At 38.6% G+C, this 288,358-nt stretch overlaps 1 protein-coding gene and 1 non-coding gene across 4 annotated transcripts; one reads left to right on the plus strand and one right to left on the minus strand.

The window, feature by feature from the left end:
* Positions 1-5,514: 5,514 nt before the first annotated feature.
* LOC134732271 (U6 spliceosomal RNA) lies at positions 5,515-5,618 on the plus strand. Its single transcript, XR_010115259.1, has one exon. It is a non-coding gene; the product is annotated as a U6 spliceosomal RNA (small nuclear RNA).
* A 22,932-nt stretch (positions 5,619-28,550) lies between these two features.
* TNKS (tankyrase) lies at positions 28,551-236,597 on the minus strand. Of its 3 annotated transcripts, none has more exons than XM_055288558.2 (28): positions 235,832-236,597; positions 222,362-222,586; positions 192,852-192,947; positions 130,300-130,336; positions 129,494-129,569; positions 105,584-105,678; positions 104,090-104,156; positions 103,345-103,531; positions 101,664-101,785; positions 100,113-100,204; positions 99,943-100,021; positions 89,380-89,551; positions 83,171-83,250; positions 78,894-79,039; positions 76,452-76,617; positions 74,808-75,027; positions 74,405-74,514; positions 65,301-65,489; positions 61,657-61,894; positions 60,882-60,964; positions 51,902-52,022; positions 50,329-50,426; positions 48,736-48,810; positions 47,739-47,844; positions 47,111-47,297; positions 43,285-43,441; positions 38,379-38,433; positions 34,135-34,271 (listed from the first exon to the last, which is right to left on the minus strand). In XM_055288558.2, the coding sequence occupies exons 1-27, from the start codon at positions 236,502-236,504 to the stop codon at positions 38,413-38,415; spliced, it is 3,918 nt and encodes a 1,305-aa protein (XP_055144533.1). In that variant the 5' UTR covers positions 236,505-236,597; the 3' UTR covers positions 34,135-34,271; positions 38,379-38,412. The 3 variants fall into 3 exon arrangements, with proteins under 3 accessions (XP_055144519.1, XP_055144533.1, XP_055144527.1); XM_055288552.2 differs by lacking the exon at positions 34,135-34,271 and adding an exon at positions 38,129-38,273; XM_055288544.2 differs by lacking the exon at positions 38,379-38,433 and having other exon boundaries at positions 28,551-34,271; positions 235,832-236,595.
* Positions 236,598-288,358: the final 51,761 nt, after the last annotated feature.

The raw sequence follows: 288,358 nt of genomic DNA on the forward strand, positions 1-288,358 counted from the left end.
GCACCACTGCCCTCCAGCCTGGGCAACAGAGCAAGACCCTGCTACAAAAAGAGAAAAAAAAAAAAGCTTGGACTCTGGACCCAGGCTGCCTGGTTTGAGTCTCAGCTCTGTCACTTACTAGCTGTATATAAGCTGGGCAAGTCACTTAAGCTCTCTGTGCCTCAGCTTCCTCATCTGTACACCAGGAATAATGATAGTGTCCATTACAGGGTTGTTGTGAGAATTATGTGAACCATATACATGTAAAGCACTTTATATCATACTTAGCACTTTGTGAAAACTGTATTTTTGCTATTGTTTCCAAAAAAAAACCCTGCATTGTTTGCTATTATTGTGATTAGATGAATGACAGTCATCAAATTCTTAGCAAAAGTGAAGTCAGAGAAAGCTTTAAATCAGCCAAACATTTTTTACATATCTCTAGTTTTCTCTGCACAAACCAAGACTCCTCTACTCATCCTATGAACAGTCAGCCTGGGCTTTTTTTTTTCCTTTCTTTTTTTGAGACAAGGTCTTGCTCTGTTGCCCAGGCTAGAGTAGAGTGGAACAATCACGACTCTCTGCAGCCTCAGCCCACCCCCTCAGCCCCAGGTCTCAAGCCGTCTTCCTACCTCAGCTGCCCCAGTAGCTGGGGCTATAGGCAAGCACCACCAGATGTAGTGCTTTTTTTTTTTTTTTTTTTTCCGTAGAGACGTTCTCACTAGGTTGCCCAGGCTGGTCTTGAACTCCTGGGCTCAGGCGATCTAGCTGCCTCAGCCTCCCCAGGTGCTAGGATTACGGGCATGAGCCACAGCTCCCGGCCCAGTATAGGCTTTGATGTGGCTTTAGTGAAGATCATTCACCTAAACCACTGAGACAGCACATACCTTGAGTGCCTACTGTGTGCCAGATCCTGGCTAGCTATGAGATTCACAGATGAAGCCGTGCTCCCTCCACCCTGCTGGCTCTCCCAATTCTGCAGGAGAGGCAGGCCAGTCACAAACAAGGAGAACAGTGAGCTAAGGGGACCCAGGCCCTGTGAGGGCAAGAGGAGGTACACCCCATATTGCCCAAAACAACAGGGGGTGTCCCTAGAGCAGATAACTGATCCAAGACCCGTGAGGCAGGACCTGCAGCGGGAAGCAAACTCCAGAGGCTTGCAGGACTTCTGGTCTTGGGCTCCAGCATGCAGGGGCTGGCAAATGTGTTCTGAAAAGGAGCAGCTCGTCAGTATTTTAGGCTTTGCAGACCCCGCAGTCCCAAATGAATGAGCGTCAGCTAGGGGTGAATGATACTTTATTTACGAAAGCATGCGGAGGGCGGAACTGCGCCTGTGGGTCGGAGCCGATCCCTGTTGCGGGGTTGGTCGACCCCTCCACAGATCAGTGGGTCCAGTCCAGGGGACGGCAGGAAGGCCGTGGTGCCTGGAGGCAGGAGGCCCCGCTGTACCCCAGGGGTTTCCAATGTCAGCCCACACTGAGAACCACTGGCAAAATCTAAGGAAGTAGAGACAGGAATGTGGGAAGGAAACAAATTTAGACAGTACCATACTGATGATGGCGCCGCTTAACAATTTATTATTGTTATTATTTTGCGACAGGGTCTCACTGTGTCACCCGAGCTGAAGTGCAGCGGCACAGTCTCGTCTCACTGCAACCTCCGTTTCCCGGGTTCAGGTGATTCTCCTGCCTCCGCCTTGGGAGTAGCTGGGATTTCAGGCGCCCACCACCACACCAAGCTAATTCTTGTATTTTCAGTAAAGAAGTGGTTGCACCATGTTGGGCAGGCTGGTCTTGAGCTCCTGGCCTCAAGTGATCTACCTGCCTCGGCGTCCCAAAGTGCTGGGACAACAGGCGTAAGCCACTGTGCCTGGCCCACTTAACAATTTTTTGAGTTTACGATGGGTTAGCAGGCAGTGTAACCCCATTGTAAGCCGGGAACATCTATATTGGGAATTTTCGCGAAGTACACAGCCCTGTAAAACTGCTGGGATATGAATAAGTAGATTTGAGGAAAGAATTAACCACATCATGCCCCCTTAATTGGGGGGATTAAGTGTTCTGTCCCGCCTCGCTCTCAAAGCACCTGAATCAGTGCCTGCCATATGCTCATCCCCTGTTCTCCTTGTTCATAACTTGCCTCTGTCTTTCTCTCTCTCTCTTTCTCTTTCCAAAATTGTGGTAAAATATAATTATAAAATTGACCATTTTAGCCACTTTTTTTTTTTTTTTTTTTTTTGGGATGGAGTCTCACTCTGTCGCCCAGGCTGGAGTGCAGTGGCGCAATCTCGGCTCACTGCAACCTCTACCTCCCGGATTCAAGCAATTCTCCTGCCTCAGCCTCTCCAGTAGCTGGGATTACAGGTGCCCGCCACCACGCGCAGCTAATTTTTGTAATTTTGGTAGAGATGTGGTTTCAACATGTGGGCCAGGCTGGTCTCAAACTCTCAACCTCAGGTGATCCCCTGCATCAGGGACTTTTTCTTTTTTTAGACTGGGTCCCACTCTATCACCCAGGCTGGAGTGCAGTGGCACAATCTCGGCTCACTGCAACATCCCCCTCCCAGGCTCAAGTGATCCTTCCACCTCCGCCCCCTAAGTACCTGGGGCTACAGCTGCACACCATGATACCTGGCTGATTTTTGTATATATATATATATATATTTTTTTTTTTTTTGTAGTGACAAGGTTTTGCTGTGCTGCCCAGGCTGGTCTTGAACTCCTGACCTTTGGTGATGTGCCCACCTCAGCCTCCCAGAGTGCTGGGATTACAGGCGTGAGCCACCACACCGAACATTTTAGCCACTTTCAAGTGTACAGTTCAGTGGCATTTAAGCATGTTCACATTGTGGTGCAACCATCACCACCATCCATCTCCACAACTATTTCATTTTCTGAAACTGAATCTCTGCACCCATTAAACACTAACTCCCTCATCTTCCTCCAGCCCCTGCAACCCCCATTCTACTTTCTGTCTCTATGAATTTGATTCTCTAGGGACCTCAGATAAGCAGAATCGTACACAATTTGTCCTTTTGTGTTTGTCTTATTTCACTGAACCTAATGTCTTCAAGATGCATCCATGTTGTAGCATGGGCCAGAATTTCCTTCCTTTTTCAGGCTGATTACTATTCCACTGTGTGGCTGGACCACATTTTGCCCATTCATCCATCTGTTGATGGATGCTTGGGTTGCTTCCGTCTTTTGGCTATTGTGAATCATGCTGCTGTGAACATGGGTGTGCAAATCTCTCTTCAAGATTCTGCGGTCAATTCCTTTGATTATATACCCAGAAGTGGAATTGCTAGATTTCTATACCTTTTTCTTTTTCTTTCCTTTTTTTTTTCTTTTTGAGACAGGATATCACTCTGTCACCCAGGCTGGAATGCAGTGGGACAGACAGGATTCACTGCAGCTCCCACCTCCTGGCTCAAGCGATCCTCCAGCTTCAGCCTCCCGAGTAACTGGGACCACAGGCGCACACCACCATGCCTGGCTAATATTTTTTTTTAATTTTTGTAGGGACGGGGTCTCACCATGTTGCCCAAGCCAGTTTTGAACTCCCGGAGTTAGGAGACCCTCCCATGTTAGCCTCCCAAAGTTGCTGGGATTACAGGCACCAAGCCTGGCTTATGTTTAATTTTTGAGAAACCAGCCAGGTACAGTGGCTCACGCCTGTAATCCCAGGACTTTGGGAGACTGAGGCAGCCAGATCACTTAAGGCCAGGAGTTTGAGACCAGCCTGGCCAACATGCTGAAATCCCATCTCTGCTAAAAATACAAAAATTAGCCAGGCATGGTGGCCGGTATCTATGGTTTCAGCTACTTGGGAGACTGAGGCAGGAGGATTGCTTGAACCCGGTAGGTGGAGGTTGCAGTGAGGTGAGGTGGCACGACTGTGCTACAGCCTGAGCAACAGAGTGAGACTCTGTGTAAAAACAAAAATTGTTTTGAGGAAACTTGCCTGTCTGTCTTGCAGGACTGTGGCTTTATCTATGAATCCCTCCACAGCTGGTCATTGTCAGGGCTCTCTCTGGCCTGTTTGGCACGTGGATTGGTGAGACCCTGTATGAAATTGAAAGGCAACAAGAGGGTCATTCAGTGAACTCCTTCTAGCACACTTTCACTTGGTGGCAGAGGACAGCTGCAATTTGTATGGAGAACAACCCCTCAAAACTGTAGCCAGTACAGCTAAAGAAACTCCAGGGAAGGGGTTGGTGCGGGGAGGTGAGAAGTTAATGAGGAAATACATCTCAGGAGCAGAGGCGCCGGCAGGCCTGGAGCTTGTGTAGGGCAGGTGCTGGTGCGGCCTAGGTGAGGAGAAGTTATGCCTGTCCATACATGACCCACCTGCCCATTAGCAGACCTTTCTTTAAGAAAAGAAGAGTGTCTGATCAGGCACAGTGGCTCACGCCTGTAATCACAGCACTTTGGGCAGCCAAGATGGGTGGATCACCTGAGGTCAGGAGTATGAGATCAGCCTGACCAACATGGTGAAACCCAGTCTCTACTAAATACAAAAGATTAGCTAGGCATGGTGGCAGGCACCTGTAATCCCAGCCACTTGGGAGGCTGAGGTAGAAGAATCGCTTGAACCCAGGAAGCAGAGGTTGCAGTGAGTTGAGATGGCGCCGTTGCACTCCAGCCTGGGCAGCAAGAGCAAAACTCCATCTCAAAAAAAAAAAAAAAAAGGTTTTTTTATTTTTATGAAATCGGTTTCTGGGCTATATTATTTTTTAAAAAATTAAATAGGATGAGTGTCATGCCCACCAATAAACACAATCAAATGGCTATAGGAGAATAACTGGAATCTGTAGTAAAAATGAGGGACAGGGCCAGGCCCAGAGGGGCTTATGCCTGTAATCCTAGCACTTTGGGAGGCCAAGGCAGGAGGATTGCTTGAGGCCAGGAGTTCGAAATCAGCCTGGTCAACATAATGAGATGCCAACTATACAAAAGAAAAATTAAGAAATTAAGTGGATGTGGTAGCATGTGCCTGTAGTCCCAGCTACTGGAGAGGATGAAGCAGGAGAATCACGTGAGCCCAGGGGAAACCTGGACAAGATGGTGAGGTCGCATCTCTAAAAAGAAAAAAAAAAAATGAGGGATGACAAAACTCTTGTTTCAAATACATTTTGTGGTGAAATTGGGTTCCTGAACGTGTGTGTTGAGCATCTCTGGGCCTGAAATGTGTGGATTCAAAGACCTTTATGAGCCCATCAGTCAAGAGGAGGAAGAAAATGAGTACCAAGTAAGTTAGGGAAGATGGCCTTCCTGGAACTGGGGTAAGCCTGACACTGCAGAAATGTGTATGAGTTAAAATTAATGTTTGGTAGTAAATGCTAGATTCTGATGGCAAAAAAAAGTTAACTTTGGAATACAAAAGCATTTCAAAAGATTCAGAAGCCCACCCCGAAATATGCTGACAAAAATTAAAATATATGCATATTTAGCAAGGTATGAAATAGTTAAAGGAATAAATCAATAAAATATACGCATATAGTAAAAAAACTTACAAAAGAGTATAAAATAGCACTTGCTTCAGCAGCATGTGTACTAAAATTGGGATGATACAGACAAGATTAGTATGGCCTCTGTAAAAATATGTATTTTTTTCTTTTATAAATTTTTTTAAATTATACTTTAAGTTCTGGAGTACATGTGCAGATGTGCAGTTTTGTTACGTAAGTATACACGTGTCATGGTGGTTTGCTGCACCCATCAACCCGTCACCTACATTAGGTATTTCTCCTAATGCTATCCCTCCCCTAGCCCCCAACCCTGAGACAGGCCCTGGGGTGTGATGTTCTCCTCCCTGTGTCCATGTGTTCTCATTGTTCAACTCCCATTTATGAGTAAGAACATGAGGTGTTTGGTTTTCTGTTCTTGTGATAGTTTGCTGAGAATGATGGTTTCCAGCTTCATCCATGTGCCTACTAAAGACATGAACTCATCCTTTTTTATGACTGCATAGTATTCCACGGTGTATATGTGCCACATTTCTTTATCCAGTCTATCATTGATGGGCATTTGGATTGGTTCCAAGTCTTTGCTATTGTGAATAGTGCCTCAATAAATGTAGTGTTCATGTATCTTTATAGTAGAATGATTTATAATCCTTTCAATATATACCCAGCTGTAGGATTGATGGGTCAAATGGTATTTTTGGTTCTAGATCCTTGAGGAATCGCCACACGGTCTCCCACAATGGTTGAACTAATTTACACTGCCACCAGCAGCGTAAAAGCATTCTTATTTCTCCACATCCTCTCCAGCATCTGTTGTTTCCTGACTTTTTAATGATTGCCGTTCTAACTGGCATGAGATGGTATTTCATTGTGGGTTTGATTTGCATTTCTCTAATGACCAGTGGTGATGAACATTTTTTCATATGTCTGTTGGGTATATAAATGTCTTCTTTTTAGAAGCATCTGTTCATAAACTTTGCCCACTTTTTGATGGGTTTGTTTTATTCTTGTAAATTTAAGTTTTTTGTAGATTCTGGATATTAGCCCTTTGTCAGATGGATAGATTGCAAAGATTTTCTCGCGTTCTGTAGGCTGCCTGTTCACTCTGATGGTAGTTTCTTTTGCGTGCAGAAGCTCTTTTGTTTAATTAGATCCCATTTGTCAAATTTGGGTTTTGTTGCCATTGCTTTTGGTGTTTTAGACATGAAGTCTTTGCCCATGGCTATGTCCTGAATGGTACTGCTCAGGTTTTCTTTTAGGATTTTTATGGTCCTAGGTCTTACATTTAAGTCAAGATCAATCTTGAGCTGATTTTTGTATAAGGTGTAAGGAAGGGGTCCAGTTTCAGTTTTCTGAATATGGCTACCCAGTTTTCCCAGCACTGTTTATTAAATAGGGAATCTTTTCCCCATTGATTGTTTGCGTCTGGTTTGTCAAAGATCAGATGGTTGTAGATGTGTGGTGTTGTTTCTAAGGTCTATGTTCTGTTCCATTGGTCTATATATCTGTGTTGGTACCAGTACCATGCTGTTTTGGTTACTGTAGCCTTGTAGTATAGTTTGAAGTCAGATAGTGTGATGCCTCCAGCTTTGTTCTTCTTGCCCAGGATTGTCTTGTCTATGAGGGCTCTTTTTTGGTTCCATATGAAGTTTAAAGTAGTTTTTTTCAATTCTGTGAAGAAAGGCCGTGGTAGCTTCATGGGGATAGCATTGAATCTATAAATTACTTTGGGCAATATGGCCATTTTCGCAATATTGATTGTTCCTCTCCGTGAGCATGGAATGTTTTTTGATTCCTTTGTGTCCTCTCTTATTTCCTTGCGCAGTGGTTTGCAATTGTCCTTGAAGAGGTGCTTCACATCCCTCGTAAGTTATATTCCTAGGTATTTTATTCTCATTGTAGCAGTTGTGAATGGGAGTTCACTCCTGATTTGGCTCTCTGTTTGTTATTGATGTATAGGAATGCTTGTGATTTTTGCGCATTGATTTTGTATCCTGAGACTCTGCCAAAGTTGCTTATCAGCTTAAGGAGATTTAGGGCTGAGACAATGGGGTTTTCTAAGTATACAATCATGTCATCTGCAAACAGAGACAATTTGACTTCATCTTTTCCTATTTGAATACCCTTTATTTCTTTCTCTTGCCTGATTGCCCTGGCGAGAACTTCCAGTACTATGTTGAATTGGAGTGGTGAGAGAGGGCATGTCTTGTGCTGGTTCTCAAAGGGAATGCTTCTAGTTTTTGCCCATTCAGTATGGTATTGGCTGTGTGTTTGTCATACATGGCTCTTTTTATTTTGAGATACATTTCATCGATATCTAGTTTATTGAGAGTTTTTAGCATGAAGAGGTGTTGAATTTTGTCGAAGGACTTTTCTGCATCTATTGAGATAATCATTTGGTTTTTGTCATTGCTTCTGTTTATGTGATAGATTACTTTTATTAATTTGTGTACGTTGAGCCAGCCTTGCATCCAAGGTATGAAGCCAACTTGATCGCAGTGGATAAGCTTTTTGATGTGCAGCTGGATTCAGTTTCCCAGTATTTTATTGAGGATTTTCGCATCAATGTTCATCAGGGATATTGGCCGGAAATTTTCGTTTTTTATTGTGTCTCTGTCAGGTTTTGGTATCAGGATGGTGCTGGCCTCATAAAATGAGTTAGGGAGGATTCCCTCTTTTTCTATTATTTGGAATAGTTTCAGAAGGAATGGTACCAGCTCCTCTTTATACCTCTGGTAGAATTTGGCTGTGAATCCGTCTGGTTCTGGACTTTGTTTTGGTTGGTAGTTTATTAATTACTGCCTCAATTTCAGATTTCGTTATTGGTTTATTCAGGGATTCAACTTATTCCTAATTTAGACTTGGGAGGGTATGTGTGTCCATGAATTTATCAATTTCTTCTAGATTTTCTAGTTTATTAGTGTTTATAGTATTCTCTGATGGTAGTTTTTATTTCTGTGGGATCAGTGGTGGTATCTCCTTTATCATTTTTTATTGCATCTATTTGATTCTTCTCTCTTGTCTTCTTTATTATTCTGGCTAGCGGTCTATCTATTTTGTTGATCTTTTCTAAAAACCAGCTCCTGGATTCATTAATTTTTTGAAGGGTTTTTCTTGTCTCTATCTCCTTCAGTTCTGCTCTCTTCTTAGTTATTTCTTCTCTTCTGCTAGATTTTGAATTTATTGGCTGTCGCTTCTCTAGTTCTTTTAATTGTGATGTTAGGGTGTCAATTTTAGATCTTTCCTGCTTTCTCTTGTGGGCATTTAGTGCTATAAATTTCTCTCTACACACTGCTTTAAATGTATCCCAGAGATTCTGGTATGTTGTGTCTTCATTCTCATTGGTTTCAAAGAACATTTTTATTTTAGCATTAATTTTGTTATTTACCCAGTAGTCATTCAGGAGCAGGTTATTCAGTTTCCATGTAGTTGTGCGATTTTGAGTGAGTTTCATTATCCTGAGTTCTAATTTGATTGCACTGTGGTCTGAGACACTATTTGTTATGATTTCCATTATTTTGCATTTGCTGAGGAGTGTTTACTTCCAATTATGTGGTCAATTTTAGAATAAGTGCGATGTAGTGGTGAGAAGAATGTATATTCTGTTGATTTTGGGTGGAGAGTTCTGTAGATGTCTGTTAGGTCTGCTTGGTCCAGAGCTGAGTTAAAGTCCTGAATATCCTTGTTAATTTTCAGTCTCATTGATCTGCCTAATATTGACAGTGGGGTGTTAAAGTCTCCCACTGTTATTGTGTGGGAGTCTAAGTCTCTTTGTCGGTCTCTAAGAACTTTATGAATCTCGATGCTCCTGTATTGGGTGCATACCTATTTAGGATAGTTAGCACTTCTTGCTGCATCGATCCCTTTAACATTATGTAATGCCCTTCTTTGTCTCTTTTGATCTTTGTTGGTTTAAAGTCTGTTTTATCTGAGACCAGGATTGCAACTCCTGCTTTTATTTGCTTTCCATTTGCTTGGTAAATATTCCTCCATCCCTTTATTTTGAGCCTATGTGTGTCTTTGCACATGAGATGGGTCTCCTGAATACAGCACACTGATGGGTCTATACTCTTTATCCAATTTGCCAGTCTGTGTCTTTTAATTGAGGCATTTGGCCCATTTACATTTAAGGTTAATATTGTTATGTGTGAATTTCATCTTGTCAGTATGATGCTAGCTGGTTGTTTTGCCTGTTTGTTGATGCAGTTTCTTCATAGTGTCGATGTTCTTTACAATTTGGTATGTTTTTGCAGTGGCTGGTACCGGTTTTTTCTTTCCATGTTTAGTGCTTCCTTCAGGAGGTCTTGTAAGGCAGGCCTGGTGGTGACAAAATCTCTCAGCGTTTGCTTGTTTGTAAAGGCTTTTATTTCTCCTTCATTTATGAAGCTTGGTTTGGCTGGATATGAAATTCTGGGTTAAAAATTCTTTTCTTTAAGCATGTTGAATATTGGCCCCCCCTCTCTTCTGGCTTGTAGGGTTTCTGGTGAGAGATCCACTGTTAGTCTGATGGGCTTCCCTTTGTGGGTAACTCGACCTTTCTTTCTGGCTGCCCTTAACATTTTTGCCTTATTTCAACCTCGGTGAATCTAATGATTGTGTGTCTTGGGGTTGCTCTTCTCGAGGAGTATCTTTGTGGTGTTCTGTGCATTTCCTGAATTTGAATGTTGGCCTGTCTTGCTAGGTTGGGGAAGCTCTCCTGGATAATATCCTGAAGACTGTTTTCCAACTTGGTTCCATTCTCCTCGTGACTTTCAGGTACAACAATCAAACATAGATTTGGTTTTTTCACATAGTCCTATGTTTCTTGGAGGCATTGTTCATTCGTTTTTATTCCTTTTTCTGTAATCTTGTATTTTCTCTTTGTTTCATTAAGTTGATCTTCAATCACTGATATCCTTTTTTCTGCGTGATCGATTTGGCTGTTGAAACTTGTGTATGGTTCATGAAGTTCTCATGCTGTGTTTTTCAGCTCCACCAGGTCATCTATGTTCTTCTCTACACTAGTTATTCTAGTTAGCAATTCATCTTATCTTTCTTCAACGTTCTTAGCTTCCTTGCATTGGGTTAGCACATGCTCCTTTAGCTCAGAGGAGTGTTATTACCCAACTTCTGAAGCCTACTTCTGTCAATTCGTCCAACTCATTCTCCATCCGGTTTTGTTCCCTTGCTGGCAAGGAGCTGTGATCCTTTGGAGGAGAAAAGGCATTCTGGTTGTTGAATTTGTCAGCCTTTTTGCACTGGTTTCTCCCTATCTTTGTGGATTTATCTACCTTTGGTCTTTGATGTTGGTGACCTTCGGATGGGGTCTTTGAATGGACCTGCTATTCCTTTCTGTTTGTTAGTTTTCCTTCTGACAGTCAGACCCCTCTGCTGCCGGTCTGTTGGAGTTTGCTGGATGTCCACTGCCAACCCTATTTGCCTGGGTATCACCAGTGGAGGCTGCAGAACAGTAAAGATTGCTGCCTGATCTTTCCTCTGGAAGATTCGTCCCAGATGATCACCTGCCAGATGCCAGCCAGAGGTCTTCTGTATGAGGTGTCTGTCGGCCCCTACCGGGTGGTGTCTCCCAGTCAGGATACACAGGGGTCAGGGACCCACTTAAGGAGGCAGTCTGACCCTTAGCAGCACTCAAGTGCTGTGCTGGGTGGTCCACTGCTCTCTTCAGAGCTGTCAGGCAGGGACTTTTAAGTCTGATGAAGCTGTGCTCACTGCCTCCCCTTTCCCCAGATGCTTTGTCCCAGGGAGATGGGGGTTTATCTATAAGTCCCTGACTGGGGCTGCTGCCTTTTTTTCAGAGATGCACTGCCCAGAGAAGAGAAATCTGGGTCTGGCCACAGCAGTCTTGGTAAGCTGCAATGGGTTCTGCCCAGTTCTAACTTCCTAGCGGCTTTGTTTACACTGTGAGCATAAAACTGCCTACTGAAGCCTCACCAATGGCGGAGGCACCGCCCACTGCCAGACTCGAATGTCCTGGGTCAGTCTCAGACTGCTGCTGTGCTGGCAGCAAGAATTTCAAGCCAGTGGATCTTAGTTTGCTGGTCTCCGCAGGGGGGGGGACCCGCCGACCGAGACCACTTGGCTCCCTGATTTCAGTACCCCTTTCCAGGGTAGTGAACAGTTCTGTCTCGCTGACGTTCCAGGAGCCACTGGGGTATGGGAAAAAAGAACTGCAGCTAGTTCAGGGTCTGCCCAAATGGCTACCCAGTTTTGTGCTTGAAACGCAGGGCTCTGGTGGGGTAGGCACCGGAGGGAATCTCCTGGTTTGCAGGTTGCAAAGACCATGGGACAAACGCAGTATCTGTGCTGGAGTTCCTCAGGCTCAGTCCCTCACAGCTTCTCTCAGGTAGGGGAGAAAATTCCCCGACCCCTTGCACTTCCCAGGTGAGTCAACATCCCACCCTGCTTCAACTTGCCCTCCATAGACTGCACCCACTGTCCAAGTGGTCCCAGTAAGATGAACCAGGTACCTCAGTTGGAAATGCAGAAATCACCCACCTTCTGCGTCAGTCTCGCTGGGAGCTGCAGACCTGAGCTGTTCCTATTTGACCATCTTGCCAGCAATTCTCATCAAAAATATCTTTTTAAGTATAAAATAAGAAGAGTCTTTTTCTCTGTCAAACTCTCCCTGGTATATCTTTCTAGAAAACACCATTTATGTGTGCCAGTTTATTTACATGTACTGTTTTTTGTATTTGCATAAAATATTATACACACTATTCTGTACCACCTTAGAGCTTTTTGTTAATTTGTGGGGTTTTTTGCTTTGTTTTTAACTCAAAAGAGAAAAAAAAAGTAGCAAGAGAAGAACATGAACAATTAAGGCAGGAAAAGGGCAGAGTTCCATGAATTCAAATGCTGTTCATAGGATTCCGCCAAACTTTTATTTTAACACAAATTTTTTATCAAAACATCCCTTGAGCAATTAAAAGTTTCAGCACCTACAGCTGGGAAAGAGGATGGTGTGGACAAAGCTCACCAGCAGCTTCAAATTTCTCACAAACACGTTAGATATGAACATAATGTCAGCAGGCTCAAGCGTCTCACCCATCACACGTGATGAGAAAAGAAAAACCACTCATGAACTGTGTTTAAATGGCCTCTTGCCAGCATTCCCACTCTTCTTGTGACTAAAGGAGAGAAGAAACACCATTGAAATACTATCTGACAGGGTGTGGTGCCTCACACCTGTAATCCCAGCACTTTGGGAGGTCAAGGCAGGAGGACTACTTGAGCCCAGGGGTTGGAGACCAGCCTGGGTAACATGGCGAAACCCCGTCTCTACAAAAAATACAATAATCAACCAGGCATGGTGGCTCGCATCTGTGGTCCTAGCTACTTAGGAGGCTGAAGTGGGAGAATTATTTGAGCCCAGGAGGCTGAGGTTGCAGTGAGCCAAGATCATGCCACTGCATTCCAGCCTGGGTGACACAGGTAGCCCCTGTCTTGAAAGAAGAAAGAGAAAAGGAAAAGAGGAAGGAGAGGAGAGGGGAGGGGAGAGGAGGGGAGGGGCGTCTGTATTGCTAGTGTTTACAGAAGAACATTGTCGAGCATGCTCTGACCTTCTGCCTCTTTGGACAGCCATGCGGGGAGAAGCGCAGATTCAACATGGCCTTCGTGGGGTTGTTCATGTCTTCCTAGCTTTTCACAGTAACTTTGTGAACATAAAAGTCCTCTTGCAGTGGGAATGGAAATACTTATAAAAGAAAATCCTCTAGGAAATGTGCAGTCACGGTTGCCAGGCATTTGCCTAAAGCACATCTCGAAGTTCTCTATATTGGGACTGCCGCTGCAGGTGAAGGTATTAAAGATACTGTATTTGTTTTTCAAGATTCCCCACAACCTTGAATTTCAGGAGAAATTCTGCTTAATCCTTGTCAAAAGTATATAATTCTATTTTTCTTCCTAGTTTGTTTTTTTTTTTTTCTTTTTGGGGATAGAGTCTCACTCTGTTGCCCAGGCTGGAGTGCAGTGGTGCGATCTTGGCTCACTGCAACCTTTGTCTCCCGGGTTCAAGAGATTCTCCTGCCTCAGCCTCCCGAGCAGCTGGGATTATAGGCACATGCCACCACACCTGGCTAATTTTTGTATTTTTAGAAGAGGAGGGATTTTCACCATGTTGGCCCAGGCTGGTGTCAAATTTGTGACCTCAGGTGATCTCCCTGCCTTGGCCTCCCAAAGTGCTGGGATTACAGGTGTGAGCCACAGTGCCTGTAATCCCAGCCCAGCCAGTTTTTATTTTTATTTTTCCCTTGAGACAGGGTTTCACTCTGTTGTCCAGGTCAGAGTGCAGTGGTGCAATCTTGGCTCACTGCACCCTCAAACTTCTGGCCTCAAGCAGTGCTTCCCCTCAGCCTCCCAACTCGCCGGGACCACAGACACACGCAACCATGCCCAGTTAATTTTTTTGATTTTTTGTAGAGATGGAGACTCACTGTGTTGCCCAGGCTGGTCTCAAACTCCTGGACTCATATGATTCTCCCTCCTTGGCTTCCCAAAGTGCTGAAATTACAGGTTTGAGCCACTGCACACAGCCAGTTTTTTTTTTAATTATTATTTTCCTTTTTGTTTTTTAAAATAGAGATGGGGCAGGGCACAATGGCTCACGTCTGTAATACCACCACTTTGGGAGGCCGAGGTGGGTGGATTGCTTGAGACCAGGAGTTTGAAACCAGCCTGGCCAACATGTTGAAACCCCGTTTCCACTAAAATACAAAAATTAGCCAGGCGTGTTGGTGTCAAATGCCTGTAATCCCAGCTATTCAGGAGGCAGGAGAATTGCTTGAGCCTGGGAGGTGGAAGTCACAGTGAGGCAAGATTGTGCCACTGCACTTGAGCCTGGGCAACAGGGCGAGACTCTGTCTCAAAAAAAAAAAAAAAAAAATTACAAATAATATCACAGGGTGTACACCCACTGTGGTGTTAGGAGTAATCTCTCCTGTAAATATTTTCAATAATATCACAGTGTGTACAGCCACTGTGATATTAGGGTTAATATCCTCCTTAGATACTATGAATAATTTAATAGGGTGTATACCCAGTGTGATATTAGGAGTAATATCTCCCTTAGATATCATCAGGAATAATATCACAGGGTGTACAGCCACTTTGATATCAGGAGTAATATCTCCCTCAGATATTAGGAATTATATTACAAGGTATACACACAGGGTGTACACCCTCTGTGATATTAGGAGCAGTGTCTGTTGGGAGATATTATGAATAATATCACAGGGTATACACACAGTGTGTACACCCTCTGTGATATTAGGAGCAGTGTCTGTTGGGAGATATTATGAATAATATCACAGGGTATACACACAGTGTGTACACCCTCTGTGATATTAGGAGCAGTGTCTGTTGGGAGATATTATGAATAATATCACAGGGTATACACACAGGGTGTACACCCTCTGTGATATTAGGAGCAGTGTCTGTTGGGAGATATTATGAATAATATCACAGGGTATACACACAGGGTGTACACCCACTCTGTTATTAGGAGTAATGTCTTTCTTTAGATTTTATGAATAATATCACAGGGTGTTCACCCACTGTGATATTAGGAGTAATATCTTCCCATAGATACTACAGTTAATATCACAGCCTGTAAACCCACTCTGATATAGAAGTAACATCTTCTTGTAGACATTAAAAATAGTATCACAGGATGTACACCCACTATGATATTAGGAGCGATGTCTTCCCTTAGATATTACTAATAATATTACTGGGTTTACACCCAATGTGATATTAGTAATAATATCTTCCCTTAAATATTATGAATAATATCACAGGGCATACGCCCACTGTGATATTAGGAGTAATATCTTTCCTTAGATATTATGAATAATATCACCTGTTTACACCCACTATGATATTAAGAGTAATTTATTTCCTTCGATGTTATGAATGATATCACAGGGTGTACACCCACTGTGATATTAGAAGTAACATCTTCCCTTAGATATTGCAAATAATATCACAGTGTGTATCTAATATCAGAATATCTTACCAAAAATGTATTCTATCTTTGATATTACTGCTAATATCACAGTGGTTGTACACCCTGAGTGTACACCATATGGTATTATTAATAATATCTTCAGCATTACTGCTTATATCACAGTGGGTGTACACCCTGTGATATTATTGATAATATCTTTGATGTTACAGCTAATACCTTAGTGGTGTACACCCTGTGATATTATTGCTAACATCACAGTGGGTGTATATCCTGGGTGTTCCCCTTGTGATATTATTTATAGTATCTTTGATATTACTGCTAATATCACAATGGTTGTATGCCCTAGGTGTACATCCTGTGATATTATTCATAATATGTTTGATATTACTGCTAATATCATGGTGGGTGTACACCCTGTGATATTTTTCTAAATATCTCTGATATTACTGCCCTATTTTAAAGTCTATTTAGACAAAAGAAAGCTGCCCCTATTGTAGCTTGAGCCCCTTTCTGCGGATATCTGACCCACATACCTGACCCAGCAACAGATGAGAGATGTACACTAACACAGATATTCCGCCTGTCAGTCGGGCTAAGCGGGGCTCCGCTCTGAGTCTGGGGCATCCCGCTGATAAGCCAGCGCAGTTCGCATTTATTTAGTACAGATTAAATGATAAAGGCTTTGAGTCAACACATCTGTGGGTAATTGACCTGGTTGCCGACCCCTGAGTAGAGAGCAATTATGCACCCGCAGTTCATCAAAGGTTGGTCTTAGGACCACATGAGTAAACAAGCTATTTAGATAAACTTCCCCACATTTCCTTGTTATTTGCTTTTTTGCTATCAACTAAAGGTAAAGAGGATTAGACTGCCTTCAGCCAAATCTTTTACTGAAGCTATGCAAACCTTCTGGCTTTCCAAGGTTTGTGTCTATATCCTATAACTTCATCTTACAATTTTTCCGGCCACACTGACATACCCTACACCTTTCTTCTGAAAAGAAGTCTTCAGATTGGCTTCTTTAACTTAGTAATAAGCACTTAAGTTTCCTCTATGTCTTTTCATGGCTTGATAGCTCATTTCTTTTTAGCACTGAATAAAATTTCATTGTTTGGATGGACCAGAGTTTGTTTATCCTTTCTCCTGCTATAGGACATCTTGGTGGCTTCCTAGTTTTGACAATTATGTGTGCAGGTTCATGTGGACATAAGTTTTCAACTCATTTGGATAAATACTAAGAAACGAATGAGAGTTCCTGTTGTTCCACATTCTTGCGAGCATTTGGTGTTGTCAATGTTTGGGATTTGGGCCACAGGAATAGCTGTGTAGTAGTATCTCATTGTTTTAATTTGCATTTCCCTGATGATTTATGAAGTTGACCATCTTTTCACATTCTTATTTGCCGTTTGTATAGCTCCTTGCCCATTTTTTACTCAAGTTGTTAATTTTCTAATTGTTGAATTTTACAAGTTCTCTGTGTGTTTTGGCTAACAGTGCTTTATCAGTTATATCTTTTGCAAAGCTTTTCTTCCACTCTTAGAGTTGGCTTTTCATTCTCTTGAGTGTCTTTCATAGAGTAGAAGTTTTTAATGAAATGTACATTTAATGAAATGTAGCTAATCAATTATTTCTTTGATGGATCATGTCTTTGGTGTATCTAAAACAGTGATTGACCAACTCAGGGCATCGAGATTTTCTCCTGTGTTATCTTCTAAGGGTTTCAATTTTGAGTTTTACACTCAAGACTATCATCTGTGTTGAGTTAATTTTTGTGAAGTGTGTAAAATCTGCATCTAGGTTCATTTTTTTTAATTTGCATGTTGGATGTCCACTTGTTGAAAAAACTCTTTTCTCCATTGTATTGCGTTTGTTCTTTTGTGAAAGATCAGTTGATCGTATTCGTGTGGATCTGTTTCTGGGCTCTCTATTCTGTCCCATTGATCTATTGCCTGCCTCCCTCCTTTCCTTTCCCTTCCCTCCCTTTCCCTTTCCCTTTTCCTTTTCCTTTTCCCTTCCCTTCCCTTCATTTCCCTTCTCTTCCTTTCCCTTCCCTTTCCCTTTCTCTTTCCCCTTCCCTTTCTCTTTCTCTTTTCCCTGTCCTTTTCCCTTTCTTTTTCCCCTTCCCTTCCCTTCCCTTCCCTTCCCTTCCCTTCCTTTCCCTTTCTCTTTCTCTTTCCCCTTTCCTTCCCTTCCTTTCCTTTCATTTTTTTAATTTTTTGTTGAGATGGAATCTCACTGTCACCCAGCCTGGAGTGCAGTGGTATGATCTTGGCTCACTGCAACCTCTGCCTCCCCAGCTCAGGGAAACCTCCTGCCTCAGCCTCTCTCAGCTGGGACCATAGGCATGCACCACAATGCCTGGCTGGTATTTTGTATTTTTGGCAGAGATGGGGTTTCGCCATGTTGCGCAGGCTGGTCTTGAACTTCTGAGCTCATGCAATCCTCCCACCTCAGCCTCCCAGAGTGTTCAGCCATCGATTCACTATCCTTTCACCAATACCACACTGTCTTGATGACTGTAACATTATAGTAAGTCTTGAAGTCAGGTAGTGTCAGTCCTCCAGTCCTCCAACTGTGTTCTTCTCTGGGTATTCTGCCTCTCCATATAAACTCTGGAATCCGTTTGTTGAGATCTACAACATAGCTTGCCAAAATACATCAATAGCAGAACCTTTTCCTTGAACAGCCCACCTAGCTCAAAGCTGTCACGCCCCATGCACACATTTAGAGCTTTCAATCAACTTTTTAGTTTGTGAACCCAAAATAACTAAGACAGATCTCAACCTATTTATTTATTTATTTATTCATTTATTTAAGATGGAGTCTCATTCTGTCATCCAGGCGGGAGTGCAGTGGTGTGATCTCGGCTCACTGCAACCCTGCCTCCTTGGTTCAAGTGATTCTCCTGCCTCAGGCTCCCGAGTAGCTGGGATTATAGGCATGTGCCACCACACCTGGCTAATTTTTGTATTTTTAGTTGAGGCAGGGTTTCAGTCATGTTGGCCAGGCTGGTCTCGAATTCCTGGCCTCAGGTGATCCTCCCTCCTCGGCCTCCCAAAGTGCTGGGATTACAGCATGAGCCACTGTGCCTGGCCAGGTCTCAACCAATTCAGAAGGTTTATTTTACCAAGGTTAAGGACTCTCCTGTGGCACAATCTCAGGAGGCCTGATGACGTGTGCCCAAGGTGGTCAAGGCACAGCTTGCTTTGATACGTTTTAGGGAGACATGAGACAACAATCAATATGTGTAAGTTGGACGTTGGTTACGTCCAGAAAGGTGGGACAACTACAGGTGGGGGAGGGGACTTCCAGGTCATAGGTAGATAAGAGACAACCTTCTGAGTTTCTAATTAGCCTTTCACTGAATACACGAGTTATATGTGAGACAAGGGTAGAGGAATAGTCCCTTATGCCTTGGTCTGGCTCAGTGAAACAATAGGGCAGAGGAAGCAACCAGATATGCATGAGCCTCAGGGATGACTTTGAGTTCTGTCTGTCCTTTGTCCACAAGGAATGTCCTTATGAGTGAATTGTGAAGGACGTATGTAGCTTTTTTTTTTTTTATTTTTGTAGCTATCTTTTTTTTTTTTTTTTTTTTTTTTTTAGAGATGGAGTCTTGCTGTGTTGTCCAGGCTAGAGTGCAGTGGTATGATCTTGGCTTACTGCAACCTCAGCCTCCCAGGTTCAAGCAATTCTCCTGCTTTAGCCTCTCAAGTAGCCCGGACTACAGGCGCCCGCCACTAGCCTAATTTTTGTGTTTTTAGTAGAAACGGGGTTTCACCATGCTGGCCAGGCTGATCTCAATCTCCTAACCTCAGGTGATCCACCCTCCTTAGCCTCCCAAAGTGCTGGGATTACAGGCGTGAGCCACTATGCTTGCTGTAGCTATCTTATTTAGGAATAAGATGGGAGGCAGGTTTGCCTAATGTAGTTCCCAGCTTGACTTTTCCCTTGGCTTAGTGATTTACTGGGTTGCAAGATTTGTTTTCCTTTCACAGGTTCTGTACCCTTTCTTTAGTTTTTAAAAATTGAGGTACAACTTAAAAGTACACAAATTATAAGCGTAGAGCTCAGCCAGGCGGAGTGGCTCATGCCTGTAATCCCAACACTTTGGGAGGCTGAGGCGGGCAAATCAACTGAGGCCAAGAGTTCCAGACCAGCCTGGCCAACATGGTGAAACCCCATCTCTCCTAAAAATATAGAAATTAGCTGGGTGTGGTGGCACACACCTGTAATCCCAGGTACTTGGGAGGCCGAGGCAGGAGAATCGCTTGAATCTGGGAGGTGGAGGTTGCAGTGAGTCGAGATTGCACCATTGCACTCCAGCCTGGGTGACAGAGTGAGATTCAATCTCAAAAAAAAAAAAAAAAAAAAAAAAAAAAAAGAAAGTGTAGAGCTCAGTGAATTATATGTGTTTATACACCTATGTTGTGTGTCTCTCACCCAGAACAAGATGTGGATTTTTTTCGCCCTTTCCTAGGCCATGTTGTCTCCATCTCTATGGATACTCCACTCACTCCTCTTGTTCAGCTTCTTTTTCTTATGTTCTTGAGTTTCAGTTGCAAATGTTCACATTGCACCTCTTCTAATTTATGAAGTTTTAAATAGTGACTGTGGCAACTGTCAAAACTGCATTATCAACACTGACGGTGGATTGTGCTCCTGTTCACAATACCCAGTAGCCCTCCATGAGGGAGAATCAGACTTCTTTCTCCTCCCTGTTGAACTTAGACATGGCCATGTGACTTGTCTTACCAATAAAATGTAAACAGAAGTGGTGTGTGTTGGTTCCAGGAAGAACCTTGAAGAGCATGTGTGTGCTTGGTCATACTTTATCCCTCTCTGCCCGTTACCAGAATATTCCGAGTAGTGGCTGCTTTCCCTGCTTGGATCCTACATATGAGCTACATCATGTGAACAGAGTACCCAGACACCTGTGATAGACATGTTGTGTGAGATATACACCTTCATTTTTTTTTTTCTTAATTGAATTAACTTCTGGGCTCAAGCAGGCTTCCTGTCTCAGACTCCTGAGTAGACGGGTGTGCACCACCATGCCTGGCAATTTTAAAAAAATTTTTGTAGAGATGGAGTCTTGCTCTGTTGCCCAGGCTGGAGTGCAGTGGCATGATCATAGTCTCACTGCAGCCTCAAACTCCTGACCTCAAGCGATCCTCCTGCCTTGGCCTCCCAAAGGCTGGGATTATAGGCATAAGCCACTGCACCCAGCCAAAAAAAATTTTTTTTCTGAGACAGAGTGTCACTCTGTCACCCAGGCTGGAGTGCAGTGGTAAAAACATGGCTCACTACAGACTTCATCTCTTGGGCTCAGGTGATCTTTCCACCTCAGCCTCCCGAGTAGCTGGGACCACAGGTGTGCAGCATCACACTCAACTAGTTTTTAAATTTTATGTAGAGGTGGAATTTTGCCATATTGCCCAGACTGCCTCGGCCTCTCATAGTGCTGGGATTACAGGTGTGAGCCACTGTGCCTGGCCCAAAAAATTTTAATTATGATAAAGTTCACATAAAATTTACCATCTTGCCATCTGAACCATTTTGTAATTTTGTTTATTTATTTTTTTATTATACTTTAAGTTCTAGGATACATGTGCACAACGTGCAGGTTTGTTACATATGTATACATGTGCCACGTTGGCATGCTGCACCCATTCACTCATCATTTACATTAGGTATATCTCCTAATGCTGTCCCTCCCCCCTCACCCCACCCCATGACAGGCCCCAGTATATGATGTTCCCCTTCCTGTGTCCATGTGTTCTCATTGTTCAATTCCCACCTATGAGTGAGAACATGCGGTGTTTGGTTTTTTGTCCTTGCAATAGTTTGCTCATAATGATGGTTTCCAGCTTCATCCATGTCCCTACAACGGACTTGAACTCATCCTTTTTATGGCCGCATAGTATTCCATGGTGTATATGTGCCACATTTTCTTAATCCAGTCTGTCATTGATGGACATTTGGGTTGCATCTGAACCATTTTTTTAATCATACAGTTCAGTAGTTTTTAAAACATTTAAATTGTGCAACCAATCTCCAAAACCCTTTTCATCTTGCAAAACTAAAACTCTATATTCATTAAATAATAACTCCACATTTCCCCCTTTCCTAGCCCCTGGCAACCGTCTTCTACTTTGTATCTGAATTTGCCCATTCTAGGTATCTCATACAACTGGAATCACACGGTATTTGTCTTGTGACTGGCTTTTTTTCACTTAGCATAATATCCTCCAGGCTCATCTATGTCACATTATGAATCAGAATGTCATTCCTTTTTAAGGCTGAATAAACATTCCATTGTGTGTACATATATAAGTACACACACACAAGGTGTGTGTGCGTATGTGTAAGTATGCACACACAGGGTGTGTGTGTGTTTGTAAGTATGCACACACAGGGTGTGTGTGTATGTATGCACACGCAGTGTGTGTGTGTGTATGTGTAAGTATGCACATGCGGTGTGTATGTGTGTATGTGTAAGTATACACATGCAAGGTGTGTGTGTGTGTGTATATACCACATTTTGTGTATCCTTTTATTCATCAATGGATACTTGGGCTGCGTCTACCTTCCGGCTGTTGTGAATGACACTGCAAGGAACATTGTTGTGCAAGTATCTGTTTAAGCCTCTGCTTTCAATTCTTTGGGGTATATATATACCCAGAAGCAGAATTGTTAGATCATATCGTAATTCTATGTTTAATTTTTTGAGAAACGTCCATCCTGTTTTCCATAGTGACTGCATTATGCAACTTTTCCACCAACAGCGCGTAAGGGTTCTAATTTCTCCATACCTTTGCCTTTAAAAAAAAAAAAAAAAGATGTCATCTTAATGGGTATGAGGTGCTATCTCATGGTAGTTTTATTTGCATTTCCCTAGTGACTAGTGTTGCTGAGTGTCTTTTAATGTGCTTGTTGACCATTTGTATATCTTCTTTTCTTTCTTGTGTTTTTTGTGGCTGGAGTGCAGTGGTGCGATGTCGGCTCACTACAATCTCCACCTCCTGGGTTCAAGAGATTCTCCTGCCTCAGCCTCCTGAGTAGCTGGGATTATAGGCGCCTGCCACCATGCCCGGCTAATTTTTGTATTTTTAGTAGTGACGTGGTTTCACCATGTTGGCCAGGCTGGTCCTGACCTCCTGACCTCAGGTAATACATTTGCCTTGGCCTCCCAAAGTGTTGGGATTACAGATGTGAGCCACTGTGCCAGCCTACATGGTAGAGTTAAAAGCTCCAAGAAGAACATATGGAACCCTCTCTGCTTCTGGCCCTGCCCCCCTCTGTCGGCCTCTTCACCTCTCCACTGTCATCTCACCCAACGCTCAGCCATGGCCAACTGCTTCCAGCTTCTTTAACATGATTTGTTCTCTCTGTCATTCCTTTGTATATGCCTTTCCTTCAGCTGGACGACTCTCTCTTTGCCTGGCTAACTTCTTTTTATTCCCAAAGCTTCAGTCCAATTCTCTTCTTCCTTTGAGAAAATTTTCTTGATTCTATTCTTTTGCCAGCCAAGATCAGATGCCTCCATAATCTGAAGTACAAGACGCGTATTTCATATTTCTTTCATAGTTCAGTTCGATTTAAAGATGAGTACTTGGCTGGGTACTAGGAAGACCATGACAATGACACATGGCTCAGGTTCAAGTGGCTCACTGTGGTGGTAAAGGAAACATACAATTACATGGATGGTGGTGTCGTTTAATGGAATACCTATTGGGCACAGATTTGACTCAAAGGCCTGAGTGGTCACATGGCACCAGGTAGGCAACGAATGGCTTTTCTTGAAAGATATTTGAGCTGGGACTTGAAGGATTCTCTGAGTGAGAAGACTTATCTCAATTATTTTGCATTAACTTTGCATCCATTGCCTCCTTCCCCATTACTCGGGAGGTGCTTAATTACCATGAAGTCACACACTCTGGTCCTTGAAACTGTACTATCTGCAAGAGGGCTGATGCGACAGAGGAGGAAGAGGAGTGATTGGGGGGGAAACATGAACATTGTATAACTCAAGATTCAGGTAGTGTAGTCTCTTGTACCCTACTCTACGGATGCTAACTCTTTTCTTCTGGGTGTGTGGTTTAATTCAATAAACTAAATGATTTATTTATTACAATAAGTAATAAAAAGTATTTGAGCTTTTTCATTTGGTTTGGACTTTTCTGCTCTAGGAATTCTGGGACAGTCTGCCTGGTAGTGTCTGTGGAGGCTACCATTGAATCAAGGTAACTTCCCACATAAAATAGTTCTCTAATCAGAACTGTGCTTTCAGAAGGTTTTGGTAGTGGGGGTGAGCAACTGCTAGTCCAGGCATGATCTCAAGGGATGAGTGAGATATTCGATGGCTGAAATATTTCTACAGGACTTAGTAGCTATTTGTAGAAGGTTAGAAGAAAGAGGAAAGAGTGTGAAGAATTAAAGATGGTCATTTTAAGAATTAGTGTCATTGGGTGGGAATGCTCTTTATAAGTCCAAATGGAAGCGAGAAGTTTGGATTCTGGTGTCTGCCCTGCCTCATTGTAGCTATGGGGCCTTCTACAAATTCTTCATTAAAAAAATAACGCAGCTGGACCAGGTGATCTGTAAAGACCCATTCCGGTTCTCAGAGACTACGAAAAGCTATTTTGCACTCCTATCCTCATCCTTTATCTTAATGGTCAGCTTAGGGTATTTGAAGGTGTTTTAACAAGATCTAGCTACGCTCCGTTTATTAAAGGACAGGCTGCCAGTGTGACAGTCTGTTCAAATGCTGCTTGAAAATAGAATCCGTGCTCTATGTTCAGGGCACTGTGGCAGGTGGTATTGGGGATCCCATGGTTCCTGCCACGAAAAAAATGAGCCATCTAATCAGAGACAAGTGCAAAGCACATAGATAGCCAAGCACCTATAATCAGGGACAATAAAAATGTAATTCATCAGAGTAATGGATTTGGAACAGATTTAAATGAATAAAAAGTATTGGATAAACTTTTGCCTTTCTCTCACTCCTGGCTGTGACCATGAGAAATGCTACTAGATGGTGATGATGAAATCAGGCTTAAGTCAACTTGAGTGGCAACCAAGATTTTTGTGCTCCTGCTATGAGAAAACCTCAGACCTCTGTTTGTTCCTTCTTGTCCTTTAAGCCTCCTACTCAAATTTTAGAAAATGTCCAATGGGCCAAGTCTTTCCATTACCAAAGATGTGCTTACTTTGATCACACTTCGGATAGTTTCCTTCCTGAACTCCTAGATATGCTTATTGAATGGGAGGCCCTCCCCTGAACTCCTCCCCAACCCCCCACGAACATTTGCCTTGAGTCCATGGCAGCCTTCTAGAGTCTAACCCTAATACAGTAATAGTTTTAGGCTTTTCTTTCTGGGGATTTGGATGACTTCTGGGGAACTGTGCTATACTATGCTCATCAACGTCAACAGTGATGAAGATGTGGTTGTATATACCTTGCTGTGAAATAATGTGTTCTTGTTACTGCTTCAGTAAGAAGCAACCCCAGAAGATCTGGGAAGAGCTCTGAGCCAGTACGGTAGTTTGGTGACAAAAATGTTACGGCTGATAGGGGACATCTGGTTCCACTCTGCAGCACTCTGGGCTTCAGTTAGGCAGAAAATTCCTTTTTGTTTTCTTTTTTTTTTAAGACGGAGTCTCCCTCTGTTGCCCAGGCTGGAGTGCAGTTGTGTGATCTTGGCTCACTGCAAGCTCCGCCTCCCAGGTTCACGCCATTCTCCTGCCTCGGCCTCCTGAGTAGCTGGGACTACAGGTGCACACCACCACGCCCGGCTAATTTTTTGTACTTTTTTAGTAGAGACGGGGTTTCACCATGTTAGCCAGGATGGTCTCGATCTCCTGAACTTGTGATCCGCCTGCCTCAGCCTCCCAAAGTGCTGTGATTACAGGCATGAGCCACTGCACCTGGCCGGTAGATTCTTTAAGGGGTCTGAGTCAGTCATGGATATGCTTTCTTCCAATCTCCCATTCTAGACAATCAAGTACTTTTTCTTAGGGGGCAGAATGGAAAGCCAGTTTTCAGATTAAAAAAAAAAAGCACATACTGTGCAAGTTAACTCTTTTAATTCTCACAGCAACTCTATGAAATAGTAGTAGTAGTAGTAGTATACTCATTTTTAATGATGAGGAAAGTGAGGCCCAAGAAGAATAAGGAACTTCTCAAGGTCACATGGCTAGTAAGTGGTAAAACCAAGCTATGAACTTAGGCCTTCCGATTGCAGAGTTGGAGATTTTAATCCTACAGTCTTTCAGCTAACTACTTATGAAATTGACCCAACAGTCCCATACACAGTTGTTTTTGGATAAACATAGAAATGGACCCCTCTGCTCTTAAAGCTCAAAATTTAATTTGTTTTATCTTAGTTCCTTTCTCAGGAAAGGATCCCTCAGTCCTCTCAAAACGTATCAAAGAACTGAAACTCACCAGATCAGCACATCCAGACAGTGAGACGCCCAACCCCTCAATCATCATGATGGCTTCCTTGCCTCTCCCTAGTTCCTGTTTTCTTACGCATTTCTTCCCTGCTATATAAACTGCTAGTTTTGGTTAGGGAGATGGATGTGAGACTGAACTCCCATCTCCTTGGCTGCAGCACCCTATTAAAGCCTTCTTCCTTGGCAATACTCATCATCTCAGTCATTGGCTTTCTGTGCGGCAAGCAGCAGGGCCTAGATCAAAACCCAGCTGTTTGGGTAACAGTCACACTAACAGACTAGACACCTAGAATTCTCATTGTTCTACTTGAATCTTCTCCTCAGACCCCAAAAGCATTCAATTTGTATCACCTTGTACATGTTTTAAGTAGTCCTAAATTAAATAACTACATGACAGCCAGCACTGTCTGGATGTGCTGATCTGGTGAGTATTCCTACTTGACAGATGAAAGGTAGAGACATGGCCTTCATAGAATTGCCTTGGAGTTATGAAGCAATTCTGTACTGTAGGGCAAGCACTGGTTTCCTGACTTCGGCCTCTACATACTCCCAATGACTCGTAACCACGGTTACCTTATACTTAATACTTTGTGTTACATACTACTGATTTGTAGGCAGAGTTATGAAAGTACAGGTGAATAGACTTATTTTACAAATGGGTCCTTGGGCAGGAACAGTATGTCAAGAATCATATTAACAAAATTAACATCTTTCATATTGTCTAATGCAAAGTTGTTTTATTAGTACTGTGTGGTAGATGGTAGTTGGTAGAAATGAAGACGTACACACCACCCCCCCTTTCCACTCTTTTTTATATATCCAAGTGTTCACAGCTGATGCCAACCAGAAGACCTGCCAGTTAGGTTCCAACTTAATGGGAATAGATGACCCAACTTTCATTATTTCCAATATACTGTCAGGTGCTCTTCCAGCTTGGAGGCCTATTGTACAGTCTTACAAGATAATGAAGAAAAGTGAACCTAGCCAAATGATAGAGGTTGACAGGTGCTATAAATAGGACACACTGCCTCTAATGTGAGAAACTAGGTCACAGCATCCAAACACTCAACGTTGACAACATAATCCAAAAACACTTCTTCAAAACTGGCTACCCAAGAAGCACCCATCCCTTTGATTAATAGGACCTAGTTTTCCAGCAAGTAATTTCCTTCAGAAAATAAACCCAGTCCAGCAAGTGATTTACAGCTGCCCCGTCCCACTTCCCCCAATCCCCTACCCACAGTGGCTGATGCTATAAAAGCAGGCCCTTGGAATACGTCTATGTCATAAACTATCCCAGGCTGTTGAAATTCTAAGTTGCTGTTTTATATTCTACTTGCTTTTAGTGCACAATTCAGATAATTTCTATTTCTATAACCCTTTTTATAAGCCCTTATTCTCAAAGTTGTCCCCTCTATAATTTCCCTTTCTATAACCAAAAGGGAACACCTGAGTCTCATGGCATTTAGAATCTGATTGTCATATGAGACACTGACATAAAATCATGTGGTAGTCAAGTCTGTTTTTATTGCTGCTTAAACACTGAAACGCCATCTATGATTGGTGATTGGTACATAGCAACTGGTACTTAATCTTTTTTTTTTTTTTTTTTTGAGATGGAGTCTCACTCTGTTGCCCAGGCTGGAGTGCAGTGGCGCGATCTTGGCTCACTGCAAGCTCCGCCTCCCGGCTTCACACCATTCTCCTGCCTCAGCCTCCCAAGTAGCTGGGACTACAGGCACCCACCACCACACCGGGCCAATTTTTGTATTTTTTAGTAGAGATGGGGTTTCACCGTGTTAGTCAGGATGGTCTCTGTCTCCTGACCTCATGATCCGCCGGCCTTGGCCTCCCAAAGTGCTGGGATTACAGGCATGAGCCACTGCACCTGGCCATCTGGTACTTAGTCTTATAGTGGAAAGCATTCTGGGATATAACATAACTAATTTAACCACTTCCAGCTTCACTTCCTCGTCTGTAAACAGAGTTAAAAGGCCAGATTTGCAAAATTTTTGGGGTTACTAATGAAAATGTATGTATACAAAGTACTTGGTTCATGTAGGGGCTCAATGATGGCTATTGTTATTTGCAGGGTTACTACAACACTTCCATTTATTTATGTCTCTTTGTTGCTCTGACAATCCCTCTGGCAAAAAAGTTACTGTACAGATAAAATTCTAGGTTCAAATTTGCTATGTAATGGATCCCTAGGCATGGAGAAAAAAGATGGGAAGAATGGAAGGATTTTCTTAGTCCTCTGCGCCAGGCACTGCGTTAAGTATTTAATACTTACTGTTGCATGAAGTGGGTGGTCTTCCCCTTCTCCCCCAGGAGTTGGAGAGGGTGAGTCTCTGAGCAATCATGTGCAAGGCCTCTGGGCTGCCTTTGGAGCTGGTAGGAGGTCTGACTCTAAAGTGTCAGCCTGTTTGTTTAAGGGATATTTCTGAAAGGAACCCATTTTGCTCTTGCTATTGCAGGAGTTATTGAGTAACTCCCATGTGGGCTGAGAGGTGAGGATAAGTCATTTAAAACCCAGGTCTCACTGGAAGATGGAGAGGGAGGGTTGGTATTTGTATTCTGACAGTTTTTCAGGTCAGTTGTGTTAAGGTTGGTCAGGCAGAAATGAAGAAGCAGGGCAAAATGAAAATACTTAAGAGCTAACTGCTACCCACACAAGTGTACTTTAAAAATGGTTTTATTGAATATTAATCAATTACAAGTACAGTGAGCTAGACGTTAAGCCAAAGCACAATTGCAGGTTAAATATAATCACAAAGATGTCTTAAATAGAAACCCACCAGGCAGGCAGGTTAAGTTCCTTGATGCCCTCCTTTGGAAAGAAGTGGAGGGTGAGGGAAAAAGGACTTCCATTTCAGGTGACAAGATGATGACGACTAGAGGACTTTAACATGCTGTAGGTGATTTCCCATGACCAAATCTGTAGGATTGCCAGATTTACAAAAACCAAACAATGAGAAAAACCAGCATGCTCAGTTAAATTTGAATTTCAGACAAATAATGAATGCTTTTACTGTAAATATATGCCAAATATTGCATGAAACATTCTTAAGCGAAATTGTTTCTCTGAAATTCAAACTTAACTGGGCATCTTGTACTTGATCTGACAATCCTACAAATAGATAAATGCAAAAAAGAAAGGAGAGGGGGTTGGAACCCCTGCCACTGGTGGGTCACACAGATACTAAAAATAAAAACAACACCAATAATGAACCAAAGAGTCACTCCACTGGTTACTCACACAGACTAACATCACAATGAGAAAACACAATTACTACTCCGAGTGCTGTGGCCGGGCAACACTCTACATTTCCTCAAAGCTGGTTTTGTAAATGTTTTGAGAAACCTTGATAAAAGTACCTTTTTAGTTTGTAGGTATCAAAGACAAATATTACTACTACAAAGATAAGATGAACTTGAAACAATGGGAGCAGAAGCAGGTGTTATATGCACAGGAAGAGTTTCAATGTTTTGTGTCATGGAGACAGTGTTTACATACTCAAGGTCATCTTCTAGGTCTAGGCTTTTGGCCTCAAAGATCTGTGCTCTTTCCCAACTTTGACTGGGTTTTCTAGCCTTTCATCCTGAACTTTGGGAGGGGTGCATGGGTGTGTGAGGGACACCCCACTACCAGGGTTCAACTGCATTTCTCTGCAAACACTCTGAATCAACACAAGGGCTTTCAGGGCTGCCTGCAGAAATGGGTAGACTGATGAAAAAGGAATCACAGAACAATCTGAATTCTGGAACATGAGAGAAACCTCTTTGAAAGGATGGGTGGTAGGGCAGGTGCAATGACGTGAAGTGTAAAGCAAAAAAGAATGTGAAAGAAGGAAAAGCCGAAATGCAATCTACAGTGAAAATGTTATTTCAGAGGAGGCAGAACTCTCTGGCAATGTATAAAAATGGTCATACTACGACCATATTTGGTCGTACAAAGTATATAAAATCTTTAGCTTCCTCTAGGTTTTCACTTTAGTATAACCATAGTTTACATTTTAAAACAATTAACAAACACAGCTTGCATATCACTCATATTCTACAAGGTATCACAGTTGCTGTCGTATCCCCACATACACAATTGAATAGGCTTTGAAATCTTTCCAGCACTTCTCCAAACCAGAAATCTGGTAGCTGAGGAATTTCCGATATGGAGAAATTGAAATGGATTAATTTTAATCAGCTCCATTGCATGTAAGGGAATATTACTTAGGAAATATACCATCATAAAATAAGATGAACAGGTCTGGAACACATGGAGACATGGCCGACTCACTGACACACCTTTCAAACACTAAGAAATGGGACTATAATATTTTATTTATTAAAATATCAAAGGTTAAAAAGTTTCTGCCATAGTTAAGGCTTTGTAGAGGAGAAAAATTTAATTTATGAATAGCAGAATGCACACGTTGCTGAAGAAGCCTCATGTTTTAGAGTAGTATTTTTCGAGTGCATTTCCTTTCCATATGCTAGATGTGTACAATACCTCAGACATCACTTTTGCGATTACTTTCTTTTCACTTCTTTGTCACTGATCTGACAAACAAATTTAACTTTACTCTTTAAATACATTTCTGACATGAAATCCTATCCTAATGTCAGTTTTGAACACCTGCCAAATTAGTAAGGTTTATAGCTTTACGTGAGATAATTAATCCAACAGAAAACACAAGAAGAAGGCTGTTTGTCACAGATATCACACAAGTGGGATTCGGATACAACGGGGGAAAGGTGATTGAAAATACACACCACTTCTGTTTGCAAGGCCATCGACAGGAATCCAGATAGTGCACATGTTAAAAAGGCGGGGGTGGGGGCAATGCCCAATAACCCTTCGTGCAATTGGGCGAGACACTGAAACAGAAAAACCTAGACAACTTATTGCATTCTAATGCTGTTCTCCAGCATAAATCAAAATTTTATTTTTTGTAAAATGGATACAATAATAGAATGTTAATCTACATTATTTGCTTGCCATATTCAGGCATTTCTCTGTATATTTCAATGCACTTTGCTATTTTGAGAGCAAAGGGAAATCAGTCTAGCCACTAACATCAAGCTCAAAGGAGTATAAGGATGCTATTTCATGAAAACATCCTAATGTTGATTCTACTTATGCTGCTTGAAAAGCTAGAAATTCCAAACTCCAAGAAGGAAAAGGGAAACAAGAATGCTGGTTGCACTGCTGTTATTTTGCATAGAATCACAACTCTGGGTTACACGCTGTCATTTGTTAACAAAGCAGCAGAGTATTCGGAGCAAAGCGCCTGAGGCCTAATACCCATTCCTGGTTGTGATACGAAAACTAAGAGGTATCTGGTCTCCTTTTTTAAGACCCAAGATGAGGAGAAAATGAAGGGAGTCAAAGGTCATTGTTGGAGCTAATTTTAATTCTAGACTAGTAATTTAGGAAAGAGGGAAGGAGGTCAAATACAGGGAAAGAGGTCAAATACAAGGAGAAAATTTCGGGACCAGGGCACTTAATTTATGCCTGAGTCAAGTATCCAGTAGACCAACAGCAGGTAAACTGGAACCATCAGGTCTGGAGAAGCCCTTTAGTTTTGGAACTCGGGTAAAGCTGGTGGAGACGTTCAGATTCTTTCTTCCATGTGGTTAGGGAAACAGAGGGGCCATTTCGGGGTAGGCCATATTGGATGATGCTAACTTGCTAGTATTTCTATATAGTACATACACAAAAAATGAAAGACTTCAGCCTAATTTAATGCCATGCTTTTATATTGGAAAGGGTTCTTCATACGGCTACAGATGAAAATTCCAAATGTAATAAACTTTCGCTAACTTTTGAGTGTACTCATGTGACCTTTGGTTTTCAAGTTCTGAAAAAAATGTATTTGGCTCCTGTGATATATCCATTAACCCACTGTCTTAAGCAGATGCGTAATATATGCACACTCTTTCAAGAACTACTATCTACTTGAATCATTATAAGACAAGAAGCACCGCAAATGTCTTCCTTACACAGTACCTTCACTTGGCACACAGAACATGAGACATATAACACTGGCAGTTTAAATACTGAACCACAGTTTAACTTCTCAAGTGTGAGGACCAAGATGAAAACTGGCGCATCCATTAATCTAGTTAGTATGATGGAAACAACATACAACCACAGTTAGGTAGTGGTTTATCTTTTTAATGAAGCTATAAAGCTTTCCATATCTATATCATATTAACTCTTTTACTTAACTAAAAATCACAGCTGTGTTTACCATTTTAAACTACGTCTGGGGTAAGGTAAGTAATACACACTTGACAGCTACTGAAAACTACACGGATGGCAATTTCTTCAACCCTTTGTTACAGCAAAAGAGACGGAAAGAAGGGGAAAAAAAGCCCTCTTAATGAATATCAACTCATCAAAGCTTCACATAGAATTCTAGTGCTATTAAACAAGTAGCCAAGACACAAACACCCAGCTTGGGTCACTGAAACTTCAAAAGAAGCAACAACTGAGGCTAATTCTTGATTTAATTTTGAGGACCCACGCAAAATTCAGCTACAAACATTCAAACTAGTCTGGATGCCTAGTTCCAGCACTGGGTTGAAGCCAAAATCAAAGCAAAATGTGTATATTTTAAGAGTCTATTTCTAGAAGTTTTGCATGTAACCATTTTATTTTGCTTCAGGAGATTAAAGGAGGTCACAGCTTAATCACCTTGCATTAAACCCATCGTTTTCAGGGCTTTGAATTGCAATGGCAAGTTTGTGTCACACTGTCTTTCCTATTCCTCCTCGTGTTTTTATTTCTTTCGCTTCAAAGCAGAGTAGATGCACAGTATATCAAGTAAATAAGTTAGTGCACTCAATTCATATTCAGTTAAGGTGAAAAAGGCAAGTGTAAGAACTATAAGGGATAATTTTTTTATAAATGTCAATGGCACTTGGTAAATGTTGATGAAAATAAACAGTAATTTCACAAAGAAAATTGTACGGTATTTCTTTCTCACCTTCATTTAAAAAAATAACGGAAAGGGCTTTGGTTTCAATTTTTGTTTTCCTTGTCTAAATACACTACGAAGTTTGAAGAAACGGTTCAAAAATTTAATGCAAGGATCTTTATGAACTATTTGAAGCATGCCACTCAAAATAAACCCCAAATCTGGAGTAAACAAAAAAGTCCTTGCATTTGTGTGTATCTATCCACTATTCGGGTCTGAATCCCAGCTTTCTCAACTAAAGAAACAATAAAGTGGTATTTTTGTGACCCTAATTAAGTACAGTAATTTCACTGACTTTTGAAATAAGGCAGCTAATTTGGAGGGGGGTAACAATCCCAACAGTACAGATTAAGGGAAGGGAAGCATTTATTTTTTGGAGGCATCCCCTGGATCCACTGGGGCTGCAATGCTACAGAACCATACGCTCCTCACCCTCCTTAATGCAGCTCTTCCTTCACAGCCTCCCCAGTTTTTTCACCTTGGAACTCAAGCCTGTGTCAACCTGCATCTCCAGTACTGTCCCGAAGACTTCTGTGGCAGGCTTGTGTTGCAAAGAGCAAGTGGCCTTCGCCGGCTTTGACTTCTCTGAATTTAGGAGTTCCTAAGTCAGGTTGGTGTTTGTGCCCTTCCCTTGTAAGGTAGGCCGATTCATAAAAGGATACTAAAACTTGATGTTTTTTCCTTTTCATCTCAATTTATGATAATGAGAAGTGCAGCTACAGAGCAAAAAAATTTTTAAAAGTGGAAACTGAATCTTGCTCAGCCAGAAGCTTGGGTTGCACTGCGAATGATTTTGTCAGCGTGACTTTGTGCAAAATATCCTCAAGAAGGCTCTGGCTCATTTTCAAAGTAACCAAAAAAAACACAAAAACCAAAAAACAAACAAACAATAGCCAATGATGCACGTCTGGCAAATGAAAAACAAGCTTGTCGCCTGTCATATGTGTATATTTGTCATATACACGTGTCATGCATAACAAAACAAATGTAGTGTGTGAATCGTGAACATTTGAAAAAGCATTGGTTTTCTTATTTTCCATTTCCAAGTCTAGATAGAAGCACTCTTGTTTTAGAAATGGATAATTGCGTGAAAATGAGCCTGAGATATGTTAAAAGGCCGCCCCTGTAAACATTTCCTCAAACGGAACAGTAGCAGTTGAGTATGTATCAGTTACTCATACTATTCATCACTATAGCAATGCTTTATAAAAGACAAACAGCTTATTTCTAGGCTGTCAGGGACTTGTAGAATATTGATGTTGTTGTTAGAAACAATCCTCTGTAACCCAGTCCCAGGGTGAAATCTGATCTGGCCTTCACCAGCAGGCATTCACTAGGTCTTCTGCTCTGCGGCTGTTGCGGTCTGGGAAGGGGCTTCTGGCTTCATGATCTGGTAAGTGATGAGATACTCTGGGTATGCCTGGGAAGGACAAGAAGAAAAACAAATCACCCTTCTAGTAGGCACAATATTAAAGCCTTACTGAATGTGGAAGCCTCAAAGGCTGTTAATCGTGACCAATATTCTATATAGACTCAGTTTAATAGGCGCCCGAACAATCTGAGGTTCACTTACTTAACTGTAAATAAATGTCTATAAACCCTACAATCTAGAAAACTGAATGTTATTTCTACTTTGAATACTGTAAATTAAACTCCATTCATTCCTTATTAGAGAGCCATGTGTCATAAGCAGGGAAACTAAGGCCCCAGATAGCACTAATATCTTTCTTTTTCACCTCACAGAGCATTAGTGCTGTCACACAGCGTGTGTTCAATAAAAGTTTGCTAAATGAAAGAAAAATTTTGTTGAATCCAGTCCAAATTGATCATAGAAGATGCTGTAACCCACTGAGCTAGAAGGAGTAAGGGTGAGATGCACTGAGTCACCAATAACCCAGAAACAACAGCTGGGGAACAATGTTTAAAAACTGACTACTCAAAGGCATCATTTACAGGGAAAAGAAGGGCTCCGATTTAGACTGGCCTCCTTCATATTCTCTTTCTCTTTTTTCTTGCAATCAGTAAAACACAAGGCTGTGTCTGGAATGGGAAGAGTACTTCTTGATGGGAGCAGGAAAAACAAGGCTGATCAGAGGAAGCTGCTGAAAACCTCAACCAGAAATTGCAATGAAGGCAGCAATTTGGAAGGAGAGGTAGGACACCCCTTAGTGAGGAGACTACATAGGAATTCTTCAGCCGTAACTATAACGTGACGATGAAACTAGACTCAGTAGTTCAGAGTGGTCTGTGACTAAAAGAAGACTCTTGGGTGAGCAAAGTGTTTTGGGGACCAAAAATAGTTTGTTCAACCCTGACCAACAAATTACTTGCATATAGATACAGGATAAGATAATAAAAGGAAAGAACGATAAGTAAAAACTGAATAGTAATATTAGGATTTTTGTGAGAACTAAATGCAAAAGTCTTAGAATAGGTCTGGCATAGTAAGGATCTATTATTGTTATTATTTCTATTAGTATTATTCATTAGAGAGTACTCCCTCCTAAAAGGTCTCAGCAAGGACTTTAAAAATAACAAAGAAACATAAATATGTTAAGTTCTGTCTATATATATATATATATATATGGAACCATTCATAATATTCTTTTCCATAATTCCAGTCGGCTCTGATTTTAGTTAAAAACAACAACAGCTTCTATTTTAGTACATTTAGTGGGAAGAAACGAAGACTGAAAATCTCTCCTGACTTTCCAATCTGAAGTCTCAGTAGCAAGTCTGTACTTTTATTTTTGGGAGAATATTACAGTTTCTCACAAAAGAAACTATCTGTAGTTTTATCTTAAGACGCACACTTAATTTTTGAAACGGTTTACTAAAACAATCCAGGTCAAATACCTACTGCTAATTCTAGAGTTGGGTATAAAAAATCTAGCAAAGCTCAAATACTGGTAAAAACTGAAAATACTAATTAATCGACCAGGTGGTTTAATGGTCAAGAAAACTATTTATCACCAGCATCCATGTTTTGAGCATCTACCACATAAGAACACTCTGGTGTGAGATGTGGACCCTGCTGTGAAGGAGCTTACCATGCAGACAGACAAAAACAGGATAAATGTAAAAAGAACACGGCTGGCATATGCTGAGTGTCAAAAATGAGTGGACGCCCACTCCTACTTCCTTTTGTCCGAGTGAAGTTTAATATCTATAATACTTTACTTTCTATGACATTTTACTTGCGTTAAAGCTGTTGAAGCAAAGGAGTCAATAGTGCCAGTGTCTGCATTTAGGTAGCTCATGATTTAAGGGGATCCCTGACACACGTCCATCTTAGTCAGGCGCATTCTAAGATTCTAATGGCATGGGTTACTTAAAGGTCCTTATCTAAATGCTCCCGGTTCCTAATGATTAGGCTACTGAATTGTTTCTCTGTACCCTTTAAGATACTAATTAATCAATCACAGTCTAGAAGGATTAAAGGTAAGGGAATTACTAAACTGCAGAAGTAGAAGGGCCTAAGAGGGACCAAAAACCATCATTTTCAGTCAAGTCACTTTAAATCCATGCTGGTTATACCAGCATAGGATGTACGTATGTATTTATTTACTTATTTTTTAAATACACAACCACTTCTGCTAACTCATTTTCTGAATTTTCTTCTTAGTCCAAATCCCTAACACTAAAATTTGAATTCAAATGCTCTCAGTTTATGTCTCATAGAGGTGAGGAAGGGACCGTCATGCTCTCTTGAATGATTCTGTATGTTTGGAAATCATTCTGTTCTATAGTCTTTTCTTCTCCAGGTTAAGTAATTCTGCATTGTTCACATCAGTTCAGTAAAGTAGCTGAAATCTCTGGAGCAACCAATGAGCAGAGAACACCTCTCCTTCATGTCTAATGCGAAGTTTAAAGTACAACATATACAAATACCACTGACACCTTAGGTCCAATCATATGTTATAATCAGAGCCATTTTTCTTTCCAAGTACAGTTCAGTTAATCTTCAATATATCTTTTCAATCTTCAAGAAAGAAACAATCCCACCAATAACAAATACTACTACTCATATCCATCCTCAATCAGAAACACATAAAACGTGTGTTTTTGAAAGTTAAACATTAATAGTGAAAGATGATTTAGAGTATGACTAAGGAGAATGAAATAAAAGTTAGCAAAGAAAAACTTCCCTATAAAATCAGCAAAAACTGCTCACGAGAAAGTACTCAACTAGCAGACACTAGAGTTAACATGATCCACTGTACAAGTATACCTAAATATGGAAGAGAAATTATCCTCCCCTGAAATAAGATAAATGCTGAGTGCATTTCTTTATTTAGGCATTTTTTTCTTTCAAATAAGTTTTGTATTAATCACTCTCCAACATTATTTCATGAGAGACTCTGACTAAATTATCAAGTCAAATTTTACCTGGGAGATGGTTAATTAGTAAATTTCAGAAAAGTAAACTTTTACTTATCTTCTAAGTATTCTTTATTATTTCTTTGTACCCAATTTTGAAATAAATATTTACCACTATAGATAACTTATATTTAAAATATATGGTAAAGAGAACTGAAACCACTCATTATCACCATATTCTTACGTTGTGGGTGAATAAATCACTCATTAATACCTGGTGATAACCATATTCTTATGTTGTGGGTGAATCTATGTTTGGTATATATTACGTAAATGTTAAAAAATACCAGACATATGAATATATTAAAATTTATTTAACAATTCTACTTTTGCTAAATATTTAGGTTGTTTAAATTTTTTATTATGATAAGACAGTGATGACTATCCATATATTCATGTATATAGTGTGTGTGACTATCACTGATTATTCCAATACAAATTTCTAGAAGTATAATTACTGAATAAAAGTAAAAAAAAAAGCTTCTTTTCTAGAAGTTTAAGGTTTATGATTTAAACAGAAAAACATGACAAATTTATTCCTTCCTTTTTAAAAACTTTTTATTTGGAAACAGCTGCCAACTTACTTACAAGTAAGTTGCAAAAATTAAAATGGTACCAGAAACAGCTACATAACCTTACCCAGATCTACCTTTGGGCAGGTGTTATCTTATTTGCTTTATCATTTGCCCCTTCCCCATCTCTGTATACCTGATATACCCACACCCACATATACACACTCCTGCACACACACACACACACACACACACACACAAGCATTTTCTCCAAAACGTTTACAAGTTATATACATCATCATGGTCCTTCATCCCTAAATAGGCCAGCATAGATTTTCTAAGCATAGAGACATTGCCTTACGTAAGTACAGAATCAACCTTATAATTTCACATTTATATAATCCTTTTATTTAATGTCCATATTCCAATTCTGTCAGTTGATCTAATGATGTACTTTCTCTTGCAATACTGGATGCAGTTTGGGCGCAGAAGGCTAACTTAGTTTTCATGTCTCTTGGGCCTCATGTAATCTGGAAAGTTAGCACAGCCTGTCTTTTATAATATTAACATTTTTGAAGAATACAATCTTTCAACATTAAAAAAAGTAAAACATTCCTCATTTTGATTAGACTTACATGATGTATTTTTGGCTGGAATGCTGCAGAGATGTCATGCCTTTAGAGTATCCACCTAGAGAGACAATATAAGCCTATCTGTCCCTCACTGGTGATGTGGATTTTCATGATCTGGTCAAGGCACTGTCCCCTTTCTCCAATATCTAATTACTACTTCCCCCAGCCCCCTTTGAAAGTAAGTCTGTAATAAGAAAACCATGCAAATATTCTTCTCCTCAGTGAAACAATGCCCATATTTAGCATCCATTAATAATTCCTGCCTGGTCTGATAATGGGTACATCATGAGTCCCATGTCATTCCTCCCTCCCTCCGTCCTCTCTCCCTCCACCCCTCCTTCCCTGTTTCTCCCTCCCTCCACCCTCCTTCCCTCCCTCCACCCTCCTTCCCTGTTTCTCCCTCCCTCCCTCTTTCTCTCACCCCCCCTCCCTTCTTCCCCCTCCATCCCTCCCTACCTTCGTCTCCTCTCACTCCCTCCCTCCCCTATCCCTCTATCCCTTCTTCCCTCCTCCCTTTCTCCCTCTCTCTCCCTCCCTCTCTCCCCTTCTCTCCCTCTGCCTCCCTATACCTCTCTCTCCCTCCCTCCATCCTCCTCACTCCCTCTTCCTCCCTCTCTCACTCTCCCCCCTCCGTCCTCTCTCTCTCCTGTTCTTCCCTCTCTTCCTCTTCCCCTCTGCCTCCCTCTCTCCCTCTCCCTCCCTCTCTCACTGTCCCCCTCTGCCTCCCTCTCCCTCTCTCCCCCTCTCCCTCCTTTTGCCTCCCTTTCACTATCCCCCTTTCCCTCCCTCTTACTCTCTCCCTCTCCCTCCCTCTCACTCTCTCTCCCCCCCTCCCCTCTCCCTCTGCCTCCCTACACCTCTCTTTCCCTCACTCCATCCTCCTCACTCATTCCCTTGACCCTCCCTCTCTCCCTCTGCCTCCCTACACCTCTTTCCCTCACTCCATCCTCCTCACTCATTGCCTTGTCCCTCCCTCCCTCTCTCTCGCTCTCCCTCCCTCCCACCCTCTCCATTCTCTCTCCCTCCCTCTCCATTCTCTCTCCCTCCCTCTCCATTCTCTCTCCCTCCCTCTCTTTCCCTCTGTCCGTCTCCCTTCCTCCATCTCTCCCTACATTCCTCCCTCTCTCCTTCCCGCCCTTCCTCTCTCTCTCCCCTGCCCTTCCATCCTCACTCTCCCTCCCTTCCTTCGGCTCTCTCTCCCCCTCTCTCCCTTCCTTCCTCTCTTTCTCCCTTCCTTCCTCCCCCCCTTCCTCTCTCCCTTGCTTCCTTCCTCTGTTTCCCTCTGCCTCCCTCTCTCACTCCCTCCCACTCTCCCCCCTCCGTCACTCTCTCACTCTCTCCCTCTAACTCCCTCTCACTCTCCCCCCCCACTCTCTCCCTCTGCCTCCCTACACCTCTCTTTCCCTCACTCCATCCTCCTCACTCATTCCCTTGTCCCTCCCTCCCTCTCTCTCGCTCTCCCTCCCTCCCGCCCTCTCCATTCTCTCTCCCTCCCTCTCTCTCTTTACCTCTGTCCATCTCCCGTCCTTCCTCCCTCTCTCCCTCCTGCCCTGCCATCCTCACTCTCCCTCCCTTCCATCCTCACTCTCCCTCCCTTCCATCCTCACTCTCCCTCCCTTCCATCCTCACTCTCCCTCCCTTCCTTCCTCACTCTCCCTCCCTTCGGCTCTCTCTCTCCGTCTCTCCCTTCCTTCCTCTCTTTCTCCCTTCCTTCCTCCCTCTCTCACTCTCCACCTCTGCCTCCCTCTCTCACTCTCTCCCCCTGCCTCCCTCTCTCACTCTCTCCCTCTGCCTCCCTATACCTCTTTCCCTCACTCCATCCTCCTCACTCATTCCCTTGTCCCTCCCTCCCTCTCCATTCTCTCTCCCTCTCTCTTTCCCTCTGTCCGTCTCCCTTCCTTCCTCCATCTCTCCCTCCTGCCCTTCTCTCTCTCTCTCCCTCCTGCCCTTCTCTGTCTCTCTCCCTCCCTCCCTCCCTTCCATCCTCACTCTACCTCCCTTCCTTCGGCTCTCTCTCTCCCTCTCTCCTTTCCTCTCTTTCTCCCTTCCTTCCTCCCTTCCTCTCTCCCTTGCTTCCTCCCTCTCTCTCCCTCTCTCATTCTCTCCCTCTGTCTCTTTCTCTCACTCTCTCCCTCTGCCTCCCTACACCTCTTTCCCTCATTCCCTCATCCCTCCCTCCCTTTCTCCCATCCTCTCCATTCTCTCTCCCTCCCTCCATCTCACTTCCTTCCTCCATCTCTCCCTCCTGCCCTTCCTCTCTCTCTCCCTTCCTTCCCCTCTCTCCCATCCTTTCTCTCTCCCTCCCTTCCGTCAGCTCTCTCCCTCCCTTCCTTCCTCTTTCTCCCTCCCTTCCTTCCTCTCTCTCCCTCGCTTCCTCCCTCCCTTCTTTCTCTCTCTCCCCTTTCGTTCCTTCCTCTCTCTCTCCCTCCCTTCCTTCCTCTCTCTCCCTCCCTTCCTTCCTCTCGCTCTGTCTCCCTTCCTTCCTTCTTTCCTCTCCCTCTTTCTCCCTTCCTTCCTGTCTCCCTCCCTCCCTCTTTCCCTCCCTCCCTTCCTCTCTCCCTCCCTTTTGCTCTCTTTCTCCCTTCCTTCCTCTCTCTCCCTCCCTTCCTCACGCTCTGTTGCTCCATCCCTTCCTCTTTCTCCCTTCCTCTCATTCCCTCCCTCCTTACCTTCCTCTCTCTCCCTCCCTTCCTCTCTCTCCCTCCCTTCCTCTCTCTCCCTCCCTTCCTTTTCTGTCTCTCCCTCTCTCCCTTCTTTCTTTCATATCTCTTTTGCTCCCTCCCTTCCTTCCTCTCTCCTCCCTCCCTGCCTCTCTCCCTCCCTTTCCATCTCCCTCCCCCTCTTCCTCTTTTCCATCTTCTCTTTCCTCCCTCCCTCTGATTCCTTCCCTCCCTCCCTTCTTCTATCTCTCCCTCCCTTCCTCCCTCTCTTCTTTCCTCTTTCACTCCCTGCCTCCTCCCTCTTTCCCTTCTTCTATCCCTCCCTTCCTCCCTCTCTCCCTTTCCTTCCTCTCTCACTCCTTCCCTCCTCTCTCCTTCCCTTCTATCTTTCCCTCCCTTCCTTCGTCTCTCTCCCTCCCTTCGTCTCTCTCCCTCCCTTCCTCCCTTCCTTTGTCTCTCTCCCTCCCTTCCTCCCTTCCTTTGTCTCTCTCTCTCCCTCCCTTCCTCCCTCCCTATCTCTCCCTCCCTACCTTCCTGTCTCCCTCCCTCCCTTCCTCCCATTCTCCCTCACTTCCTCTCTCCCTCCCTCCCTTCCTTCTGCTCTCCCTCACTGTCCCTTCCTCCTTTCTTCTTTCTCCCTCCCTCCCATCCTTCCTCTCTCTAGCCCTTGCTCCCTCCCTCTCCTTCCCTTCCTCTCTCTCCTCCTCCCTCCCTTTCCCTCTCCATCCCTTCCTCCCTTTCTCCCTCCATTCCTCCCTCTTTCTCTGTCCCTCCTTCCCTCCCTCTCTCCTTCCCTCCCTTTTCTCTCCCTTCCTTCCTTCTGCTCTTCCTCACTCTCTCCCTTCCCCTCTCTAGCTCTCCTTCCCTTCCTTCCTCTCTCCCTCCCTTCCTCCCCCATCCCTCCCTCCCTCTCCCCCCTTCTCCCTACCCCCCACTTCCCTTCTCCTCTCTTCCTACCTTCCTTTTTTTCTCTCTCCTTCCTCCAATCCTTCGTCTCTTGCCCTCCCTTCCTCTCTCTCCTTCCCTCCGTTCCTTCCTCTCTCGCTTTCTCCCTTCCTTCCTCTCTCTCCCTCCCTTCCTTCCTCTCTCTCCCCTTCTTTCCCTCCGTCTTTCCCTCCCTCCCTCCTTCCTCTTGCTCCCTCCCTTCCTCTCTCCCTTCTTCCTTCCTTCCTCTCTCCTCCCTCCTTTCCTTCCTTCCTCCCTCCCTTTCTCTCTCTCTCCCTTCCTTTCTGTCTCTCCCTCCCTTCTTTCCTCACTCTCTCCCTCCCTTCCTTCTTTTCTCTCTCTTCCTTCCTCTCTCTCTTCCTCCCTCACTTCCTTCCTTCCTCTCTCTTTTCTCTCCCTCCTTTCCTTCCTGTCTCTCTCTCTCCCTCCCTCCCTTCCTTGGTTTCTCTCTCTCATATACACACACATGCTTATATTAATACTTACCCATAAATTTACATGGTTCTACACACACACACGTTGGAAACCATGAGATCATAGTAATACTTCCAATTTCAGTTCACCCTTAGAGTCTTTCTTACCTTCTCCATTCCATATTTGTATGTCCCTTCTTCTACCATGAGAACTTTGGCTCCTCAAATCAATACATCAACACATCCACTCATGTGCTCAATCCTATAACATACCTAAGAGTTTCACTGTTTTGCCCACAGTATCACCATCAACAGATTTACTAAAAGGAGTTCAGGATTTCTTTGTCAGTCTTCCCCCAAGAGCATTCCCTACCCTGCCCACGACTGAAGGCATAGTGTAAAATACTGTTTTCATAGGTTATATGTATTTAGTTATTTCCTTCTTTATTTGTCTCTTTTAGTGTAGTTATGATATTCATTTGAAAATCAGTTACATTCAGACAAATTGTTTTTGTTTTTGGACAAATCCTGTGGCATGTACATCCGTGAAGACCCACTAACAGCAGCTGCCCTGGCATGCTGTGCATGAAGTGGCACAAGGCATTACTTCAGAGCTGCAGGGCTCAAAATGGCATGAGGGCCCAAGCCTTTGTTTCTCAGCTGCCCTCTTGTTCACACTGTGTTATGTGGCTGACAGCTACTAATGGGTTTTATGTAAAAAGTTGATGTCAAAGAATTGTTTTGATACCTTTATTTTGTATCTGAAGTAATTAATACTAGCACACTGTGTGGTGGATATTTCATTGAAAAGTTTTCTCAAGTCTTACACGGTCTCTGTGCTCTATGGACATGTTTGTGAACTTGGTTACGCTTGTTTGATGAGTAACATACCTGTTCTCCTCTGTAGATGACATACTCAGCATATGCTAGCCCATTGACGCTCGGTCTACCAATGACTGAGTGGTGCCCTGGAGGCGCGTGGGCCATTTTCATGGTGCTAAACTGCAGAAAGGATTTCCCAAGGGTCACTCTACAGAAGAGCATTTGTCTAAGGAAAAAGAAAAAAAACAATGCTTTGAAGGAAGCTTTAAATCTTACAATAATATAACTGCTAGGTCTATTAATTTTTTAAAAACTTAACATAAGGCAAGCTAATTTAAATGTCATTTTCAGATTTATGAGTAGGAATGGGATGGAATTTGATATAATGATTTACTATAAACAGTTACCAGACTCAATAGTTACACTTAAAGTTTAAAGTAGTTTTAGTATGGCTTAGGAATCGGCCATAGAAAATGCCTGCTAGGGAGATCAAGACCATCCTGGCTAACACGGTAAAAACCCCATCTCTACTAAAAATACAAAAAATTAGCCGGGCGTGGTGGCGGGCGCCTGTAGTCCCAGCTACTCGGGAGGCTGAGGCAGGAGAATGGCGTGAACCCGAGAGGCAGAGCTTGCAGTGAGCCGAGATTGCGCCACTGCACTTCAGCCTGGGTGACAGAGCGAGACTCCGTCTTAAAAAAAAAAAAAAAAAAGAAAAGAAAATGCCCGCCAGTAAGTTTTGCCTGGTGGAAAAAGGAAAAAAACCAGAGAAAAACTGAGCTCTTGCATGGATGGGTAGGTAGAAAGTGAAGAAAATAAACTGATGGAAACAACACCTAAATTAAGATTGGGTTTATTCATTATGGGGGAAAAAAGTAGAAACTAGGATGAGGTAAACAGTAATAATAACAGTGGATCATGAACAAAAGTACTTAGCTTAAACGTATGGCTGAAAATCATAATAGTCTGGGTGAAACATGAATTAGAGCAGATGTTAAGTATTATAGAGTAAGTAAGAAAGATAGACTGGGAAGAAAGTCTATTATATACACTAGGGGTTAGCAAGCTATAGCCCATGGCTCAATCCAGCCTGCAATCTGGTTTTGTAAATACAATTTTATTGGCACACAGCCATGCATTCATTTATGTATAGTCTGTGGTTGCTTTTGCACTACAAGGGCAGAATTGAGTTACTGTGACAGGGATTGTATGACCTGCAAAACCTAAAATAATTATTATATATCCCTTAAAGAAAATGTCTGCTAATCTCTAATATAAGCAATAAACATTTTTACAAATTAGTACAACTGATCACACTGTTAAATGTAAACAGTTATAATTCAATCAAATCGTTTTTAGTAATGGAGTATAATCTTTGTGTTATAAGTAACCAGAGATTTTATTTTGAGTCAACTAAAATTTGCGCTGGATCCAGGACAACTGGGTCTTATCTGGACTGGCTTTTTGAGTTGGATGCTCCTGATGATCCTCTGGGATGCTGGCTTGGTCTACCATATTCTCCTGCAGGTCCCAGAGAAAAGGGCTTTGCTCTCCATCAGAAGGAGTCTTTTCGAGCTCCATCTCTACATTTGTGGCAGTGCTATGTTGTCGTTAGATTCTCCTAGTCTCTTACGTCACACAAAGGTGAACTTGACAGGCCCTGGTCTTCTGCTTCCTGCCCCAGGGTTCCCCTGTTGCTGCTGAGGCAGGAGATGCTCAGCCATTGGTGAGCTGCAGCTGCAGATGGGCAAATAGATAGCTGGCTCAAGTCCGCTCACTGGCTTGCCTGGTGCATTGTGGTGCATTCTGCAGATGCAGCAGCCTAAATGGTAGGGGTACCAATTAGCCCTGGGGGCGAATTTTGACAAATGCAAGACAGGAGCCAGCAGACAAATTCGTCTCTTTCTCTCACTGATATACTACTGTTGTGAGATGCCGTAGTTCATACGGCCTCTCCGGAGATGCCTCACGGTCTGAGCAATCAACTGCACTCACCATGAGACTGTGGCCAGCTCATTAATGCACCTCACTGCGATCGCTCTGCTGTCCTCTCCACCTCAATTCCTTTTGGGCCCTCATTCCTGCTTCCCTGGGGCTGTACTGGCCAATCAAATACTAGTCACATGCTTTGGCTTGAGGCTCTGTTTTCTAGAAATCCTGGCTAAGACTTAAACTTGTGTGTCTAATTTTAATGAGCGATTGTTAATTTTCATTGAGGTTCACTTTTATTGATTATTTAGGTTCATTTTTGTCTCCAGAGGAATTAGGTTTGAAGCAAAAAAACAAAAAAACCCAAAAAAATTTTACATGCTATATGCTATATATTCTTGAAAATTTCTCTGCTTTTTTTTTTTTTTAAGATGGAGTCTCCCTCTGTTACCCGGGCTGGAGTGCAGTGGCGCAATCTCGGCTCACTGCAACCTCCGCCTCCTGGGTCCTCGCCATTCTCCTGCCTCACCCTCCCGAGTAGCTTGGACTACAAGCACCCGCCACCATGCCCGGCTAATTTTTTGTATTTTTAGTAGAGACGGGGTTTCACCATGTTGGCCAGGATGGTCTCGATCTCCTGACCACATGATCCGCCCGCCTCGGCCTCCCAAAGTGCTGGGATTATAGGCATAAGCCACCATGCCCCAGCCGAAAATTTCTGTGTATTCCTAATCGCAGAGGTCTTAATGGAAGGCAGTTTCATTCTGGATATATGACATCCGACTCAGAATGGCTGATGGCAATAATTTTGTTCAAAACACAACGGAGAGATAAGTTTTAAGGTCAATAATCACAATTTCAAGGTTATTGGGGCTTCTTTCCCTCAGAGATCCTTGTTCTGAAATTATTTGGGTCTTTTTAAGGTCTTAACCAAATTACAAAATATCTTATTAACCTGGCTTGATAAAAAGAATGCATTTGGTAAGTTTACAGAGAAATGTAATAAATCCCAATCTTTGTACAGTGTAATTCTTTTGTATTTTTTCATTGCCAAGGAAAGGGTCAGTACTTTTTTCGCCACCGACATCGGAGAGAGTATACCATTGTTCTCTCCAATTTTTGAGTTTTAAAAGTCTATTAACAAGGCCAATATTCACTTGTTTGCTATTAATTCCAAAGTTGATATTTTAAGTTGCCAAGGCTAATTATATAACCTGCCTTAAAACAACAACATCACCAGCAACATCAGAAGTAAATTAAAGAGTCTATGTTTTTTATAGAAGTGTGTCTTCATTCAAATGTGACTGGAGCTAGCAGTTCTTTGTTCCATAGAAATCATCCTTAGCCTTGCCATATTCTGATTACAAAGCAAGAAAAGTGAAGCCCAGGGAGAAAGCCAAGATGCAGGGAGTTTTATTATAACCCGTGACTGGAGGACAGGTACCTGGTTTTTACCCCTGGTTATCTGCTCTGTTGTTATTGCTCCTGTCAGAAGAGGCTGATCAGCTGTTCCCACCCATTCCCAGAACCAACGGGATTTACTGGGATGCAAGACTGAGGATAACCTGTGACTTCTGCAGAGCCTGATAAACCAATTTGGGGCTGGGCATGGTGGCTCATGCCTCTAATCCCAGAATTTCGGGAGGCCAAGGCGGGTGGATCATGAGGTCAGGAGTTTGAGACCAGCCTGGCCAACATGGCAAAACCCCATCTCTACTAAAAATACAAAAATTAGCTGGGCCTGGTGGCGGGTGCCTGTAATCCCGCCTACTGAGGAGGCTGAGACAGAAGAATTGCTTGAACCTGGGAGGTGGAGGTTGCAATGAGCCAGGATCGTGCCAGTGCACTCCAGCCTGGGCGACAAGAGCAAGACTTCATCTCAAAAAAAAAAAAAAAAAAAAAAAATTTGGTTCATGACCTAGGGGTGGGAAACGTTACACTGTTACACTAATGGCAAGACGCTTACCTGTGACATATGTAGCATGACCTGTCCTTGTGTGTAGGGCAGCCTGTTCCTCCTCCAATTCCATAAACATATTGGTTGCTTTTTGAGGAGTTTTCAGCAAAATAAATCCCGGCCCCAAACATTCCTCCTATGTATGCATGTCGCTCATCAAACCCTTTATGAATAATGGCATTAATGAAAGGAGAACCTAGAAATATGAACACAGAAAGATTTGTTTTTGAACACTTTTCTGGAAGCTCAATTACCTGCACACTATTTGCACCGGCCAGGTTAATATTAAGAAATGAACGGTGTATAAATCAAAAGTATTTTCTAAGAAGGCCTATTATACATAATAATGTACTAGTACAAAATTACAACAAAAATAATTCACTAGGTGGCTCAATTTGCAATTTAAGTTCTAAAATAATTTTAGATCAAGTATTTTCATTGTATATGCACTGGAAAGTCTGTACTAATGTGTGATACGTTAGAAAGCTGGTACGAAGAAGTAATTATTTGAACAAAATAATCAAAACAAGCCATTTTTAACACACCCATATTATAGTCAATTTCACATGGGTTTTTCACTTTACTGACTCCTGCAAAGGCCCAGGGAGCCGTCCACCGTCCCCGCCATGCTGCTCACCATGAAACAACATGCGCTCATTGTGATGGTTGTGATTCTCCTCAGACACTTCCTTCTGTCGGTGGCAGAACCGTTCCCTCAACTTCTTGTTGACAACTTTTTGAATCTTGAAGGATGAAGAAGAAAGAAACATTACCAGTGAAATGGGCATTTATGATTTAAAATGAAAAGTATGTTTTCCTTTTAGGAACGTTCAATTTTTATTTTGCTTAAGACACAATTTAAAAGTGATAAAGCTACTATGTCAGTGTAATTCAGAAAATACTCTAGCTGTTAGTGACATAATTTTTAGTTACAGCTTTTGTTATTCTATACCAGACCTGGCTGTTACCTCTAAATCACCTCAGGATTAAAAAAAAAATAGGTAGAAAGGTTATGTTTAGGCATCTCCCCAGACTTAATAAATTTTAGGAGATGGGGATCTGTAAATCTGTATTTTTTTTTTAAAAGTTCCCTGGGTTATTCTGATGTGTACCAGTGTAGCTTTTACAGGTCTGTTAACTCAAAATGAAATCTCTACAGATTTTATTCATCTTTATGATACCCCTTTGTAAAAAGCTTCAGTCATCTGTTCCATATTATAAATTAAGATACTGAGATTAAGAAATATATATATTCTGGGGTAATTACTGGTTCAATTGGATTGAAGATCCAGGACTTTGATGCAACTTTCAAATGATAAAAAACATTATTGTCAGCTATGGCCTGTATTTGTGGATGAGCAGGGAGACCAATATCCATGTGAGTATCACTAGTACAAGCTGATTTAGCCTCCTGTTTGTAGCTTTGGCGCTTTCAGAATGTCTCTATTTTTAGTGACGTATTGTCTTGGGGAGTTAGAGATACTGTAGTGAGAAGAGTGCTGTGTGACTTCAGATAAGTGATGAATTATCTTTCAGTTTGAAAATATGACTAAATAAACTCTTTTCATTGGCTAGACTTAATTTTTAGGCAAGTCTTGCAATCCAGTTTTCACCATGAAACTTTAAAAACTTACTCGAATGACATTGTATCTGTTGAAGACGCCGCCAGCATTACCACCATCTCTATGTTCTCGAATGGTACTTTGCATCTATAGAACAAAATAACTGATTTTATAAAAACATCCCAGTGTGTAATTCTGACATTTCTTCCATTGTTTTCAATATTTCAATTTTATTATTTCATTAATGAGTCTAAAATTCAGTATTAATAAATAAATAGGAGTTCACTATAAATTGATGAACAAGTTTAGTGGATAAGTATTTTTGGTGAGAAAATGATTTCAAGCATAAATATTAAATTTATGCACTTTCTATTTACTTTTAAATAAAAGTTCTGAAAGAGTTTTCTGTAAACACAATGGGGAAACATAAAAAAAACCACATTAAGTCATCTATTATTACTATCTTATCTTACTGAGAAGAAGAACTAATATTCTGATTAAGTCAAACAAAAACTCCTTACATTCAATTAATGCCCGTTGGACAAATGCTAAAAATAAATAATTTTTAAAAAATAAATATTTGTTCTGTAGGTGAAATATTCCATATTATCTCAATAGTCTTCAGCTTGGGATCTCTAAGTATATTTACACAGACCAGGGGACGCTGACTATAATGTACTACTAAAGGGAATAACTGTCTTCTGACTACTCTCTAAATTAAAAATAATTATGGAAAAGAAAAATGTTTTAAAGATCTAAGTTTCTCGGAGAATTAACTCAATAGAATGAATTCTCTTCCTTACTGCTCCACTTGTGAAGAGTCATTACATTTTTGACATGATTATCAAAATGTACTAACTGCTAGGAGAAGAATGAGGTAGTAAGACACTGGACCCCACGATGCCTCCCTGATGTGCTAAATATGAGCTGAAATACAGCCCTGGGGTCATGGTCCTGAGTTCCCTATGAAACTTCCTAGCCTGGGAATGAAAATCAAATGAGCACTAATTAAAAAAACAAATAAGAATTAGGCATACCTTTTTCTGCCTAGGTATTTGCATAACACAACTGGGTAGCTTACTTATAACAGTGGCATTAGGCTGTTTGTTTATGCATAAGCCGTCAGTGGAGTAGGAGTCTCACTGGCATCTCATCACCAGGAGGGTCACACAAACAGCCTTCATAGGGGCTCAGAAGAACTGTGACTAGAGAAATGTTATGCAGAATAATGAGGCAGACCCAGAAGCATATGTGGCGATTAGGCATATTATTTTATAGTCACATTTATATCTGCATAAAAACAAGGATGAGAACATATTTGCTCTCTATGAGGCAAGAATTTTCATTCTATGTCATTCTTAGGTGGCACTGTAACAATATAATAGTTCTAATAATAGGCTCCTTATCTTGCATGAATTTCAAGAAAATCTCCAGAATCAAAAGACAGATGGACCCCATGCATTAGAAAACCTAGGCTTATGATGTGAAAACCATGTGGCGCCATAATATTTTAATTTTGGCAATATTCTACCACAGTGGCTAAGAGAGACTGATTAATAGGCATGTGACCGCAAGGCAATAATGTAAGACGAGGCTACATCCAGAAAAACAGGTTTATCCACAGATTTCAAGAAAAGCAAATGAAAGATTTCTGATGTATATTACCTCTTCTTCCACTGACTGATATTCTTTATCTTCTGGAGCAAGATCCAGCAAAATCGTTCCCTGATTAACACAGTGAAAAGTCAAATAAGGATTGGTGCCTGTCGGAGAGAAAAATTAACATATAAAACAAAAGTCTGCACTACTCAGGCTCTATTTTATTAAACAAAAAATTCATAATAAGTAACTGACATTTTGGAACAAACCTAAACTATTTGCAATTTGAACCTGATAAATTCGGTTACTTTAAACAAATATACTCAAAGACAGGAGAAAAAAATGAAGATGTTTAGGGATCAATTTTATCTGTCTTTTTTTTTTTTTGTGATGGAGCCTCGCTCTGTCACCCAGGCTGGAGTGCAGTGGCGTGATCTTGGCTCACTGCAAGCTCCGCCTCCCGGGTTCATGCCATTCTCCTGCCTCAGCCTCCCTAGTAGCTGGGACTACAGGTGCCCACCACCACACCCGGCTAATTTTTTGTATTTTGTTTAGTAGAGACAGAGTTTCACCGTGTTAGCCAGGATGGTCTCAATTTCCTGACCTCATGATCTGCCTGCTTCGTCCTCCCAAAGTGCTGGGATTACAGGTGTAAGCCACCGTGCCTGGCCCAATTTTATCTGTTGTTATAGAGCTTCTTGTATACACTGCAGGGTTCAACAAATATTTGTTGAATTAAACTCTATCATGAACATACATGAAGCTATGTCTGACACAAAAGAAAAACAAGCACTGACATCACAATATAGTCAGATCTAAAATATAAAAATTATCTTCTAAAAACTCTTGTAAGATGGCTTGAAATAGCCACTTATAATTGCTTTAAAATACATTATCTTTGTTAGTTTCATGGATGAACTAAAATACAGATAAATAAGCAAGACTCAAGCACAAAATCTTCCAGTTTGAATTTCACATCAGTCTTATAATTTGATTGGCTCTGTAGATTCTCCTTCCTTGCTTTCCTATAGTGAAAGTGCTACTAACAAATGAAGAAATGGGTAAAAACAGAGGGGAAAGAGGCTTGTAACGGCAAAGTACAATGGAAAAAGACAAAGCTGACAGTCAGGTTGGGGGGAGGAAAGTTCAAGTTAGGAAAGGTTAAATTGTGAAAAGCCATGTTAGGAATGTTCGATTCTATCCTAAAAGAAACAGGATTCTATTACAGGGGTTTAAGCAATGGAGTGATATGATAATATAATCATTTTGAAAAGATTGTGTTCACATTGCAGAGAAGGTACTGGAAGGAAGCAAATGTAAAGGCTGGAGATAAACCAGGTGGTTGGGACAGTCTAGGAGAGAGAATGGTGGCTTGGATCAAGTGACAGTCACGGGAAAGGACAGAAGTACAGAGATTCCAGAGAAATTGAGGATACAAAGCGTTGGGACAGAGGGAAGACTGACTCAGATTTTTCCAGCTAGAGGGAGCATGAGGCCAATAACTGAGATGGGGAAGGGACAGGAGGTCCAATAGTTCAGTGTATGGTTCTGGGATCAAACTGCCTGAGTTCAACTGTCAGCCACAGCACTTACCTTGTACCATTGACTTCTGAAATTTGTTTTTTTCTGAATAGCTTACCTTGTTGTCCACCTAAAAGTCTTTCTACTCCTTTGATTAATTTGTGGCGGTGCCCATATGCATTGATGCCTATTTCTTTCAACTCTTCATGACCCATATCAGCCAACACATCTAGTGTAATCTGAAAAATGAAACAAAATCAGCTGTGATATCTTTAACAGTTCTTAAGAGGACAAAAGCTTTTCCAGGTGTCTACAATGCTATGAGTGCCATTCAGATTAAGAAAATTCTTTTGTTCCCCTTATAAACGTGAGCTTACAATTTTTTTAAAGTTGTCTTGGTAGTCTCATCAGCTTTTCTGCTTACTTGAAGTACTCCTTGATTTGCTTTTCGTCCATGAGAATTAAAAAGGGAGAAACAATACTATAGAAATACAAAATGATCATCACTATATTTCCTTTAGATTATTTTGTTCTATCATCTACTGCTGGCCTCAAGATAGAGGAGGAATCAGTAGCTTGAAAATGGGAAAACAACAGATCCCAGTATCCAGCAGGGAGTAGAAATGAACAGTGGGGGAAAGGGAGAGGCGTTCAGCACAAGCAAACAGTGCGGGAAAAGGAGAAAGCAATTTTTAGATGAAGATAAGGAAGAACTTCTCAGTGCTAAGAAATACTTAAGCCTGGGACAGCCTGCCTTAAAAAGCAGTGAGATTGCCATCTCAAGTATTTATCCTGTTTTAAAGAGAGGCTACATTTTAAAATTCCAATTTGGATAAGAAAAGAGTAGATGCTTTTTAAGCTCTCTCATAAATTCTCAGACTTAATCCCTTGTCCTTAAAATACATTCTGTTTTATACAACATAGTGTTTTTTAACTTTTGGTTAGTTTTTAACTTTTGGTTATTCATCCTCGTAAAATGGAGATGATTAGCTGGCTCAAAATAACCTAATTCCTTTATGGACTAAAGTAGCTGGGACTCTACTACCACCCAGTGGCTATGTTCTGAACACACAGGATGAACTTCAAGAAATGTGGCTGAACATGCAATTTCTTGAAGGCTGAAGATGCAATTTTCCAGCCGTGACGAAGCTGGCCTTGTGACAATCCAAATACTAGTCTACAAGATTAGTCTTTGATTTTCCCCTTCCTTGGAAAACCAAGAAATCCTTTTATAGACACTCACTTTCCAACTCAAACAAGATCGTTTTTTTCCACTTTTAACTTGCAAGTAACATTTAAAAAACTGACAAATTAGGCCTGGACTTCTGCTGATTTTTTTGTCAGAATAAAAATATGAGTTTGATCTTTCTAGTGAAATGAGCATATATAACTCGTTCTTTGGAAATAATTTTCTATATTGCTTCTAAGTGGCCATTTAAGCAATAATTGCTTCATCGCACAAAGCGGGCAATTCACTTCCAATCACCCAAAATAAAGGTTTCAGCAGAGCTGTAAAAACAAAGCAAAACAAAGCAAAACAAAACAAAACAAAAACCCAGTTCTGAAATACACATCTTTGAGATGGAATAGTTCACAAAATAATAGGAGCCTTTACATTCTTAGCTACATGATTTTAATATAATCTGGAAACTATGTTATTGATGTCCCATTTTTTTCTTCTAAATATTCAAAACTAACTTCAGTTTAAAACCAAGGGTCTCATATCTATGTGGTAACTTCAACTCAGAGAACCTTCAGACTTTACTTTTGTTTTTTTGTGTGTGTGTTTTTTTTGAGACAGAGTCTTGCTCTGTTGCCCAAGCTGGAGTGCAGTGGCGCGATCTCAGCGGCTCACTGCAACCTCCGCCTCCTGGGTTCAAGCCATTCTCTTGCCTCAGCCTCCTGAGTCGCTGGGACTACAGGTGCTCACCACCACGCCCGGCTAATTTTTTTGTATTTCTAGTAGAGACGGGGTTTCACCATGTTAGCCAGGATGGTCTCGATCTCCTGACCTCGTGATCCGCCCGCCTCGGCCTCCCAAAGTGCTGGGATTACAGGTGTGAGCCACCGCGCCCGGCCCTCCTCAGAATTTTCTGGATTGATACATATAGCGCACATCTGGAGGAAGCAGACACCAGGCCAGCAAAACACAATATTCTCTACAATGTTCTAGAGGAGTAATGCAGAATATTTACTATATTTATTCATTTTATAGCTCTAATCATAAAATGAATACAAAAAAACCAAACCAAACCAACAAAACAACCTGAAGAGACTGATAGCAAGTCACCTAGTTTAGAAGGCGAGGCTGAGAGGAGCTCTCACCCCTAATGTGGAAAGTGGTCTCCTACCTCCTGGCATTTGTGTCTTCACTGTAATCCCTTCCCCGTGTGAGACAGACTTATGAACTCACTTCTAACAAATATAATACAGCAGAAGTGATGGGAAATTACTTTTTACGTTAGGTAATAAAGAGACTGTGGCTTCCATCTTGGGCGCTCACTCTTTGGACTGCTCACCCTAGAAGAACTGGCTGCCACGCTATGGCAGACAGACTCAATGATTCCCACCTCCTTACATCACATCCTGTATGCTCCCCTCCCCTGGAGCGCAGGCTTGCCTAGTGACTTGCTTCTAATCAAGCAAATACAGCAGTGGTGATGAGAAGTGACTAGCAGATCTTCTTTGTCTTGCTAGCTTTGATAGAGCAAGAAACCATGTTATAGAGGCTCACATGGCAAGGAACTGTGGGCTTCAGTCCAACAGACTGCAAGGGACTGAATCCTGCCAATAAGCATGTGAGAGTGTGGAAGGGGATCCTTCTCCAGTAGAGTCTTTAGAAGAGATACTTGCCCTGGCTAATGCTCTGTAGCCTTGTGAGAGATCATGAAGCAAAGGACACAATTAAGCTGTGCATAGACTCCTGACTCACAAAATGTGTGCTGTTTCGAGCTGCTGAGTTTGCAGTAATTTATCAAGCAGCAACAGGTAAGTAATACTCCATAAGGTCACTCTTTGGAGAGGCTCACAGGTGAGGAATCAAGGCCAGTCAACCAACACTCTGAGCGAGCTTGAAGCGGGTCCCCGCCCTTGCCAGGTGAGTCCCCAGGTGAGACTGCAGACCTGTCGGACAGTTTACTGCAGCTTCAGGACAGACCTTGACCCAGAGGCACCCAACTAAGCCATGCTTAGATTCTTGACATACAGAAACTGTGGAATAATACATGTTTGTTATTTTAAGCCATTAAGTTTTGGGTAATTTGTTACACAGCAGTAGACAAGTGAGCTACCTATGCTATCTTGGCATTTATCCATTTAGATACTTACAGTCACACAAAAGGAATGCATATGAAAATAAGTAACTAAAGAAAAAAAAGAAAATGTTTATTAGGCTATCCTGAAGGATAGAAGAGATGAAAAGCTATTAACCTATGGAATCTAAAAAAAAAACAAAAAGGGAATGGACAACTTTCTATACTTGCAACTGAATATAAATATACATTATTCTTGCAATTCCATCCAACCATTCATCATGCAACCACCATCCACACAATATTTGTTGTGTACTCGCTATATAACAAGCACAGTTCCAAGCACTTTATTTACATTACCTAATTTAATCCTTACGATGACGGATAATGAAGTACTATTAATGTATTTATGAGGTCACTGGTACTTAGAGAAGTCATAAAAATAGTACACAGAAGAGCTGAGATGTATAGCTGTATCTGTCTTTTCCCTGTTTATATTCTTTAAAAGGATGACTAGAAGGTGAAAATGATTAAACGTTAACTTTAGTTGCACTGAGTTACATGGTTTCCAATTTGTCCACATATTTACCAGGCAGTGGCCGCTGAAAAACCTTAAATGAAAAGCTAAGAAATTTAGATTTATGTTAGCTCATTCACACATAAAATGTTTAATGAGTACCTTTTTTATGCTATATATTTCTTTAAAAAGTAACTGAATATTTCATTTAATTCTAAAACAATCCCTTATAGTTGCAAAGTTACATAGTTGGTCCAAATAACTGATAGTAAAAGAGTGGGGCCATGAAACAGAGTGCTAACCAAAGTTCATGCTATTTACTTGAGGTAACAAAGAAACATAAAATGGATCAATGTCTTGGAGAATCCCTAAGAGAACTCTCGTGAAGGTGACCTGCTTGGTCAGGGCTGCAAGGAGGGCTGGGAGGCAAGGAGCAGGAAGGAGATGAGGAAAGGTTCTCAGAAGAAGGTCATAATTCAGCTAAGCAGCAGGAGCTGATCAGGCAGGGGAAGGAGGGAAGTGTGCTTAAGACAGAGGGAATAGCATGTGCAAAGGGAAAATCAGTTAAAAGAATACAGAGTATTTGAGGGACCTTAAGTACTGTAGTTCAAAATGTTTACAGGAGAATATGTATCAAGGATTAAAAGGAGCAGAGCAGAGCAGCAGGCACAGAGAGGATCTTAAAGGGCCTTATCTATCAAACTAAGAGGCTTAGAAGTATACCAAAGGCTGGCCAGGTGTGGTGGCTCATGCCTGTAATCCCAGCACTTTGGGAGGCCGAGGAGGGCAGATCATGGGGTCAGGAGTTTGAGACCAGCGTGACCAACATGGTGAAACCCCATCTCTACTAAAAATACAAAAATTAGCCAGGCATGGTGGCCCATGCCTGTAATCCCAGCTACTCAGGAGGCTGAGGCAGGAGAATCGCATGAACCTGGGAGGTGGAGGTTGCAGTGAGCCAAGATCACACCACTGCACTCCAGCCTGGGCAACAGAGCTAGACTCCACCTTAAAAAAAAAAAAAAAAAAAGTATACCAAAGGCCCTGGGAAGTCTTTTCAGCAGAGTAATGTGATCAAAGTTGTATTTTAGGAGGATGAGACTGTTGGCATTATGTAGGGCAGATTTGGAAGGGAAGGCAACTGGGAACAAGATGAAGATAAAATGACATGGAAGGGATGAATCTGAAAGCAACTGGAGAACTGTATTTATAGGGCCTGGTAAATAGAAATGGTTAAAATAAAAGGAACGAAAGTAAGATTATTCCAAAATTCTGCAGCTGGGTAACTATGAGACTAGTATCAACAAAAGAAATAGAAATATCTGGATGGAAAGCAAGTTAGTTGGATTTTAGACTTGTTGCTTCAAGATTCAGGTATATACCCCTATCAGCTGTTAGACATTTTTTTCTGAAAATCATATTTAAATTAACTTGCTCCTTTTTTAAAACCTTGACTTAGTTATTATACCGAGGAAATCACAAGCTTGTTGGGCTAGTTATGTCTATCTAGTATACATTAAAATAAAATTATAATATTAAGAATAAAGATTATCCACGTGTCAGTTAAAGTCATCTTGCACATAAAGCAAAGGTCATTGCAAAAAGAGCTACCTCTAGCTTCTGAGAGTATTTTACTTTGGGTAGGGAGAGAAAACTAGTTTTAATGAAAAAGACCTTTCTCTTGCTTGGGCTTAAAAGGTTGTACGGTATAGCAGTAGTAATAAGAACTAACTTTATAATCAAGTTCACAATGAATTACTGGAGGCCATGCTTTTGTCTTCAAGAATTTGAATTCAAAATTTATCTGGTCACTTTCCATGAAAATACACAGGTTAACCATAAAAATGTCCACAGGCAGTCTTCCAAGTGATAGCATTTATGTTCTAGGAATTGCAGTGTAAATAAAATCTGTCTTTCCCTCAGAAAAAGTGTTCCTACCGATGTTCTTAGGTAGAAAGCTATGTTATAAAGGAAGGGCCAAAGTCACATGGGTACTATATTTCATTAACTAGAAAGGATACTATATTATTTAACATAGAACTTGGCAAAGTATCTATGGGAAACAGGACAATTTAGAGACTTCCAAGAGAGTAACTGTGAAGATAGAAGGTGAGGCTATGATGTGTAGAAGGTTTTTTTCTGGGACCAGAAATAAAATAACTACATTCCACACCCCACTGGCATCCATGAGTAGGAACACAGGCAATGAGACATATAAGCAGGTCAAAGCACATCAGAAAACAATGGCTCCCCTGGCTTAAGCCAAACAGATATGAATTAAATGAGTTCAATGCATGCACCCTCACTCCTCCCCGACTATACAAATATGTTGACCATCATCACGTATTACTGATATAGAATGTTAATGGGAGAAAATGCTAAGGGTTAAAGTTATGGAAAAGGTTATCAAATTTATTTCTAATGGAAGGCTAGATAAATAACATTTGCAATTAAAATAAATTTGATTGCCTGATGACTGGGCCAGACACAGTTCAATACAAAGAAAGGTAGTATCACTTGTCTGGAGGGAAAGAACTGTGCTTGGTAATATACATTAAATGCAATTGTCTATGTATTGATCAAGAAAAGGCTATAGAAATTATTCTGGCTAAAAGAAAATCAATGGTATCATTTACTCAGAATGAAACTGCAGTAAAAAAAGAACAACGAAACCGATGAAACCAGGACAAGCTGTCAGAAGGAGTGACTCGGAGACTAAACTATTAAACTATTCAAATCAATAAATGTGATAAATAAGCCACAGGAAGTCAGTTACTGACAATGAGAATATACAATATAAAGTAAAAAAGAAATAACACATAAAATTATAATGCAAACTGACTAAAAGAAGAAAAAACATTCTTCAGAAAAGTTTCATCAGTAAATTGAAATTATTTGTTTGAGTTAAGGTCTTTGGTTTATTTAGCAAAGATGTGTTTGAAATTTTACAATTATTGTGGAAATGATTTGGGAAGAATAGCTATAGCTGTAATATGGAAGCAGCAGAGTATAACGGTTTTAAAACAGCTTTCACACGTTCAGTTAGGGAATAAGGATAAAGCATTCCTACTGTTTAGGATATTCTCCTAAGAAAGCTCCAAACCAGAGGATGAATAAATGTTTGGAAAAGAAAATGATTTTATAGACAGCAGTCCATCAAGTCCTAACCATTAGACCAAAGGCACCTGTGATGCATCATTGTATTAAAAGCTGACACAGCAGCACAGTATTACTGAGCATTTTAACTCTCTGAACATTTGTAAGCATTAGGTTTTACAGGTAAAGGAAGTGATAGGATAAATGTCTTTCAGCCCAATTTTACACAGCTAGTAAGAGGGTAAAAATAATTAGAATTAAGGTCTTCTTTTAGTCCAGTGCTATCCCTACTCAGCTGTTCTTATCATTAAGAGCATTAAAGATGAACTATAATGAAAAAATGTAGCTTAAAAAAAAAAGAGAGAAAGCAGAAGAAAAATCTTAACAGCATAACTGATATAAAAAAGAAAAAAGACCTGGTTTTTAAGTTAACTCCAAACTGACTATAAGCCTAGAAGGGAACCATAATGGGCCAAAGGTGCCAGTGAAATACTGGAAAATTATGTCATATAAAGAATAATTGAAAAAACAGATTTATTCTGAAATAGGGGAAGATGTGTAGAGGTGGGTGATTGAAAGGGTGACACCTCTGATAAGTTGACTAGGTCTTAAAAAGATACATAGGGCCATATTATGTTGTAGTGGGCTGAATGGTAGCTCTCAAAATGATAAGTCTATGTTCTAATCCCCAGAACCTGTGAATGTCATCTTCTTTGGAAGAAAAGTGTCTGCAGATGAAATTATGTTAAGGGTCTAGAGATGAGGAGATCACCCAGGATTATACTGGTGGCCTCAAATTCAATGCAAATGTCCTTAGAAGAGATACAGAGGACAGGAAGGCAATGTGAAGATGGAAGCAGAGACTGGAGTAGCATGGCCACAAGCCAAGGAAGCTGCCAACCATCAGAAGGAAGAAGAGGCATGGAATAGATTCTCCCCTACAGCCTCTGTAGGGAGTATAGTCCTCTGAAACTGAATACATATGTAGACTGGAGATTAGATCTCTGTGCAAAACAGGGTAAGTGTAAGCGTAAGCCCAAAACAAACGAATTATACCTACGGGCAGATTTTGGCACACTTTAAGTTACAAGCATTCTATTACACCTGTCCCAAATTGTAACAAGATATCTTCCTTGGCTGGAGGACTAACATGGCTGTTATTATACAAGGGTGATCCCTACACCTGGGAGAATAATTTAATTTTCTCTAAACACCTTTCCCATTCTTAAATTTCATGTAAATCAATAGTCCATTTAAATTCAGGACTTACCATCATTCAATATTTAAAGCTGATCATAATAATGAAAGCATACAATATTACAACTCCTTATCCTGTATGAAAACAGTAAAACGAACAGAAGAATCCTAATTCATAAATGCCCTAATGATGACTCCATCCTCAGACCTTCACAGACATTTAAGATGGATCCCAAAATAGGGTGGGTCTATTGGAACGTATGGCCAACTTTTGGTTTAAGATTATTTAAGACTCCAAGCAGACAACAGAAACTTCATAAAGGGGCAATTTTTTAAAAGTGTACTTGTCTAAGTACTACTGTGCTTTCCAAATTAACGGGCAACTGCTTCAGGAGCCCAGTCACATGAATAATGAAATGAGATGACAAACACTGACATTTTTCGGAAACAAACAACCAAGGACAATTATGAAAACATTCTTTCGAGGTAGTTGCATGGTCTAAGTTTTGACATGTAATAAAATGCATAGTGCTAGACTGCTTATAAAGAATCATTTGTTAGACAATTTTGGGGAGAAGTATAAAATACTGGGCTCCTCTGGCTTCTTATAGAAATGTGTTGTGGGTTTAAGAACAGCTCGTAAGAAGCAAAAGAGGAAGAGGTGGGTGGCAATTAATAATTCTTTCTTTTTTTTTTTTCAAGATAGGGTTTTGCTTTGTTGCCAAAGCTAGAATGCAGTGGCACAATCACAGCTCACTGCAGTTTCAAACTCCTGGGCTCATGTGATCTTCCTGCTTCCGCCTCCTAGCAGCTAGGACTACAGGCGCCCAATAAGTCACCATGCTCAGCTAACTTAAAAACTTTTTTTTTTTTTTTGTAGAGATGGGGGTGTCGCTTTGTTGCCCGGGCTGCTCTCAAACTCCTGGGCTCAAGCAATCCTGCCTAAGCATTGCAAAGTGTTGGGATTAAGGTGTGAGCCACTGCATCCAGCCTAATCTTAGTATTTAAATGACTCAAATATATACAAGAATATTTACCTGTTCTGTTTCAAAGATATCCCGAAGGTGTTCAAGGCCAAGGCTTTTTAGAAATTGGCTGATATTCATGTCAAGACCAGCAACTAAAACAGAAACATATTAAAGATTCTCAGAAAGAATTCTCAAATATAAAGAAAATTTCAGTATCCATTTAGACATGACTCTGACAACCTTGGCTGTCAGATGATTTTACATGGCATAAAATAATACAGAATACATAGATTTAATTCAGACACTTTATTTCTGAAGTTGAGAACTAAAAGCAGAGTGTTTTATCTTTATCAAATTACTATTTGTATTCTAATATTATGGCTAGAATATAGAATTATAACTTACTATAATTTATAAAAATATATATAATATAATACTAATTTTAACATTACAGTATAATTTTTATACTACAGAATGCTACTTATATAGAAAAATCTAAAGCTTTTAATGAATTAAAAAATCTAAATGTATCAGCTATCATTTTACTTTTCATTCCTGAAATGACCTCTCAGTTGTGTTCTGACACAATTTCAGTATAAGTGGTTCAATAAGAGGCTATGGTTGTAAACAGATGCTCTAGAATATACAGAAATAAGAACAATGACAATGCCAAGAAACGTGGCAGCCTTCTATGAAGAAATATTTCTTATAAGATGTTATGTGTATGAAAATTTACAGACAGGACGTCTCTAATCGAGGCATTCAATAATTATCAATAGAAAAAAGTAATTCTGCTCCACTAACAAAAGGAATAAATAAATAAGCATTCACAAGGTCTACTCACCTTCTCCTTCCTTCCTTTCTGTTCCCGCGGCGCCATCCCCTGCATTGGAGGCTCCTCCTACGGCCAACTCTGCTAAAGGGCCAGTGAGGTTGTCTATGCTGCTGGCAGCAGAGAGGCAGGAGGGGGTGGATGCTGGTGAGATCAGAGAGGCACTCACCACAGTAGCCTGAGGTTTAAAACAGGTAGGTAAGGCCTCTGGGGGCATGGCATCTATCAGCAAAGCTCTGATATCGTCAGCCTAAAAAAATGATTAAAAACAAAAACCATGAAAATAATATATATTAAAATGGTAAGTTTTTCACTAACAACCAAATGCTTTGTGGATTTTTTCCTTAATGAATGCCTCATTATCACCTACTGGTTTTTGATCATTCCTTCTCCTATCCACAGCTCTAAAGAGTTTCAATAGTTTCAGTAGACAGAATTGGAGAAACTATGTAATTTTTAAAAATATTTCTTCTTTCATTAAAAAAAGCACTTTCAGTGTTAACTGTCACCCTTCTTTAGAAAAAATTTCCATATTTACTATATTTTGTTTATGTTTTAACAGCTATAATCTGGTTATTTACTTCACACTTAATAATTTCATGTACAATTAACATCTGGTGAAATTTCAAAGGGATGACACTTTAATTTAGTTCATTTATTCATAAACTTTTCAGTTTTTAAGTATTAGATGTAACTGCTTTTCAAGCATGCAGGAGATAGTCTCCAAAGACAGCCACCCGTCAATTCCTTCCACCTGTCATGTATGCCTCCCCTTGAATTTCTACCCCCCCGCCCACCCCCAAATGTGGTCTGTGGCTTGCCCTGTGAGTTGTCTTGACCAATAGAATGCAGAAGTGACGTTCTGAGACTTTTGAGCCAGGCTTGAAGTGGATTGGCAGTGTCTACTTTCACTCTCTTAGAAGCCATCTGCCATGTTGTACAGAAGTTTGGGCTGCACTACTGAGTGATGAGATCCTATGCAGGGAGAGCCCTGCAGGATGAAAGGCCATCTTCGAAGCTCCAGCCTCTGCTGAGTTCCCAGGGGCAGGTAACTACAAAACCAGCAGAACTGCCCCGGCTGAGCCCAGTCAACTCCCAGATGAGTGAGAAATAATAAATCGTCATGTTAAACCCCCAGTGGGTTTGGGGGTGGCTTAGTGGGCAGCAATAGATAAATGAAATGCACACCAGTACCTGGAAGTGCGGTGCTGGTGGACATGGGCTTTGGTTGGAGGCGTGAAGGGTGGCCTGGTTATTGCTGAGGGAGGCTGTGAATGGAAGATAGGCAAGTGCTACTGAAGGCGAGAGAAAGGGGACTGATGCTGTGTAGCACAAAGTTTGGCAACACTGGCACATGAGGTCTTATGGAAGGTAGAACGTAAACCTAAATAAATTTGTAAATTTGGCTAAGGAAATTTCCAGAACAAATTCTCCCTCGTCAACTGGACTGGAGTGTTTATCTGCCCATAATAAGGTACAGGAAGAGAGAAAGGAACTGTTCAGTTCTCTTTAAGGAAATGTATTCACTTAACATTTACTAGATTAGAAAATAAAATTATTCACCATTCCCAGCCTCTCCATCAGCAAAAGTTTCTTCAAGTAAGGCACGGCCTCAGGCCAAAGGTCAAATCCAGGGTGCTGACAGGAAAACATGGCCTCAGAATAAAAACCAACTAGAGGTATAGATATATTACCTCAAAATCTTTAAAAAACCTCTAAGGTGGTACCTTGTGAATTCCCTTGGCTAGATGAAAGAACTTCAAAGGATCTTATGGGCATTGTCCCACTGCACCTTGACTTGGATTCCATGTTAGAGAGGGACCTGTCTTGAAAAGATTTGTGGGCGGGGCTTTTGGCTGATGGAGTGGTGTGTAATTTGATGGGAAATCCAAAAGTTTATAAAGGAAGAGTTGTACTAGTTTGGACTAAAAGGGACAGGTAGATTAATATGATAAAAGGCTCAGGGTCCCCTAAATTTCTAGGAGCAGGGAACAGGTTGAGAAAGCCATTTGGCTGTAAATATAATCCATTTCTTATGAAAAGAGAAGGATAATTCAGAGGGCATGGCCAAGAGCTACAGAGGCTGTGTACAGTGGCTCACACCTGTAATCCCAGAACTTTGGGAGGCTGAGGAAGGAGGCTGAGGGAGGAGCCCAGAAGTTCAAGACTAACCTGGGCAACATAGCAAGACCCTGTCTCTACAAAAAGTAAAAAAAAAAAAAAAAAAAAAAAAAAAAAAAATAGCCAGGCATAGTGGCATGTGCCTGTAGTCCCAGCTACTTAGGAGATTGAGGTGGGAGGATGGCTTGAATCTGGGAGGCTGGGGTTGTGGTGAGCCATGATCATGCCAGTGCACTCCAGCCTGGGTGACACAGCCAGACTGTGTGTCAAGAGGGGGGGGTAAAAAAGAAAGGAAAAAAAAAGACAGCCACAGTGAAACACTCCCTGGGAGCAGAACTGGGCCCCAATCGGGGATCATTCCCTAACTCCTGAGTAGATGGCTCTGATAACATGTGCCTGACTGAATTTTAGAATTGCTAAGGACCCAGTGATGACTATCTGCCCCCTGTTGGTGGGGGGAGCACATGGCAAGTGAGTGTAATTTGAATGTGGGAAAAATAGATTTAATTTGTATTTACAGGGTAGACTGTGGCTAATTAAAGATGGCCACGAAATTTTTGCTTCTCCTTTCAAAGAAAGTGGAATCTATTTTCCTATTCCTTGAACCTGAGCTGACTTCATGACTTGCTTTGCACAACAGAATGTGGCGGAAGTGACAGCATGTCAATTCCAGGATTAGCCTTAAAGAACAATGGCAGCCTCTGCTTTCTCCCTCTTGAGATACAATTATTCTGTGAAGAAATTCTAACAAGACCACTTAATGATGAGATGCCACATGGGACTAGAGAGGCCCCAGCCTTCTAGTTGTATTTGTCAAGGCTCCAGGAATATGAGTGAAGCTGTCTTTATGTTTCTGTCCCAGCCACCAGCTATATGCAGTTGCACAAGTGACCCCAGGTAAGACCAGAAGAATCTCCTAGCCAACATACAGAATCATAAGAAATAATAAGTTATTATTATTTTAAGCCACTGAGTGTTTTGAAACAGATTGTTATTCAGCAATCAATAAATGAAACAGAACATAACTTGAAAAAACATTTCTGGCTTAAAAATGAGAAATTATTGTGAGTATAAAGTAACTCCCTGGTTTTCAGGAAGTTTACGGAAGATGATGCAGTGCTTAACTTTGCAGTTAAATAATACTGCCCAGAGTTAATTTTTCTTTGACTATCTCATAGACTTAGGTAAATTATCATGAACATTAGTTGCTCTACAATAATATGCCAAATATAGAAGGTACAAGATATTTTACTCAATGTAATTCTTTGAGGGTACACTCTAAAAATGTGTTTTCTTATGATTCATGTTTTCCCGGGAGGCTAAGAAGGGCAAAAAAATTAACTTACTGTTTAGTTTGTCTTAAGAGTTTTAAAGTGTATTTTCATAGAAAAAGTGTGAACTTCAAAAATTTTCAGAAGAAGATCTCTGTTCTAAGTGAAATAAACACGACTAAAAGTAAGCTGGTGAACCTGAGAATCTAATGTCATCTCTGAAAGTTTAAGGAACAATACTCAGTATCTGAAATGAGGACTTACTGTTGCCAGATCCAGAGGTGTCTGGCCTTCCTGGTTCTTCATGGTGGGGTCTGCACCATGCGCTAGGAGGAGGGCACACAGCTGCGTCCTTCCCTTCTGGGCTGCTTCATGGAGAGGAGTAAATGCCCACTTATCTGTTGCATTTACACATGTGTTGTATTTTATCAGTAAAGCCGCTATGTCAACATGCTGAAGAAAAAGAAAAGGATACAAAGAGTTAAGAATGAGATCATCTGGTAAAGCACCACTGTGTATTCTTGTTTTTATTTAACAATTCACTCCTCTGTATCTCCATTTTCATCCTTAACAGAAGTTTCTTAAAAAAAAAAAGAGTATTTCAGTCTTCTACCTACACTTTGGACTCCATCTTTTCTTGCCTCCTTCAAAATCTCAATTACACAATTATACTATTACCCTGTAACTGTTCATGGGCTTTTTTTCAAAAAATGCATCCTTCTAATATATTCAGCTTTATTTTAAAAACAAATACTATGTAAGGTGTTTCGTTTTGTAAAGTGAAACTAGTACCTAATTCAAATCTTCTATTAATGGTCTAATCTATCTGCCAAACTTTTCAAATACGCATTCTATTCACATTGATTCTCTTATCTTCCCATTTCTTTTCTAACCTACTGCAATCAGATTTACTGAAATACTCATCTCAAAGATTCTCAATGTTTTCTCTTCAGCCTTTGAAAAAGCAACATAACATTTTATGAAAATTGGTCTGTTATGTCTAAATGATTGAGGGGTGGAGGAAATGTTAGCAGCAGACATGCTAATAACCTGGGCGTGAGGTGATGAGACCCTGAACCGTTGACAGTTACAGAAAAACGGAAAAGAAGGGCTAAATCTGAGAAAGTTTGAAAGAAAAAAAAATTGGGTTTAGAAAGCCAAATTCACAACAGAAGACAGATAGAAAAGTCAAAGATGACTACATTTTTTGGGGGGGTGGGAAGGAAGGGGGAATCTAGAAGATTAGAAAATAAGGTAGAACTATTAACAGAAATTGAGTTGTAAAAGTTTAAGTAGGGGCTGGGTGCGGTGGCTCATGCCTGTAATCCCTGCACTTTGGGAGGGTGAGGTGGGCAGATCACCTGAGGTCAGGAGTTCAAGACCAGCCTGGCCAACATAGTGAAACCCCGTCCCAACTAAGAATACAAAAATTAGCTGGGCATGGTGGTGCATGCCTGTAATCCCAGCTACTCGGGAGGCTGAGGCAAGAGAATCACTTGAACCCAAAAGGCGGAGGTTGCAGTGAGCTGAGATTGCACCACTGCACTCCAGCCTGGGTACCAGAGCAAGGCTCCGTCTCAAAAAAAAAAAAAAGTTTAAGTAGGTATGAAACTCTCAGATAAGGCTCATTGAGGTAGGCACCTCTTGAGGTAAAACATCAAAGTAAAGACATTCTGTAGACGGTTTGTCAGAAAAAGCTGGAGCACAGTCAAGGGGGCTTCATTCACTTACTCACTCTCCTACCACTCACCCACCAACCAGCATTTGCTCAATACCTATGGAGGGGTGAGGACTGGGGCTGGGGGCTCCAGGGACATTATGAAATGGAATAGTGGATTAATAGTTGCAGCTACTTGATAAATGAGCTCATTAAGGAAAGGAATACATAAAGATAATTACAAGGTGGATAAAACCTTGAAAACAACAATATTTTGGAAAAGGAGAGTGGAAGAAAAATCCTCAGAGGAGACGAGAGGAAAAATGGAAGCTGGAGAAGAACTATAAAGGAGCAGGACTATAAAAGCCAATGCAGGAGCAACTTCCATGGAGACCAGGTTCACTCAAGTAAGAGCTCCATATAGCAAAAGGCTTCAGCTTCTTCCCAAAAATCCTTACAAAATAAGCTAACACAATCAATTACACAATAGGCACTCCTGATTCAACAAATAGGCTTTTTAAGAATATTAAAAATAACTTGTGTGTTTTTATAAATACATTTAGGAAGTTAGGCTGGTTACCACTTAAGTATTTCTGAGATCCATTTCAACTCCAATATACCATAATTTGGTGCAACTGGCACATTTGTGTCCCTTACAGACACATTTCTGGGCATAACTTGGTCAGTTTGGATAATTAACTCAAAAGCACATTATCTGTTGAGAATAAATTTCTAACTCATGCTGCTGCTCACCTACCATACATTGAGGTTTTTAAGGAAGACAGTTATGAGCACGGGAAAAGACAGGGAAGGCCAAGAAAGATCCCAAGGTGTGACTTAATGCATGTCACTTTCTATCTTCCTTAAGATATCGTCTTCCCTGCACTCTTGAAGACACTCACTTCAAAAAGAACAAGCACTTTTTCTGAGGTAATATTTAACTTTATGTAATATAAATATCTGTATTTCTTAATTTTAGAAATAGTAGTTTCTGAAAACAAAGTGAAGAACATTTATCTAAAAAGAAAAGTACAGATCAGCCAACTACTAAGGAAAGCTTCCACATTTGCTCTAATAATACAAAGCAAAAAAGCCCCCCAAAACAAAAAATAGGCCAGGTGTGGTGGTTCATGCCTGTAATCCCACCACTTTGGGAGGCCAAGGCCAGCAGATCATTTGAGGTCAGGAGTTTGAGACCAGCCTGGCCAACATAGCGAAACCCCATCTCTGCTAAATATACAAAAATTAGCTGGGTGTGGCGCCACACACCTGTAATCCCAGCTACTTGGGAGGCTGAGGCAGGAGAATCGCTTGAATCCGGGAGACGGAGATTACAGTGAGTCAAGATTGCACCACTGCATTCCAGCCTGGGTGAAGAGTAAGATTCCATCTCAAAACAAAACAAAACAAAACAAAAAACCCCCTAAACAAAAAATAAAATAATAAGCAGCATAATCAGACTGTCCTCTCAGAACAGGATATGTTTTGTGATTCTTCTGGGATTATAGTATCACTATAAATTAATTCTATAGCTTAATTATTTTTAAATTTTCTAACACAAAAGATGAAAACAGAGGTGCCACTTGTGGTATTATCAAAATCACCTAAAACAAAACCAAACCTAGTAATTTATCTCCCTTATTCAGAGGCTGTATGTTGAGAAAAGACAGCAAATTTTGTTCAAAAGCATGGAATAATTTCAAGCTTCTCCCCAGTGAGGTTACAAGCTATTTAAACTGTGTTTCTGATGATTACTTTTACTGAACTCCCATGTTTATAGGCAGAATAATATAATTTGGTAGACTAATTTACGCAGGCTTCCAAAATTACAAAAAGTCCAAGGAAAATTACGTGTTTGCGTATGTGTGTATAAAATGAATTGTATATCTGGTATGAATTATTAAGCTTTCTTTATATTGAAGTTATAGTTTATGCTTGGACAAACCAATTACATGCTTGTGAAATTTTCTGACAAATGTCTGAAAGAACAATGAACAGGAAGGAGTATATTACTACCCAAGGAGACTAAAAATACAGTTCTTAAGCTGTTTAATTCTTTTAAACAGCTATACCACTGAGGCAAAAATAGTAACTGGGATTTAAGGCTGACAAATTCAATAAATAGCAGTTCAGTTCTATTCACCACAGTATATAAAAGTGAAGTATTGAACTAGAAGGTCCAGGAAAGAAACTGATCTCTGTTGGAATGTTTCCAGGAGAAACAGACAATTTAACCTGGTTTCAGAATCCAGCTGCAATACAAAATGCTTTAAATTAAATGACAAATACAACCTAAAAAGACTGGGAAGCTTTTAATGTTAAAAAGGTAGGAAGTAGGGGAAAGAGAAATGTGCTTGGCTTCAGTTAAAGCCATTTAATTGTACAGAGGCTTTATTACAATTACGTCATGAAATTCCCCAAATATTATCCATTTTAGAGAAAGCATTGGAAAATAAAAACAGTTGAGAGAAAATGAATCAGTCAATTGATTTACTCTTATAAGATATAAATTTACATGCTTTGTGGTAATAAGTATCAATGCCATTTACTGACTAGCAGAAAAGTTAACTGTCTTGTATAAACATGCATTCAAATATAACACAAGGCATTATTATATAAAGAACACCAACACAGTAAGGCATACTACCACTAATATCAGCTCTCATGTAACTTGTAATTTTTATTGATGCTTCTTAAATAAATATGTATTTTTTTCTCTATTTGGAAAAACTGAGGTTCTTTTTATACAAAAAAGGCTTAAAGACACACAGAGAGCAGACTGAGCTCTCTAGGTGAAAAAAGGTAAATATGTATGAAGGAATAATGATCAATAAATAACTACATAAGTAAATAACGATGTAATTTCACAGCTACCTCAGATTATTATTTCATCCTCAGGCTAGTCAATTAATCTGTGTTTATTTAATACAGCACTGAGCCAGTCAAATATATAGATTATTCCTAAGGCTGTGAGATGTAGGAGTGACATGCAGCCCTTACTCTGACTGGCTCAGTACAGGAGCTGTGGGAAGCGAGGAATTTACTAATTTTTAATATCTATATATCTATAGATACAGATATAGATAGGTATTTTTTGGTAGAAATGGGATCTCACTATGTTGCCTAGGCTGGTCTTGAACTCTTGGGCTTGAAAGATCCTTCAGCCTCAGCCTCCCAAAGTACTGGGGTTATAGGCATGAGCCATTGCACCCGGCCATGAAGCAAGTTATTTTATAATAACAGTATTACCTTGTATTTTTATAATGCCTTACATTAGTTAATGCAATTTCCGCATGCACGGTCTCATTTATTCATTACAACAACCTGGAAAGGAGGTCTTGGAACCCAACTTTTACTACTGAGAAAACTGAAGATGAGAAAAAGTTAGACACTTGCTGAAGACTACTGGGTTATAAAACAGAAGAGGAAAGACTAGATTCCAGATATTCAGACCCTAAGTTCAGGTTTTTCCATTAAACCACAGATGCCTGCAGAGTTTGCTAGACTAAAACACAAAAGCCATTTTCCTTCCAAGCTGAAAATGGGAAAGAGAATAATATTAGGAAGAAGAAATGATTTAAGTAGAGATCACTGGGTAACACTATACCTACAATTGCTCTGTAAATTGCTTAATTTTCAGAATAGAAGTTGTATTCCAGATGATATGCCACAGAAAATCTACTCCACAAAATGATGATATGTGGCCAGGCTAGTTCAAGCATCATCAAATTCATGGGATAAATACAACATAATCAGTGTTTTGCCATCCTAATAGAAATGTAGACTGGAGTCCTATGATTTCATTAAAATATCCAGCCAAGGCAGGATAGAATGAATAAAAAGGCACTTTTGAAAGATACACAGATGTATCAATCTACAAATAATAGAAGCATAGTTGTATCTATTCTTAAGGGGAGACAAAGTAGCTTTTTAAACTTTTTATATTGTGTTACTATTAGTACTCCTTAAATATATAAATATATGTATTAGTACTCCATATATATATATAAGGATATATATCCTTAAATATATATACTTATATATTTAAGGAGTACTAATAAATATTTCTTAATTTCATTATATTTTAAATATTTATAAATATTTATTAAATTTTATTTATAACATTTATTTATAAATAATTATGTAGAGATAGGGTCTCACTATGTTGCCCAGGCTGGTCTCAAAATCCTGGCCTTAAACCATATTGCTGTCTCAGCCTCCCAATGTGCTAACATTACAGAAGTGAGCCACCATGCCTAGCCTTACTTTAAGTCTATTAATTGAGATTAAGAGAAATACTACTTAATATGGTTACTGATTGGTTACTAATAATAGATTATAGGTTTTACAAGTGGCATTAAATGAAATTATTTTGCAGAGCAGAGACTGTGAATGGGGAAAATGCCAACTGAGAGTCACTGTATGTCATGCGAGATTGCTGAGGGAAGTGGGTTGCCCATGTTAACAAACAAAAAAAAGGTATTATCACACTCATGTATCTAACCAAAAAAAAAAAAAAAAAAAGATAATTCAAAAAAAGGTCTAGAAATCACCAAAGTGAAAGTTTGTCAAAAAAAAAAAGTAACAGTCATCAACACACGGATGCCTGATTTTTAAATTTATGAGTTTAATACCTGAAAAAATTTTCTGAGTGACTCAATCCACCCTCACAATGAGGTAAAAATACCTGCTATAAACACATTATGTAGCCCATTTGCATTCTTCCATACAAGAATGAGATGAACCAGGTTGATCAAAACCTCTATCAAATGCCCTTTACAAGGCAGGGAGAATTTTTTGATCATTTTCACCTCAGTAAGTTACCTTCATTTACGAAGAGCTAAGCAGTAGGGATTTAACAAACATAAAAAGAGGATAACATAAAAAGAGATAGTGAAAAAAGTGTTCATTATTTTTTCTCACTTGGAGTTAGAAAAGGAGAAGGGGAGTTATGGGTGATGGTGAATAAACTATGAAAATGAAAGAGTGGACTTCCGGTTGGGAGACCGATTGCATTACATCTCTCTTCAGCTGACAGCAAGTCAGCCTCAAGGGAACGTGAAGTTAGACAATGTCGACCAGCACTCTACATTACGCTTGAGCCACAAGACAACCACTGTACATTTTACTGTCTTCATGGTGGTCATCAAGTGACACACATGTACAGTAAGTAACATCTTAACTGATGGGGATCAAAAGGTAAAATACTTAGTTTATAAATTAACTTTTCTTTATCCTCTGTGACAGCTATAAAGACTGTGCAAGGTGAAGACAAATGGAGTAGAACACATCTTAATGCTATCCCATGAGAACAATGAGGATCAAAAGGTAAAATACTTTATAAATTAATTTTTCTTTTCCTTATCCTCCGTGACTGCTATAAAGACTGTGAAAGGTGAAGGCTAATGGAGTAGAACTTCCCTACATCCACAATGTATGAGACCTACTGCAGTCTACACAGTTGACAGTGTAACATAAGCTTTACTAGACCAGTTCATTATAATAATTCTACGGCCACCATCTGTCCTTACTCATAGTAGGTTTACAGAGACGATAAAAGATCTAATTTCAGTTCTACTGATCCCATTGGCTTTACAAACTCTTAACTGAAGCTTAGCAAAAGGATTAGTAGAATACCATATGAAGAGAACAATTATGCTAAGAAGTGCTGAAAATGAGTCTCCAAATGATATACATGTATAAGTTATAACTTAATGATCAAGAATTACATGTAGGCCGGGCGTGGTGGCTCACGCCTGTAATCCCAGCACTTTGGGAGGCTGAGGTGGGCGGATCATGAGGTCAGGAGATAGAGATCATTCCTGGCTTACACAGTGAAACCCCATCTCTACTAAAAATACAAAAAATTAGCGGGCATGGTGGCGGGTGCCTGTAGTCCCAGCTACTCGGGAGGCTGAGGCAGGAGAATGGCATGAACCCAGGAGGCGGAGCTTGCAGTGAGCCAAGAGAGTGCCACTGCAGTCCGGCCTGTTCTCAAAAAAAAAAAAAAAAAGAATTACATGTAAATGTATATGTAGTATGTTAGCAGCAAATATTTAGCATGCTAAGTCTTTGGTAGAAGTATTTGTTGTTCAGAGAAATTGAGAACCTTATGTGAAGGAAGGTTAAAATTTCTATGAATTTTAATAAAAGACTACTCATCTTTAGAAAGGTAACTTTAAATACTGTAGTTTCAAGAGGATTTCAGTACTAATACTCATTAAATATGATACTTTCAATTAATTTATATCATACTTGGAAGCATAATTTTCTTTCAAAAAACGGGATTGTTGCTTTCCTTCAAAGTATCCTCCCTCACTCAGATTTGTCCTCTCTGAAATACAGGTCTTTGTAGAATGGGCCTGAGAGACGACAGTCTCATTACGAAGGGCCAGGGAGAAGGCAGTAGGAGGAAGAATATGGTAGTCAAGGTGGTTGGCTTGGTTGAGTTTTTATTTATAGTTCGTCAGGCTTTTGCAAGTCTAGAAACCACCTTCTATCAGTAGTGACTCCAACTATGAGAACACCTGGTGCGTATGAACTGGCATCTGTGGGTTTTTACAGTCAAGAAGGGATTAAGTGGATGAACTCTCAAGCACATGAGCATTCATCCTATTTCTGCCGTGAGCCATCAGGCTTGAGTGGGCCTTACTTAGTTACTTCCAGTCAGTCAGTTCTGACATACGGCATCAAGGCACTGCAATCCATTTCTCTTCCTCTTACAACCACTGACAGTGTTTGAAAGGGTAACTCTGGACTTTCACCTGGAGGTTTTACCTAGTAATTCCTACTCTATGAAACCATATATATCAACTGCTCAACCATTTAATTTTTTTTTTTTTTTTTAGATGAGGTCTCACTATGTTGACCAGGGTGGCCTTGAACTCCTGGGCTCAAGCGATCTTCCCACCTCAGCCTCCTGAATGGCTGAGATGACAGGCGCGTGCCACTGTGCCTGGCTACTCGAATATTTTTAAGGTGCTGATGATAAATGTAAGCCACCATAATTTCCATGCCTGTATAACAGCTGCACAGCTTTTATAGTTTTTAAAATCTACTTGAGGTAGAATTAAGAAATTGATATTTATATTATTTTATATTATATATATTTATTATATTATATTATTGATAAATATAAACTGAGCACCCATTACATGCCTATTATTGTGCTTGATAATGTGCTGAGGCCAAAAAGCAATAAAAAGCACGACTGTTGGCCAAAAGGTAGTTAAGCTTAGCAGGGAAGATACGCCAAAACTCTGAACAAAAGATTAAATTATGCTAAATCATGCTATTAGTTAGATATCTACTTACTTAATGCATAGTATGCATTTAATAAAGTCGTAAATGTCAGGGAAGTTTTCTAGATTTTATTTTATTTATTTATTTATTTATTTTGAGACAGAGTCTTGCTCTGTTCCCCACGCTGGAATGCAGTGGTGCGATCTCGACTCACTGCAAGCTCCGCCTCCCAGGTTCACGCCATTCTCCTGCCTCAGCCTCCCGAGTAGCTGGGACTACAGGCGCCCGCCACTATGTCCGGCTAATTTTTTGTATTTTTAGTAGAGACGGGGTTTCAACGTGTTAGCCAGGATTGCCTCCATCTCCTGACCTCGTGATCTACCTGCCTCGGCCTCCCAAAGTGCTGGGATTACAGGCGTGAGCCACCATGCCCGGTCAGTTTTCTAGATTTTAATGTTAGTATGCTTACCCCATAAGATGCCGCATTATGAAGAGGAATTAAACCACCCTTGTCCTGGGCATTAACATCAGCTCCATGCTCTAGAAGATACTCAGCTACTTCCAGGTTATTGTAGCCTGCTATTTAGAGTAAAAAAAAATACAGGAAACGTTTCAGCTTAAAAGAAAAAAAATACATACATATGTAATAAGGACCAGCAAATGTTAAGGTTTTAATACTTTTTACTTCAAAAGCTAATACTATTATCACATAATGGAAGGACTTCACAATAAGAAATTATACAAAACTATGTCAGTCAAGAGCATTTTACTAAGTAGTCCCATTTATGTTCAGCATGGCTTTCATCTTTTAGTAAACTGTATTAGGTGTCCGAGAAAGGAAAAGGAGGCTTGGAGGCACTGGGGGCGCTTACCTGCCAGGTGCAGAGGGGTTGAATTTCTGCCCTGGGTGTCTCTGCAGTTGATATTCTCTGGGGTACAGAGCTTCTGCACTCTTGCCAGGCAGCCCTTCTTGGCAGCATCCAACAAGGCAGCATCCCCTCTCAGTAAGTCCTGAATATCTGTGTCTCCTTCCTTTACCAAATCCAAAGGTGTATTTCCATCTCTGTTCTTTTTAGTTGGATCTGCTCCATGCTACAAAGAAGAAAAACCAAATGGGGTTTGTATTTTCTATAGTAAGTAGGTAGGTAGGTAGGTGCTTAATTTACTCTACCTTTGTTCTTCTGGGGAAGATATCTACTCTATATGCATTTTGAAAAACACTTTGCAAAATTCCTACTTAGCAATATAATGGATCAGCTTTCTAACTATTAATACTACACAGTCAAAGCTTCAGGATCAATGGTGATGATATAGTAGGGAGTGTTAAGTGTCTTTGAGACAACTTGTATAATACACTTTTTCTCAGACTCCAAGTTGTCTTTGGAAACCTATTTTACTTTGAAGAATAGCATGGATGTTAATTTTGACCAGATTCAATTACATAAAGATACTCAGTAGGTATGAAAAAGAAGAGAGTAGAGTAAGACACACTGGTAAAAAAGGACTTAATTCTAAAGGCCATCAGTAAGAATAAAGTTTGGTAATATTTTTAATATTTTTATCCTAAGTCTTAACATCTATCATGAAATTAGATATAAATATATTAAAAATTATAGATTTTAAAAGTTTAATTACCAATACCTATTAAATAAAGTAAATAGAAGTCAATAATTTTTATTATGTTTCGGCCACAGACTGTCATGGGCTCACTGCGGAAATTAGTTGTAAGTCAAGTTGGACAACGGATTCACAATGACTTGGAAGTTATTTCTTGCCAACCAGTGATGATAAAAATAAGTATCAGATATTGTGTTTTTCTCAAGATTCATAAGAATGTATTTGATATCATAACAATGAAGGGAGAAGAATTTTATTTAAACGCATCAATTTTTTTTCTGCGGTAAAAAAAAGCAAAAGAAAATATCATAAATACACATCTGGTCGTTTTTAAAAAATATACTTTAACTTAAAGTGAGCATAAATTATAGTTAGTTTCATATAACTACTAGTTTTCACTCTTTTACATGTATCTCAGATCTATATGAACAACTTTAGAGATTATCTTATATTTTAATAAAAATTTGATATTACAGTAAGTTCTTAAAAGATACAATGTTTAATGTTTACTAATGAAGAATGAATTAGTTAACAATAATAAAATAGCCAACAAGGAAAAAAAACCCAACTTGATTGAAAAGCTTGCTTCTCCTGTACAGTTTTTTCTGATATTAATACTGTAAGCACTAGATAAGCAATGCAAACTACTTCAGCTCTTTCTAAAACCTACTTTGATGAATTTTTATGACATGGACTTAAACCATTTCAGATATTCATTTTAGGCACTACGCACAGCTATATATCATATCACATAAACAGTGTTCTGGGAAATAGAAAATGAGAGCACTTTCTACAGCAGTATTGTTATTAATAGAATAACATACCCCAACTTACTTTCAAGTAATAACCAAAATATAAATAAAATTAGTTTATATTTCATAACTGTTTAAACTACATACTTTTAAAAGGAGCTTGCAGATTTCATACTTTCCTTTAGCTGCTGCTTCATGGAGAGGGGTAAATTTCCATAAATCCGCCACATTGACAGAAGCCCCATGCCTTACTAAAAGCTCAGCCACCTCATAGTGTCCATATGAACAGGCATTATGAAGGGGCACCAAGCCACTAAACAAAAGAAAATTATTTTAAAGTCATAAAACAAACCTTTGAGTTAAAATGATTCTTATAATAAAAATCCTACCATTCTCCTATGGTACTGACTATACTGAACACTGCTCAAAAAGAAATACACCCACCTCTATTCTTTAAGATATAGTTATCCATTTCTAAATAAGGAGTAATAATTTCAAAAATGTTCTTTCAATGTAAAGACTTTTTCCTAAGTTTCTTGGCGATGGAAATATACTCACAGCAATCCTTATCTTTATGAGTTTTGCTAATAAAAATTGTATGCTTACTTATGAAAAATATAATGCAATTAACTTATTTAGGCAAGTGCTACCTTGGTAAAAAGTTGTGTAAATCATAGTGGTGATTTAATCATAGTAGTTTAATCATAGTGGTGATTCAGTGGTGATTTCAGTGCACAGCTTTAAATACTGAGGTGCCAAATAATGAAAACTCACAATCCAGGTAATTCAGAGAAGTATTCAGTAAGAAAAATGACGATGTCAACTATAAGTTCTACTCATATAAGAAACGGGCAAACTATTCTGAGAGGAGTCTAAGCTCTGATTAGTAAGCAGCTGACATTCTAAAAGGACAAAAAGATGCTCCCACAAAAGAGTGCATCAAAAGAATAAAATGTTGAACTTAACACATGGCAGAAGCAAAGTATTAAGTGCATTTTTTTTTTTTTTTTTTTTTAGTTTTGGGATGAAATATGCTAAGTGTTAAAATGAGCAATAGAAGCAAATGCTGATTGCTCTCCAATGCACTATAACACTTTGAAAGCACTAGTGATATTGTTAGTGAATATTAATGTCTGATGGATCCCTTTTAAAAGATAAATAAATACATAATGGTTCGATGAGGCCTAAATCGTGCAGTTTAATTCTACTGTGCGCTTCTATGTAATTACACAGAAAGCTACTGGCTTATTTTGAGATGATGTGAAATTAACTCAGAACACGGGAATTCATATCAGTTCAAATACCTTTCTCACATTTCTAAGTAGCTGCCTTAAAATTTGCCTAGACAAATTAAAATAATTCAGCAAACTAATATAAAATATAGAGTATCTGAATTAGTAAAAATAAAACTATGCTTCTAGGAATACTGATGTCTTTGGGATGGATGAATTCTTTTTAGAAGAGACTGTACATTTTTAATAGCAAAAAAGAAGAATAAACAATAACTTACAGACTATATAAAAACATTCATATAGGGCCGGGCGCAGTGGCTCACGCCTTTAATCCCAGCACTTTGGGAGGCCGAGGCGGGTGGATCACGAGGTCAGGAGATCAAGACCATCCTGGCTAACACAGTGAAACCCCGTCTCTACTAAAAATACAAAAAATTAGCTGGGCGTAGTGGCGGGCCCTTGTAGTCCCAGCTACTCGGGAGGCTGAGGCAGGAGAATGGCGTGAACCCGGGAGGCGGAGCTTGCAGTGAGCCGAGATTGTGCCACTGCACTCCAGCCTGGGCGACAGAGCAAGACTCCGTCTCAAAAACAAAACAAAATAAAATTCATAAAATGTAATAAAATACTATATACAAGCATTAAAAGAATGAGACTATGAAGTACTGATATGGGAAGACTATTCAAGATATAACTGGGTGGAAAAAAGTAAACTGCAAAGCAGACCGTATAGGATGGCACCACCATTTGTATTAAAAATCACCACTACCACCACCATCACAGCACATACAGAAGTCTATGCATTTACAGTATCTGGAGGAATATAGTCGACATTTTAATGCTGTATCTCTAAGCAGGAGGTGGGCTGACGGGAAATTTTCACTTTCTATACTGTACATTTCTATGTGTTTTTTTTTTTTTTTTTTTTTTTTTCGAGACAGAATTTTGCTCTTGTTGCCCAGGCTGGAGTGCAATGGTGTGATCTCAGCTCACTGCAACCTCCACCTCCCGGGTTCAAGCGATTTTCCTGCCTCAGCCTCCCGAGTAGCTGGGATTACAGGCATGTGCCACCATGCCTGGCTAATTTTGTATTTTTAATAGAGACAGAGTTTCACCATGTTGGTCAGGCTGGTCTCAAACTGCTCATCTCAGATGATCCGCCCGCCTTGGCCTCCCAAAGAGCTGGGATTACAGGCGTGAGCCACCGCGTGCAGCACATTTCTATGTTTTAATTTACATTTTAAACAAAAAATAAGGACTACTTTTTTAATACAGAAAAAATCTAAGACTTCAAAAATATTTAAAAATTTTTTTAAGCATGAAGAGAATGACTCGCAAACAGCTAACTTCTAACACGTACCCCTTGTCTTTGGCATGGACATCGGCACCGTGGTGTAGCAGGTACTCTACAACAGACACGCGGTTGTAGCCTGCCGCGAAGTGTAAGGGCGTGGAATGCCGGCCCTCTAAGTCTCTACAATTCACATTTTGAGGGCTGCAAAGTTGCTTTCGTGGTGCACACACAGAGACAAACACAAAACGAACATTACTATTTATTCACAGGTTTTGCCCCAAAATAGTTCAACATCTTGGATAAAATAAATTAGAATTTTCTAATGAATATTTATTTCCAAAGATTAGACAATACAAATGTTTAGAAATCAGCACTATGCTTTACAGTGACTACAAATATTTTTTATTATGTACAGAGCAAATTAATATTTTTCAACATTTCCTGACCAAAATCGGAATCAAACAGAAAAACCCAAAATAAAGCAAGCATTTCCAATGCAAATAGTGCCTTGCTGTTTTCTCTTTGTCTTTCCTCCCTGAGATATGCTCTACTGTTTGTCATAGCGTATCTGCTTGTCCTAACACCAACCTCAGTTGACTATGTAACTAGAGAGCTCTTGCTGTCTCTAATGTGAGTCAAGCAAGCAAAAAGGCTCTGGAAAATTATTTTTCTGCCTGGGCCACTCCCTGGCTCTTTTGATTGACTATAGCCAAGCTATGTAGTCAACAGTGCTTTACTTGACTTTTGGGGCAATGTTTGCTTACCTTTACAAGTTAAACTGGTTTTTTAATCATACCCTAGTTTTTGGGCTTTACTTCCATCTCCTACAGAGATGTCCTCCAAATCTCTTCTCTGTCTCCTTATTTCTCTGATTGCTTCAATTTCAGCACAATCTAAATTGTAAGCTCAGTTTGTTTACAAAGCAGCAGGATGCCATGGAAGGAATGAAAGACTGTATCACTGGTGGTAATAAGTGAGTAATGATAATATCTGAATAATAATTTACAGTTTATAAAGAATATCAGCCGGGCACGATGGCTCATGCCTGCAATCCCAGCACTTTGGGAGGCCAAGGCGGGCAGATCACGAGGTCAAGAGATCGAGACAATCCTGGCCAACACAGTGAAACCTCGTCTCTACTAAAAATACAAAAATTAGCTGGGCACAGTGGCGCATGCCTGTAGTCCCAGCTACTCAGGAGGCTGAGGCAGAAGAATCACTGGAACCCGGGAGGCAGAGGTTGCAGTGAGCCGAAATTGCACTACTGCACTTCAGCCTGGTGACAGAGTGAGACCCCATCTCAAAAAAAAAAAAAAAAAAAAAAAGAATGTCATATTCTTTCAGTGAGGAAACTATTATCTGTCTATGAAGCTGATAGGTAACAAACCAGGGATGGAGGTTAATTTATAAATTAACTTTACAGATAAATAAATCAGGGATGAAGGTTAAGTGACTTATCCTTTTCAAACAGTTGGTAAGGGGTAGAATAAAGACTCAAACCCTGCTTTACTGATTTTTAACCTCTTGGTCTTTGTGCTACATCATGTATCATTGCTTACCTTCCTAATTATCCACCTTGAGGGAAGTGATCAGAAGAAAGGCAATGAAAATTAGAAAAAGCAAATAAAGCAAAGCAGACAATAGCATGCTCTAGGCTATAAAGGATGATTGCAGGGTCTCGGGATTTTCAGGCATTCACTAATTTTGCTGCCACTTCTGCCACAGTAATAAGCTATTATTACATAAAAATTAAGAACCTGAAAGATTTCCACTGATAGAGGAAGTAGGAGTGCTACGGGTTGAATGTTTGTGTCCTTCTGGAATTCATGTTGAAACTTAATCTCCAATGCAGTAGTGTTAAGGAGGTGACTGGGTCATGCGGACTCTTTCCTCCTGAATGTGGGCTTAAGGCCTTTCTAAAAGAGGCTTCCCACAGGATTTGGCCGTTTTGCCCTTCTGCCTTCCGCCAAGTGAGAATACAGCATTTGTCCCCTCCAGAAGAGGCAGCAACAAGACACCACCTTGAAGGCAGAGAGACGGGGTCCCCACCAGACACTAAGCCTACCAGTACCTGGATCTTAGACTTCCTAGCCTCCAGAACTGAGAGAAATAAATTTCTATTGCTTAGCAGCACAAATAGACCAGGACAAAAAGCTTTCACACAGGTAGGATAAAAACAAGCGCTTTTAAAGTGGTGTAATTTTCACATGACAGGAAGGAGTCTGGGCAGTAAGGGCAAGTTCACAGTCTCATCAACTCTATACGGAAATGTACCAGCCTCTAAAATCTGAAGAGCCGTTGTAATCTGACCAGGTCAAATATCTTTTCATGACAAATGAGTCTGTGGCTATATTAATATATAAATAGCATAATTGATAATCAAATTAAATAAAAAATGAATAAATACATAAATCAAAAAGAAAAGATGCAAAAATTGATAGCAAACACCCTCTAAGGAGTCTGACATGATTGAAGCTTCTTCCTAATGCTGCTTTCCCCCACTGGTTCTTACCTTCTAAATTAACTCTATTATAATTCTAGCAGAGAATACTGACAAAATAGGAATAGGTAGGGAATGAAACACAACTAATTTTGTGAGGCTACAGAAATAGAAGCCCATCCTGCTTATTAAATATTTGATTTTTAAGATTTAGGAATTCTTTATTTTGTTTCAGTTTTCTTTCGAATGCCAAAACAATTTTACATCCTTCCTACCTACTTTTCATAATTTCAAATGCTTTATTCAGCAAGCACCCTCTTCTTCTAAAACCTCAATTCTACTACTTTCTAAAGTCTCTTGGGGAAGAAATTTACCAGGCCTAATTCTCACTCAATTTGTGCTGCTTTGTTTTCTTTTGCTACTTCCATTCCACAAATTAAAATAAATTTGGCCTTCACTGTGAATGGATTGTTTAAGAAACCTAAAAGCTGTAGTATACATCTGCTTATCATATACAAAACACATGACATTTAAAACTGTATGCTTTAAAAATAAAGTATGTATTAAGTATAATAAGCACATATAGCAATTCTAGCACTGAGATGATCATGCTCTGAAAGGAAGCCTAATCATTTTATATTTAAGAATTTTCTTTTATTAGAATACATTTCAAATGATGAAGTATTTTTAAGAAAAAATATACAGTTTTAGATTTAAGACAACATAAAAATTTCTCCCTAGTGGCTATCACAACTAAAATTTACTATATTTCTTTAAATAACTTAGATGCTATCGTAAGTTGGAAGTGATCCTGGAAGTGCCCACATATTAAAACAAAAATAAAATTTCTAGGCAACAGAGCTTAAAATATATTTACCGTCACTTTCAACCAGTATATGTTATCAAGAATGCTAAAATTAGTTTGCTAAAAATCGCAAAAACAAAGTTTGCTTAAGAAGAGGTGACAAAGTTGACAGTACATCGTAAAAAGTACTATGTCAATAGCAAATTTGCTATTAACTTTTCTATAAAAATAAATAAAGGCAAAGTTGGGTGCAGTGTTGCATGCCTGTAGTCTCAGCTACTTGGATGGTAGGCAGCGTAAGGCAAGAGGATTGCTTGAGCCCCAGGAGTTTGAGGCCTGCCTGGGCAATACAGTGAGACCTTGTCTCTTAAAAAACAACAAAAAACAAACCCCAAAAGACCAATCTCCAAACAAAAAGCCTTTGCTAACTTCATCCCTAAGTGAATGATTATAGATGGGAAATGTGTGTTTTAAAAAGCATACTCAGTATTAGAATATGACTATATTTGAAAAAAAATAAAACTACAACCATTGTTTCTATACCACAGACTGATAAAATTTTGGAAGCAAGTGGAGCTACACAGGGAAAAAAATCTATCTTATGCATGTGAATAATTCCACTGTGGAGGGATCACAGGAATGCCTTCCTAGAATAAATGTGTGAATCTCTGAGAAAAGATCAAGAAATATTGTTTCAAATGTCATCCTGCTAATGTCTGGGCTCGATCTAGTTTATGTATTTTGTGAACGCAGCCAAAAATAATAACACTTTAATTAATTTACGTGAAATTAAAAGAGCTTTCGTGTAACCTGAAGAAAAATTACTAAAGACCATGTATATGTGTGTGTGTATGTATATATCCATCTATCTATCTATCTATATATATATATACACACACACACACATAGATATAAATGGTTTCACAAATACAAGGCACATACTGGGGATTCCTTAATAGTAGTACAAATTTTTCCTGCCCATGACTCTGTTCATCCTTTTTACTGTTTGTATTTGAGTAGATATACTTAGAAGCTTAAAAATGAATTGGTTAGCAAAGTTCAACAGTGCTATTCCAGATATTAAGGGCACTGACTTACCTTCACAGTTTCCAAGTCTCCAGCTTTAGATGCCTCTAAGAGTCGATAGTCAACATCAGAAGTACGTATAGGTGTACTCTCTGCATAAAAGGAAGGAAAGAACTCATATATATATCCAAACTCATGTATTCCAACTGCATTCATTTTGGAAACAAAAATGGTTCTTGAGGGATTGCAAAGTAGTTCAGGAAGAAAAATTATTTAGTTTGGTTTTACTAAGTGTTGTAGCAAAACTCTGCCATAGATTTGTTATATAAACCTAGGGATGCCACAAAACTTTCAGTACTTAATGTTTAATTTTTCTATGTATGTACATATGTATGTATTTATTTTTTGAGATAGTTCCTCTGTCACCAAGGCTGCAGTGCAGTAGCGTGATCACAGTTCACTGTAGCCTCAACCTTCCAGGATCAACCAATCCTCCCCGCCTCAGCCCCTGAGTAGCTGAGACCACAGGTTACACCACCACGCCCAGCTAATTTTTGTATTTTTTGTAGAGATGAGGTTTCACCATGTTGCCCAGGCTGGTCACAAACTCCTGGGCTCAAGTGATCCTCCTGCTTCAGCCTCCCAAAGTGCTGGGATTACAGATGTGAGCCACTGCACCCAGCCTTGATTTTTCTTTTGGTCTCAATGTACTACTTTTGAAATCAGAATCATCTTGGGAAGTATAATCAGCGAACAGAAAAGGGCTACTAAATACAGACATTTGTTTCATTCACATTTATTGAATGGCTTTAGGAAAATGCAACTTTCAGTGTTTGTATAATTGGAAGTATGATAGCAATGCTAAACAGAATATAACTAAATTGGGCTGTTAGGTCTAGAGGCTAACAAATGAGTTATTATTTTGATTAATCCAATGTAAATAAACTGAAAATTCATTTCACATTGACCCAAATAAAATGTTTTTAAAGAAAACAATTTATAATATGTCAACCAAAAGTATGTTTATGTACATGAAGTGTGGCTTTTAGAATGAGCACACACATGTAACACAAAAGGATGGATCTGCAGGAGGCCTACATTTTAGACTGGGCTCTATAATCTACAAATTTGGACAACTTATGTAACAGTTTAGTTTTTGCCCTTATAAAGTGAGTGCTGAAAATCCTTCAGATCTAAGATTGCATTATTTTATGATCAGAGACATCTTTTTTGAGCCCAATGTCCCAAGTGGGAAGATCAAGTGATGCTATGAAGAGGTTGCAGATTTCAGGAGACAGTGGCTTTTACAGAATATGTTATGACAATTCTTCAGTAAAAGATAAACTACTTATTTGATCATAATAGCAGGTAAAATGCTGAGATTAAGGGAGGAAAAAAGAAAGTGTTTCATATAACAAAGTAAATCTTTGAATTATTCTTCTTAAGAGTTATATTACATTTTAGTTTGTAGAACTGTTGAGGAAAGGAACCAGATCTCGCTCATCTTTATATTCCTTTTCACACAGAGAACATTCCAAAAGCATTTGCTGGATTGATTTCCACTATGTATTGGGGTCAATGTGTCTGTCAAATCTTAGCTCTTTTTTTGGCTGCTCTTATTCTGTTCTTTCATTGTCTCATTAGTCTCCATTGTAAGTGTGCACATACACTACTGCATTTATAGGTAAGATGCTGTGTGTATATTATGTCTCTATGACAGTGATTCTGGATTTGACAAAATTCACTGATACATCCTTTCAATATCTGCAGGTAATATTTTTAGTTTTTCATTTCGACAAAATAAAGAGACAATTGTTTATGTATATAGAGTTATAACTGAGCATTTTTCGATGACAGCACTTTAAGGATACATTTAATATGGCAAAATTTTTGAATTCTAACAACTATTTGAAATTGGAACACATATCTTGATGCAGACTGTCTACTAAAGAGTATAATTTTCCAATCAAGCAATAAGTCTTAAGCAAATATAAGAATGCTTCTGGAACTATGAGAAAAGAATTATTAGTCCTGGTTAAAGAGGAGAAAGTAAAGATGTTTAAAATATTGGTTAATTACTATATAGATTGTAGAGACCTGCACCTATTACATATCTTGAATAAGGCCTAGGATAGACTTGTTTTTAGAAATAATGCGAAAAATGTATTAGCTGAAATGACTTATATACAGCCCAGGAACTTTGTATACAGTGATGCACAATTAAAAGAAATATAAAAAATGAAATTAAAAAAGGAACATGAGTGAAAGAGTAGCTGGTATGCAAAGTACTATATTAGTAAAATTCTTTGTAAGTATGCTAGGTTTGTATAACATGAAATTTATTTATTTATTTGTTTAGTTCTTTCTTTTTTTAGAGATGGGGTCTCACTATGTTGCCCTGGCTGGTCTTGAAATCCTGGGCTCAAGCGATCCTCGTCTTAGCCTCCTGAGTAGTTGGGACCACAGGCATGCACCACCATACCTGGCTAATTTTTAAAATTTTTTTTGTAGAACAGGGTTTCACCATGTTGCCCAAGCTGGTCTTGAACTCCTGAGCTTGAGCAATCCTCCCACCTTTGCCTCCCAAAGTGCAGGGATTATAGGCGTGAGCAACCATGCTCAGTCTGTAGAACACGAAATTATAGTCACCTAGAATCAAAGATTAAAGATGGGCTTCATATTTTGTCTCCAATCTTATTCTGGCTCATTAGAGTTTTTAAAAAGTTGAAAACGCTAGGAGGCAGCCTATTTTTAAAAACATCTTTTATAGACTGGTAGTTTGATCAGTGTTAGACTATTGGACTGGCAACAGGTCTTAGTGGCTTATTTCAATGTGCCACTGTAAATGGAGTTTCAGTGTTTAATTTAGCTATCATAAGCCTAATCTTCACCTGTGTAGATGAAAGTAATGCTTATCCCACACTGGGTTATACAATCACAAGAATTCAGGTCAAGATAAAACTTAAAAGAAATGACCAAAAGAACTGTTTGTGGTGCTAGAAATAGTGTTATCTGTGCTATTATGGTAGCCATTAGCCAAGTGTGACTACTGAATACCTGAAATGTGGCTAGTATAACTAATGGAAAGATTTTCCATTTTATTTAATTTTAATTAGTTTAAATGTAGCCAGATGTAGCCAGTGGCTACCATATTGGAAAGAGCAAGTCTAGAGAAAGAAATCAAATCTTTTGAAATAATGTTTTAAAGTGCTAATTCATAAAGAGCTGCTTATCTTGTTTTCTTTACATTGATGTTAGTTTTCACATAAATATTGCCAGCAGTTTATAATGAAAACTTTATTAATGTAAACTTCTGGCAACTACAGACTTGGGAGTTGAAATTGCAGGTTTCTAAAGTAGATCCCAAACCCAGTATTAACAAGTGTATTTAAATGAATCTTTTAAAATGTTACCAGAACAAAACAAATTACTATACATCCTATTTGACTGACATTAATATATTCTTTCAGAAGTCATTATAGATATAACCTGATACTGGATTAATAAATGATAACTAAAAAGTTCAGCTAATGCATGGTCCATAGTCTACGGAGACATACAAATTCCTGGTAAAAATAGTAGTTTAAAAACTTATATCCTATTTCAAATAAGAAACAATTCCCATTCCAAAAAAAAAAAAAAAAAAACTTTTAGAGGGCAAAATTTTCCTATATATATTTTTATTTGTATTAGCTTTCCAGATCAATAAAGAATTAAACTAAAAAGTTCTGCATGTTCTAAATTAAGCATTTAATTACCTATATAATGTCTTAATTCAAAAATCAATTTAAAAGCAGATTTATCAAAATAATCGAAGAAAAATATTTCATTTGTATTCAATATTGAGTTTTATCTTTTGCCAGAACTCATATATTCTAACTGCATTCAGTTAGAAGACATTTTAAAAGTATTATATGGATGTGATATGCTTGATTTATTCAATACTTTCTTCTCCATTTTGTTAATTATCTCTAAAAACTATGCACATAATTTGAGGCAAAGCTATGTGTTTGCCTGATTTATGGTTAAAACGTACAGAAACTAACTTAAAATTTGGTACTAAATGATTCTCAGTAAAATGAGAAAATTTAGAAATTTTAACAAAAATCACAACTGTTAGAAATTATTAGAATTTACTGACAGGGAAGAAATATTTCCTAGGCAAGGAGTAATATCTCCTTTAAGCAAATGTTCTATCACTCTATAGAAACAGCAAGTCAAAGTTTTTTTTATTTTTTTAGTTCAAGCTTGAAATTTATATAGGAAATTTAATTTGTTCAGCTGGATCTTATTTATCATAGGAAATTTCATTTGTTCAGCTGGATCTTACTTATTTTGATAGTGAAGACACGCTAGATAGATTTCCTTCTAAATCTTCCCGTCTAAAGATCACCATTAAGGCTGAAGTAGATTTATCACTATCTATGAATGACCTAGCATGAGGAAAATAAATCCACATCAATAGTTTTCACAATGTTGCACCATTAGTTTTATTATGCTATTTAGCTCTGATCTACCTATAACAACATACACATATCATAATCTCTACAAGCCCTGGAAGGGTCCCTGTTGCATCATATAGCAGTGATTCTCGACTGGGCTGTATTTCTTGGGGTCCCTTTAGAAATCTGTGGGGTCATGTTTTGTCTTCTAATATAGTTGTGTCCAATCTACATAAGAATTATAAATTATTTTATTGTAACTTATTGGTATTTTCCCTTTATATTATAGTTAGAGAATTTTCTTTCTTTTTTTTTTTTTCTTGAGATGGAGTCTCGCTCTGTCGCCCAGGCTGGATGGAGTGCAGTAGCGCGATCCTGGCTCACTGCAACCTCCGCCTCCCAGGTTCCAACGATTCTCCTGCCTCAGGCTCTCGAGTAGCTGGAATTACAGGCATGCACCACCACACCCGGCTAATTTTTTAACATTTAGTAGAGATGTGGGTTTCACCATGTTGGCCAAGCTGGTCTCGAACTCCTGACCTCGTGATCCGCCCACCGCGGCCTCCCAAAGTGCTGGGATTACAGGTGTCAGCCACCACACCCGACCTAGTTAGGGCATTTTATATAGATTTTTGGGAAGGTACCTATACAGTTAGGTCACATTATCTATGAATTTCACTTCTGAAATGTCCTAAGGAGATGTCATAAGACATTCTTTATAAAAAGCGGGCACTGTACCTGATAAGAGTTAAGAACTACGAGACTGCAGGTAGAAAAAAGTAACCAGGACTTCTGACTCCTAGTCTATAGCCTTCTACATGTTACTCTTCTGGTTTGTCATTTCATTCCATAGCAGATATAATCCACAGACAAAATTAAAAGATTAGGAAGGAGATTAATTATACTCAACTTTTGATTCTAGTTCATTCTGTCAGTAGGTAGACTGCGTTACTTCCTCTAGTTTTGGGACTTAGGAAGCTAGTATCTATTTTCTTATCAGTTTATGTTTAAAATATCTAACATTATACCAGGCAGATGATGAAACATTCAGCAAGATTTTATAATTTTATATATATATATATATGTATTATTTATTTATTTATTTTTGAGACAGAGTCTCATTCTGTCTCCAGCCTGGAGTGCAGTGGTGTGATCTCGGCTCACTGCAACCTCCGCCTCCCGTGTTCAAGCGATTCTCCTGCCTCAGCCTCCCAAGTAGCTGGGGCTACAGGCATGCGCCACCATGCCCAGCTAATTTTTGTATTTTCAATAGAGACAGGGTTTCACCATATTGGCCAGGATGGTCTCGATCTCCTAACCTCGTGATCTGCCTGCCTCAGCCTCCCAAAGTGCTGGGATTACAGGTGTGAGCCACCGCGCCTGGCCTATAATTATATTTAAGCCAGAAAAAGACAAGATAATTTTATAATAATGCAATGAAGTTAAGAATTTTAAAAGTATGTCAGAACATTACACAGGTAAGAACAATTAATTAAATGTCATTACCATATGAATGATTTATAATTTTCTCTATTTGATAGATTTTATAGCTACCATATTCCACACTGTTTATATGAGTTTTAAGTCACCTTTGATCAGAAAACTCATGAGTCATATTTTCAATTTAAACCTAAAAAAATTAAAAGCTGTATTTGCTTCCTTCCCATGACACCTACCTTACCCTACCAAAAAAGGGAGATGGGGAAGGCCGCAGGTTAAAATGCAAGAAAAGGCATGAGAAAAACTTCGGGCAAAGTAAACACTGCGAAGTTTGTCTGCGTATTTCAACAGGAATGGAAGAGAAAACATAAAATGCCCTGTCGGTCTATTTTAACTCACCACTCAGAATCTGCTGCACTGCTTCATTGCCCATCTGTGCTGCCGTGAAGCCTTGTAAGGAGATGATGGAGGGGTCAGAGCCGTAACTCAGCAGGAGGCGGCAGGTCTGCAGGTGGCCTGCCAGGGCGGCTCTATGCAAAGCAGTCTGACCAAGGGTGTCCAGTGCATTCATCTGAAAAATCATTGGGTGGGCACATGCAATTGAGCATCTAGTTTAGTTTCCTTTTATACCTTAGAAAATACATTCTCATGAAAAAAATCAACTTCCAAAGCTTTTAAAAAGTCTCATAGATATTCATTATTAACTTTTGCTCACTGATTCTGAAGAACTATCTTCTTTTTAGTTACCCTTCTCTGATCACCTTACTGAAAATTACAACATACCCTCTCTTCCTGGAATGACCATTTTCCTGACCATTTCCCATTTCCGCTACTCCCTTCGACTACTAGACTGGTCTATGGAGGCAGCAACTCTGCTCTGGTATTTACTGCTTGCCACAATGAAGATGCTCACCAAATTCTTCTGAATGAATGGATTTTTACCAAACTCTTCCCCATAATATAAAGACAACAGAATACGTAAGCAAAGACTGTCAAAGTAGTTGATTATATTTCTTTTCTACTTTAGGTAATATAGCTAATTATAATATCTTAATTGAATTACAAGCACATTTAACCAAAGAAAAGATTTGAGGAATCAAACATTCCTTTTTAAAGCTTTGAAGAGTTATACACAGGAAGAATCATTTAGCTATTTGCGAGACTGCTTAAGACAATGTGAAACACTGGGATCATGTTCTTAATCTGGTCAAACCTGACTCATCTTCCAGCAGATCCCAATCAGCAACCTCTACTCCAGTCAGACCAAAGTCCACGTTCATTGTGCTTGCTGCTCTTTTCAGAGAAACCCTTCTTTCTGCCTTTCTGGCTTCTGAGATCCAGTGTAAGTCTCCTCATCTCCAAGAAGTCTTCCTTGATTTCCTGAAGACTTTGATTACTCCTTTTCTGAACATCTATGTCAATTTAGCACCTAACTGTCTTTAAAATATAATACTGGGGTAGTTTTTGTTTATTGAGTTAAACTAAGGTTATTGAGAATATGAGTGCATGTTACAGATAGACTTTCTGGGTCCTCTAGAAAGCTCCTGCTAAAGGTACACAGTAAATTCTCAATTATATGCTGGTTGATTATTGTGTACACCCACCAAATACAAGATTAAGAAAAGAAAGGATATAAGACAACTGGTCTCCCTGTCGCCAGTCTTTTATCATTACCAGTAAGGCTGTTGTACTTACTCAGGAAAGGGTTCATACAAATTCTTGATGGTCTTTCACAAAACTGCCATAAAATACTAACATGTTTAACTCTGTCACATTTGCCAGAAGAAAAATGACTGCTGATACATAGCAACAAAAAAGCACAGCCATTAGCATTTATCAATGGAAAACACAAGCTGCCAAACTAACGTGAGTTTTGATTTCTTTGTTACTTCTTCAGCACAAAAGAAAAATCTAAAATTGTGAACATTCTAATCATTAACATTTTTCTGGAAACATACTAACTTATTCTATTATAGTAATGGGAACTCCCAATCCAGCTTGCTGAAGCATGGGAACATGATTTGGTGTCACTAAAAAATACTTCACATTCAGCACTAAAGTGATTATTTTCATCAGGTTACAGAAACTGTCTCAAATAAAGAGACTGCTACATTTAATGTTACACCTCAATTGTGGTAATTAAATGCTTAAGACTGCCTTGACCTATCCATTCAGGAGTCAGAATACTAGATGTCTGGCAGTTTTGGAGGCAAAACATATTCCCACTTTGTCTTGTATCTAGAGATTGCAACCTTAGTGTATGTATTTTTATTTCCATTTGAGTAGCAAAAATGACTTTCCAGAAGATGAATCCCTGAGTAAAACTAAATAAAATCACAATGACATTTGGCCCGAAATGTTTAGGACATGAAATTATGATTCAAAAAATACCAGAACAGTTCTGGAAACCAGCAAGCAGACCACAAGGAAATGGCTGAGGGAAATCCTTCAACATTCTACTCAGTGTGAACAGCCTAGACTCAAACAGCTAATCCTGAGGCCACTTCTCCTAAACTTAAAGCTATCATTGTCTACATCACTCATTTGGTAATTAATCACAAACTGTTCTGTGACATCTGTACTTACACCTTTAACTGTGAATATGTGTTTGACTCAACCTAAAAGCTGATTTCAAGTAAGGTGAGAGTTGAAAACAGTCTGTATTCTTTAGCTAGAGTGACACTGCATTTTTTTCTCAAACCATAACACATTGAAAGTGAAAGTCAACAATTAAAAAAATTAACAGGCATTAATATATCTATGATAGAAGAACAAATGACAGGTTCTCCAAGTATTATGAGAACAAAGTATAAACTCTCCAATTCACAAGACAAAGATCTTGCTTTTCATTATTTCCATTTTCTGTACCTTTTGGACTAACTAATCATAACTTCTGACTATTTAATAAGCAAACCCCTTTACTTCCCTGATTTTCAGTCCTTACTGAAAATGTATTGTTTGTATTTTGCCTACATATATCCATATATTTAATTCCTGAGCATTCCTAGCTGAAATTCTATTTTCTTCATGAAATTTCTCCAATCTCGTCCCCAGGCTGCCACCACCAATAGAAATAACTGTTTATTCCTCTGAATATAAATCGATCTATACTCTCTTACTATATATACTACTTTCCGGTTCATATAGTAGTCAAGTAGACTGTGTTAGATAATTATTAGATTTTAAGTTCCTTAAGAGAAGGATCTTGATCAAATTCAAACTTTATACATCCTCCTAGCAGTAAATACCATGCCTTGTATAGATACTTGAAAATGGTTGGTAAGTGAATGACTCACGAGAGAAACAAATTAATAAATTCTGGTGATAAAAAATACTACTTTTGACATACTGTTCTGTATATTGAACAAGCATTAGGAACTACTAAAACGTTCTCTATCTAACCAAAATGCATTCCTCTTTTGCTGGAAATTGAGGAAGAAGGGTAAATGCCAGTGTTTATGGAATTGCTTAATATTGAAGATGAATTTGCTTTATCTGTAATCAAAATGTAATTTAAATTGATTCTAATGTTTTTACGGGTGTTTTACAAGTATTCATCATTATCCTTGGTGGTATGCATAGTTGAAGCACTTCCTATGAGGAACGAAAGAGACAAATGAACACAATTTTAATTGTTAAATAGAATACTGACATAGTAATCAATATTTTACTTGAAATGTTTTTGAATCCTTTAATGTGTCGTGAACTCACTACAGAGTATGGAACTAGATTTCTATTTGCTAGCTGAACTTGAGTGTACTATCTGTAAACATTCGTGTGGAAATTTAAAAGAAACACATACCCTGAAAAGATTTATATATATTATAAATATATATATTATATATATAAATCTATTATAAATATATATAATATATATAAATCTATTATATATTATATAAATATATATAATATATAAATCTATTATATATAAATATATATTTTTATATTTATATATATTTATATACATAAAAATATATTTATATATTTATATAATAGATTATATATATAAAACATATATAATATATATAAATTATATATATATTATATATATATTATATATAATAATAATAATACCATAGATTATCTTTGCTTGTTTCAAGCGGTACTAATCTTGCTCACGTGCCTTAAGAAATAACAAACTGAGCAAAACTGATTAGAATTGAGGGTGCCAATCCAATGAATGTTCGTACTCAACAAGTGAGTCTTATTCATAACTCTCCCTTTTTCATCCCCGAGACGGGACAGACCCCATCAGCTGCAGGTGGTATACTTCTAAGCCAAGGACACATAAAGTATGGGTTGTAAAAGACCTCATTTAGGCCACAGAGAAATAATACAGAAAAATCCAGTCTGCAGAAAGAAGAATGAAACAGATGAACAAACACTGGCAGAGAAAAGAAACCATGCAATCTCAGAGAAAGAGAGAGAGAGAGAGAAAGAGAGAGAGAGAGAGACAGTGAGCGACAGAGACACAGAAGGGAGGAAAGAGGGAAGCAGGGAGGGAGAGGCATAGAGAATGGCAGCCAAAGTACCTGACGGTTTCTAAATTCCCTGTTCTGGTCTTTTGTGAATCTCAGCTACAATTCTTACACATTATTTCTGGGAGATAACCATATGGGTTTCTCACAGAAGTTATAAACACATTTGTATTAATATACATTTATATTAGTATAAAATAGATTTCCATTTGTGTTTCATCTAGATTGAGTTGGTTTGTTACTGAGAACTAAAATGTGTCTGGGACACTTGCCCCTTTGGACTTTATTTTGGTATGATCAAACCTCAGATATTATTTGCACTGTAGAAGATACTTTAGAGCTATAGTATCTTTAAAAGTACTTTAACATCTTTGCGCTAACAATCTACTTATCAATCTACCTCTAGAAAAGCATTAATAAAACTCTTATAATGGGCTGACACATTTCCCCAAGTGAGCCAAGACTCGTGATCGCTTCTAAATGTGAGAAATAAGCCTATTAAATGTCAATTATTATGCCACAATATCTTCTTAAACACAATGTAAATAAATCTGTCAAATTAAGACATATCAACATGAACTGTCAAAAAAAATCCTTCATGTTTCACGTATGTAACAGATGCACATAATGACAAAATAGCTATGCTTTATATATGAAAAAATGCATTTATGAATTAAACTGCTTGAATACCATATGCAGTTGGGGCATAAGTTTTCTTAATAATGACAGCAGACAATTCATTAGTGATAGAATGCAGAATGCCAGGGCAGACTAACCATAATAAAGAAAAAATTGCTGCGTGAAGGATAAAATCTTCATATCTTTCTTATTTAGACTTTATAGTACTCCCAAAAAGCAGGGGATAATAAATTATTCATTTTTTTTAAGGTACAAAAGTTTACTCCTAGTAAATGAGGATTTTTCAAATGAATTGGGTGATGCTGAGATGTTCTTATAACTCTCCTTACTAGCAATTTGTTTTCTAATCTTTTGCTGAATATTGCCCCCTTTCCCCTCTAGAGCCACAGCCATCCTCCAGCTTGCTCTGGGTCCTGAGAAAATCACTTGTATGAGCCACATCAACAGACTCTTGGTCTTCACTGTTTTGTTGAATTTGGTCACGGGCAGTGGGAGGAGATGGGGGATACTGGGAGGAGACAGAGGACAGCAGGACAATGAAGAGTATGATTAGATACATCCTTTGATCAAAGGCTACAGGTGGTGCCAGGTGGCCTTTTCCATATAGCTACCATCTTCCAGTGCCAAGAACCTCTCCTTTCCCTTGTCCCTTCAGACCAGAGATGATCATACCTCCCCCTTTGCTGCTAGTACAACCTCATTCCTTGCTGCTTTCCTTGAAACTTGCCCACGTTTCTATACAATTCCTTTATTAAACTTTCATTAAATTACCCACTTTAAGTGTGCCATTTATTGCCAAGACCCTAACTGATACACATCTCTGCTTCTATCTCCTTAGAATTTCTCCTTCAAAAGCTACCAAAGCCCTCATATAAAAACTGTCTAAGTAAAAGTCCCAGTCTGCCTTGATTTCGCTCAGTGGCACTGGTCACCTGCTCCTTCTTCATACTCCCTCTGTACTCTGTAGACACTGTGATAGAACTTCCAGCTTTCTCTTCCCACTACCGCTCTACAAACATGGGCAATCCTCAGAGGATCTTTCCTTAACTCTCTTCTTTCCATGCTTTCTCTACCAGGGACCCTACTCACTCCCAAAATGTAGAATCACTATTTCAGTTCTCAGTAGATCTTTCTAATCTTAAACTCTTTGATACTCTGATGCAGTCTTTCCAACTGCTGGTTTTATTAAATGTCTTTCTGTAATATCAACTTCAAGTAGAAAATCATTATCAAGGCAGAGGAAACCAGTGTTTCTCTGTAGCTTTCTTACTTCCATTAATTGCACCACCATTTTCTAAGTCCTCTCTAACACCCAATTCATTTCCAGGTAATATAATTACTCCTTCATAAGTGGCTTCTATCTTTCTCTTCCTTCTTCATTACTAATGCTGCTAAATTGATTCAGGACTGAGGTCAAGTTTGGTAACTGCATTAACTTTCAAACTGGTATTTCCCACAGTATCTAGTACAGTCTTGATTATTTTGCATGCCAATATTTATTGAGTTAGCGGATCAAACCCAATTATAAAGGAATTAGATATGTGTCTTAAAAAATTTAGATAATTAAAGGGAAATACATAGTACATACATGTTTGAAAAGACAAATATGGAAAAAAATGCTCATATTCACAATTAACCAAAACATTATCTGTGTGTTAAGCACTATACTACATATTTATATACATATGCTCATTTGATTAAAAAAAAAATCCTGTAGGGAAGTTGCTTCTCATATCACTGATTAGTCAATTGAGACTCAGGGAAATTTAGTCCAAGGTCACAAAACCAGAAAGTGGAGGATTCTAAACTCAAAAGCATGCCTGTCTAGGTTATATATGGCATACATTTAGTTTAACATTAACAGCAAACCTCAAGTTGGGCAAAAGAATGTTTTGACTTATAAAAATATCACTAAGTTCTGTCAAATAAGACAAATTACTTAATGATAATTAGGTCTTCATCCCAAATTCTTCTGCCTTTGCCTGAGAAATTGACTCATCAAGGGTAGGGGAAGGCAGCAGGGTGCTAGAAGCAGTGGAAGAGGGCTGAATCCGAATTAAACACTGGTGCTTCTTGTTCAGAAGCTGTGTTCAGAATCAAAAGGAAACCATGAGTTGCCTGAAAATCATACAGAAACCATGAGTTCCTCAGAAAGAAATACTATGCAAGCAAAAATGGGAGCCCAACAATAGCTAAGTGAGTTTCTTACAGGGAGTTTTTTACAAACCCATTAATCACCAGATATACCAACCATGAGGAACAGCATCCTGCCTTGCGATGGGGGGAAAAGTAAATAGGAGTTGCTATAGCATTTGATATCTGCTGATAGCAATTGATAGCTATGCATTCATAACTCTGATTAAATATAACTTTCCTCTTTTTTCAGTGCCCACTAGCAAGCGTTATTAATGTAGCTTAACTACAGTGGAAAGACTACGGTAAACACACAAATCTAGAAGTTCTTCTACGTCATTGACAGGGCTGTTCACAATTATTCATGCCCTACTGATGAACTAAGATGTTACTGATGAAAATGTATTGTGTACATGAAGGGCAAATAAAGAGTGAGAACCACAGACCTAGAGAAAGGCTGACTAGAACAAGTCATAATGTTATTTTTCATTGAAACTTTATAAACTAAAATGCCTGATGGGAGACAATAAATAAATACTATTTTCCCAAAATGAAGGGCATTATTCCTAATTTTTCAAGAGCATTATAAATGTCGTTAGATATTTGCAAAAACAGGTCAATGATAAATGTACAAAGCTTGTAAGTGTAGCAGAAATTTCACTTAGCTTAGTTTTTTCTGCTTGAAAGAACACCAAGATGCTACTTATATAATAATGCAGTAGTTGTACCTACAAAATAGGTAATACATCTGTAGAACTCTGTTCCCTTTTATTCTACTTTGTCTTCATTTCATAAATTAAAAACATAAAATGCCAGTTTAAAGCAGTGATATCCAAATTTTTAAATCACACACCCTCCAGGTAGAAAAGTTTAGAGAACACTTAATATATGTATATGAATTTCTTTGTAAATTATAACCAAGAAGTGCTATACTATTATAAAACTTATACAAAGAGAATTTATGAAGGATGAGAAAGGGATGAAATATTTAAAAATTTTAAAAAGATTTCATGATTATTATTTTTTGAGATAGAGTATTGCTCTGTCACCCAGGCTACAGTGTAGTGGCATGATCACAGCTCACTGCAGCCTCGACCTCTTGGGCTCAAGTGATTTTCCCACCTCAGCCTCCCAAGTAGCTGGGACTACAGGAATGCACCACCACATTTGGCTAATTTTTTTTTATTATTTGTAGAGACGGGGTCAGCCTATGTTGCCCAGCTGATCTCAAAATCCTTGGCTCAAGCGATCCTCCCGCCTCAGTCTCCCAAAATGCTGGGATTAAGGCATAGGCTATGGTGCCTGTCCAAAACATATTTTAATTACTTATGCTAGAAAATATCCATTGACTGTAGTTTAAACATTTAAAAAAACTTATAAAAATTGTGATATTAGGAATTTGACGGTTTAATTTTAGGTTCATTTTATTTTTCTTTTCTTTAGAGACAGAGTCTTGCTCTGTTGCCTAGGCTGCAGTACAGTGGTATGATCATACCTCACTGCAGCCTCAAACTCCTGGGATCAAGTGATCCTCCCGCCTCAGCCTCCCAAGTGGCTAGGACTATAGGTGCACACCACCACGACTGGCTAATTTTTAAATTTGTTGTAGAGATAGTAGTCTCGCTATGTTGCCCAGGCTGGTATTGAACTCCTGGCCTCAAGCAATCCTCCTGCCTTTGCCTCCTAAAGCTCTGGGATTACAGGAGTGATTACCGGCCACTACACGTGGCTCTAAGTTCATTTTTGATAATTAGTTTGAATGTCCGTATTAGTTGAAAAGATTTCATACAGATATATGGAGCCAATGAAATAAATGCATTGTTAACTATGCCTACTCAATCACAATGCCTATTTTTAATGTAATTTACTAATTATGCTAAGGTTTTCATTGAAATTCTGTAGTAAAATTCCATCTTTACTGATGTTCTTGCAAAGTTATTAGGAAGTGTTGTGTTACAATGTTTTGAATAGATTTAAAATCTACCCTAAAACCAAATTAAGGAAGACTTTTGAACAGGTTAGAAAATTCTGTTTTTATGTTTTTAAATTATGTAGATATGATGGCTGGGTGATTCATTTATATCATTTTTCAGCAAAATCACAGAAAAGTGAACAATTTCTAAAAATCTATTTTCAAAACGTTCTCTTCATTTTTTAAAGTTTCTTTTTAAAAAGCAGTTACTTTATCATTCACCTAAAGTGTGTAACTTTTACCTGTAAGGATCTGATTATGTTTCTTTTTTAAAGGGCATCTACATGTAAGTCATGGTCATTTGTTCTCAGAGAACTATTAGCAAATTCTGAACCCTTTTATTTTCATTAAAAAGAGCACAACTATGACAACACCTTAAAATACGACTTCACAAAATAACCAGACCACCTTTTTATGCTACAAACGCATGTCAGGGTCACCCCCTGTGTCCCTTGTCAGGGTCACTCCTCTGATCAAGTATTATATTTATAAAAGTTCTACCATTTAGGATAACATCCATAAATTCAACTCACTTGAACATATGTAAAGTCCACTATGCCAAAACATGCTGAAAGGGAACAAATGAGTGAGTTTGCCACTGTCAATCCCTCGACACTAACAACTCCCACTCTTATCTCAGGAAACCTTGACATCACAAGTCAGACTGGCTGACACATGGACCTAGTGAGAGTGCTGCCATCATCTTTGTATTCAATATTGGTAAATCTGAATTTCCTTATTCTTAAATAAAAGTATTATAAATTGAAATGTTAGGATTTTTCCAATAGGGCATGTTGTATGCTCCATAGGGAGTCTGTACCTTACTTTGGAGACTACTGCTTTGAAATATACATTCTTGAGAATGAAAAAATCTACAATTTCAAGTTACCTCTAAAAAACAACCAGTTTGCTTCTTTCCTCTCTCAAGTGCTTGACAAAGTTTCAGACTACACCATTCAGAATATGCCAATAAAAATTAATATGTCATATTTCCTTCGTGTAGAGAGGTTGAGAAAATTATTACAAATTTGAAGGCATACAATTTTTTTTTTTTTTTTTTTGTTTTGAGACGCAGTCTCACTCTGTCGCCCAGGCTGGAGTGCAGTGGCGCAATCTCGGCTCACTGCAAGCTTTGCCTCCCAGGTTCATGCCATTCTCCTGCCTTAGCCTCCCGGGTAGCTGGGACTACAGGCACCCGCCACCACGCCCGGCTAATTTTTTGTATTTTTAGTAGAGATGGGGTTTCACTGTGTTAGCCAGGATAGTCTCCATCTCCTGACCTCATGATCCATCTGCCTCGGCCTCCCAAAGTGCTGGGACTACAAGCGTGAGCCACTGTGCCCAGCCACAAATGTATTTTAGAATAAGTAGAGCTATTCTGGTGCTATCATTTACATAATTTATTTTCTGATAAACTATTATTCAAATGGAGACTATCAAAATATATCAATAGAGTATTAACTGAAAATAATGTAAAGTTGAAATCTATTTCAAATGACTGTAGCTACATTTTGTTGCTTTATAGAAGGGTGACATTAAAGGATCAAGAAACACGGGTAATTATTTTTATTAGAAACAAGATCTAAATCAGCTTTATAGGAGAATCTATGAATTTAAGTACAAACTAATAGTTCTTTATAAAATTAGTTTCTTCAGAAAAATCGGAGAGAGAGAAGCAGTGTTAAGAGCAGCTGGCTGCTCAGTGCTGAGTCTGGCACTCTGCTCAGGTGCATGCCTCACCTTGGCGCCATGCTTATGCAGAACTTCCATGACATCATTATGGGCTCTTTCTGCTGCAACATGCAGGGGAGTCATGAAACTACAGAAAAGAGGAAAGAAAGAAAAGGTAATTGTCTTTTATTGCATTTCCTCTTTAGGAACTGAACAACTCTTTCTGCAATTATACTTACTCTTTATTTTTTTCATTAACATTTGCTCCTTTTCTAAGTAACAATTCTGTCACTTGTTTACGTTTGGGATGCAGAGAGGCCACAGCACAGTGCTATAAAGTAAACAAAACCAAGTTAATAAAATACACTTCTATATGTACAGTAGCTCTTGGAATTGAACAGTATCTGCTGACCTTTATTTAAAACATTGTTATCTCAGAGTATCAGAACATATGTATATGTTTTATATCACAAAGATGATCCATATTCTTTCTACGTATAGTGGAAATACAAAACATAAGCGTTTAAACCAAGGTGAAATTATGCTCTTAAACATTAAGAGATATCTTATTTCTTTTGGCTTAGCCAATCAATAAATATTCACTATATATTCCATGGAAAGCATCATAATACATATGCCTCTGCACAGCTACAGAAATCTGTAACTAAGTTACACAATCTTTCATTAAGCTATCAGCTACACAAGTCAGTATTTCTAAGGTCTTCTACAGAGGTACTCCCAGCACTACAGGAGAAGTTTATATGCCCGAGGATAAGCAAGAAAATGATATAACTGAAGCAGTTTAGAGAAAAATATTCTCAGAAATTTTATGTTTTAACATAATATTTATGCAACTTTTTTATTCTGCTTCATTTTAATATTTGTATTAAAATTTAAAAATAAAAAACTACTTACAACTAAATAAAATGAATACTCCAAAAAAGTGGGTCAGGTTTATTCTGTGGCTCTGAATATCTCCTAGCATAACACTGTGGCTTGAATCTATCTCAACCTTAGTTTGAGAGACATGTATTTAAGTGTATACATAGTTAGCCTATTTCAGTTTAGTCAATCCTTTAATGTTGTTTTATGCAGATACTGACAAAGGTTTGATCTCCTGTGTCAAATATATGTAAGAACATTAATTAGGTATACTTAAGGTCTGTGATGCAGGCATCACATATGCTTAAATTCTGAATTTAGGAGCAATCACTAACCACTCTCTAGCTGAGCCTTAATGTGTCAATGACAAAGAAAATAAATAAATGTTTCTGAAAGTGCATTTGAAGAAAAAACATGAATAGTTTCAAGAATAATTTGTATAGTATCAAACAAAAAATCCATGATCTTGCCATTTTTCTACCATGAATATAATCACTTCTTTGGATACAATTGCTCAAAAAGATAATGCAAGTATCTGAAAATATACTTTAATCTTCTACAGAAGGAAATCGAGTATTTATCTAGCAAACACAAGAAAAAAATTCTATTGAAAAATCATATCTGGTATTTTATGAAAGCACTGGCCACAAAAGTGGATTTGTTATAATGAGGTGGGGAAGACAAAGGTAAAATAATTTCCAAATCGAGGTTGAGCAAATGTCAATTCTCTCACCCATGAAAAGAATCATCCCCCAAACTAAGTTTAAAAATCAATGCAACCAAAATTAAAATGCAAATTCCTGGCATTTCAGATACTAAAGTTATTTAAGGTTTCTGAAATGAAAATCATATTTTGTGCTTACATTATTGTTATAGACCCAGGGAATAGATTAACAATAAAATCTTACCAGTGCTGTTTCATGAGACTGTGGTTGTTTGAAATTAATGATTTCCAGAGCAAGTGTTTTTTTAACTTTAGCTAAGTCTGCTTCTCTGGCTGCTTGTAGTAAAGAATGACCTTTAAATTCATCTGTCAATGAAACAACAGTTGACATAAAAAAAGATTTAAAATGTATAAAAAATCTTCAGCATGATTATAAGTAGGAATATTATTATTTTATGAATTTCTCTATTTTAGCAACAGCAGCAATGTGACAATATGATAAAAATGCAAAAGATGAGGATGTAGATTAATGAAAAATTGTGAAGTTTGTATGCTCTGAAATAAGACTGTTTCACACTCTGAAAGTCATAAAGATACACCTATAAAGATACTTACTGCAGCAAAATTTTGAAACAGGAAACCTAAATGTCCACCAAAAGGAAACCAGTTAAATAATGTGTGCGCACATATGCTGTAACACTTTCTAGCTCTTAAACAAGAGATAGGTCTACATACACTGACATGAAAGTATATAGTGGTACATGAAAATTCAAAAAAGAAAGGACAGGCTGATGCATTTTTTTTTGTATTGTCACTACTCTTGCTACTACTGTTGCCACCATAAGTACACCATAAGTAATGGTGTAGAAAACATTTGCAGAAATATTTACCAAAATATTAATGGTGATTAAGTCTTGACACAGAAAAGGAAAGGACTAAAATATGGGAGAAATGCAGAGCTTGAACATTTTTCAAAGAACAATTAATAGCTTATTATTTTCATAACCAGGTGAGACACTTTTTGAAAAGCTGTATCTAAATTAATTGCATGAATGAGAATCCAATATTCTTATGTCTTAAACTATGCTAAAACAAAAAGTTTATTTAAAAAACATATGCATATATGTATATATTGGTAATATATTCAGAAGATGACCTCAACCAAATTATTTTAAAAATCTGACTTAAATACGGGAAAGTGATTATACTTGGGTCATAACACACATGACAAATAAAAATATGATTGTGCAACCTTGCAGGGCTTGGGAAATAGTGAGGGTTCAATAATGCTAGACACCTACTACTATCAATGGCACAAGAATGTAACCCCATAAGAGGGTTCAATAATGCTAGATACCTGTCACTATCAATAGCACAAGAAAGTAAGCCCCATAAGAGGGTTCAATAATGCTAGATACCTAACTATCAATAGCACAAGAAAGTAAGCCCCATAAGAGGGTTCAATAATGCTAGATACCTGTCACTATCAATAGCACAAGAATGTAAGCCCCATAAGAGGGTTCAATAATGCTAGATACCTATTACTATCAATACCACAAGAATGTAAGCCCCAGAAGCTCAGAGCTTTTTAATGGTTTGTACACTGCTATATTTCTAGTGCCTGCCACATTGTAAGTAGCCAAGAAATGGATGCTGATTGACTCATCCTCATTAGCCTTCAAAAAACCAAAAAAGGAGCTTCAACATATGAATTAAAACTAGACTCGAATAAATACAATATATACAAAAAGTGTATGTATATAATATTCCCATGGAATTCATGAAGAAAAGTATACAATTAGAAATGAGGATTATGAATTAGTGTGTTTGTAAGAATGGAAGGTTATTATTTAAGGCAGATAAAACTCAACAGAAATTAAATATTCCAGTTTATGCAATAACGATTTTGGGATATAAATACGTACAAGTCAGTCTCTCCCTAAGCTCCGGAGTTGGAGCCATATCCACAGCACTTTTGCCATGGCAGTTGACTAACGTAGGATCAGCGCCATGGCTAAGTAACAAAGAGCAGACTTCTACACGGTTCTTGGAAGCAGCCTCGTGCAGTGGAGTAAACTGCCAGAGATCCATGGCATTAACACAAGCTCCGTGCTGAATTGAGAAAAAAAATTTTAGGTCAGTAATCATTTTGCTGGATCAAATAAAACTCAAAAGACATTTATTTCTTTGTAAATTTCAGTTATAACTTTTTCAAATAAGTGTTTTAATTTCTTTAATATCACCTTTCAAAAACAGCTGAAATTAAATTCAATGTTTTAAACATTTTAAGGCAATGGTAATATGTTTAAAAACGTATTTTATTCTCTTAAAATCTAAAAAAACAAGACTGGGCAACATGGCAAAACCTCGTCTCTACAAAAATCATAAAAATTAGCTGTGCGTGGTGGCACACCCCTGTAATCCCAGCTACTGGGGAGGCTGAGGTGGGAGGATCACTTGAACTTGGGAGGTTGAGGCTGCAGTGAGCTGTGAATGTGCCACTGCACTCCAGCCTGGGTGACAGGGCAAGACCCTGTTTCAGAACAAACAAACAAACAAAAAACCCCAAAAAACTAAACAAACTTTCATGAGGCCAAAAGTATGGAAAGTCATGACAAGTTAAAGAAAAAAAAAAAGTAAATGATGCTCAATATTCTGAATTTCTCTTACCTTTAGTAGCAGTTCTGTGACTTCATAATGTCCATATGAACATGCATTATGAAGAGGCACAAGTCCACTAAATGAAAAAACGCAAATTAGAATACTTAAATTTCAAACAACTTATTTATCCATGAAGTACTAAGAAATAAAATCCAATAAATCCCAATACAATTATATTTTAAAATATTTAAAAGTATTTAATAAAATAATAAAGGAATTCAAAGCATAGCTTATGTTCACACCTTTTGTATTTATCTTGTTTTTTGTATATAATCCTTGAAGATAATGAAAAAAATACCAAACAGAAGAACATTTTGGCGAAAGGAAGATCATATGCTAATTGACAAATGCATGCATTATATATTAAGTATTTATAAGAAATAAATGTTAATTGGTAGTGAACTGAAATATTCTACCATTTTAATTCACTTTTATGGTAATTTCTAGCAAAATAATCAAATATCCAAACTATTATAACTTGCATATCAAAGTATTCTAAATAAGCCAAAAAACCCCTTTTTTTGTGGTGTACATCTCTTGATGACTCACCTATTGTACACCCATCTGTTTTCAGACATGCACAAGGAAACAGAGATGTACAAGAGCATCAGGCATTTATGCCCCTATACTACTGGGACACCATTCACATATGGCACAAAACCTGGTGCAGGCAAGAGAACAGCACCAGAGAAAGCAGATTGGAAATGGATGAATTCTTCTGATAAGTGTCTCAAGTATTGAGTTCATTTTTATGTTTCTTGACTTGGGGAGGGGCAAAGTGAAAGAAACTCTCCTCCAGGGCATCTCTTCTTTATGCTGTCAATCACAAGACTGTAACATAATCTACCTTACCTGGTAGGGTTAATTATCTTTTAGATCTTAAAGTGGGGCAATGAGAAATGTTAGTCCACCGCATAGGATAGCAAACCCAATGTTCATATATCCCTGGAGACTTTACAGGAAACTGATACAAAGTTTTCAAAAATTCACCTATTGGTAAAATAAATGACATAACTGCTTTTTTGGTTACCACCCATATCCCCTCATATCAACCTTCTAGGTTTTCTCAGTTTATATGTCCAAGATTTCATTAGAAAAAAAATTTGGTATTGTATATTTATGATTTTGGTTTATCAGTAAAGGATGATCCTTTACTATCTGTTGAATCTGATAGCTATGCTACTGGATTTTCATAATTTTCAATTTGTTTTATTTTTCTAAAATGCAATTTAAGAGTTGAAAAACAGTAACTGCAACTGAGACACAATTTCAACTTCAAGTAACAGAACTGTGATAAAATTAAATCGATTTGGGAAATTATTATGAGAAGTATCCTTAATTAAGTAGGTACATGAAAATAAAACCTAAAATCAGAGTTGTGAACATTCTTAAAACGTTATATAAGCCGTAACAAACGGGACATAGGACTTTGTCTAGTGTTTTAAAAGTTTAGAGTATCAGACAAAAACAAAGCACTGAAAGGAAGTAAACCGATAGACCTACCCTTTGTCTTTTGCATGAACATCAGCACCATGCTGAAGAAGCAGCTGAACTATTCGAACTCTGTTGTAGCCTGCTGCTAGATGCAAAGGAGTTGACTAGAAAAGAAAAACACATCCCCTTTTCAGGTAAAAACAAACAAACAAACAAACAAAATCCTTGCTTTGCCATTTCAGATTTAAACACAATGAAAGTTGACACAAAAATACTGCGCTGAAATGTCCAAAATTCACATTTCATAACTTAATGAGAGATCATTTACTGCCCTCAGGAGTCAATACTAACGTTAGTGCCATCCACCTATTTCCCTTACTTGTTTTTTTAAGGCCATCAGTAATCAAACCTTACCCTACCTATTCCACATGATTTCCTATTTCTTTCCAACATGAAACATTCTCACTGTTCTGAGAAGACACACCAGGGCTCATGTTTCCTATAACTGGAAACATTCTTCCTTATCCTACTCAAATCCTGTCCTCCTTTCAAGTTCTAACCTTTAAATCCCAATTCTACCATAAAACTTTATCTAAAGATCCAGCTCTGAAAATTTCTTTAATAGGAAAGATTGAAAAACATCTCTAAAGAACAATTTGAACAAACTTTAATGGAAACAAAAAGGACAATGGGCCTTATTCATTCTGTACGGCTGCTAGTAATGATCAAAACTAATTTGCTACACTGGGTGCAATGACATATACCAAGGTAGCATTTAATTCTTCCATTTTATGTACCACATACACAATATAAATACAAGAGAGGAATACAGTTTCTTCCCTGCCAATTTCTGCCACATTGTAATTTGAGTCAAGTTATTAGAAGGTTCTCTGCTAAAATTTAGTATGGTAATTAATCAAACTTCTCCTCACCTTTTAAGAGTCAGAAATAACTTCATTTTAATTAAAAACTTCCCTGCAACCATAGCAATTTTCCACCTTTGCTAATTTAAAGTTTAAATACCATAACGGGTTTTTCACACAGGCTTTAATATACTTTAATGCATTCCCTTTCATTTTTCCTGGCTTCTATTTGGGGTCTTGGGATTTAATAAGATTTTTAATGTATTTTCTTCACCTATTCCAGATGTGAAGATACAAAAGAATTACTAAACATTGTACTATCTATTACTGCTTTTGAGATATTTCATACATTTTACATATTCTGTCAGTCTCTAAGTTTAGAAAATACTTTGAGCAATGCCAGCTACCAATGAGGAGACCATTCAGATTAGAAGAGTCCTGAACAGGAAGTCAGGAAACCTGATTATATTCCTGGATCTTATGCAACCCAGTGGATGTCATGCTACTCATGTGTCTCAGCTTCTTCATGTATAAAATGGAGATAAAATCACTCATCCTCGCTATCTGAAAAACCTGTGAAAATACAGTACAATTTAACTTACCTGTGGTTAATTTTAGTCTGAAAATATTACATGTGGAATATGTAACAAACAATTCATAAGTTTTAGGCTGAGCACTATTCTACGTAGCCTGATGAAATCTGCCCACTTTGTCCCACCTTGGATGGGAATCATCCCTTCCTCCAGCACATCCATACTGAAGATGCTACATATTAGTCACTTAGTAGCCATCTCAGTTATGGGATCAAAAAACCATATATAGGGTTTGGTACTATCCGAGGCTTCAGGCATCTACTGGGCTCTTGAAATGTATCTCCCGAGGACAAGGGAAAACTACTGTAAAGTTTTCTCCCATATAGAAACACATTTTTGTTTGTTTGTTTTTTAGATTGAATCTCGCTCTGTTGCCCAGGCTGGAGTGCAGTGGCTCGATCTCGGCTCACTGCAACCTCCGCCTCCCGGGTTCAAGTGATTCTCCTGTCTCAGCCTCCCGAGTATTTGGGATTACAGGCACGCACCACCATACCCAGCTAATTTTTGTATTTTTAGTTGAGCTGGGGTTTCACCATGTTGGCCAGACTGGTCTGGAACTCCTGACCTCAAGTGATCCACCCACCTCCAACTCCCAAAATGCTGGCATTACAGGCGTGAGCCACTGTGCTTTTTTAAAACGTAAAATGCCATGTAAAAATAGGCAATTAAAATTTTTTATCATCAAACATGTCCAGCTAAGTTTCTGCTTTGAGATCCATGTCAAATGTTACTGCAAATGATACGGTCAGGGAGTATCAACTTACTTTCAGGACTCTTATTTCACTCTCATTTTAGAAAAATACTTCTGCTGGATAATGAAGTTTAGTTAACTTTTTTCCTTGCTTTAATATTTTAAGGATGTTATACCACTGTCCTCTGTCTTGCTTTGTTTCAAGAGTAGAAATCTGTTATCCTTATCTTTGTTCCTTTGTACATGTGTTTTTCCCCTTCTGGACACACTAATATTTCTCTACATTAATATTTCACTGACTTAAAGCAATTTGATTATGATGTGCCTTGATATAGTTTTCGTGTGTGTGTGTGTGTGTGTGTGTGTGTGTGCGCGCGCACACACATGCATGCCCAGAATTGGAGCTTGCAGTGCTTCTTAGACCTAATATAGTTTTCACTAAATTTGGAAAATTTTTTGCTATGATTTCATCAAATATTTTTTCTGCTCCCTCTCCTATTACTCTCACTAGGGTCCCACTAGGGACTTCAATTACACAAATATTAGGTTAATTTCAAAGCTTGCTTCTAGGCTTTGGTAGGCAGGGCCAGAGCAGCCTTTAGTGTAGGACAGATTTTCCCCTACTACGGAGGCATTGTCCTTTGATGACATCCAGTGAATTATGAGGGCTTTTCACTCTGGCTGGTGGCAACAGAAACTATTACAGACTGTGTGAGTTCCTAGGCTTGTTATCTCTAATCTTCCTGTGTGGTTCTTTTACTAGCCTCAAGCGGTTTCCTCACCCATGTGTTACTCAGTACTTATCTGAACACTGTAAGGGGACCCTGTGTGGATCTCCCTTTCCTGGCCACCGCCTTGCTAACTCCTTCCACCTTAGTATCCCCAAACTCCCAATTTCATCTCCTCAAGTCAGGGAGACCATCAGGTTCCTCCTGGTTTTCCCCTCCTTGTGTTAAGGCCTGGAAATTCTTTGGAGGTGGTAAGCTGGAGTTGTTACTCTCTCTCAGGGATAATTACCATGTACTGCCTGATGCTCAATGTCTAAAAACCACTGTTTCATATATTTTGTCTATTTTTCTTAGAGTTTCAGGAAGCAAGGTAAATCTAGTCCCTCTTACTCTATCTTGGATTACTTCCATGACTGAATTGCACTTTACATTGCAGTTTGAAAACTTCCTCCACAGACAAGGACTGCTTTGGAGGACTGGTCAGGAAGTCAGCAAGCTGGTATAGCATATAGCTAATATTTAATATTACATAAAAAGGGTCACATCTTTCTTGCTTATGAACAAAAAGATGCTCCATTTTTGTATTATCTTTTACACAACTTTCTTTGTATAAAGCTCATTCAGTAACTTTTATTTCTTATTCCTGAAAATTAACAAAAGTTCTCAAATGAATGAATACATATGAAAACCTATAATTTAAAAGGGCAGGCTGGGGGCAGTGGCTCATGCCTGTAATCCCAGCACTTTGAGAGGCCGAGGCGGGTGGATCACGAGGTCAGGAGATTGAGACCATCCTGGCTAACTCGATGAAACCCTGTGTGTCTCTACTAAAAATACAAAAAATTAGCCGGGGGTGGTGGTGGGCGCCTGTAGTCCCAGCTACTTGGGAGGCTGAGGCAAGAGAATGGCATGAACCCAGGAGGTGGAGCTTGCAGTGAGCACAGATCGGGCCACTGCACTCCTGCCTGGGCGACAGAGCGAGACTCCGTCTCAAAAAAAAAAAAAAAAAAAGGGGGGCAAAACATAAGAAAAATTTAACTAGTTTTCATATTTTAAAAAATCATTTAATTGTAAGATTTACAATGCTTTGAAAACAGTAATATATTTAGTTTTTAAACTACTGAAATCTATATAACTCAAATAAATTAGCAGGCTCTGTAATTAAGGTAGAAAGTGACAGGAAGTCTGTGAAAAAATGGAGATGAAGGGTGAGTTTTCAAAAACTATTAGGAAGCAGAATTGATAGCCTCTGAGAAATCACTGATCTAGCTAGTGAGAGACAGAGTAGTTTCCAGTTTGGAAATGCCAATGACAGAGAACAACAGAAAAAAAAAAGAAGGGAGTGGAGGAAAGGAGAGGCCAGAGGGAAATAAAGTGAGGTCTGGGTTAGCTGAATTTTAAGTGCCTAGATGATACCCCAGTGGTAATGTCAGAGAGAGAGACTTACACGTATGGCACTAGAATTCAGAAGAGGTTAAGGCTAAAACAAAAATCTGGTCATCACTAGCATTCACCTAAAATACGTGAATTTCTACCACGTATCTGACAACACGTTAAGTGCTAGGGATAGCAATGAAAACAAGAAAAGCGAAATCAGTATTTTGCGCTTATGGATCTTCTTCTTCCTCAAAATCACACCAAGAGTGATTATCTAAAGGAAATGCATATAAATGAATTCTTTATTCAGAAGGACAAAAGATGAGGAAACAGAAGTCTGCATTTTGAGGAGTCAAGTCACTAGAGAAAGCAGGCAATACAATATAAATGCTGTGGATGTGGACAAATCCCATGGGAGGGGAGTTTAGGACACCCGGGAAGGCTGGAGGATGCTGGTCTAAACCACTCTGGAGGCAAGCAGAGGGAAACGGGGTCAGGAAAGATTCTCAGAAGAAATGCTTTCCGAGCTGAGACTTTGGATAAACAGAATCACTGAGGCAAAAGAATAAGAAACTTTATTCCAGGTTGTGTGAAGAATCCATGTTAATATCAGTGGCCAAGGTATATTTCAGAAACTTAAGACAAATTCGGTGGCTAAGTGTAGTGTATGCGATTGGGGAGAGCCTAAGAATAATGAGAAATCACTGAAAGATTTGAAGCAGAAAATTACTTAAGATTAGAGTCTTGGAAAGATCACTTTAGTTACTATGTGGAGAATAAAATTGAAGAGAGAGAGCAAACTCTATGGCAGGAAGGCCTGAACAGAAGGGTACAGGACTAATCCAAGAGAGAAATAATGACGCTGTCAGCAAAGTGGCAGCAGCATCTAAGTAGGAGTAGCTGAGCTATGAGAGTGGTGAATTCACAGGAAGAGTGAGTGCAGAATGAGCAGGGTGAGACTTTCCAAGTCATCATTCCCCTGTGAATGCTAATCCTGCAACTTATATAGCATCACTAGAAGGCACATAAAAATAAATAAAATGCATGCAATAAATTTGAGAAAATGGCAGACTGCAAAGAGAAAAAGAAGAGACAAATTCAGAAAAAAAAGGATGATTTGCACAAACTCATGCCACTAAAAGCCCTGAGGTTTTTCAAACTTTGGGAAAAAAGAAATTTACAACTGCTATTTACCAAATGCTGTCTCCTGATCCAAAGCAAAAACACCACATACCCTAGGACTAAACCTAGTTAATGGTTACCACATAGTGCCAAATTTATATCTCAGCTGCCAAATGGCAAAGCAATGGTAAAAGTAATTTTCTAATTGCTAGGATAATTAACAGAGTATCATTTGTTTTAGATAAATAAGGCAGCCCCATTTCTAAAATACACATGTTGCTAGATAATTCGATGATGGTTGTAAACTAGTAAACATAAAAATCAAACATTTAGGACATCCACATACACAGCACAGCAATCACTGCCAGCTTGTACACATCTGATTTATTCTAAAAACAGATGTTTCTGTTAGGAACATTTTAAAAGACAAACATGTAAAGTGGTAAATTATGGAACAGATGCAAATACAAAAACTAAATATTATTCTGCTGTAAGATAAATATTATCACTGATATTTTAATATCATAAAATGTTAACAGAAAAAAAGGTCTTAAGGAAGTCCTATAAATCAAAGATCTCTTCTTGGATTCAGGCTATAAGAAAAAAACAAACTTGAATTTGTCTATCTTTGCCTTTTATCCTATAGATTTGCAGTGAAGTATAAAGCATTTAAGGTAGTTTTAACTTTTCCTATACAACCATGCACGTAAGGGATAGCTAAAATAGTGACAATAAGCCTTTTGCAAAGCAGTGGCTTCAACATAAGCCCAGGAAGCGTGATATGAGAAAATGAATAAAGGCTTTTTAATCTTGGTTTTGCATTCCAGCTTTGGAAATTTTACTAGGTATTTCCGTTAATTTATTAATGTCTCTGGGTCTTGGCTTCCAATATCTGTGAAGTGGGAATTGTAATCCCTATCACACAGGAATATTTTATAGATTAAAGATAACTGTACAAAGCACATAATATTTATCACACTGGAAAAACTCAGCAAATGACAGTTATTATTTATCATCATCTTATTAAGTAGCTTATATACTTAAGCTTATTTTTTTTTTTCATTTCCAAATTTAACTTTTAGATACAGGGGGCCATGTGCAGGTTTGTTACATGGGTATACTGCAGTCAGGTAGTGAGCATGGTACCCAATAGGTAGTTTGTTCTTGAACCTGCACCACCCCCCTCTAGTACTCCACAATGTCTACTGTCCCCACGTTTATGTCCCCGTGTGCTCCATGTTTAGATCCCACTTATAAGTGAGAATATGTGTTATGTAGTTTTCTGTTCCTACATTAATTCGTTTAGGTTAATGGCCTCTGGCTCCATTCATATTGCTGCAAAAGGCATGATTTCATTCTTTTTCAGGGCTGTGTGGTATTCCATGGTGTATATGTACCAGATTTTCTTTACCCAATCCACCACTGATGGGCACCTAAGTTGACTTCATGTCTTTGCTATTGTGAATGGCATGGCAATGAACATACAACTTCATGTATCTTTTTGGTAAGATAATCTATTTTCCTTTGTGTATATATCTAGTAATGAGATTGCTGGGCCTAATGGTAGCTCTGTTTTAAGTTGAGAAATTTCCAAACTGCATTCCACAGTGTATAAGCATTGCTTTTTCTCTGCAAATTTGTCAGTATATATTGTCTTTTGACTTTTTAATAAACAGCCATTCTGAGTGGAGATGGTATCTCATTGTGGTTTTGATTTGCTTTTCTCTGATGATTAGTAATAATAAGCATTTTTTCATGTTTGTTGGCTGCTTGTATTTCTTATTTTGAAAAATGTCTGTTCATGTCCTTTGCCTACTTTTTGATGGGGTTGGTTTTTGCTTTGAATTAAGTTCCTTATAGATTCTAGATATTAGACCTTCGTCAGATGCATAGTTTATGAATATTTCCTCCCATTCTGTAGACTGTCTATTTACTCTGCTGGTAGTTTCTTTTGCTGTGCAGAAGCTCTTTAATTAGGTCCCACTTGTCAATTTTTATTTGTATTACACATGCTTTTGGAGACTTAGCCAAAAATTCTCTGCTAAGGCTGATGCTGAGGATGGTATTTCCTAGGTTTTTCTCTAGAATTTTTATAGTATTAGGTTTTATAATTAAATTCTTAAATCCATATTGAGTTAACTTTTGTGTATGATGAAAGGTAAGGGTCCCGTTTCATTCTTCTGCATATGGCTAGCCAGCTATCCCAGCAGTATTTACTGCATAGGGAATCCTTTCCCCATTAATTGTTTTCGTTGGACTTGTCGAAGATCAGATGATTGTTAAGTACGTGGCTTTATTTCTGAGCTTTCTTTTCCATTCCATTGGTCTATGTGTCTGTTTTTTTGTACCAGTGCCATGCTGTTTTCTTTATTGTAGCCTGACAGTATAGTTTGAATTTGGGTAGTGTGATGCCTCTGGCTTTGTTTTTTGCTTAGGATTGCTTTGGCTATTTGGGCTCTTCTTTGGTTCCAAATGATTTTTAGAATAGCTTTTTCTAATTCTTTGAAGAATGATGTTGATTGTTGGATAGGAATAGCACTGAACCTGTAAACTGCTTTGGTCAGTATGGCCACTTTAATGATACTGATTCTTCCAATCCATGAGCGTGGAATGTTTTTCCATTTGTTTGTATCATCTCTGATTTCTTTCAGCAGAGTTTTACAGTTTTCCTTGTAGAGATCTTTCATCTCTCTGGGATCACTATATCCCCAGCTATTTCATTTTATTTGTGGCTACCGTAAATGGGATTGAGCTCTTGATTTGACTCTCGGCCTGGATGCTATTGGTGTATAGAAATGCTACTGATTTTTGTACATGGATTTTGTATACTGAAACCTTGCTAAAATCATTCATCAGTTCTAGCAGCCTTTTGGAGTCTTTAGGGTTTTTTATACTTAGAATAAAATCATAGTGTAAGTGAAGAGAGGTAGTTTGACTTGTTTTTTTTTTTCCTATCCAGATGCCTTTTATTTCCTTTTCTTGCATGACTGCTCTGGCTAGAACTTCCTCATGTTATTTCTTAGTGGTCATTTATCAGTCCTTATCTTATCTGACCTTATTAGCATTATTTGGTATCATTGATCACTTCTTCCTCCTTAAAATGTTTTCCTCCTTGGCATCTAGTACACCACACTCCTCGTTTTCCTCCTCCCTAGCTGGTTACCCCTTCTCAGTCCTTGCTGGTTGCTTTTCATTCTGTTGACATTGGAGTACTCCAAAAGTCTGTCCTTAAACCTCTTTTCTACATTGTCTAACTCATTCCTTTGGTGAGCTCATGCAGTCTTGTAGCTTTAAATAGCACCCATGAACTGACAACTCCCCAATTATATCTCCAGCCTAGTCCCCTTTGCTAACTTCCATACTCTGGAGGTTACTGGTTACTATAGGGAGTAAATGACATATAGTCATGTGCTATAATCCAACTGCCTATGTGACAGCATTACATGATATACGTAAGACTTCTCATGCTTTTTTCATGTCTAAAATGGAGCTCCCTCTAGTGCTTCCCTTGAAACATATGCTGCAGAATTTCCTGTTCATGACAACTCCATCCTTTTAGTTATTCAGGCCAGAAACTTTGGGAGTCTTTCTTCATTCCCATCTTTTTCCCACACATTATACTCACTCCATCAGACTATTTCTCTTGGCTATGCCTCCAAAATATATCCAGAATACAATAACTTCTCACCACATCTACTGTCACCAACTTGATGACAGTATCCTCTCTCAGCTGGCTGGTGGCATCAGCTTTCTACTAGGTCTCCTTGCTTCCAGTATAATCCCCTCAGAGTAACACAACATGACAACAGAGTAATCCTGTTAAAACCTAAGTTAGGTATATAAATCTTGTGCTCAGAATCTTCCAGTGGGTCTTCATCTCACTCTAAGAAGAAACTGAAGTCTTTATAATGCTCTAGAAGGCCGTAAGCAATCTCCCTGACTACGTCCCACCCGGCAACTTTCCAACTTCACCTTTTCCTCTTCCCTTTCGTCACTCCACTCCACTTCATGCAACTCAAATGCCACAATTATCAGTTAGCTAGAACCACTGAGAATTAAAGTAACTTCTGAAAAAATTAAGTTAGTAACAAAATATGAATATTTAATTTCACATATAACTTCTTAATAAATCCAAACAATGATGAAAGGCAAAATCTTCCTAAGGATTAATATTAGAATTAAAAGTTCTTATGGATTCATAATGTAGCTATCTGCTTTGGAAGACCTATATATACTGTTATGTGCCTAGAATACAAAAATTTAATGACTACATCTTTTGTTTTCCCCACTGAGCAATAAAATCATGACAACTATCAGTATGTCTAGATGTATTATTACATATTTAATCCAAATGGAATTTTAGCATTTACATTTTAATATAAAATATATGTTGTTATCTCACAAATGACTGCTGGGTACAGAAGAAAAGGTTTCCTTGCTCTGAAAATGCTGGGGAAGCTTTTCAAGTTATAACTACCATCTGGACAGAATAGCCTAGCATCTAGCTCACCTTTCATCTAAAAGCATAAAATATAAATATTAATTTTTAATTTCTTAGGACTATTATTATTATTGAACAGGATTTTTAAATGAGATTCCAAAATACCAATATTCCAAATAATTACCTCTTTTCTTCTCGTTCTGTCTTTGGACAATACTTTTTTTTTTTTTTGAGACAGAGTCTCACTCTGTTGCCCAGGCTGGAGCACAGTGGGGTGATCTCGGCTCACTGCAGCCTCCACCTCCTAAGTTCATGCAATTCCCCTGCCTCAGCCTCCCAAGCAGCTGGGACTAAGGCGCCTACCACCACACCTGGCTAATTTTTGTATTTTTAGTAGAGGCAGAGTTTCACCATGTTGGCCAGCCTGGTCGTGAACTCCTGACCTCAAGTGATCCACCTGCCTTGGCCTCCCAAAGTGCTGGGATAACAGGCGTGAGCCACCACGCCGGGCCTGGACAATACTTTTTGAAAGAAAAAAGACTGGTCCTGAAAACACTTGCCACAATCTTTTACTCTTACACTTGTTCCAAAATAAGTTATTTACTTATGTATCTGTCTCCTAATTCACTGTGAGTTCACTGAGAAAAGAGAACATACCTTAATTTTATGTTTTAAAGGCTTAACAAAGCACCTTACATATAGTAGGGTATTTTAAAAAAAAGAATGAATGAGAGTTATTGTCAGCTTTTGATTTATATTGCTAAAGGTCAAGAGAGGACAAGGATAATCCAACATGGTGAATTTAAATTTGTATGACAGATTTACACTGACACTTCAATACAAGCACATGTGATGTTCCATGCATTTCCTAAGAAAGAATAAAATCACAACTGTGAAGCTGTAAGTCCTCAGAGAGCGTTCTAAACTGTGACGCATAGTGTATTTTGTTTTTCTGTAAGACGAAGATCCAGTTTGGCCTAGACCAACTCCTTTGGGACTTTGTAGATTACCATGACCGACTTGTCCTGATTTGCCCAGTATTTTCCTGATCCTAGGAAACCCACTGACCTCAGCAAACTAAGAAGGTTGGTCACCCTACCTTAGCCAGGCAATGTATATCAGTTTCTTTGTTTCTGGATCTGTCCTGAATGAGAAAATTGTGTGTGCGTGTGCATATGCTATCAGGTGACCTATTGTACTCTGCTTTTAGTAGTAAGATTGCTCAATGAACCACATCAGTTTTGTAAGCAGTTTTGTTAAGTACTACCTCTCTGAACTCATGTGTTCTACATATCATCATTATAATTTTTTTTAACTTCCTGCATCTTCCTGTGTCCAGGTCTGGCTTCACAAATAAAGTATTGTATATGTATTTTCTCAGTTTAACCAGTTTCAATATCAGTTACTTTACATTTATTCACCATCCTCTCCCCAATAGTTCCTTTTTAAATTATAAAATTACTACATTCCCTCCAAAAATTCAAACAGTAGAGAAAATACTATAATATAAACGTTTCTATTTTTTCCCTCCAGCCAAACAAGCGCCCCTCCCAAATGTAATCACTATTTACCGTTGCACAATGATCATTTCAGATATTTTTCCATGTATATGAACATGTATTTGTTTTTCCTCTGAGTTCTTTTTGTTGCTGTTTTTTCCCACACAAATAGGATTGTTATTATATTCTTCTATGATTAGCTTCTTTCCTCTTAATATTAGTACATATCTGTCTGTCTTATTCTTTGTAAGAGCTATACAGTATTTCCACTGTGTGGCTGTACCATAATTATTTAGTAATGTTCTACTTTTGCTTTGTCTTATCAAAACATATTTCATTTAAATCTATCATTTGGTTAAGATCAATCAGTTTCCCTTCTAAAAATAAAATATTACATTAGCCATTAAAATGAAATTCTTAGGAAAATACAATAAACACATAATTAGCTTTATTAAATTTCTGTCAGGCACAGAGACATGATTAATCTGCTAAGAAACTAAGAAGCAAAGAGCTTAGTAGCTCTTTGAGAGAGTGATATTTAGATGAGAACCCAAAACAAATTAACAGCTAGAGAATCGATATAGGCATGAGTCCATGGAAATAAATATATTTCATTGCTGATGCTGTCTTTCAAAGGGATTTTTAATACCACCATAATGAAGATCAGGCAGTCTCATTGAAGTTACTTAACTTTTAGAATACTAGAATGCTAATTTAAAAGAGAAACCTTGTGGAAAATAAATATTGATTAACAAGGTGAGATGAAAGGAAAAAAGCTATTTTATTCACTTCTTTATCAAAAAGTATGACTCCTCTAATTTGTCTCTTCTGCAGATGACAAGACTAGATTCTCTAATAGTCGTATGTTTTCTCTCCCATTATGAGTCTTTCTCTCTGGTCAGCGGTTCTTTCAAGCACGGTTCTTAGAGCTAAACGTATCTAACCACAGATATAGTCTCATCACAGTGGACCATGGCATGATACTACTCCTAAAACCTAAGGCTGTTTAAGATATTAATAGGTCTTTAATTCACAGTTTTTGTAATGGGGGAGATGGGTGACAACAGTGCTGACTTCCTCACAAAGTTGTCTTCCGGTTAAAATGACACAGAACCTTTACAGCAACAGGGATGCAGCTGGAGGCGATTATCCTAAGTGAACTAATGCAGGAACAACAAACCAAACACCACAGGTTCTCACTTATAAGAGGGAGCTAAACAGTGAATACACATGGACACAAAGATGGGCAAACAGGCACCGGGGACTGCTTGAGAGAGGAGCTGGCCAGATGGCGACCCATTGGGTATTATGCTCACTACCTTGGTGATGGGATCATTTGTAAACCAAGCCTCAATAACACACAATTTACCCAAGTAACAAACCTGTAAATGTACCCACTCCTGAACCTAAAATAAAAGTAGGGAGGACAACAAGAATCAGAGGAAGGGACAGGAGGAACAAAATAGAAAAGAAAGACATGTAGGATGCAACCAAATTTTTAATATCTGAGATGCTGTAAAATGAACAACAATAATTCATTAGTTGGAGTGTGGCTCTCTATATATCAACTAAATTATTTTGAACGATAAAAGATCTTCAATCTGTACTGAGTCTAAGCCAGTGTCCAGTGCAAGACGTAGAAAACAGAAAACATAAGCAATGACTAAATAAAATAAAATGACATAGAAGACACAAAAAATTTTAAATACAAATATTTTATTAAAAATAACAGCTAAAATTTGGGCATTTTCTATGTACTAAGCACTTTTCTAAGTGCATTATACGTATTAACTTGTTTATACAGCAACTACCTTAGCTAGAAACACTATTACTTCCATACAACAAATGAGGGAACTAAGGAACAGGGGGATTAACACGGCAAGTTAAAAGCAGAGAGTCAGGAGTCAAATCCAGGCAGTCTGACTTAGAAACTCTCATTCTGCATTTCTAATTTTCCTTTGTGTGGGGGCTCAGGTCCTAGATAGGATGTTCAGAAATGGACTAATATAGCTGAGGGGCAAGAATTACTCTTGGCAGGCAGGGATCTCCTTGGTTCTGACAACTTTAGCATTCTGATCTATAGGTCAGCAGACATTAAATTCTATCAATAATGACAGTGTGACTGTTCCATTGGATGAGCACCCCAGAAATGTGGAACTCCTTCATAACAGAAGCTGCCTAAAAATAGTTAAATATAGCGGGACAAAAAAGAGTAACAATATTGAAATTGGAGAGAATAATTGATTCTGCCTCCTTCCCAGCGCAGGATTTTTCTAGATATCTCTAACAGACAGTCGCTTGGTCTCTTCTTGAACTAAACTCCCCTGCAGTTACTTCAACTGCTTATTAGAGAAGAATTTTCTGACTACCTTCTTGGTTACACTCTGGTTGGTCAATATCCCTTCTTAAAATGTGACACCCTAAATTGAGCACTAAATCTAAATGTGGTCTGATCTAAACAAGCGAGCTCTCTCTCTCCTAAGCAGAACCTGTCAGAGCTATCATAGCGAAGGTTCTAACACTGCATTGGGAGGTTGAACTAGTTGCTATTAAGTTCCCATCCAAATAAGATTCTCTGAATCCTAGATAGATTATATGAACAGAGATAAAATAACAATTGATATTTCATAGCCCGAGAAAGGATGTTCTTCCAAAGTAAGGGATGTATTCATCTTTAGGAAGGCGTTTTAAAAGCTACAGAATTTATGAAATATAAAACAAGGTTTCTGTAATTCAAGTTGCCACAAATAGTAAACATTATTTATTTACTTGCTTACATTTATTCCCCGGTTCAAATGATTCTCCTACCTCAGCCTCCAGTGTAGCTAGGATTATAGATGCCTGCCACCACACCCAGCTAATTTTTACATTTTTAGTAGAAACGGGGTTTCACCATGTTGGCCAGGCTGGTCTCAAACTCCTGAACTCAAATGATCCACCCCCCTCAGACTCCCAAAGTGCTGGGATTACAGGCGTGAGCCACCATGCTTGGCCAAAACTTTATTTTTAAAGTGAGAATATAAAGGACTATCTTTATTTTAAATGTATGTATTAAGAAGAGAAAGAGAAGGGAAGGGAGAAGAGCAGATAAGATTGAACAAGAAATCCACAGGGTAATCTTTGTGAGAATAAAGCTCTGAATGCCAACTTAATTCAATTTTAACGTAACATTATCATCGTGGAATCTTCAAGGGGATTTTTCAGCAGCCAGCAATTTGTGTTTCTCTTTTCCGGCCTCAGAATCAGCAGAAGAATGAAAACGTGTGGTGAAAATGAGTTTCTGGCATGCTCTCACAAGGTTTGTGTGAACAAAAATGCTTAGTACTCTCAAGGTGCAACATTAGGTTTTCATCATCTAATGAGAAATAGCTGGTAGATTTTACGAAAAGAAAAAAATCCAAGGTTTCTTGGACTGATAGTAACTTGATGTTTTCTACTTCATGAAAGGAGAAAAATTTTCACTCTACCCAAACTGCACATAAATTCCTTTTTGTAACTAATATTTTCAATCTTAGGTTTTCATATCTAAGCATCAAAGATTCTAAGTAATGGACAACAGATAGAGGTCTTCTTGAAAGAAGAAACCACTTGCACTGATCAGCATTTAATAATTACATAGGAGGGAATCGGCCCACCTTAGATCATTAGATAGTCATTTTACCTGCAAACTGGGAAAGTGACAAATTCATTCAGCTGATTTTAATGTGGCTAAGAGCTCTAGGATTCTGCAGATATGCTGTCACCTCAAAGCTCCTTAAGTGATAAAGTCTTTGTTGTTTCTGCATTTGTATAATGAATGTGGCAGCCAAAAACAGCCAGGAGCAGAGACCTCTAGTTCTGTTCCCTGCCCACAGCCTTCTCTCCCAATTCTAGTGGGTATAGAACACTGTCTGAAAGTAGATTATTTTATGGAGCATTTTTGTAATATTCAAGAGTAGGGTATTATCATGTTACTATTAACAAATTAAAGCATTTTTATTTATAAAATCAAAATATAAAACATTTTATATTTAGAATTGGTCTATTTCCAAATTTACTGGTTTAGTTATCCAAATATGCATTTCAAGTGATTATGCATAGTATTTACAGTGCTTTCTTAAAGCTTTACTCTTGATGGCATTCTTAGTAGAGAAAAACATTTCTTTAAATTAGTCACTGAAAACATTCTTTTAAAAGGCAGAGTAATATGAAGATTTTTGATACTTCTAGAAATTTGTTTTCATAATACAATCCTAATTTAACTGAATGAGATGAGCCAATGGATTAATATGCATATGTGTGAGACAGAGAAGCAAACTTGAGTGATAATCTCTTTAATAAAAGGAAAAAAGGCAGTGATAAAGAAAAAATAACCAGGTTTATTGACTGGATGCTTAGTATTCCCCTAAAATTAATGTTGAAGCCCCAAACCCCAATATGATAGCATTTGGAGACAGGGTCTTTGTGAGGTAATATGGTTTGGATGAGGTCATAAGGGTAGGAACCTCATGATGAAATTAGTGCCCTTCTAAATAGAGACATGAAAAAACTTGCTGGGCAGGGAGCAGTGGCTCACACCTGTAATCCCAGTACTTTGGGAGGTCGAGGTGGGTGGATCACCTGAGGTCAGGACTTCCAGACCAGCTTGACCAACATAGTGAAACCCCATCTCTATTAAAAATACAAAAAATTAGCTGGGTGTGGTGGTGGGCACCTGTAATCTCAGCTACTCGGGAGGCTGAGGCAGGAGAATCGCTTGAACCTGGGAGGCGGAACTTGCAGTGAGCCGAGATTGCATCAGTGCACTCCAAACCTGGGCGACAGTGCAAGACTCTGTCTCAAAAGAAAAAAGGAAAGAAAAGAAAAAAAACTTGCTCACCAGAAACTGACCATCTGACCATGCTGGAACCTAAACCTTGGACTTCTCAGCCTCTAGAACTGTGAGAAATAAATTCCTGTTGTTTAAGCTACCCTGCCAATGGTATGGCAATCCTAGCTGACTAAGACACTTGAAATGGTATACAATGAATTAAGAAATAGTTTACATTGGTTTTATATTGTGGCCAAACAATTGTTTTAATAATGCCAATTCAAAGTTACAGATAATTTCAGAATTCTTAAATCCATAATTAACTCATCACTTTCTTTTTGTCATTTCTCATCAGGCTGGAAGAATTTCCTGAAATCAGACTTCTGTTTGCACCTAAACAAGCCTTTTTTTACACAATATAGTCTTTTACTTAAATAACTTCTTGTAGAATACTCTACTGTCAAATGATATTAACTGAACAGTCTGTTCAATCCAAAGGGTACTCAAATCATAATCATTACAGAGATATTTTAAAATATCTTTATCATGTAATATTTAATCCAGCACTCATTCAATTGGAGAACTGGGACATCAGCAATACCATAGAAGCTATCTTGTGTGTTTCTTCCTGCTCTTTTTCCTTTGCCACTCTGTGACATGGGTTTTTCTCCAGCTACCGCTGTAGTTGTAATCCACTCTACTAACGTAAAGTTCAATTTACTTATAAAGGCAGAAAGAACACTTTAAACTTCGATTCTAACAATTTTAAAAACAGATGCTAAAGTGTCATATTTGTAATTTGGCTTCTAAATTTTTAATAATGACTCACACTCACGGCCAAAGGATTTAGTACCAACTCCCTTCCGGCACCTTGAGCAGTCTAAAGTGGAAAACAGCAGGAAACTTGCGCTTCCGGATATGAAGGCAGAACAATTCAAAGCTAGGAGAGTGGCTAAATAGAGGTAAATGGATAACTAAGTTTTATCATTTTGCTGCTTTTTAGCACTGTGGTCGGTCCCCTTCTACTAAAAATTCATTTCTCCAACAGAGAAAACAGCGCAGTTGGCACTGGTACTAATTACGCTTACCAGTAGAAATGTCATGCTTGACAAAATAGAGATTGTTTTAGTAGAAGTAACTCCCTAATGAAAAATAAAAAAGACATTTTCAAGTCCTTATTGGTACAAAATGAATATACATAAGCATAAAGATTTTATACAATATATCCCAACATAAGTAGGCAAGAAAGCTTGCTCTAAGGGATTTCGGCACTACAGTAAGATACGCATTGCTCAGCAAGACATACTCCGAAGAAGGGATTTGATTAGCTATATAATTAAACCTAAAGTATTTGAAGAGTTCCCCAATGCAGACTTACTGCATTTTGACCTTCTTGTAATCCCAAGTAGCATCTGAACTAGGATCCATAAAAGTTGGAAATTTAAAACTGGTATGACCTTTTATCTACCATGATTTGGCAAGAATGGAGGATGATAAAGGTCACTATAGGCCATATAGTCTCATATAGTCATAGAGAGCTAGATATGTACCCCCAGGTAATGCTAACACTCTCTTTCTTAAAGGGGAAAGGGGCTCTACAGAAACTTTATTGCAGATACCATGAGTGTTCTATCCAGTGTGAGGATACCATCTCTTATGAAATTCAATTCTGCATTACGGGTAATTGCTACTAACTCTGCTGAACAATAAGTAACAAAATATATTATAATCTTGAAATGTTAGAGTCAAAAGGTACTTCAGAGCTCACATGGCCCAAATTCTTCATTTTTTTAGGCTAAAAAAACTGAGAACTCAGAGATATGATAAAACTTGCCATGAACACATGGCTAATAACAGCTGAAACTTAAAATCTGGTGTTCTAGCTTCAAGTTCCTGCTTTTTCCCACAATACCATGACCCCAAAAGATGCACATAAAATGATGTTTTTGCATTCCGAGGGGGAAAATACTTAAATTGTAAGATATAAATTCAAAAGAACTGAACATATCTAAAGACGTAAATATATTTGGAAAGATATTTTAAAATCCTCACTTATTCTTCCAAGTAACTATGAAAGAATCATTTTCAGTAATAAAGCTGAAAAAAAGATGGAATCTTTCTTGCCCAATAGATAATAAGCATTGAGTTATATTTTCTTTTAGTCAGGTATTTCAGTTATCTATTACTACGTAACAAACCACCCCAACAGCAGTGAATTACCTGGGTAGGTCTTCAGCTCTATGTGGTATGAGCTACGGTGCTAGGATGGCTGATGTCACCCTAAGGGTGGATCGGGAACTCAGATGGGGTTAAACTGTCTGGGACGGGTGGATAGTTAGAATCATTAGGAAGCTTCCATACGAACTCAGGTGGGTCTGTTGGCTAGGGGCCTCAGTTCTTCATGTGGACCTCGTCACATGGCTGCTTGGGCTGCCTCATGACATGGCAGCTGGGTTCCAAGAAGAAGAATTACAAAAAAAGAAACTAGCAGCTGCCAGGCCAACTCAGGGGCTTGTCCTGAAAAGGACAGAGTATCACTTGTGCCTTATTTTATTCAAAGAAGTCCCAGGCTAAGCCCAGAGTCAATGTGGCAGGGGGCTAGACAAGGGCATGAACAACAAAAGGGATGGTTTATTGAAGCATCTCCAAATAACAACCTACCACATAAAGATTGTTAAAATCCTGGCCAAACACAGTATTTGGAAAAAAGTTATACTGAGAGATGGGGGTACTGAGCAAAAATAATGAGAAACCCTACAACCCTAAAATTTAAATGTAGATACAAAGAATTACACTAATCCTACATCTTTCTTGTTCTTCACTGGATGGGGTTTATGGAATTCCATATATGGCATTATTTTCAGCCAGATATTAATTTTTAATCAACATGTGTTTAAAAATGGGCATATATCTCAAAAATGTATTTCTGAATTTATAAGCTGCTAATTTAAACAAATTTATTAAATGTGACACTGGGTGAAGAGAGAGGAAGGCCAAGCTCCAAATGAATTAATTCAATTATATGCTTCATAGATTACCAGGCAACCTATAGGTCATTTTGTCCAAAGCCAGCTGGGACAGAGCTTGGATAATAACGACATTTAAGGGGAGAGAAAGGGAACGTTGGAGTACTTAAAAGTATGTAAGTGTCCATTCTAGATACATTTGAAAGTTTCAAAAAAAATTATCAAAGGAGTAGGAATCTAATTTTCTAAAGGTTACTGTGTGCTACAAACTGTACTAGGTACACTGACCACATTATTTCACTTAATCCTCTCAAATGCCTCGTGGAATGGGTATGGTTATTTCCATTTGAGAGTGAGTGAACTAAAAACTCTAGAGCCGTAGACACACACTTGGAAAGCAGAATAGAACCCAATCCCTCTGACCTTACAGTCTATTTGCCGTATCACAGTTTTTCTAGGTGTCTTCAAGGTACAGCACTAAATTCACTAAATTCTACTTTATTTCTGATTGATTCCCTTTTGAAAGTAGTTTTCAAACACTTTACTTTTCTGTTTCCAGTCGTCTTCATTATTAACTATTTGGAAGCAAATATTTACAGAAAGTTGACATTTAAAGAACTCTTTAAGGTTTTTGAATTAAAATCTTGTTCCTCCAATTACCTGTTCATCTAAGTTTGTGGTTTCTTACAGAAGGGTATACTAAATACTAAAGCCTTAAAAATAAAAGGGCCAGGAAAAAACATTCTCACCTTAAATCAGCACTTTTAACTGTATCACAGCAAAAGGAATATTGTATAATTTTAATGCATTAGCTTCAATGTCTTCTATAATGTCTTAATCATTCTACCAATGTCTGAGCTCCTTGTTAACCAGTACCATCAACCATATGGTTATCTCCCATGACACTAAGCACAGTGACCTACACATGGTAGGTATTAAGTGTTGGTGGAATGAATGAATAAAAGGAGCAGAGGGAAACCTGAAATACTCAAAATTACATTGGAGATGTAATTTTAAAAGCACCTATCAAATATTAGTTACTTTCAATTATTTGGTGACATATAATAATAGCAATAGTAGACAGAGTAGATATATTCAAAGATACATATTATTTCTATTTGGGAATATGTGCAATAGTCCCTAACCCCTACCTATTGCCTGTTAAGATAAGGAATGGGTAAATTTAGGACACTTATTTTGTAAGCAGATAAAGACAGTTAGAAAAGGAGAATAACACAGAGAGGAACAACAAAGAACTCTCAAAAGAGTTGACTGTTAGACTAATTTTATTCAAATATTTATTTTCATTTATTATAAAAGGTATCCTTACGAAAACTAACACTGGAAAACAAGAGAATATTACCACCTTGAATTTAGACATCAAACAAGGCCAGAACATGTGGATAATAGCTAATAAAACATCTGATACTGATATAAAACACTGTAAAGGGAGATTAAAGGTCAAAAAATCCAAGTTTGAAAATATAGGAATAAAGAATTCTAGAAAGGGAACAACGTATTTTAAGGTTCTGGTTCACCTAATGGCAATAATGAATTTTGGACTGTTATGACTAATCATACTGGGCAGAAGGCAGAAGAGGACTAAATAGTATCTATGTTCCTATGTTTCTAAAAGTGGTCATCATTATAACACGTATATAATTGTATAAAAGTATCATTTTAGAGCAAAACAAAAGGTAGCATTTTAGAACAAAAAAAAATTCTGCCTTTTTTTAGGGAAAAAAAAGCCAGTAAAATTTCTAGTGTAGCCAAGAGCCAATTTTGATTTATGTGTAAAATAAAAGCATAGTAACAATATAAACTGTATAAAACCTTATTGATGTTTTATAATTTTCAGAATTCTAAAGGTTAGGAAAACAATTGTCTTTAGGAAATAAAATATTAACTTCTCACATATTACCTAATTAGATAATCATCAAGTCACAGTACAAAATTAAGAGTACTTAAATTTACACTCTCATTGTATAATCCCACATATTACATTAAAAAAAAACCTAAAGTCTCAAACCCCCACATATCTCTAGGCAAATTCCCCACCTACTAACCACTGTATAAGAGACATTTCTTTTCCAAAAACATTTCAAAATTAACATTTTCATGGGCTTTTTAAATTTACAAACCAGGAACTGTAGTAAAAACTAAGAAAAGGGCTCAGTTAAGCAATAATACAGTAATTTAGGAAACTTCCAAAAAAGGATTTGGTTCTATGCTGTGTTCCAAAATGAAATTCAGGAAATAAACTTTATATGCCTGACTTACTATATATGAAAAAGTACCTTTATCCTCTCATTAATACACAACCTGACTTTCTAATTCTAAATAAACACATGCAAATGTTCTAAAAAAGGACTACATATCTACTAAGACAGATACTTGTAATTTTAGCAGCTAGATTTGCCTACCTGTTTTCTTGATAACAACAGGAAGAAAATAAAACAAACTGGCATAACTAAGGGATCTTGTCCCAATCTCCATTAGCACCCAGAACATTTAACACCTTGTCGCTTTATTGCAACTGGTACATTTAATAAGAATTACTCTGTGCCGTAAATGAGAATAATATCTAAATAGGAATTATTCAATTCAAACCACACAGATGAGCAATTGTTAATTATTTCTTATATGCATAGCACTAAAACCTAATAAATGCTTAAGTTTAATTTTCTTTTTCTATCTAATTTAATTTGAAAAAAACCTGATAATCTAAAAAAGTATGAGTACATTTTGGAACATTATTGCATTACTTATATTTTAGGAATCTTTTGGTACAATAATAATGCTTGAGGTACGTTCTTAAAAATGTTCTAAACATTATAAAATATACAGTTCTCCCTCATGTTAACAGTACCCCAAATAAATAAAGAGAATAATATTAGTAATAATAACAAAAAACATAAAATATTGCATTCACATACTTCTGATTTAATTTTCTAAATGGCAAAGGGTAGATGTTTTTCTCACTCAGAGGATAAAATTATGTTTATCAAGGAACAACAGAGTTGTATTCTAAGCTTCTGCTATATGCAAAGTGCCAGCCTTGGTCCTGGTAAAAAATACAAGGAGAGCTAATAGAGGAGTAAAAGAAAGATATGTATAAACTTTAAGGAACTCTAAATGCCACAGAGTAATATAGAAAAGGAGCCAAAAGAATTTGGATGAGGAATACACTGGTTCTAGTTAAAGGAAGTATATTCTCCTTTAAGGAAAAAGAAAAATACATGAGTTCTATACATTTGTGTAGGAGATAAAGCAGGGAGAAGAGATAATTTGTTAAATATCAGGGATCATGTTCCTTAATTATTATGATTTATTGCACTAGGAATGTGGCTGTCAAAGTAGAAGGGTAAGGAAGGGAGAACGAGGCCGTGACAGAAATCGACTCCTGCTGTAGTAATCTCACATAAGTTCTGTAGTATTAAAACGGTTATAGAAAACTGACGTAGGCCGGGTGAAACAAGCTCTGTCTAAAAAATAGCTGCCATTTAACCACAGATAAGAAGGCCCTTTTCTACACAGTGATAGAAATCACTTTATCTACTTGGAGGATCCAAATAAAATCTGGAATTTAAAGTGCACACAAGAGTGTTAAATTCCCTAAAGCAACTTCAAAACTGAAGGAAAAATGAACAGTTACCATTTAAAAACACTTCCCAAGAGTAAGTAATGGTGCTGAGTAAATCCTTACTAGCTTATAGCTTGATACGGGTAATTTAACCTTCTATGAAAGTAGAAGTCTCTCCCCACATTACCCAGAGAAACAAAATACTCACTGGGCCATGTAACGATATATGAGCTATCTACAAAAACAAATGAACGTAAATTATATTCTGAGGGACTCAACTCCTTGCCACTGTTTTTGGATTTCATTAAAATAGAGAAAAAGTAGGGAAGCTTGCAAAAATCTGATCTGCAAAATTATCACTCACAGAAAAGTAATTTTTTAAAAGCAAAATAGTTTATTATTTCTGAGGAGCACCATCCATCCTGGTATTGCCATAACATTTTCACTGTAAATAATTTCAAAAGAATTCATTCTTTAAATATTAGACATACAATTTTCCTCAATTTTTGTAATGTGTCTTTAAAAATGTTTTAGGTTTTTAGTTAACATTAAAAAATTAACTCTCATTTAAAAAAAACCAACTTTATGGTACAGACTGCGTTGGTTTTCAATGTCTATTAGGTAAATCACTACAAAACTTTGCAATTACCAAAGGCCATAAAGGATTACATTTCAATCTATCTTCAGCAAGAATACAAAGTAGATAATGAAGCTGCCAGCTCTATGTTTTATATATTACATTTATGGCAACTGCATATTAATATAGAATATTCCTCTCTGTTTTAATCTATTTTCTTTCAATATTCCACAACTAAAACTTAGCCAGTACAAATAATAATAAAAGAGCAGAGCTGTTACATAGATGTAAAAAAATCATTAACAGCAATTTCTCAGCTTTAATGGAAAAAGTGTTGGTATGTAGCAAACAAATCTTCTTCTGCCAAATAAGAAATCAAAAACACAAATGTCTTAACAAAGATGGGTAAATAGGACACACATATTTCCAATTTCCATTATCATACCCAGAAAAGAGCATTTGCTGTAATTTTAATCACCGACAAAACTGCAGTTTCATGTAACAAATAACTTGCAGTGTCTGACATTTAAGAGAAAAGGCTTACTTAAGATCTATGCTTCACCAGTTCTATGAATGTGTCACAACTGCCAATAACAGATATAGCAGCATTTCATTTACAGTGAAAAGATGCCAGTTAAAATAAACCCATGTAGGTATACGTGCTTATATATATATATATATATATATATGCCACATTCACAAAATTTTGAAGCACTGCAATTAAAGAGGATTGTATTTAAGATAACTTACCTTTCGCCCATCACTTGCATGGCAATTCACATTTAGAGGAGTCAGTAAAGCCATTAGTTTTTCTTCATTACCACTCCTATAAAAAGGTAGTAAGTCAATTCCTCTAAAATTACAAAGCTTCTTATGAATATTTATGCACAATTTTTTCACACGAGAGTAAACTATGGGTTTCCTTTGATTTCTTTTACATGGATCACAATAAATCTCTTTTGCAATATTCAATTAATATATTTCTAATTAATTCCTGTTAATTACCCTATAGTGGTATCTTAAATAATGTAGCTTTCTACATTTTTGTTTTATTTATCTACATAAAGTCATCTTCTTAATTACAAACAAACTTTATTCTGATAAATGGACTAAAACGTTGGAGTTAAAAAATACATACAAAATGCTGTAAAGAGCTAATCAATTGAATTATAAATGACCAAGAACAAAAAAAAAATAGATGAGGATTTTAACATTTACTTTTGCTCTTCATTCAAGCTTTGCTAGAAAAATCTTCAGAAGAAAATGAAGATATAGGTATTTAAATACTCCAAGAATATCATTGGAAAAGCTGGGCAACTAGGGTTTGCAGGTACCTTAAGAAATGTTCCAAATAAAATTAACCTTATAATCATCACCACATGAAAAGATTTTATTACATACAATAATGATATAAAGTATATAAAGCTGTAGTATCTGCATAATTGCATAAAATCCAAGCATGACAATAACGTTATATTTTTTATAGTCCTCCACCTGCCCTCCTCCTTCTCTTCCTCAATGCATTATACACACTTAAAATGAATGGAATCACTTACCTAGCAGCTTCTAGGAGTTCGTCTTTCTTGTATTCACCTAGATGATTGCAAAATATCATGCTGTTAGCATTTGGCAGAAGACAGATTAAGAAATGCAGTAGGCAGCAAATAGAGAATTAAATAGAGAAGAACAGAAAAAGAGAGTCCACACCCCGCTGGGTGATGGAGCCGTGACGTTAGCCAGCTTGTGAAGGCAGCATCACCAGTGCCTTGGAGACGGGCAGCAAATTGACGCAGCTTCTTGTCCAATCCTCAGATGAAACAGCTTTCTTCAGACAACCAATGAATGCTAAATCTCGTGTCCAGAAACACATTCCCTCTGATAACAGCATGCCAGCTGAAGACAATGTCCCCTCCCCCCTTTTCTATTCAGGCTGTCACAGTATACTTGTGAAGCATAATACATTCTGAGACAAAAGCAAAATAATGTGGCTCTTTAAAGGTACAGATTACTAGTCTTCTAAAAAACTGAAGTTTTATTGGTAATGACATGGAAAGTTAAAAAAAAACATTAATTACTATTGTTGAGCTTTATAGCAGTAGAAAATGCAAATATCAGAACCGCAAAGGCTTTGACTCGATAGGGAAGGTCTGTAGACTAGAAATACGTGAACTACGTACCAAATGCCATGAACCTCTTGGAGGCAGCGCTCCAAAACCAAAACAGTGAATACATTCTTAAATGGCAATAATATTCTAACATGCTGTAATCTTAATACTTCATATAAATTTAATACCAATTTTAACATATAATAAATCTTAAAAATTTTTTTAAAAGGAGGTTGGGGTCTTTGAGAATGAGCGGATATCTAACTACTGCCACATGGGTAATTTTTCCCCACTCTATTTTATCACAATGGATTTTAAAAATATATCAAATGATGAAAACAGAAATTAAAAACCATCCATAATAAATTTCTTAGGGTATTCAAGATCTAACAAACAAATTTCTTTTGCAAGCTCAATTGAAGGACAAGGAATGTTAATAATACAGTGTTTGTTCCTTCAGTAAATAAAAAGAACAGCCAGGACTATGATTCAGCTATAATACACTGACTTAGTTTGCTACATCACTAAAGAAATAATTATACAAAGCATCTTAACAAATAATTATATGAAAACAAATACTAAGTGCTCATATAATAAAACGTTAGACTAAATGAAAATGTTATTCTATTATGAAATAATATTAAGTAACTTTTAAAAAATCTTATGTGTAAATATGGACTTCGCATTTTGTTTTGCTAAAGAATGCAGAATATTGATGCAAATATTACAAAGACACCTCAAGGCTACCAAATACATACTTAAATGCTATAACTCATTATTAGCAAATATTCCTTAGCTTTAATTTTGTCTTGCCTCCTGGATTAAGATTAGGTTAAAATCTGAAAACTATAACCAGGTATTTTCAAAGTAAAAAGTTGTTAAATATCTATTTTCTCTTAAAAGAACTCTGTATACCAATAAAGTTATAAGTTCAAGAATATAAGCTAGAATATATGATTTCATGGTCATAGAGTTGGTCTTTCTAATTTCCCATAAATTATATTTCAGAGTTTTTAGCCAACTGACAGAGTAAAGGTCATTTCATTATATCCTCCATCTGTTTAAGTTCCTGCCTTCCCAAAGCCCAGGACCTACCTTTGTTCAACGTTTTAGGTAGCAATATGGAAGTTAGAGAGTCAACTTTAAAAGCTCCTTGTGAGGAAAAAGGCATAACCCATGCCCCCAAATGTCTACAGAACCAGGATCAAAGTATATCAAATTACGCAATGTATCGATAAAATTTATTTATTTCATCAAGTCACATTTGTTCAATAGGCCTGTATGCCAGATTTTAAAGCGAAAGACACTATCACCTCTGACCTCAAGGAATATTATTCTATTAAAGGAGACAGACAAATAAATAAATAATTACAGTAGAGTATAAAGAAATCGTATGAAATGCTAGAGAGCTAACCAGCCAGTCTAAATGGGATTAATGATTGGAAGGGTAGTTGGGGGTCAAGGAAGCCTTCCTGGAAGAAGGGAAACTTGAGCAGTTTTGAAGGAAGGACAAGTAATCCTCCGGTGAAGCAGGGTCAGGAAGAAGGAAGCTACCACAGTGAAAGAAAGGAGAAGGGGAATGGTTGTAAGTAGCTCTGTGTATCTGAAGCAAAGGACACTCACAGGGGAATGGGTATGGACAAGACAGAGAAGAAATGGAAACATCATGAATGTCTCTCTAAGCTAAGAAGTTTGAACTTTACTTTGAAAGTAATGAGAAAATACTGCAATATTTTAACAAGGGGAGTGCAAACTATACTTAAAAAGCTGCAAGTTTTGTGATTACATAAAATACTTCCATACTGTACTTCAGTAAACTTTTGTTGGAGAGCAAGGTGGGCAAAAAAAAAAAAAAAAAGAAAGAAAAAAAAGTAAAATCTGACAGTCTACATTTTAAAGTATAAATTCCCTGATAGACAGTAAAAACACATTAAAACTGTGAACTTAAAAGTAGCTACTACTGAAATTTAAGTCATAGTGAAACATGACTCCAATAATAGTGGTAATAAAACTGCAAAGTATTTGGGAACCTCAAAGTTCAAATCAGTCTCTCCCTACATGACCTTCTCATCAAGCATAGTTTATTGAAGTTTTCACCAAAAGGCACATTTTTGCAAAAATGTTATTCCTTCCCAGATAAGCTGATAATAAACCAAAGCTTTCAAAAGGAAATATGTAAGTGCATCCAACAGAGTCAGACAGAGGTATTACAAATGTCTTTCTACTCTTCCTGCTAGAGATCCTAGTACTTTAATCAGCTTTTCTGCAATACATTCTAGCATCCACTATCTGGTGCCCAAGGACCACAATCCATAAACAACTGAAGCGATTTTTCAAATGCTAGCTCGAAGGAACAGCTAACATAATGAATTTAGAGGCCCTCACACTCTGATAACAAATCTGAGCTACTTACTTGACAGCCGAAGTACCAGCTCTGTTCCATCTTAGCTGAGAATCTGAAAATATTCTGACTGAGACTATGGTGCTCTATGGAGCATTTATATTCTTTAATAACATCCAGATAAAGACTAGTAATAGATCAGCCAGAAAGGAAACTAGGCAATTATAGTCAAGATAATAGCAGCCAGGAAAGAAGAAAATAGATGGCTTAAAACATTTTCTATTAGAATAAAAGTAAATGGAATTTTTAAAAGTAAGCCAAAAAGTTTACTTTCCAAAGTCTAAATTGTTTTTACTGGTAAAATAGCAATGATATGAAAGAAGCAAAGATACACACACACAGATACACTCAGACATACACACACACACACACACACACACACACACACAGAGACAGAGAGAAATATGAGGCTTATGTGTTAAAGAGCTATGTTATTAAAACAAAGCTGAAAAATAAAACTCTTTTTATTTCTCTGCAGTAGTCAGAAATAGCTTCTCTTTCACTTAGTGTAAAGGCAAAATTACTTTTTGAGTAAAAATGAAGAAAACTTAAATCAATAAGGAGAAGTCATGATTACCTACTTATCTCAATTTTAACATTTTAAGTGCTTTTGCCCCTTCAGAAACTGACAGGATGAAGGTAGACTTAGTTTTGTAAAAATAAGTCATTTGGTTTTGTTGAGATGGAATAGCATGGAAAGACTATGAACATGGAACCACAAATTCTTAAAGCAATGAGAGGCTAAAAAAGAATTCTGGGCCAGGCACAGTGGCTCACACCTGTAATCCCAACACACTGGGAGGCCAAGGAGGGTGGATCACCTGAGGTCAGGAGTTCGAGACCAGCCTGGCCAACATGGTGAAACTCCATCTCTACAAAAATACAAAAAATTAGCCGGGCATGGTGGTGAACGCTGTAATTCCAGCTACTCAGGAGGCTGAGGCAGGAGAATCTCTTGAACCAGGGAGGCAGAGGTTGCAGTGAGCTGAGACCGTACCAGCCTGGGCAACAAGAAAGAAACTTTGTTTCTCTTTGTTGCACTCCAGCCTGGGCAACAAGAGAGAAACTTTAACTCAAAAAAAAAAAAAAAAAAAATTCTGACTTTTCTCTTTCAACCATTATGCATGGTATCCAAACCTATCAGTAAAACTTTGCATTACATAAAAGCAGAGGAATGTCATTTGAAAGTCACCCTTTCTCCGTGTCACCTCACCCCCAATTTCAGAAGCACTCTCCTAAGGGATCATCTGAAACTGGTGTGAAGGCAGTTAAACAGATTGTCTTAGGTTTCACTAAGTATTATCCATTATCTGTCAGGCCCTGCACTAGGCTATAAAATGTGAGCACAAACTAACAAATCTGAGCTCTGGAAAAAGCCATGTAAGCAAAAGGAGAGAGTAACAAATAGTAATAACAACCAAACAACTTAAAAAACAACGACAATTATTAGCTTTAAACAGGTTAATCACATCAATATAACAAGCCAAAAATTTCCATCAAAACTACTTTAAAGCGTTTAAATTTACCGATGAGCTTGCAAGCAAAGGCTACTGGGACAAGGGAATTTCAGGAATAAAGAAAATCCACTGAGGTCTATTCCAATGATCAATCCATTTTGCATTTCCCATAGCATATCTTAATTTCTGAACTTATCAGGCATCTCAAGGGAAGAAGTATGTAAAGACTTCAATCAAGAATCTCAATTATCAGGTTAATGTGGGGACTCTTACATTCCACAGTGCTAAGTAGTACCATGAATTGATAACACTGATATAGATGTTTTCTCATCAAGGTACCAGCAAATTAAGAGATGAATTGATTCTTGTAGCTAAACTGACAACCTATATGAAGAATAAAATATTAATTTAGGTGATATATTCCATCATGTTTTCACTAGTAGATTTGAAAATTAAAAACCAGCTATGTGGCTGTAGAAGGAATTGAGATAAAGCACCAGGAAGTAATCTAATCTCAAGAATTAGAGTTAGGTCTTCCTCTAAAAGCAATATTCAGACAGACTGATATTCTGCTATATTCAAACATGGGCCCCAGACACACCTGTATTATTTTGCTCCAGGATCTTTCAAAAATATATTCAGAACAACTGGGGGTAAATTACAAAGTTATCACGGCTCTCAATGCCTTCTTCGTACTTTTTAATCCTATCAAATATTTCTACTCATTATGATACTGGCTTCAAAGTCCATACCACCAATTAAGTCTAGAATCATGGCCAATCTAAACACTGAACATCCATTCTAAACACAGTTGTTTGTCGTCCTTAAATTCTAAGTTTGAACAGAGTATTTTCCTGGTAGAGATCCTTTCCTTGTCTCCTGGAACCATGACCTTTTAAACTAGCTAACATCAACTTTGCTTAGTACCAACATAATCTCTACATTGTCCAATATTTTAGCCACTCCCCTCATCACTTACATTTAAATTATATAAAAATAAAAATTCTGTTCATCAGTCACACCAGCCATATTTCAGGCATTCGGTAGGCACAGGTAACTAGCTAGTACCTCTATATTGAACATTGCAGAGAGACCATTCGCCAGAAGAGCTGAAACTTTTATTGGACCACGAAACTTTGCAGTGTTTTTAGTGAGCATATAAGAAGTTACCTTTTACCCTAAAAACCATTTTCCATATTCTTTACTCTTAAAATTATCACTACCAAAACATCAGCTTTTTTTTTCTTACTGAACACCAAACAACTACTTCATTACCATGAAACATGTGAAAAAAAAAAATGCTGGACTGAATAACAGATCTAGAATGAGTTCTAGCTCTGCCACTAGTTTACTTGTGTGATCTTGGGTAAACCACTTCATGCTTCAGGGAGCCTTCATTTTATTGTCATCTGGAAAATGAACAGGTTAAACGATTTCTAAAGTTTCAATTCTTAAACTTTCATCCTGTATTTGATTCTTAGTATTGGTAAGAAGTTTTTCTAAGACGGTTTTAATGTTGCTTTAAACAGACTTAAAACAAAACAAAGTTATTGGAGAAAAAACACTCTACTAAGTTGTTACAAAAAGTAGTACCCGAAAATTGTAGAGTAAGCAGTTAAACAATTTTACCCAACCTGTACTATCTACTTGGTTAACGATTCTAAACTTTTGGTAATGTTTTAACTAGAAGGTAAATAGAAACCAGCTCTTTCAAAAAAAAGTTACTTTTTCAATAATTCTAATCTTTATAGACTTGTTACAACATTTTTTTAAAAGAAAAAAAGCTCACCAAAGTATGGAACTAGAGATGAACTAAGAAGTTATTATTTGAGAAGCTTTCCAATTCTTTAGGAAAATGGAAATGAACCCCCCGACCCCTGCATAGCAACCGTGAAAAAAAATTCCAGACCGGGTGCGGTGGTTCACACCTGTAATCCCAGCACTTTGGAGGCCGAGAAGGGTGGATCACGAGGTCAGGAGTTCAATACCAGCCTGGCCAAGATGGTGAAACCTCGCCTCTACTAAAAATACAACAAAATTAGCTGGGTGTGGTGGTGGTGGTACGCGCCTGTAATCCCGTCTATTCGGGAAGCTGAGACAGAGAATTTCTTAAACCTGGGAGGCAGAGGTTGCGGTGAGCTAAGATCGCACCACTGCACTCCAACCTGGGCAACAGAGCAAGACTCCTGCTCAAAAAAAAAAAAAAAAAAAAAAAAAAAATCCAAAAGGTAAAAGGCCCCAAATACAACTCTATTATCCTATATTAAAATTTTTATGTCATAATTTTATGTCATAAAATTTATATATTATTTTCATGTCTTAAAAATTATAATATATTAAATGTCAACACAAAAACCTCAACCAATGTCCTAAAACATTTCAAAAACACAATATAACAGTCATATAATAAAAGCTTTGTAAAAGCTTTACGCGGGAGGCAGTAATATGACCTCTCTTAGTTCGAGTAACATCTAAGATGCACATCCCATTTCCTGACACTTAGCAGGGTTTCCAATCATTTGTACTTGTTTCTGATGTGGTATCAATTGTAGCCATCAATATGTGTGTCAATAAATACACACCGGCCAAAAAAAGATGGTATTATCAAATACACACATTCTTTAAACTGGATATTAAAAGGCAAAAGAGGTGTTCCTCTAGAAGCTGTTAACCAGTGAGACTTTCTGCAAAGTGTGCCAGTACTTTAAAAGAAAACAACCTTTGTGACCACAGTACACATGAAAGAACTTTTTGATATATTAAAAAGAAAACAAAAAAGGAGGAAAGGAACATGGCAGGAGGGAGGGAACTCTCTAAGCATGGCAGGTTATGATGCTATGTGTTCAGTCTGAGAGCTCAGGACAACCACTATTACTTAAAGCCATCAACTATCTGTGTTAATGGCAGCTAGGGGCTGGGGGAAGTGGGATATTAGTTTGTTTGTCATAAGTGTGTGTGTGTGTATGTAGTTTTTTTTTTTTTTTTTTTTTTTTTTTTTTAGCATCACAGTGTCTGCTGCATAAAAAGTGATTTAAATCAGGAAAAGTAAATTCCCTATTTGATCCAAAACAACTTGGCAATGGTTTTTACATTTTGTTCTGTATCAGTGGTCCTTTTTCTATAGCCATCAATTCACACTCCCTTGTTTGCAAATCTGAAACCCAAAAAACTCTAAAAACTCAGATGACAGCAAAACTTGACCCATTTAGTGTACACAGCTACACAGTACAGCTGTCATATATTTCATTACAAAAATATCACTGTTACAGAGTACAGCCCCAGTCTCCATGGGGGGTGTTTTGTAATATATGGTAGATGTACAGTAGCCCCCATTATTCACAGGGGATACATTCCAAGGTCCCCCGTTATGTAAGCGAATGCCTAAAACTGCGGACAGTACCTACCCTATATATGTTTTTTCCAATAATACATACCCATTATAAAGTTTAATTTATCAACTAGGCACAGTAAGAGATTAAGAATAATCTCTAATAAAACAGAGCAATTGGAACAATATGCCAATATCACTACTCTTGTGCTTCTGGGTCACTATGAGGTAAAATAAGGATTACTTGCATAAAAGCGCCGCAATAGCAGGATGCTGATCTGATCACTGAGATGGCTACTAAGCGCCTAACAGGCAGAGAGGGTAGACAGCATGGATCCATGGACAAAGGGAGGGTTCATGCCCTGGGCAGAATAGAGCAGGTCTGTGTGAGATTTCATCACCATACTCAGAGCAGCACGCCATTTAAAACTTATAAATTGTTTATTTCAGGAATTTTCCACTTAATATTTTGAGGGGCAGTTGACCACAGGTCACTGAAACCTTGAAAAGTGAAACTGCGGATAAGAGGTGACTACTATTAAACTGTTTCTTTTCTTATTCATTTTTTGAAGTATAATTTACATATAGTTAAATTCACCTTTTCAGATGGTTCTGTGGGTTTTGAAAAACTTATACAGCTATGTGACCACTACACTTCAAGACAGGAAACATTTCTATCACACCAAAAAGTCAGGCCCCTCTGAAATCAACCGCCTATTCCAATCCCCCTCCATGGTAACCATGGATGTTAATTTCTGTCCCTATAGTTTTATTTTACAGAATGTCATGTAAATGGAATCACAGAATATATAAACTTTTGATTCTAGCATCTTTTACTTAGTATAAATGCTTTTAAGGTTCGTTCATGTTGTTGGACATATCAGTACTTTGATCCTTCTTATTGCTAACTTATGTTCCATTATATGGATGTATCTCAATTTGTTTATCCAATCACCAGCTGCCAGACATGTGGGTTGTTTCCAAATGTCTTTGGGTGATTATGAATAAAGCTACTGGAAACATTTACAGAGAGTATTTTTGTATGGACAAATAACTTCATTTTTCTTGGGTAAATATCTAGCAGTGGGGTTGCTGGGTTATATCATAAGCATCTGTTTAACTTTGTTAAGAAATAGCCAAACCATGTCTTTTTTGTAAAAAAAATCTGAAAAATTCTCTGAAAAATTCTCATGTCACCTATAGAAAAGAATAAGAAAAAAAGAGAAAAAGTTAACTACTGAGAACTATGATGGCACTGCCACAATTTTACCACTGCAGATACCAACCTTGCATCATATAGGGGCAATTCATCTGGCCTGAACTAATTTGCACATCTTTTAATTCTTTGCTTCTCACTTGTTATCTGTATTAAAAACAAAACAAAAAAACAGTATTTTCCATCTTAGGTTCAGGGTAATAGGCATTCCATATATATTTAGAAATGATAGTAAACATTTATTATGGACAAATTCTACAATAAAATTCTGGATAACACATAAACTAAAACCTAACCCTGGAAAAATTATTACCATCAGTGTCTTACATCATAGCAAGGCTACGTGTGCATGAAGTCTGATGTTTATCACAAGTTAATCTAAGCAACTTTCTAAAAAGTAAGAGGAACAAGTTAGTTCTGAGTTCTCACCTACCAAAACTAACACCACCAACTGAAAATTATACATATCTAAAATCTACCCTCTAAGAAGCAGTAACTAGGCAGACAAGTTTATACGAGCACACCCAAAAGAGGAGGAATGACTCAAATTTCATTAATATAACATTGTTTTAGGTAGAAATATTGACACTCTATTTTACTAGGTATTTAAAATAAGAAGGAACTACACAATAAAGCTGACATTGGGGATGGGATTAAATATATTCAGATGAGGAAATTAATATAAACAGCTGATATGTGGCTTCATGCCCTCTATATACAGGCAAATGTTTCCCAATAAGATAATTTTAAGATGATCTAAAATTGAACATCTCCACCTTCCATTTCTCCTGCTACTTCGAATAAAAATGTTCTCCTGACTTATATTTAGACAGACTTGAAACAACTTTCTAATGCAAAATACCACAAACTAACTTTTGAAAAAACCACTAGCATGGCTTCTTCATTTCCTCAACTTATAAAGTGTCCTCCATATTTTTCTGAAATCATAATAAACATTTTCATACGTCTCCTTTTCAACTGAGCAAAATGTGGAAAGGAGATCAAGGTAAAATGAAGCAAGTTAAAAACAGAAGCAATCATAATATCACAATAGCCCATAGTATTAACTTTATAATAAGAGACGGTTAATTATATTTAGTAAGTGAATGTTCAACTGCACTGAGTCTCTTTTTTTGAAGCTAATATTACGCGTAGGAGAAAAGCAAACTGGTTTTCTAGACATTATACCTCAATGACACTTTTCATAGTCTTTTAGATATAATATTTAGCAAAATTGCTTTCCTTGGAGAATATTTTCTTTAAAATGTCTGAAACTCTTCCTGACCAAACTGCGAACCCTCAACGCCTGTCTTGAAACTGGCTATATAAGAAGTAAAGACTGTTAAATTTCAGCCACTAGATTACTAAATGAACTATATTATTTAATTAGGTTATTCCAAATTAATGAGCATTTCTCTATATGTGAAGTCTGAATCCATGGTAATACATCCATTAAGTCCAAGCTGAATCAATTGTGACTTCTGCTATAACTATGTTCAGAAAAATTACTGGACAAAGTATTAATCTAGATATAAATGTAAATATTTTATACTTTTTAAAATATAAAAATATTTTATCATTTACAGATATGTAACATGATATCCCTAGTTACACATTAATCTAAAACATTAAATTACAGATTCTGCTACATTATAATCCATATAATGCCTTGTCCCTACTTTCTTTTTTCCATTCTTATTGCTACACTTTATTTATGTACTTTTTCTTTCACCCACCTCCTATAACAGTCCTGTTGCTAATCCCTAAATTAGTCCTTAATCCCTAGTCTCTAGCTCTTAATTCAGTTACATTAATTCCTGCTTTAGTTTATTCTCCTATTCAATAATAATAATAAACAAAATAGTATAAATGTATGAGTCCCCATACCTGTCTTACAAAATGGTGTTCAAGCCTACAGTTGAATATTCAAAATCCTTTAAAAATATAGACTAAATTTATTAAATTTATTATTCAATGTTCCCAATTCCACCTCACCTTCTCAACACACACTATCAACTCTACATCACTCACTTTTACCCGAATACACCTTGCATTTTCCCGAAAGTCTTTACTCATGTTGACAATGATCTAAGCTCCAATCATCTGCACTTGTTAAAATATTGCCAAAAACATATGGCCAAACTTACATATAACTTCCTTCATGAAATCACTCCACACCATTTCAGTTAAAAACACTGTCAAAGGGCACAGATTCCAGTCCTAGCTTTGACACTACAGTTTTCAAATTTTAGGCAAGTTATTTGCTTATTCTAAGTCTTAAGCCTAAGGATATCAAAATAGTTTATCTTGTCAAGCCTGTCCTAAGATTATATTTATAACCATTATGTGTACGTCAGAAGTTCTTAACCTCTGGTAATTTCATGGAATTCAAAAATTCTGTAAATACTTGACAACTATAGGCAAAACTTGAGTGTATGTTCAAATGTGCAATGTATTTTCTCCCTAAGGAGTGGATATAAAGGTGCTTTTATTAGCTCCTTAAAGTGGTCCATGACCCAAAAAAGGTTAGGAACCATCATTTCTCTGATCTAAATCTTTTATTTACACAGACACGAACTGATACAAACAGCCCTTACATACCAATGGTAAATCTCCGAAAGCTTTAAGAATATACTGCTTAGCACTGTTATTTCTTAAAAATGATTCTGAATGATTTTTCCTCAACACACCTGACAGATAATGTTCACATGGGTGATATACTTTCATCAGCAACAGCTGGGCACTGCAGTCTACTAAATGAACAAGATGCTTGTGGGTTTGGTGCCATTGCTAGCATGCTAGCTCTAAATTCCATCACTTTCTCATACAATTCAAGATTTATGGTATCTGTATCAATGCTGTATTCTGCTTGGCATATTGTAAACAGTGCCTGTATATTTGTTAAATGAAAAAATAAATGACGTAATTCAAAGAGAACTAGTAAATGAATGAGACTTAAAAAAAAAAAACCCAGAAGGGCTTAAATGAGAAAGAATATTAATCAGACTTCACTAAAGTCAATGAAATCTAACCTAATAAGAGACTTAGTGATACTTTAGGGAAAATATAAGAAAAAAATAACTGAGGTGTGTGCTGCTGAAGAAGTAAATCACAATTGGTGCTTCTTGAGGAAACCATAACTGCACTCACTAGATCTTTCTGAGACGTTTTGTAAATCAATGACAGACTATGAAGAATAAAATGCAATCATATACAATAATCACAACAAAGACAAGATAGTTCTGACATCATTCAAAAAGCAGTCACATGGCTCCACATCAGCCTGCAGTTCCTCAGGATGATATGGTTATAAGATGCAGAGGTCAGGCAATCCCTGAATAGGCGACTCCCAAAACTTCAGCCCTCAGTAGGCTTACACATCCAGGGGACAAGCACCTTGGTAAGAGCAAGGGCTGTGGGAAAGTAATTTTCTTTTCACAGACAATGGCCTGGTTCCTATAAATCACAATACACTTTGTTCATATATCCTGAGAGTACTGAGATTGCAGCTACTACATATACAACAGTTTCTTAAATGAAGAGATCATATTTGTATACTGGGTTAAACAAAAAAGAGTTCTTTTTGAAATAATTATTTCAATATAAATACTTCACATAAAAATAATACAAATATTAAGAAGAATCTCTGAAGAAAAAGTGTTTTTGAGTATTTTGGCATTTCTATTTGTTGAATGACCTATGTTCCTCCCATAAATTTATCAGCTACCCTCATATAAAAATTATCACTTTGCCTTACTAGAATACTGCTACCATAAAAATTGGAACACTCAAGAACTAAATCATTCCAGATAGCCAAGTTTTCAACATAAGTGCTAATTTAGCATTTTAATTTCTCTTTTCTTTATAGAATTTCTTTATGAAATATATTACATACCTCTATACACTGAAAAACAGATCATTCCAAACATAATTTAACTCTTCTTGACAATTCAGGGCCAATTATTATGAACCTCCACCAGACTTTGGAATAATATAGCAATGCTCTCTGGATTACTGAGACATGCAGGGACATTTGTACTTACTCAAAACGGTTCAAGATTGCTATGTATTTTACTTTTTTTTTTTTTTTAGATAGAGTCTCACTCTGTCGCCCAGGCTGGAGCACATTGCCACCATCTTGGCTCACTGCAAACTATGCCTCCTGGGTTTCATGCAATTCTTGTGCCTCATGATCTCGAGTAGCTGGGACTACAGGCGTGAGCCACCACAGCCGGCTAATTTTTGTATTTTTAGTACAGACGGGGTTTCACCATTTTGGCCAGGTTGGTCTCGAACCCCTGGCCTCAAGTGATCTGCCAGCCTTGGCCTCCCAAAGTGCTGGGATTACAGGCGTGAGCTACCACACCCAGCCATATTTTACTTTTTAATACATAATCTATTTGTCTCTTTTCCTTTGCAGAAATTAATCTCTTTATATATTTCCTTTTAGTTTACAATGTTTGAAAAGTGCTATCCAGTAGAAATATAAGCTTCATGTGTAATTTTAAACTTCTAGTAGCAATGTTTAAAAAAGACATGAGTTTTAATAGTACATTTTATTTACCCTACTATATCCACAATATTACCATTTCAGTGTGTGGCAATGTGTTCAGCAGCCAGCTGTGACGAGTGGTTTTGTGCTGGACAGTGCACACCTACAACCATCATGAGCTGGAAGCTTACAAAAGTAAAATGGTTGTAATCAGTCAGCAGCAAAAGCTGTTACTAAAGTAGGAACAAATTTGCACTGAGTAAGATGAGGACTCTCCTAGGTACAAGGAACTTAAGTTTCAGAGCATGACTTTGCACATTTATTTGGAGGACAGAAAGCAAAAAAGAGAAGGGGCAGAAGAAGAGAGAAGAGTAGTAAAAAGAGAGGTAGGAATGACATTAGGGAGAGGAAAAGGATCCAATAAAAATATTCTTGAGGTGGATAGACTCTGTGGGGGCTTAGAGACTCATAAGGCAAACGTGAGGCCTTTCTTAGTAGTTACTCTAGGGCTTGTAAAGGCGCATGCAGTAATAAAGGGAATTCATGGGTATTGAGAGTTGAAGAATCCTTGCACCATGCTTCAGTCTCCAGAGAAAGAGACCAGTAGTGGTTAATAGCGACTCCTGAAAAGGCAGCACAAGCTTATTATGAGGCTACCTCATTCAAATGTATATGCCAAGAGACGACTGAGAGTATGCTTAAGACAACAGGTCAAACACACTACTAATCACTTTTATGGAATCTTGTAGAGATGCACAAATTTACCATAAGAAATATAGACCATTTCTAGTGACTCTGAAGTCCTGGACAAGGGACTAAAGGCATTGGTGAATTCAGCATTTCTTCCTGCTAACTTAAAAGAAATGAAAACACGAATAAAAAACAGAAAAAGTAAATCTGGTTTTCAGAATGATGACTCCCTGGCAACTGCTGAAGAGCATCACATGATTGACAAGAACATTTAATCAGGATAAAGGCAATGTCCTGCTATTAGAGCCCTTCTCCCCTCAAAAACAGTCAACTGTTCAAATATGTAAGTAAAGAAAGACTAAAAACTGAATTAAGACTACCCCAATAAAAATATTTTGAAGCTAGTTTGACAGGAAGCTCAAGGAAACCAATGTGACAAATTTCAAAACAGCAAATGGAAACATGTCAACAGAATTTTAAAAAGGAGGGGAGGATAACTTAGTCTAGAGTACAAAAGGTTGAGGTGATAGTAGGTGGTGATTATAGGAAAGGTCTTGATTAGTATTGTCAGTATTTCAGAGAGGGCTCTCAAAAGGAAAAACAGCCTTATACAATGTAGTTCCAAAAAGAAGTTACTATATTTGGCTTAATACACAGAAGTATTTCTAACCATTTAAGTTACCCAACAATGGACTAATGGTAGACAGCACACAGGGACACGGTATAGAAATGCCATGTAGGAATATAGTATGGAATCCTTATGGGGTAAAAGGTTAGATTAGCTAACCTCTAAATTTAAGGTCTCTTCTAGAGTCATGAATTATGTGTGACTTTTATTAACAGTTGTGTACTTGTTAATTATATAAAATTGAACTTAAATTACATATGCATGCATTTTTTATTGTCTGATCTTCATTAGAACCATCTTCAGTTCTCTAAATGCAGTTCATAATTTTATGTACATTACCTGTATATGTACTGTGAGTGATTTATAGTAAGAAATATGTATTTGGTCTTCCTTTCCTGGCACATGGACCCTAAATCTCTTGGAATTTCAGATGAGTGTCTCAGATAAGTGATAAGTACATTTTTATATGTTCATGTGCCACAGTTTGAATGTTTGTGCTCTCCAAACGTATGTTGAAATTTGATGCCCAAGTTGGAGGTGGGACCTAATAAGAGGTGTCTGAGTCATGGAGGTGGATCCCTCATGAATAATTTAATTTGGGTTGGAAGGTGCACGGGGAGGAAAAGTGTGAGTGAGTTCTCACTCTATTAGTTCCTTCAATAGTTGGTTGTGAAAAAGAGACTGGCACCTCCCTCTCCATCACTTTGCTTCCTCTCTTGCCATGTGGTCTTTGCACATGCTGACTCCCCCTCACCTTCTGCCAGCAGTGGAAGCAATCTGAAGCCCTCACCAGACATAGATGCTGGCACCATGCTTCTTGTACAGCCTGCAAAACTGTGAGCTAAATAAGCCTCTTTTCTTTATAAATTACCCAGCCTCAAGGTATTCCTTACAGCAACACATTAAATGGACTAAGATATAATGAGATGACTGATGGCTGGGGGCTCCTGGATAGTCTCCAGATAGAGGCTGGTACCAGAGGAAACAATCATGTGACTGGATGGGTGGAACTTTCAGCCCCATCCCTGACCTCCACAGAGGGAATGATTTAATCAATTGGCCACAATGAAGCCTCCAGAAAAACCCCAAGGGACAGGCTTGAAACTGTTTCTGGGTTACTGAACGTGCGGAGGTGCTAGGAACGTGGAGCACTGGGAGAGAGTATGGAAGCTCCTTGCCCCTGCCCACTGACCTTGCCCTATGTACCTCTTCATCTGGCCATTCATCTGCAGCCTTTGTAATTCCTTTATAATAAACTGGTAAACATATTTTCCTGAGTTTTGTGGGCACCACTAGCAAATAATTAAACTTGATGAACAGGTCATGGGAACCTCCAGTTGACAGCCAGCAGATAAGAAGTATAGATGACAACCTACTACTAGCGAGTGGCCTCTAAAGTGGGGTGCAGTCTTCTGGGACGGAGCCTTTAACTATCTGGATCTGACTTTAATTCCAAGCAGACAGTGTTAGAACTGAATCGAATTATAGGACACCTAACTGGTGTTGGAGGAGTGCTCATGGTAGGAAAAACTTGCAAATTTTGGTGACCAGAAATGAAATAAGCAGTAAAAGAAAAAACAGGTTTCTTTTCCTTTACACATACATATACACAAACGTCTTTGTATTCGACAGGCACTTTCCTTGAATAAACTCACTTAATCCTCAAATAATGCTCTGAGGTAACTGGGCAACAAAAGGTCATACACTTCATGTATTAGTTTCCTATTGTTATTGTAACACAATACCAGAAACTAAGTGAATTAAAACACACATTTATTCCCACACAGTTCTGGAGGTCATAAGTCTAAAATGGATGAGCAGGGTTGTGTTCCTTCAGAGGCTCTAGGGGAAAACACATTTCCTTGTCTTTTTCAGCTTCCAAAGCGTGCTCACATTCCTTGGCTTGTGGCCATGCATCACTATGACCTCTGATTCTGTCATCAGATCATCTCTGATTCTGAGCCTCCTTTAAAGAATCCTTCTGATTATATTGGGCCTACCCAGAAAACCCAAGATAATCTCTCCATCTCAAGATTAACTTAATCACATCCGCAGTCTGTTTATCCCACAAGGTAACATAGTTACAGGTTCTGGGGATTAGTATGTTGACATCTATGGGGGCCAGTATTCTGCCTACCACAACTAGTAAATGGCAGGTTGAGGATTTTTAACAACAGCAAATGATGCCTCTCAAATACTGTTCTTTCATTAAATGAAAAGTAGGTACTTCAAAATTATAATTATTATACTTTAAGTTTTAGGGTACATGTGGATGTGTAGGTTTGTTACATATGTATACATGTTCCATGTTGGTGTGCTGCACCCATTAACTCGTCATTTAGCATTAGGTATATCTCCTAATGCTTTCACTCCCCCCTACCCCCACCCCACAACAGGCCCCGGTGTGTGATGTTCCCCTTCCAGTGTCCATGTGTTCTCATTGTTCACTTCCTACCTATGAGTGAGAACATACGATGTTTGGTTTTTTTGTCCTTGTGATAGTTTGCTGAGAATGATGGTTTCCAGCTTCATCCATCTCCCTACAAAGGACATGAACTCATCATTTTTTATTATTCCATGGTGTATATGTGCCACATTTTCGTAATCCAGTCTATCATTGATGGACATTTGGGTTGGTTCCAAGTCTTTGCTATTGTGAATAGTGCTGCAATAAACATATGTGTGCACGTGTCTTTATAGCAGCATGATTTATAGTCCTTTGGGTATATGCCCAGTAATGGGATGGCTGGGTCAAATGGTATTTCTAGTTCTAGATCGCTGAGGAATCGCCACACTGACTTCCACAATGCTTGAACTAGTTTATAGTCCCACCAACAGTGTAAAAGTGTTCCTATTTCTCCACATCCTCTCCAGCACCTGTTGTTTCCTGACTTCTTAATGATCACCATTCTAACTGGTATGAGATGGTATGTCATTGTGGTTTTGATTTGCATTTCTCTGATGGCCAGTGATGATGAGCATTTTTTCATGTGTTTTTTGACTGCATAAATGTCTTCTTTTGAGAAGTGTCTGTTCATATCCTTTGCCCACTTATGGTGGGGTTGTCGGTTTTTTTCTTGTAAATTTGCTTGAGCTCTTTGTAGATTCTGGATATTAGCCCTTTGTCAGATGAATAGGTTGCAAAAACTTTCTCCCATTCTGTAGGTTGCCTGTTCACTCTGATGGTAGTTTCTTTTGCTGTGCAGAAGCTCTTTAGTTTAATTAGATCCCACTTGTCAATTTTGGCTTTTGTTGCCACTGTTTTTGGTGTTTTAGACATGAAGTCCTTGCCCATGCCTATGTCCTGAATGGTATTGCCTAGGTTTTCTTTTAGGGTTTTTATGGTTTTAGGTCTAACATGTAAGTCTTGAATCCATCTTGAATTAATTTTTGTATAAGGTGTAAGGAAGGGATCCAGTTTCAGCTTTCTACATATGGCTAGCCAGTTTTCCCAGAACCATTTATTAATTAGGGAATCCTTTCCCCATTGCTTTTGTCAGGTTTCTCAAAGATCAGACAGTTGTAGATATGTGGCATTATTTTTGAGTGCTCTATTCTGTTCCATTGGTCTCTATCTCTGTTTTGGTACCAGTACCATGCTGTTTTGGTTACTGTAGCCTTGTAGTATAGTTTGAAGTGAGGTAGCATGATGCCTCCAGCTTTCTTCCTTTGGCTTAGGATTCATTTGGCAATGCGGGCTCTTTTTTGGTTCCATATGAACTTTAAAGTAGTTTTTTCCAATTCTGCAAAGAAAGTCACTGGTAGCTTGATGTGGATGGCATTGAATCTACAAATTATCTTGGGCAGTATGGCCATTTTCACGATATTGATTCTTCCTACCCATGAGCATGGAATGTTCTTCCATTTGTTTGTATCCTCTTTTATTTCACTGAGCAGTGATTTGTAGTTCTCCTTGAAGAGGTCCTTCACATCCCTTGTAAGTTGGATTCCTAGGTATTTTATTCTCTTTGAAGCAATTGTGAATGAGTGTTCACTCATGATTTGGCTCTCTCTTTGTCTGTTATTGGTGTATAAGAATGCTTGTGATGTTTGCACATTGATTTTGTATCCTGAGACTTTGCTGCAGTTGCTTATCAGCTTAAGGAGATTTTGGGCTGAGACAATGGGGTTTTCTAGATATACAACCATGTCATCTGCAAACAGGGACAATTTGACTTCCTCTTTTCCTAATTGAATATCCTTTATTTCCTTCTCCTGCCTGATTGCCCTGGCCAGAACTTCCAACACTATGTTGAACAGGAGTGGTGAGAGAGGGCATCCCTGTCTTGTGCCAGTTTTCAAAGGGAATGCTTCCAGTTTTTGTCCATTCAGTATGATATTGGCTGTGGGTTTGTCATAGATAGCTCTTATTATTTTGAGATACGTCCGATTAATACCTAATTTATTGAGAGTTTTTAGCATGAAGGGTTGTTGAATTTTGTCAAAGGCCTTTTCTGCATCTATGGAGATAATCATGTGGTTTTTCTCTTTGGTTCTGTTTATATGCTGGATTACATTTATTGATTTACGTATGTTGAACCAGCCTTGCATCCCAGGGAGGAAGCCCACTTGATCATGGTGGATAAGCTTTTTGATGTGCTGCTGGATTCGGTTTGCCAGTATTTTATTGAGGATTTTTGCATCAATGTTCATCAAGCATATTGGTCTAAAATTCTCTTTTTCTGTTGTGTCTGTGCCAGGCTTTGTTACCAGAATGATGCTGGCCTCATGAAATGAGTTAGGGAGGATTCCCTCTTTTTCTCTTGATTGGAATAGTTTCAGAAGGAATGGTACCAGCTCCTTCTTGTACCTCTGGTAGAATTCGGCTGTGAATCCATCTGGTCCTGGACTTGTTTTGGTTGGTAAGCTATTAATTATTGCCTCAATTTCAGAGCCTGTTATTGGTCTATTCAGAGATTCAACTTCTTCCTGGTTTAGTCTTGGGAGGGTGTATGTGACGAGGAATTTATCCATTTCTTCTAGATTTTGTAGTTTGTTTGTGTAGAGGTGTTTATAGTAATATCTGATGGTAGTTTGTATTTTTGTGGGATCAGTGGTGATATCCTCTTTGTCATTTTTTATTGCGTCTATTTGATTCTTCTCTCTTTTCTTCTTTATTAGTCTTGCTAGCAGTCTATCAATTTTGTTGATCTTTTCAAAACACCAGGTCCTGGATTCATTGATTTTTTGAAGGGTTTTTTGTGTCTCTATTTCCTTCAGTTCTGCTCTTAGTTATTTCTAGCCTTCTGCTAGCTTTTGAATGTGTTTGCTCTTGCTTCTCTAGTTCTTTCAATTGTGATGTTAGGGTGTCAATTTTAGATCTTTCCTGCTTTCTCTTGTGGGCGTTTAGTGCTATAAATTTCCCTCTACACACTGCTTTGAATGTGTCCCAGAGATTCTGGTATGTTGTGTCTTTGTTCTCGTTGGTTTCAAAGAACATCTTTACTTCTGCCTTCATTTCGTTACATACCCAGTAGTCATTCAGGAGCAGGTTGTTCAGTTTCCATGTAGTTGAATATTTTTGAGTGAGTTTCTTAATCCTGAGTTCTAGTTTGACTGCATGTGGTCTGAGAGACAGTTTGTTATAATGTCTGCTCTTCTACATTTGCTGAGGAATGCTTTACTTCCAACTATGTGGTCAATTTTGGAATAGGTGTGGTGAGGTGCTGAAAAGAATGCATATTCTGTTGATTTGGGGTGAAGAGGTCTATAGATGTCTATTAGGTCCGCTTGGTGCAGAGCTGAGTTCAATTCCTGGATATCTTTGTTAACTTTCTGCATCGTTGATCTGTCTAATGTTGACAGTGGGGTGTTAAAGTCTCCCATTATTATTGTGTGGGAGTCTATGTCTCTTTGTAGGTCACTAAGGACTTGCTTTATGAATCTGGGTGCTCCTGTATTGGGGGCATATATATTTAAGATAATGAGCTCTTCTTGTTGAATTGATCCTTTTACCATTATGTAATGGCCTTCTTTGCCTCTTTTGATCTTTGTTGGTTTAAAGTCTGTTTTATCCGAGACTAGGATTGCAACCCCTGCCTTTTTTTGTTTTCCATTTGCTTGGTAGATCTTCCTCCATCCCTTTATTTTGAGTCTATGTGTGTCTCTGCACGTGAGATGTGTTTCCGGAATACAGCACACTGATGGGTCTTGACTCTTTATCCAATTTGCCAGTCTGTGTCTTTTAATTGGAGCATTTAGCCCATTTACATTTAAGGTTAGTATTGTTATGTGTGAATTTGATCCTGTCATTATGACGTTAGCTGGTTATTTTGCTATTATTTAGCAGTTTCCTCCTAGCCTTGATGGTCTTTACAATTTGGCATGTTTTTCAGCGGCTGGTACCGCTTGTTCCTTTCCATGTTTAGTGCTTCCTTCAGCAGCTCTTTTAGGGCAGGCCTGGTGGTGACAAAATCTCTCAGCATTTGCTTGTTTGTAAAGTATTTTATTTCTCCTTCACTTATGAAGCTTAGTTTGACTGGATATGAAATTCTGGCTTGAAAATTCTTTTCTTTAAGAATGTTGAATATTGGCCCCCACTCTCTTCTGGCTTGTAGAGTTTCTGCCGAGAGATCAGCTGTTAGTCTGATGGGCTTCCCTTTGGGGGTAACCCGACCTTTCTCTCTGGCTGCCCTTAACATTTTTTCCTACATTTCAACTTTGGTGAATCTGACAATTATGTGTCTTGGAGTTGCTCTAGCAAGGAGTATCTTTGTGGCGTTCTCTGTATTTCCTGAATTTGAATGTTAGCCTGCCTTGCTAGATTGGGGAAGTTCTCCTGGATAATATCCTGCAGAGTGTTTTCCAACTTGGTTCCATTCTCCCCGTCACTTTCAGGTACACCAATCAGACGTAGATTTCCTCTTTTCACATAGTCCCATATTTCTTGGAGGCTTTGTTCATTTCTTTTTATTCTTGTTTCTCTAAACTTCTCTTCTCGTTTCATTTCATTCATTTCATCTTCCATCACTGATACCCTTTCTTCCAGTTGAGTGCATCGGCTACTGAGGCTTGTGCATTCGTCACGTAGTTCTCGTGCCGTGGTTTTCAGCTCCATCAGGTCCTTTAAGGACTTCTCTGCATTGGTTATTCTAGTTAGCCATTCGTCTAATTTTTTTTCAAGGTTTTTAACTTCTTTGCCATTGGTTCGAACTTCCTCCTTTAGCTTGGAGTAGTTTGATCTTCTGAAGCCTTCTTCTCTCAACTCGTCAAGGTCATTCTCCAACCAGCTTTGTTCCGTTGCTGGTGAGGAGCCGCGTTCATTTGGAGGAGGAGAGGTGCTTTGATTTTCAGAGTTTCCAGTTTTTCTGCTCTGTTTTTTCCCCATCTTTGTGGTTTTATCTACCTTTGGTCTTTGATGATGGTTACGTACAGATGGGTTTTTGGTGTGGATGCCCTTTCTGTTTGTTAGTTTTCCTTCTAACAGTCAGGACCCTCAGCTGCAGGTCTGTTGGAGGTCCACTCCAGACCCTGTTTGCCTGGGTATCAGCAGCGGTGGCTGCAGAACAGCGGATATTAGTGAACTGCAAATGCTGCTGCGTGATCATTCCTCTGAAGTTTTGTCTCAGAGGAGTACGTGGCCGTGTGAGGTGTCAGTACGCCCCTACTGGTGGATGCCTCCCAGTTAGGCTACTCGGGGGTCAGGGACTCACTTGAGGAGGCAGTCTGCCCGTTTGCAGATCGCAAGCTGCGTGCTGGGAGAACCACTACTCTCTTCAAAGCTGTCAGACAGGGACATTTAAGTCTGCAGAGGTTATTGCTGCCTTTTGTTTGTCTGTGCCCTGCCCCCAGAGGTGGAACCTACAGAGGCAGGCAGGCCTCCTTGAGCTGTGGTGGGCTCCGCCCAGTTCGAGCTTCCAGGCTGCCTTGTTTACCTACTCAAGCCTTGGCAATGGCAGGGACCCCTCCCACAGCCTCGCTGCTGCCTTGCAGTTTGATCTCAGACTACTGTGCTAGCAATGAGCGAGGATCCGTGGGCGTAGGACCCTCCGAGCCACATGCGGGATATCATCTCCTGGTGTGCCGTTTGTTAAGCCCGTTGGAAAAGCGCAGTATTAGGGTGGGAGTGACCCGATTTTCCAGGTGCCGTCTGTCACCCCTTTCTTTGACTAGGAAAGGGAATTCCCTGACGCCTTGCGCTTCCCGGGTGAGGCGAGGCCTTGCCCTGCTTTGGCTCATGCATGGTGCTTTGCACCCACTGTCCTGCACCCACTGTCTGGCACTCCCCAGTGAGATGAACCTGGTACCTCAGTTGGAAATGCAGAAATCACCCGTCTTCTGCGTTGCTCACGCTGGGAGCTGTAGACTGGAGCTGTTCCTATTTGGCCATCTTGGCTCCACCCCCAAGTAGATACTTTTTAAAGTATTCCCTACAAGTTGCTAGGAACACAGGAATCTAAGAACACAGAAATCTAATTCTAAGACACATGAAACCTATCATCTAGAGGTACAGCCTGCAAAGCAACAAAAAGAATTTTACCTGACATAGACTTTCTTTCGAAAAATAAGCTGTTTGAAAAATATATGATGAACATCTAAAGTAAAACAGCTACTCTACTTTTTGGTTAAGTTTGCAATGAAGTGAAAAACATTCTTTAACCAATAAAAACATGTTTGTGTATTCTGAAACTTAAACATTAACGCTGAAATTCTGAATATCCTCATTTATATCTCCTTTCATTTGCAAAGGTATTAAAATTTAATTTTTTTGTAAAAGCATTTTTTTTAACACAAGAAATACTCAATTTTTAGTTAGCAGTACTAGGTTAAGAATAAACTATAGAAAAATATAAATCTAAATAGAAAAGCACAGTAGGCATGTTATTTTTATCTGCCAAATGCCTGTTATAATCTTCCAGTAATCTCTCAAGTACAATTTGGGGAATTGCTCTCGTCTATTCAGATCTTGTGATTCTGGTGCAGTTCCCAATCACAGCACCTTGCTCTACTTCTGGCTAATCATCACACTCTGTATCTGCAGAACAGTGACTGATGCAGGTATAGATATTTGGCTGAAACAGCTCAGAGTTCTTCCTTGAAATTTTTTACTGCACAACTGGGAAAGAGCTCTGGAGCTAAAGGGCTGTGGTCCCAGAGCTGCTAATGGCCATATTCCCCAAACCATGAAGAGCCTAAGGAAACAAAAACCATGCAGATGCAGACAGGAAATGGAGACACAGAGGCTGAAGTCATCTGGCAGCAGGGAAAGGAATAGAGGGAGCACAGAAGGGAAGGAGAAAGAATAGGAAAGAAAGAGCAGAAAGGGAAAGGAACAGGAGTGAGGGGAGCCAGCAGAAAGAAAGGGCAGAGAATGAAGCAGAAAGAAAGTGGGTAGTTGTTATGGGATGGATGTGGTTTGTCTCCACTAAAATTTATGCTGAAATTTAATTGGCAACATAATGATGTTGAGAAGTGGGGCCTTTAAGAGGTGATGATGTTGTGAGAGTGATTAGTGCCTTTCTCATTGGAGTAGAAGTGAATTCTCCCTCATGGGACTAGATTTGCTACCAGAAGAGTGAGTTGTTATAAAGTGTGGTTGCCTCTCATGCTTGGCATCTTTGCTTGTGCCCACTTCCCCTTCTTCTTCTCTGCTGGGTTAAGACCCAGCAGGAGGCCCTCACCAGAAGCTGATCAAATGCAGCTGCCCAATCTTGGACCTCCTGGCCTCCAGAACTGTGGGCTAAATAAACCTCTCTCCCTTATAAATTTCCCAGTCTTGATTATTCACTTATAGCAGTAGAAGGCAGACTAAGACAATGTTTTACACAAACAGGGACAGTCAGATGCATGATACAGTTTGAGTCCCCAGATCCAGCAGACCCTGAAGTCAAACCTGTCTTTGCTTGATGTGGTTAGTTCGTTAAGCAACAAATGCTGTCAGCATAAACAATAGTAATTTGATTCACGCATGTTTAAAATGTGCTTTGTGTCCTTCCTTTTAATTTCTTTCTCCCTCATTGCTTCATTACAGCAGTCTTTAATCTTTTTTCCCATCCCCTAACTTTATGACTTCCATCCTAAACATGGGCAGGTGAACATGTCCATGGAAACTGCATGAAACCCTCCAGCAACGTCTTTGGAGGTGTGGCCTGTGCCTGGCTAGGGAATCACTGGTGAGTCCTAACAAGGAGGATAACCTCTAGAGCTAGACATTTTAAATGAATCCTGGCTCTGCCATTATCTAACCATGTAAGTTTGACCAAATCATGTAACCTTCCTCTGACCTTCATGTTTCTCATTTTTAAAAAGAGAAGATAATATGTATCTTCTGTGGTCGCTCTGAGGGTCAGGGATAATGGAAATAAAACACTCAGTGCTTGACTCACAGAAAAACTCTAACACAAGATGACAGTGATGATGATGATAATAATGTGATTCAAATTTTAAAGTATTTGATTTACTAACAATTGTTTCTTATTTCTCTCTGCGAATCACCAGGAAGACAGGACCTCCTTTTCATTAATGACAGTGAAAAAAATTTTGATGAAAAGAACTAATATTTAAATAAGCTGAGAAAACAGATTTCTCCACACTCCACTAACTTTATAAGAAAATACATTTTATTTAAACAAAAAGGAGAGGTATTTTTTATCTTACTATCCTAAATATTTTCCTGCATCCCTAGAAAGTTATAATCCCAATGTGAGAAGCTACAGAAACTGGTTTACCACATTAATAAAACAGTGGGTAAAAAAAGACAAGGCCTTAAATAATTTCCAAGAAAAAGTGAAATGTATTCAAATGAAGATAATTAGAAAAATCATGCAGATCAACTTTCCTTTCTCCTCTATACCAAAAAAAGATAGAACCTTATTGAGATTGATAAAACCTTACCAGGAGTAAATGTCCACTTCCTCATTACAGAGAAGAACCTCACTTCAAAAGAAAGAATACTGGTAATGAGTTCCTGTCATACAAATATCTGATAGTTCTTAATATTCTAGCTGGTGACCTATTGACTTCTAACAGCTTCAAGTATATCCATATGTCAGTAATTACAAAAAGCTATAATGAAAGTAAAGATTTGTTTCTATATTTAATACATGCCATTTTTCATTAATTTTAAACTTCATATTTACTTTAAATTATGCATACAGTGACTGCATGAAATGCATATTAATTGTGGCATATTTTTATGCCATAGAAGTGTACCAACCCTGCACCGTAATAATCCTTATGAAACTCGACTGAAGGATAATATGTATATTAGTATTTTGAAGTATGAAGTTTGGGACAAATTAAAAAATTAACCTAGGATCAGCAGTATGTTAAATATTGAGGAAGTACAAATTTGCCTGGCTGATAATGACTGTTTCCAACAGGATATGGAACAAGGCCACATAAAAGAATGTTCTTATGCAAGCCCATACCACAGCTAGAAAAGTGGCCAACAATCTTTACTTCCTAGTGACTTGCTTTCTGACTAATGATATCACCAGCCTGGCTTCATTCCTCCTGCCTCCTGAAAAGGTATTTCTGAATTACTGAATTGCACTATTTCTGGAGAGTATCCAATCTAGAACTGGTCCCAGCTTCCCAAATCCCTTTTAGAAATATTTAGTACAAGCCTAGATCCTACAAGAAGCCCCTTCCAACTCCTCCTCTAAATTCTCTCAAAGCTCTTCTGGGTGCGTCCCCCCTTGAGGCAACAAGCAAAATAAATTTAACTTTGTTAATTACAGGTACGTTTCTGGTGGTCTTTGACCGATGGCATTCAACAAAAGACATATGCATATGATAATCACTTTCCTATATTTTCTATCCTTAAAGCAAAAGTTCTTATGCTGGTTGAATACATGAACATAAACTTTAGCTGCTATTTTTATATATATTACACAATTAAAGATTAAAAAAACAACTGAAGTGAGCTCCGCTTCATTTATTTTTATTTAAAATTTTGTACTACTCCAAATAAAAGACAATTAGTTGGAAAAGAATAGAGGACCCAGAAAGAAACCCAAATACTCACAGCCAACTGATCTTCAACAAAGCAAATAAAAACATCAGGTGAAGAAAGGATACCCTAGTTAACAAATGGTGTTGGGATAATTGGCAAGCCACATGTAAAGAATGAACTGGATCCTCATCTCTCACTTTATATAAAATTCAATTCGAAATGGATCAAAGACTTAAATCAAAGACCTGAAACCACAGAAATTCTAGAAAATAACATCAGAAAAACTCTTCTAGACATCAGCTTAGGCAAAGATTCACAACCATCAACCCAAAAGCAAATGCAACTAAAACAAAAATAAATAAATGAGACCTAATTAAACTAAAAATCTTCTGCACAGCAAAAGAAATAATCAGCAGAGTAAACTGACAAACCACAGAGCAGGAGAAGATCTTTGCAAACTATGAATCTGACAAAGATGACTAAATAACATCTAGAATCCACAAGGAACTCAAACAAAGCAAGAGAAAAAAACAACCCTATCAAAAAGTGGGCAAAGGACATGAATAGACAATTCTCAAAAGAAGATATACAAATGGTCAACAAACATATGAAAAAATGCTCAACGTTACTATCAGGGAAATGCAAATTAAAACCACAACGAGATACCACCTTACTTCTGCAAGTATGGCCATAATTAAGAAATAAAAAAATAACAGATGTTGGTGTGGATATGGTGAAAAGGGAACAATTTTACACTGCTCGTGGGAATGCAAACTAGTAAAACCACTATGGAAAACAGTGTGGAGATTTCTAAAAGAAGTAAAAGCACAACTACCATTTGATCCAGCAATCCACTACTGGGTATCTACCCAGAGGAAAATAAGTCATTATACGAAAAAGATGTTTGCACCCATGTTTACAGCAGCACAATCTACAACTGCAAAAATATGGAACCAGCCCAAATGCCCATCAGTCAACAAGTAGATAAAGAAACTGTGCTATAGGCTGGGTGCAGTAGCTCACGCCTGTAATCCCAGCACTTTGGGAGGACGAGGCGCGTGGATCACCTGAGGTCAGGAATTCGAAACCAGCCTGGGCAACATGGTGAAACCCCATCTCTACCAAAAATACATAATTAGCCAGGCATGGTGGCACATGCCTGTAATCCCAGCTACTTGGGAGGCTGAGGAAGGAGAACTGCTTGAACCCAGGAGGTGGCGGCTGCAGCGGTGAGCCGAGATCATGCCACTGCACTCCAGCCTGGACAACAGAGGGAGGCTCCATCTCAAAAAAAAAAAAAAAAGAAAAGAAAAGAAAGAACTGTGGTATATATATACACCATGGAATACTAGTACTCAGCCATAAAAAGGAATGAAATAATGGCATTTGCAGCAACTTGGATGGAACTGGAGACCATTATTCTAAGTGAAGTAACTCAGCAATGGAAAACTAAATATCGTATATTCTCACTAATAAGTGGAAGCTAAGCTATAAGGATACAAAGGCATAAGAATGACATAATGGACTTTGGGGACTTGGGGGGAAAGGTGAGAGGGGGATGAGGGATAAAAGACTACACACTGGGTACACTGTACATTGTTCCGGTAACAGGTGCACCAAAATCTCAGAAATTACCACTAAAGAACTTTTCCTTGTAAACAAACACGACGTGTCCCCCAAAAAACTATTGAAATAAAAATTAAAAACTTAAAGACCATTAGTTATTATTCATTTCTTCTTCAGTATAACTTACTTTATATTCTACTAGTGAAGTGTATTAAATAGCTTGTATATAATCTTTAAAAACATGAAAACTTCTTGCCTCATCTTATTCACCATGTATAATTTCTCCAGTATTCTCTGGAGAAACAACAAAATAAGTTATTTGCTTAGCACAAACGGCTACATATTTGACTGATTGATTGATTGATTGATTGACTGCTGTCAAAACTTTTTCTTCTTCCCAAGGTAGTTCAAGTAGCTCTCTGCTCAAAACTATCTGCCTTGCTTTCAGGAATAAGAAACATGTTTTTAAAATCTAACAAGTGTAGCACACCAACCTTTGTAATGAAAAGTACGTTTATATGTATATGATTATAATAATTTCTTCACTGAATTAGTAGCATAACAATTTCATTCAGCAATTTCAAACAGCCACACCAAAACTGTGTTTACGAATCCTGTTTATGACACTACTTTATGATTATGTCATAATCCTGTTATGACACTACTTTCTAAGTCTATATCCTAAACCTATCCCACTGTTTTTTTTTTTTTTCTCCCAGGAATTTCCTATACAATCCTGTAATAACTTTCATTCTTAGTTCTAAGCCTAGATATAACAGACCCCTCTGTCATTGCAATGGTGTTTTCCCCTAGATGAGACTTTCTTTTTAAGGTATGTGACTCTAAGAATGACAAAGTGAGGGTAACAGTTACAGTCATTTGCCACATAATGTCGTTTTGGTCAATGAGAGACCACATATACAACAGTAGCCCCATAACATTAATAACACGGAGCTGAAAAATTTCTATCACCTAGTAATGTCACAGTGGAAGCATTACTCACGTTTATATTGATGCTGGTGTAAATAAACCTGCACAGCCAGTTGTATAAAAGTATTGCACATACAATTACATGAAATACATAATACTTGAAAATGATAACAAATGAATCTGTTAGTGGTTTATTGTCCATGAAGACCTTTCAGTGGGACGGCATGTGGAGGGGAAAGCCAGTGATAATGATGATCCTAACCCTCCACAGGCCTAGACGAACATGTGTTTTCATGTCTTAATGTTTAACAAAAAAAGGTTAAAAAGTTTTAAAATCAGAAAAAAGTTTATAGAATAAGCACATGTAAAGAATATTTTTGTACAGCTGTACAATGTGTTTTATGCTAAGTGTTATCATAAGAGTCAAAAAGTTAAAAAAAATGAAACATTTACAAAGTGAAAAAAGTTACAAGAAGCTAAGGTTAATTCATCGTTGAAGAAAGAAAAATTTAAAAAATAAATCTAATGTAGCCTAAGCATACAGTGTTTATGAAGTCTATAGCAGTGTACAATAATGCTCTAGGCCTTCTCATTCTCTCACCACTCACTCACGGACTCACCCAGTGGGTCAACTTCCAGTCCTGCAAGCTCTTTATGGTAAGTGCCCTGGAGGAGACATACCGTTTTTTATATTTTATACCATATTTTTACTGTACCTTTTCTATGTTTAGATAAACAAATGCTTACCACTGTGTTGTAACTGCCGACAGTATTCAGTACAGTAACATGCTGTACAGGTTTGTACTCTAGGAGCAACAGGCCATACCACATAGCTTATGTGTGTAGTAGGCTATACCATCTAGGTTTGTGTAAGTATATTCTATGATGTTCACACAATGACAACTACCTAATGGCACATTTCATAGAACTTATGTCATTGATTAAGTGATGCATGACTACATTCTGCTTTATTCAATAAAATGCAGAGCATTCCCAGAAATATAATGAATATAAGATATGGCCCCTGAGTTCAACGGGCACAAGTCACACAAGAAGACAGACCCACAGATGATTTTCTTAATATAATGTCTGAAGTGTTATGGAGCACACAGGAAAAAGCAATTGGTTCTCTGCAGAAATTACCAAAGCTATGAACTCCGCAGTTACTGACTCTGGGTTGTTCTCTAGCATCTTAAAAGGCTTGGTATTTTCTAACATCTGTGTATTTTTCCATTTAGAGTGTTTTACTTTTCCATATTTTTGCCCAACAGTGGCAAAAGCATATGGCCTAGAGTAAAACCAAATGATCTTATTCAATTTCACTCTCTAGTTACTACTGGGTCATATAAGAGATTGGTGCAAAATAAATGCAATGAACAAACTAAGCAAAAAGGGGAAAAATCCAACTCTTCTATCCCTGGTACTCATCAATAACAGTAGCATTTGACCAAACAGATACCAAATAGAGGCACTGAATGATCAGAATCACTACGCAAAAAGTGAACAAAGCTAAGTATTGTCTAGACTCAGGGTAGAAGTGTGCTTGCGTATGTGTGTCTGTTTCCATGTGTATTTGCGGGTTGTTGCTTTTTAAAGTTATACCTTTAACAAAGCTGGAGATTTTTTCTGGAGACAGTAATAGATAGCAAGGGCTCTTTTCTTTAATTTTCCTAAGATATTGGCTAGAAAATGGAGTTTTGCAAATCTGATCTACGTTTTAGTTTAGCCATCTTTGCTTTGCTACCTCTCTGCCATCATCTACTAAGGGATATAAAATTTCACACATTTTTCTCTTTATTTAAAGACAGTTAAAAAAGAGTTTTAAAGTTGCATAATAGTGCTCTTCAAATACTTGATGAACTGCCAGAGTACAAAAGGATTAGGTTTACTCACAGGACCCCAAAGGATAAAATTAGGACTAATGGGGAAAGAGACCTAACAAAGCACCAACACCTAGAAGCTAGACTAAACTGACCTGGAAAAGAACAAACTTATGTAAGCATGAATGAGAGAATTATTTGATAATGGTACTGAAATATCCACGCACTTGATGATTATTTGGACTAAATGGCCTTCAAGGTCCCATTTAACCTTGAGATTCCATGAGTTTCTGATAATAAACTTTAATACATGTCATTTAATATTGATTCCACTTAAAAGGGAACATGTTATGAGGTTAGGGAAGTCACCAATCACACAATGTGACTTCACAAAAATTAGAAACTTCTGTATAAAAACGAGAAAATCTCAAAAATTTAGAAGCCAAAAAAATGAGAATGAAATCAGACATGAAACAGATTTCTATCTGCAATAATACAAACTAGAAAATGAAGAATAATAACTACAGATCACTGAAGGTCGAATTTAAAAAGGTGAATAAAAAAGTAATATTTAGTATATTGCAGGTTAAGGCATTATTCGTTTGGAGGCCAAAGAAAGACATGTAAGAACTAAGGGAAAAAAATAACATTCATACATTCTATCTGAAAAAAACAAGAAAATCTTTTAAAAATATTATAAAAAAATAAAATCTCAAGAGCAAGAGAAGACCAAGAATGCAAGCAATGTAAGTAAGCAAGCAAGCAGTAAATTTTTGCAATATACAAATAAGCCTAAATGGATAATGATAATGCAGAAGGAAATTATGTGTTAAGCAGGAATTTCTAAAATGAAGAGACATAATATACTACTAGTCTAGAACTAAAATCCTAAACTATGAGAAATTGAAGAACTGAGAAGGGTTGAGGGTAGGGCAATGGAGAAATAGCAAGTAAATGTCATGGGAACACAGTTATTTTATTTTGCCAAATCAGAGAAACAATGTGAATTTAAATATGGCTGTTAAAGAAAAGATAACTATGAGTCAAAGCTGTATTTTCAAAAACAGAACTTTCAGGAAGGGAAAAGACAAGAAAGAAACTTGTTTAAATCATCAAAGTAAGTTTCAAAAAATACTAAAGAAGAACTTAAGATGACAGGAGTAAGATCAAACACAGAGGATCCTCGACTTATGATGGGGCTACATCCTAATAATCTCACTGTAAACTGAAAATATTTTAAGTTGAAAATACATTTAGACCATGATGCCTGAGTTTCCCCTCTACGTAGATTAAGCATGTGCTTCATAGTCCCCCAGCACTAATATACCTGGAATCTGAGGTCCCTGCAAATCGTTTAAAATCCTCGCCCCCCTCTCTCCACCCAGGTAAATTTAGATGTCAGAGTGAGAGTATGGGGGTCGTGTCACTTTCTGTTAAAATTGTTCTGAGGTTGGTCGTGTCCGTAGGTCTTTATCCCTTCAGACTACACAGACAAATCCTTTCCTGCCTTTTCCTTGCATAAAACTGTTTACTAACATCTCTGTCCAGCATGGTCTTTGAAAACTCTGACCACTGTGGTGAATTCACACCATTCCAGTGTGAATGGGCTTCTCTTCATAGGTAGCCTCAGTCCTGGAGAGACCATGTCCTCTCCCTGATCTTGGGATTCTACAAAACCCACCCCGCACCCAACCCATCCCCCACCCTTGTCCTCCTTAGACCAGATTCTTGTGCTTACCTGTCCTCCCCTTTGCATTCACCACTTCTCCTGATCTTAAGTTGGGGTAGGTGACTTAGGCCTGTCTTGTGACATCCAACTTTCTGCAACCACAGAACCAGTCCCATCTAGTTTAACTTTGGTAATAAGATGGTGAAGAAAAAACATACATTTAATACACCAAACCCATCATAGCTTAGCCTAGTCTACCTTCACATGCTCAGAAGACTTACATTAGCCTACAGTGGGGCAAAATCGTCTCACACAAAGCCTATTTTATAATAAACTGCTGAATATCTTATGTAATTTATTGAATACTGTACTAAAAATGAAAAACAGAATGGTTGTATGGGCACCTGAAGAATGGTTTCCACTGAATGTGTATCACTTTTGCACCATCATAAAATAAAAAAACCCAAGGTCAAACCAACATAAGTCAGGGACTGTCTGTATATAATTTCATATTTAATTGCTAAAGGAACAATGCACAAAGCAAATTAGCTCCTTAAGGTGCTGTTGTAGGTTGAATGGTGGTACCCCAAAAGAAATGCCACCCAATTTGTTTAAATTATGCCAGCCACTAGAAACTAAAACAGGTTCCAAACAACATGGGAGACAAGCCTTCAGTAAAAAGTGCAAGAAATGGAAGCACTTGATAAGAAAAAGTTCTACTGGGAAACGTTAAAATTTCTCTTTCAGATATTTGACCAATCAAGTACTGAAAATATAGGTTCAAGCAAGCAGCAGCATGCAAATATCAAATGAATATAACTAAACTATATTGATAACAGAGTATTCTCAAATGATATATTGGAAAGAGCCAATTGCCACTTTACCCAATAGAATTAAAAAATCTAAGCAGAAGGATTAAAAAATGTTCATTTCATTTATTGATGGCATCACCTCAACCACTACCAGAATTTTTAAAATCACCCAAATTTAAAAAAAAATTTTAACTGTAGTATGCATAACATGAAATTTATCATCTTAACCACTTTTAAGTACACAGTGGCATTAACCACATTCCCATTGGTGTGCTACCATCACCAAGATCCATTCACAGCACACTTCAGCTTACAAGGCTGAAACTGTACCTATTAAACACTAAGGCCCCATTCTCCCCTCTCTTCAGGCCCTGGCAACCACTAGTTTACTTTCTGTCTCTGAGTTTGGCTATTCTAAGTAACTCACATAAGTGGAATCCACATTATCTGTCCTTTTGTGACTGTCTTATTTCATTTAGCATAATGTGTTCAAGGTTCATCCATGCTATAGCATGTGTCAGATTCCCTTCCTCTGTTTAAGCCTGATTAACACTCCATTGTATTCCATACCACTTTTATTTGTCGGTTTATCTCTTGATGGACACTGGGTTGCTTTTACCTACTGGTTACTGCAAATAATGCTGCTATCAACATGAGTGTACAAATATCACTTCAAGTCCGTGCTGCCAGTTCTTTTGAGCATATACCCAGAAGCAGAATTGCTGGGTCATATGGGAATTCTATTTTTAATTTTTTCGGGAGTCTCCATACTGTTTTCCGTAGTGCTTACACCATTTTACAATCCCACCAACAGTGCTCAAGGGGCTCAATTTCCCCTCATCCTTGCCAATACTTATTTTCTATTGTGGTGGTTGTTGTTGTTGTTGTTTTTAACTGTAGCTGCTATGGACTGAATGTGTCCCTCGAAGTTTGTATGTTGGAAACTTAATCCCCAATGCAATAGTTTTGACAGGTGGGACCTTTAAGAGGTGATTAGGTCCTGACAGCTCCACTCTCATGAATGGATTAATGCTATTATCGCAGAAGCCATTTAGTTATCATGATAGTAAGCTTCTTATAAAAAGCAAATTCAGTCCCTTCTTGCTCTCCTGCTCTTCTGCCTTCCACCGTGGGATGACACAGCAAACAGGCCCTAACTAGACATAGGTCCCTCAACCTTGGACTTCTCAGCTTCTAGAACTGAAAAAAATAAACTTCTTTTCTTTATAAATCACCCAGTCTGTGTTATCCTATTAATAGCAGCACAAAATGGACTAAGGCAATAGCCATCCTAATGGGTTCAAGGTGGCATTGCCAAAGTTCTTATGTATTTCTTTCCAAGATTATGTCTAATGAGTAAATTTTTAATAAAAATGGACTTCTCAAGCTTTTATAAACGAGTGAAAAATACGAGCAACCCCATCTGAGTAATTTCTCATATTAAATTATATTCAATAAAGTAGATTAGGGTTTTCCTTCCACTGACTTAAAAAAGTATATAAAAATTAGGTAAAATATTAATCTCCCCTTACTATTATGGGGGTAGAGTATAATCAGTTACTTTATAACAATAGTACATAAAGAAATACGGTACTTACATACTTTTAGTCAAGCCGTTATGATGATATTAGTTCTCCAATAGAGGTAAAATAATTAATTTTCTACATTTTGAGTTTACATGAACTTTTATGAGATTCTAAAGTATGTACATTTATTAAAAGAGGTGTCATGTTTTTACTAAATGTACAATTACTCATTTTAAGAGAATTAAAATATCTACAGCAAAGATCTGATGAGAATTTAGGGCTAAAAAAAGAAAAATGAAGTTCAATATTCTAAACTGCAGTATATTAAACTAAAATCTTATTTCAAGAACACTGAAAGATTTACTTTAAAACATTATTAAAAACTCTAATAAATTATGTAACTAAATGGTTCATGATTGATCCTGTTTACGAAGGATGACATCATTCTGCTTTATCTTGCATCATTTCAAAATATTTGCCCTTAGCCCACATAGTATTTAGACAGAAATAAAATTTAAATATGTGGAAATCCTAGTGTGACAAAAGTAGAAAACTGTTTCAAATAAATTGAGATTTCTAATTTGTGACTATGTAAAAACAGTCATATATTTAAGAGAATACTATAATATTATAATTAAGGAAAACTAGCACCGTTCAAATACTAAAAACTATTCTCTCTTTACATAATTTCTCATTCTGTGCTAGCAAAAGAAACGACACATTCATTTTGAGTAAGTGTGGTTTAATTGATAGAATCAGCCAGTTGTATAATGGCTTCTGCAAATAATTACCTAGGAATGGTAGCAAAGACTACCTAAGTGGTTTGCAGTTGGTACAAAATTTCACCAGGAGATTTTCAGATTCTTTACAGGCTAATGTTTTCTCATCTTGATAAACTTAAAAGATTTAAGCCAAACACTTCTACATCAAGCTTGTAAAGACGTAACTGTTGTAGTTCAGAAGTGCAAAAAATTGAAATCCGAGGAGTGCAATGATTTGCCTTGGAATATAAGGCTTTGTGAGGTTACTTTCTGCAAAGCAAAACTAAGAAACACTTCATTCTTTCAGAAGTAATTCATTCTTTGCTTTGTGTGAAATCTACAGTTTCATATCTTCCAGAAAACGACTTGTGCAGATAGATATATTGTAGGGCAGATGACGAAACTAATAGTAATTCCAGAAATTCTTTTACAAAAGGCACATAATATATCATCGTAACTGGCCATCAGGTGGTTCTGTGGAAATCATTATTAAGTTGCAAAGTAAATGTCTCCGTGTATCTCCATTCCTCTAACACACACACATAAAAAAATACATTCTCAGAAAAATGTTTTTCTGAAAAATTATGTTAGAAATACTCAATGGCACTAGAGTTTTTGTGAATAAATTCCAAAAACACGAGTTCTGTCAATGTATTAGGCAATGGTAACTAGAATTCCATATCCTATACAAAATTAAGAAATTCTCAAGTATTTTTATGACTCTTATTAAAATATACTGAGTCCAGTGTATGAAGCAGATATAAATAAATCAGACTCATTTTTATTATCACATGAAAATATCTCAATTACCCAATTTGAAATTTCCGTCAGGGCCTTTTTTATCCTCATCTACTGAACAACTATCAAAGTGCCTGATAGTCAAGTGGTAAAAAAAAAAAAAAAAAAAAAAAAAAAAAAAAAAAAAAAAAAATTCTGAATTAAACATATGTATATATAAAAAGTTAATAACACATTCAACTCCTAAATGCTGGGGATGAAATTTGCACATTAATAAATATCTTTAAGGAAACTGTCAATGTTCTCCAGCCAAAGGCCATACTTGTAACTGAACAGCAACACAGTTGTAATTAAACAAATTGGGTGCATTACTCAATGCAGTGAGGGAGAACACACACCATGGGAGAACAGTGGAACATCTTATTAAAATGGTGTTAGAAATAATCTATTAAAGCATTTGGGCTTTGGTTGGGAGAATTAAGGAGACGGGCTAAGGAGGTAGATGTTTGTTCTGGATTGGATGCTATTGGAAAATGGGGGGCAATTCTATGACTGGGTAAAAAAGTAGCTGTCATTCACATTAGCCAAGTGAGAAGGATGTTGGGTATGTTGTGAGTTACACAGTTACCTTGTTTAGGTCTGTGCTTAGACAAAATTGTGAAGTGATTTTGTTTCATATCACTTAATCACGGTCTCAGGTGACCTGATCTGATTATTTATATTCCCTGAAATTGTTCAGATCCAACAGGAGAACAACATAGCCTAGCTATGTCAGGCTAGCTCCTATATTAGGTGCTATTTTCTTTCTCAAAAGGAATTTAATTGATAAAAATGATGAACCTATTGTGAATAGGTTAAGACTTGGAACCAACCTAAATGTCCAACAACGATAGACTGGATTAAGACAATGTGGCACATATACACCATGGAATACTATGCAGCCATAAAAAATGATGAGTTCATGTCCTTTTTAGGTGCATGGATGAAACTGGAAACCATCATTCTCAGCAAACTATCACAAGGACAAAAAACCAAACACCGCATGTTCTCACTCATAGGTGGGAATTGAACAATGAGAACACATGGGCACAGGAAGGGGAACATCACACTCTGGGGACTGTTGTAGGGTGGGGGGAGGTGGGAGGGATAGCATTTGGAGATATACCTAATGCTAAATGACGAGTTAACGGGTGCAGTACACCAACATGGCACATGTATACATATGTAACAAACCTGCACACTGTGCACATGTACCCTAAAACTTAAAGTATAATAATAATAATTTAAAAAATGATGAACTTGTCTTCAGAGTACTCTTGCTATGTCAAATTTAATTCTTAATCATTACCATCCACATAACTTAAGACAGGTTCTTGAATATAACAGATCCAGTCAGATAGTTATTTACTTCCCTATTCAGTAGACACATTATAGTCTCACTAAAAATGCTCTGGGTAAACAATTACCCATTAAGTAACTAAAACAGTATAGCTTTATGCCATGGTTTGAATGTATCCCCCAAAGTTCATATGTTAAAAATCCCCAATGCAACAGTATTGACAGGGAGGAACTTTAAGAGGTGATTAGGTCATGAGGGCTCTGCTCTCATGAATGGATTAATGCTGTTTTTCTGTCTTGCCCTCCGCCGTAGAATGACACAGCAAGAAGGTCCTGGCTAGATGCTGGCTCCTTGATATTGGACTTCCCAGCCTCCAAATTTGTGAGAAATTGTGAGAAATAAAAAATGTTTCCTTTGTAAATCACCCAGTCTATGGTATACTGTTACAGCAACACAAAATAGATTTCCTTATTTAAGGAAACCCTAACTTTGGTATAATCAAGATATGAGACTAACAAAATTGCCAGAAAGACCTTTTGATATATTCCCTGTATAGGCACTTTTTAGCTAAAGAGTTCACGCATAGTGGAAAAGATTTATAGCAGCCCATGATGCTTTTCTGCAATTATCCTTTGTTGAGCAAGTAAAAGCACAATTCCCACTGTTCTTGAACCATCCTGATTAGTCTTTTGGAACATAAGCTTCACACAATTTACTGGAAGATATATGTAGAAATACATGTGTTTTAAAGGAAAGTGAATGAAAGAGTCTAATACAGCTGCAAATACTCAAAGAAGCCCTTTTGCTTCCCCCACACTTTTCAACTAAACCTTTCACCCTAATACACTTACAGCACAAACCGGAATCCCCTAAGACAACAAGAACTCATCACAGTTTCTGAAGAATAGCCTCAGTAGTTAAAATTAAGTTTATTTAACTAAGTCAGGGATAAATACAAGTTATTGAACTACAATAAATACCTAAAACACAATAAATATATTTTATAGTCTCTTACATAATGAAAAGATACAAGATTGAAAACTACTCAGGAAAAACCAGAAAGCCAAAACAAAAAAAAGGCTTAGATAAACGAGATTATAGAGTGAAAACAAAATTATCTATGTAATACATTTTGAAGTGACCATATCTATTTTTTCATTTCAATAAAAAATAAATGTTTCATTTTTTAGCCCACAGAGAAATGAGTGGTCAAAATCAAAAGAAAGCTATTCTTACATGCTGGCAATAAACTGTTCATAAGCTACTCTCTTTATGTTTAAACAACTGACAGTTTGTAAATGTGCGTTCCCTCAAAGCTTAATTGGTTTTCATTCCAATTAAAGATAGGCCTACTTTAAAAAATAAACTAGTTTTCCTGAATTCTTAAGCTTCAAGAATTTATAAGGTAGCACTGTTATTTGCTCTGAATAACATAGAAAATATTCAGATTCAATTATATCACACTACTGGACAATAGCAAACCTATGGGCAGAGTATGATGATAAAAGTCTAAATACTTTTCAAGTCAAGGTTCACAGGAAGAAAGTTAATTTAATAACAGAAGTAGGTTAGACAATAATTTGTTTTGAGGGAAAACTGTTAATACAATTTTCAAGACACCCCCATCCTCACTTCCATCTCTTTTTAATTAAGTTTATAGAAAGTTCTTAGATTCATTCACTCTTTTATGTTCCTTTGCCCTGTGATTTGGGCACCAATTTGAACAACAGCTGTACACTCAGTTCTCCTGTAGAGCTACGTATTCATCCTCATCCTATTTTTTTCCATTATAAATAAGATACCAGTCTCCTTTTGGACCTTATGGCTTTTCACACATTTAAAATAATTTTCTACCTCATATTTTTCAAAAATTTCTTAAGGGAAACTATCTTTACTTCCACTCTTTGGTTAAATTATGTTTTAAAATATCATTTCAACTTTTTCCTAATCATTTTTGTCTGAAAAGTATTACATAAATATCTAAAGCAAAAAAAAATTTAGAATAATTTCTCCTACTCTCTTTTCTTTCAGAAACAAAATATATAAACTGTCATTCAACATTATCTCCTTGGATCTAGAAAAAAAGTAGGTAAAATGTATGTATACACATGTAGGTATATATGGATGCAGCTGCATGGGCACAGCTGTTTTCTTCTCCAGAAAACAGAAGATTTTTAGTTCCAAAACCGGCCATAATTCAAAGTAGCATTCACAACATTTCACCATAACATTTGGCCCAAGGTATACTTTAACTAACGAGAAAGTAAGTAACATTGACATGGAAGCCATGAGTAAGGCAAACACGGGGAAATATAAGAATTCAGGCTGGAGGCAGCACCTTATATCTGTAATCCCAATGCTTTAGGAGGCTGCGGTGATAGGATCTCTTAAAGCCAGGAGTTTGAGACTAGCTTAAGCAACATAGCAAGACCCTAGCTCTACAAAGAATAAAAAAATTAGCTAGTTATAGTGGCGCACGCCCATAGTCTTAGTTACTTGGGCTTGGGACGCTGAGGTGGGAGGATACATTGGGCCCAGGAGACTGAGGCTGCGGTGAGCTATGATCATGCCGCTACACTTCAGCCTGGGCAACAAAGTGAGATCCCATCTCTAGAAAATGTATAAGTAAATAATAATAAGAGTTCAAATATTCAGAAGGGCACACATTAACCTTAAGAAAAAGGAGTAAATAAAATCACAAACTTTTGGTGATGGTAGTACGTATAAAGTGGTTTAAACATTGCTTGCATTCTTAATTGAGTTTCTTTCCCTTCTTTATTCCTGGCTAGATTTCTCTCCTATAAATCATCATTAATATTTCTACTTCACATGTTTTTGTTTTTCTTTTACAAAGAGTATAAGCAAATGAGCATTTTACTTTCCCTTATTAGGTTTTTAAAATAAGAAGACTTATTTTGTAAACAAGTTCACAAAATTTGTTGCTCTCCTGGAGAAAAGGATACTGTCCCACGGCTGTCTGTTATTGCCACTGGCATTCTAATAACTTCTTCAAAACAAGAGTCATTTTTATGTCCCATCATAAGCAATTTATCATTCACTCTCAGCGCATTGAAGGGTACTATTACCCTTCAATGGGTATAATAAAAAACAACAACATATGGAAAGATTATAACATCAATAGAGAAAAAAGATTATTTTTTATTCACCTGGGGCCCATTTTCAAATACTGGAGCCAAATATATATAACTAGAATTATAAAGAGCAATGTTTCCCCACAAAGAAAGAACCTGAAGGAAGGAACAGAAACCAAAACTGGTACACAGAACCAGTCTGTATCGTCAGAAAGAAAACAACATGATACTAACATGAAATAACAAAGTTCTGATAATCCACAAATCAATGGACAGTCTACACTTGAAAAGCATTCCTTATCTAGGACTGATTTCCTGTCTAATTAATTTCCCAAATATTACTTCTTTTAAGAGAAATTCCCATGTCTAAAATGATAACTTATAGTCATTTGAGATAATTATGCAGTTTCCACTTTCATTCAAAAAGATTTGAGCATATTCTTCACTGTATTCTTCCGCATGTCCACTCAAGCTGTCAATTCAGATGATTTCCAACATCCATATCAATAAAGGTCTAGCAATTTTAAAACTGTCAAGAGGCTAATGATCAAACATACAATATTAAGGTACTCTAAATTACTGACATTCTAAGTAGGCCTGATGTTTTCCCTAAGAAGAGAAAGTAGTGATTACTTACATATTGCAGTCATATATACAAAGCTAAGAAGGCTAATTTGGCTAATAAGCTTTCTGGGAACTAGTTAGTACTCATCTGGTGTCCAGCTAAGGTAATGTATCCTCAAAGAATGAAGTGAATGCACTCTTGACCAATTAGGAACACTGAATCTATTGTCGTCTTATGGAAAAGGCAAGACAAAATGATACAGGTATCATTTGCTTCAAAACAACCTCAACGGATGTAATGTGCAAGAGTTTTCTTCAGAACAAGATAGATAGCAAGGAGAGTTAAAAATTGTAACAATGTCCATAAAATGCTATGATCTAAAATGAGGCCTGGGAACTTTTAACTTTATTCATAGAAAAAAAGACATTTAATTTTGAAACAATAATCAATACAAAAGACTATCAACGCAGTTAGAAGTAAAATGTAAAGAAAAAGAAAAAAAGTCTTGAGCTCTTTTTACACACGAATAATTCAAAACAGAGGCTAAGGTCAAAAACTAGAAAAGCTAGTATAGATGGCATGACCACATAACTTATTAACATCAAACTGTTTTCCTTTTTCTTTCTTATGCCCAGCATGATCACTTTGAATAACGTTTTACTTGAAATAACTTCAAACAGAAAATTTGCAAAATTAGTACAAGGGGCTCCTGCATATCCTCCATCTTACCTACTTTTAATAATCCGCCCATGTGCTTTATATCCTCCCTCGCTTATGTTTATGCACATAGGTATATGTAACAATCAATTTTTTAACCATTTGAGAAGGTTGCAATACATCGATACATCATTTCTCCTTGCGTTTACTACTTCAGTGCCTATTTTTAAAAAACAATAATTTTTTCATGTAACCACAGTACAGTAATTAAATTCAAGTAACACTGGTACAATATTTTTCATCTAATATACAGTATGTGCTCCAATTTTGGCAGTCATTCCTATTATAGCCTTTATAGCATTTTTCTCCTCTAGTCCAGGATCATATATTTTGCATTTAGTTGTCATGTCTCTTTTAGTTTCCTTTAATTTGGAGTAATTCCTCAGCCTTTGTGTTTCAAGACACTGACATTTTTTAAAAATACAGGCTAATTATTTCGTAGAATGAACCGAAATTGGAATTTGTTTAATGTTTTCTCATAAGATTTATTCATGCCTCCCTAGCCAGAATACAACATAAGAAATGTTGTGACCTTCTCAAGTATTACATCTGCCAGCACACGGCTTATTTCATTCTCATTAGTGATGTTAATTTTGATATCCAAAAAAAGTATTGTCAGATTTTGCCAATGTATAGTTTTTCCCAAGTAATTATCAATCTATGAGCAATCATGCTGAGAATCATGTAATTATACAGCTGCTCATCAAACTTTGCCCCTGAGATATGGCATCCACTAATGATTCTTGTCCTAACCAGTCTTTACTATCATGGTTGCAAATGGTGATTTTCCAATTCCAACAGTCCCTCCACATTGATTAGTAGGCATTCTACAGTAAGAAAGTGTCCCTCCCCATTCGTTCATGTATTACCACTGAAGAATTCCTATTTCATACAATGGGCTATACAATCCATCAGTATTATGATATACTTTGATAGTCAAACTATCCCAGATACGTTCATTGGGAGCCCCTTCAGGATGGTTCCTATGTTCTTTTCATGTGTCTCCATCATTTCTTTAAGCAGTTCATTACTTTTTTTTTTTTTTCCCCGAGACGGAGTCTCGTTCTGTCGTCCAGGCTGGAGCGCAGTGGTGCGGTCTTGGCTCACTGCAAGCTCTGCCTCCCGAGTTTATGCCATTCTCTGGCCTCAGCCTCCCGAGTGGCCGGGCCTACAGGCACCCACCACCGTGCCCGGCTAATATTTTTTTGTACTTTTAGTAGAGATGGGGTTTCACCGTGGTCTCGATCTCCTGACCTCGTGATCCACCCGCCTTGGCCTCCCAAAGTGCTGGGATTACAGGTGTGAGCCACTGCGCCCGGCCGAGCAGTTCATTACTTTCTAGCACACAAGATGTTCCAGGCTCATTTTATACCTTCCCTGACCTAGCTTTGAAATCAGTCATTTTTTTCAAAGTCTTGGTGTCTTTTAATAAACGGCATGTAGAAACCAAGCTCCTGGAAGCAGGTGTGCTCCACCGCTATTGGTGTCTCACTGCTTCTAGGTCTTTTCTGTAGCAGAACTAGAGATTTGTTTCCCGCAATGATTCTGATGCCTACAACTTAAATCCAAATCCACAAGTTTCTCCTTTGTCTTCCCCCTTCGACATTTGTATATTCTTCTTCTACAGTAAGAGCCCTTGCTCCCAACATATTTACTTATTTGCCTAATCCTACAACATACATAAAATAGTTGCAGAATTACTACACCACACACTGCAAAAAACAAAGAATAACAAACTTAATAATAAGTCAAAGTTGGTTTGAAATTCCCTTTTCTTTCCTCCTACACTAAGAATATGAAGTCAAAGAATTACATTCAAAAGTTACTTAGATTAGTTCTTTACTTTCTTCAGTGTGGTTGTTTGAAATATAGGTGGCTCATTTGTTTCTGTTTACATTCAAATTTTAGGTGTTTTCCCCCATCTTCAATTTAATTTTATTTTTTAATATGTAGCACATTAACATGCCTCCAGAAATTAAAATTATACCAAAGTGCCATGGTCTAGTTAATGTCTTATCTACCCTCTGTTCTCACTTTCTTATAGGTAATCAATTTCAGTGTTTTCTGGTTTATCCTTCTTGTGCTTATTTTTGGGAAAAAAAAAAAAAAAATATATATATATATATATAGGCAGTTAAATGAGTTTTTTTCCCTTAATTCCTATAGTGTATTAGTAATCTATTTCTGCCAAGCAAATTACATCTGGAAATGACAACTTAAAAGAATGAATGTTATTTCACGTAGTTTCTGAGGATCAGGAATCTGGGAATGGTTAGCTGGATGATTCTGACTCAGCATTTCCAACAAGGTTGCTGCCAAGCTATACATGGGGACTATCATATCTCATCTCAAGGCTTAAATGCGGCTGGAAAATCTGCTTCCAAGAATCTTCATGTGGTTATTGACAAGCCTCAGTTTCTCACTGGCTACCGGCCAGGGACTTCAGTACCTCCCAAAACGGGCTTGTCTATAAGGCAGTTTACAATATGGCAGTTTGCTGCTTCTGGAGCAAGTGATCCAAGCGAATGTGAAAAACAGCCCAACATAAAAGCCACAGTTTTTATGACCATCATGAAAATGGCTTATCATCAGCTCTGCCATATGCTAGCGGTCACACAGAAAAATTCTGCTACAATGTGGAAGGGGACTATACAAACACGTGAATACTAGGAGACAGGTTGGGCACCTTCTTGGAGACTGGTTATCACATATTGTTTCTGACAAAAAGGATGGCATATTGTAAACACTCTTTTGTACTTTGTTTCACTAAACAATGTATCTTACAAAGTAATCCATCAGTAGTTCTAGAGAACTTTGCTATTATACAGATGTAAAATACTCTATTGTGTATTTGTACAAATTATTCAACCAGTCTTCTATATTTGGGCACTTAGGCAGGCTCCAATATTTTGCAATTACAAATAATGAATAACCTATTGCTTATATATTTTTATTGTTGAAAATCGTAACCTTAGCAAATCCAGTTCTGGATAGCCTATGAATTAAACTCCTTTGAGAAGATTAGTAGTACATTTTTGGAAGGAATATTAAAAAATCTTAACTTTTAAAACACTTTCACCATGCATTTCTTCAGTGCCTAATATAAGTAGTAAGGTACCATTTTCCATAATTCCAAAACCTGTATTCAACTATCTCTGTAAAGAACAACATAGAGGGCCGGGCACGGTGACTCATGCCTGTAATTCCAGCACTTTGGGAGGCCGAGGCGGCAGATCACGAGGTCAGGAGATCGAGACCATCCTGGCTAACATGGTGAAACCCTGTCTCTACTAAAAATACAAAAAATTAGCCGAGTGTGGTGGTGGGCGCCTGTAGTCCCAACTACTGGGGAGTCTGAGGCGGGAGGACGGTATGAACCCAGGAGGCGGAGCTTGCAGTGAGCTGAGATCACACCACTGCACTCCAGCCTGGGCGACAGAGTGAGACTCCATCTCAAAAAAGGAAAGAACAACATAGAGTAGTAACATCATTAAACCAAAAGTAAAAGAAGTAAAAGAAACCACGCAAATGTTTCAGTAGATATTGAAATGCATCTACTGCATAGAAAAGAGGTGACAGCTAAGTAGAGGGGAAATGCTATACCAATTTCTACGTGTCTCTGATAGAGTTCAAGTAGCTCAAAAGCAGCTGAAAGAAAGAGTTACCTAGTATTGATGGGAAAGGCCAAAAGCGAAGAAATTTTTCATGAAACGGTAAGAAGATGAATTGTCCAATAAATAGTAGTATTGTATTAATGCTTAATTGCTGAGAAGAAAAAATATATAAAGAGAAGGAAAAGAATATGAAACACTCTGAAATATGTTAATAATTGCTGAATCTACGCAAAGAGTATATAAGTATTCATCTTAGTATATTTTAAAACTTTCCTGTAAGTTGGAAATTTTTCAAAATAAAAATAATAAAAATTTGGAGAAACAGTCGTAGGGAAGCTTGACATTAGCAATGACATATGACTCATAAAACTCAAATAGCTCAACTGACTTAGTGGTTTAAAGTACAACTTTGAGGAAAAAACTGCAGTTAAATTTGAATTAAACAGAAGTAAAAACTTCTTTGCATTTTAATACATGAAGTCTGGCATCTTTCTACTTATCAAAGCCCTAATTATAAGTTTCAGCTTTTAATATCATTAAGCTTTCAGGGAATACAAACAACAATAACAAATAAAACTGTCATTAATACTCTGCTGAAAGCTTTGTCAAAGGTTTTAATGAAGAATTTGATTTTAATGAAGAATTTGATTACTTTTGAAGATAGAAGCCAATGTTAATCTCCTCTTTCCTCATACGGCTGTAAATAAGTAAACCATTGAAGCATGTATCACTGCCATCTCGGCTGCCATTTCTTAGCTATATCTGCATTCTGTTGCTGGATTCATGTTGAAATTCTTAAAAACTTGACACTTTTTCTTGAAAAAAAAAAATCAACCAACCATGTCATATTTTGTTGTAGCGCTATTTTGGAAAAGACTTATGACTGAAGAACTAAGATGGAAAGTCAAAAAAAGAGTTGGAAAAATTAAACACAAATAGGCTCACAAATATAAAACTTAAAATTGTGAAGACTAGAATGAAAGAGATTATCTCCCTATATTCTAAAGCAGAAGACAAATTTGATTGTGATAACTAAGTCTACCAAATAGAGATAAGAGTGTTTATCAAAATGATAGAATGCCAAATTAGTTTAGTTTTTAGTAAATTTTCTTCTACTACACTAGATAACTTATTTTATAGAATAATTACCAATGGCTTCTTTTTCATCAGTACGTTTTATGACTTATAAGCATTATGTGAAAATATACTCACAAAAATCATATCTCAATAGAGCAGGAGTGTTCTAAGACTTAGATAGTTCTTAATCTGTTGCCTTGCCTAAACACCCTAAAATGGCTCATGATTGACATGGCTGGGGACGTGAGAAGATCACATCCCTTTTGATGTCCTTCAGAAGCACAGGAGGATTCTAGCTATGTAAAGACTTGGGGTATTATAATAATAATGTTATAAAAACTACTTTATGAACTGGTTAACAGTTAAATGAGATATTTGAAGTCAGTACATTTGTAGATATGAGGCTTCTAATGCTTAGCCAAGAATATCTAGTTTAAAAAAGCAGCCTTGTGAGAGAATTGAGACTTGTTTTGTTTAAAAATAAGCAAATTAATAAAGGTCTTCTATAAATGAATGAATATTTTAGAAAAGCTCATGATAATGTATGTACTGCTTCGTCAAGGAGAAAATATAGTAAAAAGGAGGCTTTACATCAGATATAGTAAAGAATTTCTGGATAAAATTATTTAATTTTGTTAAAGATCTGAGGATGTTTCTAGTGCATAAGGCAATCAATAAATGCCAAATGAACAGAAAAGTTTTAGAATCTCTTTCTTGATATGTTATTTCATTCATTTAGGATGATTCTGCCTAGACTAAAGAAACCTAATGATAATTCTGAATGCACTCTGCAAACAACTGATTCTCTGTAATTTTTCTTCAATAACAAAGGCTATTATTGGAGTACTAGTATGGGCCAGACACTGCATACTCTATTATAGGAAATTTTATATAGCATGAATTTATAAATAAGAGGTGTTTTCCCCCCATTAATGTGACGGGGATTTGCTGGGGGTTTTTTTGTAACTATCTAATTATTTGAAGAGTAAGTCTGTTAGTTTATTTAAGAGCAGCTGAAAGTAGAACTTGCAGATTCTGAGACCCACAGACCAACACAGATTTAACAAACAAACCAACCACCAGATAACACAACTTACCAAAGGTGCCTTTTCAAATATTCTTATTGTCAATTCCAGCTTGCCTCCCTAATATTTCTTGTACATTTTATACTGCTGGTATGCTGTTTTGATTTTACCATGTTGTCCTGCTATAATAAAACAGTGCTAGTCTATGAAGCACCCACTGGCGGAATGATCATTCATTTAACAAATATTTACTGAGTGCTGGAACCATAACAATGAACAAAGGAGAAAAAAATCGACTTCTTATGAAGCCAGTACTGAAAGTTAGGGGTGGGAATCAGCCCATGAATAAACAAAACAGTAAGTAAATGAAATAACTGCAGACAGTGAGAGACACGGGATATACAGTGTGACTGATAGCTGGACTAGATACTAGCCTATATGAGAGGTCAGGAAGAGCTTATTAGCGGTGGTGATTTTTGGGCTGAGATCTAAATATCAAGAGAAAGTAGTTGGCCGGACACGGTGGCTCATGCCTGTAATCCCAGCACTTTGGGAGGCCAAGGCGGGCGGATCACAAGGTCAGGAGATCAAGACCATCCTGGCTAACACGGTGAAACCCCATCTCTACTAAAAATACAAAAAATTAGCCGGGCGTGGTGGTGGGTGCCTGTAGTCCCAGCTACTCAGGAGGCTGAGGCAGAAGAATGGCACGAACCTAGGAGGCAGAAATTGTGGTGAGCCGAGATCACACCACTGCACTCCAGCTTGGGCGACAGAGCAAGATTTCGTCTCAAAAAACAAACAAAACCAAAAACAGAAAGTAGTTAAGCAAAAATTTGAGGAAAAGAACATTTCAAACAAAGCAACTAGCAGTCTGGGAAGAGAAAAAGGTAGAAAAAGAACCCAAGACAGAAACCAACTTGAGTAACAGCAAGGAGGCAACTATGGCTGGAATACAGGAGCAACAGGAAAAGTACTAACCATTGCAGTCAGACAGGTAGATAGGGGCCAGATTAAAAGTCTGAATGTTTTTCCAAGTGAAAAGATTTTTAAGGGGGTGAATGAAATAAACTAGTTAACATTTTAAAAAGTTTCTGTCTGCTATGTAGAGAACAGACTTAAGGAAGCCTGACGTACAGCAGTCAGGGGGCTAACAGCTATTAATCTACAGCTAGGCTGCAATGTCATTGCTAGGCAAGATTAGGGGTCTGCATCAGAATGTACTGCTTTTTCAACAAGGAAGTCTTGCTATTAAAAAAAGAAGTCAAGTAAACTAAAGGTGTGCTTAGTGATACCGTTGATTTATATTCTAGCGCCAGCCCCTTATCTCATTGCAGGCCAGAAACAAACAGGTCATTGAAACCAGCCTACAGACCACACTTTGGTGAGACCTAGTGTAAATCAGAATGTTTGCTGGCAGTCACAACAACTAAGAAAAATGGATTTGGAATAGATTTTGGAGGTAAAACCAAAAAACTGGATGATGAACTGAACACAAGGTAACAGAACAAGAGAAGAATAAAGTCCGACTTGTAGGTTTTTGGCTGGAGCAACTGGGTAGCTTGTGGTAATATTTCCTGAGAGGGAAAGAATGGGGTTCAAGTTTGGTGTGCATGGCAATAGGGTTGGATAGGGAGATAAGAATTCTGTGTTGGCCATGTTAAGGTTGAGACATCCAGACAACTCATTTGGAAATGTCAAGTATGTGGTAGGATATGTACTTCTGAAGAGGGCAGAGCAACACTAGCACTATAAACTGGAAGGTAGGAGGTTTGAACGAGAGGGGTCTTTAGCACATAGATGCCATTTAAAATGGACTCGATGAAATCACCCCAAAGTTAGACAGGTAGGAGTAAAAATCCTAGGACTTAACCTGGGTTTTTCTAATAGCTGGATGTGGAGCAGAAGAGAAAGAATCATCATGAGAAGGATTTATCGATGAAATGAGAGAAAAAAAAGCAGGAGGAATTTGTACCTTTCAAGTTATTAGAAGACCATTTAAAAAAGGAAGTTGTAATAAATTTTGTTGAATGCTGCTGAGAGGCTCCAAGAGAAAGTGGCCAATGGATATGCAAGACAGAGTTTGTTGAAAAACTCAGGGAGAAAAAACAAACAATAACAACAGCAAAAAGGCATTTTAGTACAGTCGTTAGAGATGAAAACAGTACCAGGTGAGTTTAGTTCAGACTAAAAAGTAAGAAAGTAGTGAGCAACCATGGGCAGTTCCTTATACTCTAAAGGGAAGCAGAAAAACAGGTAACTAAAGAGTGGTGTAAGAATCGACACAGAAGAATGGTTTTTCATTTTATTGTTGTAAAAGATGTGAGCTACCAGAATTCAATACATATAAGCAGATGGATATAAACCAATAAGCAGAGCACAGCTGCAGGAAATAAATTCCTGAGAAAGTGAGATGGAATGAAATCCAGAGCAAAAAGTAGACGAGAGGTGGCCTTAGAAAGAAGCAGGATGTTTCTCCATTGAAGAAAGAAGGAAAGCAGAGTACACCAGTGCAGCTGCAGCTAAGCTGGTGGAACTGGTGATAGCAATAAGTTCTTTTGATGGCATCTATTTTTTCAATGAAATATGAAAAAAGTAATAAGCTGAGAGGAAGAAATTGAAGGAGTGCTAAAAATTTGTAAAAAGAAATGGCTGAGGCAAGGATAAAAACCCACTTGAGATTTATGGTTATGATTATAAAGTGAAATCTGACAATTACACATGTATTTTTCTTTTTTCCAGCTACATTCATTTCTTGATTATGGCAACAAAATAGGCCAAACAGTGAGTGCAAAAACACAAACAAACAGTTTTTCCTCTGCTCTGGCACCACCACAATCAACACAGAAGATTTCTGTGACTGAATGTGTAGGGAGTTTTCCCCAAACACCAAGCAAGCAAGCAAGCAAGCAAGCAAGCAATTTTGCCACAGGCACCAGCAGGATGGCCTCCAAATTAGTCCTGACACTACCTGGAGACAGCATTAGATCCCGCAAGGTGAGGGCTCATTTCCACAAAGACTATCCACCATTTCTGATGCCAATTACACATCCCAAGTTGTTTTACCTGTGCTTCTGACTGACCAGCTATAAATTGGGGTTCCTATGACCTCCTCTTTGGGTTTATTTGCTAGAGTGGCTCACAGAAATCAGAAAAACACTCACTTACTTACATTTACTGGTTTATTATAAAGCATTTATAAAGAATACAGATAAAGAGATGCATACGGCAAGGGATGGGAAGGGGGAGAGGACCTTCCATGCCATCCCTGGAGTGCCGGCTGCCAGGAACCTCCACATGTTCAGCTCTCTGGAAGCTCTCCAAACTCTGTGAGTCTTCATGGAGGCTTCATTACATAGGCACAACTGATTAAACTACTGGCCATTGGTGATCAACTTAACCGTCAGTCAGCCTCTCTCCCTTCCTCAGTGGTTGGGATGAAAGTCCAACCCTCTAATTATGCCCTGGTCTATCCAATGACCAGCCTCCATCCTGAAGCTACCTGGAGACTGCTAGGCATCAGTAAACTCATTAGCATACAAAAAGACATGACTTCAAAGATTCTAAATATTTTTAGGAATTGTATGCCAGGAAACTGGTTGAACACCAAATACACATTTTATAGTATAGCCATTGCGATTAATAAATACTATACTATTCCCAAGCAAGTACACTGACAGGTGAGGCAGCAATAATTAAAAACTCCCTCATGGCTGTCAAAAGTGACCAGATAGGGAACCTAGACTTCTACCCACAACTGGCTGTAAGGTGGCAGTGTCCTTCCCCAACCCCCACAATTCTCCTGCCAGAGTGTGTCAAATTAAGCCAGCTAAAACAAATTTACATAAGATCCAGGGTCTTACAGTATAATACTCAACATGCCCAGGTTTCAATAGAAAATCACTTGTCATACCAAGAACTATGAAGATTTCAAACTGAATACAAAGACAACCAATAGATACTGTACTAGTTTCCTATTGCTACTGCAATAAATTATCATAAAGTTAGTAGCTTAAAACAACACACATTTATTATCTTACAGTTCTAGAGGTGAGGAATTTGCCACAAATCTCACAGGGCCTAAGTATACCAATTCAAAAACAAACTGGCAGCATGGATGAGAAAACATGACAATATGTCTCTAAAAGGAATTCAGTTCAAATATAATGATATTGGCAGGTTGAAAGTAAAAGAATTGAAAAATCTGTGTCACACAAATCTCAAATTTAAAAAGGCAAGAGTGGCTATGTTAACATCATATAAAGTGGAATTTAGAGCAAAGAAAATTATGAAAGAGTTTTTATAAAATGAAGAAAGGGTCAATCACATTTATAACAATCCTAAATGTGTATGCAACAAAGCTACAAACAACAAAGCTACAAAATATATGAAACTTCACTACTCAGCAACTGATAAAACAATCAGGCAGAAAATCAGCAAAGATATAGAACTCAATGATACCATCAACCAACAGAATCTATTAATAACAGGCATTTATAGAACACTCCATCCAAAAACATCAGAAAATACATTCTCTTCACATGCCCATGGAACATTTACAAAAATAGTCCACGTCCTGAGCCATGAACTTTGTCCTACCTTTGTCCAAATAAAGATTTAAAAATCAAAAAAATTGAAATCATACAGAGTATTGTTCAAGCACAATGGAATCAAACTAGAAAGTAACATGAGAAAGGTAGCAGAAAAATCTCCACACAGAATCTAAACAACCATACTCTCAAGAATCTGTTGGTTAAGGAGGAAATCTCAAGAGAAATTTAAAAACATACAAAATTTAACTGAATGAACATGAAAATGGAACAAATCAAAATGTGTGAATCACAGCAAAAGCAGTACTTAAAAGAAAAGTTATAACATTAAATACACACATTAGGAAAAAGGGGGAAAAAGGTCAATTTTCTAAGCTCCTACCTCAAAAATCCAGAAAAAGAGCAAAATGAGCCCAAAATAAGCAGAAAAAAGGAAATAATAAAAAACAAAAATCAACAATATTGAAAACAGAAAAAGAATTTAAAAAAACAATGAAATAAAGAATTGGTTATTTGAAAAGATCAATAAAATTGACAAAGAAAAGGAGAAAACACAAATTACCAATATCAGGAATGAAACGGGATTATTACTACAGACCCTGCAGGCACCAAACATCTGATAAAAAGAAACTAAAAACACCCCTATGCACAAATTTGACAACTTAGATGAAACTGACCAATTCCTTGAAAGACATAAATAACTAAGACTCACACAAGAAGAAATAAATGACCCCAATTAGTTTTAGACCTACTTAAAATTGAATCAAATAATAATAATAATAAAATTATTAGGCCCAAATGGTTTCACTAGTGAATTCTACCAAACATTTAAGGAGAAATACAGTTGGCCCTATGTATCTGTGGGTTCTGCATTTATGGATTCAAGCAACTACAGATTTAAATAGTAATAATAATAATACAAATAAAAATATAGTATTAACAAAACTACTTATACAGCACTGACTTTGTATTAGTTATTATAACTAAAGATGATTTAAAGTATATGGGAGGATGTGCCTCCATAGGTTATACTATGTAACTTTTTATAAGGGATTTGAACATCTGCATCGTCAAGGGGTCCTGGAACCAGTACCCCTGAGGACATCTAGGGCCGAATGTATTACTAACACATTACAGTCTCTTCCAGAAAATAAAAGGAAAACTAACTCATTCTATAAGTCCAGGTTTATCCTAATAAAAAAAAAAAGTAAATAAAGATATTATAAGTAGAGAAAAGTACAAAACAGTATCTAAGTATTTCTATGATAGAAATGTCCCATATCTTGACTGAATCAATGTCAATATCCTGGCTGTGATGTTATACTACAGTTCTACAAGGTGTTACCACTAGGGGGAACTAGGAAAAGGGTACAAGGGACTTCTTTTTATTATTTCTTACAATTGCATGGGAACTTACAATTATGTCAAAATAAAAGTTTAATAAAAATCTTAAAGAACAGAGCTAGTAACCATTACAATAGCAAAGCATTAACGAATTCTAATGTCATATGTGCTACTTTAAGAAAGCAAATATTAACAGTAATTTATTATATTTTAAAGAACCATTTAAAATATCAATTTGGTTGCAGTTGAAGTTCTAATCCAAATTGCAATACAAATGCTACAGAGTTGCTATAATTTACTAGGGAAAATGACAGCTGCTCTCAGGGTATACATTAACGAGTTATCATGCTTCACAAATATGTCACTTTTGATGAGTTAAAAGATCATGCTGATTTTAATGATGTAAGCCTGGTGGCTTTAATTACACAAAAAGATTCATTGGAAGGACCTGAAGTACTCGAGTGCTGAGATTATCCAAAACAGAAAGTTAGTTTCTGTGGTTTTTTTTTTTCTTTTTCCTTTTTTCTTGAGACGATGTCTCTTGCTCTGTCATCCACAGTGGAGTACGGTGGCACGATCTCAGTTTACTGCAACTTCCGCCTCCCGGGTTCAAGCAACTCTCCAGCCTCATCCTCTGGAGTGAGTGGGATTACAGGCGCCTGCCATCACGCCCAGCTAAATTTTGTATTTTTGGTAGAGACGGGGTTTCACCATGTTGGCCAGGCTGGTCTTGAACTCCTGGCCTGAAGTGATCTGCCTGCCTTGGCCTCCCAAAGTGCTGACATTACAGGCATGAGCCACAGCACCCAGCCCAGAAAGTTAGCTTCTATTCCCTCCCACTCCATGAATAACATACCTCATTTTATTGCACTTTGCAGATACACATTTTTTACAAATTGAAAGTTTGTGGCAACCTTGCATCCAGTAAGTCTATTGGCACCATTTTTCTAACAGCATGTGCTCACTTCGTTAGCATTTCTTAGCAATAAAGTATTTTTAATTAAGGTAGTACTTTTTTTAGACACAATGCTACTGCACACTATATAGTATGAACACAACTTTCAAATGCACTAGGAAACCAAAAAAAAAAAAAAAGTGTGTTTCACTTTACGGCAATATTTGCTTCTTTACAGTGGTCTGAAACCAAATCTGCACCATCTCTGAGTTACGCCTGTACACAGGTTACTATCTATAACTAACTTAAGGTCTATTTACATTATTTGATCTGCCTCTTACCTATGAGTCGCTCAAACACTTTAAATACTACATCTTTCCTTACAGAGTCTATTTGTTTTAAGTTTCAAATGAATGTTCATCAACCCTAGTGACTAGAGAGCAAAGACTGAAGAAGATCATTTATGATATTCCCCATTATCTGCAGTTTCCCTTTCCATGGTTTCAGTTACCCCCAGTCAACCATAGTCTGAAAATAGGTGAATACAGTACAATCAGATATTGTGAGACAGAGAGAGAGACCACATTGACATAACTCTCATTATAGTTTATCATTATAACTGTTCTATTTTATTATTGGTATTGTTGTTAATCTCTTACTGTGCCTAATTTATGAATTAACTATCTGTGGTTTCAGGTATCCACTGGGGGTCTTGGAACGTATCCCCACAGATAACGGAAGGTTACTATGCAAAGTTCAAAAAATCAATTTATTACCAAATTAATCCATTTTATTATTATAATATGATGATGAATCTTACTGGCAATATTAGGTAACTTGTCTTTCAAAAGGAATAATCTTTAATCTAAAAAAAGAACATTACATTAACAGACAGATTTAAGCCCTGGAGTTTATATTTAGGGACCGCTCTAATTTTATTTTTGTTTTAAGGACATGCCATGTCCTTCCAAATGAACAAACAGGTAAAAAGTCTGATTCTGCACATGTAAGAGCACTCATCAATCCTGGGGCCAAACTGCTTGAATTCAAATTCCTGTAATTTCCCTTGATGGTTCTGTGAACTCAGAAGTAACTTAACCTCTCCATCTGTAAAAATGAGTACAAAAACAATATCTACTTCATAGCTTCATTGTGAGGATCCAACGCCCTTGAAACAGCACCTGGATCAAAGGAGGATTCAGGAGGTGTCAGCTATTATTACTGTCACTGTATTTTACGTAACGCTAACTTGTTTGCTTGCTGCAAGAATCTAAACATTCAATATGAACTATGAAACAAATACCTGCTGCTAATAAAAAAAAAAAAAAAAAGAAACTAGCTTAGCTGTTTCTTCACGGTGCAAACAACACTTGAAAACTGAAATTTATCTCTTATGTCAGATATAATCTTTTTTAAAAGGTATGAGTTTTACATTCTTCTCCTAAATTGTCTCATATTTTAAAAATTTCAAGTCTTTCAACCACTTTTAATAGCAAACTTTAAATTTTCCTACTCATGTCCAAAATTAAGTAAGATTAAACTATTCATATAATTTTCTTAGTGAAGAAATTAATATTTTAACATATATTTAAAATGAGTATTCACATTGTTTTGTTTCAGCAGTAATGCCTTTTAACTTCCTTTGCTGTAATACTAAAGGCAATCTTTTAAAATCAGAAATTCACCTTAATATAAAAATAATTTCCCCTAACAAAATTCAGATAGATAAATATACAACTTTTCTTAATAAGTAAGGTAAGGTTTATTTCTGCTTGTAGTTTATTTTCTAGGATGCAGTCTGTATAATTAGACTTTCTAATAACTGATAAGTAATTCTTTAAGTTCAGATTAACAGCATGAGAAAAATAATCATATAGTCTGACAGTAAAACATGTATTACACATGGTATGCAATATGCCAGGCTATAATATAGCTAATGTGCAAAACAGCAAACTAACAGAACAACGGCCAAAAGAAAAAAAACAAACATAAGCCTGTAATCCCATCACTTAGGGAGGCTGAGGTGGGTGGATCACCTGAGGTCAGGAGTTCAAGACCAGCCTGACCAACATAGTGAAACCCCATCTCTACTAAAAATACAAAATTAGCTGAGCATGGTGGCACATGCGTATAATCCCAGCTACTTGGAAGACTGAGAGGCAGGAGAATCGCTTGAACCGAGGAGGTGGAGGTTGCGGTGAGCCGAGATTGCACCATTGTACTCCAGGCTGGGCAACAAGAGTGAAACTCCGTGTCAAAAAAAAAAAAAAAAAAAAAGGGCAAAAATAAGGCCTCAGTTTGACATCTGGATGTCTGATGTGACAGCTGTAGGCAGCTTCATCTTTCCAGAATTGGAATGTTCTCAATCATAAGAGCCATCTGAGAAATCTGTTGATAAAAACTCAGTAAACCTCATCCATCTTACCAGTTAAAACATTTTTAAAATGCAGTTATGTTTTAAGAAATGTATATGACTATATGCAATTCAAAACTATTTTTAGGAAGCCAAAAATTTATTAAAACTATTGGCATAAAATGTCAAATAATTAATGGTTAATGAGTATTTATATGACCTGGAAAATACACTGCCCCCAATTATCAGTAATCGGACCTTAGACATATTTATTTGCTTGATCATTTGATGTATTCTTTTGAGTCCTGGGGATAAAGAAGTAAACGAGACAGACAAAAGTCCAAACCCTTGCGACACTTTCATTCTTCTGGGACGAACAATAACAACACAGTGCAATACCCCATACCAATAAATCCATGAAGGAAATCAAGTAGGCTAATGGCACCAGGGACAAGAAGCCTTCTTTGAGGAGTAGACGTTTGAACTACAGATTTAACTGATGAACTGGGCAAGTGTTCCAGTTTCAGTAAATAGCTTATGTTAGCCCAGACACAGAATAAGGTGTCATCTGTTTGAGGGGCAGCAAGCAGCCAGCTGTAGCTGAAGCAAAAAGACCAAAAGAGAATATAGTAGAAGAAAAGATGAGAGAAATGCAAGGCAGGAGCCAGATCAGGACAGGCCACTGTTAAAGAATCTGAATTGTATTCAGAGGCTATGGGAATATACTAAAGAATTTTCTGATTATAGAGCTGATTTATGCTTTAGTAAGACCATTCTAGCTGCAGTGAGGAGAACTGAGCGAAGTTTAAGTAGTGGCAGAGAGATCCATTATGAGGCTACTGCTGTCGTGAAACAGAGGATGAAGGTGTGACCCAGGGCTAAAGCAGTGAGGATGGTGAGAAATGGTCAGATTGGGGATTTGAAAGTACAGTAGACCTGAATTCCTGATAGGTTGGATACAAAGTGTGAGGCAAAGAAAGCAGTCCCGGCAGGGCGCGGTGGCTCACACCTGTAATCCCAGCACTTTGGGAGGCCTAGGCAGGCGGATCACGAGGTCACGAGATTGAGACCACCCTGGCCAACGTGGTGAAACTCCGTCTATACTAAAAATACGAAAATTAGCTGGGTGTGGTGGCGCCTGCCTATAGTCCCAGCTACTTCGGAGGCTGAGGCAGGAGAATCGCTTGAACCCAGGAGGCGGAAGTTGCAGTGAGCCAAGATAGCGCCACTGCACTCCAACCTGGCGACAGAGCGAGACTCCAACTCAAAAAAAAAAAAAAAAAAAAAAAAAAAAAAAAAAAAAAAAGGAAAGAGTTCCAAATTTTGGCTTCAGCAAAATCTAGTAGTCCAAGCTAGGTGGTCAGGGTACAGATCATTTAAGTCCTCACTGGTTATGCTAAAGATGTTGGTCTTATCTGAAGGGCAGCCCGAGGCAGTCAGTAGAAAAAAAAAAAAAAAGCAAAGGATTTTGGATACATTTTGCTGACTTACTAAGCCAGTCTCAGCAAGAACACACCAGACACCTCAATATTGCTGGTGGCCTGAGCCACAGCTGATTCCTTATAGAGAGAATGGAGGCTACCCATCAATCACAGATTTGGATTTCCACAGAAGTGCAATGAATCCAGGTTAAAGCTAATTTATTCTTGAGACACCTGAATGCAAATATATCCTCCTTCCCCATCCCCTTAACCCTATATGCACTAGGAAAATACTAGGATCAACCATCTTAGCAACGCTGTGACCATCTAAACTCACTCACTTTACACCCCCATCATCCTTGGTCCTGACAATGACAAACATTCCTTTGGTTATCTATCCTTTTCCAAACTCTCAGTCTCAATCTGCTCTTACCTCTTTTTTTGATTCAATTTTCCACTGCTCCCTCTATCCTTTCCACTCTGCCCACAGAATCTCCTTCACATAATTAACAAAGATCCTACTTTCTAGCCCTCTTCAACAAACATTTCCTTTGTCAACCACCTTTAACTTAAATGTGGCTCGCCCATAATACCACATGCAGTGCAGACTTTTTAAAAAGGAAAGCTCCTCATTTTCCAAAGCTTCCTTACTTCAAAGTCAAGAACAGAGGTATCTACCATGTCCATGGATGCTAAGACTGAATCTGATGAAGCACACTTCCAATAGAATTGATTAAATGACTCTAAATTCACAAGGAAGAATAAAGACTGAAAACAACCTACCTAAATGTGAAACACTAGGGAATTCACTCAGAAAACTAAAATATGCTCATAGAAGGGTACTATGAAGTTGTTATAAACTCAGGTTGTAGAAAAGTACTTAATGCCTTTGGGAACATTTATGTAACTAAATTTGAAAAATATATATTATTAAGCAGTTTATAACACATTAGGCTGATTTGATTAAAGAGAAATAAGAGTGTGGGATACTCACAGAAGAAAAGGTTATAAATAAAGTACACCAAAATGTTATCTCTAAGTAGCAAAATTACAAATGATTTTTCTTTTTCATCCTTTTCCCATTTCTCTAAATTTCCAAATGAATGTATTTCTTTTCCTATCAGAAAGAAAAGGCCAAAAGTATGTTACTTTAAAAAATTTATAATCAAAACACACAAAAACTGCTCTTCAATAACATTTACATAGGCTGTTTTTGACTCTTCATATCCTTGTTTAAAACAAAAAATGAACAAAAAAAAGCCTAAATACCTCCAAGTCCTTCAGTTTATTGACCCGAACTTCAGTCATTAGCAGAAAAACAAAAGAAAGCCCTCAAGATTTCTTCGAAGCCTGTCATTCACTTACATAATAATTCAGCAAAGAGGATGATGACTCTCTCTGAGTAAGTCTTCTCTTTTAAATACCCAACTGTACTATCCAAAACCAATGGCTACGTGCTAGGGTCCCTTAATTGCAAAATTAAGGGTACACTGTTGCTTTCTATAGCTTTATTAAAAAACATGCATTCTTATGTATAAGAGGGTATTAGTCACATATTTTTAAATGTTCTATAAAAAGAGTCAGGCAGACAGATCACCTGAGGTCAGGAGTTCGAGATCAGCCTGGCCAACATGGTGAAACCCCATCTCTACTAAAAATACAAAAATTACCCAGGCGTGGTGGCACATGCCTGTAGTCCCAGCTACTTGGGAGGCTGAAGCAGAAGAATCGCTTGAACCCAGGAGGTGGAGGTTGCAGTGAGCTAAGATCATGCCACTGAACTCCAGCCTGGGCAACAGAGCAAAACTCCATCTCAAAAAAAAAAAGATTGTCACTTTGTTAATTGCCTTTAAGGAAAACACATAAACATTTGTACACAGTTTAGGCTAATGCACAAAAATAATAACATAAAACGATAAGATACTGGAAAGAGATTTTCAGCAAGTAAATTCCTAAAGAAAAAATATTTAAGAAGGAAAATTCACTCTCAAGGTAAGTAAGGGTACTACAATTGCATCTGGCATAAAAATAAAGAATGACATGTTACTCAGAATGATCTCTAATAACTGTAAGGCATTCCTTTCAAAAGAAATCCTTTTTAAAAAAATTAATGTTTAATCTTATAAATTTAGCTCTGGAAATAATTCTTTCACCATAATTCCACTGGAAAGAATTACTTATTAGAGAGCCCATATGGGCAGAAAAACATTTTGGAATACATTTCACCTAAGTGTTAGTTCACTGCATTATATAACATGAATGTAGAAATAGAACTGATTTATATTTCAACGAAATTAACGATATTACTACACTTTTCCTTTTAAATCGCATCTGAAAAGCTGTAGATCATTTCCAAAAAAGTAGATATTGTTGAAAAGGACAACTAACAAAATCAGTATTATGACCAAGAATTTCGTATCTTCCTATCTAAGCAAAGTACAGTATTAGATGGCTTTCAAGTCAATTTTAGTAGATGTGATATCTGTCCTCCAAGAATCCTGTGTCTCCACAAGTGATTGTTCCAAAGCTCTTTCCCAAACTAACAACATCCAATATAATCTCCCCTGAAATTCATTACAAATTAGGAGATAGTTTCTTGTTAATAACTTATATTAAATTTTGCCTTTTAAAAAAGTGAAAGTAGATCTAAAAGCGTTGTTGCATTAAATGTATATAACAAATGGACAAAGCAGGTGTTGAGAGTTGGAAAGAAGGAAAGGTCAGAGGGAGGACATTTAGATATAGAGAGAGTCTTGCTCAGCATTTATAACCTACCCCTGTTACTATGCACTGTATTTCTCCTTTGGTCAGAGACCACTCTAAAGCTGCTATTGTTGCCCAGGGCTTTGTTAAGAGACTGAAAGGCTGTAGAATCTGAGCAGGCCCGAGGCTATTTATTTTAATTTCACTACTTAAAATTATATATTTATACTTAAATTTCTTATCTACACTAATTTAAGTAGGTTTATTACTCTAGTGTATGTTACTGTTATTCAGCAACTAAATACACTAATCTTTGATTGAGAAAAATCATATTAATCTGAGCAATAATTATATTAATTTTAGCACAGTGAAAAGTTGTTTTTCTATGCAGAGTAATTAAGCAAAATTCCATAGATTTTCAGAGCTTTCTGTACATAAACGTTTTCCCTTCACCTCAGTATTTTTGCTAAATTTTCACACCATGGACTCTAAACTTAAACAAGAACAAAAGATTTATTTTCTTCAACCAAGGGCAAATTTAAAAGGTAGTTAAAAGTCATTTACTTTCACATAACCTAAAACAATCCTGTTAGCACTGCAGTGACAGAGGCTCATTACAAAGGTCAGTTAAGTAAAAGAGGGCAAAGGCAGCAGGACTCAGATGATAAGAATAAAAACAAAAATAGATCCAATGCAGCATTTTGAGAATGAAGATCAATGAAAACACTTAGAGCACTGTTTTCTATATTCTTATGAGAGAACCTTTTCCATTCTAGCATTTCCTCTTTGCTGGTTCTTGGCATTTGCTTTAATAAAACTAATATTTAAGCCACAAATTTGCATTATCTGAAGTAAAAAGATAATAAATGCCTCAGTTAAAAATAACTTATCTGTCATGGTAAAAGTGAAAACATATGATTAAAGTATAAACGGGGTGGCAAGGGAGAGGCAGCGGCATATTTTATTTAACTATCGATCCAAGAAATAAGGCAGCAGGCAGCAGGTTGTCTTTCCAATCAAAACTACTTTTATAGTAATATAAATGCCCTTGCTTGCTCAACAGTAAAGGTCTTAAACAACTGAGAGGATGAGACACAGAAAAATTATGATATAAACCATAAAAATGACTAAAATATGAGTAAAAGATGTTATGATTTAATGCTACCATTCTAAGTAGACCGACAATCTTACTGCTTATGCTTATGACAGCATAGCAATTAATGAGACAGATATCAAATCAATAATAAAGTAGTAGATAACGGCAGATATATTTGCTTAGCTTCATCAGTGAAAAGAAAAATTCAGCATAACAAGATTTTAAAAAATCAAGTAAGGAGTTACACAGATATAATCATTCGGTAGCTCTCTGTGTTCTTACCTGTAAGGACAGCTTTTGCTGAAGGATCTGCCAGGTCCAGGGCTGATTTCCCATCAGTGTTCCGAATGTTTGGATCAGCTCCGTGCTGCAGCAGCACTGTGCAGGGAAAGCAGAAACAATATCTTACCTCGGGGATACAGAGATTATTTACTGGTAAGTGTCGTCTCGGCATGGTGTAGGCATAAACATACATTGCACAATTTTTTTCTCTTTCAAGAAAAAAAAAAAAGAAAAAAAAGACTGCAGCAAAGAAGCCTCTCTAGAGTAAAATGAAGTTGGCAACTTATGGTACAGTATTATCACATGACTTAACATCATAAACATGAAACTAGAAAAATCTTGCAATGTAGAGTTTTGGTTCGCCTCCTTCAAGTAGCAGTATGGGAAGCTATGTGCTCGCTGGCTCACACTATGAAATATGCTAACTGTGAACCTGCCCTCTCTTTACTACCACTGTGGCTGCTTGTTGCTGTTGCTGCTTTACTGCTGAATTTCCAAACGCTTCCTCTCCTCAGAATAGTTATAATACTGTGCAAGCCTTTTAGTGGCTCACCACTTGCACATGAAACTCACCATAACATACTGGCTTGCTTCCGAGGAGTTTAACAGACATAGTAATGCGTGTAACCCTGGTCCCGTGGAGTGGAGCTGCAAAAAGGAACTGCCTCCTATACTCATTCTTTCCATCAGAAATGTTTAGAAATAGAAACTCAATCACTATAATATATTCTAAGGCATGAATGTAATGCCTGCCATATTGGGTAAAAGTAACTACTGGGAATTCTTAAATATGGAGGTTCCTACAAAAGAGAAAATCACTGTTTAAGTAAAATCCAGATATATTAATCCAAAACATTTATCAGCCACATCTGGTATGTGGTGTGTATACGCAGGTAGGGTGGAGAGGGCAGGAGAGGAGGAGACTGTTGCTGTAATACTACCCAAACAATGATTAAATAAATGAATGTATTAAAAAGTTGTTCCATTAAGTAAAATTCAGTTGTAAGTTATGAGGCACTACCGTTGATGAGTCCCAAATTTTCATTCATTCATGACAGTTCCATGCTAAAGCACATACATTCTTTAGCAATATTTGGAAGGTAATGCTCACACATTACCAAGCAGTAAGTCCTTCTGTTTACAAAGCTCTTCCTTTTCCTTTAATGCATTAGTCATAAAATCAATGGCTTTGTTATAATGGACAAACAACAGCCTTATCCAGAACTAGGACACAGCTGCCAGGAAGGTGAGCCTGTGCATCTCATACATTACATTTTGGGGAGTTTCAGACCTGGGACAATAAAAACTAGCTATGCCTTGAGAAGATGCAGTGAGATTTTACAAAGCCTTTCTGTATTATTTCCTATGTGAATGCAAACAATGAACATAATTGTTTTCCAGATGTTTATAAACTGATTCAAGAGTCAGTAGAATAAAACAGTGAGTGCCACAATATCAAAGTGTAGTTACTCTTTCATCATAATGGGTACACCTATAGTAACAACATGTTTTTTAATTCCAGGAAGAAATTCTAATGTGAAGATTTGGCTTATAAAAGGTCTTTATCATAAAGCAGACTCAAGTATCAAATGCAAGCTGATAACTATCTCTAACTTTATTTAGTTGCTGAGTGATCACATGCAAAGGGGAAGAAAACACAAGAAATAACAGCTACCATGAAAAGCAGAGTTTAACTGCATACTTCAGGAACTTCAGAATCTGCTTTAAACAAGAAGTAAAGAAATATTTTTATCTGAGTTTGACAATTATATGACGGGAGCTTTCATTTTGTAGTTTTTAATGAGTGCTGTAAGCAAAACAGTGAAAGTCTGACTGTTTCTCCAAAGTCACCTAAAACCTCAATCCTTCTTGTTTTAACCAGTATTTTAACTATTATATCTTGCCTATTTTGTAATAGAAATCTGCCATTACGGTTTAGTTGTAGTTTTGTTGTACTTTAGGTGACATTAAAAGAAGTAAACATTTACTTGAAATAGATATTTTCTAAGTATGTTCGGGCCATGCCTATCTCTTTAATTAGACCTGAACACAGACACATCTACAGCAAAGTAATGTAGCAACAGGAAAAGAAGTAGCTGAATTTTCTAAACCAGAAGCTGATAACCAAATTCACATTAGAAAATATTTAACCATATTTAATTCATCACATATGAATTAAAAATTTAAAACTCAGTAAAGTTAAGACTTTTAGGAGAAGTAAGGGATCTAACCTCTCATTAGATCAGGAGGGGTCTAAACTTATCCAGCTTTCATACAAGGTTACAAGATTGCCAGGAGGACTGAATTAGAACATAAAGTGGTATGCAAAGGTGCTGGGCAGGGAGCATGACAATCCCCATCAGCTCACCATAATATTTAAAGCACATGTTAAAATGTGTACTCTCAACTCTACCAGTGACGACTAATTCCATGCTTTGCTCTAGGGCAGGGGTCAGCTAACTTTTTCTGTAATAGGCTGATAGTAAATATTTTAGTCTTTATGGACTATTTGGTCTCTGTCTCAACTGTAGCTGAGAATAACACAAGTTTGAACTGCATGAGTCCACATATGTGCAGATTTTTTTCAGTAAAAGTTACACTGAGTGTGCCTGTCTCTGCCACCCCTAAGACAACAAGAACAACCACACCTCATCCTCCTCCTCAGCCCACTCAATGTGAAGATGATGAGGATGAAGATCTTTATGGAGATCCACTTCCATTTAATGAACAGTAAAAACATTTTATCTTCCTTGTGATTTTCTTAAAAATGTTTTCTTTTCTCTAGCTTGCTTTACTGTAAGAATACAATATATAATACATATAATATACAAAATATGTGTTAATTGACTGTTTATGTTATCGATAAGGCTTCTGGTCAATAGTAGGCTATTAATTTTGTGGGAGAAAGTTACATTCGAATTTTAAAATGCATGTTGTTCAACGGTCCTAACCCCTGCATTGTTCAAGGGTCCTCATCCCTCCCTCGACTCTACCATTATAGTGCGAAAGCAGCCACAGATAATATTTAAATGAATGAGCATGGCTGCATTCCAATAAAATCTTACTTACAGACTTTGAAACTTAAATTTTATAGAATTTATAAAATATTCTTCTTTTGATTTTTTAAAAAACCATTAAAAAATATATAAACGATTTGTAGTTTGCAAGCCACACAAAAACAAGAGACAGGCTAGGTTTGGCCTACGGACCATTTTGCTGACCCCTGACCTTGGGCAGTGCCATATAAACGTGGTCTGTGCTATACAAAGCATATTATACAAAGTTGCATTCCCAGGTCTATGCTATACAAAGCATATAATACAAAATTCCATTCCTAGAACTGTTTATAATCCATCTACATTGAGATAAGAACCGAAACTGAAGGTATTTAGAACTATGTCTGTTGTTTCAAAATTACCTTCTCCAGTACTTCTTTTTATTTATATTTTACAAAATTATTGGTCTGTCATGCACTGGGGAAAAAAGAAAACCCCGTTCTCTACCACAGACAATTTGAGAAGCACTGAGCCAGGGCACACAAGAAATTCTCTGGGCCTCAGTTCTCACGACTTTTAAAATAAAGGGACTAAACTTGATAAGGTGATCTCTACATATTTTAGCAGCGGTCTCAAATCTCTGATAATGCTTTTAAAGTTATAGCCAAAGACTTGAAGCATTAAGATCTAAAATATTCAAAAAATAAAAATAAAAAACAGCTGCTTCAAATAGAATCTCTTCTTCTCCCACCCTCTGAGTCAAAATGAAAAAAATAATAATAGGTTTTCATTTATCTTAACTCTTTAAAAAGAACAAACAAAACTAAAAGTTGACACCAGGAGCACTGAAGGTTGTCAAATAGATTCTTAAATGTCCCAAACTATAATATTCCCCAAGCAATTTCTCAAATAGAATTTCATCCTAAAGTGCCTTCAAATCTGATCCTTCCGCTGTTCTCTATGGGAATTTATGTGGGACTATTTTCTAATACCAGAAGAATGGCACATACATGAGGCAAAGGTAACAATAGTTTTCAAGAATGCCACACTGTACTCAAAGTGGTGTCATCTAAGACACAATTCTGGATGCTTCAAAATTTGTTTTCAACATTCTGAGCCATCAAAGAGAATAATAAAATGCGACTATTAACACAAAATAAAATTAGAAATTCAACTTGTAAAATCAATATGCATTGATAGTACACTAAAACAGATTTTTCTTAAAAACTAGCACATTGCTTGATGATACAGTGTCATAGTATTTTTAAAAAGTAGCACAAATAACCTGAAGCACAGTTCCCAAAATACACCAACAATGTACAAAGTAAGGTTTGAAAGAAAAAGAAGGAAACTAAAATCTGAGTAATACTCAGTACGTAAATTCAAGGGTACTATGGCCATTCACAAAGACCCCTATACTATCTTTAACCACTGGGACATTATCAAACCTCAAATTCCAGAGAGTAGGTGGTTTCTAACTGTTTTACTAATGCATCTCAGCTCTATTTATCTCCTTTTGAGGTAAGAGGGGCAAAGAAAATGTAAGCAGCTGGCATAACAAGACAGTTAAAACTAAGGTAGGGTCACAAAATTCAAACACCATTTTCAAATGAGCTATGGCAAGAAGGACACACGATTTTCCCATTTCTGGTACAGGCATTCAGCCACGGGGAGCCAAATTCAGCATGTATTACTTTAGCTATGTTGTTTCATTTCATCCTTTAAAACCATTAAAGTTAAGCATTTGCATAATTATTGCAAATAAAAACAAAATATTTCTACATTTATACAAAGACTCATTTTGTTGAATTCCTAGAAATTACAAAGTGCTACTATAATAAACTGTGTTTAACTGCAGGCATTATTAACTGATTTTAAAAGACAGAAGACATAGAAACAACGTGAATTTTCCAAGCTAAAAATGTAGCAAGCTTTTTAGAGTAAATTATCAAAAGATGTTTTAGGAAGTTTTTACTTTAAAATTATAAGCATCTAACTCTTTAAGAGTAAAGAGATATACATTTATTAGACTAAGTTTCAAAAATAGGATTACATAAAGAACCAAGTTCCTTGAATTTTTTAAGCAAAGAAAATTTTTAATTTTACAGAAAAATATCAAAGGACTAAATTTTAACTATAGTACAGCCTTCAATGTATAAGACTCTTTACACATGAGCTTTAAGAGACAAACTATTTTTATAAACTGAAACATGATAGATCCTTGTGTTTATGCACAATTTCTTCTACACAAACATGTATATTAAAATGGTATGATATTATATAATGGCAGAAGTTATGCCATTATATTATACAGTATACATTATATCACATATAGTATGCTACAGTATATACTATACAGTAATACAGTATATATTTATATATTATAGATTTTTTTAAAACTTTTATGTTTTCATCCAAAATACATGTTACTTATTACAGCATAAAAGTAGTCAAGCTAATGTATTTTATTTTTCAAATTATCTGAAGTTGATTTACCACTAACAGTAAATATGAAAATTCAAGGCCAGGCGCGTAATCCCAGCACTTTGGGAGGCTGAGGTGAGCAGATCACGAGGTCAGGAGACCAAGACCACCCTGACTAACAACGTGAAACCCCATCTCTACTAAAAATACAAAAAACTAGCCAGGCGTGGTGGCGGGCACCTGTACTCCCAGTTACTCAGGAGGCTGAGGCAGGAGAATGGCGTGAACCCGGGAGGTGGACCTTTCAGTGAGCCGAGATCATGCCACTGCACTCCAGCCTGGGTGACAGAGCGAGACTCCATTTTAAAAAGAAAAGAAAAAAACAAAAAAGCAAATTCAAGTAACCAGTGCTATCCCTATATAGGATGGCTTACTGAATTTAAATTAGAATTTAAACGGCACAATTTTCTGTTTTCAGTAATGGCAGAGTAGCTTATTTAAATCTACCCTTAGGCTGTAAACAACGAACAGAACTAGATTCAAAACAAAAACAAAAACGCAACTTCTAAAATCATCTATGAGCTAACAAGACAGTTAAAGAATTGCCAGCTGAAGGCTGAAGAGCAAAAGAAATCTAGAGGGTAAACACGTATGGAAGCTGTGATTGTTCTGAAGGCAATTATTGATCAAGAAAAATAAAATCTGTCATTTCAATGTCTCATGGAATAAGGGGAAGAGCAATAAAAGCCCAGAGCCCCCCCCAAAATAAGGACTATTACGAGATTGTTCCCCACACAACAAGGGTGATACCTCCGGATGAGGATAAAGTAGATGTGAACTGGACCTATTACAGAATTATAGCTCTGGTTGGAAACTTTGGCTGTCTACGATATCTAAAGCCTTGAATTTGATTTAAGGTGGCCCCAGATTGGCAGTAGCTCCTATAAATAAAGAGTTGGTAAAATGTCCAGTGCATAACCAAGATAATGAGGCACATAAATAATCTAAAATGCAAAACCTACCACTGCTAATAGACAACTCAAGAACAGACCCATAAAAACTTCAGGTATCAGAGGTATAAGACATGTATTACAAAAAGAACCATGCTTATTGTGTTTAATAAAAGACAAGCTGAAAGATCTAAAAAAGATGAAACTATAAAAAAAGGCAAATTTATAAAAGAATAAAACAGAACTTTTAGAAATAAAAATATAACAATAAAAATTTTAAATGAAACTTCAGTTTCCAGCCACAATGGAATAACTGGTATCAGACTAGCTTTCCCTCTCTGACATAACCAATTATGAAACTGGAGAAAATAGATGAAGTAACTAATTGCAGGCAGTAGCCAGCTGCAGTTGTAAACTGTGATCCCTGAAAGAAGAGTAACTCACAAGATGGGTACCATAATCACCCAACTCTCTGCCTAACACAATTTGCCAACTACATAAACACAACAAGAGTCAAAGTAGAACATGGTGGTTACACTGAACTGAGAAGACAGAAATCCAAACTCAGGGCAGAAGAATTGGCTGGAGTCGGCAGAATGGGAAACTAGAGAAGAGAGATCTATGCAGAGAGCAGGCCCCAGATGCCTGTGAAGGAGTCCCCAGGGATCACATGGCTGGGCTGGGCTGTACCTGTGCAGGACAAAACCCCTGAGACTGATTTGGCAATAGCTGCTAGGGACTGAGAGCACAGCAAAGTGAGTAGAGGTCGCAAGGTGCTAGAGAAAGAGCAGTGCTGAAAGAAATTGGAATTCTGGCCTTGAGAAAGTAAAGAGAACCTAAAATCGCCTTAACACACCTGACCCACCTTAGCGCCAGTGTTAGTTATGAATAAGCACCATGACCTAGAACAGAGAGCTGGGGATCTACAAAGTCAAAACTATTTTTATAATACCATTAAGATATTATTCCCTTGTTTCATTATATTAACATTTGCACTGATGGTGCAACAGAAGATAAAACTACTGATAACACAAGCCGAGCATGGTGTCTCATGCCTATAGTCCCACCACATTGGGAGGCTCAGGTGGAAGAATTCCTCGAGCCTAGGAGTTTAAGACCTGCCTGGGCAACATAGGGAGACCTGGTCTTTTCAAAAAGTAAAAAACTGAGGCAGGCGTGATGGCACACACCTGTGGTCCCAGCTATTCGTGGGGCTCAAGTGGGAGGATCGCTTGAGCCTCAGGAGGTGAAGGCTGCAGTGAGCCATGATCGCACCAATGTACTCCAACTTGCATGACAATGTGAAACCCTGTCTTAAAACTAAAATAACACAAATCAAGACAGTACCATCAACATCTATTAGTGATTATTACATTCTTCACTATAACACATATATGCAGTAAAAAAAGGAGGGTTTCACATTAGAATGGCCCAACGAAGCAGTAAAATTACTGTATTTTATTAAATATTGGCCAATAGATTTCTTTAAAATATTCTCTGTGAAGAATTAGGAAGTACTTATAAAGGACTCCCAAATTCATAGACTTTTCTGCTGACATGGATATAAAATAACAAATGTAATTATTTTATATAGTATAATACAACATGTTAACAAGTTAGGCCTCACTTAGGAAACGAGTATTTTTCATATGACAAATGGAAATCATTACAAAATCATACATAGGTACATAGGCAAAGATGCTTTCCAAGTGTAAGACGACCAATGGATTGTGATGTTACAGAGTGCAAAACGTTTTCTGACATGGTTTCAGATTCCACACTGCAGCTAACCACTAAGAAACTACCATTTGTCCAGTTTGCATGTGGAATCAAAGAAGAATATCCACAATTACTGGAAAGGTTACTGATATACTCTTCCCTTTTGTAACTATAAATGTAGATCTTCTTCAGATATTTTGACCCCAAAAAGCCTATCAGAAAAGACTGCAAACACAAGCAGATAAGAGAATCCTGCTGTCTCCAATTAAGTCAAATATTAACAACATTTGCATAAATGTAAAATGATTCCACTCTTAGGACTATTTTTTGTTTTGGAAAACAATTTTTCAAAAAATGTTATTCATGCAACCTGCAGTAAGTTTGTTATTTGCTATATGAATTAATTTTTTAAACTTCTTTGTTTCAATGTCTAATACAATATGCATGACCCCTATAAAAGCTCTGTGGAACGCTCAATAATTTTTAAGAATGCAAAAAGAGACTAAACATTTGAGAACTTGTGCCCTAGAATAAGCCCTAGTCTAGACACATAATACTAATAAAGCCCGAAACCGAGGCAAAACAAGGTCTGCAGAAGAGACAATCTTAAAGAAACATGGGAAACACCGTGGGCTTTCCACAGATCTGCATTAACAAGGCTTAAAAACAAACCTCCCTAAGTTAAGGGTGATTTTAAACCAGCAATAAGGTGATCTGCTAAAACAAGAATAAAAATTCTTCAGAGGAAGATAATAAATATCACAGAGTGACCAGCATGTCCACTATTGAATAAAAAATTATTAAACATATAGAGAGAAAGGAAAATGTGATCCGGTCAAGAAAAAAAAAAATCACAAAAATCAACCCAGGATAGCCCAGATGTGTTAGGGTTAGTTAGCAAAGACCTCAAAGCACCAATTATAAAAAAGTTCACTCAAAGACTTAAAGAAAATAAATTCCAAGAATTAAAGGAAAGTATGGTCTTAAGAAGTGGAACACAGGCACACTCTGATAATCAAGTGGGAAATTGTGGAACTAAAAAGTTGAAGGACTCATCACACTACCTAATTTCAAGATTTATCATAAAGCCCTAGTAATCAAGACAGTGCAGTACTAGAATAAGAATAGATATAGATATAATAGGACTTGTGCAATTATTGGAGTTGCAAGTTAAACTAGCTACTTTGTGTTATGAAGCATAACTTCTAATTGAAAAACTATGTTATTCAGATTTGGGTACATAGACCAACGGAACAGAAGACAGCTCATAAATAAACCAACATATAGTGAGTCAACTGACTTTTCAACAAAGGAAGCACAGTAATTCAATGGTGGAAAAACAGCCTATTCAACAAATCATGCTGAAACAACAGATTCTCTATATAGAAAAGAAAAAAAAACGCAAAATAACTCTTACCTCACACCACACAAACACATTAACTCAAAGTGGACTACAGACTTAACATAAAAGTTAAAACAATAAAATCTGTTAAAGAAAACATGAAAGAAAAATCTTCATGACCTCGAGATATAAAGATTTCTTAGGAGAAAAAGAAACTAAGCCTTAAAAGAAAATACCAATAAACTGTGTTTTATCAAAATTAAGAACTTCTGTTCTTCAAAAGTCACCATTAAGAACATGAAAAGGCAAAACACAATCTAGAAGAAAATATTTGCAACACATATATAAGATAAAGAACTCTTCTGGATTAGAGAAAGAACTTCTACAAATCAATCATTAAAAGGCAAACAATACAACCTGAAAAATGAGCAAGACACTAGGGCATTTCACAAAAGAAGATATGTAAATTACTAATAAGTCCATGAAAAGATGCTCAACATTATTAGTCAACAGAAAAATACAAACTAAAAAGACTGGCAATACCAAGTGTTAATGAGGAGATTCTAAACTGGAACTCTAAACATTACTTGTGGGCATTACAAATGAATGGTTTAACCATTTTGGAAATCAGTTTAGCAGTTCCTTATACAGCTAAATATACACTACTGTATGTCCTAGCATACATACTTAGTCTTAAGTATTTACTCAAAAGGAAACAAATACACCAAAAACCCATGTGTCCACACAAAAGACTTGCATGTGAATGATCATATGTTTATTTGTAATAGTCAAACACTGAAAAAAATGTGAAGCAAACCGTAGCACAGTCATACAACAGAATACTACCTAGCAATAAGAAGAAACAAACTTTTGTTTCATATAACAGGGATGAAATCTCCAAAACTTCAAAACATGATGAGTGAAAGAAGCCAGACACACAAGAACATATTTCTAGAACAGAAAATTAATCTACAATGTCAGAAAATAGATCATTGTTGACTGGGGATGGCTGACAAGAAGAAAAATTGACTGCAGATGGGCACCAGACAACTTTTTGGAGTAAACAAAACTGTTCTATTATCTTGATTAGAGTGGTAGTTATATGGGTATACACATTTGTTAAATCTCATTAAAATGTATACTCAAAATGTATTCATTTTATTTCATTACTTCAAACTTGATAAAATTGATTTTTATGTTATATAAAACTAATATTTTAAAAGCTTTATAGAGGGTCTGACTGCAATTAGAAACAGCTAAAGAGAAAATTACTGAACTGGAAAATATGACAACCAGTATTTCCAAGACTGAAGTACTGAAGTATACAGAGGAAAAAGAGAGTAGGATGGATAAAAGATGGAAACTAAAAGGCCTAACATGCTGCAATTAGTCTTGGAAGAAAAGAAAAAAATAAAATATATATATACATACACACACATACATGTATGTATTTACAGAGTTAATGCCACAGATTTTCCTAGAACTAACAGAAGACCCCAATCTACAGGTTCAAGATGCACCAACAGGATAAATTCATTAATCATTTAGAAAAAGTTTTTCACATATAAATTAGGAACAACAACTATAAGAAGGTAGCTAACTCAAGAGAAAGCACGCAAGTTAAGAAATTAATAGTATATAAACTATACTGAAGAAAGATAATTTTAGTGAGCCTGGCTTAATATACATGTTATATACGTTATGCAGATACTTAATTACAATTCTATTTCCATTGAATTCTATTTAATTCTACTCCCAACTTGCAAAAAGCAATTATTTTGCAGCTGTAAAAACCCCATATTCCTATTCTTGGAATAAATTTAAGTTTGGTGATATCAATTAAATTATGTTATACTGTTTAAAATATTTTAAATAAATGGCAAGAGTGAAGTAGATGCACTCAAAGGTTTTGTACACACAGTAGTATATGTACAAAAGGTAATAAAACAGGGATGAAATCTCCAAAACTTCAAAACATGCTGAGCTCAATGTACAGTGAACATACTATATGTACATTGAGGTAATGTGCCTATAATGCAGATATACTATCCTGCAAATAAGGCATAATCTATGTCTGATTAGCCAAATCAGAGAAATAAAAACAAATCAAAACTCTTTGATATAAATTTAATACTTATTTTCATTTGCAAAATTTCACATTTTTAAAATATTTTACTTCCTTTTTCTTTTTAGAATCCTCTTCAATTATTAACACCTTTGTTTTTTAACAAAAGAGTTTCTACCTCTGAATAAACTACTCATTGAAGTTATTTGAATTCTAGCATTCATAGGAAATAATCACTGAATGTGTATACCAGATTAAATTTGGGACACAAAAAGAGTGATGAGTTCTGTTTTCTCTTAATATCCTCGTGCTATTAAGTTACTCTTGAAAACATAAGATAAACATTTTTGTGATGCACAATGGTGTCTTCAGCACTGAATGAGAGGTGGCATTCACTTAATGAAGTAGGGTTCTTCTTTCAACTTAATTAATATCCTCTGGACGAACCTATGAGAACCTCATTATATCATGTACAGCCTACTGTGCCTTACTCATAAAGCTCTTCTAAAATAGAGATTTAAGAACAGGTATTCTAGTATAATGAACAGGGAACTGAATTGCGTGTCAGGAGAAAAGTTTAGAAGTAATGGTTGTGTGGTCTTAGTCTCTTCTCTTTAGCAATAAAATGGTTAGTAATTTCCCAGTGTTCTAGAGTTATGCTGCCCAATATGGTAGCTAGTAGCCACATGTGAGTACTGCATCCTTGAAATGGGACTAGAGAAACTGATGATCTGAATTTTTAGTTGCATTTTAAAAATCATAGTTAAGACCAGGCGTGGTGGCTCATGCCTGTAATCCCAGCACTTTGGGAGGCCAAGGCAGGCGGATCACTTGAGGTCAGGAGTTCAAGCCCAGCCTGGTCAACATGGTGAAAACCAGTCTCTACCCAAAATAAAAAAATTAGCCAGGTGTGGTGGCATGCACCTATAATCCCAGCTACTTGGGAGGCTGAGGCAGGAGAATGGCTTGAAACTGGGAGACGGAGGTTGCAGTGAGCCAAGATCGCGCCACTGTACTCCAGCCTGGGCGATAAAGAGATACTCCGTCTCAAAAAAAAAAAGTTATAAATTTAAAAATTGATAGTTGATTCAGATATTGGTAAATGTTTAACATATTTAGGACACCTCGGGTATGTAAATCTAGTTTCTCAACTACAAATTTTATGAAACCCAAATACAGATCAAGTATTGATCATGAAAACGTTGTTTGAATTGAGATATGCTTTAAGTATAAAATATACATCAGATATCAGAGACTTAGTTGGAAATAATGTTTAAAAATCTAATGTTTTAGACACACTACATGTTGAAATAATACTTGAGATACATTGAGCTAAATGAAACATTATTAAGTTGATATCACGTGTCTCATCACCTCCCATTTGTGAGGAGGCGTGGGGCTTTCTGCCTCTCTCTCTTCTACTGGCTCTTCCAAAACAGGGTATTCCACAACTCTCAATGCAGTCATTTGGCCCTTTTCCTTTCAGTGTCATCCGCAGATACGTAGACCATGGGGAGCTGGTCCTATTAGCTTCCCCATCTTTGCACTGTCTACGTAAGTAATCAACTAGCTAAACCTACAAGTGGCTTGTTGCATCTTTACCAGCCTAAGTCGTCAGGCTCCGGCTTTTGCCATGGCTTGTCTGTTGAATGCACTTAATGGAGGGGAGCTGTCCTGTGTGTTATGTTTAACAGCATCCCTTAACTCTACCCACTGGATACCAGTAACACTCCCCAACTGTAATAACCAAACATGTCCATAGATACAGCTAAATATGCCCTCTAAGGGGTAAAACTATCTCTGCTTGAGAACATCTACTCTTTAGGTTCCTATGGACCCATCCCCAACTCCTCATACACATGCAAGGCGGAATACATGAAGGTCTATGCTTCTTCCGGACCTCTGAACACTTTTATATATTGGGTTACTGCATTATATTTCATTTGAAGAAAGATTTACGTGGTTTCTAAACATAAGAAATAAGTAAAGCAGTAAAGTAAAACTGTAAATAAGTAGAAAAGATAATAGTAGTAGGAAATAGTAAAGATGATCTCTAAGTATCCTTCTAAATTTAAGGTGCTGTGGTCTACAAATATATCTTTGAGTACTGACTTTATCAAATAGAGCTTTTTTATTAGAAAGGATAACAAACCACTTCAGCTACCTTAATAACAGGAAAATTTATTAAAGAATAGAGGTATTCCATTGAACGGAAAGGCAAAAATGTGTCTCAAAATTTAGGTGTTGCTGTCTTTCCCTGTCTCCCAGACATTCCCCTTAGATACAAACACATACTCCTGTATTATCTCAATCTTAGTTCCAGATTATCATGAAAGAAAATTTGGTCCAGCTTGACTCAGCAACTGGTTCTGGACTTAAAAATTTGGCCAAGGAACTAGAAGAGGCAGTACAAACAATGGTGATGGGGAAAGAGGCATTGGTTCTGAGCAAACACTACTTGTGCAGATATCTCAATGAGTAGCTAATGCAATAATACATGTTAAATTCAAAGATTTAACACGTTAAATTTAAAGTTAATGTTTTAAAAATATGTAAATAGATTTACATGTACAAACGGGTTCAAAAAAGTGATAAAAAAAACTACTTCAGCTACCTTAACAACAGGAAAATTTAGTGTTATATCTGAGAGTGAAATAAACAGGATTTGCACTTTCTATTTTATACATTTCTACACCGTTTTTCTATTATATATATGTATTATTTTTATAATGAGATATTGATCCTCAGACAAAAATGATCTTTATGCATGCTGTTTAATATTTGCAAAACAATGCTTTTTAAAAACTCTTGCTTACATAAATTACTTTGTAACTAATAAAGAAAAACTGCATCATTCTTCCTATCAAATGACTAACATTAAATATGGTAACAGCAATGGATAAGACAAATGTGAAATAAATCTATTAATTTAGATTCTGTAATAATGCTGAGTGTAGAAACAAATTGAGTAAAATAGTGAAGTGATTATCTATTTCATAAAATTCTAAGGTTTCAGTCATACTTTCATATATGAAAGTCTTAGTCTTTCATATAAAAGTGACCCAAAATTCAGAATTCTATCAACATCTGGGACTAGCATACTTGGAACAAATTAATTTCACCCCAGTGAACTACGTACCTCATTACAAGTACTTTTTTTCCACGTACCTCAGTGGGAAAAAAAAAACTGCATTTCCTTTTTTAAAAAAAGTTCAGCCAGGCGCAGTGGCTCATGCCTCTGAAATCCTACCATTTTAGGAGGCTGAGACCAACAGATCGCTTGAGCCCAGGAGTTCAAGACCAGCCTGGGCAACATGGCGAGATCTGTTTCTATAAAAAATACAAAAATTAGCTGAGCGTGGTGGTGTGCACCTGTACTCCCAGCTACTCAGGAGACTGAAATGGGAGGATCACCTGAGGCAAGGAGGTCGAGGCTGCAGTGAGCCATGATCACACCACTGGACTCCAGCCTGACTGACAGAGTGAGACCTCATCTCAAAAAACCCCACAGTTTTTAATAAAAATTTTTAAAAGTTCAAAAAAATAAAGTTCTCTACGAGGTCTGCCATGGCAATATGCCATAGTTAGAGCTAAGAACACAGCTGTACTTCAGAGGCGGGATTCTGGGGCCAAACTGCACAGGTTAGAATACCAGTTCTGCTGCCATCAATTCTGGGACCCTAGCAACTCCTTTACCTCTCTGAGCTTCCATTTCCTTGCTTGTAAATCAGGAGATAATATTAGAGTACCTATCTCATCGGGCTGTTAGGACAAAACAAGCCTATGCACATAATCTTTAGAGATATTAAAAAATATTTAATTACCCACTCGAAAATTCATCCATGTGAATAAAATTACTGAGTTTTACATGAGTTTTAATGAGTTAAATGCATCTCCTTCAATCTTTGTGGACAAACTTTGGCATAAAATTTTATAATAATAAAAGATTCTTCCAATTCAATTTTGCTCCTATTGTCAAATTTTCTTATAAATATAGAAAATCAAGACTTTTTTTTTAAAAAAAGGCACATCACATCTGCAGTAACTTAGGTATAGATTATTCTGTATGTATACATAGCAGATTTTTATATTCCAGACGAATTTTATCCTTTTTGCAATGAACAAAGTTAATCCAGGACACAATACATTTGTAAAATCAGAATTATCCACTCACATAACAATTTACTACAAGATAAGGCAGACACTGGAATAAATATAAGATTGAGTGTAACGAAGCATCTGTCTTTCTACCTGGAAACTCAATAGAGAATAATGACTAAAAGTTATGTCCCAGGAATTAGATAAACCTCAGTTTTAGAATACTGCTCAATCCTTAGTAACTGTCTGACCTTGGGCAAGTTACTTCACCACTGCCAATCTTAATTTCCTCTTTCATAAAACACTACCTAACACAGTGAATTGCTGTTACAATTAAATGTGACAATACATATAAACCCAGCTTGGCTCTTTGCACATAACGAGAACTCAATAAACACTCTCTCCTATCCCACACAGAATCTTTTCATCTGTCTTTCAAAAATAGATACACAGTGCTAATAGAAGATCTGCTGGATTGAAATAAAGGTAAACTGATAATAGCCCTAGGAACAATGAATTCATTTGCGCCACACCAAACTGCTATATTATGCTTCTTTTTATTTAGGGGTAGATTACTTTTCTAAACTTGACTAGATTCAACTAAATGAAATGTCCATAAGGAATAAAGCAAGTACCTCTATAATCTGAGCAGGGAAATTTATAATAGGATCATAAAGCTTGCACAACTCTAAGGGACAATTACCACATGTAAAAGGTGCTTCCCAACCTGTTTATGAGAGAGAAGAAGGGACAAACACGAGAAACACTTCACCTGTCTTTGGGAACCGTTCCCTAAATTGCTAACTCTACCTCCTCTCTCTCAAGGCCTCACGGACTTACTAGCATTCCAGATAAATTTCTTATATGTGCAAAACATTAAGACCAATTCATTCATACACACACACACACACACACACACACACACATACATTTGAGACAAGGTCTTGCTCTGTGGCCCAGGCTGGAGTGCAGTGGCGTGGTGCAATCTCAGCTCACTGTAACCTCCACATCACTGGCTCAGTTGATCCTCCCACCTTAGCCTCCCAAGTAGCTAGGACTGCAGACATGTACCACCACGCCCAGCTAATTTTTCTGTTTTTAGTAAAGATGGAGTTTCTTCATGTTGCCCAGCCTGGCAATTAATATTTTTATCACTAGTTACAAGGTTTAAAGTTACATATTTAAAAACTTCCTCCCTCCCAAGGAAAACAGGATTAAACCTGTGCCATAATAGTAATAATCTGATTCTGATTTGAACTTTAGTCTCCTAAGGAAGTATATCATTACTGGCCAGGCGAGGTGGCTCACACCTGTAATCCCAGCACTTGGGAGGCTGACGCGTGTGGATCATGAGGTCAGGAGATCAAGACCATCCTGACTAACACGGTGAAACCCCGTCTCTACTAAAAAAATATAAAAAATTAACTGGGCGTGGTGGCCAGCGCCTGTACTCCCAGCTACTCAGGAGGCTGAGGCAGGAGAAGGGCGTGAACCCTGGAGGAGAAAGTATATCATATCATTACTATTATTTTCCTATGCCTCTGACAACTGATTCAACAGACTGAAATGCCAATATTTTGCTGTACTTTCAATCTAAAGGACATAAAGAATATAACTTAAAGAATTTTCATTCATTAGGAAAGTTATTTAGCTAAAAGCAAATAATTAAAAAAATAGACTGAGTTTTGTGTTTCCATGGGATTCGACACATTATCCTATTAACAATTGTTCTGAATGATAGTATTGAATCACACATTTCACTTCCCACCTCAACTTTCTTTTCCCCCACATTGAGGAAAAGACCACCTTTTTCTTTTTTCTTTTTTTTTTGAGACGGAGTCTCGCTCTGTCACCCAGGCTGGAGTGCAGTGGCACGATCTCGGCTCACTGCAAGCTCTGCCTCCCAGGTTCACGCCATTGTCCTGCCTCAGCCTCTCCGAGTAGCTGGGACTACAGGCGCCTGCCAGCACGCCTGGCTAATTTTTTGTATTTTTAGTAGAGACGGGGTTTCACCGTGGTCTCGATCTCCTGACCTCGTGATCCACCCACCTCAGCCTCCCAAAGTGCTGGGATTACAAGTGTGAGCCACCGCGCCCGGACTTTTTCTTTTAACATAATTCATCATCTGTCTTTTTCCTTGTCTCATTCCTAGTGGGTTACAATTTTCAGAAACAGCAACTGTGATGTCCCTTGCCTTGAAAGAGAGCTGTTTACCCATGAGTAATCTGCTTTAAAAAAATTAACCAATTATTTCATACACTTCATATCTGGTTACAGCAAACCACAATACCCCTGCTATTGAAATATCTGTGGTGAAAATGTTTAAGTTACATTAATGATTCTCCATAATCCTATATGCAATACCTCCACTGACTAGGTTAAAAGAATGTAAATTACAATGACGAAAAAAGAGCTTCACGTCTTATCAAATCACAATTCAAGTTTACAAAATTACAAAGGATACTAAACAAAGAATGTAACACAAATTCACACTGATGGTAACAAAGAGCAGCTTATGGCAATGTCAGCCCTTCACTTAGCTTTGACTGAGTGTCTGCTTTGTGTAAAAATACAAAAATAGTCTTGTGTGGCAACCTTACAGTTGCATACAAGAAGAAAGCAAGTGGAAAGGGTATTTACTGAGACTCTACTTGCTGTCTCTATATTCTTTCATTTAACTTCCCATAAAAATTGTATGCAGTAGAGCCGATGTCCATTTTATAATTAAGAAACTGAAGCTCAAAGCAAATGTGTAAAATCAGTCTCTATGTGATAAACTGCAATTCATACTTAACTGTAATGCCAAGTGCTTATTTGCTATCTTACAATTCCATATAAATGCAAGCTAAGATTACCACAGAACAATACTCAAGCTTTCTTCCCCTGAAGTAAATTCTAAAAGGCATATCTACATATTTGTCCTTAATACCTTGTCTACCACTCTATATTCAATGTCCTCTTCCTAATAATCCCATCACAATTCCCATGTGGGAACACTTGAAAAATACCTATGACAGTGAGAGTTCCATTTCAGCGGACCCACTAGAACATTTCCTGGCCTTGTCTCAATCCTCAGAACTCAAGTTTATTCTTTCAAAGACCAGCACTCAAAACTGTCACAAACGGGCAAAACAAAAGATGTGCCCTGTATCTCCAACCATGATTATGCGTCCCACAGTAAATTTAGAAATTTTCAGGCTTGACACAAAAGTCTGAAAGAGTTATTCAGATTTCAGATTTATTGATCTAAAATAAATGTATCTTTGGATACACAGCGGGATTGCTTAGTAAGTCTTATTTATATGGTCATATCAGGGAGTAGAATATGAAATAACTCACAGTAAGATTAACATTCTTAATCTTGGCTTCTGTTTACATATGAAAAATCTAATACCCACCATATTTTTAAAAAGATAATTAGCAGATTTAAAGAACACGAGAGTATATTTTTTAAAAGTAAAGTACAAATGTAAAGCCTATAAATACAATTATTATACTTAACAATTTTCTAGCTTGGTCAGTTGAGAATGAGGAGTAAGAAGGACTCCCTAAATCTTTATCTCAAATATGGACCTACCTCCATATTTCAGTATTAAAACCATACAAAGGGAAGCCATAGTTCTAATAATATATGAGTTTCAGACAACATGATAAACATGCAAAGCAAAATCTGCCTGGTTACACAACCCATTTGTCTCAAATACCATTTTCATACAACCCCAAACTTAAGCCATGTATCTCACTGAAAACTACAGTATGTATGTACGTATGTATGTATGTATGTATGTATGAATGTATGTATGTATTTTGAGACAGGGTCCCCTCTGTCACCCAGACTGGAGTCCCATGAAGCGATTATGGCTCACTGCAACCTGTACCTCCCCACTCTAGTGATCCTTCTGCCTCAGCCTTCCAAGTAGCTAGGATCACAGGTGTGTGCCACCACCCCCAGCTAATTTTTTTATTTTTTGTAGAGACAGGGTCTCACTTTATTTCCCAGGCTGGTCTCAAACTCTGAACTCAAGCAATCCTCCCACTTTGGCCTCCCAAAGAGCTAAGATTAGAGGTATGAGTCACTGCACCTAACCTAACCCATAGATTGTTTTGAACAATTGAATTGAGTCTAAAAGTAAATGCAAATGTGTAATTCTTTTATTAGACAGACCTGGGCATTAAGTAAAGCCTTGCATCATTGTAAAAAAGTATATGAAAATTTTTTGTTCTAGTTTTTTGCTTTTTCCACCTAATTTAAGCACCTTCAATGTATTTCTTAAGGCCTTGGAAGAGTGAAAGCTTCCATACTGGTGCTTTTCCTGGAATTCTAATAAAACACAATTAATAAGTACATAACATATATATATTTATATATATATGTATATATTATGTGTATATCTACCACTATTGTACAGAATAACTGTTAAAACAGTCCCAATTTTATCAGGTCAATGCACGCTACTCTAACCTTCCTGAAAGCAGCTCAACATAAGCAGGAAAGTCACCAACGTAAGAGTACTCTGTGTCGGGGGAGATTATTTCCAAAGGCACAATCACTCTCATTCTGGGCCTCTCTTCTCTGTTTTAAGGATACAAGTAAGGAATTTTGTCATCTTTGTGTTTTATGAAAATGCTACACTGAGACTTGTTTAAAAGATCCCAGTTCAAGGGTGTCTGTAATCCTAGCTACTCAGGAGGCTGAGCCAGGAGAACTGCTTGAACCTGGGAGGCAGATGTTGCAGTGAGCCGAGATCACACATTGCAATCCAGCCTGGACAACAGAGCAAGACTGCGTCTCAAAAAAAAAAAAAATACCAATTCAGTTTTTATATGGACAACTAATGGTAAAAATGCAGAAGGGAAGTATTCTGGCAGGAAAAGGAAAGATATTAATGAAACAAAACTAAGTGAATCAGATTTTCAAGGCTTCACTGAATTTTCAACTAATTTTTGCAAACAGGAAGGTGTGAGAAATGACTTTTCTTAACCTAGCTCATTTATAGATGATATATAAATAGACAATGTGACAAACTAAATCAAGAGGTCCAATGAAGTTCTCCAGTAGCTAAAACTTCTTTGGTCCTTAGTAAGAAGCTGTGGCTTTCCAGGAATTTATCCTAAAGCAATTGAGGTTTATACATATATGTAATGAAAAGGATATTCTTCATACTACTGTTTATAAAATGGTACAAAAACAGACTAAATGGCCTACAACAGGTGACTGATATTAAAAAATGATGATTTCTACATAAATAATTCTTAGAAGCCTTTAAAATGAGATTATATAAAAATACTCACTGACAATAAAACATGTTACTACATAAAGTAGAAAAATAAATAATATGATGGAATGATCTCATTTTATGTACAGTGGATTGCGTACACAAGTTCACTGGGTCTAACAGCACTGTGTAACAGAACTTTCGGTGACAACAAAAATTTCTATGTCTACTCTCCAGTATGATAACCAATAGCCAGATACAGTCATTAGGCATTTAAAACACGGCTAGTGCAACTGAGAAACTAAATTTTTAATTTTTAAAATTGTAATCAATTTTAATTTAATGGCTATCACACTGGACCATGTAAGTCTAAATAGACAGAAAACAAGGTATGACAGTTATCATCAGTGTATTTTCTCATTTTTCTTTAATGGGCAACTATCAATTCTAATAATACTGTTAAGAAAAAACCCGGAAAGTTGTTAACCTTCAAAACACTATATTTAAAATAACGGGATAGCCGGGCGCAGTGGCTCATGCCTGTAATCCTAGCACTTTGGGAGGCCGAGGTGGGTGGATCACCTGAGGTCAGGAGTTCGAGACCAGCCTGGCCAAAATGGTGAAATCCCATCTCTACTAAAAATACAAAACATAGCCATGTGTGGTGGCGGGTGCCTACAGTCCCAGCTATTCGGGAGGCTGAGGCAAGAGAATGGCATGAACCTGCGAGGCAGAGCTTGCAATGAGCCAAGATCCCGCCATTGTACTCCAGCCTGGGCAACGAAGCAAGACTTTGTCTCAAAAAAAAAAAAAAAAAAAAAAAGAAACAATTTGGTTGTCAAGTTACATGTTTTTCAAACATTTTTTATGTGGCACCTGATGACAAAGATTACAAAGAAAATGTTCAGTTTAAACAAATGTATAAGGACAAGGACTCTCCACACCTAATCTGACACAAAATTTATTTTTTTTAAGTTTCTTAATAAGATAATTTACCCCAAATCTCAAAATACTTCAAAAACAATCATTTAAGCACAAATATGAGTCCACTACATTATCTGCTTTTTTATAATTATTTTAAGAATACTTACAAGCAGTATTCTTGTCTATTTGCCAACATAAAAAACTGCTACTTATCCTAAGTGATGAAATCTTTAAGTATTTCCAAGAAAGCAGTTTAAATTGTATTGAAAACATTCTACTACTGTTTTCAGCAAATGCTCAACCTAGATAAATTTTGCAAAACTGTTGTAAGATGTTTTTATAATACATGTTTGCTATTGCTGCCCTAACAAATTATCACAAATCCAGTGCTTTAAAACAATAACAACAACAAACTTACTATCCTACAGTTCTGGAGATCCTAAATCTGACATAAGTCTCATTGGGCTAAAATCAAGGTGTCAGCCGGGCGCAGGGGCTCACGCCTGTAATCCCAGCACTTTGGGAGGCCGAGGTGGGTGGATCACGAGGTCAGATCCAGACCATCCTGGCTAACATGGTGAAACCCCGTTTCTACTAAAAATACAAAAACGAAATTAGGCGGGCGTGGTGTCAGCACCTGTAGTCCCAGCTACTCAGGAGGCTGAGGCAGGAGAATGGCATGAACCCAGGAGGCTGAGCTTGCAGTGAGCCGAGATTACGCCACTGCACTCCGGCCTGGGTGACAGAGCGACGCTCCGTTTCAAAAAAAAATCAAGGTGTCGGCAAGGCTGAATTCGTTACTGGTGACTTTCATGAAAACCCACTTCCTTGCCTTTTCCATCTTCTTGGGGCTACCCCCATTCCTTAGCTCACGGAACCCTTTCTCTATTTTCCAAGTCAGCAATGGTGGCTTGAATACATCTGAAATTATATCATCTGACTTTCTCTCTGCCTCCCTCTTCTACTTCTAAGGAATCTGGTGATTACGTTGGGTCCACCAAGACAATCCATCATAAACTTCCCATCTCAAATTAACTGATTAGCAACCATAATTCCATCTGTAACCTTAATTTCTTTTTGCAACGTAAAGTTAACATTCCCAGGTTCCAGGAATTAAGATATGAACATCTTTCCACCATTATTTGCCTACCACACATAGCATGTCACTTCTTATAAAAAGTTTTTAAAGTATAACATTATATTTATATGGTTCTTTCTAATGGGAGATCCAACAGTACTCTCCAGGTACGCTGACTCCTATTTCATTGTTCTTTGCAGCAGGCCACAGTGGCCCTCAATTACTCTTAAGATGAGCAAAGTCTTCAGTCTTCCCTATTGCTGATAACTCCATATCTTATCAGCCCAAAACTTAACAAGCCAATTGGATTATTTACCACCTAACTTCACACACACACAAACACACATACATGTTTTAGAAATAAATTACATAGACTATATTATAATTTAAATATAAATTCTATAATACTGGCTGTTTTAACATTTCTTCTGAACCAAGATCTTATCTAGGTTGATATATTACATTTGATTGAATGAATCTGAGTTTTACCTAGTTGAATAACCACAAGCTAAAGTATGTGCATTACTTTTCTAAGGCAAAGGAAGGGGAAGAAGAGATAAAGCATAATTTTATTTTTGCTCTCTCTCAGCAGAATCATAAAATATAATTTTATAACAAGGAGTCCCTAAAGCATAAATAATGGGAAAAAAACTAGCAGAAATCCTACTACATATTAAATAATTAATTGAAGTTCTGAATTGGGATGAGAAAAATGGGAATTACAGCAAATTGTTTTTATTAGTTCATTTAGATAACCAACTTTAATTTTGGTATTAAATGATACTATCTTTATATAGTCAGCTTAATTTCCCCTAAGAAGCCAATTTGCTTAGAGACTTTTTAGAAAAATACCATCAGGTCTCTATTTTTTCTTGCATTTCCAGTAAATACAAAAGTATCTGGAACAACGTAATGTAATACAAGAAGAAAATTATTTCCAATCATGTTATTTCACAATAATAAAAGCAGTTGCCAACTACTGAGCATATACTTTCTAATTATTATATATATAATATACAGATATTGTACAAGGGTGCTTCATGTATATTATCTCATTTAATCCTCTTAACAACTGTATGACATACAGCTATTACCCTCATTCCCATTTTAATGCCGAAAGAAGTAAATAAGTCACTCAAGGACCAGGTTTCTTTGACTCCAACCACTACTACATAATGCCATTCAGCCAGAAAACAGAGTTTTTTTTTTTAAGTCCTAATTGTTAGATTTTAAATAGCAGTTTGAATTTTGGGCTCCCAAGAAAGACATTCAGTGAGGATCCCCTCAGTCTCTGCATATAAGACAAATTAAACCAAGAATTGTTTGAAAGTATAGGGAAAGAAAGTTGCAGGAGCTTAGTTTCTCTAATACAATGTCACTTGCTCGATTCAGCCTCTCTTACTCCCAGAACGCTGCAGAACTGTTCTTTATCAAGGAAATTACAACTTAATCCTTTTCTTCCAGCAGTCTTTAGAAGGTATTCCACTGTCTTCAAGCTGTCAATGTTGTAAATGAAAAGTCCTTTGCCTAATTTTTTTCCCTCTGTAGGAAACTTATTCCTTCTTTCTGGAAAAGTGCAATACACATCTTACTCAGTTTATCTTTTCTCGTCAATCTCATATGGAGCTCCTTAAGCGTTTTCAATCTCAAGATAGGTTTTTCTTGCTTATCATTTGTTTAATTATTACTGATCTCTTCCATCAGACTTTTTTTTCTTTTTTTCCCTGCCTCTGAAACTCCTATCACGTATAAGGTTTAAAATGACGTTGACGTTCCTAGATTTATTTACCTTTTCCTTCATGATTTCAAGGTTTTAACATTTTTCTCTGTACATCTCACACGTAAGCTTCCAGGCTACTAACATGGTCTTTAATTCATCTACTAAATTGTTTCCTCTGAAAAAAAAATTAGGTGGTGGATTTTTTTTTATTTTGGTTTTGAGTTTTGGCCCCAGGAAATTTCTTCCCCACTTTACACTTTAATTTCTCTGGGAGATATTATTTTTTTTATTCAGGTATTGACCTGACTCCTTTAGCAGTCCTGGATATGTATTCTGATTGCTGTCTTAATCATCCCTTCTGGCTGAGATGGGCTGTTATTTTTCACTTGGTTTGCTGGGCTTCATGTCTAGATGTTGACATGAAGTGAGAATCCCACATGCGTTAGAACACCATACACCTCTGTTATCTTTAGAATGATTTGCTGTGGATGCCAGCAAGCTCTCTCTTCCCTAATGAGAGGCACCTGGAAGAGGCCTCCAAAGGGAACATACTCTGTCTCCTTCACTCTTGAGAGTTGTAGGGAATAAGGAGAGACGGGGGTGTGGTATACATGTAAACTGTGTGAGGGCAGTGAGACTTAACTAAAGATTCAAGAGATTTATCAGTTTAGAAGCCCCATTCTGCAACTTCCATTTAATAACCTTCTCAAGATCTCTGTTATCAATTATACTAATTTGCAAGTAACAGAAACCATTGTCTATCTTAGACTGAAATGACAGGAGAGTAGAGGACCACCCTTAGAAACACATAAGAAGCTGTAGAGCTAAGAGTAGGAAGCACAACGGTCTTTTAGTAGGAAACATTACGACCAGGCCACTGCCCACACTGAAGCAAAAATCTGCTGCTATAAATGATTCCTTACTATAGCTAAGGTTTTGTATTCAAAATTCTACATCTACAGAATGAAGTGCATGACTGGACAAACCAAGACTATCCCTGACTGCCAAGAAGTAGAAGGAAGGAAGATCTGACACTACCAGTTTCTGCATTCCTCTCAGCAAGGAGTGCCCACAGTTTAAAATCTCCAAAATCAGAAAAAGAATTGGACACTAGTAAAAATGAAAAAAATCACAAATGTCCACTGCAACTCCCAGATCTTTTTTTTTTTTTTTTTTTTTTAAAGATGGAGTCTTTCTCTGTCACCCAGGCGGGAGTTCAGTGGTGCAATCTTGGCTCACTGCAAGCTCCACCTCCCGGGTTCAAGTCATTCTTCTGCCTCAGCCTCCCCAGTAGCTGGGAGTACAGGCGCCTGCCACCACCCCTGGCTAATTTTTTGTATTTTTAGTAGAGACAGTGTTTCACTGTGTTAGCCAGGTTGGTCTCAATCTCCTGACCTCGTGATCCACCCATCTTGGCATCCCAAAGCGCTGGGACTACAGGCGTGAGCCACCGCACCCGCTGACTCTCAGATCTTATATCAGACTCCATGAAAGGTATGCTTATAATTTGCTTTTAATATGAAATTCTCAAGCACTAACAGTCTCGAAAAACCATACAGGCTGGGTACGGTGCTCACGCCTGTAATCCCAGGACTTTGGGAGGCTGAGACAGGCGGATCACAAGGTCAAGAGACCGAGAGCAACCTGGCCAACATGGTCAAACCCTGTCTCTAATAAAAATACAAAAATTACCTGGGCGCGGTGGCATGTGCTTGTAGTCCCAGCTGTTTGGGAGGCTGAGGCAGGAGAATCACTTGAACCCAGGAGGCAGAGTTTGCAGTGAGCAGAGATCACGCCACTGCACTCCAGCCTGGTGATAGAGCAAGACTCCGTCTCAAAAAAGTAAAAAAAAAAATCATATAGCATATATTCAGAAAAGCTATTTAGTGGTTTTGGAGACTATATTTGAGGGCTAGAGAGAAGCAAAGATAAATGAGTAAGTTCTAAAGGCAGAAAATGCGTTGAATTCTGAAGTAAATTCAATTCAACACTACAGTATAAAAACTGTCATCAACATTCCCAAGACCTCAGTCTTAAGTAGTTTGTTTAATTATACAAGCATTTCAAGTTGATTTTTAAAATAATCTGTTTGAATTTTCTTCTTTTTGATGGTAAATAGCATCTATGAAAGAAACACATGGGTTCAAGATTTCTAAAGGGACTCTGTTTTTTTTTTCTTTTTTTTTTTTTTTTGAGACACAGTCTTGCTCTGTCGCCCAGGCTGGAGTGCAGTGGCGTGATCTCAGCTCACTTCAAGCTCCGCCTCCTGGGTTCATGCCATTCTCCTGCCTCAGCCTCCTGGGTAGCTGGGACAACAGGCGCCTGCCACCACAGCCAGCTAAATTTTTGTATTTTTAGTAGAGATGGGGTTTCACCGTGTTAGCCAGGATGGTCTCAATCTCCCGACCTCGTGCTCTGCTCATCTCAGCCTCCCAAAGTGCTGGGATTACAGACGTGAGCCACTGCGCCTGGCCCTAAATGGACATTTTTAAGAAATGTCAATAAAGGACAGAGGAAATGGGAATTCTGTACCACACAGTAGCATAATTCAGGCTGAGATTTTAGCACCAACAATAATAATAGTAATTAATAATGGCAATTAATATTCACTGAATGTGCACTGTACCTGGTACTCTTCTAAATATTTTATATGTACTAGCTTATCCTCTCAGGAACACTGTGACGAACAGTATTCCCATTTTACATGTAAGGAAAGACAGAGGCCAAGAAAGTGGCCCATGGCCTCACACAGCTGGAAACTGGTGGGGTCAGGGCATAAGCCCGGAGCATGTGCTCTACAGCAACCTGTCCTGATGTCCCCTGTAAGCTGGTGGTAGTGTGGCTTGGCTGGGCTCTAGCTTCTTAAAAATATCAAATATATTTGCTATTCTACCCCACATATAGAGATATGATTAATCTTTATAAAACTCAGGCCAGTATGTCATCATCTAGGCAAAAACCTTTGAAAAATCAATTTTGTATACTAATCTCTCAAAAACTACTAGACTCCAGCAAAAGGAAAAAAACAACAACAACAAAAAAAACCAAAAAACAAGGCTTTCAATTTTTTTTATCCAGCTATCCCAAAGTAGAACTCTGCCTTACAGAGAAAAACCTCAGAATTCCATAACCATATTCAAATCCAGAAAGTAAGCTATATAAGCTATTACAGGTTTCAGTGAACCTCAGAATAAACCTCCTAAGAGGTTTCTGAAAGCTAATTAAGTATACCGGGGTTTACAAACAATTTTGACTCCCATAATAACTATGATACATACTTCAATAGCAACTATATCCTCATTTATATTTTGAGTATAGTTTCAAGGGTGCCCTTCCCCTTCCCTCAACTTTTATAAGGCACAAGAACTTAAACAGATTGAAGACAATATGTGCCAAAGCCTACTGTGAATTGAGGAAGTAGAGTGCTGCAGGGATCCACTCATTAAACATTGAAGCCCTATATCTGGTCCTTTATTTCAACAGAACCTAGATAAAAAGAGCATTTACATTATGGACTTTTGAAAGACGGATTAAGAGGAGGAGGAGAGAAGTACTAATTTCAATAAGATATTCAAAGGACTGATAAAATGAAAACTTCAGAGGTAGAGGCAGAAAAACAGAAGACTGAAGCCTGGAAAGGATAATAGTTTAAGAAAGTGAGAACAGTATAAAATTCTGACTAATGACTGAGAAAAATCCAGGGGCTGTGACAACAAGGTGAAGCAAGAAGCACTGACAGCAGAGAAGCTGAAAGTCTAGAAAACTATGTAGGAAATACATTTCAAGCTCAATAATAGTTATCATTTACAAAAGCAAGTAACATAAGAGGCTTTGTGGTCAGAGAGAGGATGTTATAAGTTGAAGCTTCTCAAGGTAGTTTTATGTAATGACTTGGTCCAGGATGTGGCTATGTTAGTGAGAGACTTAGAAGGAAATGGGAGAGTCAATTGAAACTGGAAGAGGTCAAAAAACTGAAAGGACAGGATATCCAAAGGTCATGTTAGTGGATGCTCAAGCAGCAAAAGATGACAGAGAATGTGATTTTTTAAAAAACAGTTTTATGTCAGGCATTGCAATAATTTGAGGAATATTGAAAAATATATTAAAAGCTGCAGTAGATGGCTATGAGGAGGAATAATCTTAATCATTATTAAGCACTACCACTATACCTTTTAAAATGACATGTATATTTTAGTTGCATCATTAAAAAACTGATTATGCTGAAGTGGATGACATCTGGGAAGACAATTACGTAAATCAACCTGCCATGGCTAAACAAACATCCACCATCTCAAGCATCAAGAAACAGATGACACACTCAAGAGAAATTATACCTGCCCTCTAAAAGCTTTTTAGATTTCAAAATAAAAAATTGTATACAGGAAAGCAAAATGCGAATATATATACGGGAGAACAAAATGTTGATTGAATACAGCTTCATTTCATCTAGATAACTAAAATGATTGAAAAGTCCAATTTGTTTGAAATTGCTTTTTCTCTAGACTATGGCACATGTTGAAAAAACTATTAAGTTCTGAACTACTGTATTCAAAACACTCAAAAGCCCATATAAGCGGGGGACTACTGTACTAGATGAGTTTCCTTGAATCAACCTCAAGTGTTCAAATGTCATCCAACTCAGTAGAATTTGCACTTTATAATGGCTCTCGTTGATGGTAGGATAGAAAATGTCCAGTCTTTTAAAAAAGACGGTAAATTAACTAAATTTGACAATAGTAATCCATTAAAATTGAGTTCCACATCAGTAGGCATTTGACTGCATTTCGAAAGTTAATGTTGTGAATCTTCCCCTAAGTAACTTTAGATTACCATCTCTCTACCTTTTGATGGAAAAGAACTACTTCTAGAAGAAGTAATAAACCCTTCCTTACCTATTGTGAGGAAACACTATTTGTACCACAAAAAAAGTAAGAATAAACCTTTATTTAAAATTTAGATATCATCAAATGATACTTACCAATGCACACATCGATTTTCCCTTTAATAGCAGCTTCATGCAGAGGTGTATAGTTCCAGTTATCCCTGGCATTTGGATCAGCTCCTTGGCACAATAACAGACTCACAACCTCAGCATGGCCAAAAGAACAGGCATTATGAAGCGGGATGAGACCTCCATCATCACGAGCGTGGACATTAGCACCCATCTGTAGTAAGTGTTCTACAACATCCTTCCTTCCAAAACCTAAAAAGAAACGAAAAAATGTCTTGTGTATATATTTGATTTTGTAAAAAAAACCATTAGAATATCTGTATCAACAAGTATGAACAACTGAAGTACTGCACTCTATAGTAAATGGTGTAAAACAAAACAAACATTAGCTTCATTCAAACTGACTCATTTCACAGAATTTACAACTAAGGAAGCTCTTCCTTTAGTCTTTGGGCTGTTCATTCAAAAAAACATTTTCTAAACACTTAATATGTGCTGTGCAACAGTGCTAGAAACACAAAATAAATAAATATGACAAGACTTGTCCAGGAACTCACTTTCCCCTCATGCTTCACAACACAAAACTGTATAAAGAAACTCATCTCTACATTCATAGAAACAAAGGTTATTTAAATATTGCTGATAGGCCGGGTGCAGTGGCTCACACCCTCACAGCACTGTGTGAGGCCAAGGTGGGCAGATCACCTGAGGTCAGGAGTTCAAGACCAGCCTGGACAACATAGTGATACCCCGTCTCTAATAAAAATACAAAAATTAGCCAGGCGTGGTGGCAGGCACCTGTAATCCCAGCTACTTGGGAGGCTGAGGCACGAGAATCGCTTGAACCTGGGAAGCAGAGGTGGCAGTGAGCCGACACCACGCCACTGCACTCCAGCCTGGGCAAGAGTGCGAGACTCCTCAATAAAATAAAATAAAATAAAAATAAATAAATAAATACTGCTGATAACCGAATCTAAGGCAAATCACAACACACAGCATTGTATTAGGGAAATTGGGGATGAATGTATGGGTATGAGAAATACGTGGTGAATGCTTGGTCAAAGGGAATTTTGAAAAGGAAGAACTAAAGGTGATGCCAAAATATCTATTCTTGGGGCTAGTGGCCAAACTATATGAAACGGGTGGTGAACTGGAACAATCTAAGCTGGGATTCACTGAGTTTGAGGAAACAATATGGCAGATGAGTGGGAATACAAGCACTTGGGAATATAAAACCAGAATTTTATAAGAAGTATCACAGTTTTCAGACAGAAATGGGGGTTTAGGGGGCGTCAGAAAGAGTCTCAAGCAGTCTAAGGATGAGGGAAACACTTAAAAAGCTAAGAAATACTAAGAAAGTACAACATCACGGAAGTCAAGGAACAACAACATTATGCAAAGTCCAGTACCATGAGGACTTAATGAGATCAATGGAGAAGAGAAAAATGGCCATTGGTAATTTTAAACTAATTTTAGTATAGCGGAAAACTACAAACTAAATTGCAAAGGGTTATAAAAGGAAAGCGCAAATATTCGCATTTTTATATTCACAAGCTAGAATCTTAATGATTCTTCCCTACTTTAAAATGTATTAGGTCTTATTAACTGGGTATCACTACCTCTACTATTACTGTGTAATACTGTTAGAAAATGGCATGTTAAATAAAAATAAAAGACAGTAAAACAGTCACATCTTCCTCCATTTTGGGCATATGTTAAACAATAAAAACCATGTGGAACAGAGTAACGGGAAAAAAAGAAATTTATCTTGAGATATGTCTTCCATGCTATCTATAGAAATTCATTCATTCCAGAAAAGCAGGCTCTAAGAAAAAGTCTCCAAAGTAAAGCATACATTTCCACAGATATGTATCATAAAGTCAGAATGAGGTTTCCATAGAAAACATCCTTAAAAATTAAGCTGATAATTTTAAGTGAAAAGATCAATTTTGTATTACTAACTAGATCAGTAAAAGCATAGGGCACATGCTCAAGTAAATTGTCAGCATCTTATCAGCATCTTACCATCTTGGTTTTGTTTTTTAAATACCTGCAGAACTTTATGGATGTTAAGTTTTCTTTAATTCGCTAACTTCAACTTCCTTCCCCCTACCATCACTGCCCTACTCTTCCACTGGGCCATAAGTGCAGTACTGACCCAGGAAGGTTGAATTATTCTCCTTCTCTACAGATCTGAATAAAGCCTGAGTGCAAACTTCCATTTCCCTAATCAGCACCAGCCCGAGAACAGCCATGGGAGCGGAGTCCTGCAAAGCCACAGGGGTGGAGCTGCCCAAGGCCTTGGGAGGCCACACCTTGCATTGGTGCGGCCTGGATGTGAGACATGGAATCAAGGGAGATTATTTTGGAACTTTAAGATTGAACAACTGCCCTGCTGGGTTTCGGAAGTCCATGGAGCCTGCAGGCCCTTTGTTTTGGTTGATTTCTCCCTTTTGGAATGTGAGTAGTCAGTGCCTGTATGCCCATTGTATCTTGGAACTAACTAACTGGCTTTGATTTTACAGGCAGAAGGGACTTGCTTTGCTTTGAACTGTGGACTTTTGAGTTAATGCTGGAATGAGTTGAGACTACTGGGGACTGTTGGGAAGGCATGATTGTATTTTGAAATGCGAGAAGGACATGAGATTTGGGAGAAGCCAGGGACCGAAAAATTTGGTTTGGATTTGTGGCCCCACCCAAATCTCATGTCAAATTATGATCCCCAGTGTTAGAAGAGGGGCCTGGTGGTAGGTGACTGGATTATGGAGGCAGATTTCCCTCTTGCTGTTCTCGTAATAGTGAGTTCTCACAAGATCTGGTTGTTTAAAAGTGTGTAGCACCTCCTCCTGCTCTCCTCTTCCTCCTTCCCTGGCCATATAAGACATGCCTGCCTTCACCTCCCGCCACGACTGTGAATTGCCTAGGGCCTCCCCAGTCATGCTTCCTGTACAGCCTCCAAAACTGTGAGGCAATTAAACCTCTTTTCTTTATAAATTACCCAGATCTAGCACTACTACTTCCACAGAAGGTGTGGGAGGAAAAGTGCCCTTTCTCCTCTCCCCCTTCCTCCGAACAGTTAGAAAATTCAAGAGAATTATTTTTTTAAATGTTCGCATAGAACCCTTACTACGTTCACAGAACCGAAACCAACTCTTGAATTTCCTACCTCTACAATTCTTATCAAACAGGAAAATAAATGTCCTTAGGCTTTAAGTCAGTTGAAGTTTTAAAATACTCATAGTTAAACCCATGCAAATTGATGTAAGTATCTGTTCCTATGTTTACTAAGCATTCACATTTCAACTCTCGTCAGTTCATTGTCTTGGCCATTTTCTTTTGGGTTATTTGTCTTTTTCTGAGGATTCTGCAGGCGTTCTTTACATATTCCGAACATTAATCTTTTCCTACATGGATTGTGCTTTATATATAAAATTTAAGGAAACCTTTCCTATTTCTATACTGTTCCTACATTTTCTTCTAGCTTATAATCCTTTCACATTTAGATATTTAATTAACTTGTAACTATGGTGTGAGTTAAAATTTTTATTTTTATTTTTCCTTATCTTTTCTTTTTGGTTAGTCAGTTTGTCTATTTGTTGGTATAACTTTAAAATAAGTCTAGATATCTAGAAGGGTAGAGTTGACCCACCTTGTCCCTCGTAAAAAATTATTGGCCAGGCGCAGTGGCTCACACCTGTAATCCCAGAACTTTGGGAGGCCGAGGCAGGCGGATCACGAGGTCAGGAGATCGAGACCATCCTGGCTAACACGGTGAAACCCCGTCTCTACTAAAAATACAAAAAATTAGCCAGGCGTGGTGGCGGGCGCCTGTAGTCCCAGCTACTCGGGAGGCTGAGGCAGGAGAATGGCCTGAACCCAGGAGGCGGAGCCTGCAGTGCGCCGAGATTGAGCCACTACACTCCAGCCTGGGCAACAGAGTGAAACTGTCTCAAAAGAAAAGAAAAAGAAAATGGAGAGATTCACTTGTCTCACACAATTTTGTCAAGACAAAGGCAATCCAGGCACACACAGCAGTTTATCAACGGTATTAGGAGCTCCTTAGGATCTTTCCACTCTGACATTCTTAGCATCTCCACTTGCTTCTTACCTCACAGTCACAAGAGTGCTGGATCTCTAAGCCTCCTATCTAGGTTCTCACACAAGAAGGGAGAGTGAGTAAAGGGTGGAGGGGGGTGAGCGGGAGCTTTCTCTTTTGACTTTTTTATTATTAAGGAAGAAATGGCATCTCCAGATACTTTTATACATAGTTCATTGGCCAAATATGTGTCATCTGTCCACCTACCAAAAAAACAAAAAAGGCTAAAAAATCAAGTCTTTCATAGCCGGACACACTACTGCCTTGAACGAAATCTAAGATCTGTTAGTGAAGAATTCGAAGAAAATAAATTTGGGGTACATAACCAACAGTATTTGTCACAACTTTGTAAGTCAAGGGTAAGAAGACTGGATTTCATTGTAAGTATGTGGGAAACCATTTATTAGGGAAATTACTTGATTCTACTTAAAAGGATCACCTGTCAGCTTTGTGAAAAACAGACAAGCAAAGAGCAAAATCAGAGGGACTAGTCAAGAAAAATTCTGCAGTAGTCTGGGCAAGAACTGATAGTGGACTGGAAAAAAACAGTGAAAGTATAGCTGGGTCAAAGAAGAGAAAAACGGATAGGTTTTAAAGCAAAGATGACTGGCTCTCAGGTTTCTAGCTTAAGAAACTCTATTTTTAGAGGCGCCAGTTGAGGAAGGGTCAGGCAAAGCAGGTAGCAACAAGAAGTGTACCCCGATGAAATGCTTTTCCGCAACGACTATATCAAGTAATATAATGTGTAAATTTCAGCACATTCTTTCCCCAAACAGTTCATGAGAAACAATGACATTATATTACATATTCAAAGCAATTTAAAAATATACTATGTGGTGTGCTGGCAGTGAAGAAACCCAAATTCCTAACACACAGCCTAACCCCAATATACTTAACAATTTTCCTTATTCTGATAGCAAAGAGTTGATTAAGGCCTTTCAAAAATATTTCAATATCAAATTTAAGGTCACTGGTATCTATTCCCCATTCACTTATGTTCAGCATTGTAAACCCGCCTAAAATTAAAGCTTCCACGGAACAACAATGGCCAACATTAAATCATATAACTGGCAACTATGACTTCTGAAATCTAATAAAAGAGAAAAATCTAAGGTGTTTGGAGTATTTTAAACTGATGTTTTTATCTATGGCAGCAAAATCACATCTTAAAGTCATTTTCCCCCAATTGGACTGTCAGCAAAACTACAACCACTGTACATCACTTGAACTATTAATCTTTTAACCTACATTTATATACCAAATGAGAACATTTATATTACATCTCCCATGCTTTTTAAGTGTAAAAAGATCCCATTACACCCAAAAGATAAAGTAACTGTAAACTAAGTTTGGGGTTACCTAGGAAAATAACTCATGGAACTCCCTCATATATATCTATGTGTTAAATTTAATTTAGCCTCAAGTTGCCTCCTTACATATTTTAGGTTAGGCCTAAAGGTTTCTTCATACGTACATCTAACTGGATATGTAAACTGAATGTAACCTACCTACTCTTGCACCAATCACAAAGATTCAGCTAAAGGCAGCCAAATGTTCAAACTGTGTTCAAGTAAGGCAAACAATAAGCTGTAACCAATCAAGCTCTTTCTATACCTTGCTTTTGTCTTCTGCACATCACTTCCTTTTTCTATCCATAATTGTTATCTGACCATGTGGCAGCCCTGGAATTACTCTGAACCTATTCTGGCTCTGGAGGCTGCATGATTCACAAATCATTCTTTGCTCAATTAAACTGTTAAATTTAATTTCACTAAGGTTTTTCTTTTAATATGTGACATAAAGGAAATCAGAGAAGCTGAGGTGGGAAAGATAAAAAGGCACTTGGTGACAAATGTGACTTGTTCATCTTTATCTTTAGAAACATTAGGAAAAACTGGCTGGGGGCGGTGGCACAAGCCTGTAATCCCAGAACTTTGGGAGGCCGAGGCGGGCGGATCACGAGGTCAGGAGATCGAGACCATCCTGGCTAACACGATGAAACCCCATCTCTACTAAAAATACAAAAAATTAGCCGGGCGAGGTGGCAGGCGCCTGTAGTCCCAGCTACATGGGAGGCTGAGGCAAGAGAATGGCATGAACCCCAGGGGGCGGAGCCTGCAATGAGCCGAGATCGCGCCACTGCACTCCAGCCTGGGCAACAGCGAGACTACGTCTCAAAAAAAAAAAAAAAAAGAAACATTAGTAAAAACTAGAATCTAAAATATGAGAATGGCTTGCTATATATATATATATATATATATATATATATGTATATATATATAAAACATAAACATTACTTTCCCGATTTTAGGTATTATCAATCCACTTTCATCCAAAATAAAAAGCAAAACAAAAATTCTTAACAATGAAAATATTGCTTTCAATGAAACAAAATTCAGCTATGACACATTTATGCAATAGCTATGAGTTTAAAAAAAAAGGTTTTTCCCGGCCAACAGACTTGCCATTCACTAGTTTAACACTGGTGGTTCCAGACAGTTTTGAGTATCTCTAAAGGTCCACTAAACACAGTAGTTCACAATTTCACTATTAAAAATCTGAATGACACCTGTATCTTTGCTGATGTGCAGGAGGCAGCCTCAAAATTATAGAGGGGTATATAGCACAGCAGCCCCATCTCAACATGACTTTCTAATTCTACTCGCTTTCTCGTACAGGTCTATCTTCTAAAGTTCTTTAAAGTTTTCTGTTTTACTATATTTCATGGAGAAAATGTATTTGCTACAGTGATAGCCACGAAACTAGGAATTAGGGAAAGACTTGTGACATGAAACAGAAGAGAATGAGAGAAAACATAAGAGAGAGAGAGGATGGGAAGAGAGGAAATATTGTAGAAATAATGACAAGACTTCTAATAATTAAAGGAAAAAGTAAAAGTTCATATTAATATATTCATGGAGTGCCAAACAGCATGGACACTTTGTAGCGAAGTCTAACAACAACAAAGGCTATAGTCTTCCAGAAAGAAAACAAATCAGCTAAAAGCAAAAACAAAGAATCAGTTGACCTTCTGAAGTCAACCTTAACTATGAGAAAAGACACTTTCATACTTAATTTCATATATAGCTAACTTTATTTCCACGTAAAAGTGAAATTAATCTCAGATATGCAAAATCTCTAAGGCGAACATAGAAAGATCCTGGTTGAAAATACTCATGACAAAAAATGAATTCAGTAGTATGTGTGTGAGCATGTGTGTATATATCATGAATTAATCTATCCTCTCTCAAGACTTAACACTAATAATCACCCTAACAAATAATTACAATATAGGGTTACAAAGAAAACTTAACTAAGTCTGGGATAGAGACCTTCCCTAATAAAGTGATATTTTGAGCTCAGATCTAAGGAATAAGCAACTTACCAGACAAAAGGATAGGGATAAATGTTCCAAAGAGAGTAAGGCACAGTAAATCAAGAGGTGAGAAACTCTTTACATTCAAGTACCTAAAAAACTTCAGAATGGTTCAAACAGAGAGAAAGAAATAGAGACTAAAAGTGGCAACAACATGGAATCGCCCGGCGTGGTGGCTCACGTCTGTGATCGCAGCACTTTGGGAGGCCAAGGCCCAGGACTTTTGGATCACAAGGTCAGGAGATCCAGACCAGCCTGGCTAACACGGTGAAACCCTGTCTCTACTACAAATATAAAAAAATAGCCAGGCGTGGTGGTGGGCGCCTGTAATCCCAGCTACTCAGGAGGCTGAGGCAGGAGAATCGCTTGAACCGAGGAGGCAGAGGTTGCAGTGAGCCAAGATCGCACCATTATACGCCAGCCTGGGCAACAAGAGCAAAATCAAACAGCGACCATCAAAAATTGTTGATCGGAATGTAAAATGGTACATATACTTTGGGAAAAGGTGTTGGCAGTTTCTTATAAAACTGGACATTTACCTACCCTAAGACCCAGAGATTCTAATACTAGGTATTTCCCCAGGAGAAAGAAAATCCGTGTCCACAAAAAGGATTTTATAAGAATGTTCATTGCAGCTTTATTTATAACAGCCAAAACAGGAATCAGCTTAAGGGTCTATCAATTGAAAGGATATACAAACTGCAGCATATTCATATAATGAAATCTACTCAGCAGTAAAAAGGAACTACTGATACATGTTACAAAATCAAAAACATTATGCTGAGCAAAATAAGTCTTACAGAAAGTAAATATTGTATGACTGCATTTATATGAAATTCTAAAACAGGCAACTCTTATTCTATAGTGGAAAAAACATCAGAACGGTGGTTGCCTGAGGGAAAAGCGGTAGTGACAGGATTGAGATAAGGGGTATGAGGGAACTTTCTGAAGTTTCTATAAGGAAAGTCATAATTTGAGTTACATAGGTATCTGCATTTGTCAAAACTCAATGAATGTACACATAAGATTTGCACAGATTTCACACTAAAAGATAAATCTTTAAAAAAATACTGAACTTAGATAATGATACGCATATTAGCATATTTGGAGAAGGTGCACAGATGCCTACCATTTACACTGACATGCTTTAATAAAAAGAAGATTGACGGATAAAAGAAGATATATGTAGGAATACACATGTAATAGAAATTGTACAGTATTATAATTTATGTAAGCATTTCTCTATTGTTGAACAGTTGGCTTGTTACCAATTTTTTAAGAAATTTACATATCATCTCAAAAATAGCTAATATGTTCTTTAAATCATTTGCTTCCAAAGATTAGTATCATTGAGGTAAAAGAAACAGACACTTTGCACATCTTTCTAACTAAAAGTTCCCTGTAAACTTTTTTTTTAAAGAGGAATCTTCAGAAAACTGTAAGGTTTTAAGAAAACACTAAGTAAAAGGTAATCCAGTTTATAATCAACAATTTTAACTCTGGGAAGATATTTATGAAACTAGGTCCCTTTCTTCTATTACTAAATTAGACCCTTCTTAAATCCTGAGACAGGGCATTTGCTTACAAGTAATAACAAGGATCTCGCCAGACAACAAAAAATGTAAGATAATTCCCACTCCAAGACTGAAGCATTCTGACTCATTTTATTACCCACTGATAGGCAACAATTTAGAGTACATGGTGACTTCTATTATTAACAGGAATGACATTTGTACAAAGGTGAGAAATGAAAAAAAAAAAAAAAAGACAAGTATGGCCATGCTGAAAAACCCAGAGAAGAGTCAGGAATGAGTTGAAAAATCTCTGTATTGTTAAATATGTATTGTAGTAGATACAATTAAAAAAAAAAAAAACAAAGAAAACTGGTTTTTATTTTAAAATACCTCACATTACCTACCATAATCCAAGTCATATATGTTAACTAACACGAAGCCCATTTCAAGATTTCTTCAATTTCATGTAAATACTATAAAATCTCAGAATTTAATGTTTTACTAAGGCCTGAAAAAAAAAAAGACCTCATTTAAACTTTTCTATAAAAAGAGACCTCTTCAGAATATATGGGTCCTTTAACAAAAATATGTCACTACTAGAAACCAAACTAAGGAGGTATCACTCTAAATTGGTACTATTTATAAAACTCTTTTGACTGCTATACTTTAAACAATAGAAAATCAGGGTCAAGGACCACATGTGTAGAAGAAAAAGTCTCATATAAATTCTAGTCAACAATAAAAGAATGGCTCATCTTTACAAAGCCATCTTATGAAGGCATCAAAAATAGTATTCTGAGAACCTGTATCAACAATGGAAACAAGATTTTGTCTTAACTGCAGATAGGATGATTCCATTATTAACACAGTCTCAACCATATTCTAAACAAATTATCACAATCCAAGATGGGATACAAAGGATTCCTAATTTTACTGATGGAAAGAATATGATTATTCTTAAGGTAATATAAATAAAGTGATAAGGATTTAAATATGGTTTCATACCACATCTGAGATCTTTAAAAATGATTTCCAAATACCACCTGTTCTCACTTAAGTAAGTGGGAGCTAAACCTTGAGTACACATGGACACAGACCAGGGAAGAATCCACACTGGGGGTTACTTGAGGGTGGAGGGTAGAGGGTAGCGGGGAGGCTGAAAATCAAAAAACTACCTATCTGGTACTATGCTCATTTCCTAGGTGATGAAACAATCTGTACACTAAAGCCCCCAAGACTCGAAATTTACCCACGTAACAAACCTGCACACGTAATCCCTGAACCTAAAAGTTGGAAAGAAAAAAAAGTGTTTCATTTCATTCTATAGAACTGTAAAGTCATTTTTAAATAGAAATAAAAGCATTAGTTAACACCATCCCTCCCAACCTTTGCTTGGCTAGCTTGGGCTCACCCTTTTAATTCCTGCTTTAAAAAAATCTACCTAGAAAGACTTCCTTTTTTTTTTTTTTTTTTTTTCTCAGAGTGGCCATATAATTTATTTACAAAATGGGTCACATTTAAGAATAAAAAGGACACAACTAAAAATGAAACGTCTGGAACATGGTCACCCTCGCTCGGTATAAAGCCTTGAATATGGGTTTAAAACATCAATTTCATGAGCATGGGGAAGCTGAGTGTAACAGCACCCACAACTGTGACATCCATTCAGGTACATGTTCTGGTTGAGAGCCTCAATTTTTGTTTAAAAAAAAATGTCTCATCTACTCTGCCAACTGTCAAAATATATGAATATTTGAGAAAATCTGCACAGCAGGTTCTTTCCAGAAAACAACCTCAAACTCTCTGCTGCCCTTCTTAACTGCTCTAAAACAAGGATAAGAGCTCCGATTACATACTGGGACAGACAGTATAATGTACATTTCCTGTCACTCTAGATTAGACACTAGATACTTTATAGGATTTTGTTGTTGTTGTTGTTTTTGCTTCCCCACTAGACTACAAGCTCCATAAGGGTTAAGGGCTGCTTACCATTACACAATTGTGTCAGTACTTAACACCCGATCATCTAAGTACACTAAAATATTTCTGGAACAAATAAACTGTAATTTTTAAATTTTTTCATCCAAGGGATTTTACCAATTTCTCATCTTTAAAACAGCTATTCCATGACAATTCAGTTACTATCATAATAACCAGTCAACTGATAATTTTTTTCATTTCTCAGCCTATACAAGATAAGACTAAAGTTTAATAAAACTTTAATGTTATGAATTCAATCACGGAAGTGTGGCAAACTGACTACAGGATATTATGTTTTCATATCATCGAGAATTTTATTACTGTGTTTTCCACAAGTGAGCTAAAAACTTTCTAAAAAAGCCAATTCAAGGTTAGGTTCTCATAACCACAACATAATTACGGTACTGTTTTATTGTTTATCTTCTAGCTTATCTGGATATACATAAAACTCTGAAACAGAATAACAAGTAACTATTGTGGCAAATAGAAGACACGTGATTTGAGAAACAAGCACTATTGTGTGTGACTTATCCTAAATACATTAATACACATAAATATAACTATCATTTATTGGTGATTACTCATAAAGTGGGATGGTGAGAAATGACATGATTTGTGAAACAATTTGTTAAAATAGTCAAACTTGCAATAAAGTATGCAAAAGTAGACACCTCTGTTGATTTATAAAATCAGACTTAGGCCTTTCATTTAGCCTAACGAAAAAGAAACGCTATTTCATCTAAAACAAGCAAGACCCTTGAGCAAACAAATAGACAAAAGTCTGTTTTTAATTCAATTCACTGCATTCCTAATAAGTAGTGTCTGTATAACAAGAATGAATCCTGTGACCTAATAATGATTTCCTTTAAGTGTTTCTCATACCACTGGTCATGACCCATTAATGGATCACAAGCAGCATTTGCTAAAAATGAAACAGACTAAGATATAAAATATCAGAGGACAACACGTGTATTAAGGGAAAGCATTGTTTCCAGAAACTATTGATTCAGTTGCATACGTGACAATGTAAAATGTATTTCTAAGCATGGGCTACAATAAAAATCATGTGAAAGCTACTCTCGTGCATATAAGCCCCTCCCCATTACTACTTCTCCCAAAAATCGGGAACTCTACACTTCAATTACTCACAAAAATGAAAAGTGACCTTAATCCAGGGTTCTGACAGTTTAAGTTTGATTTCACAAGCTCTAAAATCAAACTGCCTGAATTCAAACTCAATTTCTACTATTTCCTGACTGAATTTGGACTTATTTAAGCGATCGAAACATGCCTCATTTTTGTCACCTGTAAAATGGTTAATCATATCTCCCAAGTGTGGTAAAAATAAATACTACAGTGGGTCAACACATGTCTTACTATTAACAGAACAAACTGAAGAAGTGATATATATATATATATATATGTATTAGAAATATAGGAGAAACTTAACAGAAGTTCTCTTTGGTGTGTTATCTTTGATGATTGTGTATGATGCCTTTCATTTTGTATTTTTCTTTCCTATTTGAATTGTATAACGTACAATATATGTATTTCCAATATAATGTTTCTAATGTATAAAACATTATTACCTATATTTTTAAAATATCAACAATAGGTATGCAGGCAGTGTGAGATTATGGTCCTTTGTTTTTATTTTACAGTTCTCTTTATTTTATAAACATATTATTAGGTGTCTCTGAGAGAAAATCATCAACTATTTGCAAAAAAAAAAAAAAAAAAAGGCAAGTGTGGGGTCCAGAGCTTAAGAAATTCACACTTTTTGAGGGAGAACTTTGTGCCACATACTTCTCACCAAATGTTCGCACAACATCATTTTATGATTTTTGCCCATGAGAAAACTGAGGCAACTGACACAAGGTAAACGGTCTGCTAGACAACAAATAATACTGGCCACAACATCAAACCCTGTATTTCTTCCATCATCATATAATGCATCCAAATATTCTTCTCCAGTTGTTTCACACTGGCATATTTTGGTCTCCCCGTCTAGACCGCAAAGTCCTTTAAAAGAAGGGAAACTTTCAAAAACTTCATTTATGTCTTTCATTGGGTTACTAAGGCTACAATAGATCCTCAAACATGTGTTGGGTTGTATTAAACCTCTTTTGGTCTGGACTGTCCTCAAGGGACATACCTTTGTAAAAACAAAATAAACTAGCACACAAATGACAAAACTACTCTAAAGCTGTCCAAATCTAACTTTATTCCTGCACACCAAAAACTAAAGTGTAAATCTATCCATATGCAGACTACCAACTACAGTGAACTTTGTAATGAGTACGGTGCAACCACTGAAGAATTCCCTGGATTCACTTATCCCCCCCCCGCCCCACCACGCCCCCATCACCCAGGCACCACCAAAAGAAAGGAACCTCTAGTCTTCTGGTGAGGTGTTGAAGAACCATAACCACGCCCCCACTTTGTCCCATCACAATAACCTGTTTTCTTGTCCTAACCGGACCCTGCACCCAAACCCAAAACCCTTAATAAACAATTCAAAAGTCTCTGACCTGCAGCGAAGTGCAGGGGAGAAGACTTCCGGCCTGCCATGTCCTTTGCATTTACGTTTGCCGCGTCCACCAGCCTCTTTACCCGGGACACGTCCCCATTGCGACAGGCCTCCAGCAGTTCCCGTAGGGCCCCGCTCACTGCTGGGACCCCTGTCCCAGGTCCTGCTGCCCCAGGCCCCAGTGGTGCTGTGCTGCTAACTCCAGCCGCCTCGGGGCTCTCCGCCAAGCTCGATCCAGGGGAGGATGGAGAGGAAGATGAGGAAGAAGTCGGGGAAGAAGAGGACGACGGTGAATTGTTACTGCCACTGCCGGCTGGGTTGGGAGCGACCCCAACGGCAGATGAAGTAGAAACCGCTGTGACCACGGGAGCGGCGGCGACGGTACAGATTGTGCTGGTGGTACTGCAACAGCTGGTACCGTCAACCGGGTCCGGGGATCGGGGCCTGTCGGGCGGATCCCGACTGCCATCCCCCTCAGGCAGCGCTAGGCCGTGCCGCGGGGAGGCGAAGGGGGCCAGGCCGCTGGCCGTGGGAGAGGCTGGGGTGGTCCCCGGGGCCAAGCCAGGGCTGAGTGGGGGAGGAGGTGGCGGCGGCGGCGCTGAAGCCCCTGGGGCGGGCTGGAGCTGTTGTTGATGATGGTGGTGATGATGCTGAGAGCGACGCGACGCCGCCATCTTCGGACTCCCCTAGCACTGTCACTGCGGCAACGGCCCCCACCGCCCGCCCTCACTTCCGAACGTCGGACCAATCAGCATCCAGCGCACAGGAAATGATTCTAGGCGGGGTAGGAGGGGCCAAAGGGAAGGAGGGAAGTATGGGGAGCTCAGAGAACAGCCAAAGGAACAGGGCGGGGCTTTGTCACTGAGAGGCGGGCTTTGTGACGTGCTGGCGGGCCGGCTAGAAAGATTTGAATGCTGGAACCAGCTTCTGCCTAGATGGGAAACATTTCCTGTATTTCTCACTTTCAGTCGGCTTGCCTTGCCCTGCTCTGCTCTGTTTCCCTCTATCTCCCTTTGCTTGCTCCAGAGCCAGCTGTTGAGATGCAGCTCGGAGCAAGCAGAGAATGTGTCCATTATCATCTATTGAGCCTCCTTGTCTGAAAAATGGAACTTATAGTACCAACCTCACAGAATTATTAGCGGGGTTAAAAGAGCTAACATAGACAAAGCGCTCTGCCAGTAAAACACAACTATAATTAGCCCGTTGGAAATTTTTAAAATTATAGTATCTCTTTTCCAGGTGTCCCCTTGAGCTCTTGTCCCTTCCCTATAATTTTTCTCACCCTATGTGCTTTAATTCCTCGTTTCTAAATGCTGGTTCAGATTGCTAGGATTGGCATTCCAGCTCTGCCATTTGTTGTGTATATATGAACTAGCTATTTCATCACTCTGTGCCTGTTTTTCTCTGTAAAATTGAAATAACAATAGTGCAATAAGTGAATTATTAAAATTATGATTTTTTTTTCCTATTCTGCTCTCTCTGAAATTGTATTTTTCACCCTAAGTTTAACTAATTATGAATATATTCCTTTCTTTTGAATTCTGGTTTAGCTTAGCCTCTCCCACATCCCAAACAGATAAAAACCTGATTGTTAGGCTGGTCACGGTGGCTCATGCCTGTAATCCTAGCACTTTGGGAGGCCGAGGCCGGCGGATCACTTGAGCCCAGGAGTTCAAGACCAGCCTGGCCACCACGGCGAAACTCCATCTCTACAAAAAATACACAATTAGCTGGGCAAAGTGGCACAGGCCTGTAGTCCCAGCTACTCAGGAGTCTGTGTTGGGAGGATCTCTTGAGCCCGAGAGGCAGAGGTTGCAGTGAGCCGAGGTCACACCGCTGCACTCCACCCTAGGTGACAGAGGGCGGAGACCCTGTCACAAAAACGACAACAAAACCAAACAAAACCTGATTGTTGTCCATTACTCACCATCAGATGCTATTTTTCAGCAACTGCTTTTTCTGTCTTTCCCCTACCTATGTATACTTTTGTTTTTCTGCTATCAAAAGATGTATCCATGAATGAGATAATCCCATTGAGGACTCCATTTCACACCTACTGTTCAATAGTAAAGCAGGCATTGTAGAAGTATACACAAACAGCATTATTCCAATAGAGTGGACACATGGAAATTCTATGACCTAAGAGAAACAAGATTTAGATAAGTCAGGCAGAATATTAAACCAGGTGATAAATTGTTTCATGTGTTCATTGTTAAGTATGTGATGTTAATATTCCCACTTAAGTAAATAGATGAGTTTATTTGGGGTTAGTGACTAAATACAATAAGGTCAGGAACATAATTAGTATTACAAGTGGCATTTATTTTCATCTAATCTGGGGTTACAGATTATAATTCTTAACATTATCCAGCTGTCTGATGAAATTCTGCCATTGTTCACAGTAGACACCTGACAAAAGGTGTAGCTGGATAGGAAAACTCACATCAGTGCAACTAAAATCAGTCCACAACATTCTTCTTCATGCTTCTGTTTTTTAATCTTAACTTCTTCATGTAGAGCAGAGAAGCATTGAGAAGTGGGGGTGGACCAACATGATACGTTAGATGTCCGTAACACACCATGTGTCCCCTAAATAATGGCCTCCTGCAATGGGAGGCATAAGAAATATCTCATCTGGTCCCCAATGCCCAGTTACTCATAGAAAGTAGTGATGTTCAGACTTATTCAAAATGCATCTGTTGTGTCTATCAGTACAACAACAAAAAATAATAACAGTAAAATAAGGAAGTCTCTGCTGGATAGAGATTTTTAAAAACTAAATTGCCGGCCAGGCATGGTGGTCATGCCTGTAATCCCAACACTTTGGGAGGCCGAGGCGGGTGGATCACAAGGTCAGCAGTTCGAGACCAGCCTGGCCAACATGATGAAAACCCATCTCTACTAAAAATACAAAAATTAACTGGGCGTGGTGGTGCGCGCCTGTAATCCCAGCTACTGGGGAGGCTAAGGCAGGAGAATGGCTTCAACCCAGGAGGCAGAGGTTGCAGTGAGCCAAGATCGTGCCACTGCACTCCAGCCTAGGTGGCAGAGCAACACTCTGTCTCAAAAAAAAAAAAAAAAAAAAAAACTAAATTGCCTGAAACTACTGGAAAACCATGTCTGGAAATGCATTCAATCAACTGGAAATTGCTTTCTTCCCCTCCAGCAAAAAGTAGGAAAAGTACTTAACATTAAGTACTTATGAAGTTTGGGTTTATACACACGAATGTTGAGCTCCAAACATGAAAGGACGCATGCCATTACCTAATCTTCTGTGGCTAAACACAATTCCATGAGGAATGCACTATATCACAGTGGGAAGAGCAAAGCTTGAGGTCAAACACACCTGGGCTTGAAACTCGCATCTCTGATGATTACTAGTTGGCTAATCTTGAGAGGTATGCTTCAGCTGTCTCAGCCTAAGATTTTGACTTTAGTTTAGCACTGTCATGAGGATTAAAAGCCTAGGTGTTTTATAAGCACTCTTTGAATGTTAGATCCGTTCTCTTACGTGGCATCCATAAAGTGTTAACATGAACTCACAGCCACTATTGATAGCTTTCCCCTCACAACTTCCTTTGTGACAAAGATAGGGGCTGGGAATACATATCCATCATTTTGCACATAATGGGAATTTAAAGCAAAGAAACATTAGGTTTAATTCTTTCCTTATCTGATAATTCAGGCTTCTTCATAAACCCTATCTCTAAACTATTGTTGATCACAGTTATGTAGTATCTTATTTTCATACGTGTTTTCACAAAAATAATATCCTGGCTGGGTACAGGGGCTCCCACTTATAATCCCAGCATTTTGGGAAGCTAAGGCAGGAGACTGCTTGATCCCAGAAAATCAAGATAAAAGATCAGCCTGGGCAACAAAGTGAGACCCTGTCTACACACACACACACACACACACACACACACACTATACCCAAGTACTACAAAAATGGGAGCACATAGCACTCTCTTAGGTTATACTGTTGACACAAAAGAAAAGTCATCAACTCAAAGGACACCGATCTTTTGGGCTGTGTTCTGATGTTTGCTTTCTTATCCTATGGGGGTCGCATGGACACTCTGAAAATTACACTATCATGAACTTTCACAAGTTCCACATTTCAACTAGAATTGGTGTGTCATTCCATCCATATACTTGCGATTGATCTCCCACCATATTTGGTATTCTGGTAGAGTTTCTACTAAGTCTAGTTATTCTTCGATCCCCTCTGCAATGCCTCCTCCACAAATCCATGAGCACAAGCCAGAGCTGTGGTTTGGCTGAGGCAGTGTGATTTCCTCATTTTGGTCTTACCGAAACATAATAAGTTATTTTTATGTCAGAAATGTCTATGGTGCCAAGGGCCCAGATTTCTCTATAAAAGTGTTGCGTTCTCTTAGTTGAAGTTCCATCCAGAAACCCAGGTGAATATTTTTTTACAAAATCACAGATGTGCAACAATGCCAACAGCTGCAATCGTACTAACAACATTGTATCAGGAAAAGGTTTACAAAAAAAGAAAAGGCAAAACAACTTATTACAAGACAGCAAAATTACAGTAATTTAAAGATATCCTATATATCAGTTTCTTAGCAACTCTCCCATTAACGTTTTAGTAGCTTTATAAGATAGCTCTTACATACCATGGTCTTCTGGCTGCTGCTCCAAAGACATCTGTAGCCCGTACTGAGACAATTTGGATTTTCTTCTGGCTATGGTCGGTACACTTACGGGTAGTCGGTTTAATGTGAAGTGTTAGCTCCAGGCACAGAGTTATTTCCGGGCAGAGAGGTGGTTAAGGGTGTGGATTCCACATACAGACACTTGGATATGAGTCGTAGCTTTGTCACTAACTAGCTTCATGTGATTAAAGGATATTACATCATACATTTTAACAGGAATAAATAAAAATCTATTTGCTGTGTTTTAAAAAAAGAAGATAAACAAGTTTTCCCACGAAAAATGTTCCTTTCCTTGTAAGCTTTTTTTCCAAAAGTAATTAAAATCATACATGTATACCCCTTTATGGATTTGCATATGACTCTATCACTAAAAGAGATAAACACCTGCCCTCCCCCAAAGTCATAACCATGTTTAGAAAAGCCTCAGAAAGTCCTGAAATGCATTCATATGGAAAGGTATAACTAGCCAACAATGCATATATAATGATGTAATGGCTTATGCAGATGGATATAGCTAACCAGAATAGAGCTGATGCAACTGCAAACCAAGAGACTGCAAGGCACCCAGAGGGCTCACTCGCCCCAATCAGAAAATGGGGACACCCACCAAGCCATGATGAATGTGGATTCCTGCCACTGCTTGAGGGGTCGTGACTACCACATACTGACCGTGAGGTGACCCCAACCAATGGCAAAGACTGGGGCAAAGACCTCTGCCAGCAGAGACCATCAGAACTACCGGCTGAGAATGAGTGGCAGCCAAGGCAGTGAGAGGCATTAATCAATCCCCAAACACGTGGTATGTGCCTTCCACCCACTATCTCCTTTTACTTCCTTGCTGTTGTTACTTGGCTTATTGAAAGAAGAAAATGAGTGAAAGCTGTTTAAGTGGTGTATGTGTGTAATTTCTCTTGGTATTACCTATTCCTCCATATCCAGAACCTAGGTCTTTTGATGCTGAGTTGCTCAGAATAAAACATTGTACAATCCAGGATAAGTCATTTAACCTCTGGTATGGTTTGGCTGTGTCCCCACTCAAATCTCATCTTGAATTATAGTTCCCCAGTCCCCACATGTCATGGGAGGGACCTGGTAGAAGGTAATTTAGTCATGGGGATATTTACCCTCATGCTGTTCTCATGATAATGAGTGCGTTCTCATGAGATCTGATGGTTTTATGAGGGGCTTTTCCCCATTTTGCTCCGCATTTCTCCTTGCTGCCACCATGTGAAGAAGTACATGTTTGCTTCCCCTTCTGCCATCACTGTAAGTTTCCTGAGGCCTCCCCAGCCCTGTGGAACAGTGAGTCAATTAAACCTCTTTCCTTTACACATTACCCAGTCTCTGGTATGTCCTTATAGCAGTGTGACAACAAACTAATGCAACCTCTTTGAAAACTCACCTGCAAATAGAGACACGAAGTACAGACATTAATAGTTGTTCTGAGAAATAAGTAAGTTAATATATGCCAAGTGCATTAAACAGTTTCTGGCATGGGATAAATGGAATGTAAGTGTCAGCTTTTATTGTTATCAAGAACAGGGATGGGATATACTTTGTATAAAGGTTGCCTAAGAGACACTAGTCTTGTCTGCCCAACAACAAGCAGGTCTCCTTTTACTCAATACTGTTGTTGTTTGGCTTTCCATGCATGCTGCTGCTTTTGCTTTACAGTGTCTTAAAGGAAGCTCCAATAAGCTTGGAAATGAAAAGAGTCTCTTATATTAAGGGAAATGCAAATAGTGCCTTTTGGCTGTGGTCAGGATTTAGGAGAGGTAGAAACTCCACAAAGGAAGGCACCTCAGCCTGAGGTAGGCAGGTTTCTCTCAAACATGTCCTGCCCCACAGTGCTGAGAAACCATCTCTGTTGTATGGAAAACCGCCACAGCTGCCAAGACCACCTCAAAAGAAACCAGCACAGCCATAATTCCTGAAGTCCGTGTGGTCCAGGATGTTTGCAGAAGGAATATCCCACAGAAGATTAATTTACAACCTTGAATCACCACACATGCGAGAGGGCCGACAACATGAGAGAAAAAACAGAAAACCTAAAAATATCAAAGACTACAGATAATATAGCAATCCACAATTTATATCCACATTTAAGGTGGGCAGAATAATGGCACCTCAAAGATACTCAAGTCCTAATCTCTGGAAGCTGCAGATATGTTACTTTACGTGGCAAAGTGGAATTAACATTGAAGATGAAATTTAAGGTTGCTAATCAACTGACTTTAGAACAGGTAGACTTTCCTGGATTATGTGGGTGGGCCTAATGTAATCATCAGCATCCTTAGGTACAAAAGGGAGACAGAATAGGAGGTTGAGAGGAATACCATGAGAAGACTCAACTAGCCAATGCTGGCTTTGAAGGTGATGGAAGAAGCCACAAGCCAAGGAATGTGAGCAGTCTCTGAAAGTTGCAAAAAAAAAGGAAACATATTCTTCCCTAGAGCCTCCAGAAAATAACTCAATCCTGCCAACACCTACATTTTAGCCCAGTGGTACCCACACCAGATTTATGACTGCAGAACTGTAAAATATATTTGTGTTAAGCTACTCTGTTTGTGATAATTTGTTACAGCAGCAAAAGAAAACTAATACATGGCTTTTTTGGAAAATCAGGTGATATGAAGCCACCGGCCTATTTTTATACAGGACAATAGAATGAAGCATCATAGTTTCTGCCACTTGGTATTACCAGAGAGCAATTATTCTCCATCATTCCTTTTATTCATGTACATCTTTCTGGCTTTACTCAGTTAAGAGGCTGGGTATATTAGTTCCCTATAGCTGCTATAACAAATGACCACAGACTTAGTGCCTTGAAACAGTACAATACAAATGTATTCTACAGTTCTGGGGCAGAAGTTTGGAATCAGTTTCACTGGGCTAAAGTCAAGACATCGACAATGTTGGCATCTTATGAGGACTTTGGGGAGAATTTTCTACTGGGAGCTTTGAGGGGAGAATCTGCTTCGTTGACTTTTTCAACTTCTAGTGGCTGCCTGTAGTCTTTGGCTTGTGACCTTTTCCTACGTCCTAAAAGCACCTCACTCAACTCTGCTTCCATCCCATCATCTTCTGTTTGACCCTGACTACTCCTACTGTACTCTTAAAAGGACCATTGTGGTCAGGCGCGGTGGGCTCATGCCCACATTCTGTAATCCCAGAACTGTGGGAGGCCAAGGTGAGAGCATCACTTGAGCCCAGGAGTTTGAGACCAGCCTGGGCAACATGGCGAAACCCCATGTCCTGACAAATACAAAAATTACCCAGGCATGGTGGTGCACCCCTGCAGTTCCAGCTACTTGGGAGGCTGAGGTGGGAGGATCACCTGGGCCTGGGGAGGTAGATGCTGCAGTAAGCCAAGATCACACAGCTGCACTCCAGCCTGGGCGACAGAGTGAGACCCTGTCTCCAAAAATGATGGTGACATTGGACCTACCCAGATAATCCAGGATAATGTCCCATCTCAAAATCTTTAATCACATCTACAAAGCCCCTTTTGCCATGTAAGGTAGCGTTTGTGGGTTTCAGGGGTGAGGATGTGGACATATTCAAGGGCCCACTATTCAGACTACTACAATGAGACGCCATGGCATGCCTTATATGAAGAGGAGAGATATGCCTGTCCTAGGGGGCAAATTTGGGTTGCTTTAGCACATGGAAAGACAAAGCAGATGATAAAGCACCATATCCAGTCAGAGAGCTGTAATAGGGTCAATGCTGTCCCTGTGGATAATTTAATCCACTAGGACTCTGACCACCTTTTTTTTTCCACAAGACATCACACTGGTCCATTACATTGATGATGACATTATGCCAATTAGATCTGGTGAGCAAGAAGTAGCAACTATGCTAGAGTCATTGGTAAAACATTTACATAATAATAGAGGGTGAGAAGTGAATCCAACAAAAATGTGGAGACCTCTACCCCAGTGAAGTTTCTAGGGGTCCAGGGGTGTGGGGCATGTCAAGATATCTCTTGTAACATGAAGGAAAACTTGAATATGTCCCTTTCTTCAACTCAAAAAGAGTCGAACCCTCTTAGTGAAACTCTGAGGATTTGGGGGGCAACATATTCCTCAATAGAATGTGTGACTGCAGCCTATTTGCTGAGTAACCCCCAAAAGCTGCTAGTTTTGAGTCCAGAGCAAGAGAAGGCTCTGCAACAGATGCAGGCTGTCATGCAAGGTGCTCTGCCACATGGGCTGTGTGATCCAGCAGATATAATGGCACTTGAGGTGTCAATGGCAGAGCAGGATGCTGTTTGGGTGAATCACAGTGCAGCTGCTTGGGATTTTGGAGCAAAGCCCTGCCATCCTCTGTGGATAACTACTCTCCTTTTGAGAAATTTGCTTGCTATTAGGCTTTCAATACTAGAGACTGAACACCTACCCATGATCACCAAGTTACCGTGAGACCTGCACTGCCCATCATAAGCTAAGTATTGTCTGACCCACCAAGCCATGAAGTTGTACATCCACAGCAATACTCCATCATCAAATGGAAGTGACAGTTATGACATCAGGCTCAACAGGCCCTGAGGGCACAAGTAAGTTATATGAGGAAATGGCCCAGTGCCCATAGCTCTCACTTTTCCTACATTATTTTCTCTCTCCCAGCCCAAATTTTTGGCATCATGGGGTGCTCCCTAAAATCAGTTGAGGAGAACATTTGAGTCCCATTTATAGATGTTTCTTCAGGATATGCAGGCACTATCTGCAAATGGACAGTTGCAGCACTGCAGTCCTTCTCTACGACAGTCCTGAAGGCCATTGGGGAAGGGATATCCACCCAGAAGGCTGAACTTCCGACAGTAAATCTGGTTGTTCATTTTGCTTGGAAGGAGAAATGGGCAAATGTGTAGTTACATACCAATTTATGAGCATGGCCAAAGGTTTGGCTGAATAGTTAGAGCCTTAGAAGGAACTAATTGAAAAATTAATGACAATGAAGCCTGGTATATTCTTTTTGTTTTGTTTTGTTTGTTTTGTTTTGTTTTGTTTTGTTTTGTTTTGTTCTGAGATGGAGGCTCCCGCTGTCACCCAGGTTGGAGTGCAGTTGTGCAATCTCAGCTCACTGCCACCTCCGCCTCCCAAGTTCAAGTGATTCTTCCACCTCAGCCTGTGGAGTAGCTGGGACTACAGGCATGCTCCATCATGCCTGGCTAAAATTTATATTTGTAATAGAGGGGAGGTTTCACTGTGTTTGTCAGGCTGGTCTCAAACTCCTGACCTCAAACAATCTGCCTGCCTCAGCCTCCCAAAGTACTGTGATTACAGGTTGGAACCACCATGCCCTGCCAGCACTCTGGCATATAGACAGTGATATGGTAAGGCTTCATGTCCCCACCCAAATCTCATCTTGAATTATAATCCTCATAATCCCCACATGTCAAGGGAGAGACTAAATGGAGGTAATTGAGTCGTGGGGATGGTTTCCCCCATGCTCTTCTCATTATAGTGAGTTCTCATGAGAGCTGCTGGTTTTATAAGGAGCTCTTCCCCTCTTCACTCGGCACTTCTCCTTCCTGCCACCTTGTGAAGAAGGTGCCTTGCTTCCTCTTCACTTTCTGCCATGATGGTAAATTTCCTAAAGTCGTCCAGCCATGCTGAACTGTGTCAATTAAACCTCTTTCCTGTATAAATTACCCAGTCTCCAGCAGTTCTTTACAGCAGTATGAAAACAAACTAATACAGTAGGCTTCTCTGGATAGGCAAAAAAACCTGAAGACATTCGTGCACCATGTGAATGCTCACCAAAAGATGGGCTCAGCAGAGGGGGATTTTAATAACCAAGTGGACAGGATGACCCATTCTGTGAATGCCAGCCAGCCTTTTCCCCTAGCTACTCCTGTTATTACCTCATGGATTGATGCACAAAATGGCCATAGTGGCAAAGATGAAGGTTATGTATGGACTTCCACTCACCAAACTGACCTGACTATAATCACTGCTGAGTGCCCAATCTGCCAGCATCAGACATCAAAACTAAGTCCCCAATATGGCACCACTTTCTGGGGTGATCAGCCAGTTACCTGGAAGCAGGCTGATTATATTGAACCATTTGCATCATGTAATAGATGGTGTTTTATTCTTATTACACTAGACACTTATTCTGGATATGTGTTTGCCTTTTCTGTATACAGTGCTTCTGCCAAAACTGCCATCTGTAGACTTATAGACTGCCTTAGCTACTGTCATGGTATAAGCATTGTAAGAAGCATTGCTTCTGATTCAGTAACTCATTTCACAGCAAATTACGTATGAAAATGGGCCAACTGCCATAGAATTCCCTGATTTTACCATGTCCCCATTATCCTGAAACAGGTGTCTTGATAGAACAGCAGAATGGCCTTTTGAAGAGATTCAGATCACAGAGTCTCTGAGTCAGTGGTAATACTTTGCAGGGCAGAGGCAAGGTTCTCCAAGAGGATGTATATACTCTAATTCAGCATTTAGCATATGGTGTTTTTTCTCCCATACCCAGGATTCACAGGTTCGGGAATCAAAAGGTAGAAGTGGGAATGGCACCACTCACTATTAACCCTATTGATTCACTAACAAAATTTTTGCCTCCTGTCCCTGTGATCTTAGATTCTGCTAGTTTAAGAAGTTGTAGTTCCAAAGTAAGGAATGCTTCCACCAGGAGGCACATTAATTATTCAACTGAGCTGAGAGTTAAGACTGCCACCCAGCCACTTTGGCTCCTCATGCATCTGAATTAACAGGTCAAGAAGGGAGTTAGTATACTGGCAGGGATCCTTGATCCTAATTACCAAGGGGAATTTGGGCTACTACTACAAAATGGAGGTAAGGAAGAGAAAATCTGGAATACAGGAGATTCCTTAGGGATTCTTTTAGTATCATTCTGCCCTGTGATTAAAGGCAATGAAAAAAAAAAAAAAACTACAACAGCCCAATTCAGGCCTTTCCGAAGTGAAAATTTGGTCACCACACCAAGCAAAGAACTATGATCAGCTGAGGGGTCTGCTGTGGCCAATGGAAATAGGGAATGGGGAAGGAAAAGAAGTAGTTGTAAATACCAGCTCCAACTCTTGACCAGTTGCAGAAAGTAGGACTGTAAATGTTATGAGTACTTCTTTCTACTTTGTTAGGAATACATAAATTAAATATATATATATATTTCTTTGCTTTCTTCCCTCTCTTATCACCTTATAAGCTAACATAAGATGTATTCATAATAATGAACCTTATGTCATAGTATTTAAGTTGCAGGATGTCAAGGAAAAGAATGAACTGAGTGATCCAGGGACGTTGCATTCTCTTCTGCAGAAAAGGTTGCACATTTGTGGTTGTACATAGTGTAATTGTATCATGTTAGGCAGAAGCATAACTTTCTTATTGTCATTATCTGGAGATTAAATATGGTTTAAGGAGATGTGTATGGGTGCCACACTGATGGGGGTGGACTGTGGTGCTTGATTTTATGTATCAACTTGCCTAGGCTATAGCAGTCAATTATCCAATCAAACAATAATTTAGTGTTGCTGTAAGGGTATTTTGTAGCTATTTTAAACATCTACAGTCAGCCAACTTTAAGTAAAGCCAATTTTTGCCAATAATGTGGGCGGACCTCATCCAATCAGTAGAAGAGGCTTAAGAGCAAAACTGAGGTTTCCCTCAAGAAAAAGAAATGTTGACTGAAAACTGCATTCGTCCCAGCTACTTGGGAGGCCGAGGCAGAAGAATCATTTGAACCCGGGAGGTGGAGTTTGCAGCGAGCCGAGATTGTGCCATTGCACTCCAGTCTGGGTGACTGAGTGAGATTCTGTCTCAAAAAAAATAAAATAAAAATAAAAGAACGTAAATCTAACATATTGTCCTTCCTCTTTCACCACGTGGTGACAAGGGATCGTAGAAAGAACAGGCTTTGCTGTCGTGTTTTTGTTTGCATCTCGATTCTTCTAACCGTGGACTGTGTAACTTTGGCAGATTATCTGAGGCTCCGTTTCCCCAGCTGCCAATGTGTACAATAATTGCTAGGTTTATGTTAAAGAATCAAGAAATTAACGGATATGAAATGCAAAGCACAGAGATTGGTACATAATAAGCCTTCAAGTAATGTTAGCTTCCTTTTTTATGCCTCCACTAATAAAAAAAAATACACATTACGGCTGGGCACGGTGGCTCACACCTGTAACAATCCCAGCACTTTGGGAGGCTGAGGCGGGTGGATCTCGAGGTCAGGAGATCGAGACCATCCTGGCTAACATGGTGAAACCCTGTCTCTGCTAAAAATACAAAAAATTAGCCGGGCATGGGGGCGGGCGCCTGTAGCCCCAGCCACTCGGGAGGCTGAGGCAGGGGAATAGCGTGCACCTGAGAGGCGGAGCTTGCAGTGAGCCGAGATTGTGCCACTGCACTCCAGCCTGGGCGACAGAGTGAGACTCTGTCTCAAAATAAAAATTTACACATTACAAAATGACAACTATACTGTTAGTACAACTATCTAGAAGATTGTAGTTGATTGCCTGTGTAGTGATCCCCTGTATTCATGCCTTTGGTCTTAAAAAGAAATAAAGGAAGAAACAATGATTGTAAAAAGGAAATTCAGCCATGCAGAAAAACCATATTAAATCTAAAAGCCCAAACCTCAATAAAACCTAAAAGGGAGAATTGATATAGCAGAAGAGACAATGAACTGTGCTGCTATAGACTGAATTGTGTCTCCTAAAAATCCTGTGTTGAAGCCCTACCCCTCAATGTGATGGTATTTGGGGATGGGGCCTTTGGGAGGTAATTAGGTATAGATCAGGTCACAAGGGTGGGGCCCTCATTACGGGATTAGGGCCTGTCTTAGTCCATTTGCACTGCTATAAAGGAATACCTGGAGCTGGGGTATTTATGAAGAAAAGAGGTTTATTTGGCTCATGATTCTGCAGGCTATGCAAGAAGCATGGCACCAGCATCTGCTTCTGGTCAGGGCCTCAGGCTGCTTCCACTTATGGTGGAAGGTGAAGGGGAGCTCGTATGTCAGAGACTATGCGGCCAGACTGGAAGCAAGAGAGAGGGAGAAGGTGCTGGGCTTTTTTTTAACAATCAGCTTTTAGGCTGGGCGCGGTGGCTCGCTCTTGTAATCCCAGCACTTTGGGAGGCCAAGGCGGGTGGATCACCTGAGATCAGGAGTTGGAGACCAGTCTGGCCAACATGTTGAAACCCCATCTCTATTAAAAATACAAAAATTAGCTGGTCATGGTGGCAGGTGCCTGTAATCCCAGCTACTTGGGAGGCTGAGGCAGGAGAATGGCTTGAACCCAGGAGGTGGAGTTTGCAGTGAGCTGAGATCACGCCACTGCACTCCAGCCTGGGTAACAAGAGTGAAACTCATTCTCAAAACAAAAACAAAAACCCAGTTTCTGGGGAGACTAACAGAGTGACAACTCACTCATTACCACTAGGACAGCACAAAACCATTCATGAGAAATCTGCCCCCATGATCCACACCCCTCCTATTGGGCCCCACCTCCAATACTGAGGCTCAAATTTTAACATGAGGTTAGGAGGGGACAAATATCTACACTATAGCAGTGACCTTATAGCATGAGACACCAGAGAGTTTTCCTCTCTCGTTGCCACGTGAGCACCCAGCAGAAAGGTATCCTTCTGGAAGCCAGGAAGATCACCCTCATCAGAACGTAACCATACTGGCATCCTTAGACTCCGAGCCTTCAGAATTGTGAAAAAAAATAAATTTGTTGGTTAAGCCACCCAGTCTGGCATTTTGTGATGGTAGCTCAAGCAGACCAATCCATGTGCTAAGGGTGAATTGAAACGGGATTTCCAGTCGCGTTTACATTATTTATAGAGATGAGAATAGTGCAAGAGAAAATGATGTCCCTAAAGGTCAGTAAGAGGAATTCCAACTGTAAACCATAGGATTGGTAATAGAAACAAAAGGTAAAAGATATATTGAAGTCATATTCTGGAAAATTAAAGAAATTGTCTTTGGTCCAAAGATTATTTCAGACTGGACCTTTTCCGTTAATCCATGGAATATGTCTCCAACTACCTACTCAACATCTCTACTTCAGTGTCCAGAAGCATCTTACATTTAACATACCTATAACCAAATTATTCTTTCTTTCTCTCAAAATCTGCTTTCACCCTAGTCTCCTCCATCTTAGTAAATGGAGCCATTCCTTCATCCATTTGTTAAGTCCAGGACCCTAAGTGTCTCCCTTAATGTCTCTGTTTTATTTATTAACATCTTCCATTCCACCACATCCACAGCTAAGCCACCAGAAAGTCCTAGAAACTCAATCCTGTAAACACAGCATGAATCTTAGCCTGTTTTACCATTTCTTCCACCACTGATCTAGTTCAAGTCACCAACATCATGCATGTGGACTAGTGTAATAATTTTCAACCTCATCTCTGTTCTTTCACTCTGTTATCGCCTCCTCCAGCCCAGTCTATTGCAATTTTTGGTAATAATTGAACAATTAATACATTTTAAATTATGAAATACAGCATACACAGAGAAATTGCACAAAACACCAGTGTACATTTTAACAGATTATTATTAAACACCTAAGCATCATCTAAATAAAGAAAGCATTCTCAGCACCCCAGAATCCCTGCTGTGGCTTCTTTTTCTTCTTCTTCTATGGTAACCACTACCCTGACTTTTATATGATAATTATTTCCATTTCTTTATATCTTTGTCACCTGAGCGTACCTGTGTAAGCATTTTAGCTTATTTTGTATGTCTTGATGAACTTCAAAATCTTATTTTTTTATAGCAATTCAAAAGATAAGCTTAATTTTTAAGTCTTCCTTTTTAGTATATTATATAAAAGAGTTGGTGCTATGGACTGAATGTCTCTCCTCAAAATTTATATGTGGAAATCCTAGGCCTACAGGTAGACTGCTTAAGCCCATGAGTTCAAGACCAACCTAGGCAGCATAGTGAAACCCCTTCCCTACAAAAAATAGGGTGAGTTAGAGTTACTAGGCTGAGTTAGAACAGTTATTATAGGCCATGTGAATATGTAATTACCATGATTTATTTGTCAAGTACTGAACAGAGGTGAATTTCCTACATTTTTATTGAAATTGAAAAGTTAATTGGTATGACTATTAAAACCCAGAGAGCATTATATATGAAATATTTATAATTCTAGTACTGATTTCAAAACCTATTAGGCTTGAAATTTTATTCAATAGTTCCCAAACATTTTTCCCTTCAGTTAATGGATCTCTGCACTTATCTTTATCACTAAAAATATTCTAGGTATATTTAAAAGGTTTACAAAAGTTCTTGCTGGACATACAAAATTAAGTTCGTTTTTGTGAAAATCTGCTGAAAAGTCCTTTGAAATTAATTGAAAAGTATAATTTGCCTTATGATTATTACTTAGTCTTTAGGTGACCCTTCATGTTGCCAAAGTACTATATAATCAGTAGCTCCTCTGAGCTACTCTTATGTTATTCATTATAATATACTTTTGATACAATATGTGATTTACTTATGTTACACCTTTCAATATGTTTCAGTGGATGAAGGGAATAAGATGGGCCCTTGTAATATCGTGTGTTGGGGTCCCCAGGACTACCCCCAGGTTTGATAAATCACTAGTGGGGCTTGCAGGACTCCATATCTAGTCATACAACTGTGATTTATTACAGCAAAGGGATACAAACCAAATCAGCAAAGAGAAAAGACACATAGGATGAAGTCTGGGGGAAACCACGTACAAGCTTCGAAGATTCCAAGATCAGTTGATGGCCTGACTAGAACAAAAGACTGCCCTTCACCAGGCCGGGCGCAGTGGCTCACACCTGTAATCCCAGCACTTTGAGAGGCTGAGGTGGGTGGATCACGAGGTCAGGAGATCGAGACCATCTTGGCTAACACAGTGGAACCCTGTCTCTACTAAAAATACAAAAAATTAACCAGGCGTGGTGGTGGGTGCCCGTAGTCCCAGCTACTCGGGAGGCTGAGGCAGGAGAATGGCATGAACCCGGGAAGGGAGCTTGCAGTGAGTCGAGATAGTGCCACTGCACTCTAGCCTGGGCAACAGAGAGAAACTGTGTCTCAAAAAAAAAAAAAGACTGACCTTCCCTGAGCAAGAAGGAATTTGGCCAGCAGACAGCCTATGGACTTGAACTGGAGCATCGGCTCTGCCTGTGTCTCCAGCCTGGTGGCCCACCTGTAGGTTTTAGACTTGCCAGCTCCATAATCACATGAGCCAATTCCTTAAAATACACACACACACACACACACACACACACACACACCCTAGTGATTGTGCTTCTCTGGAGGACCCTGAAACATAAACCATATTATTTGTACAAACAGTCTAGACACACTAAATCACTCTAACCAGTTAAGAGTGGGAATGTAACTGCCCAGTGGGTTCATTTTGCCCACTGCCCAGATACAGCTAATTTATCAAGACAGGGGAATTGCAGTAAAGAAAGAGTATTATTATTACTCCAATCAGCCTCCTGGAAAATTCAGAGGATAGGTTTTCTCAAGGATTGTTTGGCAGGCAAGGGGACGGGTGCAGCTGCTGGGTGGGATACAATCATAGGGGTGTGGAAAAGGGTCATTTTCACACTAAGTCTGCTTCTGGACAGGGCCCACAGGACAAACTGGTGGTCGCGGGAGAGTCATTGGTTGTCAGAAATGCACAAATCTGAAAGCCCATCTCAAAAGGCCAATCTCAGGTTCTACAACTGTGATATTATCTGCAGGACTAATTGGGGAAGTTGCAAATCTTGTGACCCCTGGAATAATGGGTGACCATTGCTGTGTGTCTACACCTTAGCAGAATTCAGGCTCCTCTCATCCTCCTAACCTGGTGGTCTTCCATTATCTTTACAAAGGTGGTTTCTTTTTGGGGAGGGGCTATAATCATTTGAATGGCAAATTAAATTTCGCCCAAAGTTAGTTTGGCCCAAGCCCAGAAATGACTAAGGGCAGTTTGGAGGTTAAAGGCAAGATAGGGGTTGGTTAGATCAGATCTCTTTCACAGTCATAGTTTTCTCACTGTTATAATTTTTCAACGGCGGTTTCAGGAACACTCCTGAAATCTAAATTCCCAGATGTCCATCAAGGGCCACCCTTGAAAGTAAGTCTTTCCCAGGACAACAGTATAGGCCTGCTGCATTAACTCCTTTCTCTGTCTATTCCTGTCGATGAAGAGCCAAACTCTGGAAAATATTTTAAGAGATTTGATCTGAACCAAATATGAGTGTCCATGACCCATGACCCAGCCCTTAGGAGATCCTGAGAACCTGTGCCCAAGGTGGTCGGGGCGCAGCTTGGTTTTTATGTTTTAAAGAGGTATAAGACATCCATCAAATACATGTAAGAAATACATTGGTTTGTGGTTTGGTCCAGAAAGGCAGGACAACTCAGAGCGGGGGCGGGGGGGGAGGGTGGGGCTTTCAGGCTATAGGTGAATCTAAACATTTTATGGTGGACAATTGGTTGACTTCGTCTAAAGACCTGGGATTGATAGAAAGGGGATGCTCAGTTTAAGATAAAGATTGTGGAGACCAAAGTTCTTCTGAAGTCTTATAGTGGCTGCCCTCAGAGACAATACATGACAAATGTTTCCTATTCGGATCTTAGTTATCTCTTTAGGATTGGGAGGGTCTGGAAGAAAAAGATACAGCTATGTTAATAAATTCTTGGCCGGGTACCGTGGCTCACGCCTGTAATCCCAGCACTTTGGGAGGCCAAGGTAGGTGGATCATGAAGTCAAGAGATCAAGACCGTCCTGGCCAACATGGTGAAACCCCGTCTCTACTAAAAACACAAAAATTAGCTGGGCATGGTGCTGCACACCTATAGTCCCAGCTATTGGGGAGGCTGAGGCAGGGGAATTGCTTGAATGCGGGAGGTGGAGGTTGCAGTGAGCCAAGATCGCGCCACTGCACTCCAGTTTGGTGACAGAGCGAGACTGTCTCAAAATAAAATAAAGTAAAATACAATAAAATAAAATAAAATAATAAATAAATAAGTAAATTCTTTACAGATGCAAATTCTGTCCCCTCCTCCCCACCTCCTCGCAAAGAACAGCTTTGCAGGGACATTTCAAAATATGGCAACGAAATATGTTTTGGGGTAAAATATTTTGATTTTCTTCCTTGTCTCGTAACATTATGCCAGAGTCAGGTTGCAAAGTAAGTCATGATATATAGGGTTAAAGAAAACCCATCTGATGAGAATTTATGATTTGTAGGGCATGACTCCCCAGACCCCTTAGATAGGAATTTGGGCAAGATAAAATCAGTTTAGCCCTCACTCCCATCTCATATACTTTATATAAACCATAGAAAGAGGGAAAGAAAAGGAGGGAGGAGATTTCTTATCTCTTTGCTGGATTCTTGTGCATGTATGCCTTGTTTATAACCCAGAGTGAATTTCTTGTGTCTAGAGGGCTGGAGGAGCATTATTATTACATATAAAACTGTTGCCCGTAAACCAAGTTCTTTTCCCACTTTGTATTGGTGGCAGAGAAAGAACTTCCTAGCAGAAAAGGCAATCAGGTTTTATTCACTGGCCAGGGAACAAAGGAGGGACGCTCTGGCTCTGAATGCTCCTTTTCGCTGAACTATAGAAGGCATGGGGTTTTTTTTTTTAAGGACTAGGAGCAGGGTGAGAGAGGAATGTTTGCATATGGCGGGCAGGACTGCAGACATAGAGGCTGGATTCAAACCTATGTCTTCATACAACACATATAAACAAAACAGTGGAGATTTTCTTCTGGGGGAGAGAATTTTAGCATTGAAGGCAACTTGGGGCACCTTTTCCTGTTGCTCTGGTTTGTGGGGTCTTATCTCCCTCCGGTATCTGATCAGGTGTCAGGAAGTTCTGGTGCCATGCCGAGGCATCTAGTTTCTTTAAGTAACTACGCCCACAAATAAAGTGACTAAAGAAAAACAGTAAGAAAAATAACTTTTCCAGTTAATTCATTAGGGCTGCCCTAGTAACAAGATAACAAACAAACTAAAGCTATTCTGTATACTGTTTTCCTTGTTACCACTAGTATTTCCAGTCTATCTTTTGCTTGTTTGTGTTTTTGTGTTTTTTTGAGACAGGGTCTGGTTCTGTCAGCCAGACTGGAGTGCAGTAGTGCCATCATAACTCACTGTAGCCTCAAACTTTTGGACTCCAGCGATCCTCCCATCTCAGCCTCCCACGTAGCTGGGATTACAGATGTGTGCCACCACGCCTGGCTAATTGTTTTTATTGTTTGTTGAGACAAGGTCTTGCCGCATTGCCCAAGCTGGTCTTCAACTCATGGCCTCAAGTGATCCTGCTGCCTCAGCCTCCCAAAGTGTTAGGATTACAGGCATGAGCCACTGTGCCCAAACTCTAGTCCATCTTAACATCAGACTACATTACTCAAGTAAAGAAGTTAGTGTCAAAAAATGTTGATCCAACTTTGGAGTCCTTAGATCTGTGCTGCTATGCAGTTTCTGTCCTGTGATATTTTATTACATAGCATAACTTTGAACTTCACCAGAAATTCCATGCATGAATGTGTCCTGAGATATGAAGCATGATAAGAACTGGCACCCAAGCACTTGTCAGGATGAAGATTCTTTGACAGCAGTCCCTCCAGGGCTTGTTCCTCTTCCGCAAGTCATCAGCAAGGAAGATGCTCCTGGGATGGAAAGGGGGAAAGTTTCCAGGAATTGCCAGTGTATGCAGAATCTGTACTTGTTTATTCCACACATCTAGACAAAGGGGCAGGCTTGGATGGGCATGGGGAAAACACATGACCTTCATTTCTCTTCTCATTATTTTGACAGTGTCTAACCTAGCCTCCCTGCATCTTCCCTTCTGCCTTTTCATTTTATTTCACATATCACTGTAAGAATTTTTCCATAAACACGGGTCTAGTCATATTGCCTCACTTCATCCCCACCAACTCTCTGTGGTCTGCTGAACCCATTCTCAAGTCCTTGGCACTGTATTGAAAGAACTTCATAGTGTGGGCTCCATTTCTCCTCCCAGCCACATTTCTAGCCACCTCCCAATCAAGGGAAAGTCCTTCATTCCCTTTTTGTCCCAAATCTAAGAATCCATCAGATTCTAAAGTTATGTGGGCTTTATAAATGCATACCCGGATGTAACACATTCTTTTCAAGTAAATTTTTATTGAAATATACACACAAAAAAGCACACAAACCATAGATATATAGCTGAATTTTCGAAATGAACATAACTGGGTAAATCATACCCTGATTAAGAATGAACAATTACCGCCTGTAATCCCAGCATTTTGGGAGGCTGAGGCGGGCGGATCACAAGGTCAGGAGATCGAGACCATCCTGGCTAACATGGTGAAACCCCATCTCTACTAAAAATACAAAAAAAATTAGCCAGGCGTGGTGGCGGGCGCCTGTAGTCCCAGCTACTTGGAAGGCTGAGGCAGGAGAATGGTGTGAACCCGGGAGGCGGAGCTTGCAGTGAGCCGAGATCGCGCCACTGCACTCCAGCCTGGGCGACAGAGCAAGACTCTGTCTCAAAAAAAAAAAAAAAAAGAATGAACAATTACCAGCACCCCATAAATATCTTCATACTCCCTTCCACCTATTCCTTGCTCCCCTGACTTCCACCACTAATGATGTGTTTTCCTGTTTTTGAACTATACATAAATTAAAACAGCTGAATGCAGTGGCCCCTGCCTAAAGTCCCAGCTACTCCTGGAGGCTGAGGCAGGAGGATCACTTGAGCCGAGGAGTTCAAGACCAACCTGGGCCACATAGTGAGACCCTATCTCTAAATGAATGAATGAATAGATGGATGGATGGAATCCATCAGACAGCATATACTCTTGCTTCTGGCCTCTTTTGCTAAACATTATGTTTGTGATGTTTATCTGTGTTAGTGTGTGTAACAATAGTTGGTTTATTCTTATTGCTATATTGTATTCCTTTTTTTATCTGTTTTATTTTGTTGGGCTTTGAATTGTTTCCATGGTTTTGCAGAATGCTGCTATAAACATTCTTCTATGTGTTTTGGTAAATGAATGTATGCACTGCTGTTGGATACATACTGAGGAGTAAAACTGCTGGGTCACAGCGTGTGCATCTTTTTCACTTTGGCAGATGCTGCAGAACAGTTTCTAAGTGGTTATGCCCATTACATTCCCAGCAGCGATTAATGACTGTTCCACTTCCTTCACATCCTCACCAACACTTGGCTGGGTGCGGTGGCTCATGCCTGTAATCCTAGCACTTTGGGAGGCCAACAGGGGCGGATCACCTGACGTTAGGGGTTCAAGACCAGCCTGACCAACATGGCAAACCCGTCGCTACTGAAAAATAAAAAAAAATTAGCTGAGTGTGGTGGAGCACTCCTGTAATCCCACCTACTCGGAAGGCTGAGGCAGGAGAATCACTTGAACCCGGAGGGCAGGGGTTGTAGTGAGCCAAGTTCTCACCACTGCACTCCAGCCATCTGCGTGATGAAGAGACTGTCTTAAAACAAAACAAAACAAACAATCCTCACCAACACTTGGTAGTGCAGGACTATTTCATACTAGCCATTTTGGTGGATGTGGAGTGACAGTTCAATATGGTTTTAATTTCTGTTCCTTGGTGACTATTGATTTAGAGCACTTTTTAATGCGTTTATTATTCATTTTGATTTTTTCTTTTGTGAGGGGCTTATTCAAGTCCTTAGTCAATTTTCCCCCAGGAGGTATGTACATGTCCTATATATAAGACATTTTATATATACACATACACACACACACACACACATTTATATTTCTTCCATCCTGTATCCTGCCTTTTCTCTCTCAATGTTTTTTGATGGGCACAAGTTCTTAATTTTTTTTTTTCTTTTTTTGAGATGGAGTCTTGCTCTGTCACCTAGGCTAGAGTGCAGTGGTACGAGCTCGGCTCACTGCTGGCTCCGCCTCCCGGGTTCACGCCATTCTCCTGCCTCAGGCTCCCAAGTAGCTGAGACCACAGGCACCCGCCACCACGGCCAGCTAATTTTTTGTATTTTTAGTAGAGATGGGGTTTCACTGTGTTACCCAGGATGGTCTTGATCTCCTGACCTTGTGATTCGCCCGCTTCAGCCTCCCAAAGTGCTGGGATTACAGGCATGAGCCACTGCACCCGGCCTAATTTTAATTAAATTCAATATGTCTAGTTTTTATTTTTTTTCATTTTATTGAGACGGAGCCTTGCTCTGTCGCCCAGGCTGGAGTTCAGTGGCGCTATTTCAGCTCACTGCAAGCTGCGCCTCCCGGGTTCACGCCATTCTCCTGCCTCAGCCTCCCGAGTAGCTGGGACTACAGGCACCTGCCACCACACCTGGCTAATTTTTTTGTATTTTTAGTAAAGACGGGGTTTCACTGTATTAGCCAGGATGGGCTTGATCTCCTGACCTCGTGATCCGCCCACCTCAGCCTCCCAAAGTGCTGGGATTACAGGCATGAGCCACCGCGCCTGGCCTAATTTTAATGAAATTCAGTATGTCTAGTTTCTCTGAAGTCTTTTGTGTCCTGTTGAGAAAAGTCCTTGCCCCACGATTAGGAAAATATTCTCCCATCTTAGAAAAATTACTGTTTTACCTTTTACATTTAGTCTGAAGTCCTATAGAACTAACATTTTTACATGATGTGACATAGAAATCATAATGTGGTTTTCCCATATGAATATCTGACTGTCCCAATTAATTTTAAAAATCCATTATTTCCCCCATTCACTGCAGTGTTACTGTTGTCATAAATCAAGTAACTCCATTTATTGTGGGTCTGTTTCTGGATTCCGTATTTTGTACCATCAATCTATTCATCCTTGTGCCAATGCCACAATGTCTTAATTATTATAGTTTTATAGCACGTCTTGATATTGAGTAGTGTAAGTCCTCCAGCTTTGTTCTTCAAGGTTAGCTTGACTATTCCATATTCTTTGCATTTAATATAAACTTTAGAATCAGTTTGTCAAATTTTCACAAAAATAAACTGTCTGAGATTTTGATTGGCATTTCATTTAAACTAGACATCTATTTGTAGGAGAATTTACATTTTTATAACGTCAAATTTTTGAAATTGGTACACGTAGTTTATTCTTTTTTTTTTTTTTTTTTTTTTTTTTTTTTAGACAGAGTCTTTCTTTGTCGCCCAGGCTGGAGTGCAGTGCTGCGCGGTCTCTGCTCACTACAAGCTCCGCCTCCCGGGTTCATGCCATTCTCCTGCCTCAGCCTCCCAAGTAGCTGGGACCACAGGCACCCGCCACCACGCCCGGCTAATTTTTTGAATCTTTAGTAGAGACGGGGTTTCACCATGTTAGGCAGGATGGTCTCGATCTCCTGACCTCGTGATCCATCCACCTTGGCCTCCCAAAGTGCTGGGATTACAAGCATGAGCCACCACACCCGGCCTATTCTTATATTTAGACCTTTTTAATTTTTGTAAACATGCTTCATAGTTTTATTGGCCTTGGATAATATATCGTTTAGGATTTCAGCAGCTGTGCTCCTGAGAGATATTGTACTAAAAATTGCCTTTATTGTAATGTCATTTCTGGATTTGGATCGTAAGGCTATGCTGGCCTCATAAAACAAGCTGGGAAGCATTTCTGCTTTTATATCCTATGAAAAGTTTGTTAAGGGTGTAGTTTCAATGAATTCACTGGTGCGAAGCCATCTTGCTCTGGTAGTGTCTTTCTGAGAGAATTTTAAATTACACATTCCATTTATTTAACATATATATGATTGAAAATTTTTAACTTCTTTTTCTGCCAGTTTATTAAATTGTATTTTTGTTTTCTTTTCTTTTTTTTTTTTTTTTTTTGAGATGGAGCCTTGCTCTGCTGTCTAGGCAGGAGTGCAGTGGCATGATCTTGGCTCAGTGCAACCTCCATCTCCCGGGTTCAAGTGATTCTCCTGCCTCAGCATCCAGAGTAGCTGGGATTACAGGTGCCCACTATCATACCCGGCTAATTTTTGTATTTTTAGTAGAGACAGGGTTTCACCATGTTGATCAGGCTGGTCTTGAACTCCTGACCTCAGGTGATCCGCCCCTGCTCGGCCTCCCAAAGTGCTGAGATTACAGGCGTGAGCCACTGTCCCTGACTCTCAATTGTATTTTTCTGTGAATGTGTACATGTTTTCTAAGTTGTCAAATTTGTTAACCTAAGGTTGTTCATAACCCCTTCCTAAGAGCTTTTTAATATCTATCTAATCTACAGTCATGTCTCTTTTCCAACAGTTGAAATTTCGGTCTTCTCTGTCTTTTTCTTACCAGTTGTGCTAAAATCACTTCGGAACGTCTTTTCAAATAATCTTTGACTTTGTTGATTTTCTTTATTGTATATTTTCTATTTTATTAATGTTTCCTCTTTATACTTTCTTTTCTTCTGTTATTTGAATTTAATTGGTTGTGGTTTTAAAAACTGCTTGACATGGATACCAGTAAGACCTCCATTGAAAATACTCTCTTTATAGTGGTGATAGGTTGTATCATTCCATTCACCTTTTTTTCCCATTGTTCTTTGTGTGACCAAAAGCAAGTATTTTCAAATGAGGGCCCCTTAATAAACTAGGGATATAGACTGTTAATATGAAAATCTCATTTTTTTAGGGGGCAGCCCCTATAGTGTAAAGCTGTGGCCATAATCGTAATTAAGCATGTAACAATTCAAAACATTGCCCAAGGGTCTGATTGCTGAGGATCAACTTTTACACTCACAAGTTATTATATGGTAGGAAGTGACTTAGCACCAAGGATAACTGACCACCGTGGTAGTGGCCTTGGACAATGTCACTTTTGATCTCCTTTTGAGATTAATCTATTAGGAGTACTGTGTTAGTTTCCCAGGGCTGCTATAACAAAGTACCATAAACTAGGTGGCTTAGAAAAACAGAAATGTGGCTGGGTGCGGTGGCTCACACCTGTAATCCCAGCACTTTGGGAGGCTGAGGAGGGGGATCACTTGAGATCAGGAGATTGTGACGAGCCTGGACAACATGGCAAAACCCCATCTCTACTAAAAATACAAAAATTAGCTGGGCGTGGTGGCACACAACTGTAATCCCAGCTACTTGGGAGGCTGAGGCAGGAGAATTGCTTGAACCCACGAGGCGGAGGTTGCAGTGAGCTGAGATCGCGTCACTACACTCCAGCCTTGGCCACAGCCTCTGTCCCCCTCCTCCACCCCGCCCCCCCAAAAAAGAAAAACAGAAATGTACCGCGTCACAGTTCTGGAGGCTAGAAGTCCGAAGCTAAGGCAGCAGCAGAGCCATACTCTCCCTGAATCCTATAAAGGAATGTTCCTTCCTTCCCTTTTTGTAACTTCTGATAGTTGGCTGTCAATATGTGGAGTCCCCTGGCTAGAACATACAACACCTGAATCTTCTGTCTTCATACATCCATGTTTCTTCTTTGCATGTCCATCTCGGTGTTCACATTTCCTCCTTTTTTTTTTTTTTTTTTTTTGTTGACACAGAGTCTTGCTTGGTCGTCCAGGCTGGAGTGCAGTGGTGTGATCTTGGCTCACTACAGCCTCTGCCTCCTGAGTTCAAGTGATTCTCTTGCCTCAGCCTCCACAGTAGCTGGATTACAGGTGCATGACACCACGCTCAGCTATTTTCTTTTTGTTTTTGTATTTTTAGTAGAGACAGGGTTTCACTATGTTGGCCAGGCTGGTCTCGAACTCCTGGCCTCCAGTGATTAACCTGCCTCGGCCTCCCAAAGTGCTGGAATGACAGGCATGACCCACTACACCTGGCCAAATTTCCTCTTTTTATAAGGACATTAGCATATTGGATTAGGGCCTACCCTAAGGATCTCATTTTAACTTGATTACATCAGCAAACACCCTATTTCCAAATCAGGTCACATTCTGAGGTACAGGGGGTTAGGATTCCAACACATCTTTATGGGGAGATACAATTCAACTTCTTTCTTTTTTTTTTTTGAGACCAAGTCTTGCTCTGTCACCCAGTCTGGAGTGCAGTGTGTGATCTTGGCTCACTGCAACCTCCGCCTCCCGGGTTCATGCCGTTCCCCTGCCTCAGCCTCTTGAGTAGCTGGGACCACAGGTGCCCACCACCACACCTGGCTAATTTTTTTTTTTGTATTTTTAGTAGAGACAGGGTTCCACCATGTTAGCCCAGGTGGTCTCGATCTCCTGACCTCATGATTAGCCTGCCTCAGCCTCCCAAAGCGCTGGGATTACAGGCGTGAGCCACCGTGCAATTTCAAAGCCTGTTAAGAAGACTCCACCGGACCAAGCATGTCGATTCATGCGTGTAATCTCAGCACTTTGGGAGGCCAAGGCAGGCAGATCATTTGAGGTCAGGAGTTTGAGACCAGCCTGGCCAACATGGTGAAACCCCATCTCTACTAAAAATACAAAAATTAGCTGGCTGTGGTGGCACATGCCTGTAGTCGCAGATACTCGGGAGGCTGAGACAGGAGAATCACTTGAACCCAGGAGATGGAGGTTGCAGTGATCCTAGACTGCACCACTGCACTCCACCGTGGGTGACAGAGCAAGACCCCATCTCAAAAAAAGGAAAGGAAGGGAAGAGAACAGGAGAGGAGGGGAGGGGAGGCGAGGCACATGTTTTAGAAAATGGTCAGACGCTAATGCATGTGCTTCTAGAATACACTGAGGCTTCTCTCTGGTACCGCTTATGTTTTATAAATTTAGTACCTACTCTGCCTCTGTAATGCCCTCCGTTGTCTGCAATGTTTCTTTCTAAATCGCGCTTTAGCATTCTCACCCTCTAGGCAGCATCCATAGATTTTTAAGACCAGAAAGCAGAGGGGCAAATGAACTACTAAGTATAGCCACACTCCTGGGTCAATTAAATCCAAATTGACATCCCTAGTGCATCTGTAATGCAGTAATGATGATGGTCTACCTCATAGGGATGTTGTGAGGAATAACAAATTAATGACTGAAAAGCACTCTGAAAATAGAAAAGCCTCAATAAAAGCTTGTAATTATTAACGGTAATCATTTGCAACTGACCTAGAAATTACTGTTAAGTTATAGCACACATCTTGTAATCCATTATTTTCTTGTAATTTTGGACTTCCAGCTCCAAGCTCTGTGGAGAGAGACTTTATGCTGCTACACTGCAGCTCCCAAGAGCATTCTCAAGAGAAATGTGAAAGCAACACTATCCTGTGTCTCTCGCCTATAAAATTTTCTTTTTCTTCCCTATAGTTGAGATTGGAGGTAATTCTTTTATTTATTTATTTTTGACACAGGGTCTTGCTCTGTAGCCCAGGCTGGAGTGCAGTGGCTCAATCATAGCTCACTGCAGCCTCGAACTGCTGAGTGCAAGCAACCCTCCCGCCTCAGCCTTCCAAGTGGCTGGGCCCTCACGCGCACACTACCATACCCAGCTAATTTTTTTATTTTTAATTTTTTTGTAGACGTAGGGGTCTTGCCATGTTGCCCAGTTCCTGAAATTCATTCATCCAACTGTTATTTACTGAGCATGCCAGGCACAGGCCTGGGTTCTGGTGACACAAAGATGAAAAAGAAAAGTAGATATGGTATCTATTCTCGGAGTTAATAGTCTAATCAGAGTCAGGCACGGTGGCTCTTGCCTGTAATACCAAGCACTTTGGGAGGCTAAGTCAGGTGGATTACCAGAGGTCGGGAGATCGTGACCAGCCTGGCCAACATGGTGAAATCTGGTCTCTACTAAAAATACAAAAATTAGCCGGGCATGGTGGGGGGCGCCTGTAATCCCAGCTACTCGGGAGGCTGAGGCAGAAGAATGGCTTGAACCCGGGAGGCAGAGGTTGCAGTGAGCAGAGATCATGCCACGGCACTCCAGCCTGGGCAACAGAGGGAGACTCTGTCTCAAAAAAAAAAAAAAAAAAAAAAGCAAAAAGAAAGTAATCAGACATAAAGATAAAATAATCAGGTGATTGTAAAAATAATGTGCTAAATATGCTGAGATGGGAAATGCAGAAGAAACGAGGAAAGGATAAACAACCCCACCCTGGGATCAGGAACGTGTGCCAGGGACTGGGTTGATTGGGAGCTGAGGTGAAACACCACGCCTCGCCCTTCAAGGGCATTCTCCCATCCATCACACTGTCCTAAAGAACTGTGCTTAGAGAAAAATACTCCCCCATCTTACTTTGCCCGGCGATGGCTCGCCTAAGGTGCTTTTTGCTTTCTCTCTTCAAAAAACTGAAAGGGGCCGGGCGCAGTGGCTCACACCTGTAATCGCAGCATGTTGGGAGGCCGAGGTGGGCAGATCACCTGAGGTCTGGAGTTACAGACCAGCCTAACTAACATGGAGAAACCCCAACTCTACTAAACACACTAAATTAGCCAGGCGTGGTAGCCTATAATCCCAGCTACTCGGGAAGGCCGAGGCAGGAGAATTGCTTGAACCTGGGAGGCAGAGGTTGTGGTGAGCGGAGATTGCGCCATTGCACTCCAGCCTGGGCAACAAGAGCAAAACTCTATCTCAAAAACAAAAACAAAAAATTTTCTCCCATTCTGTATGTTGCCTCTTCACTCTGATGGTAGTTTCTTTTGCCGTGCACAAGCTCTTTAGTTTAATTAGATCCCGTTTGTCAATTTTGGCTTTTGTTACCATTGCTTTTGGTGTTTTAGACATGAAGTCCTTGCCCACGCCTATGTCCTGAATGGTATTGCCTAGGTTTTCTTGTAGGATTTTAATGGTTTTAGGTCTAACATTTAAGTCTTTAATCCATCTTGAATTAATTTTTGTATAAGCTGTAAGGAAGGGATCCAGTTTCAGCTTTCTACATATGGCTAGCCAGTTTTCCCAGCACCATTTATTAAATAGGGAATCCTTTCCCCATTTCTTGTTTTTGTCAGGTTTGTCAAAGATCAGATAGTTATAGATATGCGGCATCATTTCTGAGGGCTCTGTTCTGTTCCATTGATCTATGTATCTGTTGTGGTACCAGTTTGCAACCTACTCATCTGACAAAGGGCTGATATCCAGAATCTACAATAAACTCAAACAAATTTACAAGAAAAAAACAAACAACCCCATCAAAAAGTGGGCAAAGCACATGAACAGACACTTCTCAAAAGAAGACATTTATGCAGCCAAAAAACACATGACAAAATGCTCATCATCACTGGCCATCAGAGAAATGCAAATCAAAAGCACAGTGAGATACCATCTCACACCAGTTAGAATGGCGATCAATAAAAGGTCAGGAAACAACAGGTGCTGGAGAGGATGTGGAGAAATAGGAACACTTTTACACTGTTGGTGGGACTGTAAACTAGTTCAACCATTGTGGAAGTCAGTGTGGTGATTCCTGAGGGATCTAGAACTAGAAATACCATTTGACCCAGCCATCCCATTACTGGGTATATACCCAAAGGACTATAAATCATGCTGCTATAAAGACATATGCACACGTATGTTTATTGCAGCACTATTCACAATAGCAAAGAGTTGGAACCAACCCAAATGTCCAACAATGATAGACTGGATTAAGAAAATGTGGCACATATACACCATGGAATACTATGCAGCCATAAAAAAGGATGAGTTCATGTCCTTTGTAGGGACATGGATGAAACTGGAAAACATCATTCTCAGTAAACTATCGCAAGGACAAAAAACCAAACACCGCATGTTCTCACTCCTAGGTGGGAATTGAACAATGAGAACTCATGGACACAGGAAGGGGAACATCACACTCCAGGGACTGTTGTGGGGTAGGGGGAGGGGGAGGGACAGCATTAGGAGATATACCTAATGCTAAATGACGAGTTAATGGGTGCAGCAAAACAACATGGCACATGGATACATATGTAACAAACCTGCACATTGTGCACATGTACCCTAAAACCTAAAGTATAATAATAAAAAAAAAAAAAAACAAAAACAAAAACAAAAAAAACTGAAAGGGAGAGGTATGTCTTTCACCAGACCAAAAAGAACTTGCTGTATCTGCTCAGCTATGCAGGGGTTAGGATTAATAAACTGGTAACCAGCCACTAGGAAGATGTGCAGTAAGCTGTTGGGTTTCTGGTTTTCCCAGACCTTGGCATTCTCTATGAAAAGTACAGAAGCCCTCCTGCAGGTGCCACTCGATTTTATGATGAATAATGACCCTAATTAGGGGACTATCCTAGTCAGAATTTTGGATTATTCATCCTGCTGACCTCAGTGCCTCTGCATCCCAGGACCCCGGTCTCTCCATCTTCCTATGTCTGGGTGATTAAGGTCCTAATTACTTCTCCAGTTCCACGGAGGCAGGATGTATTCCTTGTTCCTCCTGTGCTTCCAAGAACTGGATTTTTCATCTTGCATCTCAGCCTTTCTTCATGACTGAAGAGTCCATCAATCCAGATCTGCTGGTGAATGGGTCCCTAGTCATAAGCCCTTTTCTGACAACTTCCATTCCACAGCTGGGCGCTTGGCTGTGGCTTTTTCTGTCTCTTCCTGACACATAATTCTGGATTCTAGACATGTTTCAGATGTTTAAATCTGGTCCATTTTCGGCTGGGTGCAGTGGCTCATGCCTGTAATCCCAGCACTTTGGGAGGCCAAAGCGAGCAGATCACGAGTTCAGGAGATCAAGACCATCCTGGATGACACGGTGAAAACCCATCTCCACTAAAAATACAAAAAATTAGCTGGGTGTGGTGGTGGACGCCTGTAGTCCCAGCTACTTGGGAGGCTAAGGCAGGAGAATGGCGTGAACCTGGGAGGCGGAGCTTGCAGTGAGCCGAGATCGCGCCACTGCACTCCAGCCTGGGCGACAGGGCAAGACTATGTCTCAAAAAAAAAAAAAAAAAAAAATATGGCCCATTTTCTTCTTCCTTTCCTTCCCGTCATCAACAAATATTTATCAAGCCCCTCTGATCTCAGCGCTGCGCTTCACTGTGGCAACACAAAGGTTTAAACTAACAGTCAGACTTTCCTTCACAGCTTTCTCCAGAATCACCAAATATTGGTTGGATCCTTGGAAGGATCCATGCAGCTTCTCAGCCTCCTAGGGTGAAATGCATTTAAAATAACGTCGAATAAGTCCAGGATTTAAAGCTATTGCTTCAAAAAGTGACTGCTTCCTGGCCACTGACCACAGCAGCTGCCCACTGGCTCCAACCAGCTTGGGTCTCTCTGTTCTGAATTTTGACTAATTCAGCTTCCTCCCAGCTTCACTCAGCTCTTGTCTCTGTGCTATGAGCACAGCCCGACTCAGTGAATGGCTATTCTTTCTGTTCAGCACATCCTGTAATTCTTTCTGGACTCTGTAATAGGCTTTGGTTGTAACCACGAATATTTTTCCAGGGTTTAGTTTGCACAAGGTCCCAGAGGGAAGTTCTTTATTCTGTAATTTCTTGGATTTGACCTCTTGGGTCAAAGCTTGAAGAGCTTAATCAAATATGTGGATCCCTGCACCCATACATAAATATAGTTCTTACTGCCTGGACCCCAAAGCAGCTTTACCACCTAGACCCATCTGCATGCTCCCACAAGAGCAAGGTTTTAGCAGAGAGGAGAGGACACAGTGCTTACTCCCCTAAGAGTTGCATGAAATCATGCAAAGGATGTGTTCTGAGCTATTGAGCTATCACTGTGAAATCTGGCTCCACTGGTTACCAGGTGACCTTCAAATTCTACTCTGTCAATTGAGCGAGATATAATCCATTTCAGTAATTTGTCGTAAATATTAAAAAATATACTAAGCAGGCTGGGTGCGGTGGCTCATGCCTGTAATCCCAGCACTTTGGGAGGCCAAGGCAGGCAGATCACCTGAGGTCAGGAGTTGGAGACCAGCCTGGCCAACATGGTGAAACCCCGTCTCTACTAAAAATACAAAAATTAGCCAGCTGTGGTGGCGCATGCCTGTACTCCCAGATACTCAGAATAATGGCACATCATAAGGCTCAGTAAATATCTCTTAATCTCAAGAAAAGAACAGAAGGCTCTGTCTCCTTACATGTGTAATTCAGAAATCAACTTCTAGTGCCTAATTTCTTTTTTCTTTCTTTTTTTTTTTTTTGGAGATGGAGTCTCACTCAGTTGCCAGGCTGGAGTGCAGTGGCATGGTCTCGACTTACTGCAACTTCCACCTCCTGAGTTCAAGCAATTCTCCTGCCTCAGCCTCCCATGTAGCTGTGACTACAGGCACCCCACCACCATGCCGGACTAATTTTTGTATTTTTAGTAGAGATGGAGTTTCACCATGTTGGCCAGGATGGTCTCGATCTCTTGACCTCGTGATCCGCCCACCTCGACCTCCCACAGTGCTGGGATTACAGAAGTGAGCCACTGCGCCTGGCCTCACAGCCTAATTTCTAACAGGATTTGAAGAGAATCAGGGTTTTTATTTTTTATTTTTATTTTTTAAAAATTGACTGCTAAGGGAAGCTTGAAAGGACATACTTTTGTGTAATTATGAGGCTAGATTCCAGAGCTGCAAACTTGGCAGTCCTGTGACCTCCCCAAGGACAGATTAATTTAAAGTAGGTGAAGAAGAACAACAATTATTATCTTTTGTAGGACTGAGGAGTGCTTGTTAGGAACAAAATGTACAATCGAATGGTAATAATGATTCTGCAGTCTGAGCATCTCTGAATAGTTTAGGTATACAAATTGCTTTTGGTTGATGTAACTGTTTCTTGTGATATTTGCTCCTCTGGGGAAGTGTAAAAGAAAAATGAAACTCTTTCTTAGGTCTGCTGTTCAGGGAAAAATGGCATTGCTCTCATAGAATGAGAAATAAGGTAGGAAAGGGGGTTGACCCTATAATAATTATTTATATCTATTTTTCCATTTGTATTAGAGATAGCGTTGCTGTTAATCAAGGTCATTACAATGGCTAGTTTCAAAATATAAATCTTCAGGTGATGTAGCAGAGATATGGTGAGTTCCTTATGAATTGTCACCAAAGGAAGATACAGTCCTAATTGCTCAATTGTTCTAAACAGAGTCAAGATTCTGCACTTCTTTTATGTACCTAGAGGTTAAGTAGTATGATATTTCTTAGAAATGCAGGTAACAAAATACTGTAATCAAAAAACAATAATACTCTGAATTTGTGAAGTATCTTTTTTTTTTTTTTTTTTTTTTGAGATGGAATCTCACACTGTCGCCCGGGCTGGAGTGCAGTCGTGAGATCTCAGCTCACTGCAAGCTCTGCCTCCTGGATTCAAGTGATTCTCCTGCCTCAGCCTCCTGAATAGCTGAGATTACAAGTGCCTGCCACCACTCCTGGCTAATTTTTTGTATTTTTAGTAGAGACTGGGTTCCACTATCTTGGCCAGGCTGGTCTCAAACTTCTGACCTCGTGATCCTCCCGCCTTGGCCTCCCAAAGTTCTGGGATTACAGGCATGAGCAACTGCGCCCGGCCAATATCTTTCTTTTAAATAGTTTAAGAGGCTTTCATGTATTTTTTTTCCCTTAAAAAAACTGGAAGCTAGGCATGGTGGCTCATATCTGTAATCCCAGCACTTTGGGTGGCCAAGGCAGGCAGATCACCTGAGGTCAGGAGTTCAAGACCAGCCTGGCCAACTTGGCAAAACCCCGTATCTACTCAAAAAAAAAAAAAAAAAAAAAAAATAAGCCGGGCATGGTTGCAGGCGCCAGTAGTCTCAGCTGCTCGGGAGGCTGAGGCAGGAGAATCGTTTGAACCAGGGAGGCAGAGGTTGCAGTGAGCTGAGATCATGCCACTGCACTCCAGCCTGGGTGACAGAGCGAGACTCTGTCTCAAAAAAAGAAAGAAAGAGAGAGAGAAAGAGAGACAAAGAAAGAAAGAAAGAGAAAAGAAGAAAGAAAGAAAGAAAGAAAGAAAGAAAGAAAGAAAGAAAGAAAGAAAAAGAAAGAAAGAAAGAAAGAAAGAAGGAAAGAAAGAAAGAAAGAAGAAAGAAAGAAAAAGAAAGAAAGAAGGAAAGAAAAAGAAAGAAAGAAAGAAAGAAAGAAAGAAAGAAAGAAAGAAAGAAAGAAAGAAAGAAAGAAAGAAAGAGAAAGAAAACTGGAAACCAGGCACGGTGGCTCACTCCTGTAATCCCAGCACTTTGGGAGGCTGAGGCAGGAGGATCACTTGAGCCTCAGAGTACGAGACTAGCCTGGCCAACATAGTGAGACCTTGTCTCTACAAAAAGTACAAAAAAAATATTTAGCCAGGCATGGTGGCACATGCCTGTAGCCCCAACTACTCATGGAGCTGAGGTGGGAGGACCATCTAAGCCTGAAGAGGTTGAGGCTGCAGTGAACCATGACCGCACTCCTGCACTCCAGCCTGGGCAACAGAGTGAGACCTTGTATGACACATACACAAAAAGTAAACTAGAAATATTTTTCCTATATGCCTCTATGTTAGGATAAAAACTGTGTGGGCTTTATTGATTCCTGAATTATGGGATTATACACTCTAAGGTACACATGTCCTGCTCCCTTTAGCAACAGCCCTGTTGAATGATTAACTATGGAACTGGAATCTGAAATAGGTGGGTTTTAGTAAATTCCTGGCCATTGTCTTGCTTCAGGTGGATTTAGCCAACTTCTTTAACCTCTCTACGCTTTCATTTCTCTCTCTAGGAAATGGGGATAAACATACAAAAGCCATTTAATTGCTTGGTTAGCACTGTTACCTGTGCAATGTGGCATCCAGTGACCCAGGAGTACCGCATGAGCCTCCTCTGTGGTTGGGAGGGGAGCTGATGGTGAGAGAATGCAAAAGCTGCTGGTGGATACCCTCAGTGAGAATCTGCTATCCTTCCCTTCCCTACCTGCGCATAGGATGCCCAGCCTTCTCTACCTGCCTCTGGCCTGAGATAGGAGTAGAGATCCAGCCTTCTCAGTGGCTTTGGTGGAAAGAGCCACTGCAGCAGCCTGCTCGTAAATGCACATGCCCGTTGATTCCTGTGTCCTATGCAGGGGCATACATGATTCACTGGGATGGTTGTTTTGCTTTAACATCTTTCACAAACCAGAATTTGTGGCCATTTCTGAGACGATTGCAAATTCTGAGCCACAGCCAATCACTCAAGAGATTGTGATGGATCTGTTTTTCCACCAAGTGTCTTTTCTTCATTCTCTTGTCTCATTCTTTATTCCTTTGAAAGTAAGGCTTCAAAAAAATGCTCATCTCAAAAGGAAATCAATGAGCAGGCCTAATAAGTTCACAATTTTACACCCCAAATGTTACTCAACTGTGTACGTTTTTGAAAGCCAGGGCTTTATATTTGCAGAAGGTTGGAAAAAAAATCAGACACACCGAATAAAATCTCCCCTATTTCAGCTGGGTGCGGTGGCTCACGCCTGTAATCCCAACACTTTGGGAGGCCGAGGCGGGCAGATCACGAGGTCAGGAGATTGAGACCATCCTGGCTAACAGAGTGAAACCCCGTATCTACTAAAAATACAAAAAAACTTAGCCGGGAGTGGTGGCAGGTGCCTGTAGTGCCAGCTACTCAGGAGGCTGAGGCAGGAGAATGGTGTGAACCCGGGAGGCAGAGCTTGCAGTGAGCGGAGATCATGCCACTGCATTCCAGCCTGGACCACAGAGTGAGACTCCATCTCAAAAAAAAAAAAAAAAAAAAAACTCCACTACTCCCCTATTTCAACTCCTTTTACCTTTTAGGATAACAAAACAGTTGAAAGATCTTAAGATAAAATGAAATTTCCAGGGCTGCCAAGAATGAATACCACCAACTCACATCTGAAATACTGTGAGTTTTCTTCTCTAGGAGTATCCGTTTTTCTGTTCACACTCACATTTTAGGCTCTTACTTTTAAGGTATTATACCACGGCATGACAGGTCTAATCATTACCACTAAACTGCATTCCTAAACCAATTCAGTAAATTGAAGGCACTCAACCAAGGTGGATTTGCAGATGAACGGCCTACTTTTATCTCTCTAAGAATCTGAAGTTAGCGTACTTGCCTTTGGGTTTCTGTCAGCCTTTTATTTGAAAAATTCCAACAGAGATCTCCTCAGTTGACAGCGTATACATTAGGGAGGCTTCTAAACATCATCTAAAAAGACAAAGCTGCCAAGAGATAGTAAACAGCATTCAATAAATAGAATCTGTTTGGGTGAATGCCTTCTGGTGTTGTATGTTTTGACGCAGTACTTGGAAGTTTTCCCAGTTGGTTAATAATTGATGAGCTATCTGAACATATTGAGGCACAAATACACAACTTTAAGTGGAAAATTTTCTATTGTCCTTATTTACCTGTCATTAGCCTTGAGTCATAGTATCCTAATGATGTCCTTCAAAAGTAATCCCAGAGCCTAGGAAGGTATGAAAAGATGGTTTCACGTGGAGCGCCATGGCTCACACCTGTAATACCAGCATTTTGGAAGGCTGAGATGGATGGATCACCTAAGGTCAGGACTTCGAGACCAGCCTGACCAATATGGTGAAACCCTGTCTCTACTAAATATAGAAAAAATTAGCTGGGCGTGGTGACTTGTAATCCCTGCTACCTGGAAGACGGAGGCAGGAGAATCGCTTGAACCTGGGAGGCAGAGGTTGCGGTGAACCGAGATGGCGCCACCGCACTCCAGCCTGGGCACGACTGAGCGAGATTCTGTCTGAAAAAAAAAGAGATAGCTTTAGTATCCTGATGGATTCCACACACTCTTCAAGGAACTCCCTAGGGTTAACAATATCAGATATTTTAAAATTACTCTACTTAAAAAAGAGTGAATGGGAATATTTCTAATAAAACAATTCCTTATAAAGTGTCTTATGGGACAAACAAGCAAGAAGATGACTTTGCTTTTGTTTTCTTACCATATATGGGGCTTTTCCTAGTGTTGTTCTGGAATGTTCAGCTCAGCTTTCTCCCTGTTCTGGGATGGGACTGGCCATGGCTGGGGAAACAACAGATCCTCCCTTTGTTCCCCGTAGCAGGGCTTTAGCTACACCTACTGACAAACTTCAGGGGTACCCATTAAACATGCAAGGGGAAGGCCTCATGCAGAGACACGAGGAGAAAATCAGGAGAGGCAGGTTTTAATTAATCAAAAAAGTAATTAGAGTAGGGTTTAAGTCGGCTTATGAGGTACATAGCATAAAGCAATGTAGAAAATATGTAAGAAGAAGAAGAATGGTGGGTAAAGTAGAAGAGAAGTGAAGGGAAGGTTTAAGATAAAACCAGAAGTAAAGTTGATATGAAAACACAGCTACAAAACCCAGGACACCCAAAGAGGGCAGAGTGATCAGTTACACAGAAGACCAGACCAGAACAAGTGGGACACGTGGCTATACCCCAACTTCTGACCAGAGAGAAATTCCTCTTCCTTTTTTTTTTTTTTTTTTTCTTTTTGAGCCGGAGTCTCGCTCTGTCGCCCAGGCTGGAGTGCAGTGGTGTGATCTCGGCTCACTGCAACCTCCGCCTCCCAGGTTCAAGTGATTCTCGTGCCTCAGCCTCCCAAGTAGCTGGGACTACAGGCATGCACCACCACGCCCAGCTAATTTTTACATTTTTACTAGAGATGGGGTTTCACCATGTTGGCCAGGATAGTCTTGATCTCTTGACCTCGTGATCTGGCCACCTCAGCCTCCCAAAGAGCTTGGATTACAGGCATGAGCCACCGCGCCTGGCTCCCTCTTCCATTTTTTTATCTGGAACATCTGCAACCACATATCTACATCTAAGACAGTGATCCGATAGTCTGTGGTTATTCCAGATGATTCCTTCAGCTTAGGCAGAAGAGAGATCACATCTCTAGAGTCAAATAGGTATGGTGAAGGCTTCTTTCTGAGACTCATGACAATCTAGCTTCGTATTCTTCTCTCCTGCTTATCTCTTTAACTCCCTACATGGGAAGGAGGACCAGCAAAAGGAAATACATACTTATTTCTTTCTCACTGTAGCTTAAGGGCTGGGCTGGATTTTCATGTGTTATTTCACTTATTACTCATAAACCTATGAGGGAGGTGCTATTTTTCCCATTTTATAGATGAGGAATGAGTCCTCAAGAGGTTGTTCTATTTTCCCAGCACTGGTATGTGTCAGAGGCTGGGTTTGGACTGGCAACTGACTTAGACGGTAAATCAAATATAGCTATAATTTATGTTTAAATGAATCAACCAGCAAGATCTTTCTAAGTGCCCAGGCCTGGAGATGTTCCATAACTCCCCCAAGCTTCCCTATTTCCTAACTCTCAGCATGGAGAAAAAGGGTATGGAAAAATATCTGTGGATAAAAGTAGAGTAAAAAAGATTGATTTTTTTTTTTTTTTTTTACATTCCAGTGATGTTTCATTTTTCTATCTTATTGTTTTTCCCTGATCATCGTCTCTTAAGCAATATATATTGCTTAGGATATTTTTTTTTTTTTTTTTTTTTTTTTTTTTTGAGACGGAGTCTCGCTCTGTTGCCCAGGCTGGAGTGCAGTGGCGCGATCTCGGCTCACTGCAAGCTCCGGCTCCCGGGTTCACGCCATTCTCCTGCCTCAGCCTCCCGAGTAGCTGGGACTACAGGCGCCCGCCAACACACCCGGCTAATTTTTTGTATTTTTAGTAGAGACGGGGTTTCACCGTGTTAGCCAGGATGGTCTCGATCTCCTGACCTCGTGATCCGCCCGCCTCGGCCTCCCAAAGTGCTGGGATTACAGGCTTGAGCCACCGCGCCCGGCCGCTTAGGATATTAAAAATAAGCAGAAAGCCATTTTATTTTCCCAGCTGTTCTTTATCTAAGCAAGGCATAGCTAGGTAGAGGTAATTTCTATCCATTTTGGGAAAAAGACTGCCCCCCTTGGCATGTTTTTATCCGTAATACCATCAGGCTGTAGATGAATCCAGGACAAACCATCTTCAACGCATTATATGCAAGGGAAACAGATCCAAAGTCATCTTAACTTTGTAATGAATAGCATTTTGTCAGAGTGAATATTTGGCTCGTGGGAGGTTAAAGGAGAAACAGGACTAAAATGCTTTAATAGTCAGAGGCTAGCAGAGTGAAATGAATGTATTGCTTTTAGGAGAGTCCCCAGTGGACCGCACATAATGAAACTTGCTATCTGATGAGGCTGCCTGGGTGACGAGACGAGCTGGCAGCCGGGAGCAGCACACTGAACACAGGGCTGTCAGGAAAGCTAAGGTGACCCTCACACCTGCAGCAGAGGCGGCAGGTTTCTCCCCTGGCTGGGTGAACAGATACACAGAATAAATGTACGAAAGTTCCTGGGGGGTGAAGAAGGGTCACAGGCCTATCAGCAGTGCTGCTTGAGACCACCTATTTTCAGATATGAAAACAGACCATGCATATATGACACAGACAGGACATGAATGGGAAAGCAGCAGCCTGGCTGTGCTTGGATGAACTAGAAAATGAATCACACCCGTTTGCTTCCTGAAGGGAGTGTTTTTTAACAGACCCAGATGCCCAGGTGAGATATCTGCATGCTAAATAACAAAGTAAATTAATTTGGCACGTCTGACCTCACCCACAAGGCTATTCATTGGATGGAAGAAAATAGACAGAGAGAGAGGAGGACAAACAACTCTTTGGAAGAGCTGTGGAAGAGGCTAATGCTTTTTTGTTTTTTTTGCAGAAGAAAATAATTGTTTTGGGAGGGGCTTTTAGTTTTGCCAATGAATAAAAGGGTAAAACATTCCCACAGCTTCTAAGATGCAGAGGAACCCAAGAGAAGCACATATAGGAGAGAAATAGAAACAGCTATGTAGAGAGAACACCAATGAATATCAACTGAGGGGGAGACTGTCCTCTTATCCCTAAGAGGCATATCTTGAAGTTTCCATTTCATTATTCACCCTATTTACGTATCGGTAATATTAAATCATTTCATTAGCTTATCTTATGTTCCACTGGATTGGATGCTGCCCAACAATAGAGACAATTACTGGAGGAAGTAGAAATGGTGCAACCACTTTGGAAAACAGTTAGGCATTTTCTCCTAATATTGAACCTTGATATAATCTAATACCTAGCAATTCCACTCCTAGATATAGATCTAAGATAAATTCTTGCCCATATACTTAGGGTATAGGTAAGAGAACATCCATAATACTAAAGCCTGGATACAAATGCCTGTCACTGACGATGATAAATAAATGGTGAATTCACCTAATTGAATATAATATGGTAGACAAATGAACCACAGCAATTTTGTGATGGTATGGATAAATTTCTTCAGTGTACTATTAAGTGAAAAAAATGCACATCAAAATAAAATATCTTTTTTTTTTTTTGAGACAGGGTCTTACTCTTTTACCCAGATTGGAGTGCAGTGGCACAATCTCAGCTCACTGCAGCCTTGACCTGTGGGGCTCAAGTGATCCTCCCACTTAAGCCCCTGAGTAGCTGGGACTATAGGCATGCACCACTACGCCTGCCTAATCTTCGTATTTTTTTGTAGAGACAGGGTTTCGCCATGTTGCCTAGGCTGGTCTAGAACTCCTGAGCTCAAGCAACCCGCCCACCTCAGCCTCCCAAAGTGTTGGTATTACAGACGTGAGCCACTGCACCCGGCTAAATATACATTTTTATAAAGTTAAAAACAACTAAGAATATATACTTTTAAAGGACTACATACATATGGAAAAAACATCTATATTCCTACATACACTTACATATAAAAACATGGGAATAATGACCAGAGATGTCAGCATGAGGGAGGAAGATGTCAATGAGCCCACGTGGTTGGATGTAGACTATCAAGGTGGTGCCTTTTATTTTAGGTGTAGGTTTGCAGGTGATTAATATAAATGACCAAATAATAAATAAAAAGAAGTGATCCATGCATGGGCCATTGATGAGAGGGTATCCGAGGATTATTACCATGAGTCTACTTTTGGACACTTGAGATCTAAAGTGGCGGAAAAAAAGAAAAAAAGAATAAATTATGTTGGCTTTAGAACACTTCATTTAATACTTGATGTTTAACAGGATTTCATGGCCATAGTGATAGAATAAACATTTGAATCCTGAAGTGTCAGCTACTTGGGAGGCTGAGACAGGAAAAATTGTTTGATCCTAGGAGTAGAGGCTGCAGTGAGCCGAGATCATGCCATTGCACTCCAGCCTGGGTGACGAGCCAGACTGTCTCAAAAAAAAAAAAAAAAATTTGAATATAAACAGGCTTCTTGGTAGTAATGTCACTCATAATTAGTACTCCAGGCAAAGTGGTTGTTACCTGCTGGTCCATGTTCACAGGTCTTGAATCAAGCACTGATAAAATTTGGATGAAGAAACTATTTTTTTCTTCATATTCCAACTTTTTTTTCAACATTTTGTAATGAATATACCAAATATATAGCAAAGGTGAAAGAATTTTACAACTAACATCCATATACCTACTACATAGATTCTATCATCAACATTTTACCCTACTTACTTTATCACAGATCCATCCATCCTTCTATTCATCCAACAATTGATCTTAGTTTTTTGGTCGCATTTCAAAGTAAATTGCAAATGTAAGTACATTTCTCCCTAAGTACTTCAGCATTCACATCTTTAACAAGATTCAACATTTATCTTCATTCCTGACTTAGAGGGGGCCATAGGTAAAAAAAAAACAAAAAAAAAACAAAAAAAAAACCCAAAGCATTTCTTGAGTGAGAAAGAAAATTGAGTGTCAAGTGGATTTGAAACTGGAAGCAGTAAAAAGAATGTGGTTTTAAAAATGCTCTCCAATAAATGAGCTATGGCATCTGAGAAGCAACATGTCCAGGGGAGAGAGAGCTATTCCTTCAGCAGAGGAACACAATCAATCCCGACTGTGGCCCGGGAGAAACCCAAGCCTGAGCTGGGCGGCACAAAGGTAAATGCACGTTTGAAACTGTGGAGAGGCAAAAACAAATCCCCAATTTTGAAAAGCCCGTTTCCATGGACTTTACAATGGAAGCACGTGCAGCCAGCCAGGAACTCCGCTGCTCAGCTTCTGTTCTTAGCTGAACCAGAAGTGATCTTCAGCTAGAAGAAGTCTGAACACAGAGCCTGAGCTCTCACAAGCTAACAGGACAGACTTTGGCAAGGCATTTTTTTCTTCTTGTTCTGTCACCCAGGCTGGAGTGCAGTGGCACCATCTCAGCTCACTGCCATCTTGGCTCACTGCAACCTCCACCTCCCAGTTTCAAGCGGTTCTCCGGCTTCAGCCTCCCGAGTAGCTGGGATTACAGACATTTGCCACCACACCTGGCTGATTTTTGTATTTTTTGTAGAGATGGGGTTTTGTCATGTTGGCCAGGCTGGTCTCGAACTCCTGGCCTCATGTGATCTGCCCACTTCGGCCTGCCAAAGTGCTGGGATTACAGGCATGAGCCACTGTGCCTGACCAAGGCATTTTTTGCCTGAGCATGATAAAATGATTACCTGACAAAGAGGTCAAGATGACTATAGCTGCCACTTCCCAACATCATCTCCCTTCTGCTGGGGACCTCCAGATGGTTAGAGGGTTTTCTGTTCTACTCTCTTTAAATTCCAATTCAGAGGACACTATAGACAGAGTTACTACCATTCCAGGACAGCCCATTTCATAGGTCTCCCCTTCCCACCAAATAATTACTCCCCTGAATTGTTCCTGCCTAAAAGCAATCCAAGAAAACAAATTCTTGGTGTTATAGGCTGTCATCAGAGAGCTCCAGTTAAAATGCACAGATGTAACTTGGGTGGGAATAAAACATGAATATATTTCGTTTGTAAGATCAACTATAATTTATTTAGAAGAATGCAGTGTTTTCAAGCAGGAGTTGGTAAGCAAATGATTGCTGGCAGGTCAAATCTGGCCCACAGGCTGTTTTATGGGAATAAAGTTTTACTGGAACACAGCCATGCACATTCAGTGTTGTATTATCTGTAGCTGCTTTCATGCTCAACAATAGCGATGTTGAGTGGTTGCAACAGAGATGCAAAGCCTAAAATATTTGCTTAATGTCCCTTTACAAGAAAAAATTGTCAATCTCTAGCTTAAAGGAGTGGCTTTTGGACAAGGAACATTTTGATGGAACGGAGAAGATAGAACATTTGTTTTTAGATAGTGCTCCCCCAACCCCTATAGGTCCTATGGAGTCCACCATGGATGTACGATTCCTTCCACACTCACACTTCACCAACCAAAGAAACTCTGGTCTAATTTCTTTTGCACTCTGGGTTTCTATGTAAGAGTGCAGTTGAACAAAGGGTTCTATAGTTTCTGCAATTTTTTTTTTTTTAAACTATCAAGAGCTGTGATTCTCAATCCTGGCTACACAATAGAATTTTCTGGGAGCTTTTAAAAAGTATCAACACTCTGCCCCCAGTTCTAAAGATTCTGATTCATTTGGCCTGGAGTGGATCCTGAGCATTGAAATAAAAACAAAACAAACAAAACAAAAACAGGTGATTTTATTGTACACCCAGCTTGATAAACCTCTGGCCTAGAAAGGAAAGAGGCCTAGGCGAGGTGATCCACAGAAGCCGTGGAGCATTAAGGGGTCTGTTGAAAGTGCTGAAAAACTCTCAAGACTGACACGAGGGAACCCCAAGGGCAAAGAGAGACACAAAATATACGAGATGAATCAGTACTCTCATAGGTCAGAGTCTCTTAAAGTTGATGTATATCTCAGTGTTGTATTTTCGTTGACGATGCAAGTCAGCTTAATGTATTCCCTCCAGGCCACTTAAACCAGGATGACTGCAGTTCAAAGGAGCAATTTAGAAGCATATTTAATGTTGGCCTTGATTTAAAAGAATAACCTAACCAGAATTATTAAATATATGGTGCCACTACACGTTCATTCTGGTAGTTAGTCTTATCCTCAGGGCTTTGTAGGAGGTCACTGCAGGTACAAGAGTGGATGATAAAATGGCAGTGAGGAAGAAAAATAGGACAAAAGATACCTCCTTTGTTCCCACTGGTGGAAACTTACGCTGCATTCTCAGGTTCATGTGAGATTCCCTCTAGCGACTTCCCTAGCTACGCCACAGAACTTTTTTCCAGGGGTCTTTGAAGCTCAGAGCTTCAGCTAACACAAGGGAGGGGAGGAGTGTGGAGTGGCTGGATTAGAAAGGTCCTATGGAGGCAGATGGTGGCCTCTGATGCCTTCTCTAGTGAGAAGAATCTCTTACTTTACAAATAAGCAAGGAAAAACTGGAGTCACTCAGGATCTCATGATAGAAGGAAGCTTTTTCTTTCCTTTTGAGAATGATGCCTTAAGTCAACTGACCATCCAGAGATTTCCTACCTTTGCTTACTGGGACCACAATTCCCAAATCCAGGACAGGAAAGACAAATGAGACTGTGAAATAGTTGTGAGGAGATTTAATTTGAAAGCCCATCCCTTGCGCTAAGGCTGAGGAACGAGCATGCAGGCCAAGTGAGCAGAGCAGGAGCACAGCCTGAATGTGCATTCTTCTCCGTCCTGCTAGGAACAACTTCTGAAAATAAAATTCCACTCTTTTTCTTTCTCTCTCCGTTTTTTTCGAGACAGAGTCTCACTCTGTCATCTAGGCTAGAGTGCAGTGGCACGACCATGGCTCACTACAGTCTCTGTCTCCCAGGCTCAAGTGATCCTCCTGCCTCAGCCTCCTGAGTACCTGGGACTACAGGCACACACCACCACACCCGGCTAATTGTATTTTTTTGTAGAGACAGGGTCTCACTGTGTTGCCCAAGCTGGTCTTGAACTCCTGGGCTCAATGATCCACCTGCCTTGGTCTCCCAAAAAGCTGGGATTACAGGCATGAGCCACCATGCCCAGCAGTTGTTCCTTTTTTCTCAGAATGTCTTTTGCCCTTCTAAATGGGGCAAATATTACCTATATTTCAAGACCACTTTTATTTTGCTTTTATTTTCTAGTTTTATAGATGTACAGAGTACAAGTAGAGTTGTGTTACACGGATGTATTGTGTAGTGGTGAAGTCTGGGCTTTTTGTGTATCCATGACCCAAATGTACATTAGGTAATTTCTCATCCATCACCTCCCTCCCTCCCACATTCCCACCCTTCCAAGTCTACAGTGTCTATTATTTCACTCTTTATGCTAAGACCACTTTAAAAGTCACCACCACGGCTGGGCATGGTGGCTCACACCTGTAATCCCAGCACTTTGGGAGGCTGAAGCAGGTGGATCATGAGGTCAGGAGTTTGAGACCAGCCTGACCAACATGGTGAAACCCCATCTCTACTAAAAATACAAAAATTAGCCTGCCGTGGCAGCACGTAACTGTAATCCCAGTTACTCAGGAGGCTGAAGCAGGAGAATTACTTGAACCCAGGAGGCAGAGGTTGCAGTGAGCCAACATCACGCCAGTACACTCCAGCCTAGGTGACAGAGTGAGACTCTGTCTCCAAAAAAAAAAAAAAAAAAATCACCTCCAGTTTGGAGTCTTCCCAGGCTACACCCAGCTGAATTGTTTGCTCCCCTTGTGCTCTCATGGCACTTGATTTCTTCCTCTACTTTAGCACTTAATGATCTGTCTTGAAGAGCATTTCCCCACTAGGCTGTGAGCTCCCTGGACCATAGGCAGTGTCTCAGTCCTCAGTATATTCTAGCTGCCCAGCCCAGAGGACACACAATAGAGTATTGTTACTGAAACACGAGGGGTTCAGTCTAGGTCCTCCTGCTCACTACATAGAAAGCCAATCACTGAGACGAGTATTGCCAACACAGAAAGCTTTAATTAGGTGTTGCAGCCAAGAAGATGGGATAGCACTCTCAAATCCATCTCCCCCACTGACTAAAATTAGGGGTTTATATGGCAGGGAAGAAATGTAACTATGTGTGGAAAAACAGGAACTTGGGAGGGGTAAGGAAACAATCATGATGAATGAGGGGCCTGGTGTCTTATTTTCTGAATGCAGTGATCTGGTGAGTTGCAGTTCTTTGAAACTTTCTGGGAGGCTTGGAGTCTTATGATCTGGATGTGACGATTTGGTAAGTTTCAAGACCAGAAGGTAAGACCAGAAGGGTCAATTTCTGTGTTTCTCCAGAAAAAAAAAAAAAAAAACAAAAAAAACTATCTATAGAACTATTAGGTAGATTTCAGTCTCATGAAACAAATCTACCTTTTTTTATTTAACTGGTATCTTAAAACTATACTTAAATTGTCTCATAAAAAAACAAGTAAATTATGATTTAGAAGACACACACAACTATAAATGTTTATTAAGAACTGACCATGCACCAGGTATTCTGGTCTGTTTGCAGGATACAAAGTAGAATGGAATGTAGTTTCTGACTTCTGGAATGTTACAATTTAGTGGGGAGACAAATAATTAGAGGAGAGTGAGCTGAGCAACTTTACAAGCATGAACAAGGCAGTGTGGAGGCAGAGAAGACTGTGTTTACCACCTACTTTGTTTTAGGCAAACTAACAACAGTGAATCCTTGAGTGGGGGAGGTAGTTAAGGGGACTAATTTTGGAGAGTTTAGGTCCAGAATCATGGTGAGGAGAATACAGAAATGTACTGCCAGCTGATTAAGGGGAACCTACTCTCTTTTCTTGCACTGTGGCAGTCCTGGAGATGGCCATTTCTAAAAGAAAAAAATGATCACTCCTTCAGCTCACTAGTTTGACCCAAAGTTGACAACCCTTATTTTGAGAGACCGTAAGATAGAAAAAGCTTTCTTCCTGTAAAGTGAGTCTGATTCTACACAACCCAGTTGACAACAGCAAGGCGTCTACATCACTTTGTCAGGGAGAGGCCAGTAATTTTAGGGTGACAACTGATCCATTTACACAATGAGAGAATTTCCCTCATGCACAAAGTGTTCCATAGCAATTTGTGGTCTCACAGAATGCCATTTATAGTTCCTACCGTGACAGGAAAATTAGGGGGCAGAGTGATGATTACTCTGACTGCAAAGCTGAAGGATGCATGTTGGTCATCTAGTCGACTTTCCCTTTCACACCATCAAGGGACTGGCAGCTGGGTTTTCTACATTTGAAGAAGCAAAGCAAAAGTCCAGTCAGTTCCCTGGTTAGACATTATCTTTCAGCTTGAACGTGTCTTCATCAGCTGCTAACTACAGCCTAGGGTCTGAAGTCATTACCCAGAATAATAATTCATCTACATTAAAAAATATCTTACATGCCTCTTCAGGGAGATAACCTGGGCTTGGAAAGCTAGGTCTCAATGAAAACGAGGTCTTGGCCGGGCGTGGTGGCTCACGCCTATAATACCAGCACTTTAGGAGGCCGAGGCAGGCGGATCACCAGGTCAGGAGATTGAGACCATCCTGGCTAACACAGTGAAACCCCGTCTCTACTAAAAAATACAAACAATACAAAAAATTAGCTGGGCACGGTGGCGGGCACCTGTAGTCCCAGCCACTCGGGAGGCTGAAGCAGGAGAATGGCGTGCACCCAGGAGGCGGAGCTTGCAGTGAGCCGAGATCGCACCACTGCACTACAGCCTGGGCGACAGAGCAAGACTCTGTCTCCAAAAAAAAAAAAAAAAAGAAAAGAAAACGAGGTCTCCAATGAAGACTGATGATATTGCATAAAGCTCCTCATTGTCATTTCCAAACAGTTGATTTAAATGTTGTAGTTTATTCTTCCCAAATACTTGGATGCCTCTCAATTTGCACTTTGCAAGGAAGAAATAAACATGCTCTTCCTGTGTGGATTGTGTGGAGAGGTATTCATAGCAGGACCTCTCTTTGTTGTGCTCGGCTAATTGTACAGTGATGGATGTAAATTGCACCGTAGGCTTTCAGGCTCACAGGCTCATGATCCATTTCCTCAACCTAAAGGAGAAGGGCTGAGAAAAATATTAAGAGACTCTAGCCGTATCTTTATCTACGAAAATAGAGTCTGAATGAGTGAAATAACCCTTCAGAAGAGAAGAAAAAATTTCAGAGAAGAGGATACCAGTGGTGGCTCCTGCTCAGACCCTGCCCTGATTTTATGTAAGAGCAGAGGGTTATGAGGAGAATGTTCTGTGAGTCTCACTTAACACGCAAAGAAGAATGGATAGTCTAGCTTGCAGAGGTAGCAGTGTCCCTAGTCTCTGAATGTTTTGTTCAGAAATGACTAAATGACAGTAATAATAATACCTTACCTTTGAAGGCCGTGTTGAGGTTGTATGCTTTTCTTGCATGCTACCTCCTCAAATCGTCCAATACCAAGGTTATGGAATAGATCATGTTATTGTTACCGAAACACCAGGGGTTTAGTCTAGGTCGTGCTGCTGGCTGCACAGAAAGCCAATCACTGAGATGACAATTATTGCCAAGGCAGAAGGCTTTAATTGGGTGCTGCCAAGGTGATGGGAGCTGTCTCAAATCCACCTCCCTGACCAACTAAAACTAAAGGTTTATATAGCAGGGAAGAAATGTAATGATGATTGAGAAAACAAGAACTTAGGAGGGGCAAGGAAGCAATCATGATGAATGAGGCATCTGTCATCTCATTGTCTGGATGTGGTGATCTGGTGAGTTTCAGTTCTTTTTGATACTTTTGATACTTTTTTTTTTTTGAGAGGCGTGGAAGTTGTTTCCTGAGAAAGGCACTCACATAAATAGAAGTTTTAAGCTTTAAGATTAGAAGGGTCAATTTAGATGTTTATAAAAAAAAAAAAAAAACAAAAACACCAAAAACCTATCTATCGGACTATTGGGTCAGTTTCATTATTAACCCCGACATGAAATTAAAAACCTAAGAAAGGCTAATGATTCAGCCAAGCCTCCCTACCAGTTAATTGTAAAGCAGACAGATCCCAATATCACTTTTGCCATTAGTCTCATGCTGATGTGGCCGTAGCTTAGCATTCTATTAATATGATTTGTAATTTGGTTTGCAGGTTCATTTTAACTAGGAAGGTTTTTATTTATGACTTTTTCTCTTCCTTTCTCTCTGTTGCATCTTGGATGCTGAGAAAGTAAAAATTAGTTCGGACAAGAAAAGTAAAATACCTGCCTGGCTACTCATCACGCTGGGATAGCTAAAACAGATAAGGCCTGCTGCCATGTTAACAGCAACATGTATTCTTCCCAAGGACGCTCTGCCACTGTAGTGTCATAACAACCCCCTTTTTTGAAGGGGTCTTTCTTTTACTCATTCACTGGAAAACCTTGTTTTCTAAAATCACAGATTGTCTGAAATCTTGCAGTTGGAAATTGTATCAGTAAGAATGAAGCATTTCATTTTTGCCTGGAAGATGAGTCACTGCAACAGAGAAGCAGCTTCAGTTACCAACCCAGATGGACAGCTGTAGGTAAAGGTTTCTGAACACAGGATTTCACATTCACTTAACTTCTCAGTTTCCAAAGAAATAAGACCCGGAGTCCACTTCACAGTCCTGACCTGATGTCTCTTTTATACACAGTCCTACTTAGTGTTGAGGCTATTGAAACACTGCCTCCTTCCACAATAAGATACCATGTCACACCTCTTAGGAAGGCTATAATGAAAACCACAGATAGCCAGGCACGGTGGCTCATACCTATAATCCCAGCACTTTGGGAGGCAGAAGCAGGCAAATCACTTGAGGCCAGGAGTTCGAGACCAGCCTGGCCAATGTGGCAAAATGCCATCTCTACAAAAAATACAAAAATTAGCCAGGCATGTTGGTGCATGCTTGTAATCCCAGCTACTTGGGAGGCTGAGACATGAGAATCACTTGAAGCTGGGAGGCAGAGGTTGCAGTGAGCTGAGATCACGCCACTGCACTCTAGCCTGGGGGACAGAGTGAGACTCTGTCTCAAAAGAAACAAACAAAAAAACACAGATAATAACAAAAATTGAAAAGGATGTGGAGAAATTGCAACCCTTATACATTGCTGGTGGAAATGAAAAATGGTGTAGCTATTGTGGAAAACAGTTTGCAGTTCCTCACAGAATTAAACATGGAATTACCACATAATCTAGAAATCCCACTAGGATGTATATACCTAAGAATTGAAAGCAGGAACTCTAATAGATATTTGCACACCAGTGTTCGTAGCATCACTATTCCCGATAGCCAAAAATGTGGAAACAACCCAATGTCCCTCAGGGATGAATGGCTAAGGAAAATGTGGCCTACATTTATACTAGAAATTTATTAAGACTTATGAAGGAAGGATATTCTAGAACACGCTATGACATGGATGAACTTTGAGGACATTATACACTAAGTGAAACCAAGCAGTCACAGAACAGACACTGTATGATTCCACTCATGAGGTTCCTAGAGTAGTCCAATTCACAGAGACAGAAAACAGAATGGTGGATGCCAGAGGATGGGGCTGCGGATGGGGAATGCGGAGTTAATGTTTAATGTGTACACAGTTTCCGTTTTGTAAGATAAAGAGTTCTGGGGATGGATGGTGGTGATGGGAGCACAACAATGAGAATTCACTTAATACCACGGAACTGAGACTTATAAATGGTTAAATGGCAAGGAAAAAAAAAAACCCTCCAAATTTCTTCATTTAAATTCCACCTAAACTCCAGTCTTTCCCTAATCCTAAACTAACTCTATTTTTTCCCTTTGTTGGTGAGACACCCACACTTCCTCGGGGAGTGCTATCTCCCTCATAGCAATGAGCCAATAAACCTAACTTTGTTGGACTATAGGTTTGTCCCAGGTGGTCCTAGGTTGGTTGGACTCAGAAAGTGTTTACTATTCTCCATCTAGCACACCAGATCTTATTATCGTGGAATTTGGGGAATACTGGCACATGGTAACCTTGGGGGATATTGTAGATCCATTTATGGAGCCAAGGGGAAATCTTAACTCAGTCTCCAGTTGAGGACTGGTTTTTTCTCTCCTCTCCCAGGGCGCTGAGTTTCCAGAAAGCCATGGCTCCAGGCAGAGGGTGGGCAGTGACTGCATTTAGCATCCTCTCAAGAGCAGAGGAGCCCGCCCCAGTCCCTGGGCTCTCCATGCACCAGGCTCCCGGCCTGCCCAGAGGCAGCACTCTTCATCCTGGCCATCCTGAAGGAGCTGACTCCTCAGCCACCACAGCTGGCTTCCTGCCCCTGATCCCAGCCGGCCTGCGGCTTCTATCTCTTGCAGTGTTCTGGGTCCTGTTCTGTTTCTGGTCCACAGAGATATTTATCCTTTTGTTGTTGTTGTTGTTGTTGTTTTTACATTTCTAGGCCTATATGGCTATCATTGCTATTGGTTTTGAACAAGGGTTGACAGTGGGGAATAGGGAGTGCAGTGAAACATGAAGACACTGTGTCATCTGTGCAGTCCTAATTAGGGAAAAGGAGTCAGGCGGGCAGGACCGGGAAAAAGCCAAAAGAGAAAGCAGATAAGCTATAAGTCTGCCTTTCTTTATGGTTCAGGATGTGTAGCCCTCCTGCGCCCAACTTATCACCAGACACCTTAAAGTTAGCTGTCTGTCACCTTGCCATTATCAATCAGCCTAAGAACCATTCTATAAAATCTCCAGCGAGTCTTTGTTTCCTGGCAGTCAGCTCCTCTTCAGCTGATTCTGCCCATTGCAACCTTGCAACGTATTTTCCAACTTTCTCTAATCTGCCTTTCTTTACCAACAACTGTTTTGGTTAATTCTTTTTTTTCTTTTTTTTTTTTAGACAGAGTCTCCCTGGTAGCCCAGGCTGGAGTGCAGTGGCGTGATCTCAGTTCACTGCAAGCTCTGCCTCCTGCGTTCAAGTGATTCTCCTGCCTCAGCCTCCTGAGTAGCTGGGATTACAGGCGCGTGCCACCATTCCCAGCTAATTTTTTGTATTTTAAGTAGAGACGGGGTTTTACCATGCTGGCCAGGCTGGTCTCGAACTCCTGAGCTCGTGATCCACACGCCTCAGCTTCCCAAAGTGTTGGGACTACAGGCATGAGCCACCACATCCGACCGTGGTTAATTCTTTTACTCCTGTGCCACTATTCCAGATAGACGCTGCTTACCTGTGACATCATCTTGACCAGGAGTTCTGGATTAAAAACATAAGTGACACTAAGCTTTAAAAAGACTACAGAGCCCCTCAGCCATAGGCATTTAA

Source organism: Symphalangus syndactylus, chromosome 1, assembly GCF_028878055.3.
Source record: "Symphalangus syndactylus isolate Jambi chromosome 1, NHGRI_mSymSyn1-v2.1_pri, whole genome shotgun sequence".
NCBI lineage: Eukaryota > Metazoa > Chordata > Mammalia > Primates > Hylobatidae > Symphalangus > Symphalangus syndactylus.

What these genes read in the sequence shown, in the direction of transcription:
- TNKS (XM_055288544.2), bottom strand. Translation starts at nt 236,504, where the DNA reads ATGGCGGCGTCGCGTCGCTCTCAGCATCATCACCACCATCATCAACAA. An exon ending in GCTTAGGGAGAGACTGACTT is followed by an intron (nt 101,786 to 103,344) that starts GTACGTATTTAT and finishes TTTCATTGACAG; the next exon opens with ATGAATTTAAAGGTCATTCT. An exon ending in TCTGCAAGCTCCTTTTAAAA is followed by an intron (nt 75,028 to 76,451) that starts GTATGTAGTTTA and finishes TCTTCTTTGTAG; the next exon opens with CATGGAGCAGATCCAACTAA.